This window comes from Delphinus delphis, chromosome 5, assembly GCF_949987515.2.
Source record: "Delphinus delphis chromosome 5, mDelDel1.2, whole genome shotgun sequence".
Lineage (NCBI taxonomy): Eukaryota > Metazoa > Chordata > Mammalia > Artiodactyla > Delphinidae > Delphinus > Delphinus delphis.
In genome coordinates, this window is record NC_082687.1 from 117,536,505 (window position 1) to 117,824,862 (window position 288,358).

Here is a 288,358-nt window from a genome sequence, read left to right on the forward strand (position 1 = left end):
TTGTTTATTTTATGTATAGTAGTTTGTATCTGTTAATCCCATACTCCGAATTTGTCCCTCCCACCCTCCCTCTCCCCTTTGGTAACCATAAATTTGTTTTCTATGTCTGAGTCTGTTTCTGTTTTGTATATAGACTCATTTGTATTATTTTTTAGATTCCATGTATGTCATATCATGTAGTATTTGATACATGTCTGACTTACTTCACAAAGTATAATACATGTCTGACTTACTTCACTAAGTATAATCTTCTGTGTGAGGTGATACCTCATTGCAGTTTTGATTTGCATTTCTCTAATAATTAGCAGTGTTGAGCATCTTTTCATGAGCCTGTTGGCAATCTGTATGTCTTCTTTAGAAAAGTATCTATTTAGGTCTTCTCCCCATTTTTTGATTGGGTTGTTTGTTTTCTCAATATTGAGTTGTATGAGCTATTTGTATATGTTAGATATTAACCCCTTTTTGGTCACATCATTTACAGATATTATCCCATTCTCTAGATTGTCTTTTCATTTGTTTATGGTTTCCTTTGCTATGCAAGAGCTTTTAAATTTGATAATGTCCCATTTGTTTATTTTTGCTTTTATTTATTTTCCTTGGGAGACTGATCTAAGAAAATATTGCTACAATATATATCAGAAAATGTTTTGCCTATGTTTCTCCTAGGAGTTTTATGGTGTCATGTTTTACATTTATGTCTTTAAACCATTTTGAGTTTATTTTTGTATATGGTGTGAGGCAGTGTTCTACTTCATTGATTTACATGAGGCTGTCCAGCTTTTCCAACACGAATTGTTGAAGAGACTGTCTTTTCTCCATTTTATATTCTTGCTTCGTTTGTTGTAGAGGTGTGTGGGTTTATTTCTGGGTTTTCTGTTCTGTTCCATGCTGTTTTGATTACTGTAGCTTTGAGTATAGTCTGAAGTCTGGAAAGGTTATACATCCAGCTTTGTTCTTTTTCTTCAGACTTGCTTTGGCAATTCTGGGTCTTTTGTAGTTCCATATAAATTTTGGGATTATTTGTTCTAGTTTTATGAAAAATGTCATGGATATTTTGATAAGGATTGCATTAAATCTGTAGATTGCTTTGGGTAGTATGGCCATTTTAACAATATTAATTCTTCCAATCCAAGAGCATAGGATATCTTTCCATTTCTTTGAATCATCTTCACTTTCCTTTATCAATGTTTTATAGTTCTCAGCATCTAGGTCCTTCACCTCCTTGGTCAAGTTTCCTTAGGTAGTTTTAGTTTTTCCTGTTTTTTTCCTTCTATTCCTAGATATTTTTTTGGCACAATTTTAAATGGGATTTTTTTTTAATTTTCTCTTTCTGATATATCATTATTAGTATAAAGAAATGCAACAGATATCTGTATATTAATCTTGTATCCTGCTACCTTGCTGAATTCATTTATTAGTTCTGATTGTTTTTTATGTGGAGACTTTAGGGTTCTCTGTACAGAGTATCATGTCATCTGCAAATAGAGACAGTTTAACCTCTTCTCTTCCAATTTTGCTACCTTTTATTTATTTTTTATCTTTCTATTTATTTATTTATTTTTCTTATCTGATTGCTGTGGCTAGAACTTCTAATACTATGTTGAATAGAAGTGGTGAGAGTGGGCCTCCTTGCTTTATTCCTGAATTTAGTGGAAAGGCTTTCAGCTTTTTACTGTTAAGTATTATGTTGGCTGTGGATTTGTCATAAATGGTTTTTATTATATTGAGATATGTTCCCTCTATACCCACTTTGGTGAGAGTTTTTATCATGAATGGGTGTTGAATTCTGTCAAATGCGTTTTCTGATCTGTTGAGATGATCGTGTGTCTTTTGTCTTTCCTTTTGTTAATGTGGTGTATCACACTGATTAATTTGTGTATGTTGAACCATCGTTGCAGCCCTGGAATGAATCCAACTTGATCATGATATATGATCCTTTTTGTGTATTGTTGGATTTGGTTTGCTAATATTTCGTTGAGGATTCTCACATTTATATTCATTAAAGATACTGGCCTATGATTTTCTTTTTTGGTAGTGTCTTTCTCTGGTTTTGGTATCAGGGTGATGGTGGCCTCATAGAATGAATTTGGGAGTGTTCCCTCCTCTTCAATTTTTTGGAATAGTTTGAGAAGGATAGGTATAAGTTCTTCTTTGTATGCTTGGTAGAATTCCCCAGTGAAGCTATCCAGTCCTGGACTTTTGTTTGCAGGGAGTTTTTATTTTATTATTTTATTTTATTTATTTTATTTATTTATTTTGCGGTACATGGGCCTCTCACTGTTGTGGCCTCTCCCGTTGCAGAGCACGGGCTCCGGACACGCAGGCTCAGCGGCCATGGCTCACGGGCCCAGCCGCTCCGCAGCATGTGGGATCTTCCCAGACCAGGGCACGAACCCGTGTCCCCTGCATCGGCAGGCGGACCCTCAACCACGGCACCACCAGGGAAGCCTTTCAGGGAGTTTTTTAAATTCCAGATTCTATTTCACGTCTAGTGATCAGTCTGTTCAGATTATCTGTTTCTTCTTGACTCAGTTTTGGCAGGCTGTATGTTTCTAGAAACTTGTCCAAATTAGACCAGGTTGTCTAATTTGTTGGCATATAGCTCTTCATACTATTCTCTTACAATTTTTTGTGTGTCTATGGTATCAGCTGTTATTTCTCCTTATTTGGTTTATTTGAGTCCTCTCTCTTGGTAAGCCTGGCTAGAGGTTTGTTGATTTTGTTCATCTTTTCAAAAAAATAGCTCTTGGTTTTATTGATTTTTTCTATTTTTTAATCTCTATTTTATTTATTTCCTCTCTGATCTTTATTCTTTACTTCTTTCTGCTGACTTTAGGTTTTGTTTGTTCTTCTTTTTCTAATTCTTTTGGGTGGTAGGTTAGGTTGTTTATTTGAGTTTTTTCTTATTTCTTGAGGAAGGCCTGTATCTCTATGAACTTCCCGCTTAGAACTGCTTTTGTTTCATCCTGTAAATTTTGTAAGGTTGTGTTTTCATTTGTCTCAAGGTATTTTCTGATTCCTTTGATTTCATCATTGACTCATAGGTTTTTTTAGTAGCATGTTGTTTAGTCTCCATGTGTTCATTCTTTTCCTGTTTTTCTTTCTGTGGTTGATTTCTAGTTTTATGCCATTGTGGTCAGAAAAGATGCTTAAAATAATTTGTCCCCTTACATTTGTTGAGGCTTGTTTTGTGACCTAGTATGTGCTGTATCCTAGAGAATGTTCCATATGTGCTTGAAAAGAATGTATAGTCTGTTTTTGCTTTTGGTTTTATTTTTTTGGATGTAGTGTCCTGTAGGTATGAATTAAGTCCAACTAGTCTGTTGTATCATTTAGGACCTCTGTTGCGTAATTGATTTTCTGTCTGGATGATCTGTCCATGGATGTCAGTGAGGTGTTAAAGTCTCCTACTATTATTGTATTATTGTCCATTTCTCCCTTTATGTCTGTTAGTATTGTTTTATATATTCAGGTGCTCCTATATTGGGAGCACATATGTTAACAAGTATCCTCTTCTTGTATGGATCCCTTTATCATTACATAATGCCCTTTTTGTCTTTCTTTATGGTCTTTGTTTTAAAGTCTTTTTTGTCTTGTATGAGTATTGCTACCCTCACTTCCTTGTTGTTTACGTTTGCATGAAATATCTTTTTCCATCCTCTCACTTTCAGTCTATGTGTGTGTCTTTTGCCCTGAAGTGAGTCTTTTGTAGGCGGTATATTCTAGGTTCTTGTTTTTGTTTATCTAATCTGCCACTCTGTGTCTTTTGATCAGAGCATCTAGTTCATTGACATTTGAAGTAATTATTGATAGGAATGTACTTATTGCCATTTTAATCCTTGTTTTCTGGTTGTTTTTGTAGTTTTTCTTTATTTCTTACTTCTTTTTGTTTTTCCTTTTGTGGTTTGATGACTTTCTTTTGTAGTATGCTTAAGTTCCTTTCTTTTTTGGTTTTTGTGAATCTATTTTATGTTTTTGATTTGTGGTTACCATGTTGACCCATATGTTGACCCGTAACTAAATCTACGTTCTTTAAATTAACAGTCATGTAAGTTCAAACAAGTCCTAAAAGATCTACATTTTTATTCTCCCTTCCCCCACATTTTGTGACTTTGAAGTCCTATTTTACATCTTCATGCTTATCCTTTTACTATTAATTGCAGTTATAATCGTTTTTACAATTTTTTGATTTTTTTTTTTTGTATGCACTGGTTTGTTTAAGTGATCTTCATTCCTTTTATGTATTTCCTTCATTCCTACTGTGATTTTCCCTCTTCCATAGGTTTTTGCTTCTCTTCTATTTAGAGAAAACCCTTCAATATTTCTTTTAGGATAGGTTTAGTATTGCTGAATTCTTTTAGTTTTTGCTAAAAAACTGAGAAATTCTTTCTCTCTCCTTCTATTCTAAATGATAATCTTGCTGAGTAAAGTATTCTAGATTGCAGGTTTTTCCCTTTCAAGACTTTGAATATATCACTCCTTTTTGGCCTGCAACGTTTCTGCAGAGAAATCAGCTGGTAGCTTTATGGGAATTCCCTTGTAACAGATTCTTTGTTTTGCTCTTGCTGCCATTAGAATCCTCTCTTTACCTTTAACTTTTGTTATTTTAATTATGATATGTCTTGGTCTGGGTCTGTTTGGGTTCATCTGTTTTGGGATCCTCTGCTTCCTGTACCTGTATATCTGTTTTCTTCTTTAGATTTGGGAAGTTTTCAGCCTTACTTTCTTCAAATACATTTTCAATCCTCTTCTCTTTCTCTTCTCCTTCTGGAACCCCTATTATGTGTAGATTGACACATTTTATATTATCCTGTAGATCTCATATGTTGCTTTCATTTCTTTTCGTTTGTCTTTCTGTCTGCTGTTCTGGATCACTTATTCATTCTTCTGTGTCATTTAGTCTGCTATTCAGTGCCTCTAGATTGGTTTTCATCTCTGCAATTAAACTGTCTATTTTTGATTGGTTCACGTTTATAGTTTCTAGTTCCTTGTTACAGTGATCTGTGTTTCTGTCAATAATCCTTTTAAATTCAGTTAGCAGTTTTATTACCTCCTTTTTGATCTTGTTGTCTAGTACACTGGTAAGCTCTGTTTCATTTGTTCTTCAGGGGATTTCTTTGGTTTTTTTTAGTTGGAGTAGTTCCTCTCCATTTTCATTTTACTTAAGCTTCTCTGTCTCTATGAATTTAGGAAAAACAGTTATCTACTGTGGCCTTGAAGGAGTGTTTTTATGTGGGAGAGTCCCTGTGTACACTGTGTGTGTCTAATGTTTTTGGTGTGAGGGCTGGTTTTGGTATGGATGCCAGCCATGCCTTTCCTCAGGGTGTGCTGGCTGTTACCTCTTGATAGGGGGAGTGGTTGGTGTCGTAGTGTCTAGAGCCTGTGTTGGATGTGAAGCGGGGCTTCCTCTCTGATCTGTAGCTGTTGTCACCCTGTCAGGGCCAGTGTCTGCTCCCCAGATGTTGAAGTAGAAGCCTTGAAGTTTGGGATTGATCAGGCTCTGTTGCCCTTGAGTGTGTGCCCTGCCTCAAAGGAGGTGATTGCTGAAGCAGTGAGGCCTGTGTGATCACTGAGAACCTATGCGCCATGTGTGTAGGCATCTGCAGTTCTGCTCAGAAGCAGCCCAGGGTCACATCTCTTTCTCTCTTGTGTTTGTCCCAGACCTAGTTAGTGCAAAGTGTTGTGTGGAGTAGGGTAGGGCTGGGGGTTGGGGTGTTGTGGCTGCAGGAATTGAGGTAGCTGTGCTGCTGTCTGAGATCTGGGCTGCCTCTGTGGCAGTTTTCTCCCAGGACCTGTCTACCCCAGATCTAGTGCTAAGCTGTGGTGTGGAGTAGGCGGTGCCAGGGAGCTCTCCGTGGGAGAGGAGCTGCTCTGTACTACTGAGTGTGCTGACAGTGGCTTCTGCCACCCCACTCAGACAATACCTCAGGCCCTCTGGGCTGTCTCTGTGTAGCTAGACGAGTTCTCTCCCAGGGCTCTCTGCCTGAGATTCAGCAGTTAGCTGCTAAGTGCTCTGTGGTGCTGTCCCTACATGTGTTAACAATGGCTACTGTGGCCCTACCTGCTGCCAGATGTGTGCACTGACAGTGGCCTTCATGGCTCCACCTGGATCATTCCCCAGGCACCCTGGTCTGTCTCCATGTGACTAGACCGAGTCTTTGCCCACATCTCGTGCCAGGCTGTAGTGTGGAGTGAGCAGGGCTGGGATGTTTGCCCCTTTGGATTGGGAAGTGTGGTGAGGCAGCAGCTGCCAGTGCAAGGCTCTCTCCACCCTGACTGTTAGCAAGCCAGCACATGTGCACTTCTTGTGAGTAGAGTCTAGGCTTCTCCAGCCCTATCTGTCTCAGTGGATTTCCCAGCAGGCAAGGGGGCTTGTCTCCTCCATGTAGGACCCTAGGACTGGGATTCCCAGATTGTGGCTCCACCTGGTCTCTCCCCAAGGCAAGGGTCCACCCATGTGGACCTTCTGTTCCTTACAGATCCCCCCAGGGGGCGCAGGTCCCAGCTTGATGGCTTTTTTTCCCAGTCCTACCTGATTACATGGAGATCTTTCTTGCAGCTTTGGTTGTACAGGAGTTCTTCTGCCAGTTTCCAGTTAATTTTCCATGAAAATTGTTTCACGTGTAGAAGTATTTTTGATGTGTTTGTGGGGGGAGGTGAACTCCTCGTCCTCCTACTCTGCCATCTTGATCCCTGCTCTACCTCACTGCTTTCTATTCTGACGCTAAGGTCATGGGTTTACCTTGTGTAGTATTTTGACTCCCTGCCTACTTTGCAGCCTAAGTGAGGAGCATGCATTTGCAAGCTTTCCAAAAGAAAGTTAGTTGCAGATAATTGGCTCAAAAGCTATCTAGTTGGTAAAATACTACAAGAGACTTTGGCTCCTTGATGAAATGAAGTGAATTTTCATCTCAGAGTGAAAGAATGATGTTGCCAAAGTGCTACTTTTTAGGCTTGGCAGAATATTGCAGAAATAAAGAACATGTTACCAGTTTTAGGAAAAGCATCAATGGGCTTTGCTATACCTTTTATATAGTTTTACCTCCTTGCCACAGAGAATCACACTTAGTGGGGAGACTATCATGACTATATATACTCACTGTAGACAATTTTGAATATATAGCTAAGCACAAAGAGAAGTAAAAATTGCTCAAGGTATCATCTCCGAAGGTAATCAGTGCTAGCATTTACATGTATGTGTTTATAGATATATATATGTATGTATATACACACACCATTCATTTACAGTAAGTCCCCTACATACAAACCTTCAAGTTGTGAACTTTCAAAGATAACGAATATACGTTCATGTGTCCAGTCACGTAAGTTGGTGCTATTTGAGGAGGCACTGTTAGTTTTTGAGGCGCAGGACCTGAACATAGAACGGTACACAAAGTTTGCAGCAGCCGCTCAGAATGTAATCCAGTGCTACCATGTCATCTATGATGAGATAAAAAGAGCTACTACCCAGAGATCACTGGATCGTTTTCTCAGGCGGGTAAATAGAGTTGAATCCAGCAAGGAACCAGAACCTGTGCCATCCACATCAGGCATGAGTGAAATTGCAGCCTGCCCTCCATCTCATGTTGCTGACGATCCTTCAGCTCTACCATCTCCCACCTCCTCTCCCTCCTCCAGTCAGTAACTCTTCTTTCCTGTTCACTCAGTGCCAGCCCCTGTATGCCAGCTGTTGTACTCTACTACTGAACTTTTTAAGGTACTATACTGTAAGATTAAAAATGTTTTCTTTATTTTTGTGTTTATTTTTTTTTAGGTATTATTCGTGTGGAAAGTATTATAAACCTATTACAGTACAGTACTGTATAGCCGATTGTGTTAGTCGGGTACCTAGGCTAACTTTATTGGACTTACGGACACTCTCTTGGAACAGAACTGGTTCATATGTAGGGGACTTACTGTGTATAAAATATACATTTTACACAGATAGATGGGTTCATACTATATATACTATTTCGTAAACACTTCAAAAATTAACAACTATTTAAAATTTTCTCATTTCATTAAATGTTCTCTATATCATTAAGAAATTTTTAAAAATTATATTAATGAACAGTCAATGCAGTAACTTAGAAAATGTAAAAAAGCATAAAGAAAAATTTAATCAAGGACTCATAATCCTACCAGCTGAACATAATTACTGTAATGCTTATGTGTGATTCTTCTGGTTTTAAGTATATGTGTATGTACACTCACATACACATATGTATATTTTCATGTATTCCATGTACATACATGTGTGTGTATGTATGTATATACATCTTGTATATATACGAATACATAAGTATGTATATGTGTATACTCACATATGTTTGTGTGTGTGTGGATACCTACACACATATTTTCATTTGATCAGATTTATATTTTAGAAGGCTTCATTTGGCACAAAATATAGAAAAGATCTGAGGCACACATCTGGAAGAGAAGGCTAATTAAATATTATTGTGATCTTGGTGAGAAATGAGGACTGAAAATAAGATGGTGAAATGAGATTGGAGAAAAGATAACCACAGATATGTGGGAACACCCTGGTGCTATCAGAGACTAGAATAGCAAACAAGATGGTAGATGACAGCTGTACCAGATGGGTATGGTATTTCCCAAGGTCATCAGGGCACAGTATTCTCTTTTCAGCTAACTCATCTATATGGGAGAACAACCTTTGAAATACAGATAAAGTCTCTAAATAACATCAGTCAATCAGACATTGAAATTTGCTCCCAATGAATGTTTCTACCCTTTTCAACAGGAATTTTCTTCTTAAATCAACTCACTGTTAAGGAAACAGATTAATTTAAATAGAATCACTCTCTTCAGTAACTTAAATTTCCTTTTACTATCTATTTTTTAAATTCATTTCATTCTCCCCCCATCCATCCTTCTGTAATGGTTAAGTGGAATAAGCATAATTTATGGAGTTTAAAATGCAAATTCATTTTTGTCTCTAACTTTCACTGGGAGTTTTTCTTGTGCCTGTATAAAAACCTATGCAGTCCCATGATTTTTCTGACCATTCAAGTAAAAAAATGTTCTATCGGGGCCTCCAAGTTGCACAATTCTCGGGGGTACCATTTGCATTGTAATCTTTGTAAATGAGTCTCCTGGAGCCCAGCTCCGATAAATTATAATGGGAATGGTGCCGCTGGAGTTTTGCAACACGGCCTTGAGTCCTAGGGTCATTTGAATATCAAAATCATAGTTTTAATTTAGTATTTAGGTTTTGTGTAATATATTAAAGAATACTTTGCTCTTCCTTCAGTTAAGACTTCTCCTCCCCACCCCACCTTCATCCCACGGCCTGGCTACAGGCATGCCAGCAGTCTTCCGGGAAGAGTATGCTATAAACCTTGCTCAACTCCTAGGGTTGTACAGTTGGGAGGAGGGTGGAAAGGTGGCCCCTCTGATTGCCCTGGCCCTCAGCCTAACTCACCACATGCAGCAGTGCCTCATCTTCAGTTGGTCACCCTAGTGCCCCTTGGCTTCTCCCTTGCAGCAGTTTTCCCAAAGTCCCTTTCTCCTAGGTCGTTGTCAACTCTCTCGGTGTCAACCATCCTGTTGGAGAGGATACCTTTTTAAGTGACCCCAGGCAGATGTTTATACCACTATTTTTCATCTAGTCCCTGGAATTCCCATACTTTTGACCCATTACTAGAGGAGAGTGCAGTACCTTTCTAGTCACCCACCTATGTCCTGCTGTCATAGGTGGCTTTTGCAGATACAGGTGAGGGTCAGACGTTATTACCTTGTGCCCATCAGTCAGGACTGGGATTACTGTGAAGCTAGTGAGGCACTCACCTTGAGTGCAGAATTAAAGAGAGTGCCAAAAAACTCAGCAGTCAAGGTAAACAATATTTTAATGAAATATTTTTAAAGTAAATATTAATGCAAAAAAGCATGATGAACAAGATATCAAAACTTTAAATAAAGACAGGATTAGTACAGGAGATGCTTACTGAGTTCTGTGACTGTCTTGAGGTGCATTGCAAACAAGCCTCATCATTGTTCCCCCATAGCACTTCTCTCTTTCCAATGAAGTATTCCTCAAAAAATTTTCTCGGGCTTCCCTGGTGGTACAGTGGTTGAGAGTCTGCCTGCTGATGCAGGGGACACGGATTCGTGCCCCGGTCTGGGAAGATCCCACATGCCGCGGAGCAGCTGGGCCCGTGAGCCATGGCCGCTGAGCCTGCGCGTCCGGAGCCTGTGCTCTGCAACGGGAGAGGCTGCAACAGTGAGAGGCCCTCGTACCGAAAAAAAAAAAAAAAAAAATTCTCAGTTGCCATCATTTTTTATATCTGTGTTGAAATTTAGTCTCTGTGTTCTAACAGCTCACTTTGAAATGTGTTTTTGTATATTGTTGCATCAGTCAAAATTTCCAGTTTAAATTATAGTTATCCATCTATCCATTCATTTAATGGGCTTTTGTATGAAGGAGAATAAAAACAATCTTCAAATGCTAATGATTAATTCATTTTAAGAGATGATTAAACTAATGACTGTTAAATGGAAATGTTTACAGTTACAAAGGGAATACCAAATTGATCTGCCTCACCAAGTAGGCCGTGAGATAGATTTGTAAAATTAAAGGGATCTGCAATGCATTCTACTTTCCTGTTAGGAATGTCCCATAAAACATTTTCATGTTACCAACTCCTCTATTCTGCTTATCTGTGTAGAGTTAGCCCTTGTGAGCTGTTTTGAAACAGCTCATTTCATGGTTTCTGATTGGTTTGTCAATGTAAATAGAGATCTTCAGAAGTAGAGTGATGAGCCTGATCTTGTTCAGAGAAAAATTAAGGGCCCTTCAAGCTAGTGGATTGTCAGTTCCTTTGTAAGGAGTGTTTTTATTGCCCTTCAGCTGCCTTAGAGGTAGTTGTTAACAAAGGATTAACTCAAACTTTGTATCAAGGAGTGCAGATATATATGTCATTGTAGGCATTGAGATTTTTTTTTTGAAATTTATTTTCAAAGCTTTTTTTTTTTTAAAGCTGATGGATTAAAGGGGTAATTTAATCAGTAAACATTTGTTATCTGTTTATTTAGCTTACTTCATACAGAGCAATTGGCTCCATTGATTTTGAGTGGTCAAAGACAATTCTCTAAAATCAATTCAGTCACCTTCAGCCTATTTGTGTAACCAGGTACAAATTAGTGAGTTTCCTTCTTGAGTCCAACTGCAGTGTATTGTTCTGTAAAGTGTCCAGTTGTCTGCTCTAGTTGCCTTGGTCAGTTGAATGACCCTGCTCCATAAGCACAGCCTATAGTGCATTTGGCTTAATATATTAAATAAACTAAACTGTAACATGCTGGCCATAGAAACTAGGACTTTATAGAACCATTCCTGCTTGGAAGAGCATAATTGGGGTTTGAATTAATTATAATCCAAAAAGTTGTCTTAGCCCAAGGCGTATGACCTCTGAGACCCCAAATGCCAAAATCTTACTATGTAAAAATGATCCATATAATAAAAAAACAAACACATAAGTTGAATTGAATTTCACACCAGGATGTTTTCCTAAAATATACTGTCTAAAGGGTTCTTGCAAATCAGTTCCTGCTGCTATATAAATGGCCATATTTAAATCTAATCACAATATCCCTCCTGCAGTGAAAGGCTTATTTGTTCAAAAAATGATTTAGGGCCCAATGACACCAGGGAGTCTGTGGTCCTGTTGCTGCATGTGAGCAGAAGGTCAGTGAAAATGAAGAATGAACACATACTATAAAGTCCACATTTCTAACAGAACATTTTGCAAAGAATAAAATGGGAATTCAAGAAACATGTACGTTTACTTAATATTTTTATTAACATTAGCACTGATATGAAAATATATTTCACATGTATAGTACAAACAGTAACCAAATAAATCCCGTTTTAGCCCCTTCTAGTTTAAAAAGTAGAGTGGTACTGCAGCAGGCCTATCCCATTAGTGCTCACTATTCCTGAAAAGCACTAATGGCATCTGCTGTAAGCACCTGACGTGCTTTGCCTTCAGGCTTTCCTCTGGTCACAGAAATATGCTTAGCCCCTGCAAATATGGTATGCTGGAAGTGCCAGAGGATCAAGGCCACCAGGAGCAGCCCTCAACTAATAATGGACGGAGGTGGTAAATAAATATCTAAGCTTCCTTGCCCCTCAGGTAGGATGACCTTGAGATATATTCTATACAGTCTCCAAGAGGTCCCAGTGAAACTGAGCCTTGGTTGTTCATGGTAATAATCTGCTTATTAACTCACCCTTCATAACTTCCTACCTTTCCTTTCCCATCTCACTTCTCTACTCCTTTACCAGTGTTTCCTGGGATAGTCTCCCAAATAAGCTACAGTTGACCCTTGAACAACACAGGGTTAGGGGTGCAGACTCTCTGCACGGTCAAAAATTCACACATATAGCTTATATTGGCACTCCGTATTTGCAGTTCCTCCATATTCGCGGTTCCTCCATATCCCTGGTTCCACATCCACAGATTCAACCAACCTTGGATCATATAGCACTATAATATGTACTGTGGAGAAAGATCCATGTGTAAGTGGACCCACACAGTTCAAACTCATGTTTTTCAAGGGTCAACTGTAATTACACCCAAATTCTTGCATCAGAGTTTGCTCCTGGGGTATTCTGACAATCACCAGTACTGTTGAAGCTCCTCATCTTCATCCCGAATTTCAACTCTGTCTCTCCCCAACCAAGGCTAACTACTACTTCGATTTTCTTTAATGTTGTTTGAACTGACTAAATTTATTTCATACTATTCACATTCTTTTGCAGTTTTTTAAAACTAACCATTATGTTTCTAAGATTCATTCATGAGTTACTTCTGGATTTTTGCCATTATGCCAATGCTACTGTAAATATTTCTGCACATCTCTCCTGGTACACATGTCAAGAGTTTACCTAGGAGCAAAACTGTTTAGTCATAGAATCTGCATTTTCATTTTTTTTTAAAGTCACATTTCCTAGTAAAGACAGTAGATTTAATACATAAGTCCAATTTTATTTTCTTTCAAAACCCAACTAAAGCTTTTCAAAAATCCATAGAGATGGGGAAAAGAGAAGATGAGACAATATCAATGCAAGTTTTAAATCTGGAAAGTAGATGGTAAGTGGCAAATTACTTGGTAGAACTGAGAAAGCCAAATCTAGGATGGGGTGAGGGGCAGTGGATGGGAATCAGGGAACCAACTTAATTTATACTGCAGAATCTTCAAAAGGCTCCATGATTGGTACCTCTGGAAGATGGGATAAAAGGGGTTAGCTGAAATATAGTGAATTGATTGAATAGATTAGAATATACATATAGATAGAATATACATATTACATATGTTATATCATATGTCCTATATATTGTTTTATTACATATATACTGTATATTATTATAATTAAATTGTTGTCTTAAAACTTTTCTCATGAAGAAGATATCAGCTTCAGACAGATTTACAATGAATTATAACAAACTTCTAAAGGAAAAATAGTTATTGATGAGAATGCGGCCTAAGGGAACTTTTACATACACTGTTTTAGGGAAGGTAGATTGATATTTCACTTTGAAAAAGTATTCAGTATTATATTTCCCCGTTTTAAAATATACTTTAAAGTTTTTTTTAATCCAGCTTTTGTATGCATATTTTATCCTCCAGCAGCATATTTTTTCTTTGTCTCTTTCATATATTTTCTTATTTATTTGTTTGTTTGTTTGTTTTTATTTTTGTCTGCATTGGGTCTTCATTGCTGCATGCAGCTTTCTCTAGTTGTGGTGAGCGGGGGCTACTCTTCGTTGTGGCGCGCATGCTTCTCATTGCAATGGCTTCTCTTGTTGTGGAACACGGGCTCAGTGGTTGTGGCTCGCGGGCTCTAGAGCGCAGGCTCAGTAGTTGTGGCGCATGGGCTTAGTTGCTCCGCGGCATGTGGGATCTTCCGGGACCAGGGCTCGAATCCGTGTCCCCTGCATTGGCAGGCGGATTCTTAACCACTGCGCCACCAGGGAAGCCCCTCATACATTTTCTGAGATATTTCTTTATCACTTAACTCTTCTACTAAGTATTTCATTTCTTCCATCACATTTTTAATTTCCAAGAGCTGTTTTTTTGGTTCTCTGTTTAATTTTTCATGGCATCCTGGTTTTTTTTTTCCCAGAGATACATATATTCTCTTATATCTGAGGATATTAATTATAGATATATTCCTGTTTTGATTTTTGAGGTTTTATACTTCCCACATATATCTAAAATCATTTCATCTATTTGTTTTGCTCTCTATATTTCATATTAGAGTTTTTTTCTCAAATGTCTCCTTGATTAAATGTTCATTTTTAGAGGCCTGGTGAGCTTGCCAACCGTGAACTCCCTGTAGGGTGACCTGGGTGGGCCATTTCTTGGGAAAAGTGCCATGTAGTTTTCTTTAGGTCTTTCCACATGGGCTGGTCAGCTCCCACAGAGAAGACTCTTCCAAAATCTTGTGTAGAAAGTCAGGGCTTGGGACTTCCCTGGTGGCACAGTGGTTAAGAATCCGCCTGCCAATGCAGGGTACATGGGTTTGAGCCCTGCTCTGGGAAGATCCCACATGCCTTGGAGCAACTAAGCCCGTGCACCACAACTACTGAGCCTGCATTCTAGAGCCCATGAGCCACAATTACTGAGCCCGCGTGCCACAACTACTGAAGCCCACGTGCCTAGAGCCCGTGCTCCGCAACAAGAGAAGCCACTGCAGTGAGAAGCCTGCACACCACAATGAAGAGTAGCCCCTGCTCGCCGCAACTAGAGGAAGCCCATGCACAGCAACAAAGACCCAACACAGCCAAAAATAAATAAATAAATTAATTAATTAAAAAAAAAAGAAAAAGAAAGTCAGGGCTTGGCTCCTAGTGTTCTAAAACGAGAATTGGGTGGGTCTCTCAATATTTAATAGGCACACATTCAATCAATCTTCCTGTTTCTTCACGTTTTTTGTATCTCAATTGTGTCTAGTATCCCTCAGTCAAGAGTTCTTCTGTTTACCCTCTCCGTAGAATAATTCTGCTGGCTGTGAGAGGCAATTACTCATGGGTGTGGTATAGAGAAGGCGATTTGGGAATTTATCTGCTTCTTTAAAAGCTTTCAGTCATGCCCTTCTTTCACTGTGGCTGCTGTACTTATCCATTTTTCTTTTAAAATTTGGCAAAGAAATACTAAAAGATTCTCCAGTGGGTCATGGGGATACCAAACATATTCCTTCCTCCTCCTATTGTGTAAGAGCAACCCTTCCTTCTGATACTTGGGGTCGATTACTCCTGCTAGGATGGTGACTTCTTGCCTTGTCTTGGTCTCTTGGGAAACAGGATTCCTAACTTGCTGAAGCCAGAGTTGAAGGAGTGGGAAGTGATGGCAAAATGGCAACGTCTACTTTTACTCTTTATTTCCCAGCACCGGATATTCTACCTATTGATGATAGAGTCTCATATAATGTTTATTAATAAGTATACTATACCCTGGAGACTGATCCCCACCCTTGCAGTGTATGCATACCTTTATTTCCTTAGGAGAATTCATAAAGTGTATTTATTTGGCCAAATGGCCGCAGTAAAATCAGCTCTCATACAGATGAGGGTAAGTGTTCCTACGTCTAGGCCATGACAGAACACACTGGGCTGCCTACAAATGCCCACCACCCCCTTTCCATTCCAAATTGTTTACTCTGCCTGGTAAGCAGTACCCTGGGTTAGTGCTGTGCAGGAACCCTGCCGTAGGGGACTGGATTCTATCGTGGAGTTGTCCTGGCATATAGATTATTAAGGGAAGGGTATTATTGTAGGTGACAAATACAAACTGAAGTATTAGGTAATAACTTCACTATTCTGTAATAGTGAAGAATAGTGAAAATCTCCAATGGGGAATGATAGATATATACCCCAGGAAAAGAGTCTGTTTCTACAAGAAGTTAGTTTGGCCAGCTTGAAAATGGGAAAACAAACTTCATGGGAAACGGTTCTTATGACTTAGGCAATCACAAATGAATGATTAACTGGCCGAAATCTCATTGATGATTATGACTGTATTGTATATCAAGCTTGATCAGGGGAAGTAAGAGAGCACTTAGGGGATTGTGCTGAAATAAGCAGATTGCAGCAAATGCTCTTTGGTTACCGTTGCAATAAAAAGCTCATTCACCTCAGCCTTTTTTTTTTCCCTTGCGTAAGAGATTAAAAAAAGAAAAAGATGATGGATTTCTGTTTAACTGGGATGTGTGGGAGTGATTTGGAGGAAGGAGGTTTGGATGTAGAAAGAGGAGTAGACAGCACACATTCGGATCATCCATGAGAAGGACTCCCAGCTCAGCTGCCTTTGATCTCCAGTGCCCTCTGAGATAGTAGAAGTGCATAGTGACTCTTCTCTCTGGACAGGATAATTAGGATATGTGTTTGCAGGCCAAGAAAGATGGCACAGGTGAGATATACACTGTACTCGCCATTGATCTGTGGGCCACAGCTCACACAGGAAGGCCTGAGGTGGCCTCTCAGAGACAGGGGATTAGCCCATTGGGTCACTTCTCCTGTCACAGCACAGTAGTGACAAGAGCAGGGACTTTGAAGCCAGACCTGAGTTCATATTCTAGCTATGTCACTTGCAAGCTGTGTGCCTTTGAGTAGGTAACCTTTCTCTGCCTTGTTTTCATTTCTGAAAACTGGGGACAAAATTATCTACTTAATAAGATTGTTGTAAGGATAAAATGAGTTAATGTATGGAAAGGGCCTGGCACATCGTTGCTGCTCAATAAACGTTCACCTCCTTCCCTCCACTCTGCTAGAAGGCCTTTCTGTAACACCAAGAATTGTCCTCTGGTAATTCTATAGGAAAGGCCTCTTTAGTGTGAAATCATCTGCCAGTTGTGCCCAGGACACAGACTTCACAGCTCTTCAGAGCCCTCTAAGGGGCAGGGCTCAGGCCAGAAAGATACTTCACTTTACCTGCAGCAGGATGGTCCTGAGGACCTCCGCCCTTGCCAAGGTAGAGCTCTCTTTCTCTGGGTAGTTGGGACGGCCCCATCCTCATCTGGAGTTTACCCTGGGTTTTGAAGAGCCTGTAAACTAGAGCAGCTAGGAAGGCCTAGGGCTGAGCAGGAGATCAGCACCCCCCCTCAGATTTTGGCTTCTGATGAAAGCACCACTGGCTTCACCTCCTCTCCTAAATCTCCTTTGAAATGCTTGTGTCTCTGATAGACTTGGAACAGACTGCATGCTCAGGGATGCTTTTTTCCCAGGTCTTCTGCCAGGGCCTTCTTCAAAGCTGGACTGATCCCTTGGTTCTGGTAATGCACAGTGACTGTCAAGACTTGTGGGGCGGAAGCTGGCAGAAATCTTTGCCCTCCCAAATTGCTCCTGGATGTTGATCCAAGCCATCTGGACATATTTAGATGATAAATCAGAAAGAGCACCTTTGCCCTCTTCTCCCAGATCTAGAAACAATGGGGAGAATTATCGGTAAGCAGTATCCGTAAAATATGAAATGTCAGCTCTCCCTTTGCCCATCTCAGCCTATGACATGCCACATCCAATTTGTCTTTGTTCCAACTGTGAGAGGACTTAATTTCATCATCCTGGCCTTTGGCAGTTAAGTGTTCTCCAAAGACATGATCTATGCTAATCTTTCAAAGTCCTGCTTAAGCAATTGTAGATAATACAGGAGGAGAGGAAACCTTGGAAACCATCATGATTATCCTACTTCTGCCCTGCTGAAACTCAATCCAAACTCCCCATGTTTTGACTTCTCTCTTCCCTACATAGATGGAATATGTTATGCTTTTGTTAAGATGAAAAATCCAAATAATTAGAGAGTGAACAAAGTTTCAGTGAGTTTGCTGTTTCAGATTTCTCTTGAATAAAACTGTTACTTTAATCATTAAATCATTGCTTAAATGGCTTTGTTTGGAGATGTCTTATTTCTCTTTAACCTTGGGATTGTTAGCAGTTAGAAGAAAAGAGCAGTGTCTTAGATCGGTGGTTCTCAGACTTCAGCGTACATCAGAATAAAATGGAGGGCTAATAAAAAACTCAGATTGCTCAGCCTGACCCTCTGTAGGTCAGGCATAGGGCTCAAGAATTTGCATCAATGCTGATTGATGATGCTGGTGGTCCAGGAACCACAGCATGCTGGTGATGCTGATGCTGGTGGTCCAGGAACCACACTTTGAAAATTACTGATTTATATAATAAAAACCTGACCATTTGGAACCTTAGAGAGTGGAATTATTTTGTAATGCAAAGTATACCAGATTTGATATGGGTTCAATTGGCAACTTTGCAAATTATAAAAGGTGAAACAACTGAGTCTCTCAGACTCAGTTTCATCATCTGATAATCAGGAATGAAAATAATGCCTGCATCACAGAATTGCTATAAAGGTGAGATAAGCTCATGTATGTGAAAGAGCTTGGTAAATGGCAAAACACAATCTAAGTTTAATTCATCCTAGATATACTTTTAATAGTCAACTTTTATCTTAAAAATGAAAGCTTTTATTTTAACTTCTGGGATAGAAGTCTTTCATTGTTACCATCATAATAACAGTGACAATAATATTGATAGAAGTCTACTAGTCTACTCATTGCACTTTCTGTACTGGGCACTTAACACATTTTCTTTATGTCTTTCAAAAACCTCATAAAATCTACTTTATCATGTAAATTCTTTGCCTATCTAAAAGGAGTATACTGGACAGAATTTAAATTTTTCTTGAGGCCTCAGGGCAGGGCAGCCTCCTTGGGTGTGTGAGGCCCCTGTCTATATAAGCAATATGACTAAAAATGTATTACATGTGGTACACCCATACCATGGAATATTATTCAGAACTAAAAAGAAATGGGCTAGCAAGCCAAGAATAGACATGGAAGAAACTTAGCTGTATATTACTAAGTGGAAGAAACCAATTTGAAAAGGTTACATAGTATGTGATTCCAACCATGTGACATTCTGGAAAAGGCAAAACTGTGAAGACAGTAAAAAAAAAAAAAAAAAATCAGTGGTTGCCAGGGGCTGAGGGAGGGGAGAGGGATGAATAGGTAGGACACACAGGGTTTTTAGGGCAGTGGAACTACTTTGTATGATACCATAGTGATGGATACAAGCAGGGACTATATGTGAAATCTCTGTATGTTCCTCTCAATTTTGTTGTGAAACTAAAATGCTCTAAAAAAATAGTCTTTAAATTGAAAAAAAAAAGATAAGTGGTTGTCAGGTGTTGGGGGAGATGAATAGGCAGAGGACAGAGGATTTTTAGGGCAGTGAAATTACTGTTTGATACTGCAATGATAGATGCTTGTCATTATACATTTGTCCAAACCCATAGAATGTACAACACCAAGAGTGAACCCTAATGTAAACTTTGGACTTTATGTGGCAATGATGTGTCAATGTTGGTTCATCACCTGTAACAAATGAACCACTCTGGTAAGGGAAGTTGATGGTGGGGGAGACTGTGTGTGGGTGGGTATGGGGGTATCTGGGAAGTCTGTACTTTCTGTTCAATTTTGCTGTGAACCCCAAACTGCTCTATTTCCTTTGCGTGTGTGTGCGTGTTTTATTGACGTATAGTTGCTGTATGGTATTATATAAGTTACAGGTGTACAATATAGTGATTCACAATATTCAAAGGTTATACTTCATTTATAGTTATTATAAAATACTGGCTATATTACCCGTGTTGTATATCCTTGTAGCCTATTTTATACCTAATAGTTTGCACCTCTTACTCCCCCACCCCTATAGTGCCTCTCCCCTACTCCCCACTGGTATCCACTAGTTGCTTCTCTTTGAGTCTGCTTCTTTTTTTGTTATATTCACTAGTTTGTTGTATTTTTTAGATTCCACATATAAGTGATAGTATACGGTATTTGTCTTTGTCTGACATTTCAGTCAGCATAATGCCTTCCAAGTCCATCCATGTTGCTGCAGATGGCAAAATTTCATTCTTTTTTATAGCTGAGTAATATTCCATTGTATATGTGTGTGTATATATACGCACACCACATCTTCTTTATCCATTCATCCATTGATGGATGCTTAGGTTGCTTCCATATCTTAGCAATTATAAATAATGCTGCTGTGAACATTGGGGTGTGTGTATCTTTTTTTGAATTACTGTTTTTGTGTTTTTTTGGATATATACCCAGGAGTGGAATTGCTGGGTCATATGTGGTTCTATTTTTAGTTTTTTGAGAAACCTTCATGCGGTTTTCACAGTGGCTGCACTAGTTTACATTCCCACCAACAGCATATGAGCGTTCTCTTTTCTCCACATCCTTGCCAACATTTGTTATTTGTTTTCTTTTTGATGATAGCCATTCTGACAGGTGTGAAGTGATATCTCATTGTGGTTTTGATTTGCATTTCCCTGGTGATTAGCAGTGTTGAGCATCTTTTCATGTGTCTGTTGGCCATCTGCATTTCCTCTTTCAAAAAATGTCTGTTTAGGTCTTCTGCCCATTTCTTAATCAGGTTGTTTGTTTTTTTTGATGTTGAGTTGTATGAGCCATTTATATATGCTGAATATTAATCCCTTATTGATCATATAATTTGCAAATACTTTCTCCCATTTAGTAGGTTGTCTTTTCATTTTGTTGATAGTTTCCTTTGCTGTGCCAAAGCTTTTAAGCAGGTCCCATTTGGTTTTTTTTTGCTTTGATTTCCATTATTCTAGGAGATAGATCCAAAAAAATATTGCTGTGATTTATGTCAAAGAGTGTTCTGCTTATGTTTTCCTCTAGGTGTTTTATAGTATCCAGTCTTACATTTAGGTCTTTAATCCATTTTGAGTTTATTTTTATGTATGGTGTTAAAGAATATTCTAATTTCACTTTTTTTAACATGTAGCTGTCCAGTTTTCCCAACACCATTTATTGAAGAGACTGTCTTTCTCCCATTGGATAGTCTTGCCTCCTTTGTTGTTGATTAATTGACCATAGGTGCATGGGTTTATTTCTGGGCTTTCTATCCTGTTCCATTGACCTGTATGTTTGTTTTAGTGCCAGTACCATACTGTTTTGATGACTGCAGCTTTGTAGTATAGTCTGAAGTCAGGGAGCCTGATTTCCTCCAGCTCTGTTTTTCTTTCTCAAGATTGCTTTGGCTATTTGGTGTCTTTTGTGTCACCATACAAATTTTAAGATTTTTTGTTCTAGTTCTGTGAGAAATGCCAATGGTAATTTGATAGGGGATGCCTTGAATCTATAGATTGCCTTGGGTAGAATAATCATTTTGACAATATTGATTCTTCCAATCCAAGAACATGGTATATCTTTCCATCTGTTTGTGTCAGCTTTGATTTCTTTCATTAGCACCTTATAGTTTTCTGTATACAGGTCTTTTGCCTCCTTAGGTAGGTTTATTCCTAGGTATTATATTCCTTTGGATGCAGTGGTAAATGGGATTGTTTCCTTAATTTCTATTTCTTTTAGTTTGTTGTTAGTATATAGAAATGCAAAATATTTCTATGTATTAATTTTTTATCCTGCAGCTTTACTGAATTCATTGGTGAGCTCTAGTAGATTTCTGGTGGCATCTTTAGGATTTTCTATGTGTCGTATCATGTCATCTGTAAACAGTGACAGTTTTACTTCTTCCTTTCCAATTTGGATTTCTTTTATTTCTTTTATTGTATCGCTATAAACTTCCCTCTTAGACTGCTTTTGCTGCGTCCCATAGGTTTTGAATTGTTGCGTTTTCATTTTCATTTGTCTGTTGGTATTTTTTAAAAATTTATTTATTTTATATATTTTATTTTTGACTGTGTTGGGTCTTCATTGCTGTGCGCGGGCTTTCTCTAGTTGTGGTGAGTGGGGGCTACTCTTTGTTGCAGTGCATGGGCTTCTCATCGCGGTGGCTTCTCTTGTTGTGGCTCATGGGCTCTAGAGCACAGCCTCAGTAGTTGTGGCGCAGGGGTTTAGTTGCTCCACAGCATGTGGGATCTTCCCGGACCAGGGCTCAAACCCATGTCCCCTGCATTGGCAGGCAGATTCTTAACCAGTGTGTCACCATGGAAGCCCCCTCTCTTGGTATTTTTTAATTTCCTTTTTGATTTCTTTGATGCATTGCTTGTTTAGTGGCATATTGTTTAGCCTCCATGTGTCTGTGTTTTTTTTGCAGTTTTTTTTCTTGTAGTTGATTTCTAGTCTCATAGTGTTGTGATTGGAAAAGATGCTTGATAAGATTTCAATTTTCTTCAATTTTAACAAGGCTTGTTTTGTTGCCCAGCATGTGATCTATCCTGGAGAATGTTCCATGTGCACTTGGAAAGAGTGTGTATTCTGTTGCTTTTGGATGGAATGCTGTCTATATATCAGTTAAGTTCATTTGGTCTAATGTGTCATTTAAGGACTGTGCTTCCTTACTGATTTTCTGTCTGCATGATCTTTCCTTGATGTAAGTGGAGTATTAATGTCCCCTACTATTCTTGTGTTACTGTCAGTTTCTCCTTTATGTCCATTAATATTTGCCTTATATATTTGGGTGCTCCTCTCTTGGATGCATATGTATTTACAATTGTTGTATCTTCTTCTTGGATTGATCCCTTGATCATGATGTAGTGTCCTTTGTCTCTTGTAGCAGTCTTTATCTTAAAGTCTCTTTTGTCTGATATAAGTATTGCTACTCTGGCTTTCAGTTGATTTCCATTTGCATGGAATACCTTTTTCCATTCCCTCACTTTCAGTCTGTGTATGTCTCTAGATCTGAAGTGAGTCTCTTGTAGGCAACATGTATATGGGTCTTGCTTTTGTATCCATTCAGCCACTCTGTGTCTTTTGGTTGGAGTATTCAGTTCATTTACATTTAAGGTAATTATCTATATGTAGTCATTATTGCCTTTTTATCAATTGTTTTAGATTTGTTTTTGTAGGTCTTTTTTTCCCCTTATTTTCCTCTTCTCTTGGGATTTGATGACTATCTTCAGTGTTATTTTGGATTCCTTTTTCTTTTTTGTGTGCATATATAATTATAGATGTTTGGTTTGTGTTTACTGTGAGGTTTTTGTATAGTAATCTCTCTCTCTCTCTCTCTCTCTCTCCCTCTCTCTCTCTCTCTCTCTCTCTCTCTCTCTATATATATATATATATATATATATACACATGATTGTTTTAAGTTGCTGACCTCTTAATTTCAAAGCAAGCTGGCTAAGAACAAAGCAACTAGTGAAAATGAAAGAGGTCTAGAGCCCGAGGCTTAGCATGTGTTCTTTTTTCTTCATTTTTACATCTTTATTGGAGTATAATTGCTTTACAGTGTTGTGTTAGTTTCTGCTGTATAACAAAGTGAATCAGCTATATGTATACATATATCCCCAGGTTTCAGTTTTTTTTTTTTAACATCAAATGCATTTTAAAACCCTGCATTTGTATTCTCCTCCCTTCATGATTACTGTTTTTGATATCATATTTTACATCTCATTGTTCTGTATATCCCTTAATTGCTTATTGTGGATATAGATGATTTTACTACTTTTGTCTTAACCTCCCTACTAGCTTTGTGTGTAGATGATTTCCTAGCTTTACTGTGTGTTTGCCTTTACCAGTGAGCTTTCTCATTTTGTAATTTTCTTGTTTCTAGTTGTGGCCTTTTCTTTTTCACCTATAAAATTTCCTTTAATTGGTTGTAGAGCTGGTTTGGTAGTTCTGAACTCTTTTAGCTTTTGCTTGTCTGTAAAGCTTTTGATTTCTTCCTCAAATTTGAAGGAGAACCTTGCTGGGTAGAGTATTCTTGGTTGTAGGTTTTCCCCTGTCATCACTTTAAATATATCATGCCACTCCCTTCTGGTCTGCAGAGTTTCTGCTGAAAAATCAGCTGATAGCCTTATGGGAGTTCCCTTTATGTTATTTGTTGGTTTTTTTTGTCCCTTGCTGCTTTTAATATTCTCTCCTTATCTTTAAATTTTGCCATTTTAATTATGTTGTGTGTTGCTCTATTCCTCTTCATGTTAATCCTGTATGGGACTCTCTGCGCTTTCTGGTTTTGGGCAACTGTTTCCATTCCCAGATTAGGGAAGTTTTCAGCTATTATGTCTTCTATATTCTCAGCACCTTTCTCTTTCTCTTCTCCTTGGAGTCCTATAATACAGACATCAGTGGGCTTGATGTTGTCCCAGAGGTCTCTTAAACTGTCCTCATTTCTCTTCATTCTTTTTTCTTTTTTCTGTTCAGTGGCAGTGATTTCCTCTACTCTGTCTTCCAACTTGCTGATGTGTTCCTCTGTATCATTTAGTCTACTGTTGATTCCTTCTAGTGTATTTTTCATTTCTATTATTGTATTCTTCACCTCTGTTTGGTTGTTCTTTATATTTTCTAACTCTTTGTTAAAAATTTCTAACTTCTTGCTCTGTGCATCCATTCTTCTCCCGAGTTCTTTGATCATCTTTACATCTGAACTCTTTCTTGGGTAGGTTGTCTGTCTCCACTTCACTTAGTTCTTCTTCTGGGGTTTTATCTTGTTCGTTCATCTGGAACATAGTCCTCTGCTGCCTCATTTTGTTTAAGTTGCTATTTATATTTTTATGTATGTGGTAGGTTAGTTATGTTTCTCAACCTTGGAGAAGTGGCCTTCTGTAGGAGATGCCCTATGCCTCACAACAGCACACTCCCCTCTTGTCACTCAAGCTATATGCTCTAGGGGTTCCCCCTAAGAGGGCTGTGTGGGTCCTTCTGTTTTGATGGGCTGACTATGTGGGTGGTCTTACAGGTTTGGGTGACCCCCAGCCTGGTTGGTTGCCAGGCCCTGCCTCATGTGGATGTTGCTGGCTGCTAGTTAGTGTGGCCTGGTCATGAGGCGGCTGGCTGCAGAACCCTAGGAGGCCCTGGGGCTAGTCCTGGCTCATTGGTGGGTGGAGTCTGGGTCCAGAAGACTCCAGGGCTGGTGCCAACTCATTGGTGGATAAAGCCAGGTCCTGGGGTTAGTGCCAGATTACTGGCAGGCAGAGCCAGGTCCTGAAGTTGCTGCAGGGCCCAGAAATCCTGGAGCTGGTGTCAGGTCACTGGGGCAGAGGCGGGGGTGGGGGGTGGGGGGCACCAGTTCCTGACACAGTTGGGTATGGGGTCTGGGGAAGCTTGTGCTGGCCTGCTAGTGGGCACAGCCAGGGCCTGGCTTGTCCCAGGGTGGGGTCTGGCCTGCTGTGGGTAGGCTGTGTCCACAGGTTGTGTGAGTGTGGTTTTCTTGTGTCTCATGTCTGCCCCCTGATGGTTGAGGCTGGTCTAGAGGCTAATACAGGCTTCCTGGAGGGCACGGTCAGTACCTGCCCACTGGTGGATGGAGCTGGGTCTTGGCCCTCTGATGGGCAGGGCCATGTGTAGGGGAGTGTCAAGAGATGGCTATGGGCTCAGGAAGTCTTTAGGAAGCCTGTCTGCTGATGGGTGGGGCTGTGTTCCTGCCCTGTTAGTTGTTTGACCTGAGGTGTCCAAGCACTGGTGCCCTAAAGGCTGTTGGGTAAGGCCAGGTTTTGGCACTAATGAGCTAGAGGGAGGATCCCAAAATGGCGGCCACCAGCAGGCAGGTCCGTGTGGTAGAAGGAGCTCCCCAGTGTGGCTGCCGCCAATGTCTGTGTCCCCAGGGTGAGCCTCAGCCACCCCTGCCTATCCGGGAGACTCTCCAAGACCAGCAGGTAGGTCTGGCCCTGGATCCTATCAAATTACTGCTTTTACCCTGGGTCCTGGTGTGAGAGTTTATGTGTACCTTTTAAGAATGAAGTCTCTATTTTCCCCAGTCCTGTGGGGCTCCTGAAATTAAGCCCCACTGACCTTCAACACCAAATCCTCTGGGGGCTCATTTTTCCAGTGCAGGATCCCTGGGCTGGTGAGCCCAACAGAACTCTCACTCCTGTGGGACAACCTCTGCTGTATAATTATTCTCCAGTTTGTGGGTTGCCCACCTAGGGCTATGGGACGTGGTTATATCATGAGTCCACCCCTCCTACCTGTCTCACTGTGGTTCCTGCTTTATGTCTTTAGCTGTAGAAGATCTTTTTTGGTAGGTGCAGTCTTTTTCATCAGTGATTGTTCTGCAATTAGTTGTGGTTTTTGTGTGCTCATGAGAGGTGATCTCAGGGTCTTTCTACTCTGCTATCTTGGCCAATCCTCTTCCAACCCAAAACTGCTCTGAAAAATGATCTATTAGAAGAACACACCAAAAATGTGTTACATAATTCGTGAGTCCATGTGAGAGTGACTGTGTTAGACAGAATAATGGCCCCCAAAGATGTTCACATCCTAACCCCTGGAACCTGTGACTATGCCACTTTGCATGGCTAATGGAGCTTTGCAGATACGATTGTTAAGCATTTTCAAATAGGAAGCTCATCCTGGATTATCTGTGTGGGCCACATGTAATCATAAGGATCCTTATAAGAGGGAGACAGGAGTGTTAGAGAAGACAATGTGAGGATGGAAGCGGGGGTCAGGGGGAGTGTGTGTATGTGTGACTGTGAGAGAGGAGAGTGCTTTGAAGATGTTATGCTGTTGGCTTTGAAGATGGAGGAAGAGGTCATCAACTAAGCAGTGCAGGCAGCCTCTGAAAGCTCAAAAAGGCAAGGAAATGGCCTCTAGATGGAATGTAGCCTTGCTAGCACATTTTAGACTTTTGATAGCCTGAATTATAAGATAATAAATTTGTGTTAAGTCAGTACATTTGTGGTAATTTGCTACACCAGCAGTAGGAAACTAATATCATGTTTTTTCAATGAAAATTTAAGAAACTGAATACAGAAGAGATAAGTACATATTTCATTACCATGTAAAAATCAATTCATGTTGATAGTGTTCAATTTCAGGAACCACCTGCTTGTATTCTTTACTGTCAAATGTGTTCTTTGTCTCTAACTTCAAAACTCCCACTGACAGAAGAAAATAGTGACTGTTATACTCACAATGCTGTGGTCTTTAAAACCAGTTTGTACAAAAATAGTGTAGATCTTCTTGCCTCTGCAGTTCCCTAATACCATTTATTTTTATTGGTTATATGATTACTCATGACGCTGCCTCATTCATTGTGCTGCCTGTGAATACTCGCTTCCAATGACTCAAAGTTTGTTCGTGTGCTTCAGTGCTGATTATCACAGATGCAAGTCTTAAACAGGATAGGCGGGAAAAAAATGTGAATGATAAGTTCTGGTCGTGTGAAATTTACTTTTCAGAATTTTCTAATATAAAATAGAACAACATATCTTCCAACTATGCTTCTCTCGAATTCTTTAGTGAATTCACTGCATTCCTAAAATGGGATCTCTTTCAGTGTTGACTTCACTCCTGCCTTCTATACAGCCACCAGCAGGAAGGAGAGAGGAGGAAGATGTTCTTATTTGCACATTCTCTGTGCTCTCAAAGGGCACAGCTTACAAGCAGACCCAGGAAAGCGCTGATTTACCACATTCATCAGACACAGGAGAGGACATTGATTGAAAAGACCCATTGGTATGAGCAAGTCTCTAAACCCTAACAGGAGGTAGGCATAGCTCTCCAAGAACATCATGGTGACAGTGGCTCGTATGGAGCTTTGTGGAGGTGGTCCTGTAAATAAGTTCCTTTGGAGAGCATGCTGTGGTCAGATGGGTTTACTGACACTCCCTGCCTTGACCCCCACCCCTCTGTAGGCTATACCTTAGGACAGCGCACATACTGAACACACTTACCTAGGATTTTCAACTTGCACTGGATCAGGGTAGAAAGAAACAAATCCCCAGTGTTTACTGTTTTTATTAGATTAATCACACCCGTTTTAGGACTGTGGACTGATGGCTGTCACCCTCCAGTCACATATCTGACTGGATTAAGGGTGGAACAGGAGACCAAGAGTGCCATTTTAGGGGTCTCCCTTCATTTGGAAACACAAGAGTGAGGAGTCAATGATTCCTCCCCACCACCTCTATCAAAGAGTTCTGTTGCCTGAATTTCTTGGGTATATGATCGTACAGTCTTGTGGCTTCTGACTTTGTACACTGTGAATTGTTTCCTCATGTATTTTGCAATTACGAATTTTTCTTTAGTGGCATTATTTCTGTGGAAATTTCATGGGCCTATTTGAGGCTGTGTTCTTCCAAAGACATTTTGCCTTTGCTTTTGCCAGTTGTTCAGGGATATTACCTGCCTGAGACTTCTTTTTCTGCTATTTATCAATAACTTGGGTAGTCCTGCATCACATTCAAACCCCAAATCTGTGTTAATGTGAGGATGGACTCAATGTTACAATTTTTTTTTTTAAACCAGAGCTCAGATTAAGACAGGCATGCTTCCTTCAGTTGTCCTGTGTCTCTGAGTGAATTTAACCCCCTCCCCTTTCTACATGTTGAGAGCACAGCTTTCAGAGTTTTCAGTCTTTCTTGGAGGGCCATTCCCCAAGTGCTTCACTGGATCTCAAGACCATGTTTCCTGGTCTGATTTAAAACCCCTTCATTATATAGATCTGCAAATATTCCCAGGCCTGACATAGTATCAGCTCACATGCTTGCTGATTGGATTTTTAATTTGCTTTATTTTGGCCTGTGGGGATTTCTCTTATTTTCTTAAAAGCTCAAATATACATTTAAAGGACATTAGCTGGAGTATAATATATAAAAATACTGAATCATCATGTTGTACACCTGAAACTAACATAATATTGTAAATCAACTACCTTCAATTTAAAAAAAAATGACATTTGCTTTATTTTATATAACATTCATAAGTATTCATAATATTTGTAAATATATTTTTAACCCTTATCATTTAAAAATATAAAATTTATAATTATTTAAATAAATTGTGAGAAGGCTTTCAAGTTCTCAAGTTTGCTACTTCTAGGTCTTCACATGTTTTCTTCTGCCTAGGAATACTCTTATTCCTTTTCACTTAGCTATAAACCAGTTGTCACACACTTAAAGAACCATCTGTAAACCCTCCACTCCCATCCTCAGTGCATAGACATGGCTGTCTCTTTGCCCTGGTGTGTAGCCTCCTCTGGACTAGATGCTTTGTGAGACCATGCCTATTAGTTTACCCCAGCCTGACACTCAGGAGAGAATCAAGTATTTATGAATGAATGAATGTCTTCTGTTTGCTTATTTTTATTTTTAAATGTAAATCTTGTCTTTTCCACAAGATCATTGGCCTCTAGCCTTTGTGAATTTTCCTTGGCTCCTAGCAATATGGTAAAACTCCTTGGGAGTAACTCCACCAGTGGTTATCAATTTATGAATTAAAGCCTGGTAACTAATTTTTCACAATAGAAAACAAATATTCTTACCCCAAATTGTTTTATTCAGTTTTTTTTTTCATCTTAAAATTCAGCTCTTTTCCAACTGAGAATTTCTAAAAGTGCTGTATTGAGTTTTCTGTTGTCCTTCATTGGAATTACCTTCTCCTTTCTTTATAAAAAATTCAATTTTATGTCAAATGGGAAAGGAGAGAAGTCTAGTCTTTCACTCAGTGTTTGTTGAGTACCTTCAAAGTACAAGACAGAGTACAGAGATGCTGGTGGGAGGGCTGTGTGATTCAGGTAGGTGTTCTTAGAGCAGGGGAGAATCAAGTATGTTTGAAGCCCTTATGAATGGAGCCAGAACAGAAAAACAGAAGCAGAGGTTTAAGAAACAGAGGAAATAATGATAGGACATGGTCCTGCCTTCATACACTCCTCCAAGTGCATTACTCATTCTAACAGACTTGGTAGAGCACCCTTCGTAACTACTTCTGTTGGCTTTTCTGGAGAGAGAGGAGCTGTAGCCGAGGTAGTTGTTGAGCATGTTTTATACTTTTTCTCCTTGGTCAGGGTACATCAGCGAGATCAGGGAATTCGTGATTTTCAGAGAGCTGGTTGGTAAAGGGGGAAGCTAGTGTCTTAGAGGAATATATGCTGGATTGGCGTCATATAAAGCCTAAAAAACACTCCTGTTGGGTAGGGGAAACAGTGATATGAAGTGAAATATGGCTCTAAAAGTAATATAGGGGATATTAACGTTTAAAGCTATTGTGATAGTTCATGTTCATTCCTTTTTTCTCCCCCTTAGCCATGCAGTCTTGTCCCTTAAATTCACTTAGAAAGATGAATCCTAGAATGTGCCATTGGGATTCTGTCAGATGACTGAGTCAACTCAGTTCCTGAATATTTACACACCACACACATACACACACATGCACGCTCATACGTACACTTAAAATGAGGCAAACACGCCATTTAATTAGATTTCTTTTGATTCAAATAATTATTTTGATTCCATTCATAATTCTTGTGGATGTTTATTTTGAAAAAATGGGTTGTAAATTAGAAACATAGAGTCTTTCTCCTGCAAAGGCTGAATATAGCTTAAAATCAAGGAATATTCTCTGCATGTTCAAAGTGTTTGTTAATTTGTTATATGCCTTAAAAAAACAGAAAATTATATACTGACATTTGCATATATCAAATATATCCCTGTTTGCTGAGAAGGCAGCACAGCGGATAGCAAGAATGTGGGTTCAAGAGAGTTGTCAAATGCCTCCCTTTTCTACAAGAAGGGATGATGTCTCTGTGGATGGAATATTGAGTATCAATCAGAGAGACTTCAGGTGATCAGTTATTGTTTGGGGAAAATCTTAAAGAAATGATCCTGAACAAAGGAAAGTAAGCAAATCTTAATTCCCCATTGATTTTTTCCATTTGTTTTTCTTTAGCTGGTAAAAATCTTTAAAAAAGCAGTTTTATTCATTGTTTGTACCCAGTAAGATTACTTCTTTAAATACAGCTGAAACTGGCGCACTCTAGTGATCAGAAGGTCTAAAATATTGTTTTACATGAGCTTTCATTTTACTTTTGCCTTTAGCTTTGTGAATTAGGCATAGCCTAGATATTCTGCTCCACGTGAAGAGGGCTTGTCTAGTGGCAAAAAAAGTAAATAACGAGTCAGAAATCTTGCATTTAATTATACCTCCATGCCTCTAGACTAGCAGCACTGAAGCACGGTGGTACCTGGGATCCTGTGATGGCACGGCATTAGCTATTACTAGATGAACTAAAGGAACGTTAACTCTAAAATCCCAAACAAAACCAGATCTGCTGGGTGTGGGAAATCTTGTATCTAATGCTTCTAGGTAGCCCATTTGATCCACTAAGAGTGGATTTGGGACCTTTTACTATTAAAATTCAAAAAGAGAATTAAGTGGAATAAATACCTGCTTTCAAACTAGACAGATCTGGGATCGAATCCAGCTCATGCCATTTGGCAAGTATTTAATTCCTAAGCCTTAGCTCCGCATGCAACCTGAGGATGGTAACAATCATCACCCTCTATAGAATTGTTAGGGACTTGAGAAGTGGTGAGGTGTATGGAAAATGTTGCCCTCAAACTGGTAGCAAAGAATATTAACAAGAAGACTATTACTGAGGTGTCTAGGCTGAGGAAAGAAAGGAGTTTATTAAACCACATCTTTTTCAGCTAACAGGACCACAGGTTAGCTTGATTAAAGTCTCTCAAACTATGGGCCCATTCTCCCTGCCTAAAATTCAGAGTCCCTAATAATCACACAACACTTATACCTGCTTGTTCACTCTTCTTTTTATTCTTACAAAGCATGGCAAAATGAGGAGGCAACTGACAAGCGAAGAGTTTGCGCAGTGGAGAACCACCCTGACCATCTCTTGACTTTACAGGGATCGTAGGTGGGTAAGTGTTCCTTTAAAGTGATTTTGTCATAGAAGAGTCACATGAAATGGTTCTCATGGTGGGGGGAGAGGAAAGACAAGAAATCAACATTCACAATTATTTAAAATGACTTAAAAGCTAAACATAATATACATAGTAACTCCTTTATCCTAGTACAAAAATAGTGCCAGAAACTATATATTTGTTCAAATGTATTGAAAAGGTGTAAGAATACAAATAGATATTAACAGTGGCTAGTGATGATTCATAAGCTTTTTCTTAAACTGAAATAGAAATTTATATTTTCAACTATTTACATGGTGTTCAACATCTATTAAGATATGTTTACACAGACTTTTGAGAAGGGCAAAGTGAGCTTTAATACTTTCTTCCTCACTCCCTACGCTGGAGCAGAAGGGGTCCAAAACTGTGTGCAATTTAACAGTCTAAGAGAACTCTTGAGTAATCTCTACCTGGCTAGCATATGGAAAAATAATCTACATAGTGGAATATATGACTCCTTACTTACATAAGGTGTTCTGTAAGCTATCAGCAGGCTAAGTGATTCATGCTTGCAAGAAGACAAGATGTTCACTGACTGACAGATTCTTAGTAAGTTCCAGGTAAAGAAGGTCCTTGGAAAACTACGTAATACATATGTTATAGATGGAAATGAAAGTGATAACTGTACCCTATATTTTCATGTTAAATCGGCAGGATCAGAAGCTGGTAGGTCTCTTATCCAGCACTCCCTGCAGAGACTGTGAGCTCCTTGAGGTCACTGCTCTCTCTCCCCAGTGGAGCACAGTGCCTGACATGCAGCAGGAACTCAATAAAAGGTGGATCGAGGCATGTCTAACACTGAGCAGTTACATTATACCACCTTGTTTTAACTGTAGTTGTTCCCAGGAGAGGAGAGCAGTTACATCCCTCCCCCCACCCCGCCTTCTTAAATCAATCTTGCAAAACAAAACAAGCAGCATTTCTTTTGATGGCCTGTAAAGCTTTAGGAGTACAATCAGGTGGAAACACAGGAAAATTGAACATCAGATTGGAGTAGGTCTAACATTTGTGCTCTGTGCTGAAAATAAAGGCACTTCACTGCTAGGCAAGAATATATCTGTAACCGGTTTCCTCCCGCAATCCATTATTTCCAGTACACTTTCATACACTTTCTTTTCTCCAACACTCCTATGGAAGGAAACCATTCTTCATAGTAAAGAGATCAGTGGTGAAACATCATCGTCCAGGGTTTGTACCGTGAGATGAGGTGCTCAAACAGCTCTAAATCTCACACATCTAGTGATCTGCATGAGAAGCCAAAGAAATGTACTATCTTTTTCTCAGTCTTGGAAACTCAACACAGGAAATGACGTAAGGGATTAGATACCTTGCTCTTTGGCCTGCTATCCCATTTCTGACAGTGGTCTCCAGGGCCCATTAGGGCTTACACAGTAGCTGCCTTCTGTGACATCCTCCTCTGAGACAAGGCTTAGCCCAAACATAACTCCTTCAACAGCACAACTTGTTCACACTCACAGAGGTTAAAGAGACTTACACAAGTTCACACAGGATTGTGGCTGGCAAAGGCCAATCCTGTGAAAAGTACAAGACCAGGCAATTTTATAGACATCTTCTCACAACTTAGTAAAATAGTGGGAACTTTTGGGGCTGAAAATTGAAATGAAATGGTATCATGGTACTCAGCTGTAATGAAAACAAACAAACTAATCTAGAGCAAAAACAACTTCTTGCTAGGTTACAGGTAATATAAATATAGGGTAGGGTGAGAGAAGACTACATATATATATTTTTTCCAACTTGAGAAGATACTGGAAAGGAAATATCCACATAAGAAGAAAATTTGTGCCCATGTACCAGGTAATAATCCATGTATGGAGTGATTTTCCTAAAAAATTAAGAATTATTTGAACCAAGTAACCAGTCCTAAAGAAGTATTCTTCTTCCGTATGAACTAAAATACCCAAAAATGAAATAGGTATGTCACTGCCCCACTTCTTTCAGTTTCTAAACTAGTAAGGTAAAATAAGCCATTATCTAAAAGTAAACCAAAAATTTATAATCTAAATACACTTTCTTGCTTTTTAAAATGACACACATACAAATCCTCCGCACATAGTCTACTGTGTCTTTAAAAATCTCAGTGACATATATTAGAGGGCTCTAAACAAACTACTAAAGTATTTGACTACTGATTTTAGCATAACTGCTAAATCACAATGTGTACGGCAAAAAGATAGGTTATTAAAGACTGCTATTCTTCAGACAGTTTTTCTGTACTAAGGAATTGTGTCTGCATGCATAGGTGTATACCAGTATGTAGATACATTATTTTAGTGACAGTCTTTGTAAGTTACACACCAGTGCCACCAAGAGGCAACCTCACAGACCTCATGTATATTACATAAAACAGAATAACATCTTGACAATAACAGGTGTCACAACAGTAATACATAGCCCTTACCGCTACAAAGTAATGGCAATACAATTTGTTTTGCTTTCTTTTTAAAACCTGAAGGGTAAGAATAAAGCCACTTTATGTCAAGATACGTATACACACTCAGAATTCTAAAAACTTAACGAATATGTTGAATTTTAGGTAGTTTAGGGAACAAATGGTTATGAATGGAAAACATGTTTTAATGAAAAGTCTTTGAGAATGCTGCATTATCATATCCCCAAGAGCTTTTCTATACAAACTAGTTATAGAAACTCAGAAACTTTGTTCAGGGGTGGGGAGGGGGGTGAACAGATCAAACAAATACCTCTCTTCCTACTCTTGCCCACAAACATTATTGCATATTTAGAGCAGATTTTCTTTTCCTGAACTAGGTTCTCAGTTCATTATCTACTTCTCCAATATGTAATAAAAGTGTCTTTAGGGGCACACATGTACGGTGGGAATACAATTAAATGGGCTCAAATTCTAAGAAAATGTTAACATTTTCTAAATGTACTAAAAGCTGTGAGAAGTAGATACCACTAACTACAAGCTCAGGGCCAGTGTTTAGGGTGCATACCCAAACTTCTGTGATTCTGGGTTGACTAGTCCTGTAAACCAAGACATGGCAGTTTCTCAGTCACGAACTCAATACTGCTAAGTTTACTCAAGCTTAAGGTTTCTTACCATATTGTTCGCTCGATTTAATTTTTGACCCTAATATCAAGCATAGCCCTTTGCTCTTTGTACTTTTCTCTGTACTCCATTTAACAAACAGAAAAAAATATGATTCAGTTTGTACCCTCTTATCTTATACAGTCATCTCTCAATTCAGGCTAATGCTCCCATGATCACTTTTTCTCGCTCTCCTGTTGAGTTTTAAAGTGTTGACTTACGAGCTATGGCTTATAAGGTGAGTGATAAGGAAGTTATTTAAAAAAGGAAGTTCGGTATTCAAAACACTCACTGACTGTCAGAAGTGTCTTCCAGCAGAACGTTCTCTTCACTGACAGCCATCCTCGGCTGTTCCGTTTCTGCATCACACTCATCCCTCAAAGTCAGTGACTGGATCTTCTCCCAAGGTTTCCCCTGCTTTCCATCAGGTAGGTTAGATCAAAGCGAGTATAGATTTATTGCATTGAAATGAGAAATTTCTCTCCTGCCTGTTCTCTAACAACAAAAAAAGCAAAATAATTAAATAATGCCTTTTCTTTACAGTACTACCTTATAGTACTTTCCATTTGTTTAGAGTTTTAACGTTTTTTGTTAAGGTAATACAGTGTTGACAAATATACCCCATTCCTCTTAAAATCCACTCAGCCAATATTTTTCTCTATTCTATGAAGGTTTTAAATGTCACAGAATATATTCACTTTGCTCCTAGCCTGTTTTTAAGAAAAACGATTCCAAACATTCTTGAAAGATTGGTAATTCAGAAAACACAAAACCAATTATTTAAAATCACCAGCAAGAAAAAACAAAAAAAACAAAAAAACCAGCCTCAGTGCAAGAATGCAACTTGTACCTCGCAGTACACAAAATATCACAAACAGAGCTCTTATCCATGTGCTAAGAGTAGGTGTCATTGATAATCTCAGTTCAGTGGCATAAAACAAATATACAGAAAATATGCAATAGTCCTCTAAAAACATTTCATGCTGTGTTGTCAAAAGTTGTGCAAAAATAAAAATACAGCAGTGGCAAAGTATACACCAAATCTGTACAGTGTATAGCAAAACTAGGCATACTGCAGAATACGCCATCTGTAAACTTCAACTCTGCATGAATAGGCCACTCAGTTCCGCTTGGCCTGGCTGCTTTCCCCATTAATCAATGTCTTCTCCTGCTGTTCTGCAAGAGCCTGCCATTTTTGCCTGTTCTTTCTGCAGCCATCCAGCAAAGGGAAACAGTCCTCCGATACGTGGGTCAGGGCCTAAAGAAAGAAAAGAAAGCCAACAACTAGATGGCAGCTAGGAAATAAGCCCTCTCCCCAGGCCTGACGCAAAGGGCCACATTGTACACTCACTTCATAAGCAGGCCCACTGCTGGGATTCTCACAAACTGTGTGAGTACAGATCATTTATGAATGATTCCTCTTAAGCTATACAGACAGGGAGTACATGCTGAGAGAGAGAGAGCAAACACACATTCCAAAATAACATTATTGAGCTATGGAGGCAGATCTGTGTGGAATCGGCTCTGCAGAGAAATAATCCATTTGCTTTTATGTAGTGCAAATGGTTCTCCCTAAGTGTTGACTGCCTTGAGAGCTGCTTAGTTTTTCTGTTTTTCTATAAAATGACTTTATTCAATGTACTTAAGTAGATTTTTATCCAAGATTATAATAAAGGTTAATTTATAACTATGTGTATATGTTTAATGTAACAACATTATTATGTTTAATGTGACAACATTATTATTTACCAACTACAGTGCCATAAATATTTAGCTACAAGAATGTTCACTGCAGATTTCTTTGTAATAGACAAACATTGAAAATGACTTAAATACCCAACAACGGGGTTAGGAATATCGTGTTACTATTTGGCAGCCATTAAAAATGTCATAGAAACACATTTGAAACAGAAAGATGTATCTTATATTACGGATTGCAAAGAGCAATTTTTGTTAAATGAAAAATTTGTGAAAATGTCATAAAGCATATGCACTGAAAGGAGATAACAGTGGTTGTCTCAGAGTAGTAGAATTATAAGTGATTTTATCTTTTTGCTTCTTCGTATTCTGATTTTTCTATAACAACATATTACTTCTGTAATAATGGTAAAAATGCATGTCTATATCAAATAGAATTCAACAGGGGAGTCAAATAAAATGAATCCTTGCACAAATAGGAAATGTAGAAAGATGAAATCTATAATGGGTGATTTGACTGTTAGTTTGACTATATTTACAGGCATGGGGAAAAAAAATCAAGAGAGACATGAGTGTCTACAACTGAGGAACTATTAATCAATCCACAAGAAAAGCATCTGTTATAGAAAGAATGAGATATTCAGGGATGTTGGAGACACTGCTCTGAACACACTTCTGCACAGATTGCCGAGAAAGGTGGGGAGACAGTGGTGCAGAGGCCTGACACCCAGTGTTCTTCTGTCCTGTTTTCTTTTGCTGTCTCTCCTGTCCTTCCCTCCTCAGCCACAGCTTCTTTCTTAAATTCATCCACTGGCTAGAACCCTGGACTCAGGCTGAGAACTGGATTCTAAATACAGTTCTCCCACTAACTACCTGTTTGGGACAAACATTTCATCTCCCTGGAAGTTGGACTTTTTACAGATTCAATGACGGAATCTGTGAAATGTCTGGATTAGAAGATTTCTAGGGTTTCTTCTGGTCTTGACAGTCTATGATTACACCATGATAAATGTTCTTTTCCCAAATACTTAAAACTTAAGGCAGTTTCCTGTTTAAACTTCTAAAGACAAGGACAGCATCTACTTTCTATATTTGGGGCATGAACATCAAAACTAGTAAATTGGATGTTTTAGGGAGAATATCTTTACTCAAAAAATAAATAAATAAGCAAAAAAAAAACCCAAAACAAAACCCCAAGCCAGCAGGTATATGGAAATGGGAACCTGCAATATTCTTCTAGCCGCTGCCTTTTAATCGTCATAAAACTTTTCTTAAGCCACACTATGACAATGAGAAAAAGTTAGATAACTATTTTTCCTTATTTAGGCCAAAAGTCAGACTTAAAAATAATACGCTCTTAAAAAGAACATAGAGTATGCACAGTGTACCTCCTGGAGGGCAGTAGCGCTCACACATGGTTTTTCTTAGCGTTCCCTACATGAATTTGCTGGATCCCAGCATGTGGTAGGCACTCGCTAGGTAGTTATACATTAATGAGTTAACATTTTTGAGAAACAGTAAATATAAAATGTGTTCCTTATTCAGTACAAACAGCATGTTCATTAGCAAAAGAAATTATCCTGATAATTTTATTTCTAGTTTGTTGATTAAGACGCAAAAAATATACGCCTGGTGTTAGTTGCTTCAATTTACTTTAGGTTTTAATTCATAACATGGTCAAATTTTAGTAAGCCTACTAGTTTTCATAATAAATACCTCATACAGTTGCAAGCAGATGGCATCTATGAATCCAACTTGCATACTTGGGATTTTGTTTTTCTTCTCCCTGTTCATTAGGTCCTGAAAACAGAAACAGACACACACAGATCTGCATTTACTTAAAGAACACAATGCAAGTTGGCTCTAAAAAGATGAATCACTGGGTTAGCTGAGGAAGGCTATATACCTGCCTACCTGCCTTCTTACCACACTCAGGAAGGCCCTGGTCCTCTCTCCCGTGTTCGCCCCGGCTGTGACTTTCCCCACATGACCCCCAGAATTGATCACTGACCTAGAATCAACTGCTGACCTACAGTCAAGCACTGACCTAGAGTCCACTGCTGACATGTATTTGGAGAACACACATGCTTTCAAACTGTCTGCTGATGTGGAATCAAACACACTCAGCTTTGTGGAAAAAGGCACTGAGGCCACAGTTGATTACAATTCAATTCACACAGAGAGCTTTTTGAGTGAAGATTATGCAGATGTCACTGCTGCTTATTCCCAGGAGCTCATGACTGGTGCAGCGGACAAGCCCAGCACCTCCATGGGGAGCAAAGAGTATGTGTCAGTGCTTGTTTAAAATGAAGCAAATTCTCCATTAGCTGCGACCATCACTCTGCTACCCACCATTTCCTGAGAAGATTCTGAGCTTCTGAACAAGCCCACTACTACATAATAGGAGACTGAATAACTGCAAAAGACTAATGAGACATAGGATGTACCCAGTGGAGGATAAAAAGCAGAATGGAGGGCTTCCCTGGTGGCGCAGTGGTTGAGGGTCCGCCTGCTGATGCAGGGGACGTGGGTTCGTGCCCCGGTCCGGGAGGATCCCACGTGCCACGGAGCGGCTGGGCCTGTGGGCTGTGGCCCCTGGGCCTGTGCGTCCGGAGCCTGTGCTCCACGGCGGGGGAGGCCACGGCAGTGAGAGGCCCGTGTACCGCAAAAAAAAAAAAAAAGCAGAGTGGAAGGAATGGTACACAGACGGAGGAGGGGCATCTCGTAACCATGTCCCATTTAATGTGGGCTCAGTAAATGTTCATTTGAATTGAAAAAAAGACTCTATGCTTCATTTCCAGGAAAAACTTCTCCAGTGGTTTAAGAAGAATCTTCTTGTATTCGAGATTCCCTACACTATACAGAAAGGCAGTATGTATCCAAAAATCTTTAAAATCTGTGTGCCCTACAACACAGCAATTCTGGAATTTATCCTAACAAGGTAATGAAAATTGGCCCACAGATGTTTAGCAACAAAGATGTTTATCAAAGTGCTGTTTGTAATAGTGAACTCTGCAAACATTGTACCAAAAAGTAAATTATGGTTACATCTATTTCATGTAACCATTATATATGATATATAAGACAGCATCTGTTAGAATGAAAAATGGCTTATGATATTTAAATGCAAAAAGTAAATTACAAAATATAGGTACAATATGATGACTTGTTATTTGCTTGTTTTCTGTAGCAAACATGTATAATCTTCTAGTAAGAAAAGTTTTTAAAAATAACGAGAAATTCTGTTCCTAAGATCTCATAGAAGCATAAAAAGAATCTACAATAAAAAAATGTATATGAATAATTCCTACCAGCAAGGTCTCATACTTACAGCAGGCTCTATGTTGAGTTCTTTTCTCTCTCTGTCTCCTTGGTCAAAAAATTCAGTGGCAACAAGTTCTGCTATCTGAAATCAATAACAGACTAAGTTTGGGTAAATAAAAGCATATTACTCCGTAAAACAGAGACTTTAAATGAAGATAAAATCTATCAAAGCTGTAGCTTTCAACCACATCAGTAAAATTAGAATAAAGCAGTAACAACTAATAGAAATTTTATTTGTTTTAATGTGTACCTAATCACAAAGGCTAGAGTTTGTAATCTTCTATAATTACACAGAAAAAAGCAACATTATTTCAACTTCATCAATCAGTGGAAAAAAAGTACCGCGTGCCCATCTGTATCATAATCAACGATATATTTATTAAGCATCTGTTGTATGAGGTGCTGTGTAAAACAGTATCAAATAGGTCCATATACTGAGGCTGATTGATATGCCTTTTAGGTTTCTTTTAATCTACCAGTTCCTCCTCTTCTCTTTTTAAAAATATTCCTTATAATTTTGGTTGTTGTGGAATAAACTGGGTTGTTAATCCTGCAGTATTCCACTGTCTGGATTTTGTTGATTGTGTTTGCATGATGAAATTTAATGTTTCTCTGTACCCTGTATTTCCATACACCAGTAGTGAGATCTAGACACTTGATTAGATTGAGACTTGAATTTTTTTTTTTCTGCCATGACTGTTTCACAGGCAGTGCCCTGTACTTTTCTCAAGGGCTGTATAATGCCTGGTTGCTTCTCTTTGTGAGATTAACAACCCTTCATGATCTTTGTCTAGATTCACTAATTAAAAGGCTGCAAAAAGGTAATATGCAAAGCAATCATTCCTTTTTCCTTTATAGCTGAAATAAAATAAAGTTCCCCATATCAATTATTTAGTTACCCTAAAGCAGCAGTCCCCAACCTTTTTGGCACCAGGGACCAGTTTCGTGGAAGACAATTTTCCCACGGACCAGGGTCGGGGGTATAGTTTTGGGATGATTCAAGTGCATTATATTTATTGTGTACTTTATTTCTGTTATTACATTGTAATATATAATGAAGTAATTACACAACTCACCATAATGCAGAATCAGTGGGAGCCCTGAGCTTGTTTTCTACTTGTCACTCACTGATAGGGTTCTGATATGAGTCTGCAAGCAACTGATTTATTATGGTCTCTGTGCAGTCAAACCTCTGTGCTAATGATAATCTGTATTTGCAGCCACTCCCCAGCGCTAGCATCATCTCAGCTCCACTTCAGATTATCAGGCATTGGATTCTCATAAGGAGCATGCAACTTAGATCCCTCACATGCGCAGAGCATAGTAGGGTTCGCACTCCTATGAGAATCTAATGTCACCACTGATCTGACAGGAGGCAGAGCTCAGGCGGTAATGGGAGTGATGGGGAGCGGCTGATGAAGCTTCACTCACTCACCCGCTGCTCACCTCCTGCTGTGAGGCCCGGTTCCTAACAAGCCATGGACCAGTACCAGTCCTTGGCCCGAGGGTTGGGGACCCCTGCCCTAAAGTACAATTTGTATAAGTAAAGCACGAGAAATACTTGATTTTCTCTACTTTAGTTACTATTAAAAAAAAAATAACTTGGTTCTCAAGCATCCACCAAAGATGGCTGTGGAAGGTTTTGTTTTATTGTTTTTATTATTATTTTGAACTCTTGGATTTAAACATTATAATGTATTTCAATCCTCACTGACACTCAGACGTTGTTCCATTTTGGCCAGTTGAGAGCACATTAAGTTGGCTTCTTTGTTCTTTTGACATGGCTTCATGAGTCTTTGATAGCTTCCTTGCTTTCTGCTATAACAAGATGTTCTAGGCTCATCTTGTACATTGCCTGCTTTGGAACCACAATCAGCCATTTCATTGTGGAGGCCTAATTCCTTTAAACTGAGGTATTTGGAGACCTCAATCTGGGCACTAGGTTCATTCATTACTACCAGGGTGATCATTGTTTTTTAAGCCCTTTTAATGGATGGAGCTAAGATACAACGTAAGTTCATACAGTATTTCCTATTCAAATTCAGAACTACGGGATTTCTGCAAAACCTTATCCACCTTAGATCTTTATCTTTCTACTCATGCTGAAAATCCTACTTCTCAACAATACCCATATAATTTTTCATTTGCTTTTATCCCACATCACCCACAATGATGACTGAATATCTATACAAAATTACCACTAATATGATTAAAAACAGTTTTAAAGGTTTCTTTTTTTTAGAGTTCTTTTTGTTCTCAGTGTACATCTCACCAGAGTTATATGGTCAAATTACTGTTTTAATGTCACTTGGAATAAAACAGTCCCTCTCAGTGTGTTTCTGCAACCAAAATCATTTTGTTTCATTTTACTTTCAAGGTTAAGTGATTTTTGAAAAATTCAATTTATTTTATAACTACAAGAGCAATTTACATGGTTCTAAATTAAATCTACAAAACAAGTACATGCAAGCAACTCTAGCTTATATCTCTGTTCCCTCTATCTTATTCCCTCCTTCCCCTGAGGGAAAAAATTAACTTTTTTGTGATTAATCCTTCTGTTTTTTTAAAATATAAGCAAATATGTACATATATTATTTCATCTCCTTCTCAGATAAATGGTAGGATACCATACCCAGTTTTCTCTGCCTTGCTTTTTTTTTTTTTTTTTTTTTTTACTTATAATATATCTTTGTAATCACTCCCTGGTAGTATATAGAGAATTCTTATTTCTTTTTGCTGTTGCAGAGGATTCATCATGTAAATGTACTACACTTTATTCAATCAGTAACCTATTAATGAACATTTGGGTTATTTCCAGTGTTTGTTATTACAAATAGCACTAAAATGAATAGGCCTGTGTAAATGTCTTTTTATATTCTTGCCAGTACATTTTTGGGATAACATTCTTAGGAGTAATGGTAAATGAATTTGTGTATTCATATACTTCCAAAGGGTTATAGTATTTTGCATTCCTTTTTTTCCCACAGCTTCCCCAACAGAGTATGTTGTGAAACCTTTGGGTGTTTGCCAATTGGACAATTGAGAAATGGTGTCTCAGTGCTTTTTTTAAATGAAGTAGAATTTACATACTGTGAATTGCATAGACCATGGGTATACAGTTCAGTATATTAATAAATGCATGCAACTAGGTAACACACACCCCATCCAAGAAACAGAATATTTCTGTCACCCAGAAGGTGCCCTCAGGCCCTTGCACAGTGAATCCCTGCACCTTCTTCCCTCCCTCCCCAGCCAACTGCTACCCTATCAATTACTTTTGCCTCTTCCAGAACACCACATAAATGACATAACAGTATTCTTTTGTATCTGGCTTCTTTTGCTCAGTTTAGTGTTGATGAGACTAATCCATGTAGTTGCCTGTATCAGTTTCAGTTTCTTTTCACTGTTGAGCAGTACTCCACTGTGTGAAGGAGTAGTGTATTACAATGCATTTATCCACGCTCCTGTTGAGAGACTTTTGGATTGTTTCTAGTTTCTGACTATTAGGAGTAACGCTGTTATTGTAATGAGATTCTGTACAAGTTCTTTTGTGTCAGTGTAGTTTTTGATTGTTTGGTTTTTTGTTTTGTTTCATTTTTTTAAGGCCACACCACGTGGCATGCAGGATCTTAGTTCCCTGACCAGGGATCGAACCCCTGCCCCCGGCAGTGGAAGCACGGAATCTTAACCACTGGACTGCCAGGGAAGTTCCATGTGTCAGTGTAGTTTTAACTTGCATCTTTCCTTATGATTGAGGTTCTCAGAACCTTTTCAAATGAGTAAGAGCCATTCACATTTCTTTTTCTATCAACTTTTTGTTCAAATCTTTGGCCCATTTTCCAGTAGGGTTGTTGGCCTTTTTCTTCTCTATTTTTAAGAAGTTCTTTAATATTTATTAGGGATATTAACTATCTATCAGATAAAAGTTGAAAATATTTTTACCTGTTTTTCATTGTCTTTCTCTGCTTATAGTGTCTTTGCCATGCAAAAAATTTTCTTAATTTTTTAATTTTCTTGTAATCAAATTTGTCAGTCTTTTCCTTTATTGATCCTGCATGTTGAGCCATGGTTAGGAAACTTTTCTCACTCCTTGTTTATAAAAGAATCCACAAACGTTTTTATTTAGTACTTGTATGGTTTAATTCTCTGCACTGAACTCTATGCCCCATTTGGAAGTATGCAGAATAGATCCAATTTCGTCTTTTGCCATCCGGCTATGGAGATGGGAAAATCATCCTAACCTTATTTAGTAAAGTCTATTTTTCCCCCAGTTATTTGAAATGCTATCTTTATTATATATTAAACGTTCTATGCAATTCTAAATGTTCTATTATGTTCCACTGGTCTGACACCAATACCAAACTTTTAATTATAGAGGTTTTATAGTGTTGCTTTTTATGTCTGGACCCCAACTTCACTGCTGTACTTATTCAGGGTTTCATTCAGAAAAAAGAAAGAGTAAGTGAAAAGACAAATTGTTCCCTCTTCCATTCTCTTTCCTATTTGGAAATGGGCATATAGTCTTTTATTATGGAGCAGGAAGGTCTATAAAGACATTTCTTGAGTGCTTGTGGCATGTCAGCTTTAAGGCACTTTGGAGAGTGCATTCCTGATACCGTTTTCTCAGCATTTGTTTCATGAGATGAGCCTGTCATTACTGGGCTCCATGACTATGCAGCCCAGAGCTGTGACCAACAGCAGTGGTCAATAATCTCAGGTAGTACATTTAGGATTCAAGATGTAATCTCAAAAAACAAAACCACAACATACACATCATTGCATATATACCCACCCCTTCTTTTAGCTTAGGGCCTTTATCGCCACTGCAAAATGTTACAGCAGTGAGAGAGGATGTATTTCTAGCCTCCTAGCCACAGGCCCTGATCAGATCCTTCCTGACATCTTATATCAACATGTCCTATACTTCTAAGCACCAGAAGTGTTTAAGTTCTACTTGTTAATGCCTATTTGGAGTTGAGGTATAGCCTAATACGCTAACTGTAAGAAAATTTAAGTTTGCTTCTTCTAAACTTTAATATTATTAAAGGGCTGTGTTAAAAAAAAAATCCCCAACTAAGCCAGCAGTAGTATTGGAATTAAGCTTTATCAACAGCTAGGTTTGCTGTGTTAATATAGATGCTTTCTTTCTTAATATATCTTACAAATATTATTAAGTGCTAATGAGTCCTCTAAAAAAGAAAACCTGTTTATGTCCAATTATCTGCTTTTAATACTACTTAAAATTTAGATAAAAAGTTCCCCAAATACTTCAAAAACTATATTTAAGAGCAAAGATTTATCTTATTTGGACTTTTTAATTATTACTTTTATCATCACTAAGCAACATACCCGTTGTTGGATAGGCCAGGGTTTTGTAATTGCAGAAAGATCACAAGCTGTCATCAGCATCGCTCTGTTAAGGGAAAAAGAAGCCCAATACTCCTGTTTACTTTTATGTGAATATAAACCCTAGTAAATAGTTACTAATAAAAAAGTTAAATTAAAACCCTCTAAACTACGAGGATGGCAGTTTATAGACTAAAGAAACAGAAATAGAATTTACATAGAAGCAGGGCTGATACAGTGATATCACAGTGTCATTGTTTTGGTTACCCAGTGAACTACTGGAATTTGCCTTCACACTGCCTCATTTATCTCCACATTAGCAGCAGGAGAGAAGTTATTAACCTTTGAGCACAAACTTGCCTGCTATTATTATTTTTTTTTACTTTGGTCTTCCAATCTCAGTGACAGTATGATGAAAACACACTGATTACTAATAATTAACCATTAAAGGATAACTTCAGCTGTCCTACTGATAAAAGTTCCATGACAGCAAGAACTATGGTGGGTCATCCTAATTCACTCAACACATGTAGTGACTCCTATGTGAAAAGCCTTTGAATTATTGAACAGTATCTGCTGGAGAAAAGAGGGAAATGAGAGGATGATGCTGGTTATTCCTTCGCTTGTTAGAGAAGCTGAAAACCATACTGGAGTCTGGAGTCTGTGACAAGGCGCTCTACAACTCAATACTGTATAAAACTACTGTATGAAAATAGTTCCCTCTTTAGTGCAGTGTTTTCCCATGTCAGGTCCAAATACCTGCCATCTAATCCTTTTAATTTGTTTGAAGACATAGGCAAAAAGGCCGTCACTGTCATATAGAAGCACTCAAGGTAAAGGACTGTATCACTTGTCCCTCTCGGGAAACCCAACCTAAAAGTACATTCTCCCTAACCATATTAGGCCACAAAGAAAATAGTTTTCTGCCTCTAATTCTATCTCTTATACCAACTCCCTCGCAAGTAATGAGTGCACCAGAGAAATCTTTAATCATGAAGGATTTCAATAATACTTGCCAATACAAACTGCCTCCCCCAAAGAAGACTATGCACCTGTGTGAGCTTAACTACAATCTGGACTGTGAAGAGTGGAAGAGGCAACGCAAGCACTAGATGTCCTGAGTGCTTGTCTGCCGAGAGGTCAGAAGTTAGGAGAGTGGAGCAGTGAAAACTGTGGCACAGTCTTGGAATTGTGGTCAGATTCCACTTTTGTCATTGAGAAAAACTGTTCACGAATCACAGTAGCGTGTCTGTACTTTTCTAAGGCACTGTTCTAAAAACACGTTGAGACTCTTAGGTGAAGCATGACTAGAGAGAACAGACAGCTGGGCATTTGTATGTTTCCTTATAATTTGCATCTTTGTTTGCATGTGAAGTAATACCAATCTATTTAAAGGAATGTTTAAATGTATAAAATTGTAATACACCACTATCCTTAGTATTACTACCTCTGTCTTTTCTTTATTATTGACACTTAGCTCTTTTTTATTGATCCAGTTCTTGTCATGACAAAGGCAGTGATAGTAATAGCAAAGGATGGGAGGGAGGGACAGAGGAACAGGTGAGGAAAAACAGAAACCCTTAAGTTCTGACAGTGCTACTCTGCTATCACGTAAGAGAAGTAAACACTTCACAGCCATGTTCCTGCTCCTGCATTCTTTAGGATGCTATTTTCAGGTCTTCAATTCCAAAGAATTGTGAGTATGAACAAGGGAACTCTATAGCCTGGTACTGATACTCTACCACATTTTAAAGGTCCTTCTAGGACAAAAGTGATTCATTCACTTGAATTTGCAAATGCATTTCTTTTCAAGTAAATATTCATTTCTGTACAACACTCAAGAATTCTGACAGCCTCTAAGATCATCACATTGTAACAAATAACTGCAATAAAATTAATTAGGTAGCAAAACTTCAGCTTTAAGGATAGTAATCCTACTTACAAAAACAATTCCTTTTGATGAGGATCTTCCAAGTTGAATTGATTTTTTCTTATAAGTTCAAAAAATTCTCCTCTCCTCCTTTAAAATAAAGAAAAATATTTCATAGTTATGATGAGTTCCCCAAGCTCTTATCCCTTTGGTCTAGAAAGACTCATGGAGTAAAATTTTGGGGGAAAAAATCTCTAATGGTTTTTTCTCATCTTAGAATAAAAATTATCATTTAAAAATCTTAAATACCTTACCTTCTTCTCTTCTACCATATTCTTTGGTTGAAACATTAAATCTCACCTCGTTTTTAACTACGAATCACAAATAATGGAAATTTCAATTCTTGAACATGATTTTAAGAAGATGAACCAATATGAGTTAAAAGTCTGATGCCAAGAATGATTTAAGAAATTTTGCGTATGGCATAATAAGATCTATATGCTTTCAGTTTAATTTCATATACCTCATCCACATATATTATGGTATAGGGTAAAAAATGTTCATAATAATTACTCTTTCACTATAAAGTTGTGAAGTCCTTCTGAAGCAAAGAATGACCAAGTAAAGTATAAACTAATATTCATTCACTGTATAGTGAATACCTCTATGTGCTCAACATTGTTAGGCGTCTTGGGAACTTATTAGACATGAGTTCCTTTCAGTGTTTAAAATCTAGTCAAAGACACAAACATAAGAGAAACTTACATAACAAAACTGCCCGTCTGTGAATAAGTACCAAAAATGAAAAGAGGTTTCAAAAGGGTTCAGAGGGGAGAGCCATGTGGGTCTCCACAAGGGTCGGGAAGCCTTTGTGGTTACAGGTATTTTTCAAATTCTTGGTAATTTGATCATCTTTATTCTGCAATCATTTTGAATACACTGAAATTTACTATATTTTCTTTTACCCTAATTAACTTTAAAGTGCTCCAAAATCCAAGGAAACAGACTCTTTTAGATGTAGTTACTTTCAGATGCACAGCAGTGGATATCTGGTATATGGTTTTGTGTGTTTCTTCTGTTTGTTTTTACTTCTCAAAAGAGTGGCTAAAACCATAATGCACATCCTTGTACAGAGGGAGAGAGGCCTGTGTTCCTGGGAAATCCCTTGAGTGTGACTGCCGGACTCCCCTCACTCCCAAACTTGCAGCAAAGACCTCAGTCTCTGTGTGGGAAACGAATGCTTGCCCAAAGGCAGCAACATCTTTCCTTGCTTTTAGAAAGGCAGTTTAATGATGCAAACATACCTACATCCCTAATACACTCTAATGCATACTTTAATTTTTGAATCACTAACTTCATTAAAGTTCTGCATTAATATCCTTCTTTTGCCAAAATCCAATAAAAAGAAACAACATTTACTTGTCTGGCACTCAGCTCCTTTTCCAGCCCACGTAAGCTTGGATGACAGTATAAAGGAATTGTGAAATGGTCAGAAGTTGGGGGAGAGAAGGAAAGGAGGAAAAGCAAATGGCCTACATAATCTTTAGGTTGGCCAACCCAGCTTGGAATGACCTTGAGATGGTTATTTGCTTTGCGCATTATTTCAGAGACAAACATCAGAAATAACTCTGTATTCTGTAATTTCTATAGCATTGAGTAAGCAGAAGAAGTAGACTTTTCTGGCTTCCTTTGAGAAACTGCTCCATAGTTTGATAGACAGCTTTGCCAGGACATTTGTCCTTATAATCTAAAAATACCCCAGTGTGGATTTTTAAAGTTTGAAACAATGCAAACACATCCAAGACCTATTTATCAACATATTTCTTAAAACTTACTTAATGTACAGTGCTAGGTCTGTAGCTAAAATAGCTTGCTTGATTATTTTCAGCGTGGTCTTATATTCTTCAATGGAGAGGCCACTGAGAATCTGATTGCCCTTTATAAAAAAAAGAAAACCATCATTAGCATTCCACCTGGAGAAGCTGCTGATAAGAACAAAATCTGAAAAAATAGTCACATCTCTTAAACACATGCCTAGTATTCTGAACTCAGGAAGATAGAGGACACCTGCTTACATAAAGTAAATACCGTGAAATAATGTTTCCTCTCTATGCACCCACCCTCATCGCCTTGTCATACAAGAAAAAACAGCTTCATGGTGATTCATGGGCCGAAGTATGCATGTTTCTCCAACTCTTCTACTCCTTAGGCTTTAGTCCAGGCCCCAAATCTAATAATTATATACCTTTTTCCTTTGGGCAGGCTAACTGCTGTGATCTGAGAACAAGTAAAAGTTTGAAAAATCAAAAACTGTATTAATAGATGTGAAGAACAGGGTGAGGAAATTGTAAACAATTGATTATTTTAAAAATCATTTCTCTATGGCTTCTGTAATAAATCCAATAACATTTCTGGTGCAGATTCATATAATTTTAACTTCATATTGAGAACAGTGTGTATTCCTCAGGAACATGCCAATACAGATGGGTAGAGGGTGTGAGCAATGATGTGCTTACTGGTGGTATAAAGAAAGCAAGAGTTGAAACATCTGTAAGGACTATTTCAAAGGTGGCTAATCCATGTGCAAGTTATCTAAAGTTTTTGCTATGTAATCATTTTTTATTTCTTGCCTGTAATTTAAAGCACAGTGACTCTCTAATCTTGAACTAAGTAAAACATACCTTGGGTACCCAGAATATACTCAAAACAACATCTGTAAATTGAGTCAGATGTGCTTCCTAAACCTCAGGGCTGAGAAAAAAACCCAGAAGCTTAGCAATAGGGTCTGGAGGTAAAGGATTTGTTCTGAAGAAAGGAAACTGCTGAGCCAGGTTCAAACATTGGTTAGAGGATAACTGATGCTGAAATTGTGGTATACGTCTAATTAATGAATCTGTGATTACACAAGAAACATTATTTTTAAATATTAAGCCACTTTAGATTCTGGGCAAAACAAAACTATATTCTGATACTTTTATTTATTTTAAGACAAAACTATTTCAAGTGGAAAAGTAGAAATGTCTTTTGGTATTGTATTTTTATTTTCCCTTCCAAAAACAAAGGCTGTAAATTCTTGTGTATTGGTGCTTACAAAGACAGAATATAGATGGGCCTTATAATGTGAGGCCAGCCATATATACAACCAGATTCCTTTTATGTTAAGTAATAATATATTACATAAGTTTTATGTTATCTAATAACAGAGCTATGATAGGCATACTGTAAAATACGTTTTTTTTTTAAAAGGTTAGCATATTTTGTTTAAAACTAAATAGGATATTAAAATGAAGTTTGAGCTGAAGGGCAAAGACAGCAAATTCCAATGAAGGTACAGATGTTGCTGCTATAACTCGACACACACATTCCTGAGAAGTCTCAGTTCGGAAAAACCCCACACTAAAAATAACATGGTTTTTGGGAGAAACAGTGTTAGGGCAGACCACTCAAAGCCTATGTGACTTTATAACCAGAGCACAAACCAAATCAAGAACTGGCACCTCTGGGGGTAACTTGGACAGGCCAGGCTAGCGAGTCTAGGGGCTGCCTCTGAGGACATTAAAGAAGCACAGAAACAGCTGAGTGGAAATGGTGGTTTGTGGAAGCCCAGAGGCAGCACAGGGGGAACTGGATGGCGGAGACGGATGGCGGAGACAATGGGGCTGTACTAAGGGAGGTGCTGAAGGAAGAGCAACCTCCTTCCCGTGGGCCCAGAGCAGCCCAAGGCGAGGGTGAGCGCCTCAGGGCTAAGTGCCCATTTTCAATATTCCTAAAACAGAACCGAAAGGGTTGCTCATGCAGGAGCCAAGCAGAGGGCTTCTTCCTTCCTTGCTGAAGGTCAAAATTCAACTCCCATAATTCTGGCACCTCACCCAAGAGAACTTGTTCATGAAACAGTACAACTTATACATTTTACTGACATCATTCCCCTACCTCCCAATCATACATCAGCTAATTCACGTTAAACAGTCACATCTGTAGCAGTCTGTACTAGAGCATGTGCAGAATTTATAAGGAGGTGCCCAAACTGGCCACATAACTCTTATCCCTTCACCCGCACCAACAGGTGCGATTGCGTTCCCCTTCACTCAAGTAAGAGAGAGTGGCTTGAAGTCGCGGCGTATGCCTGCTGGAGTCTGCTGGGTGGGGTGGGCTCCAGTACCCTTGTGTCTGATTCCTGTCTGAAAAATCTACAAGGCAAGACACAGGCTGGCTAGATGCTCTGATGCAGCAGTGAAGGAGAGGTTGCTACTGAACAGGACGGGCTGCCTTCTCTGAGTTTTGGAGGCATGGGGTTGGTTTAAGTCCTGTCCTGTTCAAGAGGACCACAAAGAAGGCAAAAGAACCTTAGCAGAAAGGAGCTGAAAGCCAACAATCAGAGTTCCGGGAGCTGAGGAAGGAGCCGTAAGGTGATAAACTGGACAGAGACGATCACTCATATTAAGGCGACGTCAGTGGAAAAGCCACACAGTTAAGGCGCTCGGCCAGGATCATGGAATTACTCGTAAGAAAAGAACTAGGTTTAAACACCTACCAGGCACAAACAGGGGGACACTCATCACACTACCAGTCTCTTGTTTCCTATTCTCCAAGTCTGGGGGAGTAGGAAGGGACATGGGGGTTTGGGGGTGAGGAAGGAGTCAGAAGAAACATAAGGGAGGGATGAAAGGAGCCAACCAGGGTGGGAAGAGAGAACCTGAAACTAAATCAAGCCCCACATCTGGACTACTACATAGGGCTGCACATTTTGGTTTCTAAATTGAGAACTGTATGCTATATTTTAGGACCTGAAGTAGTAACTAGAGGGTAAAACTTATCAAAGAGTGACCACAAAAGTCATGGGCCACCTGTGTTTTCTGGGGCTCAGGGAAGAACTAGTGCCACTGGGCAAATGTAAAGAGATGGAGGTAAAATTGCTTTAAAATTATATACCATGCGTTTGTGCTTGTTCAACGTAATCGTCTACAACTTTCACTGTTTTCTTCTTATAAAGGTAATACACGCATACAATGGGTAATGTGAATAATGAACAACAAATCAAAACCAGAAAATAAAAAAAATATTAATAGTTTAACTAGACAAAGCCGTTGCGAACATTTTGGCATATATCATTTTAACCTTATTTTCCTTAACAAAAATATGACTAGAGTGACATACTATATGCTTTCTTACATTGATAAATATTCATTTAGCCAAATTGTTGAATAGCTTTATTCCTTAATGAAAATGTTTATTAGTGGTCAAAAGTTTCCATAAAAAGAGGAAAAGGTACTGCCTTATGAAAGAAAACCTTTGAGAGTAGTATAAACCACTTCATTTGACAAAAACAAAAACAAAAACAGAACTGAGAGCCATAAAATACCAGTTTTGTTTGTTTCTAATTTGGAATAACCAAATGGAGGTGAGTAACCAGTTTTCCCTTTTCAGGCAACATTTAGACAGTTTTGGTTTCTAGAGAAGTGAGGCTGCGAAGATCTCAAATGTTTTGGCTTTGCCTTTCTTACCCAAAAAGGAATAAAGCATGCTCAAGAATTTATGTTGCTGGGAATAAATCCAAAACTTAAAAATAAAACTGAATTTATAAAGTGCTCTGTTAAAATTCTACAACCATAAATTAGGTACTTACAGGGCTATTAAGGATCATCAGGCACTGGTCAAAATGATGATGCTCCATGATCGAATGGCAGTAGAGCTGAGCAAGGGGGTGTTCACTTCTGGGTTTGTTGAAGCAAGGAAGAAAGTTTAAAAAAATTATCAGTTTCCCCAGTATATCAGTTATCAATTTCTCCTTATTATTGGTTAACTGAAAAAGAGGCTACTTCACAAAAATTAATCCAGCTAACAATTTTCTCTCCTTTTGCTAAGAAGAGTGAGGGAATCTCTGGGAAATACATATAAAGAATCAAACTGTTTTCAAATACCAATGTTAACTGATGCCGGTTCAAAGTATGAACAATTTGATTGGTTTTAATATTTATTAAAATAGTAGAAGGAATAAGGACAAAGGATTACTTTCTCTACACACAAAAAAAATCCCTGAAATAGCTGTGCCAATAATAGTTTCCAGTTTCAAAAGTGCAATTAATTTAAAATCTGAAATAAATTTCCATGCAAGCCTTTCTTCTGAAATAAGGCTGAAGGTCAGCATCCCTATGTGTGCCTGTATATAAGAAAAGAGTCAACTGAGATGGAATTAGCTGAGGTGTGAGTGATGGGAGGCAAGGAAATGGGGGACAGTGGGTGCACATCCCCTTCTGGAGGAAGGAAGGAGACAGCTGAGTCAGAAAAAGTTCCCAGCGTGGGATCCAGGTTATTTCAATGCAGGACATCCTGGCGGTGCTCTAAAATGAACTTGGGGAAAATGGTAAAGACCATTTGGCTGAGTGAAGTGAGGGGAGGAATATTATAGTCAATTCATTATATGTAACAGAGTCACAAATCAAGTTCTAAAGCATGACAAGCAGAGTCCTCCACCTATTTCTCATGACCCTTCACATGTGAACATAAAGCACCATTTGCACTCTTTGTTCTTTAAAAGGAAGACAGAAAGTTATAGCTCCTGAAAGTCTCTGTTTCTTGAATTAATACGACAGGGGTTTATGAATTGTAAAGCACGACGCAAGTGTTAGATAACACAATTGATTTGTTATTCCTCTGTACTAGTACATGAATCATTCTTTTACTTTGCACTTAATTTGCTGAAGATAGAGAACCTACCCAAGACAAGAAATGTAACACAGGAAAAAATGAGTTGGAGTGAGAGAAGCTTAAGGGAAAAACAAAAACAGTAAAACGAAAATAAAGGTAAGAGAATGGGTGATCTCATCTACTAGTGTTTAACCCACCACGGATATTGCTGACTTCCAAACTGCCATGTTTTGTTGTTGTAACCTTTCCCAAGTGAACTCCTGCCTTGTCTTCTTTGTTCCTTCCGTATTTAGTGAGTTGTACCGTGGGTCAGATACTGTGCTTATCACTGGACAGTGGGAAGGCAATGGAGGGACTAAAATGAGCAGATTTGTAAGAAAAGATAAATCTGCTGGAACCAAGACTGGAGATGCATGGAGACTACCGGGATTTAGTTAGGAGACTAGTGGGAAACCATTCTAGTAACCCAGGTAAGAGACAGCCTGGGTTACAGTGGTGGAATCCCAAATAAAAAGAGCTGCTTAGGAGGTAGATTAGTTAGGAGTTGGCAATGAATCCTGATGTTGGGAGCTAGTGGGGATGCGGGAGATGAAGGGGGAAAGTATGGAGGCTAAGCTTCTGCTTTGTCATTTCTGACATAGGAAAAAAGGGAGAAGATGATTAGAGATGGGGGATGAAGGAGGGGAAGATGGACTAGTTGAGTGCTGGATCTATTAATTTTAAGGTGCCTGAGGTACAACCAAATGGGTATAACAGTCTGAACTCGGGTCTGGGCTGGAGAGAGAGATGTGGATCACATCAACATGCTTGGAAATCCAAGCCACAGGAGTGGATGAGGTGCTCCAGGGAGATGGCCCGGGATAAGAGAGGGCCTAGCATAAACGGAATCGATGATCTCCCTCCAAATCCTGCCTGTATTCTATAGTCTCTATTTTGGCAATAGCATTTTCTCATCACTCAGACCGGATAAGCTCAAGTCAACTTCAGTACAGCTACCGCCTTCCTCATTCCCTTCACTTAGAAAAGGAAAAGCTTCTAGAGTGTCTGTTATTGTCGTTTATACGAGGAATCCAAGCACATCCAGTATTAGCTTAGTATCAGTTTTATTCTGCTGTTACCCTGTTAGCCTGTATTCCTTTTGAGTTTGTTATCATTAGGGAAAACGACTCTACCAATTACTATTTACTGAGAGCCTATGCCATGTCCAGCACTGTGCTAAGTAGTTTACATTTAATTTTTACAATAGTCCTCTGTAGGACACTTCAGCTCACCACATCAGAATCTTCGGTCCCACCTCATACTGCAGCCATTGATGTAGTGTCCAGCTTCACGCCTGCTCTAACTAACTGCACGAGGAGCCCGTCAGAAGGCGCCTGCCCTGGCCCGCCGAGAATACCTCTCACTTCTGCCCACAGGAGGGCTCTCTGCACTCACACTCACTCAGCCTGGAGCGTGTGGAGTTAAGGCCTCTGGAGGTCCCCTGTGACCAGTGGGGTATGGCAGCCTGCGGAGCTGCCCCTCCCCCTGCAGTCTCTGTCCTTTTGCGAACAGTTCTGGGTCTCATGTCGTAAGACTTCTCAAAAGCGCCTGGTGGGACTGAGCACCAGCTGCCTGCATGGGTGGACAGCTGGATACCTCGTCCTTCTCCTGGCTTTCCCTTCTCTGTTTCCCACTCCCAGGCCTGCATTCCTGCTCCCTGGGATCGCACGCGCTAATAAGCTATATGCACGCCAGCTTTTGTCTCAGGCTGTGCCTCCTGGGTGACCCAGGCTGAGACCTCTAAAACTGGCATTTTAGCATTTGTTTTTTAGATGACCAAAGGTACAGAGAGATTATCTAACTTGTTCAAGGTCAACAGAAAAGGCAGAGCCGGGATTCACATGCATCCTTTTCACTGCATCACACTGGCTTGTGACCCACAGCACTCTGCACACAGTATCCACTCACCAACCCAGTTAGAAGCTGGACTAGAAATGCAATTAGGTGGATATAACACAGACATGTTTAAAACTTCTAACGCACATTACATTTTTAGACAGTGCAGAAAGGACGGTTTCACATTAGAGAAAATTCTTGGCTTGTGAGATAGATGAATGCAAATTATGTGTTTGCCTTTACTTCTAAAAATATGGATTTATGAATCAATGAAAGGGTGACAAATTCCCCAAATTTTCCATTTACAAAGATATTCATGGAAACCAATGCATTCTATATCCTGCTACTTTTTACTCTTTCAAACACAAGGCTTCGTTGCCTCTTTATTTGAGGGTGTGTCACAAGGACCCATTAAACCACTCCTGCTGCTGGGTTATTCCCACACGTCAGTGAGCAGTCATGGGCTAGCACGCCCTCCCTGCATCTCCTCTTGTCCTGCAGTTGTTGGTCCATCTCTGAGAGTGGCGTAAGGATGCCAATGCAGAAATCAAACCAATGTCTCAGGAGTACAGAACCTTAGAAATCAATAGAAAATGAAAGTTCTGTGAGAAAAACACAGCCACCCCAGCACAGTACTCCTTTTCACTGATTCTGACAACGGTCCTTAATCTGGCTTCTCATCCATATATATTGCTCTGGGCTCAAATCTCTTAGCTACTCTTTGTGACCCATGTCAACCCATTTAATTCTTTTTTTTTTGGTAATGTATTTATTTATTTTTAAATTTGGCATTAAAAATTTTTTTTTTTTATTTTTTGGCTGCATTGGGTCTTTGTTGCTGCACACGGGCTTTTCTCTAGTTGCAGTGAGCGGGGGGCTACTCTTTGTTGCTTCTCATTGCAGTGGCTTCTCGTTGCAGAGCACGGGCTTTAGGTGCACGGACGTCAGCAGTTGCAGCATGCGGGCTCAGTAGTTGTGGCTTAGTTGCTCCGCGGCATGTGGCATCTTCCTGGACCAGGGATCGAACCCATGTCCCCTGCATTGGCAGGCGGATTCCCAACCACTGCGCCACCAGGGAAGTCCCAACCCATTTAATTCTTAACTTCACAATTTCTATGCAAATCATCACTATTGCCTTCTATGAGTCAGGGGTTATTTTATGTTCCTATTCTCTGTGATCACAGATATTCAAGTTGATGATTCATTTGACCTTGTGACCCCAGTTCTTGGACCTTCTTGACTCTGCTGATTGCCCTTTTTTCACATCAACAATAGACAGTCCCTTCTTTGTTCCACAGCTCCTAGCTGCTACCAGGCATAGTCTCTTTGCTACTCCCTGTCCCTCCCTGGGGAAAAAAAAGCAAGATCTTCAACTCCCATCTCTCCTTAACAGTATCCCCCTGTGAAAATAGCTAAAACGTGTTGAGCATGTAGTCTGTGCCAGGTACTGTTCCAAGCACTTTACATCTACTTATACTCCTTAATCCTTACAAGAAACCCTGTGAGACAGGCACTGTCATTATTCTACTATACAGAGAAGGAAACATAGAGAGGGAGTTTAAATGACTTGCCCAAGGTCACAAGGTGAGAGGAGTCAGGATTCAAATTTGCACCATAACCATCACAGCTCCTGCGTGGTCGTCTAAGGACCAAATGAGCTCATGTACATAAGTGCTAGGAGGAGTTCCAAATGCCATGGGATAAGACCTATATTAAGTGTTAGCTTCTATTATTATTATTACTATTATTATTAGCGACTAACTGAACTTGCACTTTATTCATATTCAGATCTCTAGTCTCTCAAGCCCTCCGACCTTACCAAGGATGATCTCACTGGCTAAAAAAGACTCTCCTCAGTGTGAACTTCACAAATTGTGATTCCTGTGCTGTCTTTACTGCTCTTTTAAGCCTCTAGGAGCCTGCTGACCCTGTTACCACCGTGCCTATTCACGACCTTAGCTCACTCCTGTTCCTCTGTCACAGAGCAGAGAGGACCATGGTACAGGGCAAGTTCTTCCAGGACAACTATACATGATCTGATTGTCGGTACCAGGAAATTTTTTATTGATTTTGCTGAATCTCTAATCTTGAAAAAAACATTCATTTGGTCATTTTACCTCTTCTAACCTCCATACTATGTATTACTTTCTCCTCATTGCCAAAACTCCTTTCCCCTCCATCCTCCCTCCCAAAGGACACACACATGCATACACACTTCTCAGTTCTTCATTGTTGTCAGTGGCACCATCATTGTTAATTGCTTGGACCCAGAGTCATGATTTTATCCCTTCGTTCCTGCATATAACTAGCTGTTCAATATTTACACAATTTTCTCCTTCAGTCTCTTCCTTTCTCTAGCTAATATGTGATGTTCACATACACCTGGCTTCCCCTACCTAACAGCTTTCTGGCTGGAACTCTGTGGTTCTAATTATTACCCATTTACCTTGTACCTTACTTACAGACTTTTCTTCCTAAACAATGTCTTCATTACCCACTGCAGCAATGGCTCCTTGTCTTTTCACTACGCCGAATATAAAATGCACGGCTTGGTTTTCCAGCTCTCCCTCGGAAGGGTCTTCTAACTTCCACTTGTTCATCCTCTTACTTTCCATCCCTAGTCAGTGAGCCTTCTGACCAGTCAGACTAGCCATCATGTCTGTTCCATGAATATGCCCACTTCACGGTGTTCCTGGAGTACCTTCATGCTCTCCCCTCTCCAAATCCTACACACTTCAGAGATCCGGCTGCAGTCTCACCTCCTCCATTAACAGTAAGGGTGGGCTACACTGATCGTCGTCAGTCTCCTCTACTGACCACTTATAGCCCACGTTATCAAACAACACAGGACTTACTAGATACTTTCTGGCATTAATCACCATTGTTTCATGAAACTGCAAATTCCTTGATAACAGAAGCCGAATTTTATACTTTTATAGCTCTCTTTCTGCCTAGCAAAGTACCAGGCCCCAGTAACTGCACATTATCTCTTTGCCTAAAATGTAGGATAATTTCACTATATTTATAAAACACCAATCCTGAATCTAACCAAATAAATGCATCTACAAGAGTCCTCTTATACTGACGGCAGGCCTAACGTGGGGAAACTTCTCTACATAAGCAGATGTCTGCGCTTCAGCCATTTTGTTCCTATGACTGCCTGTTTTTAAAAGAATAATTCAACAACTATCTGGAATCACTCTTGCCTCCATCCACCCATGTGGGAGAAGAAAGCACAAGCAGTGAACTCTTCTCTCAAAGATTTCACTGGTGTACTTGAAGCGCTCTTCACAATGGCAATCTTCCTAGGCCAAGAAGGAATCAAAGAATCAGATACTGAATCGAAACACAGTTTCCTAAACAAGGAAAATCTTACTTCAATTTAATTTTCTGAAAAGATGTTCAACAAGCACAAATGACAGAGTTCAGTTTCTAACTTTGCTACCATATGAGGGCTTTTTTGTCTTTTTGATATATTACTTTTACTTTTGTGTCTTACTGTTTTGGTTTTCTTTATAGAGTGTTTGAATATCTGATGAGGTCTGGACACAGTACACCTTTTTAGAAGTTAGTTCTTTATATGGAAATGTTTCTGATACTCTTAGTCTCCAAAGAGTCCCCTGGTTAAGAAAATCCTACTGGAGGTATCACTCGTTTACCACTAGGGAAAGGAAAAAAAGAAACATCCCTGGGAAATTCTTGGTTTCCTTTACTCAAACCACAAGGATGTAGGAAGAAATAAATATCTCTGAAACTCCTTTAATTTTTTTAAAAGTTATTATTACTTAGTGTAAGTCTGCTCTGCGGTGTATGTGAAAGCAAGATTGTGTGGTCTGACTTTTTCCCAGGACTTTTTTTTTTTTTTCAAAGAGAGGATGACGTTTCTCCAGATGTTTTTCCGGGTAATTATTTTTAAATAAACAAAGGAAAAAATAGCTTAGTGGCTTTTTTCACTCCAGAGCAGGGCAGTACGGCAATCCACACACTAATAACCCATATCCCAATGATATGGTGTTCAGTGCTGAGGCAGGAAGAGAAGGCAGCACCGCTGGCTCTCATCCTTAGGCTGTGCTTGACTCTGCGCTGTGAATCTTTTCACGTCGTTGTTTCCTTCCATAATTACTCCTGTGTTGATGGGAGGCTCAGGACCACAATCACATGACAAAGCACAGGGTACAAAGGACATGTCACCCAGTCAGTTCTCCAAAACATTAGACTTTAAAGAGGAGACAGCAACCCTCTGATAGTCAGGCAAGAGCTTGCTATCTTTTCCCATCAAAGGTCAGCAGAGGACACGGTTGCTACATCGCTACAATTCTTTTTACATGAAGTTTTCCGTTTACTGTATTTAGATAAAGGGAATGTGATTAGAGAGCTTTCTGAAATTCCCTCAAGATATCAGACATGTGGAATTTCCTAGAGAGATCTATGCTTTAGTTGAATCACTTGCATACCTTAAAAATGCTCTGTAGTAAGAGATTTCACCATTAAAACGTATGCCTTTCAACTAACTTGCTTCAAGAAAATAAAAATGTCACAGTGGCTCAAAAATCTGATGAAAAGTGATATCACCTTTATTATCTCATTTGTCATTGCAAATGTTACTTAAGCGTGGTTCAGAAGGGAGCCTGAAAAGCTTGTCTGAAGAGTTAGTATCTTACTCGCAACATCAGCCAAAATGCAGGCTTCAGCTCCTAAGATTTATTTAACACTTAGATATGTACCAGGCATTCTACCTGGTAGTGATGTGTGTTATGTCTTAAAACTTATATGAACCCTATGAGGTAGGAATGCTGTTATCTCGATTTCACAAGCCAGGAAATGGAGGTGTAGAGAGAGGAGTGTCCTGCCCATGGTCACACAGGAACTCTGTGGCAGAGGTAGGATTTGAATCCAAGTCTGACCCCAGAGCCCAAAGTCTCCAACACTGTGTTCCACTGCCTTTGCTAAGACCAAAAGCCTCTTTCTAGGCAGCATTTACTAAGTACTTAGGATAGAGCTAAGCACTTTTCAAATATTATCTTTTAATCCAGAGTGAAATTCTACCTTTTCTGATCTACTCTTAACAGTTTTCCAATGAAGCTCCTAAGCTGGGTGTATATAAACAAAAGCAAAACGCTTGGTAATTATCTAATGAAATAAGATTCTCAACATAAATAGTTTTTGTACTTCAGGCCAGAGATGTTACCAACACAATATTGGACTTGCATTATTTTTTCCATTTCCCTTAAATAAAACCAGAGTATGTTATGGGACCTTGACCAACTGAAATTTTGTACCATCAAATTATGCGGTGGCTTTTACTTTTAAAACTACAATTTAAAAGAAACAATCTCTTCTGTTGCTGGGGTGAATGCCTTACCGCTGTATGTAAGAGTTATTCACACCGCGGTGATCCAAATCGTGGCTTAAGGCAGCAATCAGCAGTGCGAGTATCTCCAGGTCAGTCAGCCTGTTCTGCACGACCGAAGAGCAGAGGAAAGAAAGAGAAAGAACAATTTGGTAAAGCGCATTATACCACCTCTTTCCACCAATCACGTGGTTTTCTCCTTAGTGCTTTACATATGTGCTTTCTAGTCACATAGGACTCACGCTAGAATCCTATTCTGCAGGCAATCAGTCGTACTTTGTTTTCAGAATGGGATTATCATTATCAACCGAAAAAGTTCAAATGCCTCAAATAATCAATAACCTGTCCACCTATAGTCTATATATATATATATATATATTTCTTTTTAAAGAAGATGTTGGGGGTAGGAGTTTATTAATTAATTAACTTATTTTTGCTGTGTTGGGTCTTCGTTTTCTGTGCGAGGGCTTTCTCTAGTTGTGGCAAGCGGGGTCCACTCTCTCCATCGCGGTGCACGGGCCTCTCACTATCGCGGCCTCTCGTTGCGGAGCACAGGCTCCAGACGCGCAGGCTCAGTAGTAGTGGCTCACGGGCCTAGTTGCTCTGCGGCATGTGGGATCTTCCCAGACCAGGGCTCGAACCTGTGTCCCCTGCATTGGCAGGCAGATTCTCAACCACTGCGCCACCAGGGAAGCCCCACCCTATTTCTTATAAATGTTTGCTATGGCAGGAAAGTACTGCTATGGTATCTGATATGGCTTCTTGGACAACAATCACTTTTTTTAGCTCTAGCCAGCTAAAATGTGCACTCTATGAAAGTAGAGACAGAGAATAACATTTTTAGAATTTATTAAATAAAAAAGAGCATGGAAGCTCTGAATTAAAAACAGTTTTATGATGTATCCCTGGAATCACTGACATAGAATAACTTGTCTATTCCCACTGAAGTTAGAATCTAAGGACAGAGATATGAAAAATTTGGCCCAGAAAAGAACGAATTACTTGAACGTTTTCTGCATTGATCTTCCTGTAAACAGTCTCTGGTCAATGTATATGAAACCAAAATGGTTTCCATGAAATAGTACTTATAAAATTAACAGAGTGCTCCAGAGAAAATGTGACAGAGAACCCTGGACTCATCTATGGAGCCAAGTTCAGGACCTGAGTGGTTTTTGAGGAATTCTACTATGGAGCAGGTTGAATGTGAACATGAGAAATTTGATACTTTTCTTATATTGTAGAGTTTTCTTCTGAAGGAAGCATTTATTTGCCCAAAGGCTATTAAGTTTAACATGAAGCTATTTTAAAGATTTTTAAAAATAGGCCATATTACATATGAAAGAAAATTAGAAATTATTTTGCCATACCAGTCTTCCTTAATTAACAAAATGTATTTTGTAAGTGGCATTAAATATTATTCTCAATCGTCATTAGTGCACATTAAAAAAACACTTGAAAGAATATGCTGTATTCTTGCAGCAAAGCAACAAAATGTCTTAAATATATAAATGGCTCTAAGAAGTACCTGAATTTTGCCTGCTTTTAGTGCGGCAAACATGCACTGAGCTGTATTAAAGGCATGTCTCCAATTATGATAGGCAACATTCTTCCGATAGTTCTTCTTAACACTTAAAATCCACCTGCAAAGAACCTTTAGGAAATAAAGCGTTAAGTAGTAAAAATAACTGCTGACATTTATCACACATTTATTAATCTTCACGCAATGTACAAAGCATTTACATCTAACTCCCGGGACTCTGAGGGAGGTACTACCATTTTGATTATTGTACAGATGAGGAAAGTGACATTCAGAGACTTGCCCAAGGTCACAGTGCTTGTAACCTCAGCAGTCTGACTTCAGAGCCTACCATGCAAACCACCGTGCTAACTAAATTAGATGTGAAATGCAAGGCAGCTCGAAGAAAGGTACTTTTGTCATGGGTAGGGCACAGACTAGCTTTTTAACAGATATTATGTCCATGTGTCATCAATTAGGAGAGTCCAAGTAGGCAGTCACACGTGCATGAATTCACTCTCAGGGAGCCATGCAAGCAGCCAGTCTCCAGTTCTTCTCATGCTCCCATTCTGTATGTCTGCAAAAGTAATGGTGTGAGGCTCTGGGGATGGCTTGGGGGCAAGGCACACAGCACATGTCCAAGGACAAACTGGAGCTCCAAGTCCCAATCTTTGTCCCTTTTAAACTATGCTTAAATATTCAGGCAGAGTTACTGCTTGGTTACCAAGAAGTAATTAACAAAAAATAATATATGCAACATAAAGCCCTGGCGCGCGTGTGTGTGTGTGTGTGTGTGTGTGTGTGTGTATGTGTTATACACATATTTTAAAAGATGGGGAAAAAAAGGATAGATTTCAGAAAAATCTCACAAGCTGGGTTTAATTCAACTCCTTAGTGGTGTATTCAGTAAAATCCCCAGGGACTCATGGGCTGTAAGCTTGATAATTTTGTGTTTGTGTTAGCATCAGAGTCTGCCTCTCTTCAATACTGAATGATTTACTATACTTTTGGGGATCTCTAAAAATAAATATGTGCTTCTCCCTACGTGTATCACTGGAGATATTTCAAACACAAAGGGCATTGCCCTGGGGAATAGAAAAAGTACCAGGGAAACAAATGTTGCTTTAACAATATTCAACACAGTTTGATTGGCTGCAAAAGTAGGCCAAAAACAAGGTTTCTTCTTTGTTGGTAGAAATTGTTTATAGAGGATTTGGCAGAAAAATCAATGCTTTCATATCCTCCCTTTTCTTCTCAGGTCTCTTTGTTCCTGTTCTATGACGCAGTTCACAGGGAATTCTGATAAAAAGAACCCAAATGTCCCCTAGCTCTTTCACCCCCGAGTAACCATATTTCCCAGAGGATTTCCGTATGCCTAAGGTTGACGTGCTAACCTGAAGTACACTGCAGCATGACCATTTCTCAACAAAGTCGACCCCGAAGACGATAGATTTATCTAATTAGGAGAATTTTAAGTAAGAGCAATTAATTTTCTTTGATATGCTTAGAAAGTGAAGTGTCATGGAAAATTACTGGCGATTAATTAAAGAGTCAAGGAAAATAAGCAGGAAAACCCAGAAATTTAACCTATGGACATATCTCTTTACTAATCATAAATCTGTAGATACAATTAAATAGGCACTTATGCATATAATGTGAAATAATGACCAAAATGACTTTATGAAACCTAATTCCTGATGGACTACTCTATTCTGCTTCTTTTTATTATCTGGCCACACTGCGTGGCTTGTGGGATCTCAGTTCCCCGAACAGGGATTAAACCCGGGCCATGGCAGTGAAAGCGCTGAGTCCTAAGCACTGGACCGCCAGGGAACTCCCTGTACTGCTTCTATGGAAATGGGCCTACTGAACTAGGTAACCCAATGGATACCCAACTGTATCTCATTAGTAACTAGATTCAAGTACAGTTTTGGATTCTGTTATCAAATGTTCTTAACAGCATTTAGGAAAATTATGGTCAGATCTGCTTAATGCTTGGTGGATATGCCTGGCGTGTTCAAATCTGTAGTCCAGTCTTTTGCACAGGACTACTGAGTAATTATGTGCAGTTTGGAAGACCCTAGGGAGCATGCTCAATACACTGAATCAGTCTCCAACATTAGGCTCCCTAAGTCCTGCACGGCGTCCTTAAGATGCTATGGGAGAAAGCGAAGAAAGAAAAAACACAGCTTAGCTCCTGCCTTCAAGAATTTCAATCAGTAGTGAGTGAAAGTAACAAAAGCACACATATAAAGGAAATAAATTCACATAAAAATGAGAGCACAAATTTATAAACTGTCAATAGCATTCCAAGTGGCATGAAGTCAATCCTAGGGTTCTCCCAGAAACAGAGGTTTTTAAGTCAGGCTCTGAGGAAGAGTATGTTGTGGCACAACATACTTGGAGCAGACTTGGAAGTGGAGCCATCCTGTCCATACAGGGGAGGAACGACACGTAAAAGACAGAAGGTCAAGGAAAACAAGTACAGCACACGCAGATTTGTTGGAGTAGAGTTGAAGAATCTGCTTCAGAGATCAGCAAGAATTATAGGAGAGTAACTCAAGATTTGGAAGCCAAGCAGAGACAGGAAGATCTGACATAACTTTCAGTAGGAAATATTCTTTGTCGGGGCACTTCATGGTGCTTAACATCCTCTCTAGCAGTCACATTTTAATTTTATCATCCTAAAATTATATCTGAAATGTACAGTGACAATAATATCTCAAATAAACAAAACCAGAAGAGTCACTAAGGCAGGAAGGCCAACCAGAATAATAGCAATGTTCGTGTTGATGTTGGCCGGAATTAGAATAGGAGTTATTCAAACAGAAAATGAGAGTAGATGAATGAGACATCGAGGAGAAATATCTGCCTAATGGATAAACATTCAAGGAAAGGTAAAAATAAAAGACTGTAAAAGAAATTCTCAGTGACTATCTTCATACCCAACACTCAAATGCTATCTAAAAGCTTATGTTTTTAAGAAATAAGAAATAAATCAACTTATGTAAGAATTTCATAAATAGGTACAAGGATCATATTCCTGTTCTGTCCAGGCCCTTTCAACAGAATCAGCACTAGTGTAAAGTATGGGCGATCTCAGGAATGGAAAGGGATTTGAGCCGCTATCTAGGTTTAGAAGTTCCGTGACTAGCAAGAAGCAGAACTGAGATTTGCGTTTAGAACTTCTGGCTCTAAATGAGATCTTCACTCCATTAATAGAAGAGGCTTTTTAAAATGAGCCCTATAACCTACCACAGAGAAATCTGATAGGGAAATATAACCATGGTCAAATTTGGTCTAAGGAAGGGATAACTGACATGTACTCTACACCTGTGTGTTAATCGAAATATACAAGGGTGCACACATACACATGCATGCAAATAGACAATCTCACAGATGCATGTGTAATTCTCACAGGACTCCCGCTGGGTAGGTCGTACCACTATTCCCAATGAACAGATTACAAAACTGAGAATGTGAGAGATTAACTGCCCAAAGAAGTCAGAGGTAATCACTAGTCGAGCTATGACTCAAAATCCATGAACTTTCTCCTCCACCATGCTATGTCAATTTCTTCATTTGTAAAACAGGGACAATAACAACCAAAGAACCTTTCTTGAGAGCTTCTTAAAATAATTAAATGATATGATCTCTTAATCAACACGCTCTTATAGGAGTGAAGTATTACTAGAGAAGAGTCTACAGACAGTTGGTCTTTGTTTTCACCCAAGAGTAATATAAACCGGTTAAATTAAAGAAAGAGCTAGATTCGGGCCCCCAGTAATACCAGAAATGACACTGTATTAACCTTAGCTATATTAGCCCTCAGTTTTCATGCCTCAGTGAGGCTTTGAGAGCAGGGACGAATCATCACTGAAATGTGTACCTAGCACAGTACAGGATACACTGCTTACTGTTAATAAATATTCATTTTATGAATGAATGGATTGCTGGATAGTGGAGGCCTTCAAGGTATTTACATTTCCAGATAGGAAATCTGTACGAGGAGACTAGACATTCAACTGACTGGAAAAAAAGTAGTTTTAAAGGCAAATTACTGATTTTTTTTTTTCATATCGGCCTTTCTATTCTCCCTTATTCTTTGATGAGATACACGTAGCCATTATGAAACAGAATAGAATTCCCTGATATCTCCCAACTGGTATTAGAAGGTATTGATTTCAGTCTTGCTATTTTCTGAGAGGCGAATAAGGTAATCGACGGGGGTTAAAATCAGTTTTCATCTTCACTCCATATGGGTGACCCTGTTTGAACCAAGAGCTTGGCTTCACATCAACCTCTTCACTCCCTCACTTCCAAAGGAGTTCACTCTGTTTTGGTCCTTCTTTCTACTGTGTTATCGTAACCTCCACAATCAGATCACGTTACTTCCCTACTTAAAATTCCTCAGTGACTCACCATTGTTTTCAGGATAAAATCCAAATTCCTCTGAATAGTGTACAAGGTTCTACAGAATCTGCTTCTTGGTTGCTTTTCTCAGCCCCTCTCCAGTGCTCCATGCCTCCAACCCCGCTTTCTGTCATCCTGCCTTTGCACACGCTGCTCTCACTGTTGGGAATATTCTCCCCTATTCTTCAACCTGGTGCTTGATACATGTGGGAACCCAATACATGTCTTTTTAATGGTTGATAACTTTTCTTTAAACACGCTGGGTATGCATTAGGTGACAGTATATGAATCTCTGAAACTTAAAAATCCTTATTCCATACTAGTGTCCAAAACTAATTCTCTCCCTTACACACACACACACACACACACACACACACACACACACACGCTTTCCAGAGGACACCACTGCATTCCTACCTCATGTTTCATCTGGAAGTTCTGCACAAGGTTGAGGTCAGTGAACATTCGGATTGTGCACAGTGCCGTTTCCAGGTCAGACAGCTCAAAGTCACTGAAGCTGAAGTCGGTGATTTTAAGTGTCTGGGCAGATGGTACCATGGCAGCCTTAGGTAAGGGGAGAAGAAGAAAGTGAGATAAAGCTGTTAAAGCAGCAGTGATTCACAAAGTTTTCTTGCTTTGCTATGGGGAAATAGCACACTGTGTTTATTTTTTTTCCTTTTAATGTCATATACTAAAAATCTTTTAATGTAGAAGTTACTCCTTTTTTTTTTTTTTTAAACTGAGCCACATGTGGGTAACTAATATGGTTCCAGGTAGGCCAGGTGGAGGAGAGAGGGTAACTGTACCTAGAACAGCAGGCAGAACTAAGGACTCCAGTGATCCTGCCCCTTTATACCTCCTCAGTGTTATTCGTTCAACAGATACTTATTGAGTAATTATGGGCCCCGTCCCAGAGGATAAGTGGTGAGCAGGATAATGATAATGTTCTAAGCATTTTACATTTAATCCTCAAGACAACCTTATGAAATCGATCCTCTAGCTCCATTGTTCAAGTACAGAAACGTGAGCGTGGATGAACACTTCCTTACCCATGGTAGCACAGCCAGGTAAGGACTGGAGCCTGGCTTCCAGTGCAGACAGATTATGCTGCTCTCAGATTTGACACAATCTCTAATCTAGAGACTAACAGAACCTACTTTACTCAAGCCTGACCACAAGAATCACCTAGGGTGCCTATTAAAAATAGAATTAGTGGGCTTCCCTGGTGGCGCAGTGGTTGGGAGTCCGCCTGCCGATGCAGGGGACACGGGTTCGTGCCCCGGTCCGGGAGGATCCCACATGCCGCGGAGCGGCTGCGCCCGTGAGCCATGGCCGCTGAGCCTGCGCGTCCGGAGCCTGTGCTCCGCAACGGGAGAGGCCACGACAGTGAGAGCCCCGCATACCGCAAAAAAAAAAAAAAAAAAAAAATAGAATTAGTGATTCTGATTCAGTAGGTCTGGGATGGGTTAAGAAACTGGTGTTTTGGAGGTGGATCTGTGTTTTAATTAACATCCTCAGTTTTGATTTGTTAGTCATTTAATTGTAGTAAAACACTTGCAATTTCTTCAAATACACCTTGCTCTTTTTATTTTTTAAATCAATGTTCCTTTTACCTCCTGCTTCTCCTACTTTCTTTAACTAGAGGACTTAAGACACAGTTCCCATCCAAAGAAGAGTTAAATGCCCTTCAGAGCTAATCCCACTTTGGGAATACCTGTTTAATTACACGAAGTTCACTATAATGTAATTTCTTGTTTATCTGTCTCCTAAATACACTGCGACTGACAGGTGGGGCTGTACCTTACACATCTTTGTATCCATTGTGTCTACTGATGGATACAGTTTTGATATTTGTTAATATGAATATTTATTAAATGAATGGAAGGGGGAAAATCTTATTCCCTTCACTTAATTTGAGTTATAAGTTCTGGTTTTAAGGTCCCAAAACTTCTTAGGAGAGTGGAGCCCATTAACTTGAGTTAGAAAACTAGCAGACCTGGCAAATGCATTCCAATTCGTTTGGTTTGGTACTGAATATTTTTAAAAACCACCGAATTTGTTATACTATTTAAAAATTGGGAGAGTTATAACAATAAAACAGGATTTCTGGCGTCTCCTGGAAAATCCGGCCACGTTGAGCCCCAATTCCCATGAAGCAATGCTGGCCACAGCCGAGGCCCCCCGGCTCCCTCATACTGAGCAAAGCTGTCAGGCTTCTCTCCTAGATTTCCTGCCGCGCCCCTGCCGGCATGAGAACTTGTAAGAACCCCACTTCTCCATCCCCTTGACTATTCACTCTGCCAGCACTGTAACTGCCTTAGCCAGATGTGGCTGAGATTGACGTGATGAAAAGAGGCTTTAACTTGGTGTGGGGCAGAGGGAAGAAAACCAGGTTCTTTCCAATGTTTTTTCCTTGATTCCCTCCAAACCCCTTAAATTTCTTCTGAGAATCTGGTATATCACTTCTCTGCCTTCCCTCCATCTTTTATGAAGTAAAAAGGTCAAAACTACTAAAACTTTATGGAGCAATCTAGAACTTTCCCTACCAGCCTGAGGGCGCACGCACATTCTCTGCTCATCGGGACCCTCGTGTTTTACTTACATATACCAGACCTGATTAAACTTTAAAAGAATGTCACCCTCTTCATACTCCAAACCAAGACTCTTTTGCCCAAGCCCAAAATTCACGAGGAAATACGCCTTCTGTTCAGTCAATTCGACAGGCTAATGCGTGGGCTGAACTAGGGGAAGAAAGGAGGGCTGAAAATGCACCGAGAAAGGGTAGCGCTGTTTACACCAGCCTCCAACATCGAGACGGAGCAGACAGCTTGAGGGGACCGGGGAAGTGTGGAGGTGGGAGAAGGCCCACCTTTTAACTCAGAGCAGATGACAGCTGCTTCCCTTAAACATTGCACAAGAGAACAGATGTTTGTTCCTTAGGGCATCATTATTCTTAGAGCAGGAAGTTTTCCCTCTTTCCTTCCACAGCGGATATTCTAAACACAACGGGATGAAGACGGCCAACATGGCTTGTGACTCGCCCCATTATACACTCTAACTCCCGACCGCTCTCTCCTGAGAGCAAAGACGCTTCTCTTCTGCTTGTTCAGCCACGTCACACCACGACTCAACCTTTCTAAGCTGACCTGGGGGGATGTGCAGACATTTTCCTTCAGAACCTTGTGGTCAGTGATACAGAGGTTCGGAATTCTTGGGATCGATTGCTAATAAGCCATGAGAAAGTCACACATCATTTAAAGCTCTCGTAAACTGCTTCTCTGACCATCACAAGAGAATTCAACTTTCTGTCTGCCCTGAAAGGGCTTGGGATAAAGGGGATTTTAAGTAAAACATATTGCCTGTCATTCTAACTTACCATTTTATAAAACGAAATAGTCTACATCTTACTAATAGCAGGGAAAAAATATGTGGTATTTCTGGGAGAGGTTATGTATATACAGTTCTGGATTTTTATAGCTTCCTTCACTGACCGTTTGATTTGTTAGAATTTGCAAAGTGAGACTTCTGACTTTGTTTTTCTTTGGGGGATAATATAACTTATTGCATCATGATGTTGAAGACAAACAAGTAACATATTTTATAGATTCTGTAAAGCTATAAATGTGTATATGTATTATGGTTGACTAATCCAATTCGAACTTCTGGAACCATGATACCACCTAATACTGCACAATACTGCTTATTTCCCCACATGAAAGCACAGTGCCTGTGAATTCTCAGGCAATAGCAATTAGATATTTTAGTGCTTCATCTGAATATAGTTAAGCCTTTCTAGGGTTGGGAGTTCTAATTTGTGTCAAATTAACCAAATACGGGATATAAAGAAGATACAAAGCTCCCTGGGTTAAAGATTCAACCTGGCAAACCGTTTGGTAGTACAAAGTCATTTTTCTTCTGAGTTCTTTAATTATATCTGCCACTCAAACTCATAAAGAAACTAGTTACCTCTCGTGACTCTTTAGAGGAAATTCTTCATTCAAGTTCCTTTTTTATGACTCTTTTTTCTAAAGTCTTGATCCCTTTTCACCATTCTTGCAAAAATTAAACAAAACAAAACAAAACAAAACTCTGGAAGTGAAATTCACTAAGGGTGGAACTGGACATATCCTTGGGAGTAGGACTGGATTGGGTTAAAGGAAGCAGTATTCAGAGCTATAAAAATACTTTAACTGCTCAGTGATCGTTAATTAAAAACAGCTGTTCTGAGTACCCTCTGACTGATGAGGATCTATATAATAAACTGATCACCAGCCGGCATTATCCTAGATCAGCTACCACATCTGCATTTGGCATTAGATAATGATCATAAAAAGAGAAACCTGAAAGCAAGGTGAAGCACATGGTAAAGGAATGTTTGCTATTAGGGGTTCTAGTCCCGATGCCCCACTGACTCTGTCACCCTGAACAAGATGTTCAACCTCTGCCCATTTTCTCACCTGTAAAATGAGGGGGTCTCTAAGGTTTCATTTATCTCTGTGTCCACAGGACTCCAGGATCTATAACTGCCTTCTCACTTTGGAATCCAAGGCCACCCTGTGAGTGGCATCTAAATCTTGCCAGTGACCTTCCTGTACAGGCCCAAGCTCCGTCTCTGACTCTCTCACCATTTAAGGTAAATGGATGGTGCTCCTTAGCTGTGACGGTGATACTATGCTTTTCATGGGTACGTGGTAGCCTCTATACTTACTGCAATAATGCTCTAAATGAAAATTTGAGTTTTTGGAAATTGCCATCATTTGACTTTTTTATGCAAGGTGGGGAGAGGTGTCTATGTTTTTGCCATTTGTTTTCAAGGTTAATTAATGCTGTCTCTTTCACTTCCGGGTCTCTGTGGTAGATACTGTAGCAAGACTCCATTAACATAACACCTATTTCAACCTTTTCCTAGTGAGCCTTCATTTTCTGAAGAGTTAAGAAAGCTCAAAAATATATTTCCCTGACTCCCTTTCAGCTAGGGTTCCAGATAAAATCTGGTTTCTTCAATGAGGTATACCTGAATTTCAAACTAACACAGTGCCTACCACACGAGGAACCCGTTTTTCTAAAATGTGGTTCCAGAGCGTGTTATGCAGCTGTGGAGACTTCAGTTCTGGCAGCAGCTTTCTCACTCCCAACATATGCTGCGATGGTTGATTCTGGAAGGAGATGGCCTAGTGGCTTTCTGATTCTGGCTTACATGAAAGTTTCCACAGTGAGCCAGATCTCGAAACCCACACACAATCTCATCCTGTAGGCTGCTGAATGACGGTGTAGGATGAAATCACAGACTTGCTGTATCTCTTATGTGAACATTAGAGCATTGATCAGGAGCAAGTGGGGCACCAAGAATGGAACTGAGACATTTAAGAAGATGTGGATAACTACACATATCCCAAACCATTCACTCTAGAATATGTCTATAGTATATAATTTCATGATGCCTATACTTTACAGTCATAGCTTTTTTTCTGATAATTATATAATATTATATAATCAAGTTATACATATAGTCCTTCACTATTCTTTAAGTTCCAAGAGGACAGAGATTGATTACTTATTGTTATATTTGTAACACCTAATATAATACCCACATAAAATAGATAAATGTGAATGTATAAATGAAAAACTTTTTGTGATGATCAAGCACCTAGTCAGTTCTTCATAATATTTACTTTAATTTGGCAAAGAGCTATAACACAAACATTAGTAATGAACCATGCTGAGTGAGACACAACGGATAAATTATAGACTATGACTTCTTCTCTTACAGTTCAATTATTCACTTTATTTACTTTTGAAAAAATTTTTATAGCTGAATTCCCTCTTTCATCTGCACAATGAATACTTCGCTACTGTAATTGAAAAAACTCAGCTTCAGCTTGTTTTAAGTGTCATTAAATTTTGATTGATTCATTTGCAAGAACACTGGAAACTCAGGATGGGAAAGCAATGACCAAAAGTTTTCTACTTTTTAGCAGCTCTGGGTAGGATGTTACTTAAAATGGTCAACTCTAGATAACTCCCCTCAAGTAGAGAATTGGTTACACTTCACAAACAAAAGGTTTACATTTATTTTAGAACACATGGTGCTTTTTTCTTCCTACCTGTTTTCCACCCACCTGTTGTTCTTTTTTGGCTAATTCAAAAATGAGTGCATACTTTTGTATGGTTGTTAGCATAACTGACACCATCTTGGGCCCATACAGTTCCTCCTGTCCTTCCACTGACCCTCCCCAGGACTGTACTATATGGTAAATCATTTCTCCGTCATCAAGGGCTTTGTAGTTAATAGATATTTTTAACAATCATTAGGTCCAGGTGGCCTCAATGCTCTGTTAGCTCCAAACAATGATGAAGACCTTCACTGACGAATTCCCAGCGCCCCTGAGACTAGCTACCCATTCATAAATCTTGACTTAGGAATGCACTCCCTGTTTCTAAGCACATACCTGTATACCCTAGATTAACCATAAAATTGTCCCAGTGGCCCCTCGGTGGTGTGGAGTGCAGCTGTGAATGCTTCCAAATTGTTGTCCATCCGATCCTGCCCTGTAAGTTACACTACGATGAACTGATCCATTGCGTGTGGAGCTGCCTGCCTTGTTTTTCAGTCTCAAGATACCTTCTCAGTTTGGTGGGCACTTTTCATTCCCTCCATCCCCCAACAACTTTCTTGATGGTGCATAATTAGAATGGCTTGGGCAAAAAGGCTTGCAACATGACGGAGAAGATGAAGGCCTCAACGTTGCTCCTACTACCTTAGGAGAACTGCTTTTCCTCCCAGTATCACCATTACTAATAATAACTGACACATAATGGGGGGGAGGCATGTGTACCAGGAGCTCTGGTCACTACAACTCTCTAAGTTCTTTCATTATTCTCTTTTTACAAATGAAGAAACTGAGGCTCAGAGAAGTCACAGATTTACCCGAGATCACAGAGCTGGAATCTGAACCTAGACATCTCTCTCCAGACTCACGTTCTTAACCATCATGCTATATTCATGAAAATGAAAGCTCTATGACCAGTTAGCCGCTGTTTTATTCATTTCATCAACTATTAAATTATTTCTAGCTTCATAATCACTTTAAGAAAAAAGAAAGCATAATCTTGTTGAATGCATTGAAGGATCGTGAATTGTGTTATTTCATGCTAGATTATAGGCTTCCTAAAAGTCTTAATTTTCCAGAATCATTCACTCAGTTACTCAACAAAACATGTAAACCAGGTTCCTGTTAGGCAATCACTAAATAGTAGCTATTATTATTATGACTCAAGAACTAACAGTCTGACGGAGAAGATAGACACAAAAAATTGAAATATATCGTTTAAATGCAACAACACAAGGATGCTAATAAGTTTGCGTAAGTGATCCCTAACAACATAATGACAGAGAATGTAAGTACACATTTAACTACCTTTTTTAGTCACTTGTAATAGTTAATTTTATGTCGCAACTTGACTGGCCACAGGGTGCCCAAATGAAACATGATTTCTGGGTGTGTCTGTGAGGGTGTTCCTGGATAAGACGAGCATTGGAATCTGTGGACTCAGTAAAGGAGACTGTACTCCCCAACGTGCGAGGGCATCATCCAATCCACTGAGGGCCCGACAGAACAAAAGGTGGAAGAAGGAGGAACGTGCCCCTTCTTGCTTCCTCCAAGCCCACTGGAATGGGGTATCTCCTATCTTCTCAGGCACTGGGCCTGGGATTTCAACAATCAGCTCCCCTGCTCTCAGGCCTTTAGACTCAACTCAATGACACCGCTGGTCTTCCTGGGTCTCCAGTCTGCAGACAGCAGACTGTGGACTTCTCAGCCCGCACAAGCATGTGAGCCAACTCCTCAGAATCTCTCTCTCTCTCATTTACGCATATATAAAATCTCCTTCTGCTTCTTTTTCTCTGGAGAATCCTGACTAGTAAGGTCACCTATTTTTCTAAAGTCAAAGAGAACTGTTCCAGAGCTTTATCAGTACCTTACTTAAGACAAATGACAGCCCTTCTTTTATTCAACTATTTCTTATTATGAAATAAGTCCATTTACACAACAAAAAGGGACACACTGGGGTCCCTTTTACACAAGCGTGGAAATGAAACTTTATAGGAAATAATACGTTTATAGAATGTATAGTCTCCTTGAAGCCCATAAATCACATGTTCATGGAAAATAATACACTTGGGTATGGTAAATATAAGGGTCATTTAAAAATTATTGAGTTTCATATTTTTGGCGGATGTCTCATGAAAAAGGTTTATATATTTAGCCTGTGGCAAAGTCTCTGGTAACCTTGGAGGAAAATAAAGACATGTGGCTACACAATTTGCTCAACTGTATAATCTTTGCACAAAAAAGGTCACACTGCAATCAAAGGCATTCTGCCTGCCTGAGGTCTGAAGTATCAAATCTCAAGAGCTAAAATAGAAATTACAGAAACAACTCCTAATTGTCAACTCTTACGAAAGGCCCTTATTCAGGAAGTTATTTATTAAATTCAGTCTGAAAGAAAGGCAGCCACTGAACTTGGTCTTCCATAAAATGTCAAATTCTTCTAATTAGCTTCAGTGTTTTATGAAGGCATTTTGTTACATTACTCCTTGATGTTTATTCGATACAGATGTTAAGAGGGAAGGAGATTTTCCTCAAAGATCCATTCTTTAAGGAAATTATTTTCAGGAATAAAATTAATGTAGGTATTTGATGAATTTATTGGTAGCCACAAGGAGAGATGCTCAGTCAGGTATTTTAAGTTCTCCTTATCAGTCCCCATCACTAGCCTGCCTCTTGGGGCACTCTTATGCAGAGCAGTTTGGGTCTGGGTCTTTGAACAAAGCCACGCTGACAGCCATCACATTACACTTTACAGAAGGCTAATGTCTCTCTTCCCCACGTTTAACATGCACAGAAAATGTGTTTTCAAAGAAAAAACCCCACACAATTAGTTTACAAGGCTGTTAGAATATATCTTTCTCTAAGAAGGAATTGGATCCAAATATGAATGAGAAAGAAACCTACTAATACAAAGAGAGGTGAATATTCCAACTCAGCATGTGGAACCAAATCTTAAAGAGAATAAAGACGTGAATAAGGCCTAGCAGGACTAGATTAGCATATTTTCTTCAATAACTATATTAACATATTTTACTATTTTTTCTTCTTTCTAACATTATATAAATGGATTCCTTTAAATCTCAATAGGGAAGAGGCACAGACTATAAAAACAACTTGAATAATGAGCATAAGGCTTTTCAAAACCATGTAATGAAGGCACATAATAATGTCAAGATTCCAATAAAATACATATGTGCTTATAAGTAAAACTTCAGAGAAAATGTATGACTACAATTGGGACTAATACACTCAGATTTGGTTAGCATCTAATTAGTATATAAGAAGCTCAAGAACAGTGCCACCATACTTTGGAGCTAAGACTACCACTGGAAGTAATCCACTAGTAAAATCAAAGCAAAATAGGTAAGAAATGAAATGAAAGTAGGAAGAACCAAACAGAATCTATTAAATCTTGCAACGTGGAAAAGATATATTCATGTTATAGACGTCTATAAAAGTGAATGCATCAACTGACAGTGTACAGGAAGTCCAAAGGACCCAAATTGTTCCAGAGTATTTCTAGCACTTTTTAAGGAAGAAGATGCCTTACTGGATGCCTTGTTGGCTACAGTTCGGTGACACTAGTTATCTAGATCATAGGGTCAACTCTTCTTTATTATTATCTGCTCAAAATTTTCCATTTATAATTTGACTATCCATAGAGATTTTCCCCCAAAGTGAAGGAATGTGATGATCATCTTGACATAAGGAAGTGGCTCTATACTCTAACGCTGTCTTAGGCAATAGAGATTTGGGTCAGGTATCTGGCTCTGCCCCTTACTGCTGTTACCTGCAGCATTCACACACATGCCTGATCAAGAGGGTTCACTTGAAGTTTCTAGCTCTGAAAGGTTAAGGTCAAGATGAGGTATAAATTCTGTCCTAGGAAATCCTGCCTAAGTGGCCAGCTTTTCCCTCTCTATTTTGATACAGAAGACCTTTCAGGATCACAACAGGGTCTCAGTTTGCTTTGAGATACGTTACGTGTGATTAAAGAAACTGCTATAAAGCAGAATCTGTAGGGATTGGAACCGAATCAGCACTGACTCCATGACAAAACTGAGAAGTTTATTTTAAAAAACTAAACTCTAAAACGTATTTATTTACTGTTCTTCTAGCAAGAGAAGGCAGAAAAGGCCTTTTCAATCAAATATTCAGTTACTTATAATACATAAACATTTATTTCATTCTGGTATCTTAACTAACAACTTTCTTATAACCATAACCAGGTCAGCTGGGGTCCTTTTATTTTTAGCTCAGTAACTTGTAAGGATCATTAAAAGGTATATGGCAGGGCTTCCCTGGTGGCGCAGTGGTTGAGAGTCCGCCTGCCGATGCAGGGGACACGGGTTTGTGCCCCGGTCCAGGAGGATCCCACATGCCGCGGAGCGGCTGGGCCCGTGGGCCATGGCCGCTGGGCCTGCGCGTCCAGAGCCTGTGCTCCGCAACGGGAGAGGCCACAGCAGTGAAAGGCCCGCGTACCGCAAAGAAAGAAGAAAAAAAAAAAAGGTATATGGCAAAATGCTTGTTTGAGGCCCTATTTCTGCTACACCCAATTTTAAGCCAAGAGAAAATAAGATTAAAAATGGGATAAAAACTCAAGTTAAGCAAGGGAAAAAAAGGATTCTGAATTTCCTATCAACTTTGTTATACTTTTATGACTAGAAAACTTTTCTGAACATAGGCATAAATATTTAGTATACTTAAGCACATTATTTAATTCTTTCAAGAACTGATTTCTAAAAATAAAAATTGAGAAGCATTTGACAGCTTTTCAATTTATTTTAGGTTTTAAATTGAGATAAACCATCAGACACATGACTAAGACAGCAATTTTGGTAATTTCTGGATGATGCAGACACCTGTGTATTTGGGGCTGCAAAGGAATTTTTATTAGGAAGATAGAAAACAGAATTGAAATCAGTTGCTGAATTCCAACCAATTCAAATGAATTATTTGACCTACAAGCTATGTTATCCTAAATTTCTCAATGCAGCTGCCAGAAATCTATTTTCCAAACGGAACAACAGATGGTTTTGAACAATACTGCAATATAGCAATTCTCAGTTTTTCCAAAGTGTTTTTCTCTGGCTAAAATTATTAACATAATTGAGAAAATAATTTTCAAATTTTTCTGAAAGACTATGCTATTTTCAAAGTAAAAAGCAAAGTTTAATATCCTAATGGATTTTTTAAAGCATTATCTTTAGAAATGACTCTATTTGCTAGTTTTTATTTATCTAAAACAACAAAGTGTACCCTTGCCCTCATTTTAGAGCTAACTTAATAATCCCACAAAGCCTGCAAGCACTTCAAAATGTATCTCTCCATGCGATCATTTCCAGCTCACAGTATGCAGTTAGTTCAAAACTTTATCACTCTGCGAGGATTACACAAACGGGCAATTAAGTCTGATGTGAGAAATACTTTAAACCTCTAAACCTTTGTAAATAATTGAAAAATGTCTCATTCCTTCAAACGTCGCCGTGACCAAAAGAAATACAGCCAATTCGAATGAGGCTAACCCCTAGAGAAGCTTAATCTTTCAGATGAAATCATCTCAAGTTCCTTCAACTGTTCTTGGCAGATGACTCAGCTTCCTACTCGGTGATTTAATCAAGAACATCTACAAGTCCTGATTCTCTTTCCTTCTTTCCTAGCGCATTCTCTCCAGTGCTGTGCAATGACGTGTGGGCTTTGGGTCTGGACTGCCTGGATTTAGTCCTGGCACCATCACTCACCATCTGGGAGATCCTGAGGAGGACAATCTAAACCCTCTCAACCTCAAATTCCATTTTCAAAATGCTGAAACTGACCTTATAGTATGGCTGTGGATTTAATGCACTTAAGTTAACACACACAAAGAACTTCAAACATGCCAGGTATATAGTAAGTGCTCAATTAAGCGTAGCTATTATTATTTACTATTACTACTATTACTACTATTATTATTATCCCTTTTCTCTCGTCTTGGCCAAAGAAATGTCTCTTTAATATCTAGGCCACTTCAAGGTCCAGACCTCTTTCAATTGCTTGAAAGAAATTGACTAAATTTCTTAGTCTCACACTCACCCTGGACCTTACGCCTTTGTCCAAGAACATGCTGGCTTTCCTGCTTGTGAGCAAACCCTGCTCACAAACACAAAACAAAACAAGTAAAAAACTTCACATGATGCAGCCAACACCTGTCTTAGCTATTTCACTCTCTTTCATACAAACCATATTTTTAAAAATAGTCTGTATTCATTTCCTCCATTTTCTCACCATTTACTCATACCCTTTGCAGTTTCACTCCTGAAGTTGCCTTCTGAACAATCACCTCATCACTGAATCCAGCAGCCTTCTCAGTCCTATTTCTCAACCTTCCTATAACAAATGATGGGATCTCCCTTCTTGTAAAAACTGTTCTACGAGCCTTCTGTGCCACTGCCTAGCCTAAACCTTCCTCCCAGTTTAACTCCCACTTCGCTGCTTTAGCTGGTTTCTTTTCCTACACCTTCCATCTAAACCTATACCCACAAGAGTTCTGCCTGCAGCCTTGCACATCTTTCTGCACTCTCCCCAACTTGCTCCATTCCCAGTCTTTCACTACCACGGGACTCCCCCAGATCCCATGATTTAACTTCCAAATCACCGCCTCTAGTTCTGCCCACCAGCCCCTCCCCACTCTAGACCTGCCCTTCCTGGTTGTTGAAGATGTCTGTTTGGTTGTTCACTTACCTCAAACTTACCATGTTCTAAATCAAATCTATCCGTTTTCTTTCTTAATATTTCCACTTTTGTTAATGAATGGGATGATCACTCTCTGAATTACCAAGGTCAGGACATCTGAATCATCTTTAGCCTTCTCTCTCCCTAACAGCCCATCACAGATAAGACAGTGATTATATGCATGCATTCTGGAGAGAGACAGTGTGAGTTTGTATCCTGACTCTCCACTTCCTGCCACTGCGACCGTGAGCACTGAGCACGTCCCTTGCTTCATAGCACAGCTGTCCTGTTTACATGAGAAAATGTATGTAAGGGCACGGAGGGTGAACATTTGGCAAGCCATGATGATGACGACAAAGAAAAAGAATCTCAATGATCTCAGTGACCCTTCTCATTCCTTACGTGACTCTCATCAAATCTCATATAGACTTTATGTTGTCTCAAGTAAATTTAAACTCAGAGGGTCAGTCTTGGTTGTCAATGTGTAAGTGGCTCGAATTTTCATTAATCTCATCCAAGGCAATCTCAATCAAGACCTAGAACATGTGATATTCCACTTACATATCAATGTGGTTTTCTCTCATAGTATCCTAAATAAGAATGTAGTGAGAATTCAGCAACTGATCTTATTTGAACCCAATTTCAAATAACATTCTGTAAGCCATATGATCAGAAATTAAAATCACTCTCAATTCTTAAGAACACAGAGTACATTATCAGTTACAAGCTATACAATCTTTGCTGTTATTACTCTAACCAACCAACCACCTTGCAGTCGCCTGTCCACACTTCCCCATGAACTGAAAACTAAATTTAATTTTGGCTTAAGAAAGATTACATCTTTCTTAAGATTATAACAATTATTGGAAAAATATCAGAATCATATAATGTATTACAAAATCAATATGATGCTATCCTTTGCTCTGTGTTATCAGTGAGTTTCTAGCCCTGCAAGAAAGCAGATTTGATTAGATATTTTTATAAATGTTCATATAAATATGTACCACATTTAATTAAATGTCTAGGGGACCATTACCAGTAGAAGCAGTTGTCCTGAGAGAAATATATTTATGTATTAATTAGATGCCTCTAGTTAGTCATTTCTACAAAGAAAGAGGAGGAGGATTACCGCTAAGGATTGGAGCTCTCGTGTTTCTTCCTCTGCAGCTGAAGCATGATATGACAGAACCTACAGGGCGAGAAAAGAAGGAATGCAGGTTATACAAGAGAGGACTACCAAACACAGACCACAATTTCAAGCCTGAGATTCTGCTAAAACTTCCTGCAGAGACAGCTAGACTCCTCAGAACATCATATCTTGTTTGCTGCTTTCTTCAACAGAGAGAAAATCCCAGACTTTGATTCAAATGCTTATTACAGAAACAGAAAGTTATACTCCCTATGTTCAAAGAAAACTGTCACTTTTCCTCTGACATTGTTGATATAACAAACACATTATTTATAAGCCACACTCTTAGGTCAAACTTGGCAGAATATTTTGGGTCACTTTCTTTTAAAAAAAACTGACTTTAGTTATTTTTACTTGTGTCCAGAATCAAGATAAAAGACCTCTGCATAAACTGACATTTTAACGTTGATATTTGGAAAGAAAGTAGCCTAGAAGTGGCTCTCAGATGAAGTATGTAACCACTGCAGAATTCATATGTAACCACTGCAGAATTCTTTTAAAAAAAACTGACTTTAGTTATTTTTACTTGTGTACAGAATCAAGATAAAAGACCTCTGCATAAACTGACATTTTAACGTTGATATTTGGAAAGAAAGTAGCCTAGAAGTGGCTCTCAGATGAAGTATGTAACCACTGCAGAATTCATAAGGAAAAACTGCACAGCGGAGATACAATGTCACACAGACTCAAGGATCCTTTTACACTCATATGATTCAAGAACTGAGAAGAGTAGGGCTGGTCTATAAATCTATCCATTAACAGCTGAGGACACCTAGGCTCAGGGATCCTCATGACTTGGCTGTGAGCTCACACCCAGTGAGAAGACAAGAGGGCCTAGAACCCAGCTTTCAACTCCCAATTTAGTACACTTCCCATCGCCCTAGTGAGTTAAGTTGTAAGAAGATGGTAAGGCAGGTTTACTGTCTTCTTATAACTTAACGTGAGAATCATTCATTCCCATTTTCAAAAGTGATAACTTTTAAGTAATGGAATAATATTTTAGACATTCTTTTAAACCAAGGTAGTGATTGCATTTTAAACTATCATATTTTAAAAACACATTTTTAAAACTTCATTTTTGACAGAGTCAACACAGATTTACTAAAATCCATCAAAGTTTTAAAATCAATGATAAAAAGGTATCCCATGTTCAGACTTTAAATGGTGAGCCAAGTAATTCAGCAGCCCAAACTAGTTTCCCTTGAACTAGTTTCTAAATTTTAAGCAATTCAAAATCTAAAGCCAAATGGTACATACATCTACTATCTTGTGATTCAGAATGTTATAATGCTATGATACGCTTGATTTGTCTTAGTGTTTGAACCATTAATCACTAGGAAACCTCAGGAACCTTGGAGTTGCTGTCTCCTGCTCCTGTGAAATGGACAGGTCATGGCTAAGCTGCTGCTGACACCACAGAGGTGGTTTGTTGAGAAAGGCTAAGGCTATGACCATGAATTAGTCTAATATAAATCAGTGCAATGCAACATGGATAAGTGAATAAAGGAATAACATGACATTCTAAGTTAAAAAAATTAATTTCATCACACACTGAAGATCAAAATAGCACCTTACTCGTAGGGTTGTACGGATTAATTTTGTTAACACAAGTGCGAACACAGAGTAAGCATTTGATAAAGGTTAGCTATTATTGTTGTTGTTTTACTGTCATTATAATGATGTGTTCCAGGTCAAAATAATTCCCTGTCATAAGAAAACATGAGGGGTTCATGTCCTTAGCATTTATCCAATACATCAGAAGAAAAAATTTTTTCAAGGTTAAACCTGTGATTGTACATATGCCTTCCTATAATGAATTGAAATTGAAATGTATATATTAAGTGAAAGCCTAATGACTCATATTTAACTGAAGTAAAACTATAGTGTAAAAATAGAAATAAATCTCAAACAGGAAAATATTCAGAGATTTTGAATAAAATGATATGATATGTGGGATTTGCTTCAAAATAATCAATGGATTAATAGGGAAGAAGAGTACAGAGAAGTGAGCAAGGGTATGGACGGAATAATAGTAGCCACAGGTCAGTAATTACCCAAGACAGCTAATGAACACGTGGGGGCTCCTTAAGCTATTCTCTCTACTTTAGCATTATGTTTGAAGTTTCCCAAATAGGAAGTTTTTTTAAAAAGAGATAACTTCTAATTGATAGCTGGCTTAGATTCAATTCTTCAGTGCAAAGCCATGGAAACAGTCAAAAAAAATTTGCTTAAGAATTGTATATGCACACACACGTACATATATGTACATGTGTGCATATATGTGATTTGAAATATATGTATATTTGTTTGTATATATACACACACATACATATGTGTGTGTGTATTTGAAACAGATTTCTACCGGTTTCTAAGCCAAGGTCTCTTATGTAACACTACAGCAAAACTATTAGTGTTATATATTCACATTAGAAAGTGAAGCATACCATCTTGGTTATTGGTAAATCTTGACTTATATACCCTTCTAGCTCTTTAGGTTAGGTATCTGTTTATTAGGGGTTGGAGGAAAAGTTAATGATCTATATCCCAAACATTGATTTCCACTGATCTCTACTAGCTAAGAGCAGGCAAACATTAAAGTATATTTCACACCAGTGTATGAAGGACGAAGTAATGCCCTTTATGAAGTCTATTTCCCTAAGTTGGTCTATGATGTAAGAAATTTCCATGTTACACGAAGTGAACATCTTCAGGCAGTTAGTGAAGTACATCTGGAAAGGGCTGGCCCACTTGGGTAGGCTTGTCCTGCTCGGGAGGGAGTCTGCCTGAGGTCAGTGCCCCAAGCCAGTGGTTCACATTCACAGTCACCTGGGGGAGCTCTGTAATAATGCAGATTCCCAGCCTCTACCCAAGACTTATTGAATCAGAATTTTCAGAAGTGGGATCCACAAATCTGTAATTTGAAAGACTTTCACTTTTCCTCATTTCTGATTCTGAGTGCTTAGGATTTCTGTTTCTGTTTTTTAAAACGTGTGAATACAACTGCTCACAAGGAGAGATGGGGAGGCTCAGGCAATGGGGAAGGGACAGACGGGGTGCAGTGGCAGTAGACAACTGCGTGAATGGATTATTAAGGTCAAGGACTGCTTCTGGCCGAAAAAGCAGAGGACTGAAGGGACCAATGGCTGGAGCTTTGGTTTGGTCATAAGGCCCCTGACAAGTTTCTAAAATATTCTGGGTCTCAGTTTCCTCAGCTGTTTAAATGAGAGAAGGATCTGATCATCTAAAGCACATGACTGTCGTAAGGATACAGTGATATAACAGACACCAAGAGCTGTTACAGGGAGAGGTGTAAGTTGAGAGTTTGGCCATAGAGACTGAGAAGTCCTGTACATGTCAGCCCACCTCTAACGTGACCATCTGCTTGGCCATAGCTCTCTCCACCGCTTCGTACATCTGTGTGTTCTGGATCCCCAAGCCACAAAAGATGACAAAAGCTTCCAGAAACTGTTCATCATTTCGGTTGAAAGGCTTAATTTTGCCAGTGGTCTCCTCCATCTTATTAGCAAGTTGGCAAACCCCTGTAAGAATTCAAGAAGTCAAGCAAATGTTACTCTTCATCATCACAGTTCTCACTGACTTTAAGACCCCCCCCCACCACGACTGTCTTACACTTTTCTCTTAGGAATGCTTGGTATCTCCAAATAAGCAAATGAATCCTCACAAATATAAGCTAGAAAAGTCATCTGAATCAATTTACATGAGAACTTGTTTCACATAGCCCTAAATGTATGTTGTCTGTGTTCAAAAAATCCTAGAGTACTATTTTCTTCCAGACTCGGTCGCGAATTTCAGATCAGCTGAGTCCCCAAAGACAATTTGTCCTTTGGAGACTAATTGGATTTTTGTACATTTGCCAAGAGAGCAATTTTGATGCACATCAGAATTTTGGGTCACACAGACTGCCTTTCCTTACTGAGAAACCAGAAGTTAAATAACACAATTACATACAAAATAGAATGGATGAAACAGACAATTTACATAGACAGTCTAAAGTTTCAAATATGCACCTCTGCATCCAGGAGAGTCATATTTCCAATCATTTTTGATACTACAAATAAATGCACATAGAAATGTCTATTTAGTTAGAAATAAAAGCAGAACTAATCTTTGGAGACAATCGTAACCTAACCTCCCAAATCCTGGCCTTTCTTAGAAAGTCAAACACGTAGTCGATATGAATAGAAGATTACATCAAATCTTTATTGAACTAGTTGTTCTATGGGACTCTGAGCCTAGTGGTCTCTGTGAGGAGTTTGATGACCTCCTACCTCTGGGTAACACACTGTTGTTAAAGTCCTCATCTCTTCTGTCTCTGCATATGTAATATAGACTTCCATCATGTGCATGTAGGTACAGTGCTTTAATACACACATGAACTCTAGTCTGCACAGTTTATACTGTGAGAAAGGTGTGCCCACGCCCATTTTACAGATGAAGAAACTGAGTCTCAGGAAGGTTAAGTCATATGCTCCAGGTCACTTAGCTAGTATGCTTATGTCTAAAATTGAAACCCCAGCTCAGCCTAGCCCCAAAGGCTAGTTTATTACCACACTGCTGCTCTGTGCCTCTTCACCCCCGTCAGATCATTGCTAGCAGTTCCCTGACTGCACTTTGCTTGCCCACACCTTTGCCTATGCTTTCCCGCTGGCCTATACTGCTCCCCACTGCTCTCTTTCCTGTTGTCCAATAGATCCCTACATGCCCTTCACAGCGAGCTCCCACAGGCCTCCCACTTCCCGGGTGAGGCAGCCACTTCTCCTTTCTATCTCCTTAACTTTATCATTTGGAGTATCATGGGGGATTTTATTTCTGTCTTTCTTTCTGGACGTACATATCTTGGGCTTAGAGATTTTATTTTTTCAGTTCCACTTCCTCAGCCAGCAATGCCTGGCATATAGCAGGACTCAAAAAATGTTTACTGAGTTAATGAAAGAATGAAGGATTGCAGCTCTGACCCAAACCACTTTCCCATGAAGACTATATTCTGTTATCTCTTATTTTTCCTGGAGCACAAAAGGATTTTATAGCGTCCATGATGATGCATGGTTGCACATGAAATCCCTTTATTACCACTGGTGTGCACTTTATTTTTAACCCTACAAATTATCTGTATTCTCATGTTGCTCTTTTTTGTTTGTGGGAGCTTTTCTGCTTTAGACAGTAAAGGCATCCTTATCTATCTGTATTAGTACGGCAGAGATTACTTCTCAAACACATTCCATTATCAAGAAAAATTTTAAACAAGACATAATGAATCTGGACACTGCAAGTAAAAACTGTGAGTAAATATGGCAATCGGTATTCATTACCTTAAAAGACCATGTCCCACGTACAGTAAAAACGCCTGGGTTATATCCGCCAACCTTTGTGAATCCCCAAATTATAAATATGGAACTGTTTATATAGGCTTCTGGCTATCTCCCAAATCACATTTTCTTGAGGGTCACGCATTCTGTGCCTTATCCTCACATCACAATGTGACTGCCTTTCAATTCTTACTAAAGCTTTCTCCTGGTTGATGGCCATTTTTCATAACCAAGATTTTTCTTTGTATCACTGCATAAGATTGATTGCATGTATGGGAAGGAAAAGACAACCCGGAGGGGTTGAGACGTGGCCATCAGGCAGTCTGCTGGGCCTGGTACCGAGGTAAGGAACTCTTTCCTGGACAGCGGTTCAAATCTGGGCCTCAGCCAACAGTCATTGAATGAATATATTAAACGGTATTAACTAATACCTCAGGAATTGAAAGGTACTAAAATGGCATGTTAAGTGTACAAGTAGGAAGAGTTGGCTGTAACAACCACAGCTCAGGTGTGTCTGTGTCACAATCCACCTCTATAGATACAGACACGCAGACACAGAGTTACGCTCAGGGCAAGAAAATGGGTAAAGACAAATTATCCCTTTAGGAATATAATTTAATCCTTCTTTGAAAGCAGTCACATTTATACAGCATTCAAGACAATCCTGTTGATCTCTTTACACCCTTCATAAATTTTAATTCTATCAAACAAAAATACCCAAGTCGGAAAAAAAAAAAAAAAGCTATGAAGAAGAAAAGGTTCATAACAAACAAATAGGGTTCTTTGAGAAAATGTAAAGCTTGGGCCCGTTTACAGATGGTTTTCACAACTTATTCATTAAAGATCTGGAAGAGTGGATGAAGAGTACAATAATGAAATTTAAAACTGGTCATTTGAAATGCCACATCTACTAGTAAACCATATAAAATCAGAATCACTTATATATAAAAACAAAGTAGTTATTGCAGAACCAAAAATAAAACAAAATCACTCAACGAAAACCAATAACTATATACAAAAATAAAATAAAACATTCAAAAATACATTAGGAGAAAACCAAGAAGTAGTACAGTTAGATAGCAAACTATCAGTGTTAATATTAGAGTTCACAAAGTACTTGTCCAGACATTATTTCACACGGTCATCACAGCAGCTCTGAGAGCTAGTTGGCACTGAAGGCATCTCTGGAAATTATGCTGAAGGGACTGGACAGTTTCTAAACACACACTTATGTTTCCTTTTCTATAATTCCAGGGATCAGATGTTGTTACCAACCACAGTTTTCCTTTTGGCCTCTTGGCAGAGCAGGGGGTCAATTCTTATATCCTGCTTGTGGTCTCCTGTCCTCTCTCCTGCACAACATGGGCTCCAAAATTAGCATCCTGTCTTGTTAATGTGTAAGACTTACCCTTCTACCCTGTCACCTACCTTGCAAATAATTTTTTCCCACTTGTTATTTGTCAATTATCTTAACTTAGGGAGTTTTTTGGTTGTAGAAAAGATTTCATTTCTCAAGTAACTAAAACAGTTATCTTTTAAGTTTTCAACTATAGTGTCTTGCTTTTAAAAGAAGCTTCCCCATTTCAAAGTTACATACAAACCTATATTTTCCTCTGGCACTTTTACAGATTCATTCTATCACATTTAATCTTTTAATTCTACTTAATTTTTTCCCTAAATTGCTACTGGATTCTTGCAAAACATAAATAGTTATCCATTCTTTAATAATTTGAATTGTCACCTTAAATAATAAATTCATACTTATTTCAACTATGTACTTTTTTCACATTTAAATGTTATGAAATCAGTATGCATCCTAATCAATTGCTTGTCATTATGTAATTGAAATCATTTTTCTCTTTCTTAAAGATATATAAAATGGTGTCTTTCAACCAATGGCACCTTAGAAACAATGAAATATACTCTATTATGCACAGTAACACAACTGTTATATCAGACTTGAGTCTGCATTTAGACTTTCTACTGTGTTCCATCAATCTTGCCATCTCTTCTAGCACACATATAATACTTTTAATAATGTTACTTATACAGCATTATTTTAATTTCTGACAAGGCAATTCTCTATCCATCAACTCTGATTATTTTTATGCTATTCTTCCAGATGAATTTTATATATGTTGGTCAAGAACTCCTCTACCCCCTCAAAAAAAAATCTTATAAGGACATGTATTAAAATTGATATAAATCTGATCTGCAAAAAGTTAACATCTTAAATAATAGATTCTTATTGTCAGGAAATGTTATATCAGTTCACTTACTTAAAGATAACTTAAAGACTTTCAAGTTATCTAGTAGACTTTTATAGTTTTCCTCATATAGATGTTCCTATTTCTGACCAAGTTTATTCCTTGTTACTATTGTAAACAGGATGATTTTTCCATTATTATTTTCTAACAAATTTGTCTTGGCTTGTAAAAAGTTATTTTCTTTTAATAATTTGATAGCCAGGAACTTCCGCAAGTCTCTTTTTAGATAGGTACTTTCAGCTGATTCTTTTAGGTTTTTTTCATTCAACAATCATATCATTTTTTAAGTTATTTTGCCTTTGCGTTTTCCATGCCTCACCTTATTTCATCCTTTCCTGTCCTCTGATTGCTTTGGTAAGAATTTACTTTGGGCAAGAGTTGTTTTGTTTTGTTTTGTTAGTGACTTTAAAAATATAACTTTCTCAACTACTTCCATGAAAAAAAAAATTAACATCTTTATTGGAGTACAACTGCTTTACAATGTTGTGTTAGTTTCTGCTGTATAACAAAGTGAATCAGCTATATGTATACATATATCCCCATATCCCCTCCCTCTTGCGTCTCCCTCCCACTCTCCCTATCCCACCCCTCTAGGTGGTCACAAAGCACCGAGCTGACCTCCCTGTGCTATGCGGCTGCTTCCTACTAGCTATCTATTTTATATTTGGTAGTGTATATGTCAATGCTACTCTCTCACTTCGTCCCAGCTTACACTCCCCCCCTCCCCATGTCCTCAAGTCCATTCTCTACGTCTGCATCTTTATTCCTGTCCTGCCCCTAAGTTCGTCAGAACCATTTTTTTTTTAGATTCCATATATATGTGTTAGCATACGGTATTCGTTTTTCTCTTTCTGACTTACTTCACTCTGTATGACAGACTCTAGGTCCATCCACCTCACTTCGTTTCTTTTTATGGCTGAGTAATATTCCATTGTATATATGTGCCACATCTTCTTTATCCATTCATCTGTTGATGGATACTTAGGTTGCTTCCATGACCTGGCTATTGTAACTATTGCTGCAATGAACATTGGGGTGCATGTGTCTTTTTGAATTATGGTTTTCTCTGGGTATGTGCCCAGGAGTGGGATTGCTGGGTCATATGGTAGTTCTATTTTTCGGTTTTTAAGGAACCTCCATACCGTTCTCCATAGTGGCTGTATCGATTTACATTCCCACCAACAGTGCAAGAGGGTTCCCTTTTCCCCACACCCTCTTCTATGAAAAATTTTAAACTCTCCTTCTGTTAGTACCGGTTATTACCAATTTTTATAGAATTTCTCCATTCCATCAAAACATATTATTTTTTTGGTACATTGTATTATCTAACATCTTTTAAAGTTTCTTCTGTATCTGTAATTACATTTCCTTTCTCATTCCTATTTGTGTTTCTTTTATTTCCCTCATTATCTGTGTTTATTATTATTGTGTTTGCCCATTATCTCGTTTTACTATCCCCTCTCATTTCATAAATTTATCTTTTCAATTTCTTTGCTTATTTTCTTCCTATTTATTTGTTTACTTTGGGGGCAGCATAGAGGGTGAGAAAGAGAAAGGTGCTGTCTTTCTAATTTCTTCAGTTGAACACTTAGTTCAAATAACTTCATTATGTCCTAATTAATAATGGCAAAATATTTAAAGCTATATAACTCCTATATATATAGCTTTGACCTTGTACCTTGAGTTTTTATGTTAAATTGATACAACCACTAATTTTCTAAAATGCTATACTTTCATTTTGACTTTTGATTTCTTCTGTCATTTGGAAGAATGTTTTTCAGTTTCTAAGTGAGCTTTTTCCTTCCAGTTTATCCTTTTATTACACATTTCTAGTTTTAATGCACTGTGATCCATGACAGTGGCTGTCAATTCTACTTTTCAGAAATGACTAAGTTTGTGTTGCATGTGTGTGTATCACTAATATTTGTAAATTTCTGATGAATATTTGATAGGAATTTGTGTCTTTAAATTATGAAATATAAAAGTAAATATTTATATGCCAATTAAATCCATTTCATTTTCTGTATTAATCAATTCTAATGTTTCCTTATATTTTCCTGTACTGTAACATTCTATGAAAAGGGTACTAAAGACTCTCACTATGATCACCATTTTGTCCATTTCTCCTTGTATTTTTAATAGCTTTGGTTTTTGTATGTCAATGATGTTATTTACTTTATAGAAGCATTTATGACAATTACACTTTCCTCTGTGAATTTAACTTAATCAATGCAAAGTGATTCTTTATATTATATGTTTTTACCTTAAAATTTACGTTGTCTGATATTGATATCTCTACTCAAATTTTTCCCATTCTGTGTAAAATGTATTCTTACAAATAGTATATTCTTCCTATCTTCTAGAAATTCCTCAATGTTTCTGGTCCAATAAAGGTTAAGCGTCTCTGTTTTCCAGGGCTACTATGAGGTTTCTCTTATTTTTCTATTTCTTCAATCAATTCTTGAAACTATAATCCTTATATTTATTTTTATTTTATAGATTTTCACTTTTATAATTTCAAGCTATAATCTCCTAGTTTTATTTTTTTCTCATTTTCTTCCCATTATTACTGCCCCTACAGCCTTATTTCCTGGCACTTATCACTAATCATAATTAACAATTCTTTAATTGGGAAAAACTGTATACTTTAAGCAATATAAGCAGTATGTACCATGGACGACACTGCACAGTGTAATATCTGCATTAGGAAAATCCTAGCAAATATTTTTAAAAACAAATGAATAGTTAGTGATATTGCCAAATGATATAATTTAATACGAAAAATAAAATTAAGGAGTCAAATTTAAACTTACATAATTTTACAATATTTACTTATGCCTTGGGATCATATTGCAACACATAGATGAGCAGAGCATTAGGACGGAAATCAGTTTAGAAAATATATTCAGTAAGAAATACATATTCCCCTCTCATACTTCACTGTCAAACAACGTGTGGTATACCACTATGATTTTTATTACTTTTTCACTAAAAAAAAAAAAGATGAAAATGTAAGCTATTTGAAGTGGAGATGTTCTCAACAATATTTTTTGGATGGAAATGGAACTAATTTCTTCAAAATATGCCCTGAAATTGACATGGAAAATTTAGTCTAATAAATAGGGGATATAATTGGTTAAAATAAGTGAATTTGAATGAGGAAGTATTTTCTTAATAGTGTTGAAAACAAAGTGGTGGAAACACTCTGTGTTAGCCGGAGCACTGAGAAAACATTTGATATGAAAAAATACCTCAGGGAATACATTTGGTGATACAACAGGCCCCATACTGGTCTAATGTCTATAATTTCATCTAATTGTCAGTAATGGGAAAAAAAAGGAAGGGAAAGAAGATTACCAAAAACACATGGGCCCGTCTGTCTTTCTGCATGGAAACTCTGTGGGGATTCTGTATTAGAATTACATACCGGCAGAATCTGGTCTGTGTGACATGTAAGAAAAGTGATCTGTGGCCATGATATTTCCCATGCTGCATCTGTGAGTACAAAGTATAGTTGAGAATTCAAATTCTCTGTTTTGTCACACTTAGAAAGACAGCAGGGAACACTGGAAATATTCCCTCTTGAAATTAACCTGGAAATGCCCCCCCAGAAACCCCACCAGGGAAATCATTTTTTCTTTCTTTCTTTCTTTTTATTGGCAGGGAATTTTTCCTTTCCAAAGACAACATTTACTTACTTTTGACTCTGTTATCAAGCAGGGTGACACAAAATGTATGCCAAGAGAAGTCTGATTATTTCAACTGGTATTTCTTTCTTTGTTCACTTGTCTGAAACAGTGACAGGAACACAGAATGTGGATTCTGAAGGGATCTGAAAGGTTAGTTAGTTGAATAATGTGGCCATAACCTTTTTTTTTAAAATAAATTTATTTATTTATTTATGGCTGCGTGGGCTCTTGCTGTGCACGGGCTTTCTCTAACTGCGGCAAGCGGGGGCTACTCTCCCTTGAGGTACGCGGGCTTCTCACTGTGGTGGTTTCTCGTGTTGTGGAGCATGGGCCCTAGGCATGTGGGCTTCAGTAGTTGTGGCACAGGGGCTCAGTAGTTGTGGTGCGCGGGGTCTAGAGCGCAGGCTCAGTAGTTGTGACGCACAGGCTCAGCAGCTCTGCAGCATGTGGGATCTTCCCGGAGCAGGGCTCGAAGCCCATAACCTTTTTTTTTTTTTTTTTTTGTGGTACGCGGGCCTCTCACTGTTGTGGCCTCTCCCGTTGCGGAGCACAGGCTCCGGACGCGCAGGCCCAGCGGCCATGGCTCACGGGCCCAGCCGCTCCGCGGCACGTGGGATCCCCCCGGACCGAGGCATGAACCCGTGTCCCCTGCATCGGCAGGCGGACTCTCAACCACTGCGCCACCAGGGAAGCACCCATAACCTTTTAAATGCTTAAAGGGAGAGTGGAGCCAGCCGGATGTTGTGAGCCCTATTCCCATCCAGGGACCTTTGCACTTCCCCCAAATCCTCTTACTTATCACATGTGTAAAGTGATGAAAAAGCCTAATGTATAACTTCCTTCGGCCACTCCCCATTCCCAGTTATTCCAAAGAGATGCTGCTGAGAAAAAGCGATGATGTGCCTTGATGTGGCAAGTTGCCACTCTGTCCTCCTTCTTATCAGAACTTATTAGTAAATGATGCATTGCTTCTGGAATCCATTTCACATTTTCAAAGGTCAAAGGCATCTTGTGGTAAGCTCTATACTTATATGAAAAAGCATTTTAAAGAAGTATAACGTGGGAGATTGGGATTGACATAAATACACTAATGTGTATAAAATAGATAACTAGTAAGAACCTGCTGTAAAAAAAATAAAATGAAATTCAAAAAAAATTTTAAAAAAAGGAAGCATAACATTTATAATGTAGTTTTCACCTAACTCCTAGAATATAAAATTTTATATCCTAAACATTTATGTAGTTTCATATTGTAGGGCACCCTTGTCAGTTTTCTTCTGTTGTTTATATTAGAGATCTGATCGGTGATAATCTTGAAAAGAGAGCTGACACATGGATTCACTAGGCTCTACTTTTTTCTCTGAGAGCTCAGAAGCGCGCAGGTGATGAACCGCCTTCAGGGAATCGCCAGGCTGGTTTCCAAGAGGCTTTATGAGGCAATGCCCTGGAGTCAGCAAGCCCAGCCCCGTAGGGTTACAAACTAGTTTACCATGCTGAGGACAGATCCCACTCTCTGGGGTAGAGAACAGTACCTAAGTTCACAAGACTGATTTATAAAACCAGAATAGTATCAATGTCCAACAAGAAATAGATCTGTCCCAGGAACCCGAGTACGCGCACCTGCAACTCAGCCCATTGCCTCAAGCCCAGTTCACCGATTTACAATGAGAAACAACTGGCAAAGCGAGCAGTGTATTCGAGAGGATATGAAGAATGCATTCTCTTCCTATGAGTTAACATATCTTGGAAAGAAAATCATCAGAACAAGGGAAGTCAGACTGGTGGGTTGTTTAATGGCATAAGCCCGTGTATCCATCTCACAGTGAGGATGCATGCCAGCGGACGGACTGGAATCACCGAGCAGTACCAGCTACAACCTGCTGCATCCATCACCACGCAAGTGCTGGCCTTGCCAAGAGGTCAGCATACCCTATACACTGCTACAACCTTCTTCATCCATCTCCACGTGAGAGGCAAAGGTTCCCTGACTACTGCACACAACTGGAGAGGCACTTTCAATATTTGTCCTTTTTTCCTCCCATTTTCATGAACGATTCCCCCCTACCCCCACACCTTTCTGACCAACACTCTTCTTTAATAAAATTACAGTCAAATCTTACAACCTGGAAACTCATCAGAATTTTTAAGGTAAATTTATATAGCTAAGCCTTGCTCCGTTAGGGTTTTTATTTAAAAGTTTAGCCTCTGTTCCAAGTTCTTGGGAGAATATTTAACAGTTCAGACTGTTTTCACAGTGTCACTCATGTACGATTGGCATATAAAACCTCACATTTTCTGTTCTACGTTTAATATAACCTGCAATGCCAAGAAATAAATATGTCGATAATAGGAAACATCATCTCATTTTTCTGAGAATGCCTCCTTCCATCATTCCTGCAGTAGACATATTTTACTAACCTTCATGTAAGAATGTAAACTCCCTGAGGCAGGGGTTTTTGCTTGTTCACTGACTTATCCCAAGTGCCTAAAGCAGCGGAGTGTTCAATGAATACAACCTACAATCTAAACCATGTATTCAAAAAAGAAAAACCAGAAACCAAGAAGTAAGGCCCTAAAACAATATACATCATCAACTTGATCTCCCTGTTTGCTAACTTTCAACATGTCATTCTTAAACCAAACTTCTATTGAAACAGGATTACAATTACCAAAATACATCATAGTTAATAAGATATTTAAGAAATGTTTGTTGACATTTATCAATATAAAATTATTTCAAAATTCTTTTATCATTCCAATTTTTATCTTTTTTTCAAACATTTTAGTCTTTAAATTTACACTTGAAAGAAGTTTCTGAGAATACATGTTTTTCTTTAATAAGTGCAGAGTAGAAGTCAACAAAAAGGCTTTACCTATCACTTTATTCTTCTTTCCATTTTTTATAGGCGTACAAAGCAAACTTCTAATGCACTGCTGTTTTACATTTCCTGTGTTTTCATTCTAAACAAAAACAAAAACAAGACAGCTAAATATTATGAGAAGACTGTTTGTCCATTAGATGCTATAGAAACTATATTGGACCTCGGAAGCCACTAATATATTCATCTTTTATTAGCTGGAGATAACATCAGAGTGCAGAAAATGTACAAATTATAATGAAGTTCACATAAATGTACTATAAAGCAATTAGTCTTTACATTATTAAAAATACTAAATATCTATTTTCTTTAAAAATTTTTTTTCATATTTTCCATTTTATTTACCTGTATTTCTTTTATTTTCCATTTTAAACTCTCCAAGCAGCTTACAGTAATAGTAAGCAAAGTATTTATTCAGTTTCTACTATCCCTGTGTAGTGGATGTCTGAAATAACTTAACAAGAGGGGCAGAAGTCAAAAGCATTACACCACCTAGGATTCTACATGTTACAAATTTGTCTTTGTTTAGTTTTCCCACTGTTATCTATTGCCCATATCGCTAACATTCTAAAAAGGTCTCCTAGGTAGGCAAATAACAAAGTCAAGGCAGCTGCCTCAAACTGCAATGCTTTTCTGAAGTTAGATGAGAAAAAATACTAGAATTCAAAGTTTTCAGTGTCTGAGAAACTGACCCTTGTAGCTTTGCTCTCGAGGAAAACAGATATTCAGTTTTCCACAGAGCTGTTCACTGCGGTAGATTACCAATTACAGGCATTTAAGCCATATGAAACTTAATTGTTGAGGGTAAACTCAGGAACTCCAGCCATACTATCTAAAGAATGTCATTAAGTAGGTAATAGTTAAATTACCTCAAAATTAGTTTATGATAGTTCATTAATACATGTTTAAAAAACTAATAAAAGTACAGAGAAAAATACTCAAGTACAGCTGATAACCTCTCAACAGATGTTATAAGCTGTTTTATTCTCCTTCCTCAGATCACGGAAAGCACAGATCACTCCCAAAGAGCCAATTCTAGGGCCAGTCCTTCAGTTACGAGTAACTAGTTTGGGACTTCCCTGGTGGCGCAGTGGTTAAGAGTCCACCTGCCAATACAGGGGACACGGGTTCGAGCCCTGGCCCGGGAGGATCCCACATGCCTCGGAGCAACTAAGCCCGTGAGCCACAACTACTGAGCCTGTGCTCTAGAGCCTGTGAACCACAACTACTGAGCCCACGTGCTGCAACTACTGAAGCCCGCGTGCCTAGAGCCCGTGCTCTGCAACAAGAAAAGCCACAACAATGAGAAGCCCGCACACCGCAACGAGGAATAGCCCCCGCTCGCTGCAACTAGAGAAAGCTCACACAAAGCAATGAAGACCCAACGCAGCCAAAAATCAATAAATAAATAAATTAAAAATTTTTTTTTAAAAAAAAGAGTAACTAGTTTAAGTGCAGATCTGATAGGAAAACAGCCTTCAAGCTCCAAGTCTAAAATTGGGTTACTTACTGTCCAGGGAAATCTTTTATCTTTACTGACATCTGGGATATTAAGTGGTTCCATGGTATTTTTGACATACTGAGCATACATGTAATTGATTCTGTTCGCATCACGTTCCCTGTGGAGATAACAGAGATGAGTTCTTTCTGTGCAGTGAAAAAACGCAGGCAAAACAGAGTCAAATAGATGATTATAAGAGAAACATACCAGTCTTAAATTATAGAGCAAAGCGTATATCTTAGTTGGAAAATGCAGCTTTAAACATATTTGATGATTTACAACTTTGGTAGTTACTATAACTGAAATGCTTTGAAAAAACAAAGACCCACAATTTTTCAGCTATCTAAAACAAGTTTAAAACGTCATTAAGTAATCTTATTACCACTGTTAATGGGCGTGTTCATTTTTGTGCTGTTTAAAATCCATATGAATTTTCCCTATGTCTTATTTTCTCATCAGATTATAGAATGACTAAAGTCTAGTGTCTGTTTTTACTTCCTCAGTTATTTATTTAGTCTATCCATTCCAATAAAACAATCTTTTACACATTTCAGACCAAGGGAAAAATCGAGCAGGCCTAGAAGAATTTTATTAAGCTCTTCTCTCTTCTTTTTTCTGCTTTAAATTGAAAAAAAATTTTTTGAACTTACAACATTTTCCCAGTTTCTTGCTTAATAGGTTGATCACAAAAGGTTAACCTGATGTCACAGGGTTCATAAGTGCAGTGCCAGTAATGGAGTTGGGAAAACAGAACAGAACACATCTTTTCATCTGGAAACTTCCTATGTTCCTTGGTGATGGGGATGAATTCCACAAAGAGGGTCAAGTTATAGAAATTTACTCCGGCCATAAGTATGTGCCTGTATTAACTGTAAGATCACTAACTGAAGAAAATAGGAAAGTCTAATAGTGGGAGACATTTCAAAATAAAATATGTGCCTCAGGACAAATGTCCACTTGGTCTGAGTTCTCCAAGTGCTGATCTTTTCCTGTCTTCCATCCTTCTCGCTCAGCCTGCCAAACTGCTTCTAGGACAGTGGTTTCAAATGATGTTCTCAATCACTGTGATTCCGCAAAGATTCCTGAAGTCGTGGCCTCATTCCTGGCCAAGATAATTGAGTCTTTCCTTTCTTTGCTGTACATTTTAGGTTAACAGTAATTTGGTCAAATCAGGTACTGACCGTATGTCCAGTATTATATACAAGTGATAAAGAATGAAACGGAAATGACAATAGTAACACAGGAATACATGAACTTCAGACTGAACATTCTCTGAGCCTAGATTGATAATGTGGGAATGCATGCAAAATGTCAGACACATCAGACCTAGGACATTCCTGGGTTTCTATTTCATACATATTATTTGGGTAGAATCCCAAGAAAAGGTTATAAGTGTAGGATGTAGGTTAACAAAACTGTTTTAAAACCACAAATATTTCATGGACAGCGAAAGTCTCACGAAAAGAAAACAAGAAACTGCAGTAAAGATAAGAAAAATGAAAAGGTAGTTACAGAGAGAAAGAAATACACTGGAGGGGAGGGGATATCTTTGTCCAAACCTCTTTTAAAATGATGATGATGATGATGATGATGATGACTTTTATTGTTCTTATCTTCATCGTTATGTCAACAGTGGGAGACAGATGAAACCCAAATAGTTAAGCAACTTGCCAGAGATCATAAATTCAGATGTATAGGCATTGATACAGAGAAGCAGGAGTATTAAAATTACTTTTAAGTCAATAGAAACCTAACTCTTTTTTCAATTGCCTGAAAATTTTAAGTTTTCCTGATGGTTACTTTAGTGAAAAATTAGTATTAGATTTATTAAGGTTATGTGATAGCATCTTATCTCTTACTCTGTAAAAAGTGCTAATAAATTCTTCCTTCCTCCCCTCAATAACAAAAGACTGAGCACTTCGTCCATGAGAGTCACCCTTAGCATCACGGGGAGACAAACTTCTAGAGGTCAGTAGCTGTCATAAGGCGCTTGCAATCTCGTAGAGGACTGTGACAGAGAATGACTAATAATACAATGTCTAGTTGCATGTCCTCTTTGAGCAGAGTCTAGAGCAGAAGCCCCCAGCTGTCCCTCAGTAACTCTTCTCCCTTTCTCTTTATCTAGACACATGGCCGCTGAGGATAAAGACTACATTTATCAGCCACCCTAGTGGCTTGGGATCATCATGTGACTAAGTTCTAGGCAACAGGATGTAAGTTCTAGGCAACAGGAAATGTGACTGCTTCTAGAAAGCTTACCTAAAAGGCAGCTGATGTATGCTCTCTGCGCCTTCTTTCCCTGCCCCCCATCCTACCATTTGAAACGTGGATATGAAGGCTGGAGCTGCATCCTGGACGCTGAAGGGAAGGGCCACTCCCTAGAGATGCAGAGTAGAAAGCCTGCAGGTACCTGGGTCCCTGAGGCCTTTGTAGAACAGAGCAGCAACACAGAGCCTGAGCTGCCTGCCTCTGGGTCTTTACAGGAGAGAGTAATAATATTGCATTCTTATTTAAGCTATTTTTACTTGGGGTTTTTATGATTCACACTCAAACCTAATCCTGACTAATACAATTGGTAACAATGAAAGCGCCACATGTGGAGAAGATGGACAGATAACCCCTTGGTGGAGTGGGCTGGAGAAGACGGGCTACTAGGGAAATGCGCAAAAGGCTGGTAAGATTTAAGGATGCATAGAAAGACATCAAGAATGAAAAGGAGGGTGAAAAACAGTATAAAAACATTGCTGAAATGGAAGAGTTCTAGGTATATTTGGGAAACATTAAACAGCTACAGATTGTTAGGAATAAAGTGATGGTTTCAGGCTGAAGATGTTAGGACAGGTAGTGGATGATTTTGAAAGTGCAATGCAAAGGGACAGGATCTTTCTTTAAATAACAGGAATATTCTGGTAGCCTTGCAAATGTGCCTCTCAGACCTACAACTGCAGGAGACCTAAATGACCAGTGTCTCTAGTCACTGTGCTCTGAAACCCAGGACTGTGTCTGTACTGCAGACACTCTTCCCAGGGCAGCTGCTGGAAAAAGATGGAGCACACACAGCAGGGGCACTAAGGTAGCCCAGGCTTGGGAGACCCAGGATGCTTCTGACAGGAGGCTTTGGCTACAGAACTCCCCAGCAGCCTGGCCAAACTTTCCTTAGAACTGCTCGGCTGCCTAAGACACTTCCACACAATGCTCTTTCCTTCTTTACCCTCTCTTTCACTCTGGGTCAGACTTGTGTGGGAAGCCCACGGCTCTCTCATCCCCTCCCAGCTCCCTCCCCCTTTACTCTCACATGGGGTTCCCCTAATAAATGTCTTACACATTTAATCTAGTCTTGGCATCTGCTTCTTGGAAGGCCTGGGCTAACTCAGACCTCTAAGGTTTTTTGCACAGTGGATATCGAGGGAGGTGTACGTGAGCACATCCTTGGGAAGACAGTCAGGGACATGAAGCTTGGAAATGCTGAGAAACTTCTGTGCTTTTAGATGTAAATGGGAATCACTTCAGGTTATGTGAACCAAAGACAGAAAAAACACATCAAAGAGACACAGAAATACTAACACTTACTGACTACTTACTATGTGCTGGAAATTTTCTGAAGCATTTTATGCGCATTAACTCATTTGGTCCTTTCTACAATCCTGCCATCAGTATCTCCATTTTACAGATGAAGAAACTGAGGCTTTGAGAGGTTAAATAATTCACACAAAGCGCTACAGCTAGTAAGTGGTGGAACTTAAGTTTAAATACAATCAGTCTGATTTCAGAGTCTATACTCTTACACTCTGTAACTACCATTTTTTAAAGTAGTAAAAACCTTTCTACTATTTTAAAAATAGTAGGTGTTACTGTATTTAACTATAATTGTTTTCCAATATAGTTATAACTAATAAGTATTAACTAGTATATGTATTCCAAGAAAGTGAGCTTAAAGGAGTAATTCTATGTATTTGTCATTGTATGACAAAATGTGCATTTAAAATTAACATGAAGTTAACTGATATGGAATTATAGCACTAAAATACCTATTTCTTAAAATTAAGAGCTAACATAAACTGTACCCCATCACACTCACTTTTTCCTTTGAATCGAAGCATAGAAACTCTAAAATCTCCCACCATCTAGAAATGAGCTTCCCTTCTGAATTCTTGGGTGACCCAAACTCCAACAGTTTACTGTGCTTTATCCCAGTGATGATATGATTCTAACAATTATGTGTAATGTTCACCCTGAATATTTTTTATTTTTACACTTAACATTTCAAAACTGTCTTCAACAAATTATTTTAATTTATAAAAGGTAATTAGTGGGTTGGTTGGAAAAATACCAAACAGATACATAACTGCCTAAAAAGGATGATTTGCTTACTGCTAACATCATCCAATTGCCTAGCACTTCATCTCATGGAAGAGTGTTTGGATTGACAAAGTGGTTAATAATGAGAATTGGAGAGGCCTAAATTCTATCAATAAGCAATTTTAGAAACATAATACAGAATCTGCTGGTCAAGTGTCAATACCAGTTAGTCCTTCAAAAAGCTGAAGTTACTAAACACCATTTTAATTCGGAGTTTTCACAAAATTAAGCCTGAAATCTAATTTTATTAAAATAAAACCATATTTACATCACTAAGAGGACTTTTATTGCATCATTATAAGAAAGGCTAACTATTAGCTAATGTAAGGCACTGGTGTTGAATAATTTTCGTTACTGTAAAATCAGTTAATGAATCAGTTTAAATGATCCATGTAAATTAGTCTCTTTTAAGGTAACCACACTGACCTATTTATCCTTTATAAAACAATCTTTATACTAAGACTGTCTTGGTATAATTTTTAAAAGTGGAAAGATATCTTCCATTTTTCCTACAGAGAGGGAACGTGATATTCATCAGAAACAAAGTAAAAGTGCTAACAAAAGATCAAGATGAAATAAATAAATAAATAAATAAATACTAAGACTTAAATATATATATAGTAGGACCTCAGTTTTTTTTAAATGCATATTGACCAGTAGAGGTCACTATCATACCAAGTCACGAGCTTGTTCAGCTATCAGAGAAATAAGAGGACTTGTCTGACTTCACAACAAAAATCAAATGTGAATAAAATAAATTAAAATAAAATTACACAGGCATATGCTGCTATACAAATATTCAAAGGTAAATGTAGATAATTCATCATTTTATATAAATATTTTTTTTTTTGGCCATGCTGCACGGCTTGCAGGATCTTAGCTCCCTGACCAGGGATCAAACCCAGGCCCCAACAGTGAAAGTGCTGAGTCCTAACCACTGGACCGCCGGGGAATTCCCATCATTTTATACATTTAAGATGCATTATCATACTGATTTTCCTACTGTCCTCTGGATATATGTAAATTCATAAATATACATGTATATATTTCTTTTTTTATTTGTCTATATAGCAATTTATTATTTATGCAAGCCAAATAGTAAAATAATCATATATTTACAGGTTTAGAAGCTTTCTAAAATGTTCTTTATAAAAAGCAACAAAAATGTATGGTATCATAAAATCAAAATAGTATCTATTAATGCTCCTCTTAAGAATAAGACTTCATAACTGACCTAGGCAGTGTAGCCCAATACCAGTATTTAAGAAAGAGACATACATACTCTCCAGGACATGTACATATTATCACATATTCAAAAAGGATTCAACTTCAACTAAAACAATGTCAAATATGCCAGAAAATATACACACAGAAGCTTAGAAAAGAATAGATGTGGAGACGGGATATAAACTTCAGTTCACTACCAGCAATGCCAAGAGGGAAATAAAGATCAGCTATTCTGTTCTAACTTTGTGAACCAAAAACTCCAGCGTAGCAGAAAATCTCTGGGTACAGATACCATGGTTTATGGTACCCTGACTACCCATCCCACGCCCAAGTCACCAGTCAAGGCCTAAGTTAGGTGTACCTTCTGAGTCAAACCCATTCCTTACCTGCCCCCAAGTTACATTTGCTCCTTTGCTAATTCCTGAAATTCTTTTAATAGAAGAAAAGGTCTTTCATATTGTTAAAATAATCATATTGTTAAAATAACAGTCTTGAAACGAGTTTTGATTTAAATATAATCACTTAAACTAACAACTCTAAATCACTGTAGTCAACAGTTTCTCCATCTTGATGGGGAACACGGAAGAGGACAGGAAATGCGAGAAAAGATAAGAGAAGAAAGGAAAGGGTACAGAGGGCAGAAGACAGCTTCTGCAGACCTCACACTGATCCATGGGGTCAGTCTTAATTAGGAGGGTCGGAACAAAACCAGGCTGTGCACTTAAGTATTTTGTTCTTGCAGTTGCAAACTCAGGCACTTTATATGATCTACAGAGGTGATTTTCATTTTACTTTGTTTCCAAGTTTTTATCACAAACATTTTCTTCCAATTTTTTATGATGAACTTTTGAAATACATAAGAAAGTTGAAAGTAAAATGAATATCCTATTCCTAAATTCAACTATTTTTAATGTTTTGCCACATTAGCTATATCTGCATATGTATGTGCAAACATTTATTTGTTTAAATACATTAATTTAGATATATTTACTTATTTATTTTTGGCTGAACCGTATTTTATTTTATTTTTTGTTGGGAATTTTTAATTGAAGTATAGTTGATTTACAATGTCATGTTAGTTTGAGGTGTACAGCACAGTGATTCAGTTATACATATACATATATATGTATAACTGATTCTTTTCCCTTTTTCAGATTCTTTTCCCTTATAGTTTATGACAAAATATAGAGTATAGGCCCCTGTGTTATGCAGTAGATCCTTGCTGGTTATCTATTTTATATTTAGTAGCGTGTATATGTTAGCCTCGACCTTCTAATTTATCACCCCCACCCCCGCCCTGGCAGACCATTTTAAATTAAGGTGCAGACATCATAACACTTCATCCTTAAATACACCAGCCTGAATCTCCTAAAAATAAGAACATTCTCCTACTAACCACAATATCTTCCTAATTCCAAAGAAAAGGTACGAATAATTCCCCACCAACACCTAGTATCCAGTCCATATTCAGATTTCCAACTGGCTTAACAAATGTCTTTGATAGCTATTTGTTTTTAACCAGGATCTAATCAAGGTTCACATACTGCATTTGGCTGCTAGGTCTGGGAACAGTCCCTGCCTCCATTTTATTCAATGACATTGACTTTTTGAAGAGACCAGGCCAGTTCTCCTATAGAATGTTCTATAGTTTAGATTTGCACAGAGGTTATTTTTAAAGTATCACCACCAAGGAGCTTGGTTACTGAGGACAGTACTAACTGTGGCGTCATTCACCTATATGAAATAATTCTCTGATAAGTCAACTGAAGAATAAAAAATCTGGAACTTTAATGTCAAATAGTAAAGCTAAAAGAATGTTCTATTTCCATGATCATATGAGGCTTTTCGGTTATAATATCAATAATTAGGAGTAATATAAATTGACACAAATTATTTTAGGGAGTGAAATAATTTGAAACAAATGAATAAGGAATAATGTGATAAAACCAGCATTATGCCCAAGAATTCCTGACGCTTTACCCTGGCAGACTTATATTCCTTAGACTATTTTATTGCTTAAGCAAAAACCACCACTGTTTTGCTAAGGGTGCAAAAGGAAATATGACAAGAACACTTGGTAATTTACTCTAAATCCTTTTTAAAATTCTTCAGAAAGCAAATATACAATTGGGCCAGTAACAAGTATAACCTTGATATGTTAATACTTTCTATTGTTCCTGCGTACCAGTTAACAACCACCAAAAAATGAATACTAATTTTAAAATTTAAAAAAAAAACATGAAAAAAAATGACCTACAATAGAGATCTGGTCTGATTCTAGCCATAGGGTACATGTATTGGTGTGACTGAGATCACAGGCTTCCTTCTGGTGTTAGTTAAATCCTATGGCTGATTCCAAAGCAGAACAGACTCATAGAAAAAAATGTGTTCAGAAGCCTGTCAAATTTCCAGTGAGGGTCTAATATGCAATGAAAAAATATAATTGAAATATAGCACTTGTGGGTCTTAAATGAGTCAGTTCACAAAACACACTGTACCCAGGCCTATACTAATTGTGACACCATTCACTCTATGAAAGAATTCTCCAACATGTCAAATGCAGTGGAAAAAACCCTGGACATATAACATCAAATAGTAAAGTATTTTCACAAATGAAATTATTTGTGGGAGGAAAAAAGCAGCTGTAGCTTCTATGCCTTAAATTAAATAGGTCGTGAAATAACTATGTAGCCAGAATTACATACTTGTGATAAAGACAGACAGATAATTAAGTTTTCTTACCTTGTTAAAGTATCTGACGATTTTTCTAATTCCTCACACTCCATGTGAAACACACTAGAAAAAGAATCCTGAAAACAGAGCAACGACACAGACTGAGAAATAAGTTTGAGAATGTAATGAAAACTATCTAAATACAGACATATGAGCCTGTGGAACTGACTGAAGACACCAATCCTCGCAATTTCTTTTCACTTTTTCAGACAAAACTGACCTAAGTGCTCACGACATCCTCAAATCTACCTATTCCTTAGAACATGCTGCTGTTGTTTCTGATACTGACTTGCAAAAATGCTTATTTGAGTTTTCGTTCTTCTGCCAGCTGTTAATAAATAATTAGCTTCAAATTTTCTCTATATTTATTCAAAATCCTCAAGTTTTAGCTTTTATGCATACATTGATTGCTATTGTTGGGTCTTTTGAAAAGACACCTAATTCAGTAATATTTTATGAGATCATTAAATTATGAAGATTTTAACAACATAGAGAAGTATTTTTGAAGTTAAATTGAAGTTAAATTAAATTAAATTGAAGTTAAAATAAAAAGCAACATTCAAACCCATACTATATTTACAACTGAATAAAAAATTAGAAGGAAACACAAATAAAACAATGATATCAGTTTAATTTGGGGACAGAATAACTAAGTACATTTCTTTTCTTGTTCACATTTGGATTTTTGCTCATGTGTTGAAATATTTTTAATCAAAAAATAATTACAGTATAAATGAACATCAAGTCACTTAATTGCTACACCCACCAAATTAAGTCATTAAAAAGCGAGCAAAAATATTAATGGGCATACTGCTGAGCTATATTTTAAAGCAACACTGATACCAGTCAATTGCTGCCATGATAGGGGTTAACTGGATGAGCTGAATGTTAATTAAAGTGATATTTAAATTGTCTAAAAAAAAGGAGTGCCCTTATGTATAACTTTCAAAAATTAAATGCCAAAGAGCAGGTCACAGAGCAAAAATGATAAACTGACATACTGCATTAAAGAGTTCTGACCTGAACTGTAAAAGGATAGTTCCAATCTTGTAATTATCTCTATATTAAGGAGCTTATAACTGATTGAAAATATTAAATAATATCCATGAGAATACTATCTCATAGCATAGTGAATTCTTATTTGATTTCCTATTAATGAGAATCACACACACAATGATTCAGATAATGTTGCATCACACAGTACGGTCTTACTATCTAATAAAATAATTAAAAATATAAAATATAAGTTTTAAATATCTTTCATTATTCTACTTCCCAAAAAACCATCAATTCAGATATCATATGTGGACTGTAATTGACTTTATACACTTGAGAATTCCCATTCTTTTTCCTAACCCACCAATGAAGAGCCTGTTCTCAGGGTCTAAATGAAAAAGGAAGCAAACAACTACATCAAAAAGAAATATACCAAAAACAGTGGTTCATTGGTTGAGAAGGAAAAGAAACTGCATAAAAGAAAACAACCTTGGGCTAAAGGCCCTGATGCTAACAGCAAACTCAGTTGGCCTGTCTTGAAGTAACCAGCACTGTATGAGAACACTCCATCTTTCCACACACATCCTGTCTCTTTACATTACAAATCAATGGCTTGAAATCTACCAATCAGAACAGTTTAGTGGCTTTCCACGGTGGGTAAAGAATTTGGGACTGGGCTTCCCTGGTGGTGCAGTGGTTGAGGGTCCGCCTGCCGATGCAGGGGACGCGGGTTCGTGCCCCGGTCTGGGAGGATCCCATGTGCCGCGGAGCGGCTGGGCCCGTGGGCCATGGCCGCTGGGCCTGCGCGTCTGGAGCCTGTGCTCCGCAACGGGAGAGGCCACAACAGTGAGAGGCCCGCGTACCGCAAAAAAAAAAAAAAAAAAAGAATTTGGGACTAATAGGTACCTTTAGCAGCACTGCCTCCATTGGGCCATGCCTTTTGGTTTCTACATAATCGCTGGTAAAAAGAAATTTTTATAGCCAACCCATTCAGAAGGTGGTCTACCTGTTCATAGCAATAGAGCACAACTATTCTCAACCAAAAAAGGTCTGCACACTGTAGTGACAATGTATTTCTCCATCAAGGTAGTGTAGCCATTGACAAAAGCAACACACTGACATTACCAATGGTAACTGTAATACTTAGTGGAGGGTCAACAAGGTGAAAGGGTGCATTGAAGGCATCCTCCAACCTCACCTCTACCCCTTTTCAACCAGAACAGCTCATACTTGGATTGGCTTTACATAAACAACCATATTCAGTTGGATTTGAGAGAGAGTTCTGAGGCCAACCTGAGGTTTAAAGCAGTGTTTTAAGGAATATAAATTTTTGTCTTTCTAAAAATAAAAAAGTCATACTCTGTACTCACGGAGCAATCTTCATCCACTATGAAAATGGTGCATTTCTGCACCTGCATGAAAGAGATAATAGTGGCAGCTATTTTCTTTAGAATTACTTCTAATGATTGTTGTTCTTCAAAAATTAGGCTAGCAAGGTCAAGCAGCACCTAGACAAAAAAATTAAGAGCTTACTATTAGTAATTGTTTGTAATTATTAAAGCAATACAATGATTTATATGGGTTGTAATCTAACAAGTTACAACCAAGTTCCCATTCAAGTGTTAAATACATAAGTCTCTGCTTACTAACAAAATTTCCCTGTTGATTGTTAGTACAATTAGTACACTGGTTACGATCACAGACTCTGAAGCCAAAGCCAACCGTTTTTAATCCCAGCTTCCCCTCCTGCTAGCTTTGTGATCTAGGGCAAGTTTCTTGAAAATGGGGATAATAATAGTACCAAAATCATGGAGCTGTTGTGAGGACTAAATAAGTTAACATTTATAAAGCATTTTGAACAGTGTCTGATACATAAAATATACTGTTGTTTTTGGTGATCCAAACTTCTGAGATCAACATTTATCAACATTGCCAACATTTTCACAGAGCACAGCAAATATTGTCCAAAATAAAGTTTTAAGAGTTCCTTTTGTGTTCTTCCTGATAATTTCTCTTTTCTTTACTTACACAGGATTTCATCTAGTCTCACAAAGTATTTGTGCAAGGAGCGGGGGAGAAAGGGTATTATAGAAAATTTATTGGAGGTGATACTATCCTTGCTGAGGCCTGAAAGATGAGCAGGAATTGTTCAGGTTAAGTGGGGAAGGAAAATATCTCAATCAAAAAGAACTGAATTGAGAGAAAGTAGCATATTGCAAGTTTTGATCAAATTTTATGAGAATATAGAGTGTAAAGAGGAGAACTAGGGAGATGAAATTGCAGAGGTAAGTGAAGAAAGAACCTCAAAAGTCCTATCTTCTTTTCAAGCAGTTTGGACTGTGATGGATTGCAGGAGAGAAGTGACAAGAATCACAAGTATGTTTGTAAAAATGAGGACTGGATTAATGGGTGGCAAAAATGGAGCAGGGAGACGTCAGGAATATGCTGAAGTTGAAGTCCACGGAAGGTCCACAATCTAACATAAGTTCTAAACAGAGAAATTAAAGGGTGGGGGAGATGAATTATCAAAGAGGTAATGAAGGGCTTCCCTGGTGGCACAGTGGTTAAGAGTCCGCCTGCCGATGCAGGGGACACGGGTTCGTGCCCCGGTCTGGGAAGATCCCACATGCCGCGGAGCGGCTGGGCCCGTGAGCCATGGGCCTGCACTCCGCAAAGGGAGAGGCCACAACAGTGACAGGACTGCATACCGCAAAAAAAAAAAGAGATAATGAAAAAGAATTACATAAAACCCAAGGGCTTAAGTCTCCAGACTGAAAGGAATGACCAGGTACCAGCATGATGAATGAAAAAAAGAATCGTATGGTGAAATTCAGTTACAAAAGCAACAATAAATAAATAATTCAAAAAGCTTATAGAAAAAAAAAAAGCACCAAGAATCAGAACAATATGAATGCTAATAGAAGACAGTACTACCTTTAAATTCTGAGAAACTAATTTTTCAATGCAGAATTTTATACCCAGCCAAACTGGTAGGATGGTACAATAGATATTTTCATACATGCAAGGACTCAGAGAGCTTACCTCTCCAGTACAGGTTCTCAAGTAGTTAACTGAGAATGTGCTACACTAGAACAAGGGAGTAAACTGAGAAAAAAAAAGTTCTGGGATCCAGTGGATAACCAGTGGAGTCTTTCTAAGAAAGCATTGAAGGAAAGTTCTATGATGACCCCTCTGCAGCAGGCATGGGGAAAAATAGTTTTGCTTGAAAGAAGAAAGAGAGAGAACCTCAATTGGAGGATTCTCCATGAAAAAGAACTCAAGAGAATGCCTAAATAATGGAGAGTTTGCAGGGGGAGGGGGACCAACAACATGAGGCTACACTAGAGCAAACAGTTCAAGGAAAAAAGAAGAGATTTCAGAAACAACAAGAAAAACTAAGTTATATAACAAAGGTAATATGAACAACAACATTTACATAATTAGTAAGAACAACATTTACATCACGGTACTTATAAACACTTTATTTGAAACTGCAACTTTAGAATTAGCCTAGACAAAGCTTTAGAAAAGTCAAACATGGTTGTAGCACAATACCAGATCTTCCTCGATTTATGACGGGGTTACATCTTGATAAATCCATTGTTAAGTTGAAAATATTTAAATTTGAAAATCTGTTTAATACACCCAACCTACCGAACATCACAGCTTAGCCCAGCCTACCTTAAACATACTCAGAACACTTATATTAGCCTACAGTTGGGCAAAATCATCTAACACAAAGCCTAGTTTATAATAAAGTGTTGAATATCACATGTAATTTATTGAATACTGTACTGAAAGTGAAAACCAGAATGCTTGTGTGGGGACAGAATGGTTTTAAGTGTATTGGTTGTTTACCCTTGTGATGGCGTGGCTGCTGGAAGCTGTGGCTACTGCCATTGCCCAGCATCATGAGAGAGTGCCATGATATATATCACTATCCCAGGAAAAGGTCAATATTAAAAATTCGAAGTATGGTTTCTACTGAATGTGTATAGCTTTCACACCATCGTAAAGTCGGAAAATTGTAAGTTTAACCAGTGTAAGTCGAGGACCATCTGTAAATATGTTACCAGTGTGGGCAATATAAATGAAAAAGTCCAGATAGGAAAAGCAGAGGTAAGGAGTAGTAATTAGGAAGGAGAGATGAGGGATGCTAAGATCATCATTTTATAAAGCATGAAATAAGAGATGATGTCTAACAGTGTTCTACAGTGTTTCCTGAGCTTATTCCCATGCTTCTAGAAGTTCTCTACAATAATGTTCACATTTTGTATCTTTTAACATGAATAATAAAATACAGAAGCATATTCTGAAAAAAAAAAGAGATGATGTCTCTGATAGAATAAGAACTAAAACTCTTAATATTACACGCACAACTCATCCAATAACTTTAAACAGTGACATAAAAATACTGGTACCATAATGGCAAAGTAAAGGGTGGTGTAAGTTAAATAAATCTTCATCTGTTAACAGTGATAAAGCCACAGCTCATGGAAAATACAAAATGGAAAAAATAACTATTAGAAGAAACAGTTAAAATATTTAGAAATTGAATCTGCACGGTTTGGATTTCTAATGATATATATAAATATATATATATAATATATAATATACATATTTTATATATATATATATATATATATAAAACTTGGATAACAATTTAACCATTTTTTAAAAAAGAATTTCTACACTCTCTCTTTAGTAATTAGACTTGCCTGATTTCTCTTGTTCTCCAGCAGTGAAGTCTCATAGAGTTGAGCATTATGAAGAACAATTCCACAAAATGCCAAGTAAGCAGCAAAGTCCTAGAAAACAGGCAAGACAACAGCCAAATAAGAACTGTCAATAACCTGTCTTGTTATATTGCTTGAAACACAAACAACATTCAAAAATATTTACAGTTCAAATAACTATTTGGAAACCAGCAGCGTAGATGTTTATTCTGCATAAAATTAGGAACTGGTGCAAAGCAACTGTTAGCTAAATGGTACAACCAGTAGATGACAACTGTTAACACAATCTCCTAAAGTCATACAGTAGTTGGAAATTAGCAAAGAGAAAGAGAGGAGACACAGATCTCTGTACACCATGTGAAACTGAAATTCACTCTATGCAAAATTTGGTGTAGTCTCTAAATGATATTAAGACTTGGGTTTCAGCTAAGACCATAAAAATAGCCTGTAACTTATTACTGGGGCAAACTGAAAGCTCACAATCTTGTTAGGAGAATATTGGCAATAATATAGCCAATATTAGTCCCATACTAAATTGCAAATTTAGTATTAGTTTAAATATATCATTTTAAAGTTGATCTATCACCCTCATTATACTATACGAAGGTGATGTGCTCACAATTATACTAATTATTGATGAAAGGAAATCCTTACACGGCATACTTTATTCACAATCATGAATTTATTTTGCCAAGAGATGATACAGCCTAAGAATTCAAATCTTTCAAGAGGGGTTTACATTAATGGACTATAAACAAATAGTGGAATAAATAGCCAATCTAGAACCATGTTCCCCGCCAAATATCCTCAGGTGTCATTAACGGAATAGGAGACTAGATGTCTATTACACTAATTTAGAAAGGTACTTGCTATGTTCTGAAGCAATTAAGACACAGGGACCAACACTAGTGCCAACACAGCCTACAACATGAGACAAAAATAACTCTGTCTTGTTGGAATGTCTTCCAAAAGCTCCTACTAATTTTCAGGGGAGTGACAGAAATAGCAGTGGGCTTGAATAGGAAGAACTCAGTGGGCTCCATGATATACATATAATTGCATATTCAAGGAGAGAAATAACAAGACCTACTGACAGAACGAAGTTATAAACAGGTTTAAGGACTTCTGTCCTTAAAAGGAAAGCATGTCGATGTGGTGTGAGGAATGTGTTCCTTCAGAGTTGGACGACAAGGGTAATAAAATAATGCTGACTGCACTCTTTCTGAAGCTAAATTCACATCATTTAGCCTGAATTCACACCTTGGCACCCCACCGTCTGCATACAAAGCTTATAAAACATTCTGCATTTGCTTCACCAGGAGGCAATGCTAATTTTAAGCTGACCTGGAGCAACTGAACTTGGAGCAGTGCTTTAGGGATTTTACGTAAGGTTGAATTTCTTTATAGCAGTGATGAAAGGTAAATGAGAGAGTTAGAACACGGTATCACCCTCCGGATGGCCGCAACATGCACACAGCCCTGGGGGAGGCCTGGTGGCATGGTGAGGAGGCAGTGGGGACGGGGTTCTGTTGACTGAAGACCACAACTACTCCACAACTCAGGTCAGCACTGATTTAGTCAGAGGCAAGAGACACTTTTGAACATTTCGGATCATTTTAAACCATAATGTTTTGGTGATCAACAATTTCAGCAATCACTAATTCCAGAGGTCTATACAACTCTAAAGAGAAAGCATCTTCCTAAATTGAGATCATACCAGACCCAAGTTTTGGTACCTTTTCATCTTTTTCGGTGAATGTCCCACCATTTCCCGATTTCTTGTTGATGGCCTGGGCTACACCAACAACCTGGTATAAGAAGAGAACATTGGTAATTTCGCTGACTGAAATTACTGGTATAAATTCACCAAAGCGTGTTTACAGAATAATTTCTACATGTGCTTTACAATAACGATAAGCTACAAAATCAAAACCAACCCCACAGCATCTGAACTAGTCCTGTATCATTTTGTACATTCTTTTTCCTAATAAGAGTTCAAATGCATCTAACTTCTTGGGTCCCAAACTATATTTCATTCTGGGATTTCATGCTGCCCTGTGAAAGAAATTATTGGCAATCACTTTTTATGTGAATATTTTTCATGGCTTTTGAATAAAAAATAGACATTAAATTTATATCACATTTCAAACAGAATATATGATTAAATGAACATTTTATATTGGTTTTAAATATAATATTTCAAATGGGCTAAATGATCTTTTACTAAAAGTGAAATAGGACCAATGGCCAGTCACAGAATTGAAAATGCAGGAGGACCAATTAGGGTAAAAATAATTCTTAATGTAGGGATGTTGTCCAACTTCTTTTGAAATTTCTGAACTTGAAAAGTATCTTACCTTCAATAGACTTACTTTGGTGGAAAGAAGTTTTATTGAAAAACAGACTGAGCCTTATTTCAAATCAGAAGGTGTTTGAAAGATAAACTACATCTTAAGAAGACTGAGCTAAACTCTGGGAATATGTCTTAAGTTTCCACAACACATTTAGCAAGACTTTGAAGAAACTTCTCATCTTCCTACTTAAAAGTATATTTTACTTACCCATTTAGTTCCAACTTGAAGTTTGTGTTACTACTTTATTAGTCTTTTAAAGACCTTCAACTTACTTTTGCTTCCTCTTTACTACTTATAAATTCTACTTGTTTCCTCCTTCTACAATATAATATCAGTGTAAAATGCTATTATCCTCTAAATGGTTAAACTTTAAAGTCCTGAGTTTTGTGTGAATGGTCCATCGTTTTTTCTCAGCTCACTCTAGCCCATAGCTTTAAAAAATGGATATAAAAAAATGCCCTTCCAAGATAGCAGAGCAAGGACAGAGAAATACATTCTTGTCTGATGTAGTTTTCTGTTCTCAACACGCTTCCTCCCCACCCTACGACAGAGTAAAGAGATGTTGATTTTAAAAAGCAGAATCATCCAATTATCCTGTACCTATTTTACACTCTTTAGCTCTTGGCTAACAGATTTCTCCATGCTCCAATCTCAATGACAAAATGCCTACAAAAGTTTTTGTCTGAGGTCAAAACGTCTGGACTGCAGCTAGGCACATTCACTTGAATATAACTGATGGGAGCCTCTTGAGGGTCACTGGGGTCTAATACATAGTGCTACCAGTATGACTTGGTGATTTCATTTTAAGCATTCATTCATTTACTCAATAAATATTGTGGTGACCACCGTGCACCAAGGAGTGATAAAAACTGGGAGAAAGACTACCCGGAAGGAGCTCAAGAATCAAGAATGGGTGATACACAGACATATATTTACAGCACACATATGATCACTTTGATGATACAGGCGCCCACAGACTGTTAAGAGCACAGAAGGGGACCAAATATGCATAAAAGAGAAGGTTTCTCAGAAATGATGACATTTGAGTTTTTATTTGTCTTTAATACACGGTTTGATAAAAGAGTTAAATTTTTAAATCTTCATTTTAAGGAAGAAGAGATTAAAACAGATAAAGAGACTGTTATGCAAACCTTCTTGGATAATTATACAGTAATAAAAGAAGCATGTATTGATGTGCTGTTTGTACCTGGAGCCATGTGAGTCAATGTACTACAAGCAAGACGATTTTCAACCAATACAACACTGCTCACGTAGTTCAATAACCGTTCTCCATTTCGAGAATTTCTATTTGATTCTTTTCTCAGCCCCGCCTCTTCCTCCTCCTTCCCCTCTTCCTCTGTCTTTTTTTCCTTTAAATACTAGTGCCAGCTGTCCTTCATCTCTTAGAACATACTGAGTTTTGAGTGTAAGCTCGCCCATAGCAGGGACTGTTTTCCATGGGAGACTTAGTCCCCTGAGTCATGAAGTGTCAGGCATAGCAACTTGCTGCTTGTCTGGCACTGCACTGGTGGCATGAACTTGAACTCCATACCCTGTGGGGCACAAGCCCTGCTCTCATGGCTCACTGGTGTCTCTTCTTTGTCTCGCAGCTGCAGGCAGAGGCAAACTTTCCTCGTTGCTGAAAAGTTTTCCAGGCCTGGTTCCACGGATGGAAACTTTACAGACCTAGGCTTCCCCTGGGAATTTAGTTTCCCCTCCCTGCCCTCACCCGTGCCTGTGGAGGGGACGCATCACCCCTGCCTGCAGATGTTACCCGCAGGCATTCACCCTACCATCCTGAATCTCACATCTCTGAAGCCCATCTGGACTCTGGTCATTCACGCTGCTTACCTTGGGTTCCCCTCTTTGTTTCTGATACCTGGGGATTTCCCTTTCTTGAGCTTATCTGTAATTTTTAAAATCGCTTTTGGTGAAACTTTATTCTCTACTTGTTGGCAGAATGGGGAGGTGGGTGGTGTTCTGCAACTGTTCAGTCTGGCAAACTGATCAGAAGTCTTGTTCACAGGCTTTAAACCCTACTTTGTACCCCCTGAACACCAGCTCTTTACTATATTTAATTTTGTCCCCCTAACATTAGAGCAAGATATTAATCATTAGGCAACTTCATGGAATGAAGACTTCCAGTGAAGAATTTTTCACCCTTTTCGGTGACCAATTATTTCTTTCGCTAGTAATTTTATAGATTTAGACATTAGAGGTTAATTTGTTTAAGGGATGATTAGTTAAATATAATTAATTATTTTTTTAAAAAACAGGCAAGTTCTTTCAAGGGACTATTAGATCAGGAAAATAAATATGGTACTCACATGTGCCTCAATACTTAGCTGGATGACATTTTAAAAATACCACTGATAAAAATAACAGATAAAAATCAGAGAAAAGGTATAGTGTTTGTCCATGGTAACATAAGACAGTAAAAGACAAAAAGACTTTGATTCTCCAAATTTCAAGGAGCCTAGCAAAACCTGCACCCCCGGCCTCCTTGTGTTGATAAAAAGTCTTTCCTCCTTCTACCATCTATTGCTCCTTTAAACAAATTAATTTTCTTCAAGACAAGGTTTTTAAATGTCAGTTTTCAAAGACAGCTTTTATGGCAAGAATTTGTCAGACCTCATATCTGAGAGGCAAAGCCCCTAAAAATTTTAGCTTCCATATCAGAAGCCCAATCACTTCTGCCTACCTGCTATCTACCTGCAGTACTCTCAAACACCAATACTTTATGCTATTTTTTTTTTTTTAAAGCACAAAGAGGCTTCTCTGTTTTCTATTTCACTGGCACTTTTCAGAGCATAAATGAATATTATGTCCTCACAGGGTCAAGTGTTCTTTTAGGAATGCAAAGGGCAAGACTTGACTCTCGCTGGGTGATCAGTGAGGAATGTGACAGCTGGTCGCTTCAGGGACAAGTGATCGCTGCTTCTTCTTTAATCAGCAGCTGCCCCGACCCTTACTGAGGCCATACATCAATCCCTACTATACATTTCCCTGTTCCTAGTTCCAGGGGATGCTCAGCATGGAGGCTAAAAGCCAGGGAGAAAAGGAACAAACTCTACAAATCTTAGCTATCCCTCTGTCCCACCTGCAGAATGTCTCTATTATAATGACAGGATTCTAGACCATCTGTAACCTAAGCTGAAAACCTTACTTCACCAGGAAAACAAGAACTTAATGTAGACAGGAGCCAGTGGAGAATTCTTCCCAGTGCTCTTTTCAAACTTTCTCTTGACTCGGTCATTCATTCAGCAACAAATATTTTACTCAACAAATAATTAATACGTACCTTTAATATACCAGTCACTTTCTAGACAATGAAGATGACTCAGTAGTGAACAAGACAGACACAAATCCCTGTACTCATGGAGCTGACATTCTAGTCAGAGTGTTAGGCTTGGAAGGGAATCCCACCCCCATCCTCTTGCCCACCCCTGTTTTACGGGTAAAATGAAACTGAGAGGGTTGACATGACCAATCCAGGCTTTTCCACCTCTCTTCCAAATCCTAGGCAATCAGCAAATTATGGTCATATTCCTTGTGGTATAGGCAAAAGAATGGCCTCCAAAGACGTCCTCATCCCAATCCCTGGAACCTATGACTATGCTGCCTTAATGAGACAAAAGGGACTTCGCAGATGTGATTAAGTTAAGGATGTGGAGACGGAGATTATCCTGAATCATCTGAGTGGGCCCAATGCAATCACAAGAATCCTTATGATGGAAAGTGGGAGGCAGGAGAGTCAGACAGATTTTAAGATGCAGCTGCAGGGTTTTTTGGGTTTTTTTATAAGATCTTTTTTGTTATTTTGATGTTGACCATTTTTAGAGTCTTTATTGAATTTGTTACAATATTGCTTCTGTTTTATGTTTTTTTGTTTTTTGACCTCGAGGCATGTGGGATCATAGTTCCCTGACCAGGGATCGAACTGAAACTACACCCCCTGCATTCGAAGCGTGGAGTCTTAACCACTGGGCCGCCAGGGAAGTCCCGCGGCTGCAGGTTATGAAGATAGAAAGAGGCCACAAGCTAAGTGATGTGGGCAGCCCGTGGAAGCAGGAAAAGGCAAGAGAATAGATTCTTCTCTAGAGATTCCACATAGAAAGACAGCCCTGCCGACCCTTTGTGTCAGCCCAGTGACAACTATTTTGGACTCTGACCTCCAGAACTATAAGATAATACATTTGTGTTGTTTTAAGCCACTAAATTTCCAGTAGTTTTTGGCAGCAGCAATAAGAAACTAATATGTTCCATTAGAATTACTCGTACATGCTCCCATTCCTTGTTCGCTCTTCCTGACCCCACAGTATATCTTGTGTTTCACCATCTAAATCCTCACTTTCTTTGAAAGCCCTGGCATCTCATGGCTAATTGTTTTCTTGCCTCAGTCCGTCTACGACACTTAAGTCCAAATTTCCCTTCCTGGAACACTACTTTGCACATACAAGTCATCTCATTGCTCAAAGCTTTTAATACTTCCATGCGTCCATCTATAGGACAAAAACTGAAGACTCTCATTCCATAGGCTCAACTTGAACTAAAATCACTTACATGGGCCTTTGAAGTAGAATGCTACAAAGACCTTTGCTCACGTCACTCCTTGAAATATTACCTTCTAGTTTCTCGGCTGAGGCTGCCCCAGAAAGCTTCCCTTCAAAGCCCCCTGAAATTCTGTGTTGCAGCTGAAGGTGCTATAATCTGACAATGAGGTATTCTCATTTTTAACCTCATTTTCTCTGTTCACATCCAACTCAATTGTTTCCTAAGGACATGATTTATATCTTATGTCTTAAGGAAGCATCAGACTCTGAATGTACTCAGTGCTTCACAGATATTTGTTCTTGATGATAATGGGAGAAGTGTCATATATCAAAGTTTTATTTAGGTGATGTACTTACTGGACAATTCACATCTGAGTAATTGTTAATAAACATTGCCCATTTCGGTGTGCTTGGTGAGGCCTGCATTAAGGGAGGGCTCTGGGATGTACGGAGCGCATTAAAGGACAGGTTTGGCTCATGCTTTCAGAGGGGTTGCCTTGGACAGGTCTGGCCCCTCCTCTCACGGTCGCCCGGATCTGAGCCCCCACCTTCAGCGAGGTGGTAGATTTTTTTGGTCTGGGCCAGAGTGGTCACCCTCCTTGTTGATCTAGGAGGAACTGAAATGGGCCAGAGAATGGTGTTCTCTAAGACAGCTTCCTGATCTGTACGCGTTAGATTATACTCCATTTAAAGTTGTTACAAAGGGCGGAGTCAAGTTGGCGGACTAGCAGGATGTAGAATGCGTGTCTCCGCACAACTAGAGCACCTACCAGGCACCAGTGGGGGACCACGGGCACCTAAGGGGATGGGAGGAACCCCCAGCAACCGGTTTGCGGGATCTTGGTTCCAGCTCCTGTGCTGGGAGCTCCGAGTCCAAACCGCTGGACTAACAGAGAACCTCAGACCCCAGGGAATATTAATCAGACCGAGGCCTCCCCGAGGTCCTAATCTCAGCACCTAGACCCAGCTCTATCTAACTGCCTGCAAACTCCAGCGCTGGACACCTAAGGCCAAACAACCAGTAAGGCAGGAATACAACCCCACCATCAAAAAGAAAAGAAAAAAAATGAAACGACAAAAAAGTATATGTTACAGGCGAAGAAGCAAGGTAAAAACCTACATGACCAAACAAATGAAGATGAAATAGGCAACCTACCTGAAAAAGAATTCAGAGTAATGATAGTAAAGATGATCCAAAATCTCAGAAACAGAACGAACAAAATACAAGAAACATTTAACAAGGATCTAGAAGAACTAAAGAGTAAACAAACAGTGATGCATACACAATAAATGAACTTAAAAATACTCTAGAAGGAATCAATAGCGGAATAACTGAGGCAGAAGAACGGATGAGTGAGCTGGGAGATAAAATGGTGGAAATAACTGCCAGGGAGCAGAACAAAGAAAAAAGAATGAAAAGAATTGAGGACAGTCTCAGAGACCTCTGGGACAACATCAAATGCAGGAACATTCGAATTACAGGGGTCCCAGAAGAAGAAGAAGAAAAAAAAGGGACTGTGAAAATATTTGACGAGATTATAGTCACTCTGACATGGGAAAGGAAAGAGTCAATCAAGTCCAGGAAGCGCAGAGTCCCAAATAGGATAAACCCAAAGAGAAACACGCTGAGACACATATTAATCAAACTATCAAAAATTAAATACAAAGAAAGAAAAACATTAAGAGCAGCAAGGGAAAAACAACAAATAATATACAAGGGAATCCCCATAAGGTCAACGGCTGATATTTCAGCAGAAACTCTGCAAGCCAGAAGGGAGTGGCAGGACATATTTAAAGTGATGAAAGGGAAAAATCTACAACCAAGATTACTCTGCCCAGCAAGGATCTCATTCAGATTCGACAGAGAAATTAAAACCTTTACAGACAAGCAAAAGTTAAGAGAATTCAGCATCACCAAATCAGCTTTACAGCAAATGCTAAAGGAACTTCTCTAGGCAGGAAACACAAGAGAAGGAAAAGACCTACCATAACAAACCCAAAACAATTAAGAAAATGGTAATAGGAACATACATATCAATACCTACCTTAAATGTAAATGGATTAAATGCTCCAACCAAAAGACATAGACTGGCTGAATGGATACAAAAAACAAGACCCGTATATATGCTGTCTACAAGAGACCCACTTCAGACCAGGGACACATACAGACTAAAAGTGAAGGGATAGAAAAAGATATTCCATGCAAATGGAAATCAAAAGAAAGCTGGAGTCGCAATTCTCATATCAGACAAAACAGACTTTAAAATAAAGACTATTACAAGAGACAAAGAAGGCCACTACATAATGATCAAGGGATCAATCCAAGAACAAGATATAACTATTGTAAATATTTATGCACCCAGCATAGGATCACCTCAATACACAAGGCAAATGCTAACAGCCATAAAAGGGGAATTCGACAGTAACACAATCATAGTAGGGGACTTTAACAGCCCACTTTCACCAATGGACAGATCATCCAAAATGAAAATAAATAAGGAAACACAAGCTTTAAATGACACATTAAACAACATGGACTTAATTGATATTTATAGGACATTCCATCCACAAACAACAGAATACACTTTCTTATCAAGTGCTCATGGAACATTCTCCAGGATAGAGCATATCTTGGGTCACAAATGAAGCCTTGGTAAATTTAAGAAAATTGAAATCATATCAAGTACTTTTTCTGACCACAACGCTATGAGACCAGATATCAATTACAGGAAAAAAGCTGTGAAAAATACAAACACATGGAGGTTAAATAATACACTACTAAATAACCAAGAGTTCACTGAAGAAATCAAAGAGGAAATCAAAAAGTACCTAGAAAAAAATGACAATGAAAACACAATGACGCAAAACCTACGGGATGCAGCAAAAGCAGTTCTAAGAGGGAACTTTATAGCAATACAATCTTACCTCAAGAAACAAGAAACATCTCAAATAAACAACCTAACCTTACACCTAAAGCAACTGGAGACAGAAGAACCAAAAAACCCCAAAGTTAGCAGAAGGAAAGAAATCATAAAGATCAGATCAGAAATAAAGGAAAAATGAATAAAGGAAATGATAGCAAAGATCAATAAAACTAAAAGCTGATTCTTTGAGACGATAAACAAAATTGATAAACCATTAGCCAGATTCATCAAGAAAAAAAGGGAGAAGACTCAAATCAATAGAATTAGAAATGAAAAAGGAGAAGTAACAACTGACACTGCAGAAATACAAAGGATCATGAGAGATTTCTGCAAGCAACTATATATCAATAAAATGGACAACCTGGAAGAAATGGACAAATTCTTAGAAAAGTACAACCTTCCAAGACTGAACCAGGAAGAAATAGAAAATATAAACAGACCAATCACAAGCACAGAAATTGAGACTGTGATTTATAATTTTGCAACAAACAAAAGCCCAGGACCAAATGGCTTCACGGGCGAATTCTATCAAACATTTAGAGAAGAGCTAACACCTATCCTTCTCAAACTCTTCCAAATATAACAGGGGGGAGGAACACTCCCTAACTCATTCTACGAGGCCACCATCACCCTGATACCAAAACCACACAAAGATGTCACAAAGAAAGAAAACTACAGGCCAGTATCACTGATGAACATAGATGCAAAAATCCTCAACAAAATACTAGCAAATAGAATCCAACAGCACATTAAAAGGATCATACACCATGATCAAGTGGGGTTTTTCCCAGGAATGCAAGGATTCTTCAATATATGCAAATCAATCAACATGAAACTCCATATTAACAAATTGAAGGAGAAAAACCATATGATAATCTCAATAGATGCAGAAAAACATTTCGACAAAATTCAACACCCATTTATGATAAAAATGCTCCAGAAAGTAGGCACAGAGGGAACCTACCTCAACATAATAAAGGCCATATATGACAAGCCCACAGCCAACATTGTTCTCAAGCATGAAAAACTGAAACCACTTCCTCTAAGATCAGGAACAAGACAAGGTTGCCCAGTCTCACCACTATTATTCAACATAGTTTTGGAAGTTTTAGCCACAGCAATCAGAGAAGAAAAAGAAATAAAAGGAATCCAAGTCAGAAAAGAAGAAGTAAAGCTGTCACTGTTTGCAGATGACATGATACTAAACATAGAGAATCCTAAAGATGCTACCAGAAAACTGCTAGAGCTACTGAATAAATTTGGTAGAGTAGCAGGACACAAAATTAATGTACAGAAATCTCTTGCATTCCTATACACTAATGATGAAAAATCTGAAAGAGAAATTAGGGAAACACTCCCATTTACCACTGCAGCAAAAAGAATAAAATACCTAGGAGTAAACCTACCTAAGGAGACAAAAAACCTGTACGCCTGTATGCAGAAAACTATAAGACACTGATGAAAGAAATTAAAGATGATACAAACAGATGGAGAGATGTACCATGTTCTTGGATTAGAAGAATCAACATTGTGAAGATGACTATACTACCCAAAGCAATCTACGGTTTCAGTGCAATTCCTATCAAATTACCAGTGGCACTTTTCACAGAAGTAGGACAAAAAATTTCACAATTTCTATGGAAACACAGAAGACCCCGAATAGCCAAAGCAATCTTGAGAAAGAAAAATGGAGCTGGAGGAATCAGGCTCCCTGACTTCAGACTATACCACTAAGCTACAGTAATCAAGACAGTATGATACTGGCACAAAACCAGGAATATCGATTGATGGAACAGGATACAAAGCCCAGAGAGAAACCCACGCACATATGGTCACCTTTATCTTTGATAAAGGAGGCAAGAATATGCAATGGAGAAAAGACAGCCTCTTCAATAAGTGGTGCTGGGAAAACTGGACAGCTACATGTGAAAGAATGAAATTAGAACACTTCCTAACACCATACAGAAAAATAAACTCAAAACGGATTAAAGACCTAAATATAAGGCCAGACATTATAAAACTCTTAGAGGAAAACATAGGCAGGACACTCTATGACATAAATCACAGCAAGATCCTTTTTGACCCACCTCTGAGAGAAATGGAAATAAAAACAAAAATAAACAAATGGGACCTAATGAAACTTAAAAGCTTTTGCACAGCAAAGGAAACCAGAAACAAGACCAAAAGACAATCCTCAGAATAGGAGAAAATATTTGCAAATGAAGCCACTGACAAAGGATTAATCTCCAAAATATACAAACAGCACATGCAGCTCAATATCACAAAAACAAGCAACCCAATCCAAAAATGGGCAGAAGACCTAAATAGACATTTCTCTAAAGAAGATATACAGATTGCCAACAAACACATGAAAGGATGCTCAACATCACTAATCATTAGAGAAATGCAAATCAAAACTACTCTGAGGTATCACCTTATACCGGTCAGAATGGCCATCATCAAAAAATCTACAAACAATAAATGCTGGAACACTCTTGCACTGTTGGTGGGAATGTAAATTGATACAGCCACTATGGAGAACAGTATGGAAGTTCCTTTAAAAACTAAAAATAGAACTACCATACAACCCAGCAATCTCACTACTGGGCATATACCCTGAGAAACCCATAATTCAAAAAGAGTCATGTACCACAATGTTCATTGAAGCACTATTTACAATAGCCAGGACATGGAAGCAACCTAAGTGTCCATCGACAGATGAATGGATAAAGAAGATGTGGCACATATATACAACAGAATATTATTTTGCCATAAAAAGTAACAAAATTGAGTGATTTGTAGTGAGGTGGATGGACCTAGAGTCTGTCATACAGAGTGAAGTAACTCAGAAAGAGAAAAACAAATACCATATGCTAACACATATATATGGAATCTAAAAAAAAAAAAATGGTTCTGATGAACGTAGGGGCAGGACAGGAATAAAGACGCAGACGTAGAGAATGGATTTGAGGACATGGGGAGGGGGAAGGGTAAGCCGGGACGAAGTGAGAGAGTAACACTGACATATACACACTACGAAATGTAAAATAGATAGCTAGTGGGAAACAGCTGCATAGCACAGGGAGATCAGCTCGGTGCTTTGTGACCACCTAGAGGGGTGGGATAGGGAGGGTGGGAGGGAGACACAAGAGGGAGGGGATATGGGGATATATGTATACATATAACTGATTCACTTTGTTATACACCAGGAACTAACACAACACTGTAAAGCAATTATACTCCAATAAAGATGTTAAAAAAATTTTTTGCCCATTTTTTTCTCTGCTCTTTGCTTGATATTAAGAGATCTGTCCACATACAAAAACTTCGTGTGTGAGTAAGAAATACATACTCTTAATAAGCCTTTACTTATGGAGTTGAAACTTATAGCCTAAAACGGCTTTGGGAGAGTGGGAAAGAAAAGCTTGAGATTGTTAGTTTTAATTTTTAATATCAAAAGTACAGTAAGTATCCATGTCATCTAGAATAGTGGTAAAATGGGGCTTGTTAAAACACAGCTTGCGGATCCCACCCCCAGAGTTTCAGAGTCAGAGATCTGGGTTGGCGCCTGAGAACTTGTTTTACTAAAAGTTCTCAGGTGATGCCAAAGGCTGCTGGTGTGGGGAGAAAAAACACTTTGAGAGCCATTGATATAGAACTACTAAGCATTAATATTTGTTAATGTTTCCTCTTTTTTTTAAGTTCAATTAAGATAACAACAAACTGGACTTTTTCCTTCCCAGCCTCATTGTATTCCATGCCAAATTTTGCTCATTTGATCCCCAAATGTTTGGGTTGTCTGCAATTTTTTGCTATTACAAATAATCCACATTGAACATCTCTGTATAGGTCTCCTTGTGCACATGTGCGAAAGCTTTTTTGATGAAATCTTCAAAGGATTACAGAAATTTATATTTATCAGCAATGTATAAGGGTTCCTGCTAACCTCACGTCCTAACCAACCCCTAGTATTATGAGGCTAAATTTTTAACCTCTGTCTATCTGTTGGGTATAAAAATGTATCTCATTATTGCTTTAATTTGCATTTTCCTGATTACTAGAGAGCTTTTTAATTATTATTGCTTTTTAGTTATTATTGGCTACATTGGTTTTCTTCTTCTGTGTTGCCCATGTGTACCTTTGCCAATTTTGACCTTTTTGTTGTTTTGGGTTGTTTGGCTTTCATTAATGAGTTTGAGAATCAAGGTTTGATATTTCTTTAAATGGTAAGACTGACTTTACTTGGTTGGGACTCATTTTATCCCTCTGTATGTACAGGCATCGCTACACCTATTTCTCTGAGGAGTATGTTTATCGATCTTCCAGGATTGGAAGACAAGACAGGAACGTGCATAGAAGTGGATGATTTTAGTTTATTCTCACAGCCTGGGTGGCCAGGAAGAGGGAGCCAAGGTGAAGGGAAGCTTCTAGGAAGTTGAAAGATATAAAGAGCAGTGCTCTGAAGATGACTGGCATCAGAAATACATGACTGATGGCCAGTGGCCCTAAAATAGTTAATTAATAAACCTATTCACAGCCAAAAAGAAAAAATAAAAAAGAAAGAAAAAAAAACTTATAATGTCAAAAAGTTTGCCACTTAAAAAAAGGAAAAGGGGGGGCCTGTTATGTAACAGGCACTTTGTCTGTTAATCCATCTAACCTTCGTCACAACCCTTTCAGGTAGATATTATTATTCCCATTTTATCACAAGGGCAGCTGATGTTCAGAAAAGTTAAATAGGTAGTGCGAGAACGTACAGACCCAGATGCTCTCCAGGTCTGATCCCAAAGCTTGTGTTTTTCCTGCTACCCCCCCGCAGGGGAAAGTGAAACCAGCACTAGTGTATATAAAATACAGGTTCGTAAGCACTATTGTTTAAACTAGAGGAATCATGAAGACCATTGGTTTTCCAGTACATCCAAGACTGTCTTCAGACCCCATACACACACTTATCTTTTTTTTTTTTGGCGGTACGCGGGCCTCTCACTGTTGTGGCCTCTCCTGTTGCGGAGCACAGGCTCCGGACGTGCAGGCTCAGCGGCCATGGCTCACGGGCCCAGCGGCTCTGCAGCATGTGGGATCTTCCTGGACCGGGGCACGAACCCGTGTCCCCTGCATCGGCAGGCAGACTCTCAACCACTCCGCCACCAGGGAAGCCCCATACGCTTATCTTTTTAAGGCATGCTTTCATCAAAGGGAATGGAACAATTTCAAAACTATAACTTTAAGAAACAAAGACAGCGCTTCCCGGCCGCCTGCCAATGCAGGGGACACAGGTTCGAGCCCTGGTCCAGGAAGATCCCACATGTAGCGGAGCAACTAAGCCTGTGTGCCACAACTACTGAGCCTGCGCTCTAGAGCCCGCAAGCCACAATTACTGAGCCCGCGTGCCACAACTACTGAAGTCCGCGCGCCTAGACCCCGCACACCGCAACGAAGAGTAGCCCCCGCTCACTGCAACTAGAGAAAGCCCATGTGCAGCGATGAAGACCCAACTCAGCCAAAAATAAATAAATAAAATAAATTTAAAAAAAAAAAGAAAGAAGGAAACAAAGACAAATCCAAAGTGGCTGCTAAAAGTTCTGCTTTCTTTGACTTCGATTATAAACCTTAAAGACACATTTTTATAGCCAAGAACTACTTACGTAACATAAAGAATCCTATGTTTCAGGGGAAAACAGGTAATAATGCAGTTTCAAAAATAAGCAGATTATTCAAGAAAAAGCAGAATTAGTCTATGATGATAAAAATCAGAACTGTGTTGCCCATGGGTTGTGGGCATTGACAGAGGTGATGAAAGTGTTCTCTGTCTTGACTGGGGTGTTACACAGATGAATAAACATTTGTCAAACTCATCAAACTGTACATGAAGATCTACATATTTCACTGTATGTAAACTTTACCTTGTTTTTCAAAAAGTATTTGAAAGTCTTAAAAGTAAATTTGTAATTGCTGATGACATTTGAAAGTGGTGGTCCACGTGCTGAGCTCTCAGCTGTCCTGGAGCGTGCTGAGGTCCTGACCATCTGCTCTGTGCTATCAGACAGGACGGATGCTCCCCAGATGGCGCCAGGACAAATCCACCGCTGGGGGTCAGTAGCTGTCCTGCCCTGGGAATGTCGAGTGGGAGAGGTGCCAACCTGAGACTGCATTCCTTCCAGACAAGGGGAAGCTGGGAATAATTCTCAATCTTAGCGTTTATTCTTATCCCTGTGCACGCGCGCGCGCGCACACACACACACACACACACAATTTCCTCTTCCTTGCCAAATACCAAACTCTCTGCCACACCAGCTTTTAAGCAATGAGGTGAAAAGGTCTTAGAACCACAGGGGCCTGCTGCCTTCTAATCAGATCTTTCTGTCCATTGGGATACAGAGATTCAGGCCTGAGACAGAGCAGCACATAACCATTGCGAGCAGAGTCTCCTTCTATGCCCTTTAAAAACTGCAGAGACACAAAGGGTACACAGCAGAAAGGAGCCTGCTGTCTTTCCCATGGCAGGGTACGCTCAGTGTTTACCATTTTTATTTAACTTTCCATTCCTCCGTTTGTCTGGCCTTGCAACACTCCAAAGGGAGGGAACAGCCATTTTCTGAACCTCCACTAGGTGACGAGCTCTGTGGTGGACACTGTCACGTTTCTTGTCTCACTATGACCACTGTCAAACCCCCCACTGTGTGTCTGTAACTCATGTTGGAGCTTCACAGACAAGTCACCTTAAGCACAGATTGGTGAAGAAAGTTGCTCAAGGAATCACTGATCTTAAACCAGCACTCAAGACGTTTTGCTAGAGTCAGAACTCTTTCTTTCAAACTCTATCTCTCTGCCTATTCGGGAATAAGTCCAAAATAACAATTAAAAAAAATGTGTCCTCAATATATATTGTACAAACTGCACTTTGTATCAGAATAATTCTATCACTGTTATGCCCACCACTACACATGACATTGCCAAAAATGACTTCAGAGCCTTGGATCTATTTAATAACTATGATTTATTTTCAGGGTGGTGTCCTGCGTTCCGCCAGATGCTGGCCTGCAAAGCACACCCTGGACAGTGTTGTTGGATTTGGACTCTGTTAACCCAGGACTGAGTTTGTTCCAGTACTGCCTGCACTTACAACAGGTCCATGCCTCTCCACCCTGGCCAGGTGCTGCGCTAGTAGGGCTTCCTGATAATTACAGGGTAAAGGGGTGTGCTCATAAATGTGGGCCTAATACAAACAGAGGAGAAATAACACAGCAAAAGTGGCAAAAAGCAAGCTTCATGCATCAAAACACTGAATAGGCTGAATCTCACTTGCAAATTAAAGTTGGTATCAAAGGAACGCCATCTCAGTGGGAGTTGAACTAAATGTTCAGATCAGTGTTCTTGCCTCTACTGGACCATCTAACTGCATCACAGCCAGTTAGATATTCACATCATGGAAGCTAGATATTCCTAACATTATCTTAAGAGATCCAGGGGAAAAATGTATGTGTGTTTATAATTTTTTTACACTCAACAAATCCTTCATATAGAGAATATAACTTATAATATTTTACCTCTAAGTGCTTTTTCCTCCAAATGGAAGATGAGCCTGAAAAGATAATCACATACGAAAGCTCAGATGCAGACAGACACCAGTCTCACTGGCAAAACTCCTAGCTTGTGGGTGTTACCAGCACAAAAAGACATGCCCTCCTCCACACAGCTATGCCAGATAATATACAAAGCAATTAATTTGGAATCATTGTTGGCAACTCTAGATTTTATCATTCTATTATTCCAGTCCATAATTTGCATTTTCAAAAACTAAAACAGTAAAGAGTTGGCTGGTAGCTTTTCAGGTACAATCATGAATAAAGATGAAAGAAGGTAATTATTTCACAGTGAGAAAAATGCAGCCTTAAAATAAGATGACATGGGTATCAATTCCAGCTCTGCTACTTAATAGAGATGGAATATCAGGAAGTTTCCTTAACTTGATGCAGTCCATATTTCTTCATCTAAAATGGGGAGGATAACATCAATACAGAATAGTTATTACTGATCTCTAAGGGTCGGCAGGAAGATGCTAGTCCTACTACTATTTACCACATAGCCTTGATTAAATTTCTACCTGAAATCCCTTAATTTGTCAATCTACTTTGGTTTCCATGCTTCAAGACGGCAGAGAAACATTTTTGAAAAAGAAGTTCTCAGGTCAGCTATTATTGCATACCACAGATGCAGTTTAAATGTCACCTCCTCTGTGAAGCATTCTTGTTTCACCTTGCTCTCACGGAGCCTACAGTCTAGGGAGGGGAAACAGAAATGAACCCGTAAGTTAATATGTAGTATGTCGAATGGTGATTAAGTGCTTAAGTGTCATGAAGAAAACAGCAGGGATAGACATCATCGTAGACAGTCAATAAGGATGGCCAAAGAAAGTCTTCCTGAGATGTCATTTGAGTAAAAACCTGAAGGAGGTGACAGACTGAGCCATGTGGAGAACTAGGCAATGGAACTTCAGACAAGGAAACAGCAAGTGCAAAGGCCCTGGGGTGCAGAGAAAACAACAACAGTGTGCTAGAGAGGATTAGCAGGGGGAGACAATAGGTGATATCAGAGGGGCTTCGGGAGCCAGGTCACGGGGGACCTTTCTTAGAGAGTGAAGTGGAAATCCACTGCAGGGTTCTGAGCAGGGGAGGGATGAGATCTAGCATGTTTTCTAAAATTTGTGTTGAGAATAGACTGAAGGGCGTTAAAGGCTTGAAGCAGGGACACTAGTTAGGGAGGCTACTATAATAATTCAGGTGCTCCATACTGATGGCTCCACACTGAAGCTCCAGTGTGGTAGAAGTACAGGTGGAGAGCAGTGATTGAAGGGAAAGTCAAGAGTGTTTCCTGATCAGCTGGATATCTACTGTGGGAGAAAGAAAGAAGGAATTTAGCCTGAATAGCTGGGATGACAGAGAAGTTAAGTGTGGTGGGGATGAGTATAGAGCAGGTTTAGTGGGAAGGAAGATTAGCAGTGATGTTTTAGACATATTAAGTTCACGATGCCCGCTAGACACATATAGGTAGTCAAGTAAGCAGTTGAATATATGAGTTTAAATTGAAGAAACAATACAGTTGCAATGTAAGTTCGGTTGGCACACAAATGGTATTTAAAACTATGAGAGTAAATAAGATCACATAAGCAGTGAGTGAAGGTCCAGGGCTGAGCCATTTAGCAGTGTTGTGATGAGCGGGCCCCAGCTAAGGAGACAGAGAGGCAGTCAGAGAGATGGAAGGAAAAAACTGGGGAGTCTGAGGTCCTGGAGAGCAAGTGAAGACAATCTGTCCTGGAGGAATGAGTGATCAACAAGGCCACATGCTGCCGCCCTGCCGGGTAAAGTGAGTACTGAGAAATGATCGTAAGCTCCTGCCCTATGGACGCCACGCGACCCTGCCAAAAGTGGTTTCCACAGAGCGGTGAGGGTGAAGGCTTGGGTGCAAGGAAATGGAAATGGCAAATGTGGACAACTCTTTCAAAGAGTTTAGCTCTGATGGTGATCAGAGAAATGGTGATCTCTGAAAGGAGATATGCAGTCCAATGAGCGTTTGCTTTTGTTTTTAAGATGGGAGAAATAACAGCGTGTCTGTATGCTGATAAACCAGTTTGGTAGAGAGGGGAATTTTGGTGACTCTGGTCACAGAGGGGAGAGCTGCTGAGCCGTGTCTTGGAGCACATGAGATGGGATGAGATCTGGTGCACAAGTGCGAGACTGACTTTGGCTATTTCACAGATGGTTAATGTAAAAGGGAAACCAGAGGATGTAAACTCAGACGCAAGAGCAGGGGGAAAGAGAATGGGGAAGTTCTCTTGTGGAATTATTCCTGTAACTGCTTTATTTTTCACTGGAAGAGCAAGACCACCGGATGAAAGTGGAGATGGGGACGCAACACCGAGACTTGAGGAGAGAGGAGAAAGGAACAGACAGTAAAACAACACCCCCCGCAAAAGAGCTAATGGTTTTGATCCCCACAAACCAATTCTCTCCATTGCATGTTTTATTTTAGGGAATATCACAATTCTCCCCACTAGAAAATATTCTAGATTCTTCCTTCTACTTAACCCTCCATCAAATCAATCCCTCAACCACCTAAACAGAAGGGTAACAAACCCACTCCTAGTCTGGATTATGCAAAAGTCTCCTTACCAACTTCCCTGCTTCCAGACCCAGGGCTTTCTCTGTGTATGAACAAATATGGAAATCAAAACCTATCAAGTATGAAATTATGTGGCTCGGGTTAGAGATTAAACAAAGAAAACTCTTCACCCTTAATGCTATGGCCACACAGATCTTTAAATTACAGCAAATGTTTCTTGGCTTAAAAAAAAAAAAACCAGCACCTCCTTCGCACGGCAGCTTGAGGACGCTTCATGATCTTGCCTCAGCTTGGCTGCACAGCCTCGCCTCCAGTGCTAAGGTATTTACTAGACACGTTCCCTCCAATCCTGATCCATGAGGGAGGCAGAAAACAATGGTGCAGAGAAATAATAAGGATGCACCAGTGAGCATTTTCCACGGGCATTAAGAAGCAGAGTACCGGGCTTCCCTGGTGGCGCAGTGCTTGAGAGTCCGCCTGCCGATGCAGAGGACGCAGGTTCGTGACCCGGTCTGGGAAGATCCCACATACCGCGGAGCGGCTGGGCCCGTGAGCCATGGCCGCTGAGCCTGCGCTCTGCAAAGGGAGAGGCCACAACAGTGAGAGGCCTGCATACCGCAAAAAAAAAAAAAGAAGCAGCAAAGTACCTAAGCTACACACAAACAGTGATCTCATGAAGACCTGCATTCGCGACATAACATTTTAGAAGACTTTTAATACCTCGATGGTTTGCCGCAGCTCAAACAGCAAGCATCTTCCTCTTCTCCTCAGCCCTCCTCTTTCAATTCTACTTCCTCTTTTCCCTTTGATTCAAGCCAATCTGGCAGAGCACATACCCCAACTTGCCACCTTATTTAAACCTAGTCTGTGTTACCTCTGGTAGTTCATATTATTTTTAGTATATGAAAGGTTGAGAAGTACTAATTTTTAAGATTTTTTTTTTATTGAAGTATGGCTGATTTATAATGTTTCAGGTGTACAGCAAAGTGACTCAGTTTATACACACACACACACACAATTCTTTTTCAGATTCTTTCCATTATAGGTTATTAGAAGATACTGAATATAGTTTCCTGCGCTATACAGTAGGCCCTTGTTTAAGATATTATTTTAATTAACAAGCAGAGTTCCTCATTTATCACCTGAACAGTTTTTTAAGGAAAGAGACTAAAGCCTCAAAGTGCACATAGTACTTTTGGTGGTTTCACAACATCTCCACACATTCTTTGATACTCTTCTCTTCAAGAGGTGGAGCCTAACTGCCCTCCCCGGGTTCGGACTGGACCTAATGCCTGGCTTCTGATGAATGGTTATCGTGAGGCGAAGGTGAACAGGTCTGGGGACTTGATCATACAAGGCAGTGCCGCTTCCTCCTTGCTCACTCTGCCACGTGCTAAGTACATGGAGTGACTTGTGGAGAGACCCGCTTGGCCGGGAACTGAGGCCTCCTGCCAAAAGCCACGCGAGTGAGCCCTCTGAGAAGTGCACGCTCGAGCGTGAGTCAGGCGGCCCCTGCTGCCTCCTGAGTGCGGCCACAGGCAGGGAACCTGGGCCAGAAGCACCCAGCCAGCTGGGCCGCTCTGGCATTTCTGAACCATGGAAACTGAGATAATGAAGGCTGTCGTTCAGAATCACTAAGCTTAGGGTAATTTGTTATGCTGCAAGAGATCACTAATATACTTACGATCATCAAATAATCTGTAATAATCAAATGGATCTGGAATTCTAAATCCAGGTCATTTTCACTTTATCACTGCTACCAAGTGACACCAAAAAAAAAAGAAAATTATGATTCAAAAATTTTATAAGATAACATTTATATTTTATTTAAATTCTGCCCAGAATATTAATTTCCACTCTATGGTAGACGAGAAACAAGTAGGAACTTTTAGATGAGGATTTAATAAGAAGGAATACAGAGTACATAGTTTATAAAGCACTTTACCTATATAATCTTGGCTCTTAGATGAATATAGATGTTTGCATATATATATATATATATATATATATAGAGAGAGAGAGAGAGAGAGAGAGAGAGAGAGAGAGCGAGCACAGCAATTTCACTGACAACCACCTTAACTCTTTAAGAATGCATGAAAATTATTTAATAATCAAAATCCATCCCCAGGTCTAATTATGTGGTTCTGGGTCAGATATTATACAAAGAAATCGTTTATGCTTATCTGCAACTGGTTCCAGACCTCTACTTGTCATAATTCAGGATCTATATAAAAATTCTCAAAATTAAACTTACAAATGCTCTATCAAATTAAAAATGCAATGCATTCCAACAAGTGCTGGAATGGTTATTCTAAAACTGCCAATGAAGATAAACCCCATATTGAATAAATCAGAGCATTCAGTCTGAACCAAATTTTCTGAGCATTCAAAATGAGATTTGGGTACATATAGCCTACCATTAACTTAATCTTCAGCCTCAAGCTTTTATTCACTCTTTCTTCTTCTCCTGGATCAGTAATGTAACCTCAGGGATTGAACCTACTAGCATTATGTTTTTCATCTGATGCTCTTGAGAAATGTTTTTTCCCTTAGGAAAGCGGTTACCGTCTTCTTTGTAAAAGACACTTGTTTATTATTTAAAGGGTAATGTGGAAAAAGAAAAAGAAAAGATCTTCACCATCACCATATCAAGTCCAGAACCGACGGAAACTTTTCGGAGTATTTTAGTTTTGTTGCTAAAACAAAGCTACGAGAAAATATCACAGGGGAATAAAAGCAATGGACAATTTATAAGTTTTCAAAAAACACGTAACTAGCCAATTCTTTAAGACTAAAATAGATCTAGATCAGCTGACAGTCTGCAATTAAACTCTGCTTATTCTTATAGCTATATTTTCATCCAGTCTGACTTGCAATTGTAGGATTATGTATAAAGCTGTAATGTTCTTCATCTGTTCCAAACTTACATGACAAGTTTAAGAAAAGCCCTAGTCAGTAGTGTGAGCAGAATATCATAGGCAAGCATCTACCCTGTCTCCGCCCTCTCACAGAAAGCATGTTCAAGCTTCCTCTCTTAAGCCTGTGGGATAAACACAGCAGGGATCTGCTGTATGAAACCACAGCTTTTGTTCTTCCTGTGATTCCTCCAGTTCTTGAAATCCACAGACTTTCCTTTGAACTTGGGTGCTGAATATTTAACTCATTTAACATTTGTTTTGTTACCTTGTATTGATATTTGCTTTTTGGTATATAAGATCTCCCTCTTATTGAAACTGAAAAAAAAGTTTCTAAGTATCTTCCTTGCTTCATTTTTTTAATATCCTCACTGCCTAGACCAGGACTCTACATATTGCAGTGATTCAACAATTACTTTCAAAACAAGATAATTTGTGTGTGGGGGGGGATGAGAATATTTTTAACTTAGGCGGGGGATGAGCAGATAAAATTATGTAGCTTAAAAAAAAATAAAAAATAAATAAAAATTTAAAAAATGTTATGTAGCTTAAATTCTAGAAAACATTTACTTTTATATAAGTTGGAATTACACATTTGGTTCCATTAATGCTTTACTTTGTGATTTTTGGCAGGCATTAAATCTCTCTGATTCATCAAAGCATTATATTTATTTCATAAAAATCTCATAAAATTCGCTGATATTTTTTGAAGTTTTTCACTGTTCTTTTAAAAGAAGATATAAACAATTGGATAGTTAGATAAAAATGCCCCTTTATTACACTGTAAAAGAAACTTATCATAATTCTTTTATTACAACTGCTATATTTGCATCAAAGAATTATATCATCAAATATGATAAAATAAAATCAAAATGATAAAAACAGAGGAGGATAAGAGCTCTGATTTCAAATTAGATTTTTACTTAATAACTGGAGGTGACATTCAATCAAGAGAAAACAGGTATCAGCCTAGCCTGACATTATTGGATATAATCTCTACCTCAGATCAATACGAAATTTTCACAGAATTTGCACTATTTCACAATGTCCTGGCTTCTACCTCATTGGTGCAGCCCCTATAAATTAAAAAAAAAAAAAAGCACTCATCTCCACCATGTCATAACAAGCAATACTTCAAGAGAGGGCAGTATTTCAGAAATAGGTCATCTGAGATTAGAGAGAAAGAGTTGAGTTTCCCTGCACTTCTTTACTAAACATAAAAGAACCATCTGGTTATAGAAATAACTAATGCATGTGACAAAAACAAAAAAAATTGATCCAAGTGCCCAGGTCTGAAAAATCCAGTGTTAAGCCTGAAAGAAATTTAACAGCAGCTCTAAAAATTCACACACTTGCTGCACATTTTTTTCATGATGCTTCCTGTGCATATCACAGAGCACACTGGCCCAGATTAACATCAAACATGCTCCTGTAACTCTTTTATCCCTGGTAAAGATTTCTTCTTGTTTACTGGATGGACTCCTCTTAAGACATTATAGAGGATGTGACTCTGACCCCTCTTTCTCTCCCCCGCCCCTGCTCCCTGCCCTTCTTTCTCCCCGCCACCACTCTCTCTCATTTTAAAGAGTCCTTCTGCAGGGTGGTTGCAACACTGAACTTCGAAGAGCCATCAGAATATAGCCAGCTCACCTTCAAGCCCTGCTTCTACACGTAGCCACATCTCTCATCAGTGCACCTCCCACCCCCAAATCAATAGTAACCTAAATGTTTACTGCAGTGGCTCAAGAAAACATGAGGGGGAAGAAAGGAGAGTGTAGACATCATCCACGGCAGAATTTTAAGAAACCCTCTTGCCCAGGTTTAAATCTCAGCTTTGCCAGTTTTTAGTTACGTGACTTTGGCCAAGTTCCCTAAATGTCCCGTGTCTCAGTTTCATCATCTGTTAAGTGGGGATAAAATAATGACTACCTCCTATGGTTGTTATGAAGATTAAATGAATTAATATATGTCAAGTCCTTAGAATAGTTTCCACCGGATAGGCAGTTATTTCCGAAGTCCTACTCTGTCGTCCCTCAAGCCATTCTGTTATAGAGCCTGGGCTGGCTCTCTTCTCTCCCCAGACCCCTTTACTTTTTGTCTTCATTCATCTTCTCTAGCCAGTAGCTCTCTGACCTTTCCAAAATAAATTATTTCAGCTTCCTCTAGCTTCTTCAGTCCCCACTCTCACACACACACACACACACACACACACACACACACACACACACACACACACACACACTTTGCCAGTTAGCGCCATTGTCTTAGAAGGGAGTACGGAGAGGGGAAAATTGCAAAAACTTATCCTCTGTGATTTAAAAAAAAACTGTCACAGAAGTTTTAGGAATATCTATGATCCTGACTTCTAAAAAAGCATTGCACTATTACACTTATGATTATAACACTAATGAAAAGAACTCCTGAAAATTTTTAATTAGTTGAGATACTTCACTAGAGGCGGATGAAGTGATTACACATTTTACTGAATCTTAAAAATCTTCCTGAATTTTCTGGACTATGTTGTAGTTCAGACTTTAGTGTTCAATATTCAACTGCTCCCTTCAGGCAGCTCTCCAGAGTTGGTACCTTAAGTAACTGGGGTCACTAAAAGGTACCAGGACTGTTTTATAAACAGTCAGTAATGACATTTCTTCTTAGGTTTCTTGGTAATTAGTTGGAATCAGTGTTGGCTTACTCAATACAATTGGACTAATACAAAAAGGAGAAACCAAATTTACTTTGCCTCATTTATGAGGAAAAACAATGAAAAGTATTTTTCTTTTACGCTTAAAGTTTGTTACAGCGTAACAGACCAGTTAAGTCAGGGATCGAGCTGCTTGTCATTTGATCCCAGCTGTTTGGTTATTACGTGGCTGATGACCTCTGCATACAACTTTATCATTCCTTGTTTCTCATAAGAGTTCAGTTAGTTCTATGTCTCCTTTAAAAAATAACAGCTGACATTTATTGATCACTCCCAGTGTGCCAGAAAGTATGGGAAGCCCTTTGCATGCACGGACACATTTAACCTTTACAACAACCCTGTGAGGCAGGTCCTTTTATAACCCTCATTTTGCAGATGAGGAAACTGAGGATCAAAGGGATTAACCAGCTCCATCCTGGTTACTCATCATGTAAGTGGTGAGGGATTCAAGCCCAGAGCAAGCAATCTTAACAATTACTCCCCAAAGCCTTACTGTGACTCTCCATTTTGATTTCAAAAGCTTCGTGGGAGAAAGAGTACTTTCTATTACGTGTACACAACAGCAAACATTGCCCTGAGTTTGTTTATATAGCTATAATTTAAGGATAATTCTGGAAGTCGTATATGGCATCTTCTTAGGGGCCTTGGTTCTCGGTCAGCCAAAGTACTTTTTATACTTCAACAGCCATGCTGAGAGTATGCCTGTTTTTCTGACTGTTTCTCTTCATTCCTTTTTTTCTGAAGAAATAATTCTCACAGGAAATAATTTCAAACCAGGCAGGGTGAGCGTGGGAGGAGAGGGAACAAGGGGGAGAGGACAGAGAATAGGGAGGGTCAGCAAGATGTTTAAAAAGCTGTTTGGAAACCTTCCCATCAGTAAAGTTACTAAGACTCCAGTGAAGTTACGGAAGGTTGTTTATCTCATGAAATGCTTCATGTGAAAAAACTTTTGTGGAAACCAGTGAAGAGCTCAGCCTTCATGTCAAGTTATCATAGGGGGAAACAGACAGCGGGAGAGGATGAAGGAGCACAGAGGAAGATCGCACTGAGGACGCTGAGGAACCCAGAAGAAATCTTAAGGAGAGCTCTGGACAATCACAATCTGGGGACCTGCAGCTGAACCCACTTTACTCAGGTCTGTTAGTGAGCAGACAACCCCTGACTGAGAGTGGGGTTATTCATTCATGCCATCAAATTTAATGGCTAAGATTTTTAAAAAACTGACCATACCATGCGTTGCCTCGGATGTGAAGCAATTGCAACTCTCATACATTGCTGGTAAAAAAGCAATATGGTACAGCCACTTTGGAAAGGAGTTTGGAAGTCTCTTATAAAATTAAACATACACCCACCATTTGACCTGGAAATTCCCCTCCTATATATTTACCAAAGAGAAATGAAAACATGTCCACAAAAAGACCTGTATGCAAACAGTGGCTTTTCTTCTAACAGACAAAAACCGGAAACAACTCAAATGTATATCGACAGATGAATGGATCATCAAATTGCGGCAGATCCATACCAAGGAATCATCACTCAGCAATAAAAAGGAACACACTGCTGACACGCAATAGCATGGATGAATCTCACAAGCATTATGCTAAGTGAAAGAAGCCAGACACACAAGACTACATACTGTATGACTCCACTTATACGATTTATATGACACTCTAGAAAAGGCAAAACGACAGTGACAGAAAACAGATCAGGGATTCTCAGGGGCTGGGGGTTGAGGGAGGAGGAGGTCAACTACATGGGAAATATCTGAGGGGACAGAAATGTTCTGTATCTTGATTATAGTGGTGGTTATATAACTGTACATGCATTTGTCAAAAACTCATCAAATTATACACTTAAAATGGGTGAATTTTATGGTACGTCATTCATACCTCAATACAGTGGGGATTTTTGTTATTGTTGTTTTAGTTTAAATCATCCTCACTGGTAGTCATAAAGACAGAAACGCGTGTATCCAGAGGTTGCTCTCTTACAGAAGGGCAGTCTCACCTGCTTCACCCTGTTGACTGTGCTGCACATTCTCATGGGTTCCCCCAATCCCCATTGCTCATGCTATTTAAAAAGAGATATTTAACCAGAGCATGATTCAAGCTGAATCTCTCACCCAGTACAAAGTTGTTTTTCAGGCCAAGGTTTTAAAACATACTTACAAATTAAAAGCTGAACATCATCTTTTTAAGTGCACACAATCATAATCCTTGGTTTATAACTAGGGCAGCCAGATAAAATATAGGATGTCCAGTCAAATTTAATTTTAGATGAACAACAAATAATTTTTTAGTATAACTATGTCCCCAATATTGCATAAGACATGCTTTTTATTTGCTTTATCTAGCAGTCTGCTTAAGAACACCACTGGTCCATGCATGGCCTTTTCAATTTTATTTATTCATTCACAATTAATTAGCTAATTAATTATTGAATCTCATATGCATGTTGTAGCTGCAGGAATTTTTAGTAATTGTGGCTGTAACTACCCTCTTAAAAAACCATGCAGCAACTCTAAGGCACTGAGAACTTATCTTAGACTACTGATAAGTGACTGATTTAGGATCCTGTTCATTAAAATATCTGTAGACCCAGTGCATCAGCATCAACTTGTTGCTTGTTAGAAAAGAATCTCACTCAGGTCTCACCTAGACCTACTGAATTCAGAATCTGCATTTTAAGATTCATATGCACATTATTGTTTTAGAAGGACCGATTTAGAAAACCGTGTTTTAGGAAAATTCCCAAGGGCATATGCAGGGTGGATTAAAGGGAAATTGACTTAAAGTACAGAAACCCCTCACAAGAATATTTTAAAAGTTCAGGCATTACTTCAAGATCTGAATTATGGTACAGGCAGCAGGAATGAAAAGAAAGAGATCAAAATGAGAAACAGTAACAGAAAAAAAAAAAAAAATCGATGGGACCTGGTAAAGGACTGGATGGAGGATGGAGAGGAAAGATGTCAGAATCGGAATATAAATCAAGTAGAACCAGCAAAGTGTTTCTTGTATCCCTGGCAGTGGTTCTCAACCTTAGCAGCACATGATAACCACCTGGGAGCTTTAAGAAATACTGATGCCTAGGTCCCAACACCAGAGATTCTGATTTAAGGTGAAAGCTGGGCATTAGAATTTCGAAATGCTCCCCAGGTGATTTTAATGTGCAGCCAAGGTTAAGAACCACAAATATGGGCTCTTTCAATCTACTTGTTTTCATTGAGGAAGATGATTTTCAACCCTGGTTACACTTTAGAATTCTTGGGGGATCTTTAAAAATGTATCCGTATCTAGACCCTGCCCTTAGGAATTCTAATGTAATTGGTAATATTTTAGAGTCTCACAGTTGACTGTAATGTGTAGACAGGGCTGAGGACACTCAATTGAAGCATTCAGTTTAAATGATGACTATTTTTTTTCTCAAGTAAATGTAAAATGAAGAGAGAATTCAGTGCTTATAGAATCCAAACCTTCTAGTTAGGTGAAATATAAACCAACCTATTTTCATTTGCTTGTTACAATTTCACAATAAATTTTGCTTGGTGTTATATACAATTTCTATTTTTTCAAAACCTCATTTTGAATCCAAACAAAAAAATCAGCTGATTACCACTGCAATTGGATAACCATTTAAGAAATAAGCGTTATTCAGATGTGTAAAATATAACATGAAATAAATTGATTACAACCACAATTATACATCTTAGGATTCAGTAAGGTCCTCAGGAAAGAGGGGTAAAGAAATGACATGTCTAGGGACTTCCCTGGTGGTGCAGTGGTTAAGAATCTGCCTGCCAGTGCAGGGGACATGGGTTTGAACCCTGGTCCGGGGAAATCCCACACGCCGTGGAGCAACTAAGCCCATGTGCCACAACTACTGAGCCTGCACTCTAGAGCCCATGAGCCACAACTACTGAGCCCGTGTGCCACAACTACTGAAGCCCACGAGCCTAGAGCCCGTGCTCCACAAGAGAAGCTACCTTGCTGAGAAGCCCGTGCACCGCAACAAAGAGTAGCCCCCATTCAACGCAACTAGAGAAACCCCATGTACAGCAATTAAGACCCAACACAGCCATAAATAAATACATAAATTTATTAAATAAAAAGAAATGACATGTCTAAAATTTATTTCTAAGTCAAAGTAAAGTACCAGGAGTCAACCCTATTACTAAAGTCTAAATCAAAAACATCAAGCAGAACATTTAAGCACTTTATAGTTAACTTGTCACTGCAGCATTATTTCGTAAGTGTGCAAAGTGAAAAATTGTTTTCAAAAAGAAAAATGTTTCTAAATGACCTTTTAGAATAAAATGGAAAATTGGCTTACCTCTTCCCTATGATTCTTAATTGGCATACAAAGAATACTTTGTGTCTTGTAGCCTGTAATTTGGTCAACTTCTGCATTGAACCGAGGATCCTAGTAAGGAAGAAGAAATTCAATTTAGTGACTGACCTGTTCAAAGATTGATTTGATTTTTCTGATTTATAGGATTAGAGAAATCTAATTGTCGACTCACCTTGTTGCTCTGAATGACAATTTTATTATTGTAAAAGGCATCAGAGCATACAAGTACATATCATCTTTAACAAAGATAAATTTAAGGGTTTTTTAGCAGCTAGTATTTATGAAAAAAATACAGATGTAAACAAATGTTAAGAAATAAAGGAAATTCAAAATATTAGCCAATTTAGATAGCCTCACTTAAACTCAGGAAAAAGTGGCAACTCTCCTCCTCTGTAATACAATTTGCCTATTCCCATCGCACTGATTCTTCTGAAAAAGAAAAGCATCTTTGGTCTGAAACTTTTCCTATAAAACCCACCACCTCCAAAATGACCTTTTCAATACTGACTTGACTTCCCTTGTAATGACTGTATATATATTTCCTCAGTATTCTGTATTTCTATCTCAGGTGTTTCATAAGAATTAAAATCTTTTCTTTCTTTTTGTATATAATAAAACTGCATGGCCTTCATCAGACTACAAACAATTCCTCAATCTTTTGAATCTCTTTCCCCTTTTACAAAGTACATCTTCCCACATCCAATAATCACAAAGGACTGCTGAAAGGTGTAAAAGTTCTAAATGTGGGTTAAAGAAAGAAAGATACAGGCTATCTTCCATTAAACCAGATTGAGGAGATCAAAGGTAGGCTGTAAATTCTATGAGGGGCTTTTTTTGGTTCACCACACTGTATTCCCAAGATTAGCACAGGAACTCAAAAACATCTGTTAAACAAATGAAGGAATTCATTAACAAATGATATCACAGTTATCCAACATGATCACTTTTAGCTTACTATAGTTTAAAGCAAACCTTATAGGTAGGAGGAAAAATATACTCAAGGAAATGGACACAGACCAATACATGAGATACAATTAGTACGGAAGCAAACATACCAGAACATAAACATCTGAATGAATATTGTTCCCCTCAAAGCAACAGCCTTGGGAACTTACATGCTCAACCTAATAATAGCATTATTGTTCTAAAAACTCTGCTTTTGGAATTCCCTTCAGAAAATATGGAATAGTCACACTGGAAAAAATCCTCATCTTTGAAGGTCATTTCTTTTTTTTTTTTTTTTAATTAGTCTAAAGTCACGCAAAGCCAAAGCTGTGAATGAAGTAAACGATTCCATCAACTCGGGTCAGAAATGAGGCCGATTTTCCCCATGGGAGGACCGAACATGGCATTGAAGGCAATTTCAAAAGAAGAGCTATAAAATGGTAGAAAATCAATGCAAATATTTTATATTATAAATATACACGACTGCATTTTTAGTTTTTCTGCAAACATGCTCAAAGTTATACTGAAAGACAGAGAAAACCTTGGCTCAATGTTTCCAAAAAACGGTCCTTAAATAGCATACTATATTGCAAGGTATCTAAAGAAAGCAGACAGGATACTGACACGGACAAATTAAAAGAAGATAAAAATTATGAATTTATATAGTGAATTATTCTACAAGCTAATAATCAAAATATGAATAGAAATGCATCCTCAGCAATTATTTTGTTAATGAATATCTGAATTACAAGACCAATTTATAAAAAAGAGGATTAAACCCAACTATCTAATCAAAGCAGGAGTCTGAAATTAGTAGCACTTCCATAGAATTTTTTTGTGCATACTGGAAGTTTAAAATAAACAGCAGCCCTGGATTTCATTCTTCATTGAAGGAGGTAGGAGTAATGTATACTTCAAAATCACTTTAAGTGAATTTTGGCATCTCAAAGAATTTTTCCTTTAATAATGTACCCAGTGCAGGGGCTATAAACACATAGAGAACTTCTAACCCCTCTAGGTCCAAGTAAACATTGAAAGAAAAACGGAGCACTATTATTTCATTATTATTGTGATTATTTCTTTCACTGTTTATGAGAACATGACAGTGTAAGAAAACCCACAAAGCTTAGAGATCCATCTCCCATACTAAAACAACTAGTACCAGACTTGCCCTCCTGCTGAAAAATACAAGATGAGACCAAATACATGCGATAACTAAACTACACACAGTGAAGAAGGGAATACACATGATGGCCTTGCAATAATCCGGTTCCTCCTGGGGGCAGGCAGGTGGTATCCTGGGGGCAGGCAGAGTAACAGCTCCAAATAGAACTGAATTCAGGGCTTCTAAAGTGGCTGGTATGTGCAAGGCAAAGTACCTGATCAGAGATGCTGTGCTTTGGGTGGGGTTAGGGGTGTAAAGGAGGATTGGCAGAAGAGTGAGTGGCTAGTCACTTCACAGACATGTATTTGGCAAGACTCTAAGAGACCTAGCAAAGATTACCTGTTGAAGGCTGAAAGTGAATGGCGATAACCAATTCTAAAAATGTTTGACGACACTGGGGTTCTACCCACCAGAGCAGATACCTCACTAGGCACCTCAGGCATTCAGCTGAGACACAGAAAGGCCACTCCTTGGGGGGTAAGGACCGGAGCAGCATTCCCTAAGACTAAATTTAAAACTAAAGTAGATCCATCCTAACAAATAATAACACCAAACCTGACAGGACCGAAAGGATCTTCCAGTAACTCCACTGTCTACAAGAACAAAGGTCAGCTCTGTTTTAAAGGAAGTTGATATAATCCAAATGCCCTGCAACAAAACATTTGCAATGTCCAGCATACAATAAAAGAAAATCACAACACATGTGAAGAAACAGGAAATTGAAACCCACCGTGAAGAAAAAAAGCAGTCAATAGAAAACGACCCCAAGATTATTCAGATGTTGGAATTAACAAACAGGGACCTCGAAGGAGCTATTATAAATGTATTTAAGGACTGAAGAGAAAATATGGTAATAATGAACAGATGGAAATCTCTGCAGAAAGAAAAAGTATTTTTAAAAAGCCAAATGTAAATTCTAGAACTGAAAAGTACACAGTCTAAAACCAAGAGTTCACTGATGGATTTAACAGCAGATTGGAAACAATGGAAGGGTCAGTGAACCTGAAGACAGATGGACAGAAAGTATCCAATCCAAAGGACTGAGAGGACAAAAAAAAAAAAACCTGTAAAAAGTTAACAGAGCCTCAGTGTTCTGTGGGACAACATCAAATAGTCTAACATATATACAACTGGAGTCCAAAGAGAAGAGAATGGAGCAGAAAAAATATTTAAACATATGACCAAAAATTTCCCAAAGTTAGTGAAAACCTTAAATATATACACAGTGTGAAAATGATATATACTATGAAACATATAAGGTGAAAAATGAAGCCGAGCAGACTTCTCATAAGAAAAGTGAAAACCAGAAAAATGTGGGAGAACTTTTTAAGTGTTAAAAGAAAACTACTATTAACTAAGAATCGTCTAGACAGTGAAAATATCTTTCAAGATTACAGGCAAAATAAAGCCATTTTCAGATAAACAAAATCAGAGAATTCGTCACCACCAGACCAGGACTAAAGAAACGTTAATGAGAGATCTTCAGCTTGAAGAGAAAGATAAGAGATTCTACAGAAGGGAGTAAAGAGCTTGGAACATGGCTTGAGCACATGCACAAATATATGAAGAATAAGGAAACGAATCCACAAAGATATTGCTATGATTTATGTCAACGAGTGTACTGCCTATGTTTTCCTCTAGGAGTTTTATAGTATCTGGTCTTACATTTAGGTCTTTAATCCATTTTGAGTTTATTTTTGTGTATGGTCTTAGAAAATGTTCTAATTTCATTCTTTTACATGTAGCTGTTCAGTTTTCCCAGCACCACTTATTGAAGAGACTGTCTTTTATCCATTGTATATTCTTGCCTCTTTTGTCAGAGATTTGTTGTGTGTGTGTGTGTGTGTGTGTGTGTGTGTGTGTGTGTGTATTATGGAATATTACTCAGCCATAAAAAAGAATGAAATAATGTCATTTGCAGCAACATGGATGGACCTACAGATTACCATACTACATGAAGTAAGCCATACATAGAAAGACAAATATTATATGATATCACTTATGTGTGGAATCTAAAAAAGAAAAGAAAAAGACATAAATGAACTTATTTACAAGACAGAAACAGTCCCTCAGACATAGAAAACAAACTTATGGAAAGGGGAGGGTAATAAATTAGGAGTTTGGGATTAACATATACACATTACTATATATAAAACAGATAATCAACAAGGACCTGCTGTGTAGCACAGGGAACTATATTCAATATTTTCTAATAACCTATGAGAGAAATGAATCTGAGAAAGAACATATATATATATTACACATATAATATATATAATATTATATTATATATATTAAGAAAAGAGGAAAAAAAAATATACCTTGAGGTGTTAGATTGAAGTTGGAGGTAAGAATTCATTGCTTATCATATAGTGAGTAGTTACATATAGGAATAAATAAAATACAAGTGTCTGTGTGTCTGTGTATATATTTTTTTCTAGCTCTGTCTGCTGATAAACTAGTAGCAGTGAGCACACCTACTGCCTAGATCCTGGTTTCTAAATACCATCCCCTCCACTGAAAGGAACCAGGGCTCCTTGGGAAAAAGAATGATCATAGGGCTAGGTCAGGGAAAGTAAAAGATGAGTCTGGAACATCTTGTTAAGCAGTTAAAACTTTCAGCTCCCCTAGAGAGCAAGAAAATGCCAAGAGTGATGGGGACACATCAAAAAGACATAGGAGCCGGTAAATCTGATATAATCTGAGAATTTGAATAAATAAAGATAGTAACAGAGCATAACTCATTAAACAAAATAAAAATGTCCATAATGATAGAAATAAATAAATAATGAATGAATAAAGAAGGCAAAGCCCTTCTTTACATTGGAATGTCGACTAATATATATATAAGGTATTATGAAGTTGGAAAATCAGTGGATGACAAAACTGGTAAAGGTACTGATGAGGAATAGAATATCTACACAATATCAAAATATCTCCTCTTAAGATACTTAATTACAATGGGAAAATTATAACTTTATAGTGGAAAAACCTAGTGGATACCGCTTTAACCAAGTTATCAAATTTAACATCATCAATACCGGGGTAGAGTAACATCATATGCTACCTGGTAACGTATGCTAAGAAGGTCTGTGGTATAATAAAAAATATATTGGTCTAGCATAGAGCTCCTCAAACCCTTGGAATTTCCTGAGTGATAGGAGATTCTTTTTATATTCATAACAAACCCCTTACAACCATACCTGAGTTCATGCTAACGAGAAGACCCACGGGGGTGTGGGGGGGCGGGGGGGATGGCCTCAAATAGCTTCAGGATGGGGGCTGGCTGCCAAGTGATGAGAGGATTAGAACTTTCAGGCCCACCACTGACTTCTGGATAGGAGAGAGGGGGCTGAAGCTTGAGTCCAATCACCAGTGGCCATGATTTAATCAACCGTGCCATCAGATCTGAGGGAACTTTTGGGTTGGTGGAGATAACTGTGTGCTGGGACGGTGGTGCACCTCTCCCTTCCCCGGCCCCCGCCGAGAGGGCATGGAAGTTTTGTGTCCCCCGCCTGCCTCGCTCCTTGCCCTATGTACCTCTTCTATTTGGCTGTTTCTGAATTGCATCCTCTATAATAAAACTGTAATTTTAAGTAGTGCTTTAGTGTTTTCCTGAGTTCTGAGTCATTTTAGGACATTATTAAACCGGAGCAGGGAACCCCGGAATTTGTAGTCAGCCAGACATAAGTGTGGCTAGCCTGGGTATCCTATTTAGGGCTGGTATCTGAAGTGGGGACGGCACTGTGGGACTGAGTCCTTAACCTGTGGCGTCTGCACGAACTCCAGGAGCTAGTGTCAGAATTGAGCTAGATTGTAGGACACCCCAGCTGGTGTAGGAGAAGTAAAGAATTGATTGCTGTTTGTAAAACCAAACTAGGTCTCAAGATCAACATCTGTCATATTCCTGCCAAAACTGCCTGACTTGAATCAATTCAAGAAAAACATTCTACAAGATAACTGGCCTGTATTCTTCCAAACTACATGTAAAGAAAGATAAAGAAACACTGAGAAACTATTCCAGATTTAATGGAGACCAAAGAGATAGGACAAGTATGTGCAATATGTAATCCTGAATTACAGCCTTGATCAGAGTGAAAAGAATAACTATAAAGGACATTCATGGAACAACTGACCAAATTTGACCATGATCATAAAATTTCCAGATTTTGATAAATGTATCATGGTTGTGTAAGAGAATATTCTTGTTATAAACTATACACTGAAATATTTAGTAAAAATGTCTCCAAATGGTTCAGAAAAAAATAATCTGCATATATTACTTATATGTATTATATATAGGAAAAGAAAATAATAAAGCAAATGGGGCAAAATATAAACGATTGGAGAATCTGGGTAAAGGGTATACACAAGTTTCTGATGCTGGTCTTGCAACTTTTCTTTAAGCTTGAAATGGTATAAAAATAAAAATAACAGGAAACAAAAAGGAAATAACACAGTAGACTTGCCAAATTATATGCACTGGTTTTCTCCCACAAAGTGGAATACCTAGAGATTATCAGAACATTGAACAAAGATATAGCAGTTCCCAAACTGTGTTCCCTGGGGCACAATTACACCATGAGAAAATTATCAAATTTAATAATTTATCAAAACTAAATAATTTATCAAAATTAGAACAGTTGCTATTGTTATCCCTTTCCTCTGTTCATTTTGGAAATAACTTTATTCACCAGAAATTCACTTGAGCAGCAAGTGAGACCTGCAGGATGAGAGATGGTGAAGATTTATTTACCTGGAAAAGGACTGAAAAGGAAGGAATGAAGTGCGAGTGGGAGGAGTAGCGGCTCCACGGTGAAGGCCACATGAGTGACAATGTGACCCTTCCCTAAGATCCTCCAAGTTTTCTCCCTAGCAATCAGAGTATCCATGGAGAGGCTGTCCCATGGAAACAGGAGAAGAGCCCAGGTTTTGCATTCCAGTTGACTTAGGGAAAAGAGGGCTGTGTAGACAATAGAAATCCTCTGACATAGGAAATCTTGCGGAGTCTTAAGGCTTCCATAAGACGTGGAACCAGGGGTTCAGGCAATCTGTGATGGTTAATTTTATGTGTCAACTTGACTAGGCTAAGGGATACCCAAATAGCTGATAAAACATTACTTCCAGGTGTGCCTGTGAGGATGTCTCCAGAAGAGATGAACATTTGAATCAGTAGAATGAGTAAAGAAGATCTTCATCAATGCCAGTGGGCATCAGCCAATCCCTTGAGTACCTGAATAGAACAAAAAAGGCAGAGGAAGGACAAATTTGCTCTCTAAGATATCCATCTTCTCTTGCCCTCCTGCTGTCCATCAGAGCTCCTGGTTCTAAAGCTTTTGGCCTCAGACACAGACCAGAGTTATACTCTTGGCCCCCCTCATTCTCAGGCCTTCAGACTCTGAATTACACCATCAACTTTCCTGATTCTCCAGCGTGCAGATGGCAGGCAGACTGTGGAACTTCTAGGCCTCCATATCCAAGTGGCTAATTCCTAGAGTACATCACTTCTTATTTATCTCTATTTATCCCACTGGCTCTGTTTCTCTGAAGAACGCTGACTGATACACAATCCAATCTAGATACTGGATGATATCTAGTTTTTATATACGAGGACAATGCCAACACATTTATACAGTGGCTCTGATTATTATGTGTTAATATTTTATTATTATGAAATGCTCTGCCATGTTCAAGAAAGTTGCGTGAATGATGGGCTGACAAAGGAGGAGATGATGTGTGACTGAACATCACTGGTATCTGTGATCTAATTGAGACTCACTGGTCTAAGGTGTTGATCTTGTCTTATATTTTAAAATATGAATGTGTTATTTTATTAGTAACAAAACAGTTGAATCTCCAAGTTTATATCATTCTGTTACAAAGTTTTAAAAAGTGAATCAAATGTTGACCATGTCTTCCAATTAATCTATCTAGGAGACTATTATTTCACTCTGAGCTTCAATCTGAGCACTACTCTATTTCATGGCCACTTCTTGGTTTTCTACTGCTACGTCATAACTTTTAAGTGTTCTATGGTCACATAAGCTAAAGAAATGTGTCATTTTTATAGACACCTATTTAAGGAAGTAGGACTCAGAAAACATAGAATATACTTTGATATTCTGATTATTTTCACAAAAGGCTATGAGACAGTATTTTGACTATTCAAGCTATGAGTGAGCTAAGTAATGAATTAGCCACTAGCCAACTGACTTCCACTGTTAATACCAATGTAAATTATGTCACAGATCAATCCCACAACTTCTAATGAAATTCCTGGGACAGGAATAACTTCCGCAAGGCCTCTATAAACACAGATCAAGGGTGTCAAGGGTGAAGCAGCAACATGAGAAATCCACAGGCTAAGAGGCTTCACCCTGGGGTCACTGCAAATCAAGGACACTGGGCCTATTTCAGATGGCAGTACAAGAATTAAATTATTACTAACTGCAAGACAAAAGCTACACCATCAAAACTCTAAAGATGGTAAACAGATTCAATAAATTGTATATAAATGAAGAAATCCTCAGGGCTGGAGAAACTTAGGATCGTGCAGACAAATGGAGGCTTTCTCAGCAAAGCTACAGCATATTTATGGTCCTACTGTACTTGGGACTATAGTGCCATTGAAAAGCGGAAACCCAGCTGTCACCTAAGACAGGAAGGGAATTCTGCAAACTCGGCAGCGATTCTGCAGCTGTGTCCTTAATACCCCTCTTGGAGTTTGCCATGGCGTGATGTTACTCACAGAGCTCAAGGAGGTCATGGAGATAGCTCCGTGAAGAATCAAAATGGAAAAGACTGCTGGTATAGAGTGGATTCTGACACCTATCTCAGGATCTAATCTATCCGAACTATCACATCTCTCCCCAGATCCCTTCCCTCAGGATTCCCCACCAGTTACCATTATTTATTCAACCAACTTCAAAACCCGAGTCTTCTCCAACTCCTCTCTCCTCCTCACTTCCATCTCCTATTAGCTGCCAAGTCTAGCAGAGTCAGCTTCTTCTTCGTTAATCCATTCCCTCCTTTTGGTCCTGAAGGCCAGTGCCCTGGTTCAGGTCCTTACTTCCTCAGACTATTAAAATAACCTATCCTCCCAGTTTCCAGTATTTTTCCCCAATTCCTTTTATGACCACCATATTATTCATCTTTCTAAATCACAGTCTGGGGCTTCCCTAGTGGCGCAGTGGTTGAGAGTCCGCCTGCCGTTGCAGGGGACACGGGTTCGTGCCCCGGTCCGGGAGGATCCCACATGCTGCGGAGCGGCTGGGCCCGTGAGCCATGGCCGCTGAGCCTGTGCGTCCGGAGCCTGTGCTCCGCAACGGGAGAGGCCACAACAGTGAGAGGCCCGCGTACCGCAAAAAAATAAAAATAAAATAAATCACAGTCTGAATCATGCCGGTTCCCCTTTCAAACCATCTTCAGTTATTCCTCATAGCTCTGAATCAAACATATACTCCTCAGCTTGGCATTCAAGACCCCAGTAATCTCCAGCAGCTCCTCAACATCTATACTATCACCCACACGTTTCCATACGAGCACCACATGGTCCAACTTCCTGTCTCTTCTGCAAACTTCTCTTTACATCTGGATCTCACTATGCACACGACTCAATCTACTCCAATCTCACCCATCTTCCAGGGTCCACATCAATCACTGCTTCCTCAAAGAAACCTCTCTCCGTCTCCCCAATTATATGTGATCTCCTGCTTCCCTGAACCTAACACATTTTCCCTGGATCTATTATGACCTGCTTTCCATTCTACTTATTTATCTCATCTACTATAATTTTCTCCCAATCACTATTTATTAAGACTTATCTATGTTCCAGGCACTATGTTCCAGGCATCAGGAATACAGGGGTGACTAAAACATCTATGACCCCTCAAATTACACAGAGGAGCCTCAAGCTAGTATTACTATGGAAACTTCAGAGTGTACCACGTGATAAGTAGCTAGAACATAATTCATAAACATAGTAAGTATCATTCAATTAAGATGCTTTGTTTAAAACCTCTATTTCTAGTAATAAAAGATTAATTTTAACAGGGAAATTTCAAGAATCATATAGTGTAATCTTTAAGTCCATAACTGAAGTAAAAGTGGAGTAAGTATCAAATCTTTCCATCGAAATACTGTAGGGCAAAAATTTCCATTTTTTGAAGCTATCCGTAAATTTATTTGTTTAACAAAACAAATGAAAGAGTGGAAAGAAAGAAAATCAGACTTTGCTGTCAAATGAATGAATATGATTAACTGAATGAATGAACTTTTAAAAAGACCATGGGTTTGGTTTTCTGATGGCTTTTGGACCTATCATTTTAGAATACTAGTAAATTCCCAGAAGTTCACATGGAGATAACATAGATAGGGGATATGTAGAGTGATCAGGTAAAAAGATGAAAGAATACAACTATGAGATGACCTATGTTAAATTATCATTAAGGAGAAAAACAGGACAAGACTTCTCTCGGGCCTCTATCCTTGACCCAGACATTAGCGAAGAAACTCTGACATTTAAAAGATGGGAAAGTTCTTGCCATATATTCCCATTTTAAATAAGTACACACGTTACTACATCTCAGTGTCAAATATCCCCACGATTCACAGTAGTTGTCCAATGCCCCACCTGTGTTCCACCCCTCACCCCACCTCTGTTCCAACAGTTTATTTACCTCATATGCATCTTTGATGTTCAAGGGCTCACCAAGAGCGGCCACGTGTCCCACGATGCCTTTATTCCACTCTAAGCGGATACAATTATTTGAAGCTTCTTCCAGTGTTGAACCTTCTGCAACGTCGAAGAGGCGGCTAATAAGAAACTTGTCGTTGGCGCTGTCCTCACAGACGAGGAACAGGGAATAGCGGTCAGCGGAGATGAGGCCATGGATATGCAAGAAAATTTTGTGACATAAGGCTGTGACATCCAAGTGGCTAGAAATATCTTTCACTAATTCCAAGAGTCTCGAGCACTGGTCCCCTTCATCATTATCAAACCGTGGCGGGGTTAGAGGCATCTGTTCCTTCTTTTCTGAGTCAGAGAGGAAGCTCACAGTTCCCTCAGAATCCTTGACAACGATGGGTCTAAGAGGTCGATCAAATTCGGAGGCAGAGATCTTCCTGGTTGGTGTTCCAGGGACACTGCTCTCTGCACGGGGACTCTGCTCCGAGGGGCAAGAGCAAGACTCCACGTGGCCTCTGATGCCTTCCTTGCACACAGGGATGGTGTGAACTCTCTCAGCAAACCATGCATTGACCATTTCTCTGCAGAAAAGAACATGTAGACACAGTAAATACATAAGGAAGAACACCCCTCCTTAAATATTGCTACCCCTGAAAACTTCTAAAAATCCTCTCATGGTAAACTGAGGCAGTAATGGTTCAATCTGTCATAGAAAATAAAAACAAGATGGTTTATTTAAGACAGTTTTATTCTGCAAATCTGTAGAGGACAGTTGCTTCAATGAACACTTTGATAAAGCCTGACTCCTATATACATGTATTTTCAAATATCTGATTTACCACACGTCAAGTGTCAAGTCTGCTCCTCTCAAATTCAATTTGTATTAAAGTAAAAGACACTAAACTTAACAATAGTCTTAGGAAAACATAGATATGGAAATTAATTTGCTATTTAAAACATACAACTTGTTCCGAAGTTAAATATTTTTAAAAATTATCTGAATTTGGCTAGCTAATATGCTTAATTTTAGATAATTGTTATCTATATTGCTATATATACGTTAGATTTAGAAAGGGAAATGAAAAATATAAACAATTTGATCTGGTATGTAGTAAAAAGATTGTAGATTTTCATTAATATCATCCTGATAATGTTTGTTCAGATAATGGTAAAAATGATCTCTTCTTCTAGATTACCTATTCCTTGTATAAAGGAGCAAAACAAAAAAGTAAGCATAACTAGTATAAAAAATTCAGCCCGAGAAAACTTAAATTATTTATGTTGTTAATGTGCCATCCCATGAAGAGACCTGTCTGAGATAAAGCCTTCACAGTGGGTGATTTTTTAAAACAAATACACCGGATCATATATATCCAAATGATTGTTGTTCAACTGAAATAATTCCTCTTGGGCAGCTGTAATCTTATGCCAACTGATGGTGCCATTACTTTAGACATTTTTGAAACTCTTCTTTTGAAACTAACTTCTAAAAAATTTCATAAGCCATATAAGAATATTAGCTTTATCTGAAAGTTAGATCTTCTTTTTCACTGAGCCTTCCTCTCAAAACAAGCAAATAAAACCGCAAAAAACCTAGAGTAATGGCTAACTTCATATATAGCTTATGCATTAGACTTGACTTTTTCCAAAACTCAAATTTACTTTCAAAAGACAAAAACTTGCTACCACTGAGGATATTTAAAAGAACTGGCCTATAAGAGCAATGCAATCTCCACTCTACAATGACTTACTGATTATTTTCACCAAAGAGCTGGGATAAACAAGTCTGACAGTGTACTATTTTGGACAGTGTAGGGATACAGACACTCTCTCATCCTTCTGGATGCAGTAGAGATTGATAACACCTCTTCAGAGGGCAAGTAGGCAATATCTAACAAGTTTTAAAACGCATTTATCCTTTGTTCCACAGATTTTACACATGTGGCAAAGGAAGTACCAGGGTATTTATTTACTGTGGTACTGTTTGTTACAGCAAAGATGAGAAGAAACCTAATACCACAAACAGAAGCCTGGAAAACACATCATGGCACATTTATAAATGTAACACTAGACAAAGATTTAAAAATGGTCATGGATACTGATATGAATAATCACAACAATTTACTAAGTGAAAAAAGAAGATCCAGAAGGGGGAAAGAAGAGTTAGCCTTTTTTCAGAGTCTCTACTAAGTCTTTCACTTATAGAATGTTCCCTTCATTATTTTAGTTTGAACAACACTCTATTGTTTGGTAAATATATATTACCCAGAAGTGGTACCGGTCTAGAATAAAATGGGTCAAAAAAAGATGACACAGATATTATCAGGATTACCTCATAATTCCAAGTGTTAGATATAGTTATACATTTTAAAGCTCTCTTTAAAAACCTATGTAGGGACTTCCCTGGTGGTCCAGTGGTCAAGACTCTGCGTCCCCACTGCCAGGGGCATGGGTTTGATCCCTGGTCGGGGAACTAAGATCCTGCATGCCATGCACCACGGCCAAAATAATAATAATAATAAACAAAAGTTTTTTAAAAAGCAATGCAGTAAGTATATTGTACACATCTCTGGTGTATACCTCTAGCACAGAGTCGTTTAAAATATAATTGCCTAATGTTTTATAAATGCATGCCATGGCTTGAGACAAAACTTCCAGTGATGAGAACATACATTGATATTAAAATAATGCTGTATCTCAAAAACTTCGATAGAAATGAGGGGAACATACTTTGGGAAATGCTTACATAACCTCCAAAATCACAGTAGTAGTGCCAAAGACACTGATGTCAGACATGCATGTGAAAAATGTACAGGAAGCATTTGAATAAACTGTTTTGTAAAATGTAAGACAGGAAAAAAGTGATACATTTAAATTAACATATCATGCTATTTAAAAATATGTACATGCAACTTAAATTCTCAAATCAATATAAAAAGAGGCATTTTAACTACTTCAGTTACAAACCTGAAACACAGCCTCCTCTTATTTCTAACCTTCTCATTGGAAAATGGTGGTCAACTTTTTAATACAACCACCTACTTGACAGCTCCATGTGAATGTCTAAACAGACAACTTAACATGGTGAAATCAGAATTCCTAATGCCCCATCCTTCATCTTGCACCAGCCTCACTCCCTGCCAGGTTTCTTCGTATTAGTAAGTAGCACCATCATCTCCCTAGTTATTCAACCAAACATCCAGGAATTATTCTGGATTTCTGTTTCCTTCAACTCTCTCTTCTAATCCAGCAGCCAAGTCCTGTCACCTTGACTTCTAAAACCCTATAGTCCAATCTGCTCATTTCTATCTCTTGTACCACTTCCCTGGTCCAAACTCCACCATCTCTCACCTCGGACTGGGGCCACAGCCCCTTAACTGGTCTCTCTGATATTATACTAGCCTCCCTTCAATCCACTCTCCACACAGTAGCCAGAGTCATCTTCGAACAAAGTAAACCTTAACATCTTAACTACCCTACTTGGCTTCTCACTGAATCAAGAATAAAACTCAAACTCTTTCAATCCCTTACCATAGTCCCTCTCACCCATGCCTCCCTGACGTTCCTTAAGCACGTCAGACTGCTCCCAGTCTGGAAAGCTCTCCTCATCTGCACCTTGTTGATCACAGCTTCCATCTCCTGTGCAGACAGGTCTTCCCTGATCACTACACCTCAGGTGGTGCCGACACGTTATGTTCTCCCCCCACACTATCTGAATTCTTACTATCATCTATTCTGGTTTATTAATCTGTTGGTTTATTGCCTCCTCCGATGAGATGTAAATTTCGTACTTGTCTGTCTTCTTCACGACTGCATTCCTGTACTTAGAAAACGCCTGTCACATACTGAGTCCTTGATAAATATTTGAGTGAAGTGAATGAATAAATAAACGACGACTCCTAAATCACCTGCATTAAAAGGGACAACAGTCTTTTGAAAATGTGAATGCTGATATATTTGTTACAGAAAATCAACATTGTGTTTTAGCTATTAACGTTCATCACCCCTTGGATGTAAGCCTCATAACTGACCATGGCTAATTTACCCTCATATATCCTGTAGGGTCTAACATATGTCTTAAACAGAGCCAGTGTCCAAAAATTCTTTGTTAGGTGTTTTGTATTATTATATTTAATAGTCTCACAAGTGTTGTATTTCTAGATATTCTCTTGGAGAGATGAACTCAGTATTAAATGACACAGGAACAGTAGACCTGGTATATCCAGTGATTCAATCAACAATTTTTATTAATCACCAGTAATGGGGGAAAGGGTTTTCTCATGACCACATTATTATCTGAGTCCCTGTAGATATATCCCTGTGTATGGAAAACATATGTTATCATAACATCAAAACAATCACTTATAAACCAACCGTAAATAAAATTAAATCATCTCTCACACCTCTCTCCCTTCAGGCATCCCTTGACGTTTTGCAGTGCATGACCTATGTGGCTGTATGAAGTGGGCCGTCCTTCCTAAGACTAATATCTATAATTTCCTGTTGATTGTTTTTTAATACTTCAATCTCTGCAAATACAAATCACCTGCAGACTGAAATTTAAACTCTTATGTAAGATACAGAATTTCTAGAAGTAAACCAAAGTGATGTTGGAGAACTATTCTAATATTACATAAAGCCACTGATAATTAAGGTTAAGCTCAATAAAAAAAACTGCTAACAATCAAAAAATTAAAAAACAGCAAGGATCATGACATAACAAATACCTGAAAAGAGAATTCTATTCAAATAACTGCATTCTAGATTAAGAAGGGCTGCTGGAAGAACTGATGACATCTTCAAATATTAATTTTAAAAACCTATATTTGGGGAAAAAGACTCTATGATCCTGCTGCAAATGTCAGATAAGAAGTAAAGATATTGGTTTATGGCATAGTCTTGCCAGAAAATTGTGTATTTTACAAATTAGCTTGGAGTTTTCATTATAATCTAAATTTTACTAAGTCCAAAATAAGGTAAACTTACTTTCATAACCTGTGGTTCCATTTTTCAAGATCAAGTTCCAATCAAAACCTTTTCAGTGATATTTTTCGCTTTTAACTGGATTCACTTTTAAGTGTCTTTTTTCTCTAGAATGGATTATTCTCATGAAGGTCCTTGAGAGTGTCACTAACTAGCACTAACTAGGCTGGGCACCAGGGATACAGGAGTGAGCAAGCCCAGACCTCTCCTCCCTAAACTGAAGCTTATATTGTGTCCAGAAGTTAATTTATACACGTACTGTATTCGCTGTCATGTGAAGTTATACGTAACTGCATGTGAATGAAGAAAGATGGAAAGATGGACATGTCAAATACGAGGGTAAATATACCAGATGAGATTCAAGAAACCTGGCTGGTAGCTCTGACTGGAGCAAATCACCTCTATGGCCTGAGACAGGATCTCTATTTTCCCTTCTTTCTCTTCCTTGAGTCTATGAGATTTTGAAAAGTATTTACATTAGTGATACTGAAAGGAAAAAAAGCACCATTTTATTTCAACCTGGTGAGGCAGACACTAGCAATCCTACTTTCTCAATTATGCAGCTAAATTAAATGGCTGAACCACACACATTCTGCTAGCTGGCAGCAAAATCAGGAATCAAATCTAGGTCTCCTATTCCCAGTCTTACAGCCTGTAAGACTATAAAAGTTCCCAGAACACCAATGTTTGTCATGAAGACACTTCATAATGTCTAGCTGCATCTGAAAGAATCAAAAATCAAATTTAAACACATAAGGCATAGAGAGAATAAAATCACTTATAATACACATTCTCTAACTTAATTCTTTCCATCCATATCGTAAAGGGATGGCACACTAAACCACTGAGGTAAAAACACTGCCCCAAGGGACTCAGAGAACAAGTGTTCTTAAGGATTGTGTCCTGAAAAAAAATCTAACTGAATCCCATGCCTATGTTTCTCTGAAAACAGGTCATGGTTTATAAACCTAAAATGATGCACTGAAAAGAATGTATAATAAATGTGTTCAAGAGAAGAGTAATTCTCAGGGCTGCTAGATTTAGCAAATAAAAATACTGGATACCCAGTTAAAACTGAGTTTCAGATAAACAATGAATAATTTTTTAATATAAGTAGAATCTAAAATCAAATTGTACGGGGTGTCCTGTATTTTAGCTGGCCACACTAGTCGTTCGATATTCTGTTCTTCCCAACTGAAATTATTGGCAGATAGACAACAAAGAAAAGGTAGGTTCTGTGGAGCATACTAATGAGCTCCAGGCTATTAAACCACTAACACTAATTTTATCGTTTAAAGAGCACAAAGGATCCTGTGTACCACATTGTGATCCTGTGTTTGATAACTGAACCTTTTGAAAGCTCTTGGATTAATAATTTGTGGCATAAAATTCTTCCTTAAATCAAGCCTTTTCATTTTACTGTCCAAACCATACCATATATTTAATAGAGAAAAAAACAAACTGCAATCTACTTATAAAACGGAGGTTGACTAATTGCTAAAAATTCTTGGGACTTACAAAGCACCCCGAGAAGTTGTGTTTTTCAGCCATAAATTCAAAATTCCAATCATTATCTAGCATTTGCTGCCAATGGGATTTGTGACCAGTGGCAAACAATTTTCTTCTTCTGAGTTTCAATTTCATCCTCTACATAATACGGGAAATACTGCCTGTTCTACCTTCTTCATGAAGTGCAAGGTACTGACTGTCTTCAGCACAGTATAAAGTCAAGAATACCAAACTGGCCATCAGGAAACAACTCTAGTTCCAACTATAAGAATACACAGATGTGAGGCTGAACCAATCACAACTTCTCTAGAGGCCGTTTTCTCCCGAGTACAAGTCCTTCATTATAAAAATGGTCAGCTGTATGAACAGGTCATGAAGACTCCCACAACTTCTTATGTTATCAATAGGCCAGTAGGTGATGATTATTAGTTTGGTCAACTCCTGTCATCTCCTTTTGCCCCTCAGCTTCCCCATTTTCAAACAGGGGAAAGACTTCTTACTGCTTCACTCACCACACAGGGTTGATGTCTGAGACAAGTTATAAAATGCATGTGGGGCTTCCCTGGTGGTGCAGTGGTTAAGAGTCCGCCTGCCAATGCAGGGGACATGGATTTGAGCCCTGGTCCAGGAAGATCCCACATGCCACAGAGCAACTAAGCACGTGCGCCACAACTACTGAGCCGGTGCTCTAGAGCCTGCAAGCCACAACTACTGAGTCTGTGCGCCACAACTACCAAAGCCCACGTGCCTAGAGCCTGTGCTCCGCAACAAGAGAAGCCACCGCAATGGGAAGCCCGCACACCGCAATGAAGAGTAGCCCCTGCTCGACGCAACTAGAGAAAAGCCCACGAGCAGCAACGAAGACCCAACACAGCCAAAAATAAATAAATAGATAAATAAAGTTTTTAAAAAAGGAAAAGAAAATGCATGTGGAAGCATTTCAAAATCTCTTCCATATTTTTAAGATGTTGCTATCTCCTAGACCCTCAGTACTCATTCCAATGGAGACGTAGGGCTGGGGTAAAGAGCAATGGCTGTTCATTTCCTCATTAAGTCCAGCCAAGAGAATCAGAGGAAGTGAGGGGGAAAGAGGTCGTGTTCCAGGTGGTATGGGTCCACAGGCCGAGTGGGTCTAATAGCGTTTGGAAATAGGCTGGCTACATGCATCCTGAGCATTCCAAGTCCTTGTCCAAAGCAGATACTGCAGACTGTCATTTATTATAGAATCCCACTAAGTTTTCCCCCTAGAAAGAAGAGTTACATCATAACTCTCCATAAGCTACATCCTAGCTATTTGAGCAGAAAGAATGAAATGCATGCAAGTTCCACAAAGGTATTTTACCCTCTGCTCCAAGCGCTAATAACTTAGAGACTCTGCTTTCATGTATAAGCAAGTCTTTGTTAACTGTCCTGCAATCACAAGCAGAGTGGCCCTCTTGAAGTCTTAGAGTTGATTTAACTTTTACAAGGCTGTTAATGAAAAACAATAGGCCCTGGACCCTTGAAATAAAGCCACAGCCAAGGGAAATACAATAAAAATTAATGCTGAGAATTTATAATCGATGACAAGATCCTGATGTTTAACATCCCATCCAAATCATTCCTTCTCTCCTCACCAAAATCTGTTTTATTATTCTCCAGTCATTTATTTCCTTCCATATTTTATTACACAAAAAATTGCTTACCTCAAAAATGAGTTGTATTATATATCTTTTTAAAATGGGTAAATTCAATTTAGTTTTGTTTTTAAACTTTTACAATATGTCTTAAAATAACTAGAGAAACCCTGGAGGGTACCAGAATCAATGCTGGGAGTTATTGCTCTCAGGTAACATGCACCCATCTAACTAAAATGTTAGATTTCATGTTAGTTTAACATGAAAACCATCTGTGGTTTCAAACTTGTGGGTACCACAGCTGCTGCTCAGCGCTCACTAAGGAACCCTTTCCCATACTGAGCAAGTAACGAACCCAAAAGATTGATATTAATTAGACACCAGGAAATAAAGCCAAGATAAAAACTTGTCATGAGTTTACCATAAATGTGAGTTGGATTTTAAATCTCAACTCTTTTAAAACAATGAATCCAATCAGAAGTTTACTGTCTTAATATTCTACTTTACTGAAGACTCTTGCAGCTCAAACTGTCCATGCAATGATGATTTAATATAAAAATCAGTGTCACGAGGAATAACACTTAACACATTTTGATTTCATGAGGTTTCTTTATAGCACTAACAGCACTGCATTCTCCAAGACAGTGCTTCAGTGTGGGTAGAGCACACTACACAACTAAATGAGTGCATGCACTCAAAAGGCCAGGCGGCCAGGTCCTAGCAGCTGCTGCAGGAAAAGGCTGAGCTCCACATTTCCATTGTCAGACATTTGGGGTCTTTAGACCAGGGTCTTTAGCCTCTTCCTGAGTTAAATTCCTCATGACATTAAATCTATGAGTCTTTTCATTGCTTCCATTAACAGTGATGCTGAACTTCAGTAGAAAATGGTGGGTAAGGGCCCTAGGTGGGACAGACTTAGGCTTCAACTCTGGAGCTGCTTCTAAGATAAGACCTCAGGTGCACTATTTACTCTCTCTATAAGATGGAGATAATGGCATTAACCCTCACAGGCTTCTTAAGAAAATTAAGGGAAATCATGCCTATACAGTGATGGCATAGAGTCTGGTACGCAGTGTTTAATATGTGATAGTTACTGTTTTTAAGTTAATTGAACATTGTTTTTTTGGCCATGCCACATGGACTGCAAGATCTTACTTCCTAGACTGGGGATTGAACCTGGGTCCTTGGCAGTGAAAGCACTGAGTTCTAAACACTGGGCCACCAGGGAATTCCCAAGTTAATCGAACATTAACTGGAATATATTTTCAAAAGCAATTAATTTTTTTGTAAAAATAAAAAGAATTTATTCATGGGTTTCTACAGAATAATGATGTTAGCCATTATTTCTTTTTAAGCTCCTAGTTTAAAAGCACTAATTTCTCTATAGAAACACCTGTGCAAAAAAAAATTGTTTTAATGTTGGTATTTTCTCAAATTAGAATTGAAAAAACATAGACTCCCTAGACCAATAACCACACTTACATATAACAAATTTTCTGAATAACACATAAAGATTAAGAGCTGAACATGTAGTTAAGAAAAATCACTTTCTATTACTACTCAGAACTTAATTTTTAAAAATAAGTTATAGAATTTGGGGGACGATTTTTTCAAAATATCACAGATATCATAAAACTGTTTGACAACAAATGTGATATACAACTAATTATCTATAATAAAAACCATAGCAATATTTCATAATAACCATAATTCTAAACTGGAGAATGATTTTAATACTTGATAAAACAATGCTTCAACACTCTGCTACAAGAGATCTGGGGGTTAAAGTTGATCCATTTCAGTTCCTACCCAAGGGGGCTTACTTGGGGGAATTCTGTAAGTAGGTTGATGCCTGGGTCTCAAGGAGGTTACCCAGGAACAGTAACATTTGGGGAGATTTGCAGAGTGCCTCAAACAAAACAGAGGAAAAAGTTGCAAGCCCTGAATGGCCCACAAAACACAACGCCTGATCGTGTTCTTTAAGTCTCCTATAAAACTTCACCCCTTTCTCTTTCTCTCCAGTGCTTTTTTCATCATTCATATGAATTAACCACTAAAACCAGAATTACAAAGAGTGTGTTAGTTTCCTGTCTAAAAAGGGATGGTTGATAATTTATATGGAAATGTGCTTTATCTGTAGGAAAAACATAAAAATAACTCACATAAAATATAATGTTAGATATTTCTCCTGCTCTTGGATCCTTATTTTACACAGTTCTAGCTGCATTGTTTGTAAAATTTGACCTAGATCCACCACTCATACTTGGAAAATACTTAAAGGAAACTATTCAATCTAAGAAGTTGATACTCTGCTCCTCTGGTGAGAATCAAGAATACTTAGAGCTGAAAGAGATTTTTAAACTCATTTATGAATTTCTCTGCCTTGATTTCTCACCCCCTCCTACCTCCCATTTTAAAGCCAAGATTTATTAACCTGGGCCAGTCACAAAGCTTGGGACACAGTCGGGAGGTCTGGACTCCCATTCCAATTCCCTTTCCAGTACCTTACACAATCCACAAAAGGTTCTGTTTAAACCATTAATAAAAATTCTTCTAAAAAATGAGAAGGACACAAAGTCTATTAAATCCCTGTTCTGTTGTTCTAATTCCCACTTATCAGAATAAGGGGATGACTCTCAAAGTTTGCAATTATAATTAAGGTACTGATGATTCTCAAGGTAAAATAAATAGTAAACTACTGAAAATCACTCTATAAAAGATAAGGAAATATGTATTAGTTCCTTTAAATTTCTTAAGAACCCTAGAAGTAAATGCTCTTATTCCCATTTCACAGAGAAAGCAAATAAAGTACCTAAAGGTCATGCTTTTAAGAAAGAGGTAGTTCTGGGGTTGAAGCTTAAATCTGTCCCATCTGGGGCCCTTAACCACCATAAATTGAAGTAAATTTTAAGGAGTTCAGAACAGTGGCTCCCAACCAAGTAGTGGTGTCAGCTTTTGGGGGCATTTGGAAGTGTGTGTCACAATAATCAGGTGCTCCTGACGTGTAGTGTCTGGGGCCCAGGGATGTTAAACATCCTGCAATACGCTGAACAGTTTCTCACAACAACAAAAAGTATCACTACCAAATGCCAAACAGCATCCCCTTTAAGAAGCAATGGTTTACTATATGGAAAAGAATATGAAAAAGATTAATCACTTTGCTGTAAACCTGAAACTAACACAACATTGTAAATCAACTATACTTCAATTTAAAAAAAAAAGAAAAAAAGCAACAGTTTAGAAGAATAAAAGATTAACCTACTATAACAGTGTATCAAATGAAACAGGGGCTATCTGGGACACCTCCAAGTGATTCCTCCAATAATCTCTACTCTGATGTTACAGTGAGTAGTTCCCTTGCTTCTGGCATGGATTAGAAACAAATGCTGTCTAAAATTATTTAGTGTTCCCAAGTTTTCTCCAGCTATGAAAACATCTGAGAAGCTTACTGGGACCAAATATAAATAAAATGCAGAACTGCTTCACATGGTTTTACATTCAAATTTGACCAAGAGTTGGAAGAGAAATGTTTTGTAATTTTCCATGCATTCACAATCACATGTATGGAAAATGTTCCTTAAAGGAAAACTTACTTGCATCTGAAAGAAAACCTAATAACCAAAATCTATGCTGTAAATATGTAAACCGATTTGTTTAGCAGCTTAGAGATGGGAAAGATTGGACTAGATTGGCATGGCCCAATATGAGGTATGAGAAGCCCTGAGAGTCCAGAGCAATTATGTTTTGAAGCTCTGTAGTTTGTCTATGGAAATGCTTCAATTTTGCGTTTTCACACTAATGACAATTAAAACCAAAAAAAAAAAAGTAAAAGATGTATACTTTAAATTACTGGGATGACCACCTTATAATCAAATACTATCCTGCAATTTTAGCAGTCAAGTTTATATTTGTATTTACAATCACACTGCCGCCCAATGGTTCTGGGATAAAGAGAAAATAAAAGAGGTAGATTTAATATGTAAATGTGCTTTCAAGCCAAATAAAAACCAAAAGCTGGTGTATTGTGCTATAGGACTAAAAGTTTCATGATTGTTATGAGAGACCCAGTGGGAGAAGTGAATCATCACAAGGCAACTGTAGCAAAGGCAAGCTGACCTTACCAGACCCCCCTGCATCCCAATCAGGGCCATATTCACTGTACAAGTATGAATGTTGTCAATTTGTATTTGGCTAGAGTTTTATCATTTTATTCATAATTAACTTATACATTTATTTTGGTATTACAGTTGCATAAATGCTATGATTAAATTATACCTCTTAATACTCTTAAGAATTCCTCATTTAACTCACATTAAAATGAGAGAAAGTCAATACTAGGTATGGCAGATATCTGGAACTTCTGGATGCACTCACATCACTTTCTTTGGGGAATTCCCCTCCCCCTCCCCCCCCCCCCCCCCCACTGACATATCACACTATGCGTTACCTGCCCCAACAAAGTAGTAAGACAACCCTATTCTTCCTGACACAATGACTGGCCCAGAGCAGGCAAGTGATGCAAGCAAGGCCAAATAATTTTGAGAGGGCTGATACGGATAAGAAGGTACTTTTCAAACGTGAGAAATTTAAGACCCACATAAACTTGCCAAGAAGAAACTTTTCCAGCTCACGAAGAAAGTCTACCGGAGAATAAAGCCAATGCAGCATAGGGCCAAAAGGACAGATGGAGGGAGGAAGGGTGGGAGGGAGGGAGGGAGGGAGGAAGGGAGGAAGGGAGGAAGGAAGGAAGGAAGGAAGGAAGGAAGGAAGGAAGACAGACTGACTAGATAGACATACAGACAAAAAGAATGTTGACAAGATTATTTCACACCCAAACCAATCTCCAGGAACGTCAATCATGTGAGTTAATTATGTACGAGTTCAAGTTGAGTTTTTGTCACTTGTGACCAAAAGCTTTTTAACTAAGATACTGGGGATCAATAAGAATGTCTTTCTTGGGCTTCCCTGGTGACGCAGTGGTTGAGAGTCCGCCTGCCGATGCAGGGGACACGGGTTCGTGCCCCGGTCCGGAAAGATCCCACATGCCGCGCAGCGGCTGGGCCCGTGAGCCATGGCCGCTGAGCCTGCGCTCCGCAACGGGAGAGGTCACAACAGTGAGAGGCCCGAGCAAAAAAAAAAAAAAAAAATTTGAAAGACACTGAACTACATGATTTCCTCCAACTCTAAAGTTCAAAGATCCTGTGTGTGTGTTTTAATTATTTCATCAGCTTAAAAAATCAGGATCTGTATATGTATAGCTGATTCACTTTGTTATAAAGCAGAAACTAACACACCACTGTAAAGCAATTATACTCCAATAAAGATGTTAAGAAGAAAAAAAAATCAGCTTTTCTCTTCTTATGACCTCAGTATACTTATTATTACGAAATATAATAAGTAACAAAATTATTCAGAGAAGACAATTTGCAAACTGTTAATCTTACTTTACAATTCAGAATCAAGAGAAAGGTCTCAAAGAACACAGAAGCTAACAATGGCACCTAAGACTTCATAAAGCATGTTCACTACAAACTACAAATGGGGCACGTGGATATCTGTATCTCCATATATATGGCTTTTTTAAAGCTTTTTAGAATATTCATCAGAATGACTCTTATGAACTTAACACTCAGTTTTCTTTACCTGCCTTAAATATTTAGTTGGCAATAAGTTTAAATTCCTACCAGTTAGAGAAAATGAATAAAGCACTCACACCATGAAAAAAACTATGATTCAAAATAAAGTGAGAATACCAAGTCGGTAAATAAGATTACAGAACTAAATATCAAATGAATGACTCAAGTGGAAAGACTTTCTTCAATTTTTATTCTTATGTTGTAATTCACAGGCACTTTTTTTTTTTTTTTTTTTTTTTACTGAGAACCTGATTTAACAGATATTTCCAAGGCCACATCAATCAGTTATAACATTGGTCAACTGAATCTACATCTGTCCAGCTAAAGTAATCTCATAAGAAGTCCTGCAAAGACAGTAGCTAGTCTGCATTCTAAACTCAAAAATTAGTCATTTTCAACCCTCCAATATCAATCAACTCAGTGATTTATTTAACTGCCCTGCAGTCCTTACCAAAGGCTTTTATCCTAAGATGAGTTTTTATCCTACAATTAGCCCTGAGAACAAAGAAAAAGATCTAACTCAACACAACAGTTACAGGTTTAATAAACTGTTAGTTTGAAAAATATTTGGGGGACAAACTAATAAATACCAAGCACTTTTTTTTTAAGCCTTTTCAAGTATGAAAGAACTCTTTTCCAAGCATTATTAAAATGTAGCAGGAAGTTCAATCAGTTTTAAGTTAATTCACATTTTCAAATATAGAGGAAGGGAAGCAACTTAGTAAGACATACTACTCTCTGTAATCAGATAAGGGTGAAGGTACAAACTTTACCCATACAATTTGAAAGCCCTTTCAAATATTTTAAAAGAAATGATATCAGAGACCAGACTCAAGTCATTTCTTTAGGTGGAACTATTTAAAAAGGAAATTTTGTTGTACAACATAATCAAAATGCTAAAAACTGCTCATCTTTAGGTACTGAAGACGATATTAAGAAAATTTTGGCAATTCCAATAGATCTTCAGATCACAAACTGAAAAAAAAAGCTACTGAACTGTACCACAAGCCTATTTAAGTGTTATACTAAGCAAATAGATTTATTTTGAATGACTAATTGCAATGCATTAGTTGTACCACAGTTTTAGGAATCATGATCTTGTATTGGGGGCTTTAAAAATGGAACTGAATATGAAACCTTGAGAACACGAGTGATAGAAGAGCAATGAGAAACATCATTTCAGGGGCTCATACGGATTCTTCCAGATTCAATCCTATCCAAATTCAATCCACATGAGTACTTTTAGGGCACTAAAAGGTACCTTCAAGCTAGCTATAAGGACCCTGGTTATAAGCAATACAAGGATAAAAGGACATTATTACACCAGAATTACCATAATGAAAATATCAGAAATAATATCAAAGCCAGACTGAGTCAATACCCACAGGATTTTATTATCTTCAACACTAGTGACTGCTTAACAAAATATGCTTAACAAAACGTGTCTGAACATTGTGAGTTTATATTCCTATATGATCATAGAAACAATCATTTTTAAGATTGAATAGCAATATTTATTTTACACCTATCATCTGACTTTAAGATAATATCTTGCAAAAAAAGTTACAGCTTTTAGAGATGAGAAAAAAGAAAAGACAAAGAAAGAAAGAAAGAAAGAAAGAAAGAAAGAAAGAAAGAAAGAAAGAAAGAAAGAAAAAAGAAAGAAAGAAAAGAGAGAAAGAAAGAAAAGAGAGAAAGAAAGAAAGAGAGAAAGAAAGAAAGAATCCCAAACTCAGGACCTGGAACATCAACTAATTCACCACAGCTTTGCAGTGTCAAATAAAAGGTCTATCATAGAAAACTACATGCGAGTGTAAAACTTCTGTTTCTGGACTTTGATCCAAGTGGTCATAAAAAGTTGTCCTCACTTAGTATCTCCTATTTCCAGTATATGCCAAATATTCTCAAGCTTTTGTCTAGTACCAAAAAAAGCAATAAAAAGTCAATCATATTACCCCTACAATTCTAAATGATCTAAAACATCGTGCACAATCACAGAGCTGATTAGTAACTAATGAAAGGTAAGTTATTCTAATAAGCTGTCAAGAATAACAACAGCTGTTAAAGTGGCATTAGCACCAGAAAGGCTTCATCTGTGAATGCACAAGCATTAAAGCCCTTAATGAACGCAGCATCTCAAACTCGTAGGACTGCAAAGTTTTCTATGATAGCAAGGGTGGAGGTTTTCCATAGGTTTTAGTTACTAGTCTCCAAGTAATTTTTATGCCTATAGATTATGTTATGAATCGTTCAACTGACACTCTCAAAATTCACTTAAACAGGTTTTGATTGCTGAAAAGCATCTATTTGTGTGCTGCAAGCTATAGCTTTTAAGGAGGTGCTTAGCTCTGTATTTGCAGATAATTATAGGAAACAATGTAATACAGCAGCAATAACTGCTTTCAAGGTCAACCAAAATTCACAGGTGTTTAAATGAGAATTTAGTGCCAGAACCTTCCTTCTATTCAGTGACTACTATTGAGTGCAGACCATTCAGTCTGGGGAGAGAATAGAGAAGCATGCATGAATGTCAAACAACAATTAAATCAAATAAGGTAGAAATAGTTCTATCAATGAGATTGTTTACAGGCACAGATGGCCAATCTCAGTGAGTTCAAATTTATTTAAAATCTTAAAACTCGCCAAATGCCTCTACAGAGCTATTCTGTTGCATGGGTTTCCTGAATCACATACAGTATTCATTTTTTACATTGTGTAACAAAAGGGAAAAAAGCAAAGTAATGTGATCTTCTTGTTAAAGCAAACAAACAAACAAACAAACGACTTACCTGTAAAGTTAAGGTGTCTGTAATAAGATTTGACCACAACCATGTGAATCACACCGTGTTCAGCAGGTTGGCCTTTTTATAATCAACTAGTGCCCAATCTCTGATTCTTATTTTAAGTTTCCAGTTAATGCCATCAAATATAAGCCCAAACTGGAATACTGTTTCTTGAAAAAACCTCTGGCTACGGATAAGACTTAGATTATATTCTTCACACTGACAACTTTCAGCGCCTTGTAACTCCTAAAATTGAGAGCCTGCCCTACTCTTGAATGTCTTACACTTTCATTTTCCGGCTTACACTCAGCATAAACTCTTCTCTCAAGATTGTATACACACACATATATATCACAGAAAGGGCTCAGCCTCTTGTCAACATCAACTGTAATATAAAAACCCTAACTGAAGGTCTAAATTTTACACTAAGCAGTGTACTTTTGAGAACTGGGATTTTAATCCTATGCTACTTGGGAAAAAAAGTAATGTGAAAAGAAATGTAACTTAACTCACTCAATTTATTTTCCAAAAAAAAGTAACTCAAAGTTTTGGCAGGCTCTCAAAGTGAAGTGTTTTTACGTATGAGTTAAAACCTACCGCCAAACAATCCCAAGTTTATGTCTTTAAAAGGGGGGGCGGGAGACAAAGGACATTTACGCTGATTTTAAAATAAGTAATTTTGTTCTTTCTTAATAATCTGCCTGAAGAACATCTCTAAAGAACATCCCCCTACACATTTAAAATATCAGCCCAGTTCTCCTGCCCATTCCCCATTCTATGCGCTATAGTTCATTAAGGGCGGAAGAGTGGAAGTGTGCAAGGGTGAAAGCAAACCGGGGACAGATGGCCTAGGAGGAGGTGACCTCTAAAAACTGTTGGCTCCCAGAAATCGATACTTCCAGACCTAGATGGTCTTAGTGCCTCACTCCAAACTCGCAGAAAAGTCCTCTTCGAAAAGAAACCACTTTCCATTCAGGGTTTATCCTCTGGTCGCTCCAGATTTAGGATTTTGATAGAAGGCGAAAGCGGCGAACAGGATTTTAAAAGGAGAGCGGAGTAATTAAACAGAAGAGATAAGATTTGCGCCGAAGCCACCGCCTCTTATTAAAAACCTCCGAAAGTGATCAAATCGACACCAACTCCGAACGTTCGTTAGAAGACGTAGAGTTAAAAAGAGCCCCATCTAAGACCTCAAAGTATTACATCCACGGGAAAGTAAAGGAAGACAAAAATCTCATAGAGTCCATTTTCAGTGAAGCGTCGCCCGCCGGTGTGACCCGGGTGCCACCCCCCGGCACCCGGCACCCACCGCGCCCCCGGGGAAAGTGGGAAAGACGGGGAGATGCTGAAGGAAGTACCTTGTTTTGTCCCCAAAAGGCAACATAGCAAACGTGATGAGTTGGAGGTGCAGATCAGGCGGCCTCGACGGACCCTGGACTCCAGGAGGCGCCGGGGGGCGACGACGTGCCCAGGTGAGGACGGTAACTCGAAGCCGGCTCCCCTACCGCCCCCGCGGTCGCGCCACCGCCCGCGGCCGCCCGTTCGCCCCGCGCTGCACCGGCCCCTGGCTGGGAACGCCCGGCCGAGTCGCAGCGGTGCGCCGGCGAGTGGGAGCCCAGCGCCCAGCCCCGGCCGGCCCTTTCACCATCACCGCCCCGCGTGCGTCTCCCTCCCGGCGAGGCGGCCAGCGTCAGCTGCCCGAAGGCCGCTGCCGGGAGCCGGCGACGGCGAGGTTCGGGCCCCTTCTCCAAAGGGGTGCGTCTGGGAGTCAGCCCGAGTCCGAGCGCAGCAGCCTTGCCCGCGCCCCGGCTTCGCACCAACTCCTCCGGCTTCGGGGCACCAGCCTGCCACGCACTCTCCGTTCCACCCTCCTAGCCCCTCGGCTTCAGCCTCAATTCCTCTCTAAGTCTCCCGCGAACGTTTCCCACGCGCGCCCCGACTGCTCGCTGCGCAGCCGCCTCCCAAAGGACAGGACCCCGCCTCCCAAAGGACAGGCTCCCTCCTCCCCGCCCTCCGCAGCAGGCGCCCCAGCGCTTGGCTCCGGACCAGGAAGAGCTGGCCTCTGGGGTCGCCTCGGGCCGCGGGACCTGTCACCCGCCGGGGTCCGCTCACCGCCGCGCCTCTCCACCGCCCTTTGTGTGCACGCCACGAACCCCTTCGCGGAGCCCGTTCGGCGGCGCCGCCTTGCGCGCAAAAGCGAAGGAAAAGGGGAGCGCGAAACAACCAGGGGACTGGAAGGGGGCAAAAGGCGACAGCACTCACTTTGGGAAGGTTCCGGCATGTTGCTGCCTTTGGGCTTCTTCGTGGTCTCGCCCCTACCCTGGCTTCCCCGCCCCGCCAGGGCCGGGGCGAAGAGAGACGGGGGAGGAGCGGAGCCACAGGGAACGCGTTGGAAATGGTGCTTCCGGAGCTGCAGGGAAGGGGCTTAAAAACTGTTTTGGTTTCGCTAAGGATTTTTAGGGGAACCAGGAGGCTAGAGAAGGGCTAGAGGAAGGCCTGTGAGCGCAGATATATGAAAATAATCTTGCTCCCAGGGAATACCGGGGCTGCCAGCGTGTGTGTGTGTGTGTGGGTGTGGGTGTGGGGGTGTGTGTGTGTGTGTGTGTGTGGTTGGCGGGGGGGGGGAGTCGGCACGTTCATTTTTGTATTTGAACTTTGTGAGCAAGTTGGATCGAATCCGACGGTTTTTCGACTGTACTGGCCTTAAAGTCGAGGTCTCTACACCGTAACAGGATCATGGCCCTACTTCAAAAGCAAAGGGCCTGAGAGTGGAGACGGTTTAATGGTTAACGAAGGGGAAAATTCAATAGGGGAGAGAGATCAGCCCCAGGTCACGCTCCAGGCCCCGGCAGGGTCTTCCGTGGGTCCTCTTCTTACCTGGTGCCTTTCCTAACAAAGTAAGAGAAGGTAAAGTCCCAGTGATCGTCCAGCCACGCTTCGACCGAGTCCTGGTCCCACTGCTGCTGCGGCCGCGCGGAGCCGGGGCCGCTCCGCTCCATGATCGGCGCGGCGCGTCTCTGCGGCTTGCTGGTGCTGGTTTTCCACCCCAGCTGGGGTCCCTCCCTTGGAGGAGCTGGACTCTGCCTCAAGACCCTCCCCGTTCGCCCTGCTCCAGTCCGGCCGGCTTTCGGCGAAGCTGCTCAGGCACCGGGCCACCCTCCTGCCGTGCCCCGCCTCTCCCGGTCCTCACCGCTCCCAGGTGTGGCGGGGTGCAGCAGCCCCGCGCTTTCCCTGGGGTCTGGCTGAGACTGGCTCTCGCAGTCTCTCCAGTCCCAAGATTCCGAGGCGGCCGCGGCGGCGACTGGCGAGCTCTCCGGAAGCCTAATGGCCAGGACTAGAAGGAAGCCAAGGCGGCCGCTGGGGTGCGCTGTGTGCCGAGCCGGCTCCAGAGGAGCGCGCAAAGGTGACTCTGGGTGTGTTCGCTGGGCGTCCCACTCTAGGAAACGGAAGGTCGCGCTGTGGAGAACCATCCCAAGCCCAGAGAGCGGTAGCTGGGGTTATTTTCGCCCGAAAATGAGAGGTGGTGGTAGCCCGGGCACTTTTCCTCAGGCCTGGGAGAACAATGACTGTTCCGCCTCGCTTTCCACCAGCCCAGCGCATGGGTCTCGGAGGAGCGGGGACGCACCTTCCTCGGAGCTCCACCAGCGCAGTGGCTCAAAGCGCCCCAGCCAAGGACCACTCCTGGGTAAGGAGAGTTGGGGCGTGTGTCACCTCAATAGATTTGCAGGTCCTGGTGGGTAACTTCCAACAAAACCATTCCCGTGATTTAATGTTAATAATAATAATAATTATAAATTAAGTGCCTTCTCATCAAAGGCTTAATTTGCATTAAGCCCCTTTTCCTGACTGGAAAAAGAAAAAGGTAGATTGAAATACAATAATCACGATGGTTTGTGTATGAAGTCAGAAAACAAGGGCGTCTCCGTACAATTAGGTTAACGAGAGTACGGGCACTACCCAGGTATCAGAGCAGCCAGTTAGCCCAATTTTAAGTTAATTCATCATTTATACTGAACTGGAATTAATACACACACACCACGAAAAAAGTATCTGTTTAAAAGGGCTCAGCCTTACTACCCTGTTTTGTCCAATCCCTATCATGCTTTACAAAAAAGAACTGGTGTCTTCCTTTGCTTTATCCTCATCCCCATTTCCGTGCAGTTTTAGTATGGTATTTTGCCATGACCTAATTTTTTTGGCAAAATTAAACTGGAGCTGTGTTTCACAACGTGCGAATGACACCATTAGCAGTGATATACCAAAAGTGATTTAGCCGACATACTTTTTACAAACTCCTTTCAAAATATTCTTGGCAAGAATGTAAGACATTACTCACCACATAGAAACACATCATTAAACAGATAATATGAGAACTTTAAAAAATGTCTTCCAATCCCCCAATGCAATGGTTTATACTTCCTGCATTAAATAATTGTCCTTTTGTAACTTCGGTTTCTTTGAAACTTCATTGTTGTATGCAAGTAGCCACAAACCATTAAAAACCAAGCAAGGGAGTAGAGAATGAAGTAATGTATAATAAATTATATCAGATTTTAAAATGGGAGTTCTCTTCTAATTTGTTACTATGATAGTGATTACAGTGTTCATGAACAAAAGTGCTCAGTTTTTCCTTGTGGAAAGCCATGCGTTTCTCCTCTCAAGAGGTCAATTATAATTTAAAACTCTACGTCCTACTAAAGATGGAGTGGATTTTTGGCTTGAATTGCTTGCCTTGGCTGGCTACCATGATTAAATTAACAGGCATTATCCAAATGTCCATTTTCTCTCCTAACTTCAAAGGGTTAAATTATCAGAAATCAGGAAGGCTTCCGAAAAGTTTGTGCAAGACAAGCAATCCGTGGACTATCGCATCATGAGTTTCATTTCTGTGTGGTGTAGATGTTGGGTTGAAGGTTACTGTGAAGGCCTGTTAACCTGAGTGAGTATATCTCAAGGGACGGGGGATGAGGCATTTCAAAATGTTCTAGTCTCTAGAAAACTCAGATAAAACAATACCTCTTGTGACTTTAAAGTACTTTAAGTTAAGCATATTTTGAACTGGCCTCACCCTGGCCTTTTGTTCTACAGCTCCATTTATTCTTTATTCCAATTTGCCCCATTATTTTATGTATGTTCTAACTTTTTGGTATGGATTGCTCTAACCATCTCAAATCTTGTTTTAGAATAAGTTGAAGAATGAGTAAATAATAAACATTACCAGGAAATAACTTGGAAAATGATGTGAATGCTACTTACAACAAATGCAATGACTTAACAGAAAGCCCTCCAATGTATTCCCATTGAATAAAACCCAAACTCTCTAACATGGCTTACAAGGTTCTGCATGATTTTTACTGACCTCTACTGCTAAAGGTTTTATTCAAACAACTAGAAAAAACAAACAAAACCACAGATGATCAAATTCCTTTTCCAAAAAAGAGAACACAAATTATAAAAGTCATGACATCTTCCCTGCCTTTTTTTTTCAAATACCACATAATATCTTCTGTTTCCTTGCAGCAAACCTATATGTTCCAGGCTTGAAAAAATTGAGTAAATATATTTGCACATATAATGGGATCTAGGTTTCCCATTGTTGAACAGGAAGCCTAGAAGGTACACTGTGGTGTTGAAATGGAATTGGAGGTTAAAAATTAAATGTGTGTGTGTGTGTGTGTGTGTGTGTGTGTGTGCATGTGTCATGTGGGGAAATCCCACATGACAAGGAAATGCAGGCAGCTTTTAAGAGCTGTGGGCAGCCTCCAGCTGACTGCCTACAAGGAGCTCTATCCAGAAAGAAAAATGAATTCCTCACTCTTATAAAGGCAAGGAACTGAATGCCACCAACAACTGGAGTGAGTGCAGAAGCAGATATTTCCCCAGTCAAGCTTCAGATGACACCATGATTCCAGCCAATAAATTGATGGCAGCCTTGTGAGATGCTAAGCAGAAGACATCTTCATAATTGACATCTTAATAACACTGAGTCCTAGAATCTGTTAACATAGTATATTTATCCATTTATTCTGATTTTTAAATTTCTCCCAGCAATGTCTTATAGTTTTTAGTGTACATGTCTTGCACATATTTTAATAAACTTATCTCAGTATATATTCCACTGTCACTGAGAGATACTAGAAGCAATGACATTCATGTGACTATGAGTACACTTAGTCCCAGATTTTGGTTTCTAAATACCACTCTTCACTTTAAAAGAAACCAGGAGTCTTTGGAGAAAAGATTCCAGGTTTGTGACAGGGAAAGTACAAAATATGCCTGGAAAATCTTGTTTTGACAGAAAATAAGAAAGACTTAAAAATGATACCAACATATCAGAACAGAGGACGTATATGAAAGGGGCTTCCAATGTACAAGTCTGAAGCAATTGGAATATCAAAATATATACTGATAGCAGCAAATTTTAAACCATTGACTAAAATAAGAAACTGTGATTCCATACTGATATAAATAAAAAACTAGATAAGCAAATAAATAGAAGAGAAAGGAATGTTCCTTACAGTAGAATGCCAACTAATAAATATAAAAGGAATCAAGTAATTAGAAAATTATTAATAGTTGCTAAAACTAATTAATGAGACTGTGATGATGCATGGGATATCTACGTAGCTTAAAGTATTTCCTCACATAAGAATCGATATTGTCAAAATGACTATACTACCCAGAGCAAGCTACAGATTCAATGCAATCCCTATCAAATTACCAATAGCATTTTTCACAGAATTAGAACAAAAATTTTTACAATTTGTATGGAAACACAAAAGACCCCAAACAGCCAAAGCAATCTTGAGAAAGAAAAATGGAGCTGGAGGAATCAGACTCCCTGACTTCAGACTATACTACAAAGCTACAGTAATCAAAACAGTATGGTACTGGCACAAAAACAGAAATATAGATCAGTGGAACAGGAGAGAAAGTCCAGCAATAAACCCACACACCCATGGTCACCTAATCTATGACAAAGGAGGCAAGAATATATAATGGAGAAAAGACAGTCACTTCAAAAAGTGGTGCTGAGAATACTGGACAGCTACATGTAAAAGAATGAAAGTAGGACACTCCCTAACACCATACCCAAAAAGAAACTCAAAGTGGATTAAAGATCTAAATATAACACCAGATACTATAAAACTCTTAGAGAAAAACATAGGCAGAACACTCTTTGACATAAATTGCAGCAAGATCTTTTTTGATCCACCTTCTAGACTAATGAAAATGAAAACAAAAATAAACAAATGGGACCTAATTAAACTTAAAAGCTTTTGAAAAGCAAAGGAAACCATAAACAAAACAAAAAGATAGCCCACAGACGGGGAGAAAATATTTGCAAACGAAGTGACTGACAAGGGATTGATCTCCTAATTATACAAACAGCTCATGCAGCTCAATATCACAAAAACAAACAACCCAATCCAAAAATGGGTGGAAGACCTAAATAGACATTTCTCCAAAGAAAACATACAGATGGCTAACACATGAAAAGATGCTGAACGTCACTAATCATTAGAGAAATGCAAATCAAAACTACAATGAGGTATCACTTCACACCAGTCAGAATGGCCATCATCAAAAAGTCTACACACAAATGCTGGAGAGGGTGTGGAGAAAAGGGAACCGTCCTACACTGTTGGTGGGGATGTAAATTGGTACAACCATTATGGAGAACAGTATGGAGGTTACTAAAAAAACTAAAAAAAGAGCTACCATATGATCCAGCAATCCCACTCCTGGGCATATATCTGGAGAAAACCATAATTTGAAAATATACATGCACCCCAGTGTTCAATGCAGCACTATTTACAATAGCCAGGACATGGAAGCAACCTAAATGCCCAACAACAGAGGAATGGATAAAGATGTGGTACATATATACAATGGAATATAACTCAGCCACAAAAAAGAACAAAATAATGTCATTTGCAGCAACATGGATAGACCTAGAGATTGTCATACTGAGTGAAGTAAGTCAGACTTCTAGAGAAAGACAAATATCATATGATATCACTTATATGTGGGATCTAAAAAAAACAGTACAAATGAACTTATCTACAAAACAGAAATAGAGTTACAGATGTATAAAACAAACTTATGGTTACCGGGGGTAAGGCGGGAAGGGATAAACTGGGAGATTGGGATTGACATATACACACTACTATATATAAAATAGATAACTAATAAGGACCTACTGTATAGCACAGGGAACTCTGCTTAATACTCAGTAATGACCTATATGGGAAAAGAATCTTAAAAAGAGTGGATATATGTATACGTATAACTGATTCACTTTGCTGTACAGCAGAAACTAACACAACATTGTAAATCAATTACACTCCAATAAAAAATAAAAAATAAGTAAAATAAAATAAAATGAAAGTATCTCCTCACAGGTTTCTTATTACTTACTGTGGGAAAATAGTATCTTTACAACAGAGAGACCTTGTGGATGTCTCTCTAACCAAGTGATTCGATTTATTATCACTCATACTGGGACAAACCAACAGTGTACACCTTTTAATAGAATATCCTGAGAAGGACACAATGTTACTTCTGTGTCATTACTGCCAAAATCATGAATCTAATCATGAGGATGAGATTGAGGGATTTACATAAAACACACCTAGATTGAGAAATTCTACAAAATAACTGGCCTGTATGCTTCAAAGATTTCAAGGTCAAGAAGGACAAATACTGAGGAGCTCTTCATTATTTATTGCTATGCAATGATATTACCACAGCATTAGTGGCTTAAAGCGACACACGTTTGTTACCTCTGTTTCTGTGAATTAGGAGTCTAGGTTGGTTAAGCTGGATCCTCTGCTCAGAAGTGTCTCACAAGGCAGTCGGGGTATCAGCCAGAGCTTCAGTCTCATCCAAGGCTCAACTGGAGAAGGATCCTCAGCTAAGATCACTCAGGCTCTTGGCAGAATTCAATTTCTTGTGATTGTAGAACTGAGAAATTCTTTTTCTTGCTGGATTCTGGCTGAAGACCTTTACAGGTTATTGGTTGGAGGCCAATCTGTGCTTCTCAAAGCCACTGTCAGTGCCTTGCCACACGGATTTTCCCAACATGGCCAGTTGCTTCCTCAAAGCCAGCAAGGGAGGCAGCCTCCACCAAGATGGGCAGTATAAGCTTATAATAATGTAATCGAACAGTCACATAGCCATAATCACATAAATACATACATACCTTTGCCATATTCTATTTGTTGGAAATGTGGACAAAAAAAAGTTCCCTGCCATTTCAGTAAACAATGAATGTTGCTTGCCATCAAGCCATCAGCCACTGCAGCTGCCTCAACAGTGTGCCCAGAGGGGAATACAGGATGGAGAAAAGCAGGATACTGGCCCTAGATATTGATAGTTAAGATGCATAACAAAGGAACAATTTCTGTGAGCCCAGACTCTTGCATCTTCCCATAAATAGAAAAGCACTAAAAATCATTAAGATGAAATGTCTGGGTTTTGTCTGTTTTTTGTTGTTGTTGTTTTGTGTGTGTATGTGATTAGTTAGCAGTAGTCTTTTGATGTTCAACTACATGGGGGTTTTTTTGTTGTTGTTTTGTTTTGTTTCCCAGCAGAAACTCTTCTATGTCCTGGTTCCTCCCTTACATCTATGGGATAGTTCCTCAGAGCTGTTTGAGAGGGTGTATCCTGGGATATAGTCCTCAGTAAGGCCACCAAATAAAACATAACTCTCAACTTTCAGGTTGTACCTTTTTTTCAGTTGAAAGAAGCAAGTCAAGGTTTTGCCCTCACATAAGGGGAGGGGATCATACCAGGGTGTAAACAGCAGGATGAGGGGGTCGTGGAGGCCCCCTCAGGAATCCAACTAGAATAATATTATATAATAAAGCACCATGATTGGGACATAGCATGTGTTCAGTAGATATTTGCTGGGTCAATTTAAAAAGAAATGTGGGCTTTTTCTTAGAGTACTTTGGCAGTACTTTTGCTTATTGTATGTATGTAAATATGTCAGCAGTTGATCTCTGGGGAAGGGTTATTTCTTTTAGTGGTCTTTAGAAGTCGTATCACACTTAATAAGATCAGCTTATTCTTAGCAGCAATAGGCTCATGTGATATAGCAGTTTTCTGAGGACAGTGTTGGAGCACATGTTTCAAGTTGTTGCACAGTAGGGCTCAGCCTAATATTTTAAATGCGTGAATTTAAATCAGACCATAATTCTCAATTTCAAAGACAGAGCCAACCGATGAATGATAAAACTGTGTTATAGTGCAGTGCCATGATTCCAGTCAGTACACAGCATTTTCCCCTCAAATCAAACATAGGGTTTTCTACCCAAGCCTCTTGAAACAGCCAAGAATTCACTTTGATATACAAAGGCTGATCCATGTGAAAAGACATTACACAGACGATGGCAAGCAGCTGTTCTTCATATCAAGGAAGGTCACACATAGAGGAAATGGACTTACATTAAAACAGGAGAGATTTTGGACAGATACTAGACACACTTTCCTGACAGAGGGATGCAACACAGATGGATTCATGATGAAAAACTTCTGTGGACTTTTTCCCTAGAGGGGAACCTGGAGGTTCCTCACTGCCCTTTCACCTGCATATGGAGAATATGTTAAAACAGAGGAATGATGTCGTTTTAATTGATATATAATATTAACCAGTCACAGAAACATGAAATAACCTAAAACACCTACATCCAGAACAACTCTATATTTTTTTCATCCACTTTCCTACTAAAGAAAAGATTTCATTCCCTAGAGAAAATATCCTGTGCTAGTCAGAATGACTAAAAATAAAATAATTAGTTTAGAAAGAAATAGCAAGGAGTGAAACACTTTTAAGTTAACTGTATCCAGGTGTGACACACTTAACTAAAAACCAGTTTAAAAGTAGGTCATTTAAAATAAACTCTTTGAAGGTTAAAGGAACAAAAATGTGTATTTTTACAAGAAAGCCAAGAGATACAGGTTTGTTGATCTTGATTCTAGCCTAGAGAATCATTTGTCTTCCCTTTATAAGTTATAGATAAAAACTTTTTAGTTGGTGCTCAGCCTCATTTAAAAAATCTCAGATGGCTGCGTAGACACCATTGTGAAGCCTGCCTCTTTCCAAATATATAAGGAAAAGTGTGACTTAATTATTATGCCAGAGAAAAAGAAAGAACCTCATGACTGGAGATAACATTCATCTTTTAGGAGTAACTTTTGGATAAACTTCTTTGACTCAATTCTTTGAAAACAAAAATCAACATTTTACAATTTAGTAAAATCAATTAAAACTCAAACAAGACCACCAAATTAGGGATACTTAAGGTGTACAAAAATTTTCACTCCACTTTGATACATGCCTTGAAAATACTCCATTTTTTAAATAAACAAAGGTTGTACAAAGATCTAGATGAAGCTAGAAGTTCAGTCCTTTTATTGATAGATATAGTCACAGTGACTCAATTTTCCCATTCCTTTCTTATAGGGAAATGAAAAATATATTTAAAGGTGATAACATGCAGTCATAATATTTGGAAGTTCTAGGATAAAATTTCCAGCTATGCTTACATAAAATGTTGTCTTTAAATAATAGCACTTCCAAGAAGAGTAATCAGTAAATCAGTCGAAAGAAGGAGATACTCCACAGAACAGGCCCCAATTCCTTCAGTTTGTTTTCATTCTTCTCTGTTAATGAAATCACTGAGGTGGTGCATATATTAGAAGTATTGTGCAAGATATTCCAACATGAGAGTAAAGCCTGCAAAATTTCTTTCATATTAGGTCTGGGAACCTGAAAAAACATTTCAATAATGTCTTAAAACTCTAGAATTGATCAATGCAAGTGATTTGCTCTTTGCAATAGTTACCTTGGAAGGCCATATGTTGTTTTTTTCTAATATTTATTTATTTATTTATCTTTGGCTGCATTGGGTCTTCGTTCCTGGGCGCAGGCTTTCTCTAGTTGCAGTGATCGGGGGCTACCCTTCCTTGTGGTGCATGGGCTTCTCATTGCTGTGGCTTCTCTTGTTGCAGAGCATGGGTTCTAGGTGCACGGGCTTCAGTAGTTGTGGCACGCGGGCTCAGTAGTTGTAGCTCGCGGGGTCTAGAGCACAGGCTCAGTAGTTGTGGCGCACGGGCTTAGTTGCTCTGCGGCATGTGGGATCTTCCCGGACAGGGGCTCGAACCTGTGTCCCCTGCATTGGCAGGCAGATTCTTAACCACTGTGCCACCAGGGAAGCCCAGCCATATGTTTTTATAAACTGTGTTGCCATTGTTCAAAACATTTTGGGAAATTCCTCTTTGAATGCTTTCAGAGTCTGCATTAGACTTTTTGCATCTCTTCAGTAGTGACATTATTTTGGTGTTTTTATTTTATGCTGAGAGTGAATTTGTTTTTTTGTATATTTTACTATGTTTTTAAAAAATAAATTTATTTATTTTATTTTTGGCTGTGTTGGGTCTTCGTTGCTGTATGCGGGCTTTTCTCTAGTTGTGGTGAGCAGGGGCCACTCTTGGTTGCGGTGCCCAGGCTTCTCATTGCGGTGGCTTCTCGTTGCGGAGCACGGGCTCTAGGCGCGAGGGCTTCAGTAGTTGTGGCACGTGGGCTCAGTAGTTGTGGCTCGTGGGCTCTAGAGCGCAGGCTCAGTAGTTGTGGCGCACGGGCTTAGCTGTTCCGCGGCATGTGGGATCCTCCTGGACCAGGGCTCGAACCCATGTCCCCTGCATTGGCGGGCGGATTCTTAACCAAGGAGCCACCAGGGAAGCCCTGTTTTTTTGTGTATTTTAAATAGCCAAAATTACTTCATCTATGATCTGGTGGGAAACACATTTTTTCTTTTTGGTAAAATGAGAAATGTTTATAAAGTAGTGGCACTGCTTTTTGTCGTCCGGATTGGAAATTTACACAACCCTGTTTGCCAGCTGTGTGACTGCCCAATGCCTCAGTTTCCTTCTCTGTAACACTAGTAACAATGGCTCACATAGACTTGTTCCATTATGGGATATAATAAATATACTTTAGTAGTCAGAGTGCCCAGCACACAGTTAGAGCTCAATAGTTCTTACCTGGAGAATAGCTACATGAAGGGATTTCTAGCCCTCTCCTTTCTATTAAACTCCTTACTCCATCTATTCAAATCCAGCACAGTCAGTTTCAAAACTGACTCCAAATCTATTCTCTGAAGTCACCTTTTTGGTGTAAATAAATCATTTCGTAATTTTCTCTTTTTCCAACAATCACGGAGTCCTGAAGATTGATCATACATCATGACTCTTAAATCCATCCCCTTTTCTCCTGCCCACTTCCTGTCTTCTATCCTTGAAGGCATGCATTCTCCATGTTGCAGGCAGAGTGATCTTTCCAAAGTGTAAGCCTGATGGAGTCACTTCCCTCTTAAAACATTTTAGTGTTTCCCCATTATCCTCTGGATAGAGGACAGTCTTCTCAGTGGGACATATAAAGCCATTTGTGATCTGAACCTGGTTTATTGTAGAAGCATCAGTGCCACATTTCTTTAAATGTAGCATATTCTCACTTTCCCAGGACTTTGCAAGAAGCTGAAATTTGCTCCCTTTGGCTTCTGGGTAACTCCTACTGTTCCCTCTGGATTTAATTTAGAGATTAAGTTCTCCAGGAAACTCACACTCCCAGGCCCTCTACGGGTCCCACTTCCCACCCAAGGCTCATTTAGGTATACCTCTTAAGTATTCTCATAGCACCTGCTCAACCATTGCCCTGTATTGTAATCCTCTACTTGAAATGTATTTCCACATCAAGACATGAGCTTCTGGAGGGCAGGCCCTGTGTCTTATTCATGCTAGTCTTAGTTGAACACCCCGGGACCTTGTATTCATATTTACATCCCTAGGAACATAATAGGGCTCAGTAATCATTTATTGAATGAACGAATAATGTTTCTGATGTCTTATTTACTGCTCTTGTAGCTCATTAACGATTTTTATTGTTATTAAGATAAAATAAATCTCCCAAATTTGGGCTTTCACACCTTCCCTCTCTGACTTGAAAAAACCCAGAGCTGCATAGCTCAGCCTCTCACTTGATGTGGATCTTTGCTCATGTATCACCTCGGAAGGGTCTTCTGAGTAAGTAAATAGGACACACGATCAGACCATTGTCAAACACAGCTATATTTTTCTTGATACACTTATCGACTCTGACATTATATTCTATATTTATTATTTGTTTGTTTATTCCTGATGTCTGAAGCTCCGTAAAACTGAGTTTGTTTTATTCACCACTGGGTCCCAGCTCCCACAATACTGTCTGGCACATGCTGGGTGCTTAATGTTAAGTAAAGTATTGAATACCAGATTATAAGGTCCTTGAGAACAGTAAATTGTGTATGCTCCACAGAACAACCTAAAATATTATAGTATGTAATTGATAAATATATGTACATGTATTTGCTGTAGTCACCTAAAAAAAGTAACAGGGTGCCTGTTGAGGCAGGCAATACCTGTAGGTAAACTTTGAGGGGGGGAAATTAAAAATTAAGTGAGCACTTCCAACCTGTAAGAAAGGAGGCAGACAGTTTCTTTGAATCAGGTCTTCTGCTAAAAATCACAGGATATTTTGCCTTTAGTTATGTACATGTGGTATAGGAAGGTTTCCCTTGTTTGAAGGGGGAATGACAGTTGAAACAAAAGGCTGCCATGCCCTAGGACCCCTTGAGTAAAAAAGGTCCCTGGGATGGAATGAATTTGTATAAGGAATTTGGAACATCTGGAAGAGAGGAACTAAAACATGTATCTTTATTACCTGTGATTTAGCATTGGGAGGCGGCTGGGGGCGGCGGGACTTGGAGGGGTACAGTGTGCCAAGCTGAATCAGGATGCCCCTGATCTAGGTACAAAGGCAGAGAAGAGCAATGGTTCCCCCTGAGGAAAAATCATCTGCAAAAGGGGCAGAGGTGGATTTATCCCGAAGTTACAGAAGCTTCCAGGATCATTCATTTACAGGACCCCTTCTGAGTCTCTGAGTGGGTCCCTAGCAATGTGACCACATCACTGCAACTATTTAACTGCTGACTGATTAAGACAACCGACTCTTTCCACCCAAAATTCCTCCTTGGACTTCTTCAGTAATATCATTGGAGTGGCTGAAGGCGTTTTGGGGATCCAGCTAAGAGGAAGTTCATAGGTATACATTTAGTTTGGTTTAAGGGGGATATCTTTATTTGGTTCAAAGTCAATTCTTTTTATTGTTAAGTTTTTGCTAGCTGCCCTGCTGGAGGAATGAATTATAAGAATATTCCTACCACCCATTCTTCAGAATCACCTAATCTCAGGACAAGAAGGGTCAGACATCCTGTTGAAATATAAATGTGTCTTACACCACCTGTCACTAGAAGTATGTGGATAGTTCAGGAGAAAAAAGCTCTTTCTGACTTGGGGAATCTGGAAAAGTGTGATGAGACTTAGTTTAAAATGAAACTGTAGGGCTTCCCTGGTGGTGCAGTGGTTGAGGGTCCGCCTGCCGATGCAGGGGACACGGGTTTCTGCCCTGGTCCGGGAAGATCCCACATGCCGCGGAGCGGCTGGGCCCGTGAGCCATGGCCGCTGAGCCTGCACGTCCGGGGCCTGTGCTCCGCAACGGGAGAGGCCACAACAGTGAGAGGCCCGCACATCGCAAAAAAAAAAAAAAAAAGAAGAAACTGTAATATGTTTTAAAATTACTGGATAGTAAAAAATTCTGGAAGGTATAGAAGAAGAATGCTACTTTACTAGTCTTTGCTGAAAAAGGTATTAACTATTTGATCCCAATGATAAACTAAACAGCAAAGGATGTAGAGTATGATTTGAAGGGCTTCACCTGATACTCTACCATTCCCTGCCTTCCATCAAAAAAAAAAATTTTTTTTTGTTTAAAATAGAACCTCATGATGGAAGAGGACATAGTATCTGACATTGCTAGACTCTTGGGGTACAAATGCATGCATCCCAAGCCTCAGCATGCTAGCACACACAGACTAACATGTTGCTACCCACCCTGTGTAAGAACGATTTGCCAGGAATATTCCAATGGTGGGATTCCAGTTGGAGGGGAGTCTAACTGGAGGGGATATTGAAGCACCAGAAATTGAGGGTACGTAGGGAATGAAATTCTAGCCCAAACCAAAGAACACTGTTCTATATGAACACAGATTAAGACTGCAAGAATGAAAGGTACAATAATAGGAAATACAAATGTAGGTAATGACGGGCTTATATGATCCTCTCCTCTTGGTCATTCCTATGGTCTCAAGAACACTCTCCTATATAACTCTAGCACAGTGCTTGAAAGCCTTAAAACAAGTATTTGAGGATTAAGAGACTCATTGGATATGCTGGATATCTTCTGTTTGTTCCTCCAGATCCTACTCTGTTCCCCACAAGGCTGACCTATAAGGACCATATAAACAAGTTCCTTTGGAGCCAAGAATATACACTGGAGAAAAGACAGTCTCTTCAATAAGTGGTGCTGGGAAAACTGGACAGTTACATGTAAAAGAATGAAATTAGAACATTCTCTGACACCATATACAAAAATAAACTCAAAATGGATCAAAGACCTAAATGTAAGACAGGATACTATAAAACTCCTAGAGGAAAACATAGTCAGGACACCCTTTGACATAAATTGCAGCAATATCTTTTTGGATCCATCTCCTACAGTAATGGAATTAAAAACAAAAATAAACAAATGGGATGTAATTAAACTTAAAAGCTTTTGCACAGCAAAGGAAACCATAAACAAGATGAAAAGACAACTTACAGAATGGGGGAAAATATTTGCAAATGATGCAACCAACAAGGAATTAATTTCCAAAATATACAGACAGCTCACACAGCTCAATATCAAAAAAACAACCCAATCAAACAGTGGGCAGAAGGCTTAAATAGACATTTCTCCAAAGAAGACATACAGATGGCCAACAGGCACATGAAAGCATGCTCAACATCACTAATTATTAGAGAAATGCAAATCAAAAGTACAATGAGGTATCACTTCACTCCAGGAAGAATGGTCATCATCAAAAAGTCTCCAAACAATACATGCTGGAGACAGTGTGGAGAAAAAGGAACCCTCCTACACTATAGGTGGGAATGTAAATTGGTATAGCCACTATGGAGAACAGTATGGAGTTTCCTTTAAAAACTAACAATAGAGTTACCATATGATCCTGCAATCTCACTCCTGGGCATATATCTGGAGAAAACTATAATCCAAAAAGATACATGCACCCCAATGTTCATTGCAGCACTATTTACAATAGCCAAGACATGGAAACTACCTAAATGTCCATCGACAGATGAATAGATAAAGAAGATGTGGTATATATATACATATATATATATATATATGTATATATATACATACAGTGGAATATTAGCCATAAAAAAGAATGAAATAATGCCATTTGCAGCAAGATGGATGGACCTAGAGATTATCATACTAACTGAAGTCAGATAGAGAAAGACATATATGCTATCACTTATATGTGGATTCTAAAAAAAAAAAGGTACAAATGAACTTATTTACAAAACAGAAATAGACCCACAGACATAGAAAATAAACGGATGGTTACCAAATGGGAAAGGGGGAGGGAGGGATAAATTAGGAATTTGGGATTAACATATACACACTACTATATATAAAAGAGATAACCAACAAGGACCTACTGTGTAGTGCAGGGAACTATACTCAATATTTTATAATAACCTATAAGGGAAAAGAATCTGAAAAAAGAATATATATATATATATATATATATGTGTGTGTGTGTGTGTGTGTGTGTATACACACACACACACACACACACACATATATATAAAACTGAATCACTTTGCTGTACACCTGAAACTAACACAACATTGTAAATCAACTATACTTCAATTTTAAAAAATAATATGAATATGACTGTATTGATATTAATCATATATGTAATTATAAAAGTGTAATATAAATTTGTATATTTATAAATTTGTAAATTTTCTCAGCTTATTAGATTTTAGCAGAATTAAGAAAAACAAGCTTTTTTGCCCTCTGGCTATTGGCTGCCTTGGTTTACAGGGAGCATCAGAAAGAGATGGCAGGCGTGGAGGAAAATGAGCTCAGAACCTTTAATAACCCGATATGGTAAACTAAACATGACATCAGTTTTTTTTGCTATTTCTCCCATGGAAGGGTGGAGTCCAATTCCCCTCTCCTGTTTAATCAGGGCTGGCCTAAGTAGCCTGCTTGAACAATTGAATGCAGTGGCGGTGACATTTGGAGACTCCTGAGGCTATGGCATCACAAGAAGCCTTGAAGCCCCCACTACCTAGGTCTCTCTTGGAACACTCACTCTTGGAGCTCTGTGCTGTCTTGTAAGAAGTCAACTACCCTGAGACTTCCCTGCTGGAGGGAGACATAGGGAGAGCCGGAGGAGAGAGAGCAATGCTGGCCATCCCCTAGCTGTTCCAGCCTTCCGGGGCAGACATGTGAGTGAAGACAATATCTTGGAGGATACTGCAATCCCAGCAGACATATCATGGAGAAGAACCAAGGAACCCAGCCAACAACTGTACGGAGGCCCCAGATATATGACCCCTGTCAAGCTGTCTCAAACATCTCCAGCTGTTCAAATGACCCCAGCTGAGACTCCAGGCTTTTGTGAAGCAAAAATAATCCATCTCTGCTGTGCCCTTGCCAGAGTTAGTGACCCACAAAATTGTGAGCACAATATGTGATTATTGTTTCACAGCAATAAGTAACCAAACACCTGGTAACCTCCCAACTGGGTCAGCCCTGGTTGGCTGTGTCCCTCTGCCAAAGTCCCTTCCAGACAACCCTCTCCATAGAACTAGGCTTGCCTTACAGCCTGTGGGAGCTAACGGCTCCCTGCCATGTCTAGCTGTACTATCCTTTGTTATTGCCTTTTAAAAATCTTCTCCACCTTTCAAAAAAAAAGTCAATTAAATTCTCCGAGTGTCATCTGTTTCCTGTCAGGATCTTGGCTTATATACCAGACCAGATATACAGGTCTCAAGATTTATTAAAGAGCAGGGGAGAAAGCTACACACAGTCTATGTAAGGAGGTTCAAAATTATGCTTTAGAAAGCCAGAGACAAATTAGCAAAATAGTATGTGTGTATAGTCGTATCAGGTAATTAGTATGTTACCCTTAATGAAATACTTTAGAATACTTTAGAAGAGACTAGGTTTTTAATGCCATCCTTTACGTTTTCTGGATTCAGTGACTCTTACCCATTCTTTTGCTTTGTGAGGAAAGTGGTCGTTTTCTGGCATACTGTCTTATTTTATTTAACAAACAGTTATGTCACACTTTCTATATTTAAGGCGCTCTGGAACAATATACAAATAATAATTCATTTGATCCTCCTAATAACGCTATCCGCCATTTTACAAATGAAGACGCTGGGGCATGTAGAGATTATATTACAGGTTCAAGGGCTCACAGCTAGTAAGTGGCAGAGCTAGGCTAGTACTTGAAGCCACACAGTTCAGCTAGAGGGTGTACACTCTTTACCACTGTGTTATGCTGTGAAGTCTTGCCAGGAAAGACTTAGGAAATGGGAGAAATGAGTCACCCTGCTCTGCTGTGTGATTAGGGTCAGTGAGTGCTGGTACCACCTCTTCTCACAGGTGTCAGAGATGATGGACAGCGAAAAAGAGAAAGAGGTTGGGAGTTCCTCAGTGGACAGACACTGGAGAGGACAAGTATACTAGTTATCTGTTGCTGTGTAACAAGGTGCCTCAAAATGTAGTGGCTTAAAGCAACAATAATACGTTTTTATGTCTCATGGTTTCTGTGGGTCAGGAATTCAGATGGGGTACAGCAGGGTTGCTAATTCACTACACCTGGAGTCTCAGGTGGAAGACGTGCAGGCTGGGGTTGGAACCATGTGAAGGCTCATTCACTCCTACGTGGGCCTAGCTGGGTCTGTAGTCTGGAAAACCCCTCACAGCCCCCTACCCTCTTTCTGATGCCAGAAGTGCTTAGAGGAAAGGTTACCCACAAGATGAAATATGGTTTTACCTGTAGGAGTTACTATTTTGGAGAACCTGGCTTGTGTGATTATTTACAATTGTTTCAGTCAGGATCTCTGAAGAAAATAGAGGGTAAACTCAAACTGATTAAAAGGATTATTATTTAAAAAAAATTTTTTTTAAATTTATTTTTGGCTGCGTTGGGTCTTCATTGCTACGCACAGGCTTTCTCTAGTTGTGGCGAGCGGAGGCTACTCTTCATTGCAGTGTGCAGGCTTCTCACTGCCATGGCTTCTCTTGCTGTGGAGCACGGGCTCTACACAGGTGGGCTTCCGTAGTTGTGGCACGCGGGCTCAGTAGTTGTGGTTCGCGGGTTCTAGAGCGCTGGCTCAGTAGTTGTGGAGCACAGGCTTAGTATCTCTGCGGCATGTGGGATCTTCCTGGACCAGGGCTTGAACCTGTGTCCCTTGCATTGGCAGGCGGATTCTTAACCACTGCGCCACCAGGGAAGTCCCTTATTTTTATTTTATTTTATTTTTTAACATCTTTATTGAAGTATAATTGCTTTACAATGGTGTGTTAGTTTCTGCTGTATAACAAAGTGAATCAGCTATACATATACGTATATCCCCATATCTCCTCCTTCTTGGTCTCCCTCCCACCCTCCGTATCCCACCACTCTAGGGGGTCACAAAGCACGGAACTGATCTCCCTGTGCTATGTGGCTGCTTCCCACTAGCTATCTATTTTACATTTGGTAGTATATATAAGTCCATGCCACTTTCTCACTTCGTCCCAGCTTGCCCTTCCCCTTCCCCATGTCCTCAAGTCCATTCACTACGTCTGCGTCTTATCCCTGTCCTGCCCCTAGGTTCTTCAGAACAATTTTTTTTTTTTTTTAGATTCCATATATATGTGTTAGCATACGGTTTTCATTATTCTTTTTCTTACTTCACTCTGTATGACAGTCTCTAGGTCCATCCACCTCACTACAAATAACTCAATTTTGTTTCTTTTTATGGCTGAGTAATATTCCATGGTATATATGTGCCACATCTTCTTTATCCATTCATCTGTCGATGGACACCTAGGTTGCTTCCATGTCCTGGCTATTGTAAATAGAGCTGCAATGAACATTGTGGTACATGACTCTTTTTGAATTATGGTTTTCTCAGGGTATATGCCCAGTAGTGGGATTACTGGGTCATATGGTAGTTCTATTTTTAGTTTTCTAAGGAACCTCCATGCTGTTCTGCACAGTGGCTATATCAATTTACATTTCCACCAACAGTGCAGGTGGGTTCCCTTTTCTCCACACCCTTTCCAGCATTTATTGTTTGCAGATATTTTGATGATGGCCATTCAGCCTGTGTGAGAAGATACCTCACTGTAGTTTTGATTTGCATTTCTCTAATGTTTAATGATGTTGAGCATCCTTTCATATGTTTGTTGGCAATCTGTGTATCTCCTTTGGAGAAATGTCTATTTAGGTCTTCTGCCCATTTTTGGATTGGGTTGTTTGTTTTTATGATATTGAGCTGCATGAGCTGCTTGTAAATTTTGGAGATTAATCCTTTGTCAGTTGCTTCATTTGCAAATATTTTCTCCCATTCTGAGGGTTGTCTTTTCGTCTTGTTTATGGTTTCCTTTGCTGTGCAAAAGCTTTTAAGTTTCATTAGGTCCCATTTGTTTATTTTGTTTTTATTTCCATTTCCCTAGGAGGTGGGTCAAAAAGGATCTTGCTGTGACTTATGTCATACAGTGTTCTGCCTATGTTTTCCTCTAAGAGTTTTATAGTGTCTGGCCTTACATCTAGTTCTTTAACCCATTTTGAGCTTATTTTTGTGTATGGTGTTAGGGAGTGTTCTGACTACATTCTTCTACATGTAGCTGTCCAGTTTTCCCAGCACCACTTATTGAAGAGGCTGTGTTTTCTCCATTATATATTCTTGCCTCATTTATCAAAAATGAGGTGACCATAGGTGCGTGGGTTTATCTCTGGGCTTTCTATCCTGTTCCATTGATCTATATTTATGGTTTTTGTGCCAGTAACATACTGTCTTGATTACTGTAGCTTGTAGTATAGCCTGAAGTCCAGGAGCATGATTCCTCCAGCTCTGTTTTTCTTTCTCAAGATTGCTTTGCCTATTCGGCGTCTTTTGTGTTTCCATACAATTTGGGAATTTTTTTGTTCTAGTTCTGTGAAAAATGCCAGTGGTAGTTTGATGGGATTGCAATGAATCTGTAGATTGCTTTGGGCAGTAGAGTCATTTTCACAGTGTTGATTCTTCCAATCCAAGAACATGGTATATCTCTCCATCTGTTTGTATCATCTTTAATTTCATTCATCAGTCTTATAATTTTCTGCATACGGGTCTTTTTTTGTCTCCCTAGGTAGGCTTATTCCTAGGTATTTTATTCTTTTTGTTGCAGTGGTAAATGGGAGTGTTTCCTTAATTTCACTTTCAGATTTTTCATCATTAGTGTATAGGAATGCCAGAGATTTCTGTACATTAATTTTGTATCCTGCTACTTTACCAAATTCATTGATTAGCTCTAGTAGTTTTTTGGTAGCATCTTTAGGATTCTCTATATATAGTATCATGTCATCTGCAAACAGTGACAGCTTTACTTCTTCTTTTCCTATTTGTATTACTTTTATTTCTTTTTCTTCTCTGATTGCTGTGGCTAAAACTTCCAAAACTATGTTGAATAATAGTCATGAGAGTGGACAATCTTGTCTTGTTCCTGATCTTACAGGAAATGGTTTCAGTTTTTCACCATTGAGAATGATGTTGGCTGTGGGTTTGTCATATATGGCCTTTATTATGTTGAGGTAGGTTCCCTCTATGCCTACTTTCTGGAGCATTTTTATCATAAATGGGTGTTGAATTTTATCAAAAGCTTTTTCTGCCTCTATTGAGATAATCATATGGTTTTTCCCCTCCAATTTGTTAATATGGTTTATCACATTGTTTGATTTGTGTATATTGAAGAATCCTTGCATTCCTGGGTTCACGAACGCCACTTGATCATGGTGTTTGATCCTTCTAGTGTGCTGTTGGATTCTGTTTGCTAGTATTTTGTTGAGGATTTTTGCATCTATGTTCATCAGTGATATTGGCCTGTAGTTTTCTTTCTTTGTGACATCTGTGTTTGGTTTTGGTATCAGGTTGATGGTGCCCTCATAGAATGAGTTTGGGAGTGTTCCTCCCTCTGCTATATTTTGGAAGAGTTTGAGAAGGATAGGTGTTAGCTCTTCTCTAAATGTTTGATAGAATTTGCCCGTGAAGCCATTTGGTCCTGGGCTTTTGTTTGTTGCAAAATTATAAATCACAGTCTCAATTTCTGTGCTTGTGATTGGTTTGTTTATATTTTCTATTTCTTCCTGGTTCAGTCTTGGAAGGTTGTGCTTTTCTAAGAATTTGTCCATTTCTTCCAGCTTGTCCATTTTATTGACATATAGTTGCTTGCAGAAATCTCTCATGATCCTTTGTATTTCTGCAATATCAGTTGTTACTTGTTCTTTTTCATTTCTAATTGTGTTGATTTGAGTCTTCTGCCTTTTTTTCTTGATGAGTCTGGCTAATGGTTTATCAATCTTGTTTATCTTCTCAAAGAACCAGCTTTTAGTTTTATTGATCTTTGCTACTGTTTCCTTCGTTTCTTTTTCATTTATTTCTGATCTGACCTTTATGATTTCTTTCCTTCTGCTAACTTTGGGGTTTTTTGTTTCTTCTTTCTCTAATTGCTTTAGGTGTAAGGTTAGGTTGTTTATTTGAGATGTTTCTTGTTTATTGAGGTAGGATTTTATTGATATAAACTTCCCTCTTAGAACTGCTTTTCCTATGTCCCATAGGTCTTGGGTTGTTGTGTTTTCACTGTCATGTGTTTCTAGGTATTTTTTGATTTCCTCTTTGATTTCTTCAGTGATCTCTTGGTTATTAAGTAGTGTATTGTTTAGCCTCCATGTGTTTGTATTTTTTACAGATTTTTTCCTGTAATTGATATCTAGTCTCATAGCATTGTGGTCAGAAAAGATACTTGACACAATTTCAATTTTCTTAAGTTTACTAAGCCTTGATTTGTGACCCAAGATATGATCTATCCTGGAGAATGTTCCATGAGCACTTAAGAAGAAAGTGTATTCTGTTGTTTTTGGATGGAATGTCCTATAAATATCAATTAAGTCCATCTTGCTTAAGGTATCATTTAAAGCTTATGTTTCCTTATTTATTTTCATTTTGGATGATCTGTCCATTGGTGGACCTTGGGTGTTAAAGTCCCCTACTATGATTGTGTTACTGTCGATTTCCCCCTTCATGGCTGTTAGCATTTGCCTTATGTATTGAGGTGCTCCTATGCTGGGTGCCTAAATATTTACAATTGTTATATCTTCTTGTTGGATTGATCCCCTGATCATTATGTAGTGTCCTTCTTTGTCTTTATTTTAAAGTCTATTTTGTCTTTATTTTAAAGTCTATTTTGTCTGATATTTGATTTCTTTTGATTTCCATTTGCATGGAATATCTTTTTCCATTCCCTCACTTTTAGTCTCTATGTGTCCCTAGGTCTGAAGTGGGTCTCTTGTAGACAGCATATATGCAGGTCTTGTTTTTGTATCCATTCAGCCAGTCTATGTCTTTTGGTTGGAGCATTTAATCCATTTACATTTAAGGTAGTTATAGATATGTATGTTCCTATTACCATTTTCTTAATTGTTCTGGGTTTGTTGTTGTAGGTCTTTTTCTTCTCTTGTGTTTCCTGCCTAGAGAAGTCCCTTTAGCATTTGTTTTTAAAGCTGGTTTGGTGGTGTTGAATTCTCTCAGCTTTTGCTTGTCTGTAAAGATTTTCATGTCTCCGTCAAATCTAAATGAGATCCTTGCTGGGTAGAGTAATCTTGGTTGTAGGTTTTTCCCTTTCTTCACTATAAATATGTCCTGCCACTCCCTTCTGGCTTGCAGAATTTCTGCTGAAAGATCAGCCGTTAACCTTATGAGGATTCCTTTGTATGTTATTTGTGTTTTACCCTTGCTGCTTTTAATATTTTTTCTTTGTATTGAATTTTTGATAGTCTGATTAATATGTGTCTTGGCGTGTTTCTCCTTGGATTTATCCTGTATAGGACTCTCTGTGCTTCCTGGACTTGATTGACTATTTCCTTTCCCATATTAGGGAAGTTTTCAACTATAATCTCTTCAAATATTTTCTCAGTCCCTTTCTTTTTCTCTTCTTCTTCTGGGACCCCTATAATTCAAATGTTGGTGCATTTAATGTTGTCCCAGAGGTCTCTAAGACTGTCCTCAATTCTTTTTTCTTTATGCTTCTCTGCAGTAGTTATTTCCACTATTTTACCTTCCAGGTCAGTTATCTGTTCTTCTGCCTCAATTATTCTGCTATTGATTCCTTCTAGAGAATTTTTAATTTCATTTATTGTGTTGTTCATCATTGTTTGTTTGCTCTTTACTTCTTCTAGGTCCTTGTTAAACGTTTCTTGTATTTTCTCCATTCTATTTCCAAGATTTTGCATCATCTTTACTATCATTACTCTGAATTCTTTTTCAGGTAGACTGCCTATTTACTCTTGATTTGTTTGGTCTGGTGGGTTTTTACATTGCTCCTTCATCTGTTGTTTGTTTCTCTGTCTTGTCATTTTGCTTAACTTACTAAGTTTGGGGTCTCCTTTTCACAGGCTGCAGGTTCATAGATCCTGTTGTTTTTGGTGTCTGCCCCCACGGACTAAGGTTGGTTCAGTGGGTTGTGTAGGCTTCCTGGTGGAGGGAACTAGTGCCTCTGTTCTGGTGCATGAGGCTGGATCTTGTCTTTCTGGTAGGCAGGACTGAGTCCGGTGGTGTGTTCTGGGGTATCTGTGACCTTATATATGATTTTAGGCAGCCTGTCTGCTAATGGGTGGGGTTGTGTTCCTGTCTTACTAGTTGTTTGGCATAGGGTGTCCAGCAGTGGAGCTTGCTGGTTGTTGAATGGAGCTTGCTCTTAGAATTGAGATGGAAATCTCTGGGACAGCTTTCGCCATTTCATATGATGTGGAGCTGGGAGGTCTCTGGTGGACCAATGTCCTGAACTCGGTTCTCCCACCTCAGAGGCACAGGCCTGACACCCGGCCGGAGCACCAAGACCCTGTCAGCCACATGGCAAAAACCACCAATTTAATTTGTCTGGTCCCTTACATGATGTTGAATAAGAATATACAGGGAGATTCAGGCAGCTTCCTTGGGATTTCTCAGTTCAATTTTTGGAGTGCCCTTTGAGGCAAATCCTTTCCAGTCTTGAAATCTGGATGCGACAGGCTAACGGTAACAAAAGCTTTGCTTAAGCAAACTTCGCTCCTGATCCAGGAACTGCGTAACTGTTACACATGGCATACCTCTCCTCATTAATCAATGAGCTTTGGCCACTTACATGTCTTGGGAGTCTTTTGCTAAGGGCACCTGAAATGAACAAACCTCCTCACTGAGCCCAGGAATGGCTGATCTCTGCTAGGTGACCTGATGCAAGTTGAACTCTGAGGCAGAGCACCGCTTGGACGAGCACGGGAAGGAACGTCATGCGGACCAAGCCCTGACCTTTGCCGGGCCTTCACAGCAGGGTCTGGGGCCTGGGCGCTGCTTGTTCAGAAGTGGCTCATTTTAATGTGCTCTGACCTAAAGCTGCAGCTGGTTTCTAGAAAGCGAACAAAAAACACTGCATTTAAAAACAGCAGCCGGGCTTCCCTGGTGGCGCAGTGGTTGAGAGCCCGCCTGCCGATGCAGGGGACACGGGTTCGTGCCCTGGTCCGGGAAGATCCCACATGCCGCGGAGCGGCTGGGCCCGTGAGCCATGGCCGCTGAGCCTGCGCGTCCGGAGCCTGTGCTCCGCAACGGGAGAGGCCGCAACAGTGAGAGGCCCGCGTACCCCCTCCACCCCCTCAAAAAAGAAAAACAGCAGCCAAGCCCTCCCTTAACCTTGCCTGATCTCTGGGGAGTTAGTTCTACCCCCCACCCCATCCCTGTCACAAAGAAATCTGCAATCTCCTCTTATGTTTAAAAGTGTGGGAGTGTTTAGAGGAACCAAAACATCTCTCCTTCTCGTGTTCTGGCTAAGTAAGCCAATAAATATCTGATTAAGTTAGTTTGAGTTGGGTTTTCTGTCATTTGCTGCTGAAAGTATCCTAATTGCTGAAAGTATCCTAATCTATGTACTGTCAACACTTTATTTTGGTGCTGAGTCAATAACACAAGTAAAAAAGATAGTCCTTGCTCGTTGTATCAAAATGGTAAGACCTATGCAAACCCAGAAGTCTATACTTAGGGGCCCGCCAAGCCAAATAAACACCTCCTAAGGACCGCATTAGTTTAAAAACTTGCCAGTTCAAATATACCCGTTCATCTTACGTCATCAAGTTTCAGTTCCCTAACATTGTACATTGTGTGTTTTGTGAAATTACAAGTTTCCTGTGATAGCAAGAAGCCCAAGTAATAATTTACCTGGCAAAGGAAGGTGAAGAGTGAAGATGGGTATATATTTGTGTACGAATTGCTGTAGAACCTCTGCATATTTTTAACACATGCCATGATTAAAATTTTTTAAAAATTAGCTGATTTTTTAAAATCCAACAAATTAAGAAAAGGCCATGAGTTCCTTTTCAGGTACAGTTAAAGAGAATCACTAGAATCAGACCCATTAAAATTTGTTTCAAGTTGTTATGGTACCTTAAAAAGAACATTTGATCCTTGAGAAGATGACAGCAATACATATAATTTTTAGCAAGCATTCTGAATTGAAATGATCACAGAACTATCAATATGGGATTTCAAAGTGAGACTGACTCAAGCAATTAACCTAAAATTATGTGTCCATGTTGTTTAAAGATCTAGCAGAGAAGCCTAATTGGCACTTATGAAATACCATTTCACTTTCACTCAAATTTAAAAGTACGCTTGTGCCTTGAATAATGCTCTTGAGTATAAAAATAGGAACCAGATGTACTTTTAAAATTTAAATGAATTTGTTTAAGTGATTATTTATGGTCTATAATCAAATTATTAACTTTTTTAAAAAAGCATTTACTTTTTGTGTAAAAAAAGATTAAGTTTGCTTGCTTTCCTTCCCAACTAGTATTTATGGTACATTTATTTGGTATAAAGGGGTAAAAACAATCCAGCTCTTATGTAAGCTAGAGAACTGACTTTTGGCATCCCAGAGAGATTTCTTCTTTGCATTATACATTTACTTTGTATTTATGTATTTTGCAAAAAGCAGTAATTCTATGTTTTTAAGTAGCAGGACATCTGTTCTGTTGGTCAGAATTTGTTCGTATATAATCACAGTATCGTCTCCAATTGATTTTTTTTTTTTTTTTTTTTTTTTGCGGTACGCAGGCCTCTCACTGTTGTGGCCTCTCCCGTTGCGGAACACAGGCTCCGGACGCGCAGCCTCAGTGGCCACGGCTCACGGGCCCAGCCTCTCCGCGGCACGTGGGATCCTCCCGAACCCGGGCACGAACCCATGTCCCCTGCATCCGCAGGCGGACTCTCAACCACTGCGCCACCAGGGAAGTCCTCCAATTGATTTTATAGTAACTATTTTCTAACCTTTTCTTGGATTGATGGTTTATTATGTTAAACATTTATTACTTCATGTGAAATAGGTACAATCTTTAAACCAAATTAACAAATATTTACTGAATATATATATATGCAAAGTGTAATATTTAAATATTATTATTTTCCCTGTTGGACATAAAAATCCAGGTTGTTTAAGTCACATTGTCACCTGATAAGGTGCAGACAGTATCCCAACTGCTTTATTTACAGTAAAGAAAAACTAATCACTAACTGTAAAGAAACTTTAGTTGCAAAACAAGTTAGTGAAAACATGAATAGTGATAATTATAATCATATCCAACATTCGTTGAGCATTGAATTTAGAAAATAAATGTTTCCTAGTGCCTTCTGAAATCTCTATTACCTTGCCTGCTCAAGGCTTTTTCCACTATCTAATAAAAATATGACTTTATTCAGATAAATTTATCCCTTATATTAATTAGTTCTACAAAAGCTAATTGACTTAGAGCTTATAATACTTTTTTCTTTTGCTTTAGGACCCAAATAGGCAATGTTCTATTGCCCAATATAAGGGAAGGTAACTCATGTTTTGAAGAATAATTGGACTATTCATAGGATCCAGAAAACTCCTCAATGTTTCTTCATCCATCTGTGTATTCATTAAAAAGGATTTTTTTGAATGCCTACTATGTAAAATAAATTCTAATTATTTGTAAGTGTTTTGTGAAGGTACGTTAATAAATTCTAATTATTTAAAAGTGTTTTGTGAAAATACACTATTACTGGGAAGATAGCTATTAGGGCATTTATTTTCTGTTTATTTTACAAGGAAATGTACCCCTCTGAGTTTGATTTAGATATGTATTCCTAAAGTAAATATTGCTATTGATGGCTTCCTGTTTAATGTCAGGATAGTTAAGTGACCCTAGAAATCTTCCAGTTGTGTTAAAGTTTCCTTTACATGGATTCCAATATAATTGCTGTCATATTATTTGATATGTAAAAACCAGCTACCTCCTATATTCAAACTTTTATAGCATTTTATTCTTACATTTACTAAGAGACAAATTACTTTATGAAAATAATAGTATTATTTTTAAGGAATAATACTATGTCTCCTTTAGGCCAACATTTAACATGTCACAATTTTTAGACAGAAATTAAATTAACTATCCTAGCTTCCTGGTTCTTGAGAAGTTATTTATTACTATTTTTTTTTTTCTTATCTGCAAAATTAAATTCTACCAAATCTACTGAGTTTCCTACATCTGGATCCACATCCTCTGCTTTTCCTGCAGTAGCATGGCTCTTACCAACCACCTCCCCCCCACCCCCCAGCTTGTGTACTGGGTCCTGTTCCTCCTTAACCTCTCTGAGGCTAGGCTGATCTCTTCTCTCTTCTGCATCATCCTTTCTTTCTGCACTAAATTATTCCCACCAGCTAAAAGCATGTGGAATATCTCCCATCTCATTAAAAAGAACTCCTCATCCCACACCAGCTCTGCCATTTCTCTACTCGCTTGTGTGCTAGAACTCCATACCTGTTTCTATTTTCGTCACTTGCTCATTCTCTGCCTGGATCTTTTATTTGAACCCACATATTTGACTCCTCCACAGCACTCTCTCTTAAACCCACTGCATTTAGGTTTTCTGCCATTTCAGCTTCATGGAAGAGCACTTGTTAAGGTCACTAATGACCTCCACCCTGCCATATCCAACATAAAATTCTCAGTCTCATCTTGACTCATCGGCAGCGTTTGGAGCAATGACTACCCCTTCTCTGTTTTCTTCATTTGGTTTCCAAGACACCACTCCCATCTCCCTTTACCCCCATCTCACTGGCTGCTTGTCTCTCTTAGTTGCTGAATCTACCTCCTCTTCCTGATTAGAACTCAGTCTTCAGCCTTCTTTTTTATTCATACTTATTTCCTCAGCAATCTCATCTCTTTGCTTAAAATTTCCAAAATTTTATGCCCAACCAATGTAGAGCACTGATTGTTATTTCTTATGGTGACCTACTAACAACTAGGAAAGAAGATTCTGTGGCATCCTTCTTTCTTGATTCCATATTCAATCCCTCATCCTACCTGCTATCCTTGGGAGCAAATGTGATGTTCACTTGTCCACTCATCTGACAAATACTTACTGAGCAATGTGTGCCAGGCTCTGTGCTGCCTTATCCATAATCTAGGCTTCTAATGGTTTCTGGCCTTTGCCCTCTTTTCTTTTTCCTATCAGTTCTTCTTGCTCAATCTTATCCACTCCCATTAGTTCAGGAATGTTCTAATGACCACTCAAATATATATTTGAGCCCAGACATTCTCCCCCTCACTGAAAACTCAAAATTCTACCAACTAGATTTCTAATCCTGGAGCAAACACTTCAAATTCAACATTACAATTTAAATGTAATTTTATTAGAAATGGAAGAAACACAAACAAACATCTTCCTGCCTGAGTCAAAAATGAGTCATTCTCAAGTCCTCCTCTTCCCTCAGCTCACAGTGCCTTTCTAAGTGTCTCCATACCTGGTCACCTTATCTCTATTCCTGTCAATAGTGCTTCATCATTTACTTGCCTTAACCATTTACTCTCTAAGAATATCTCAGCCTCTAGCCTTGTAGTCCTCCAATCCTTGACCCACATTGCTGCCAGCATGATCTGCTTAAAATTAAATCTGAATAATTGACTTCCTTGAGTATTATCTTTTTTTTTTGCGGTACACGGGCCTCTCACTGTTGTGGTCTCTCCCATTACGGAGCACAGGCTCCGGACGCGCGGGCTCAGAGGCCATGGCTCACGGGCCTAGCCGCACCGCGGCATGTGGGATCTTCCCGGACCCGGGCACGAACCTGTGTCCCCTGCATCGGCAGGCGGACTCTCAACCACTGCACCACCAGAGAAGCCCTTGAGTATTATCTTTGATGGCTCTCCATCTGCTATGGAATAAAGCTCATAGTTTCATTCCTTGTAAACATAAAACCTTTTGAGCCACATCAGCTCTTCTGCAAAAACTATAAGTTCTGGCCCAACAGAATGACTTGCAGACCCATGAAGCCGACATGCTCTTTGTATCTGCATGTGTTTGCACACCCTGTGTGTCTGGGGAAGATGCACTCTTCCATCAAGACGCAGATCAATTTATACTAACTTTGAAGCTCCTTAAGCACTGATGCCACCAAGAGATAGACCTTCTCTCTTGTATGTTATATTACTTTGTATAGATCTCTCATTTTTTCCTCCATGTATTTCATGTAGTGTACTTATTTGTCTGCATGTTGTCTATTCCACTGTACAGGGAAGTCTATGTAGGCAGTGACCTTGTATAATTCATCTTATCATTTCAGTCCACTATTTTTATTTCATCTTTTCTAAAGAAGAGGGAACAGCTGATGTGCACTATCCTTTTAATGAATATTTTTAAACTGCAGAAGTTTAGTTTAGTTTAGATAAAACATTATTTTTCTAAAATATAATAACTATTTTCCTAATATTAGTTACTCACATATACAGTTTTTACATTGAAATATAATTCACCTATCATAAAATTTATCCTTTTAAAGTATACAATTCACTGGTTTTTACTATATTCACAAAGTTGTACAACCATCACCACTATATGATTCCAAAACGTTTCTAATCCTAGAACACTTTTATTACCCCCAAAAGAAACTCTGACCCCATTCCCTGTCACTCCCCAACCCCATCCCTTCTCCAGATCAACTAATCTATTTTCCACCTCTATAGGTTTGCCTATTCTGACCATTTAATATAAGTGGAAATATATAATATGTGATCTTTCATGTCTGGCTTCTTTCACTTAGCATAATGTTTTCAAGGTTCACCCAGGTTGTAGCACATATCATTCCTTTTTATGAGTGAATAATATTCCACTGTATGGATATATCATTTCTTGTTTACCCATTCTTCAATCGATGGACATTTGGGTTTTGATGCTTTTGGTTACTGTGAAATAATGCTTCTGTGAATATTAATGTACAAGTTTTTATGTGGCCATACGTTTTTAATACTCTTAGGTATATATAAGGAATGGAACTGTTGGGTCACATGATAACTCTGTTTACCTTTTTAAGGAACTGACAAATTGTCTTCCAAAGTGATTGCACAATTTTACTTTTCCATGATCTATATATGAGGATTCCAATTTCCCTACATCCTCATTAATACTTGTTATTGTCCATCTTTTTTTATTACAGCCTTCTTAGTGGGTATGAAGTGGTAGCTCATTGTGGTTATAAGGGTTTGATATCATCCTCCTGTAAAAGAGTTATAAAGAGTTCCATTCTATCTAAAATCAGTAAACAAATATTTTGTTTTATTCTACACTGAAATAAATGTGAGGTTAAGACTCTCAGAAGACAGCTATTATTTCTCTTATCTAAACATCTTTAACGTTTCACAGGACTTAGCATATTTTAAATTACTTATTATTCCTAAGATTCTTCCAAGACTCTCTCCTGTTTCCCAATTTGGGGGGCAATATAAGGCCCCCAAATACAAAGCTCTTGATTTGACACAGATTAACTTTGAGGGAAAAATGCTTTCTAGCTCCCATCTTCCTATTTATCCTATATGTAAGCGTTGTATGACAGCGTAGGGCTAAGGATTGAGATAGCACGTTTAATTTGTTGTCCTTTGTGACTCTTTAGATTTTTTTCCTTTTCTTAACCAGTCTCTCCTGGTAACTAGCTATCACCTTGTTTTTGTCTGTAATTAACCAACCTGTCTTAGTATTATTTGAAAACTTTCATAAACATACTATAAATTCCTTTCTGTTGCCTAACATGGTATTCAATATAGATAGTGGGTTTTACAAATTGGATGATTTATTTGAACATATGGTAGGGTGAAGTGACATTTGCTATGGTGCCTGTTTGTACCTTTACACACACATTCCTTTGGTTGAGTCTTTCAAATGAGGTGACTGTGACTGTGGCCAGGACTCTAGTCTCTAGTTGAGGAGACGATTATTTTAGTTTACACAAAAAAATGGTGACAATGATTTGCCCAGATGGATATTCCAAGCTGATGAGTTAGGGCCAGATGCTGCAGGCCATTTTCTGCAGTGTTAGGGCTTTTGAGAGACTTCTGTTGATATGTTCAAATATATTCTGTTGGGGTGACTGCTCTGTTTTTCCCATGCTTACATAAATATTCATCCAGTGATCTTGCATTCATACACTTTAAGCATTTCTCAGTTTTGTTTGTAGGCTTTTAGCTTAGTCATTGACTAAATACTTCATTCATTCATTTATTCATTCATTCATAATTAATTCACCTTGGATCCATAGTAGTGTGCCTATGATTTTCATTATTATTATTATTATTATTAAAGCGTTATATCCTCAAAGACCTCCCTGACTTCTCCTTCAAGCTATCATACGTTTGTATAGTTGTATAAAGCCTAATCCACCCATTCTGTGCAACCTTACCTTAGATATCCTAGCTTAAATATTACAGCTTTACCCTCATGTGAGTGCATGCTGGAACATTCAGCTTAGTGTCATTTCACCCTTGCAAATGTGCACAACTAAACATTAATCACCATGTAATTCATCTTACCAACTATACACAATTATTTTATTTTGTCCTAGAAGTCTAAAGTAATAAGCATTCATATTTCTGTCTGTTAATACACAGTGACTTTTTTTTAAAAAAAAGTAAAGCAAATTATGTATGCATTTTGTGTCTTGCGATTTCTTTGTTATACTAAGAGGATTGAGATTGTTTTCAAGTTGACATTGATATTGGAAAGCATCCAACTTCCCCAGTTCAAGTACATCTTTCTCACCATTAAAATTTCTTGCTTTTTGTTGTTTACATCTTTAATAAAATTACATTTAATTTGAGCCAGTGGGAGCTCTGATAATGAACCATAAAAAATTGTTCTCTCTCCCCTCTCCCCCAAGGATATCATGTTTAGCTAACTAAAAATTTGAGCAGATTAAATTTCCTCAAATATATGAAAAGTAAGAATAGACAAGGCTATGTATTCTAGCAACTGGAATTAAAAGATGTGGTGCCCAGCAGATATTCCATTTATCATGCAGTTTATATCATGAGGGGATTTGTCACTGCTGCAATTAGCATGTACACCTGTGTAGTCTGGGACCTACAGTTATGTATATAAATGAAAGGTTGTATCCATTGTTCCCATAGGTACTACATCGTTTGTTTCAATTTGGATGTGCAATCAATGACATGGTCACAGTCCATAAACTTGAGCAGAATGTAGCATTGGGCTTGGATGACATGGTTTTATGGTTATAGATGTTCTCTCATCTTTCAGATTTGCTTTGTACTAAATTATCCACCAAATACCATATCTTTAGAAAACTTTTTCTCTCATTACCAGTTGCATTCACTTTCTCTAAGGAAGAAGATGCATCTTGACCCCCAAATAATAAATTCAGTGAGTTCCCCAGGGCCTATTCTATGTCTTATATCATCATATTATTTTCAACAACTTTAGAGGTCAGGAATTTAAAGTTCTTCTGTCTCATTTTGTTGGCTTCATTGTTCAACTTCTTATTATTAGAAATGATTTTAGAATCCTAATTTTAGTAGCAATACTCTGAAGGACTAAGACTGGATCTTGCAGAATGGATGTCTGGCTGTGATCTTAGTCAATTTATAGAGCCATATAAAGCCTCAGTTTTCCTGTATATAAAATGGATAAGAGCCAGATCAAGATGGCAGAATAGAAGGATGTGGACCTCACCGCCTTCCACAAATACATAAAAAATACATCTACATGTGGAACAGGTCTCACAGAATACCTACTGAACACTGGCACAAGATCTCATACAACCAAAATTGCAAGACAGATCACAACGTAACTGGGTAGGATGAAAGACAAAAAAAAAAAAAAGAAAGGAATCAGGGTGGGACCTGCGCCCCTAGGAGAGAGCTGTGAAAGAGAAAAGTTTCACTCACCCTGGGAAGGCCCTTCACCAGCAGTAAGATGAGCTGGGACAGAAAGGGAGCTTCAGAGCCTCAGAGGAGAGTGAAGCAGCTGGATGGTAGTGGGAAGAACAGAGAGAGACCTGCACAGAAGGTCCTGACCATCTCACTGTAGTCCCCAGCCTGAGGCCTCATGGTGGCTGATGAGCGCAGCGCCTGGGTGCTGAAATTCAAGCTTCAGAGAACAGACCTGGAGAGAGAACTGGGCTTGGCTGCATGAAGACAGCCTGAAGGGGCTGGAGTGTGGTCCAAGCCACAACTGGGGGTATGATCAGGAAGGAGCCTGGCTCCACCATTGAAGCCCCATTGTTAAGTTGTGCGCTCAAAGGGAGGGGCAGGGACAGCCACAGCAGTCTCATTCTTGGTGTGCACACGCTGGGTGAAGCTCCACCTCTACCAGATCTGGGAGCATGCAAGCACCATCAAGTTGCACACAGAGGCAAGGCTGAAATCCTAGTGGATTCCCAGGGGCCGCATGACTTCAGAAGCAGGGCTGAAATCTGAGTGTCTCAGCAGCTGTGTGATCTATGGATTTACGTACCACGGGCAGCTTTGTAAACTCAGTGTCTGTGAGACATCTGAGTGGATTACTGCAGTCAAGTATGCAGAGGCAGGGCCAGGGCCTGGACTGACTCAGTAGCTCCCAAGGTAGGTCCAGGTGCGCAACTATGGCAGTCCCAGTGCCTGACCACGGGCTGAGGGCAGTTCCAAACACAATGTACTCTGTGAGCCCACACAATGGGTGACAGGTGACACCACGGAGTGCACTTCCTGGTGAACAGCTCCTACAGAGGAATACTCAGTGACTCTTCTCCCAGCAGGAATGCTCTAGTCCTGCTTACCTCATACTGCAGTTCAGAAATGGATTGGGGGGTGTCTATTCCACAACCAGGGAGCAGACCCTGCTCCTGACAGGGCTGTGACAACCACAGAGCAAAGATGAGGCCCCACTCAACATCCAGTGCAGGCTCTGGTCACCACAACAGCAAAAATACCCCTTATCAGGGGGATAACAGCCAACACACACTGAGGAAAGACGTGGCAGGCAATACTCCCACATAAAAATAGCCCTTCAAGACCACAGTAGAAAATTGTTTCTCCTAAACTCATAGATTCAGAGAAATATAAGTAAAATGAAGAAGCAGAAGGACCACTCCCAATTAAAAGATCAAGAGAATTTCCCTGAAAGAATAAACAGTGAAACAGACATCTCCAGTCTACCAGATCCTGAGTTCAAAAAGGAGGTAATGAAAATACTGAAGGAATTGAGAAAGGCTATTGATAGAAATGCAGATTACTGGAAAAAGGAAGTAGAAACTATAAAGAGAAGCCAGTTAAAATTAGAAAACCCATTTGCTGAGACAAAAGCTGAGCTAAAGGCAATCAGTAGAAAACTGGATAATACAGAAGAGCGAATAAGTGATCTGGAAGATAGGATAATGGAAATCACCTAATCAGAACAGCAGACAGAAAAACAAATGAAAAAAATGAAAGCAATATACAAGACCTAGGGGATAATATAAAGCACTATAATCTATACATAATAGGGATCGCAGAAGGAAAGAAAGAGAAAAGGGGATCAAAAAAGTACTTGAAGAAATTATGGCTGAAAACTTCCAAAACCTAAAGAAGGAAACAGATATCCAGTTACAAGAAGCACAGAGGGTCCCAAACAAGATGAACCTAAACAGACCTATACCAAAGACATATTATAATTAAAATGGCAAAAGTTAAAAATAAAGAGGATTCTAAAGGCAGAAAGAGAAAAATAAAGAGTTAATTATAAGAGAACCCACATAAGGCTGATTTCCCTACCAAAACATTGAAGGCCAGAAGGGAGTGGCAAGATATATTCAAAGTCCTGAAAGGGAGAAACCTGCAACCTAGGATACTCTACCAGCAAGATTATCATTTAGAATATACGGAGAGAGAAAAGTTTTCTAAGACAAGCAAAAACTAAAAAAATACAGCAATACTAAACCTATTCTAAAGGAAATAGTGAAAGGTCTTTTCTAAAGAGAAAAGAAGTAAGAATCTATAGGAAAGAGAAAATCTCATTTGGAAAGTAAATCACTTAAATAAGCCAGTACTCAGATTAAAAAAAAAAAAAAAAGAATTAAAAAAATTTCTGTGAAAGTGATGACCACAATGAACAGCAAAAGGATGAACATGAAGACATAAAGGAGGACATCAAAATCATAAAATGTGGGGGAGGAAAGTAAGAAAATGTAGACTTTTTTCCCCTAGAATGTGTTTGAGCCTATATGACTACCAGTCTAAGGCAAATAGAGATAGGAAGGAATTAACATACTTGAAAAACAGGGTAACCACAAATCAAAAACATAAAACAAAGTCACAAAAACCAAAAAGAAGAGAACAAAAGTATAATACAAAAGAAAACCATCAAACCACAAAAGGAAAAAGAAAAAGGGACAAAGAAGAAATATAAAATCAACGGGAAAACAAGGTTTAAAATGGCAATAAATGCCTATCTATAAATAATTACCTTAAATGGCAATGGATTAAATGCTCCAATCAAAAGAAACAGAGTGGCAGATTGGATAAGAAAATAAGAGCCTACAATATGCTACCTATAAGAGACCCACTTTAGGGCAAAGGACACACATAGATTGAAAGTGATGGGATGGAAAAGATATTTCATGCAAATGGAAATGACAAGAAAGCAGGGTAGCAACACTCAAATCAGACAAAATAGACTTTAAAAACAAAGACCATCAAGAAAGATGAAGAAGGACACTATACAATGAAAAAAGGATCAATACAAGAAGAGGATATTATATTCATTAACATATATGCACCCAATATAGGAGTACCTAAATACAGAAAACAAATATTAACAGATATAAAGGGAGAAGTTGATGAGAATGCAATAATAGTAGACTTTACCACCTCACTCACATCAGTGGACAGATCTCCCAGACAGAAAATCAATAAGGCAACAGAGATCCTGAATGATACAATAGAACAGTTAGACTTAACTGATATTTTCAGGACATTACATCCAAAAAAAGAAAACAAAACCCAGACTACACATTCTTTTCAAGAGTGCATGATATAGTCTCTAGGATTGACCATATAGCAGGACACAAAACAAACCTCAACAAACTTAAGGAGACAGAAGTTATTTTAAGCATCTTTTCTGACCACACAGCATGAAACTAGAAATCTACCACAGAAAGAGAAATGAGAAAAAAAAAAACTATTACATGGAGACTAAACAACATGCTACTAAAAAAACCCCAATGGGTCAACAATGAAATCAAAGAGGAAATTAAAAAATACCTTGAGACAAATGGCAATGAAAACACAACCATACAAAATCTATGGGATGCAGCCAAAGAAGTTCTTAGAGGGAAGTTCATAGCAATATAGGACTTCATCAAAAAAAAAAAAAAAGGAAAAAAGAAAAGAAAAATCTCAAATAGATAACCTAAACCTTCCACCTTAAAAAAAACAAAAACAAGCAAAACTTAAAGTCAGCAGAAGGAAGTAAATAATAAAGATCAGAGAGAAAATAAACAAAATAAAAACTTAAAAAAAATTTGAAAAAATCAATAACACCAAGAGCTGGTTCTTTGAAAAGGTAAACAAAATCGACAAATTCCTGGCCAGGCTCACCAAGAAGAAAAGGGAGAGCACCACCAAATAAACAAAATAAGAAATGAAAGAGGAAAACTAACAACTGATACAACACAAATACAAAAATCCATTAAGACCATACTATGAACAATTATATGCCCACAAATTGGACAACCTAGAAGAAATGGACAAGTTCCTAGAAACATACAGCCCACCAAAACTGAATCAAGAAGAAATAGATAATTTGAACAGACCAATCACTAGAAGTGAAATAGAATCTGTAATTAAAAAAAAAAAATGAAAAAATCTCCCTGCAAACAAAAGTCTGGGACCAGATGGCTTCACTGGAGAATTCTCAAACATATGAAGAAGAATTTATACTGATACTTCTCAAGCTCTTCCAAAAGACTGAAGAGAAGGGAACACTCCCCAAGTCATGATATGAAGCCACCAACACCCTGATACCAAAACCAGACAAAAATAATACCAAAAGAGAAAATTACAGGCCAATATCTTTGATGAATGTAGATGCAAAAATTCTCAAAAAAATTTAGCAAACTGAATCCAACAACACATAAAAAAAAATCATACACCACAATCAAGTTGGACTCATCCCAGGGTCACAAGGATCGTTCAACTTACGCAAATCAATCAATGTGATACACCACATCAACAAAAGAAAAGACAAAAACCACATGATCATCTCAATAGATGCAGACAAAGCATCTGATAAAATTCAACATCCATTCATGATAAAAATTCTTACCAAAGTGGGTATAGAGGGAGCACATCTCAACATAATAAAAGCTATTTATGACAAACCCACAGCTAACATAATACTCAATGGTGAAAAGCTAAAAGCCTTCCTGCTAAAATCTGGAACAAGACAAGTTCGCCCACTCTCATCACTTGTATTCAACATAGTATTGGAAGTCCTAACCACAGCAATCAGACAAGAAAAAGAGATAAAATGTATCCAAATTGGAAGAAAAGAGGTAAAGCTGTCATTATATGCAGATGACATGATACTACATATAGAAAACCCTAAAGCTTCCACACAAAAACTATTAGAACTAATAAACAAATTCAGCAAGGTAGCAGGAGACAAGAGAAACATACAGAAATTGGTTGCATTTTTGTACACTAACAATGAAATATCAAAAAGGAAAAGTAAAAAAACAATCCCTTTTAAAATTCCACCCCCCAAAAAATTCTTAGGAATAAACCTGACCAAGGAGGTGAAAAGACCTATATGGGGAAAACTATAAAACACTGAAGATGATTCAGAGATATCATATGCTCTTGCATTGGAAGAATTAATATTGTTAAAATGGCCACACTACCCAAAGAAATCTAAAGATTTAATGTGATCCCTATCAAATTACCCATGATACTTTTCACAGAACTAGAAGAAATAATCCTAAAATTTATATGGACCCTAAAAGACCCAGAATTGCCAAAGCAATCCTGAGGAAAAATAACAAAGCTGGAGGAATAACCCTCCCAGACTTCAGACAATACTACAAGGCTACAGTAATCAAAACAGCATGGTATTGGCACAAAAACAGACATATGGATTAATGGAACAGACTAGGGAGCCCAGAAATAAACCCACACACCTAAGGTCAATTAATCTTGGACAAAGGAGGCAAGAATATACAATGGAAAAAAGACAGTCTCTTTGGCAAGTGGTATTGGGAAAGCTACACATAAATCAGTGAGGTTAGAACATAATCTCACACCGTACACAAAAATAAACTCAAAATGGCTTAAAGATTTAAATATAAGACATGGGGGGGCTTCCCTGGTGGCGCAGTGGTTAAGAGTCCGCCCACCAATGCGAGGGACACAGGTTCAAGCCCTGGTCCGGGAAGATCCCACATGCCGCGGAGCAACTAAGTCCGTGCGCCACAACTACTGAGCCTGTGCTCTAGAGCCCGCGAGCCACAACTACTGAGCCTGTGTGCCACAACTACCGAAGCCTGCGTGCCTAGAGCCTGTGCTCCGCAACAAGAGAAGCCACCGCAATGAGAAGTCCACGCACTGCAATGAAGGGTAGACCCCGCTCGCTGCAACTAGAGAAGGTCCACGCAGAGCAATGAAGACCCAGCGCAGCCAAAAAAATAAATAAATAAAATAAATTTTTAAAAAAACCCAAAAAACATGGGACTTCCATGGTGGTGCAGTGGTTAAGAATCTGCCTGCCAATGCAGGGGACGTGGGTTTGAACCCTGGTCTGGGAAGATCCCACATGCCACTGAGCAACTAAGCCCGTGTGCCACAACTACTGAGCCTGCGTTCTAGAGACCGCAAGCCGCAACTACTGAGCCCATGTGCCACGACTACTGAAGCCTGAGTACCTAGAGCCTGTGCCCCACAACAAGGGAAGCCACTGTGGTGAGAGGCCTGCGCACCACAACGAGGAGCGGCCCCCGCTCACCACAACTGGAGAGAGCCCGCACGTAGCAATGAAGACCCAACACAGCAAAAAATAAATAAATAAATAAGACATGACACCATAAAATTCCTAGAAGAGAACATAGGCAAAACATTCTCTGACATAAATCGTACCAATGTTTTCTTAGGTCAGTCTTCCAAGGCAATAGAAATAAAAGCAAAAAGACAAATGGGACCTATCAAACTTATAAGCTTTTGCACAACATAGGAAAACATAGACAAAACAAAAAGACAACCTATGGACTGGGAGAAAATATTTGCAAATGATGCAACTGACAAGGGCTTAATTTCCAAAATATACAAACAGCCCATACAAATAAATATTGAAAAAACAAACAACCCAACCAAAAAATGGGCAGAAGACCTAAAGAGACATCCTCCAAAGAAGACATACAGATGGCCAATGGGCACATGAAAAGATGCTCAATATCACTAATTAATTATTAGAGAAATGCAAATCAAAACTACAATGAGGTATCACCTCACTCTGGTCAGAATGGCTATCATCAAAAGGTCTACAAATAGGGGCTTCCCTGGTGGCGCAGTGGTTGAGAATCTGCCTGCCAATGCAGGGAACACGGGTTCGAGCCCTGGTCTGGGAAGATCCCACATGCCGCAGAGCAACTGGGCCCGTGAGCCACCATTACTGAGCCTGTGCATCTGAAGCCTGTGCTCCGCAACGAGAGAGGCCGTGATAGTGAGAGGCCCGTGCACCGCAATGAAGAGTGGTTCCCACTTGCCACAACTAGAGAAAGCCCTCGCACAGAAATGAAGACCCAACACAGCCATAAATAAATAAAATTAAAAAAATTATTTTTTAAAGAAAAGGTCTACAAATAATAAACGCTAGAGAGGGTGTGGAGAAAAGGGAACCCTCTTGCACTGTTGGTGGGAATGTAAATTGGTGCAGCCACTATGGAGAACAGTGTAGAAGTTCCTTAGAAAACTAAGAAATAGAGCTATCATATGATCCAGCAATCACAGTCCTGGGTATATATCTGGAAAAAATGAAAACACTAATTCGAAAAGATACATGCACCTCAATGTTCATAGCATCACTATTTACAATAGCCCAAACATGGAAGCAACCTAGATGTCCATCAACAGATGAATGGATAAAGAAGATGGGGTATATATACACAATGGAATATTACTCAGCCATTAAAAAGAATGAAATAATGCCATCTGCAGCAACATGGATGGACCTAAAGATTATCACACTAAGTGAAGTAAGCCAGACAGAGAATGACAAATATATGATATCACTTATATGTGGAATCTAAAAAAAGTGTACAAATGAACTTATTTACAAAACTGAAACAGACTCACAGACGTAGAAAACAAACTAATGGTTACCAACGGGAAAAGGGGATGGGAGTGGGATAAAGTAGGAGTTTGGGATTAGCAGATACAAACTAATATATATATAAAATAGATGAACAAAAAGGTCCTACTGTATAGCACAGGGAACAATATTCAATATCCTATAATAAACCATAATGGAAAAGAACATGAAAAAGAATATGTATATATATATGTATAACTGAATCACTTTGCTATACACCAGAAACTAACACAACACTGTAAATCAGCTATACTTCAATTTTTAAAAAAAGGATAATAAAATAGGAGAGCCTTCTTACCTGAGCAGGATTGATACTGAAAGGAAAACCTACTTAAAATGAATACACTTCAAATATAATTTTATATTATTCATAGCAAATTGCATGCAGTTTGCAAATTCATCTTTAAAAATTCAAGTTAAACTATATGAAAATGAATTCCTCTTGATTCATAGTTAACATTTCAAAAAGTTATTTCTTTGCATAAAGAATGATTCAGTTATTAATTTTTGGTATACTTTTGGGGATAAAATTATATAATATCATGACAGACAATCTTTACTTCACATTTGGCTTTTCAGCAGGATCATAATCTTTTGATTAATTCTTTTATGAAGAACATAATCTGCTAAACGTTTGCTTATTTTCTCTTTTTCAGTTGTTAACTATTCTAAATTCTGCCAGGTCCTCAGTTGTTAATGTCTTTGCCTGTGATCTGAACAGTGTTCCAAAATATTTTTTTTTTTTTTTTGCATTACGCGGGCCTCTCACTGTTGTGGCCTCTCCCGTTGTGGAGCACAGGCTCCGGACACACAGGCTTAGCGGCCACGGCTCACGGGCACAGCCACTCTGCGGCATGTGGGATCTTCCCAGACCTGGGCACGAACCCGTGTCCCCTGCATCGGCAGGTGGACTCTCAACCACTGCGTCACCAGGGAAGCCCCCAACATATTTTTTTATCAACTTCACCTTTTCCAAAATCTACAATTATACTTTGTTTTTGGTTTTCACTGTGGTGCTGGATGTGTGATACAATTAACAAGAAAGTGAGAGACAAAAACTTTGGCTCCTGGACTGGGATGCTGGCATTAAATAGAAGTGATGCTTGTTTGAGTGGGAATTCGTTCTATAAGTGGTCAACTTATTAGTGAATATTTTGTGTTATTGTGACTTTTACTTTCCTCTTACCTACTGGGACTCAGTAAATGAATACTGATATAAAATCTCCGTAACTCATCTACCTTATTGAGAAAACTAAATGTGGGACTATATTCAAAACACTTAGCACAGTGCCTGGCATACATTAACCAATCCATACATACTAGTGATTGTTACTATTATCATTATTTTTACCAACATTCTTTAAGAAAGATAGTTAAACCGTAAACAGTAAGTCTTTGGGGGTACCCACTAGTAGAATGGACTTAACCACCTAACAATTCACAAACTTTTAGGTTCTTAGACCACTACAGTGATCTGGGCCACCCATTTCTTTTATTCAGTTCACCAGAGTTTACTTCTACAAACCAACCAACAAAAAATATTTTTGTAGGGGCTTCCCTGGTGGCGCAGTAGTTGAGAGTCCGCCTGCCGATGCAGGGGACGCGGGTTTGTGCCCCGATCCGGGAGGATCCCACATGCCGCGGAGCGGCTGGGCCCGTGAGTCATGGCCGCTGAGCCTGCGCGTCCGGAGCCTGTGCTCCGCAACGGGAGAGGCCACAACAGTGAGAGGCCCACATACCGCAAAAAAAAACAAACAAACAAAAAAACTTTTGTAGAAACTCTTTAGCCCAATCCATTCGTGCTGTTTTTCTCTTCAAAGGGAGGACATAGAAAGTATAGATAAAGAGTTTAGGACTCTGAGTTTAGGACTCTAAGTATAGATAAAGAGTTTAGGACTCTGAGTTTAGGACTCTAAGTCAGAGAATGAGAAGAATAGTTTTTGGCCAAATCAGTATCTGAATGAGAGACCATGAAGCATGTCAGCTGCAATTTCTTTTAGAGACTTTGCTTCCTTCCTTTCCTCCATTTTATTTCCCTTCAGTTTGCCTGCAGTCCTCTTTAAGCTAAGATAGAAATCAAAAGTAAAAGTAAGATCCAATCATTTTGATTTTTTTTTGTGTGTGTGTAGAAAAGAACCAAAAAATGGTGATAAATGGAAAGATAAATAGCCCTGGCTGAGAGCATGCAGTGCCCAGTTCCTGGGATTTGCAGTCAAAATGACCTTGCTAACAAATAAACTGACCTTATAATACAGGATGGTTACCATTTCTTCAGCTTGACACCTGCCCCCCGGCTCCTTTCTATCCTTGCTTCCATTCCTAGCTTTATTTTTTAAGTGTGGGTTATCAGATCAGTAGACACTTTAATCTGCTATCTGGTCCAGTGCTTCTCAAAGTTAGAGTGCTTAAGAATCCCCTGGGGGGCTTCCCCGGTGGCGCAGAGGTTGAGAGTCCGCCTGCCGATGCAGGGGACAAGGGTTCGTGCCCCGGTCCAGGAAGATCCCACATGCCGTGGAGCGGCTGGGCCCGTGAGCCATGGCCGCTGAGCTTGCACGTCCAGAGCCTGTGCTCCACAACGGGAGAGGCCACAACAGTGAGAGGCCCGCGTACCGCAAAAAAAAAAAAAAAAAAAAAGAATCCCCTGGGGATTTTGCTAAAAATGCAGGTTCTGACGCAGTAGGTCTGAGAGTCTGCATTTCTAGCAAGCTCCCAGGTGATATTTACACTGCTGATACAGGTCTAAGGCCCACACTTTGAGGAGAAAGAATTTAGTATATTCCCAGGAATGTTGGGTAGGATGAAATGAAAGCCCTTAGTGATTAGATTAAAGAGTTTTCCCTTTATCAGCATTGCTATATATAAGGAAAAGAAATTAAACTGGTCTTTCCAGCACTACTTGGGTTTGCAAAGCCATGCTAATTACTCTATTTCTGGCCTTTCAAGGACATTTCAAAATAATGATATTCTACTTTCTTCTTGAGTATCAACATTAAGCTGTCTTACTAATTTTGCTTTGACCAAATTATGAAAGTAGATAGTCTCACGTTTTCGAAGTTGCTTCATGACCTCTTGATTTTTATCCTCAGGGGAGCCCCTCTATTTATTCTAAATAGAGTGTAGATAACTGATAATGACAGTGTAAACAGGTGGGAGTGCAATATTAAGCTCCTACTGTGTGACATATGCTGTGGTAAGTGCTGGAGACACAACAATGAATAAAATATATATGGTGTCTAATTGTCTCCTCCCTTTAACCCAGGGAGATGGATATGACTTTAATTGTGCAGATGAGAACACACACTGAGTTAGATAAGTGCAGCAGTTACAGCTGGTAAGTGGTAGGAGTGAAATATAAACCTAGTTCTTTTTGACTGTAAAACCCTTGCTAAAGATCCTGAACTCATTCTGAATAGGGAGTTGCCTACCCCCTCACCACCATAAATAACTAGGGGCTTTGTATTCTTTAGTGTCCAAAAAAAGTCACTTTATTTTTCTTTCTTATCCTTTCAGAATAAAGCTGCTGACTCCATAGTGACAGCTGCCAATATATTTCATAAATAAGGATCCCATCTTCAAGCACAAGTAATCTAAACATATACAATAGTTTAAGACTGCTTTACAATTAAATTGTTTTTTTCACTTTAGTGTGATTTTCCTGTTGTGCTACCTCTTGTCCTGGATGACCGACTAGAACAGGTATTTTTTCAGAAAGGAAACTCCTACCACACACAGAAATCAATTCAAAGTGTTGTTAAGATTTAAATGTGAAAGGTAAGACAAAAAAGTTTACAAAGATAACCCAGGAGAATAACTTCATGAACTTGGAGTAGGGAAAGACTTCCTAAGCAGGATATGGAAAACACTAATCAAAAAGGAAAATACTGATAAATCATACTATATTAAAACTTATGTTGATAAAATATAATATTAAGGAAGGCAAGCCACAAAGCAGAGGATATTTGCAATACACAAACCAACAGAATTAGAATACAAAAAAATATTTCAACAGATCAGTAAAAGATAGAAAACATATTAGAAAATGTTGCAAAAGACTTACATGGAGAGACACTTGACAAAAAAAAAAAGTGTATCCAAATTGCCAGTAACATGTGAAAATGTTCTCAACCTCATTTGTCATCAGGGAAATGCAAATTAAAACCACACTAAGATATCACTGCACGCCCTCCAGAATGTCTAAAATGAACAAGACTGACAATACCAATCTCAGGCAATGGTTTGGAGCAACCAGAACTCTCATATACCATTAGCAGGAATGTAAATTGATACAGCAACTTCAGGATAACTTTTCGTAATATTAAAACTGAACAAATGCACAGCCAATGACCCAGCAATTCCACTCGTTGGTACGTATACGGCAGATATGTGAACTACAGAAAGTCAGGTACATGAATATGCATATTCTTAAGCATTCATAATAGCCACAACTGGGAACGATTCAAATATCTATAAATATAGAATGGATAAGTAAACTGCACTTTATTCAACGACATACTATTTAACAATGAACATGAACAACTGCTACATGTAACAATAAAGGTGAAATCTCACAGTGTCCAGCAAAAGAAGTCAGACACAGAGAAGTACACGTTGTATGATTTCTTTTTTCTTTTTTTTTTTTTTGCGGTACGCGGGCCTTTCACTGTTGTGTCCTCTCCCGTTGCGGAGCACAGGCTCCGGACGCGCAGGCTCAGCGGCTATGGCTCACGGGCCCAGCCGCTCCGCGGCATGTGGGATCCTCCCGGACCGGGGCACGAATCCGTGTCCCCTGCGTCGGCAGGCGGACTCCCAACCACTGCGCCACCAGGGAAGCCCCTATGATCTCTTTACATGAAGGTCAAAAACAGGCAAAACTGATCTATAGTGTTATAAGTCAGGAGAGTTACTTTTGCAGGGCAGGGAACTGCCAGGGGCTCGAGGAGGACTTCTGGAATCCTGGAAATGTACTATTTCTTGATCTGGGTGGTGGTTATCCAGGTGTGCTCATTTTATGAAAATTCTCTGAGATGTATACTTATGTATATGTAGGCTAATGCATATACTTTCCTATATGTATGTTATTTTTTTCAATAAAATGTAATATATAAAGGAGTAAAATTGAAGTCTGTGTTTTTGATGTCATCTGTTACTAGTTTTTTTCCCTCTACAGCAAAGAAGCAAGGATTTTCTTGATTTCATTCCTTTGCAAAACTGAAATCTGTCTTTTAAACAAATTTTTATGACATTTGTAAAATATATTTCTATTACTGCTTTTTTGTTCCCCAGGTTTTGTCTTTTCAATATCAAATCCATTCTGTGATGGGTTTTTTTTTCTTTCTTTTTTTTTTGAGTTCTGACCCAACCCTGTTTTGTGTCCCTTTTCCATTTGCTTTTATGTTTCAGTATAGTTCTGGTAATAATCCCATTTGACCTTAAGACAAATGCATTATCAAACATTAAACAAAGACTGGTTGTCAGGGGCCTGATGTGTGACCTCATTCCACCTAACATTTAAGGAAATAACAGTCCTCTAAGAATGATGGGACAATTGCTTCCTGAGGATGTGAGCCTTATGACTGAATAGATGCTCTTTGAAAAAAAACATAGATGATGGGAGTATAAAGGGAGTTTATCCTGTCAGAAGTGAAAAAACACGCTGTCATCATAGCTGTGCACACACACTTTCCACTGCCACCACCCAGTGTAACTCATGCCAGCACACGGTGAGAATGATTTGGAAAAGACTTGAGTTCTGGGGTCATCAGATAGGGATTCAAACTCTAGATCTTCCTAACAGTGTGTTTTTGATCAAGTGTTCAATCTCTCTGGACTTCAATTGACTTCTCTATAAAAATGGGGATAAAAATATCAACATCACAAAACTGTTGCAGGGGTTTCAATTACATAAACATATAAATGTCTCTAACATAGTATTTAGCACATCTAGATGTTCAAAAGACGAAATTATTCTCTTTTCTATCCTTTTCCTTTTTAGGCAAAAATATGTTGCTGCAATGGTTTGCAATCATATTTGAGTTTTTGATTCACAGCAATTTGGCTTTGGAGATGATAAGGCCCTGGAGTATTTATTTCATGAATACATGCTGGATCCATATATCTTTTCATAAAGTATTTTTTTTTTTACCTTTTAAATTTTCTAGATGCAATCTTTACCCTAAATGGGATAAGAAAATAATAATTGTAAAATTCCTTTAATGGGAAAGAAGATATTTTAATATTTGATTTACTATCTTAAAGGAATAGAAGGAAATAGTGTAGATGAGAATTTATTTTGTATCTTTAATTCCTATTTTAAAGTCTCACAGATTTGTAGACCTGAACGTAAGTGTGGTGTTTTTAGAGAAATGCACATTTGGCTACTTTTTCCCCCCAGTTTTATTAAGAAATAACTGACATACATCACTGTATAAGTTTAAGGCATACAGCATGATGGTATGATTTACATACATTGTGAAATGGTTATCACAATAGGTTCAGCTAACATCCATCTTCTTATATAGATAAAACAAGAAGAGAAACAAAAAAAGAAAAAAAGGGGGAAAAATTTCTCCTTGTGATGCAAACTCTTAGGATTTACTCTCACAACAACTTGCCTACACAGGCACACCTTGGAGATATTGCAGGTTTGGTTCCAGACCACTGCAATAAAGCGAATATCACAATAAGGTGAGTCACTCGAATTTTTTGGTTTCCCAGTGCGTGTAAAAGTATATTTACACTATACTGTAGTCTATTAAGTAAGCAATAGCATTATGTCTAAAAAAATGTACATATCTTAATTAAAAAGTCTTTATTACTAAAAAATGCTAACCAGGGACTTCCCTGGTGGCGCAGCGGTTAAGAATCTGCCTGCCAATGCAGGGGACACAGGTTTGAGCCCTGATCCGGGAAGATCCCACATGTTGTGGAGCAACTAAGCCCGTGCACCACTACTACTGAGCCTGTGCTCTACAACCCGTGAGCCACAACTACTGAGCCTGCGTGCCAAAACTACTGAAGCCCGTGCACCTATAGCCTGTGCTCCGCAACAGGAGAAGCCACCGCAATGAGAAGCCCGTGTACCGCAACGAAGAGTAGCCCCCACTCGCCGCAACTAGAGAAAGCCTGTGCACAGCAATGAAGACACAACGCAGCCAAAAATAAATATAAAATAAATAAATAAAAATTAAAAAAAAATGCTAACCATCATCTGATAATGCAGGGTTGCCACAAACCTCCAATTTGTGAAAAACACAATACCTTGGAAGTGCAGTAAACCAAAGCACAATAATACAATATGCCTGTATATCATTCTTCAGTGTTAGCCATAGTCATCATGTTGTACATTACATCTCTAGTCCTTATCTTATAACTGGAGGTTTGTACCTTTTGACCATCTTCCTCCAATTCCCCCTCCCTCACCCTCTGCCTCTGGTAACCACAGGTCTGATCTCTTTTTCTGTAAGTTTCGTTTTCTGTTTGTTTTTTAAGATTATAAGTGAGATCATACAGTATTTGTCTTTCTCTATCTGACTTATTGCACTTAGCACAATGTGTTCAAGATCCATCTGTGCTTTCACAAAACGGTAGGATTTTCTTGTTTTTTTTAATGGCTGAATAGTATTCCATTGCATATATACACCACATCTCCTTTATCCATTCATCCAACAAAGGACACTTAGGATATTTCCATGTCTTGGCTGTTGTAAATAGTGCTGCTATGAATGGCGGGGAGCGGGCGGAGGGTGCTGCACAGTTATCTTTTTGAGTCAGTGTTTTTGTTTCCTTTGAATATATTCCCAGAAGTGGAATTGCTGGATCATGTGATAGCTCTATTTTTAATTTTTTGAGGGTCTTTCATTTTGTTTTCCATAGTGGCTGTACCAATTTAGTCTCACCGACAGTACACAAGGGTTCCCTTTTCTCAACATCCATGCACATTTGACTACTTTTGATTACGGCCAGCTGCAGCTGGCTTTAAAAAATGTATTACTTAGTAAAGTTGAAATAGCTGAAGGGACTCTTAGTATTGAGCATTTTATTCCTAAAAAATATAGGGAGGTGAAGCAACTTGCCTAAGGTGGCCATTGAAAGTTAGGACTCAAAAAACAAAAAAGTTAGGAGCCAATGAGTCACACCCTCTCTTCTCTGAGTTCCAAGTGGTAGAAAGTAGACACAAATGTTGAGAAAGAGTTAGTGTATTAATGGCTGCTAAAGCTGAATTCAAAAATGGAGCTGAGACCCAAGGCAGTGTTCCGTAGCTTTGACTCAAAATGGACACCTTGGAGCCCTTCTGCAGGTGGTGTTGGCTCGGCAAAGCTGACTCCACCTACACTTGCCCACCTGCCTCACGGAGGAGTCTAGGTCTTCTGCGCAAGCTCAGACACTGCAGAGTGCAGGTTAAGAGGGAAAGATGAGCCCTCGTGATTACTGTGCAATGACCCTCCTCAGATAACACTCCCCCCCGAACAATGCCTTGTAGATCACCAGATGCTTTTACCACGCCAGCAAATATTTATTTGAAATACTATTTGCTCTGTAATCTTACCCAGAGTATTAATTTGTTTAGCCTGCCTCTTCAAACTACTTAGGCTAGAGAAAATGACAACCTAGAACCTGCCCAAATGATCGTTAATGACAGATTATTATTATTATTATTTTGGCTATCACTTTTCTTATCATTTGGTAGAGTCTCCCCTTAACATCAAACAACTTGGTATAATACCTCGCAAATAGAAGTCTTTGAAGGATGATGCAGAATGTTGTCCTTTGGCTTATTCATATTGATACGGAGCTAGTCCTCCAAATTCTCAAGGAGCTCTTTTATAGTTTCAAACAGTAAAACTGCTCCAAAAAACTGTAAAGCCTGAAGAGAAAGAAAGGAAAAAATCAGCCACATAAAGGCTAAGGATTTTTTTTACTACATGGCAGTCAAGATAAAATTAGGTGAAAGAATGCATTTCTGGGCACAAATAGCAGTTTATTCCCTAAAGTTAAGAACCTCATAGTGAAATATAAGTAGGGAACTATAACGACCATTTTATTGTCACCTCATTAGCAAATCAGGTTGATATCAGTGCAAGAATAAACACGGGAGCCTTTGAGCACAGATATTAATTTACTTCTTTATACCCCCACCATGTCCCCAAAGATCTGAAGCGTCTAAACATTATTGAGAAAATAACTACCTTTTTTTTCAGGAATTTGGCACCTAACACAATTGCATTTAGCAGTGTGGATATGAATGAAATACACCAAAAATGCCCAGTGAATAATTCACATATGTAGTCTCTGTAATTTGTTAAATCCTCTGTGCCTCTGGAAAACTCCAGGAACTAAAATAACTGAAAGGGTTTGAGGGTTGACACTGAAAGGCACTGTATCATATGTCTCCATGAGGAATCAACAACTCTCAAGGTAAATACACACGTTAGTTTTAAGTTACTACTTTACTTAGCCTCTTTCACTTAATCTCTTCCTTGCTCCTTTACTCTTACTCTCTCCTCCTCCAAATAAAGTCTTGTTTTTAAGTACAGAATAAATGAACTTAATAAATTAACCTTCAATCTCTGTGATCTACTATCACAAATTTAAAGATATTTCACAGAGTTTTGACCATAAAACATAGGTTAAAAAGGATATTCTTTTTCATGTAGTAAAAATGGAGTATGCAGCTGTATATTTAGCTTGGTGGGTGGCCACCTTACAATGGTACTTCTTTCCATTTCTATTAATGGAAAGTGCAACCTACACATGCCGTAAGAGAGGTATTCCTTGGTCTGCCTTCCTTCACCTCTGGACTTAAATTTCTGTATTCTCTTGAATACAGAATCTAACTCCTACTGCTGCAACTGTGATGTCTTTTGTTGACAGGAGAGTGACAGCTTGGGACCTGTATGTATGTGGCTTGGTTTCTTTGGGTCGTGATTATTCTCAAACTGTTTTACTGTATTTGTCACTGTGACACTGCACTCATTTTAATCATTCCTATATTCCAAAGATTTTGAAAAGCCTGCTCAGATAGAGTAATGAGAATAAAAACAAAAATAAACAAGTGGGACCTAATTAAACTTAAAAAGCTTTTGCACAGCAAAAGAAACCATAAACAAAATGAAAAGACAACCCTCAGAGTGGGAGAAAATATTTGCAAATGAAGCAACTGACAAAGAATTAATATTCAAAATATACAAACAGCTCATGCAGCGCAATATCACAAAAACAAACAACCCAATCCAAAAATGGGTGGAAGACCTAAATAGACATTTCTCCAAAGAAGACATACAGACAGCTAACAAACACATGAAAAGATGCTCAACATCACTAATCATTAGAGAAATGCAAATCAAAACTACAGTGAGGTATCACCTCACACCAGTCAGAATGGCCATCATCAAGAAATCTACAAACAATAGATGTTGGAGGGTGTGGAGAAAAGGGAACCTTCTTGCATTATTGGTGGGAATGTAAATTGATACAGCCACTATGGAGAACAGTATGGAAGTTCCTTAAAAACCTAAAAATAGAATTACCATATGACCCAGCAATCCCACTACTGGGCATATACCCAGAGAAAACCATAATTCAAAAAGACACATGCACCCCAATGTTCATTGCAGCACTATTTACAATAGCCAGGACATGAAAACAATGTAAATGTCCATCAACAGAGGAATGGATAAAGAAGATGTGGTACATATATACAATGGAATATTACTCAGCCATAAAAAGGAACAAAATTGGGTCATTTGGGGCTTCCCTGGTGGCGCAGTGGTTGAGAGTCTGCCTGCCGATGCAGGGGACACGGGTTCGTGCCCCAGTCCGGGAGGATCCCACATGCCGCGGAGTGGCTGGGCCCATGAGCCATGGACGCTAAGCCTGTGCGTCCGGAGCCTGTGCTCCGCAACGGGAGAGGCCACAACAGTGAGAGGCCCGCGTACCGCAAAAAAAAAAAAAAAAATTGGGTCATTTTCAGAGACGTGGATGGACCTAGAGAGTGTCATACAGAGTGAAGTAAGCCAGAAAAATATCATACATTAACACATACATGTGGGATCTAGAAAAATGGTATAGATGATCTTATTTGCAAAGCAGAAATAGAGACATGGACGTAGAGAACAAACGTATGGATACCATGGGGGAAAGGTGGGGGTGGGATGAATTGGGAGATTGGGATTGACATACGTACACTATTGATACTATGTATAAAATAGACAACTAATGAGAACCTACTGTATAGCACAGGGAACTCTATTCACTGCTCTGTGGTGACCTAAATGGGAAGGAAATCCAAAAAAGAGGGGACATATGTATACATATGGCTGATTCACTTTGCTGTACAGTAGAAACTAACATAATATTGTAAAGCAACTATACTCCAATAAAAATTTTTAAAAAAGAAATAGTGAAAATAAATATTTGGAAAAGTTTTTGTTGAAAAAAAAAAAAGACTATCCCTTCAAAGTCCTTGCTGCTCTTTAGTTTATAAACTGAAATTGATGGTTCATCTATTTCAGTAGTTCTTAACATAGGGTACAAGAATAGAATCACCTGTAGGGATTTTAGAAAATATATGTGATGATTTCTGAATGGGGCCCATATATCAGAATGTGTATTAACCTTCCCTCACCCCTCTCCAGGGTGATGTTACTGAGCCTTCAGGACTGAGAATCACAGAGTTATTTACACAACTGTCTTGTGCTGTTTGGAGGGGTAATGCAGCCTAATTGTGTAATAGACCCCGTAGCCAATCTGTCTGGCTTCAAACCCTGGCTGCTACGTTTTCCCAGTGTGACTTCAGGCAAGGTCCTTAGCCATTCCGATCCTCAGTTTCCTCATTTGTAAAATGTGGATAGTGGTAATAATAGAACATACATCATACATGTAAAACAACCAGCATAGTGTCTGGCAATAACATGTAGTATAAAAGTGTATTAATAAATATTTGATTTTCACTCCCAGTATTTTTTTCATTTTAAAATTTCTCCCCAATGTTAAGGAGAGCCTTATTTATCTGTACGTGGTCTATGCATTTTAAGTGGTTAACAATCTGCTGTTCCTAAATAAAACACTAAAATTTTCTACTGTTTCCTTGTTTCATCCCTGTAATCACTTAGCATGTGCTTAAGAAAATCCAACTAAATGATTATACTGTTTAATTAAAATTTGATTATTTATACCCTCACTTTATTCCAAAAGGGCTTGGGCAGGTTCTTATAAAATACATATATGACATAACAAGCTAAAAGCAGAGGAAGACAAATTAACCTTTTAAGTTTGGCTCCCAAGAAGGCACCCTATAAGGTCCTGTACTCTTTTAGCTCAGACCCACATCATTCATTCAAGGCTAAATTCATACCAGAGGGATATTTTACACTATCTGCACAATAGCTTTCCTGGTAACACAAGAAACAGAAAGATGATTTTTATTATTGCTATTTTCATAAGCAGGAAAATTTAGGCTCTAAAAATGAAGCAAATTATTCTAGATGATTTTATAGGTTAGAAACATTAAAATACCAATATTCAGATGCTATTTGTTTTACCTAAAATGGCTTAATTTATATAATAATGTTAGATAAAATATAAAGCCTTTAAAAATACCTGTTAGACATTACTGCCCCATAGAAGACAATGGTTCACATTCAACTGTCCAAAGAAATGAACTTAAAATGTGTGTCAAATATGGCATTTATTTCCATTTCTATGATCTACTTTTATCAAAGCATGCAACTGCTTGTGGTTAGCTCTTAAGTCTATAAAAGGAGACTAATGAGAAGTTGAGAAGTTTGGCCTAGCAGTCACCCACAATCTCCTCTGGACATCCTTCCCCACTGTTGTCAAACAGCTGTCACAAGTACACCCTACAGCCCCATCTGCAGGGCATCCATCCTGGACGGGTGCCTGCAGGCAGATAGGTTAGTGTGTATTTCCCTCAGCAGCCAGAAAATGTGCAAAGTTCTTGCGGACTAATCCACTAAGACAAGAGAAAGAGAAAATAACTGTCAAGGCTAAATTTGTTAGAAAGCCACTTAGTGTTTCAACACTATTACTGTCAGGCTTGATTGCGGTAGCATTTCATTCTGTGTGTCAGAGGAGCCAGGTTTGAGATAGTGCACATTAGTTACTGACGATGTTAAACTCTTCAGGATTGTTTTCTTGGTGAATCTATTTCAAGACTAAAAATTTCCAGGGATCTTAAAAGTTACGGTGCCTCCCAGGACTTCCCAGGAGAATTCATGTGTATTTGTGTATATGTAATGTTCCCCCTCCCAGATGGCCAACACTGATCTTAATCTCACTGAAAATGATAGGTTGGCAGGAAAAGTTAGAATCTGAGGTGAAAGTCTCCGGGTTATTCTAATTTTAGTTTTGATCTTAAGTTTTAGTGTCTTATATTTCAGGCTGATAATTTTTACTTATATTCTTACCAATCCATTCTGAAGGGTGAAGGATGTTAGAGCATAGAAACCCAATCTGTGTTTTGTATTCAGCACACAGACAACTATAGCTTTTAATTTCTTTCTTTGGCTTCAGGGTAACTGGTGGGTTGTACTTAAAGATATAATTATCCTTCCTTACATGCCACTCACTGCTTTATAAGGTAGCTGTCATCACCAGAAGCATTGTTCATTCACGCATTGGTTACTTATTGACTGATTACTAGGTACATGATCCATGGGTAGGTATTTTGGAGAATACAGAGAACAACAACAAAAATTAAATGGTAGTGGGGAAAACATGGATTTTCATGCCTGATCTGGGTTTGAATCTCAGCTCCATAATTAATTTGTTGTAAAATTCTCAATTATTTCCCTTTAATATGTTTGTCTATCCTCACGCCAGTTCCACACTGCCTTAGTTACTGTAGCTTTGTAGTACTGAAATACGGAAGTATGAGTTTTCTAGCCTTTTTTTTTTTGCTATTTTGGTTCCCTTGAATCTCCATATGAATTTTAGAATGAGCATGTCAATTTTTGAATAAAATGTCAACTAATATTTTTGATAGGAATTGTGTTGAATCTGTAGGTCAGTTTGGGGAGTATTTCCATCTTAACAACATTGAGTCTTTCCATCCATGAACAGGTCTTTCCATTTATTTAGGTATTCATTGGTTTCTTTTAATGATATTTTGTTGTTTTCAGCGTACTTACGTTGCACTTATTTTGTTAGATTTATTCCTAAGTATTCTTTTTGATACTATTATCAATAGAATTGTTTTCTTAAGTTCATTTCCTAGTTAATTACTAGTGTATATTAATATAAATGATCATTTTTGTAAACTGGTTTTGTATCCTGCAACCATGCTGAACTTGGTTATTAGTTCTAATTGTGTGACATAAAAATCATGTAACGTTCAAATAGAGATGGTTTTACTTCTTCCTTTCCAATCTGGATGCTTCTATTTCTTTCTCTTATCTAACTTCCCTGGCTAATACCTCCAGGTTAATGTTATGCAGAAGTGTTAAGAGTGAACATTCTTATTTTTGATCATTGAGAGAAAACATTCAGTCTTTCACCATTGAGTATGTTGTAAGCTGAGGTTTTGATTTTGTTTTTTTGTAAATGTCCTTTATCAGGTTGAGGAAGTTCCCTTCTATTCCTCATTTGTTGAGTGTTTTTATCATGAAAGAATTGTGGATTTTGTCAAATGCTTTCTGTGACTCTATTGAGATGATCATGTGGCTTTTATCTTTTATTTAGTTAATATAGTATATTACAATGATTGATTTTCATATGTTGAGTCCATCTTTCATTTCTGGGTTAAATCCCATTTGGATATTTTTATTTTTAAACCATTGGTCTAGAGCAATATTTCCCCAATATAAGCTTCAGAGGAATAATTCCATTGGATGTTAATAGCTGCTCCATGAAAAAAGAGTTACATTAAGTAAATTTGAGAAAAGCTGCATTAGAGTTAAATAGGTTTCTTTACAGCATACTATCTCAGAGACTATAATATACTAATAGACTTTGCAAATCTCCAAGAGGGAGGTATGGTATGCCATGTTTTATAAACTTGTCTGGCAAGAGCACTTTGTGAAATTAATTTTCCATCAAATACATCTTGAAAAATATTGGTCCCAAGAATTTTTTAGTTGGTTTTTTTTTAGAACTAGGTGTCTCTCTTTTTCAAAAAAAATTATTTATTTATTTGGTTGCACCGGGTCTCTTAGTTGTGGCAGGCAGCCTCCTTAGTTGTGGGAGGTGGGCTCCTTAGTTGTGGCTCATGGGTTCCTTAGTTGTGGCATGCGAACTCTTAGTTGTGGCATGCACGTGGGAACTAGTTCCCTGAGCAGGGATCAAATCTGGGCCCCCTGAGCATGGAGTCTTAACCACTGCGCCACCAGGGAAGTCCCGGTCCTAAGAATTTTGATTAAATTTCTTTAGCATGTAATAGTGACCTAGAAAAGTTTAAACTGACAGGATCATCAATTTTTAAAATTATATATTGCTGTCTAGAAAAATTCATTCAACATACAATAAATATTCACAAAGTGTCTATTATGTGCCAGGTACTCTTCTAGGCACTGGAAAAGTAGCAATAGGAAAAAATGACAAAAGAAATCTCTGCTCTGTGGAGTGTACATTCTGGAAGAGAGGCAAACAATGAACATAAAAATTATGCAAATCATAAGATATGTTAGAGAGTACTATATATTACATAAAAAAGAAAAATCAAGTAAGCTCCTTGACACCAGTCTTGATGATGATTTCCTGGATTTGACACCGAAAGCAAAAGCAACAAAAGCAAAAATAATCAAATGGAACTACATCAAACTAAAAGGCTTCTGCACAGCAAAGGAAACTATCAATAAAACGAAAAGGCAGCTTACTGAATGACAGAAAATATTTGCAAATCATGTATCTGATAAGGGGTTAATATCCCAAATATATAACTCATACAACTCAACAGCAAAAAACCCCAAACAATCTGATTTAAAAATGGGGTGGGGGGACGGATGATCTGAATAGATATTTTTCCAAGAAGACATACAGATGCCGAACAGGTACATGAAAAGTTCACCAATTATCAGGAAAATGCAACTTCACCAATTATCAGGAAAATGCAAACCAAAACCACAATGAGATATCACCTTACACCTGTTAGAATGGTTATTATTTAAAAACCAAGAAATAATGTTTCTAGGTACTTTTGCCATCAGCATCTTTGCCACAAGCATTTTTGCTGCATAACTAGTTGGCTGTAAGGCAATTTTGCTGTAAAAGATAAAATAACTGGTTGATAGCTTGGTTTGACATACAAAAAGCATGACAGATGATGATGATTTTACACCAAGAATTGGTTTTTTATTTTGAAACACACTACATGGGAGGAGAAAGAGGCCAGGTCCACATTTCCCATAGGATTTTGTAATGTCTCTCAATGGACATGTGACATAATATTCCAAGAACAAACAACAGTGTGGAAGGCTTTCACAACACAAGACAAAGCTCAGTTATAAATATGCATTCTAGTATTTGGAAAGTCTATCTTAATGAAGGAAGAAATTTTAGTGAAAAAGAAAAAGTGTGATGCTCAACAAGGAGAAGGATCAACAAGCAAAAAAAAAAAAAAAGAAAGAAAAAAGGTACAAAATACTATGAAAAAAAAGACTTTGAAGAAAAGTGCTTAGGTACAAACCACAAAATAAAATAAGTTATTTGCACAGTATTGCCAAGAATCTTCACAGATTTTAAATGTATTCAAGTATTTTTTATTTTGCGATAGTCTTTTTAATTTTATTATTCATTTTTGATGTTTCCTGTTTATGTCCCTTTTAATGTCCCTCTTTTATTTTTTGTTATTTTAACTATTATGGCAAAACTGCCTTGTGGCTAAGTAGTTATGTGGCGAAAATATTTCCAGCAAGAATGCTTGCGGCAAACACGTCTACAGCAAAGATGGTTACGAAGAAACTACCGGACGTGGAAATAGCAAGTGTTGGCGAGTATGTGGAGAAAAGAGAAACCTTGTGCACCATTGGTGGGAATGTAAGTTAGTGCAGCCGCTGTGGAAAAAAGTATGGAGGGGTCCTCCTAAACTTAAACATAGAACTACCACGTGATCCAGCATCCGGTATTTACCTGAAGAAAACAAAAACACCAATTCAAAAAAATATGTGCACCCTCATGTTCACTGCAGCATTATTTACAAAAGCCAAGACATGGAAACAACTTAAATGTTAATTGACAGATAAATGGATAAAGAAGATATGGTATTATACATACAATGGAATATTATTCAGTCATTAAAAAAATGGAATCCTGCCATTTGCTACAACATGGATGGACCTTGAGTGCATTACGCTAAGTGAGGTAAGTCAGACGGAGAAAGACAAACACAATATGATTTCATATGTGGAATATTTAAAAACAGAAGCTCATAGACACAGAGAACAGATTTGTGTTTGTCAGAGGTGGGGGGTGGGGGCTGGCAAATGGGTGAAGGGGCTCAAAAGGCACAAATACAGACTTCCAGTTATAAAACAAATAAATCACGGGGATGTAATGCACAGCATGGGGACTGTAGTTAAAAATAGTGTGTTCCATATTTGACAGTTGCTGAGAGAGTAGATCTTAAAAGCACTCATCACAAGAAAACAAAAATTGGTAGCTATGTGTAGTAATGGATGTTAATAGACTTCTTGTAGTGATCATTTTGCAATATATACAAATATCAAATCATTATGTTTTATACCTGAAACGAACATAATTTTATATGTAAATTACACCTCAATTTAAAAAAAAGAAAATGAAAAATTGGCTTAAGAGGTTTTGGAAATTCTGTGTAGGAGGATGGGAAACACAATGAAATATTTATAGGACATTCAGGCTAAAGTGGACTGATTGAGAGGGAAGGTGGTAGGAGCATTCATTGCCTCTTATCTGGATTACTGCAGCAGATCCTAACTAATCTCACTCCTTCAACTTTTGCTTCTTTCCCCCACCCCATGGGCTGACAGTTGTCTCTGAGTATGTGTAGGGGAGATGGAGGTCTAGATGATGGGGAGCAGGCAAAAGTAAAAGCAGTGAAATTAGTTAGGGGTCTATTTCAGTAATCCAGGTGAGAGAGGATGGAGGCTCAAACCAGCAGTGAAGTGTTCATATTCTGGATATTTTGAATATAGAGTCAACAGGATTTCCTGGATAAGAGAAGAGAGAAGCTTGGATAAGAGGTATGAGAGAAGGAGAGAAGTCAAAAATGACTCTAAAGTTTTGGTCTTGTGCAACTTTGGGATAAAGTTTCATCAACAGAGAAGGGAAGACTTCCCGTGGTGCAGTGGTTAAGAATCCGCCTGCCAATGCAGGGGACACGGGTTCAAGCCCTGGTCCAGGAAGATCCCATATGCCTCGGAGCAACTAAGTCCATGCGCCACAACTACTGAGCCTGCACTCTAGAGCCCATGAGCCACAACTACTGAGCCCACGTGCCACAACTATTGAAGCTGGCACGCCTAGAGCCCATGCTCCACAACAAGAGAAGCCACTGCAATGAGGAGCCTGTGCACTGCAACGAAGAGTAGCCCCTACTCGCCACAATTAGAGAAAGCCCGCATGCAGCAACGAAGACCCAGTGCAGCCAAAAATAAGTAAATAAATAAATTTATTTTAAAAAAATACAGAGAAGGGAAAGTTTATGGGCAGATCAAGTTTGTGAAAGAAAGTCAAGATTTCAGTTTTGGAACATACTGCACTTACAATTTCTACACTTATATATCCTAACTCAGTGTAGGAATTAAGACACATGGTCTCTATTGTTGACTTGATGAGGTACATCTTTTACTTAATACCAGTAGAGACACCAATGTGCCAGTACTTTACATTGTGAATAGCTAAAGACATGAGAAAAAAGCCAGAATTAAATAGATGCTATTTATACTACCTATTCTTTCATTTGTATCCTCTCCCCCACAATTTTCCAAAAAAATTGACTGGTTTTTAGAATTTGTCTTTTTTTTTTGTAGACTAAGGTGCTTGCTTATTTTTTGATCCTGTTTTACCAACCAACCAACCAACCCAGCCCACAAAATAACAACCAAAAACAAAACAAAGAAAACAACAAAACTCCTCCATTTGTCTTCTTACAGAGTTATCATTCTCCAGTCTTCTGCTTTTAAAATGCACATCCAGGGCTGACACATAACTGTGAATTAAATAGACTACTTTCCTCCAGCAATTGAAGAGGTGATGGAAACAACTAGGAGAGCACTAGTGACTGAGGAGAGGAAACTATAGTCTGCAGGGTACAGATTATCCAGAGGAGGGTGGCACTGTTGCCTGTCATCCTGGGCATATCTTGGGCTATATTTCCCAGCTTCCTTTGAAGTGAGGTGTGGCCACGTAACTGAGTTCCAACCAGTGGAATATGAGTAGAAGTGGCCTGGTCTACTTCCAGGCCTGGTCCAGGAAACCACTCCACTTGATGATATTTATTCCATCCCATTTTGATTAGCTGAAGACTAGCCTGACATATTGAAACAACATGTTGAAAATAATGGATCCAAAACTGGAAGAAACCTGGGTCTCTGAGTTCTGCTCAAAGAAGACCATCTGTCAACCAAGAATTCCCATTTTGGACTTAATATGAGTGGGAAATAAATGTTTACTGTATTTGAGCTATCATACATTTGTAGGTTTATTTGTTATAGCAGCTAATGGTCTCAAAATTAATGCAAAGAGAGAAACAGGGGTTCAAAAGCACACTTACTGCTCACATTTCCCTATTTAGCTCTCCAGTTTGTAGCCAATTATTATTATTATATTTTTTAAAATTTACTTTCCATTTATTTTCTATGCATGTACTTTTATTTTTTTTTTATTTTTTATTTTATTTTTTTTTTAAATTTTTATTTATTTTTATTTTTGGCTGTGTTGGGTCTTCGTTTCTGTGCGAGGGCTTTCTCTAGTTGCGGCGAGCGGGGGCCACTCTTCATCGCGGTACGCGGGCCTTTCACTGTCGCGGCCTCGCTTGTTGCGGGGCACAGGCTCCAGACGCGCAGGCTCAGTAGTTGTGGCTCACGGGCCTAGTTGCTCTGCGGCATGTGGGATCTTCCCAGACCAGGGTTCGAACCCGTGTCCCCTGCACTGGCAGGCAGATTCTCAACCACTGCGCCACCAGGGAAGCCCTATGCATGTACTTTTAAACAGTTAAGATCAATCAGGGCAAATAGATTATATCTGGAGCCAATTATTTCCTTCAAATGTCCTATAAGCCTATAGTTTGAGGAGTGGAATTACAAGTGCATACCTTGTAATGTAGGGCTTCAACTAAGCTCATGGAACATTCCATATACTATAATACTGACTTAAGCATGAATTTAAAGATACAAATCTTTGAGGCTTGAGAAATTGGCAAGCACTACTGAGATATTCAGTTTTCCCAATTTGATTTGCATTGCCAGCTAAATCTGTTTACTGAGTGCATGGTGGCATTTAGAGATCTAATTCAATACTCTATTTGAAAATTTCTGATCATGCTTTTGGATCATAGCCTTTCTCAAATATTACATCCTTTCTAGGACAGTATTTATTATGGAAAAGTTTTCTTAGAAGTTTTTCACATTTTTAATATATCCATTCCTTGGCTTTAGAGGCATAAGGGTAAATACTACATTTTCAAACTTCATTTACACATGTCCTTAAGAGAAAAATAAATTTGTTTTCAACATGGGAGACATCTTCTGCAATGACTCCATGTTAAACATACATTCTTTAAAATAAAGTACAAAATTACAAAAGTGTGGAATTTCTAACCTTGTACTGAGAGGAAAAATATAAGTAAATTAACTTTCTATAAGGAAATGAAAATATTTGAAGATTTTATCTACAAATTTAGATACCTAGAGTAAAAATCTTCTGATATTTAAACTCTGGCTTAGCTTCTGTGAAGACAGATACTACCTGGTATACTATAATAATACATGAATATTGGCAAGCTCCCCTTCCTCAAATATCTCCTCTAAGTAGGTGACACAGGGTCTCAAATGTATCTATGTCTTGCAATACTCCCAATAGTAGTAGCAGTAAAAAAAAAAATAATAAAGATAAAGTTTTATTGAGCACTATCATGTGTCAGGGACTATGTAAAGCACTTTTTATGACTCTTTTAAGGTAATTCTCACAAGGACTCCATGAAGAGGCAAATATTATTTTCTACTTTCCCAGTGAGGAAGCTGAAGCACGGATAAGTTTAATGACTTGTTCAAGGTTATATTTAGTACGTGAGAGAGCTAGGAACTGAACAATTTGGCAGTCTGGCCCCATAGCCAATGCTCAATATTCCTGGAAAGGCTAACATATTAAGTCCCTTTCATTAAATGCAAATCAATTCATCATTTTTATTAATGATAGCACATATAAGGTGTTAAAGTAATAATGCAAGAAATTAAAAGGAGAAATTACTATTACTTATCTCTATTTTAATACATGTAGTTATTCTTATGGTTATATAAGTATAGTTAAACTTATAATACTTATTATGAGGAATATAGTACTTACGCTAGTACATTAGTGCTATATACTAAATATAAAACTAAATTATGGTTTAAATATTGGAAAGTTTTCAATTTATTGTTACCTAAAAATGTAGCCAAAACTTTAAATATTGGAGATATATATTATACACACATATATACTATACTATATGCTAATATATTAAATAAACTATAAATCATATAAATAATCAGTATGAAATACAATTAAATGAAATATTAAAAAACATTACTTTGTACTAATCTGGAAAAAGCTCAGAAACATATGACATACAATAGATAAAGTGCTGGTGACATCTTTAAAAATGAGCTTTTTTGGGGGGACTTTAAATGGTTTAATGTCCTTGCATATCTTCAAGGTGGTAAATATATTAATATTTATGTTAATATTAAACTATAATAAGTCAAAGATACATATTTAATTTCTAGGACAAAAATGAGCTTCTTGAAGGCAAGTCTTTTTAAAAATCTCCAGCGCTAGTCCAGTGTCTGGCATACAGTTCAAATAAATGAATAACTATTAAAGAGTTGTATTAGGCAGGGTTCTCCAGAAAAACAGAACCAACAGAATATATACAGATATATATATAGGAGATTTATTATAGGAATTGGCTTTACGCAGTTATGGAGAGACAGGAAAGCTGGTGGTATAATTCTGTCTGAGCCCAACGGCCTGAGAACTAGTGGAGCTGATAGTTTAAGTCCCAGAGTCATAAGGTCCAAGAATCAGGAGCTCTGATGTCCAAGAGCAGGAGAAAATGGATGTCCCAGCTCAAGAAGAGAGAATGATGCCTTCCCTTTACCTTTTTGTTCTATTCAGGCCCTCAACTGATGGGATGATTCCCACCTGCTTTGGTGAGGGAGGACCTCTTTTCTCAGTCTACTAATTCAAATGCTAACCTCTTCCGGAAACAGACACACCCAGAAATAAGTTTTACCTGGCCTTCCCTTAGCCTAGTCAAGTTGACACATAAAATTAACCATCACAAGAGTGTTTCCAAGTAAAGGTCCATTTAGACCTGCTTCACATCAATGAATACTAAAAGTGATTAATCATCTAACAAATTTATTATCTATATTAATTTATAAATAGTTTTAATAGTTCTAAACTAGGTCTTGTAATGAGTTCCTATCCCTATAAAAGTTGATCTTTTGATCTATAAATTTTTTACATTATTAATCTGATTATCAGCCATTTTCTTCATAGTTCAAAAAGTCAGTGATATACTAGTTCAAGTCAAATAATCATGGTTCCTAAATTGGTAGTTTGGGAATTAATGAAATGACATTGTATAGCTAGCTGAGCATGATAACTGAAAGGCATATTTGAGGGCTGTGCTGACTAGTACAGTAGCTATTAGCTAGCTATTAGCTACATGTGGCTATTTAAATTTTGTTTAGTTGACTCACAATGTTGTGTTAGTTTCGGGTGTACAGCAAAGTGAATCAGTTATATATATAGTGACTATTGAAATTTAAAATAATTTAAATGAAATACAATTAAAAATTTAGTTACTCTTGCACCAATGGTAACTGCACTGAACAGCACAGACATTTGTACCATCACAGAAAGTTCTACCAGACAATGCTATTCTAGAGAAAGAATGTATAATATGAATCAATTATCTTCATATATAATTAAAAAACCTCACTTTTGCTGGTAATTTCTTATCTTCCATATCTTTCTCAAAGTGTTCATCTAATAACATAACTGGCATGAATTTGAAGTCTTGCTCTAGCTCTGGAGAAGGCACTAACCATGGGAAAAGTATGCCTAAAGGAAGCAAGGAGAAAATCAAAAGCAAGAAGCAGGATAATGTACAAATTGTGCCATCAGCTTTTTTGAGATCAAGAAATCTGTGTATAATACACCATAGATAAGTCATTTAGTCTTACAGCTATTGTGAGCAAAAATTTCCTTAGAGGAGACCTAATAGAACTATGGAGCACTATGTGGCTCATCAGTTGGGTGAACAGCCTAAAATCAAACAGTACAAATAGAAAAAGAAATTAGAAACAGTAAATATAAAAGGACATAGGTAAATTCCAAACCATTCAGTAACAATGTCATCCAACTGCTGCAGAGGATGGAATTTTTCCTTGATGCTTCCACACTTACAGGATTGGGTTTCCTGCTGCTTTCTTCCTTTCAGCAATCAGCGATGTCTACTTTTCCAAGCACAACTCCTAGCTTGTCTCTAGATACTCCCCTTCTGCTCTGAACTTTTCAACCTGGGATTCCTTTCTCAAACTTAATCTAAAAAAATGACTGATTACATCCAAGGCAATGGCACAGTATCAGCTATTTAAATGTTCCAGAAAAGTTCCTATTTCCATTACAGATAAATTCATTCCTAGCCTCTTCCTGACCCAGTTATGGGAGGTTCATTGTAATTAGATCTCTTACAGTTACCAACTTCTCTTTTTCAAGCTGTATTTTAACCTGTCTCTTTTTCAAACACAATGTAATAAATATTAGATTTCAAATATTCACAAAGACAAGCAAAAAGAAAAAGATGTTTGCACATGAGCGCAGACGTAATTCACTGCAGTGTTTAATCTTTATCTTTTTAAAACAAACTCTAGCTTTGGGAGGAATACTGCAGGAAATACAAAAAGGAAACAATGTCTCACATGCTTCTAAATGTAGTTGAGACATTTTAAATAAAATATTTAGCCATTTAACCACAACTTTCACTTTTCATCACCAAGGAATTCTGATAATATGAATTGTTCATACATTGCATTGTGTAAGATGCATCAATTTCATTTTGACTAGAATTAATAAAGAATATTTACAGGTGTATTTTGGGAAGTCTTATTTTGGTGCCTTATTTTGAACCAACCAAAAATAAATAAAACTTTTAACTTCTAATTGTACCTTCTTAGGCTGCTGTTTACAGTCACCTGCTGGTCATCCACCTGGCATAAGACACATGCAAGTCACACTGGGCATACTCCAAAGAAGAACTTTGAGCCTCCTAGAGTTAATTTCTGGCACACTTTTCTTTAATAGAAGGAGAGCTACAATATTTTCTAGAGGTAAGACTTACTGTGGTGTTAAGCTTGGGAGTATGATAATTTTTCCGGAAAGTCAAAAAGTTATAGACTTGACTCAGAGCTAGTACATACTTCAATAATTTTACTAAAATGGAGGAATGGATGAGATAATAAAATGACTGGTTAATGTGTAGTGGAAGTCCACATTTGAGCTACGCTTACTGCCAGAGTTCAGATATTTGCTGGAACACATCTATAGATTGTTTGAAGTCTCTTTCAATGAAGAATTTAGAAATCTCCTTGGAAAGACATTATTTTAAAGGAAAGAGAAATTTAGGTGTGACAAAATTATCCCTATAACAAAATCTTCACTATTGGAGTTTCAGTTTTGAATACAACCATGCTGGTCTGGCTCTAACTTAATTCCTAGGGGCAATGAGGGACATGTTCTCTGCACCTCCAGATTGCATGTTTTTTAAATAATAAAAGTCTTTTCAAGGTTGTTGCTCCCTCAGTTGAGGTCCAAAGGGTCAGTGTTATACACAGTCAAAGGAGCAGAAAGACTGACATTTATGTGTAGATGAAGTTCCAATTCCTTCTTTTTCATACTGGGTACCATCCTTCAATCAAATCAGACAACATTCAAAGCCTTAATCTGTTATGGAAAGCATGACAGACATAGTCTCTTCCTTGAGAACAGTTATGGTCTTGGAGGAGGCAGATCTCAAAAACAAGTACATCAGTAATTATATTGTTACAAGAAGGTGAGCTTTTACGACAGGGGATCTAACAAGGGACAGGTAAGGAAATCCTCTTAAGAGTGAGATTTAAGTTGATAGCTGCAAGATAAGTCCAGTTAATCAGGTCAATGGAGAGTGGAGAAAGCATTACAAATACAAAGAAGAGCACATGCAGACTTTGGGGGCTAGAATGAATCTACTGTGTTTGAAGAACAGAAAGAAGCTAACGTAGCTGTTGCAAACAGATTGAAGAGGAGAACAGAGGGAGATGAGGCTGCAGCGGTAAGGCAGGAACCAAATCGTAGAGGGCTCTGTCAACCATGATAAGGGTTTTCATTTAATCCTAAGAGTAATGGGAAGTGATAAGAGGGTTTTGAGTAGGAAGTGACATGATTAGATTTGCCATATTACAAGTCCACTTTGGCTGTTTGTTGGTAAATAGATTACAAGGTAGCCAGAATGGATGTGGGGAGCCTACTGCAATAACCAAACCAAGAGACATTTGTGACTTTAGACTAGAGTGGTAGTTCTCAAAGTGCTGTCCATGGACCCCTAGCAGGCCCAGAGATGCTTTTATGAGGCCTGCAAGGTAAAAATTATTTTCATGATAAAACTAAGATATTATTGGCCCTTTAAATTGTTTTGACATTCGTACTGATGGTACAAAAGCAATAGTGGGTAAACTTCTGGAAATTTAGCTCTAATTAAGGCTTATAGTCATTGAAGTCTTTATTTTAACATATTCTCATTGAAAACTGCAAGTTTTATTTAAGAATTTCCTTGATGAAGCAGAAACGTTTACCGATTTTATTAAATCTCATCCCCTAGTACACCTCTTTTTAATACTGTGTGACCAAACGGTGGAACATATTGCAGAAGTAGCTCAAAGTTACTGCCAGCTTCCCATAGCAGAAGCTGTTTTTCTGTTTGTGGTAGCAGAGGTCAGTTGCTCAGTGTAGCAGAGGGCTAAAGAAAGACAGCTATTGAGACTGGATGCTCTAACAGAAGACAGATAAAGACAATGTAGGCAAATATAAATATATCTATGGGCATGTATGAGTCACTTTGCAAAGCTATTTAACCTCCCAGTTCTTCCTGTTATGTAGTCACAGATAGGCTCTCAGGGTGACCCCGGAAAGTCATTGTTGAGTACTAACAATGATGTGCTAGAGGGGCTCATAAGGGATCAGGAGAATGGACTATGTTTGTCTCTTCCCAACTCCACATTCAGTGATGTCAGGTTGGTAGACTGAAATCAAATGTGGTGGTGGTATTAACACCACATTAATTAACAAACACTACAAATGGGGCTTCCTTTTCTTTTTTAAACCCTGGACAGCCAGTTGTTAAACATTTATCATCACACCTCTGGTCCAGCCAGGTCTCTAAATTCTTTCTCCCTCTCATGTTCCTAAGACAAATAAATCATCTGCTCTCTCTATTAATCCCCATTTATTTAATAATCTTTGTTTTAAAAGAGAATTGGAGATAATAGTTGGCATTGTTAGATGGATATATTTGGCATATAATATGTGCTCAACAAATATTTGTTGAATGCTGATAATTGAATAAAATGTGGGTCAAAAAGGCTAAGAATATACATCTTAATTACTACTGATATAATTTATTGCCTGTCTTCCATAGCACATATTTTGAATATAGCACTTACATCATATTAGAGTTGTTTAAATATAAATGCCCCAAATCTAGCCTTTGAGACAAGCAATAAAGTCCCTGAGTTCTTTTATTTCCAATTTACTTTCATGAAAATATATTTAGAGAAGAAACTAAAATCTTAATTTCTTTTCTCAACGTTATATGACTTGTATAGTTCTAGTGTTAACATCCATTTAGGGAAAAAATAGGGACTTGAGCCTTTGAGAGAGCCTCTGTTCAATCATGCTTTATGATGCTCGGCAAAGCCAGCCTTCTCTAGTCAATAATTGAAACAAAAAAAATGGGCTCACTAATAATCAATTCCCAGTCATTCAAGGATTAATGGGATAGTTTGTGGAGTTGTTTTTTATCTCCATCTTTGCTTTTCTTTATTCTCTTTTTGGCTTACTGCCACTGAGTTTTTTTGCATTATTCATTAGAACCCACACTAGTGCACCGTTGGGGAAAGAAAGGGCTCTGAAATGCAAATCTTTCTTTTACTGTTTGTTAGCAGTTCTTCAAAAAGTGCTGTTGCAGGAGGAGGAGGTCAAAACAATTAAATGAAACTTGTTTGTACTTACAGGTTTCAAATAATCCATTTAACATAAAGGTAGATCTGCTTAACTTTAAAGAGGGGCTGGAAACACTACTTAAAGTTAGGTTGTTTAAAATCTCTAAGAATCTTATATTTTGTCCACTCGTACAAGGGATCAAAAATCTTAAAAAATTCGATAATAACCCTTCTTCCTCCAAAAAAAGTCTTCATGTCTCACAATTGTAAAATGTATTTCCACAGCAGGTACTTTGTCATGATGAGTACATTTGAGCATGTTCCTTGGAAGATAAACAGTGGAACATAAACAAAATGTTGGGCTTCAGTTATAGTAGAGCTTTCCAAAAGAAATAAAGTGACTAGTTAATCCTCAGAGTACTGGAATTTGCTGGACTGTTAGCCAAATGAATATTTAGGAGATTGCCATGTGTTTCTGTGTACATATGCTCATATCTTGACACTCTGGTCTGAGGAAAGAGCAGAAAGGAGACAAATGTGGGACCACTCACCTCAATACAGAAGGTGTTAAGGATTGTAGAGAAACAGTTCCTATTCATGAATACACGTGGGTATATGTGTGGGTGTGGTGGCAGGTGAAGGTGAGGCAAAGGCGGGACAGCTAACTGTTGATTAACATCACTGTCCCTGGGGCTTCCCTGGTGGCGCAGTGGTTAAGAATCCGTCTGCCAGTGCAGGGAACACAGGTTTGAGCCCTGGTCTGGGAAGATCCCACATACCGCGGAGCCACTAAGCCCGTGCGCCACAACTACGGAGCCTGCGCTCTAGAGCCCGTGCTCCGCAACAAGAGAAGCCACCTCAGTGAGAAGCCCGCGCACCGCAACGAAGAGTTCTTCCCACTGGCCGCAACTAGAGAAAGCCCGCACAGCAACAAAGACAAATGCAGCAAAAAAATAAATAAATAAAGCAAATGCAAAAAATATATTTTAAAAAAATATTAAAAAATAACATCACTGTCCCTGTTGACGCTTGGAGCTAAGCAGCCAAACTCTCTAAGGGAATTTTCCTGATGATCTCCAAGGCTGCCATGATGAGGACCTTTGGCCTGGGTGAGGTTTCTGGCAGTCTGACTGTGAAGGTTTTTTTTTTTAAATTGATGATGATGCCATTTCTCTAGTTTGAAGATTAAGCTAAGCTTTACTACAGTTCAGTTGGTCTTTCTGCCTCTCCACTAAGTGTGTATGGGTTTATGTGTGTGTGTATTTTTCAGTACTCTCTCAGGATATTGGAAAACACCTAGCCACATACAAATAAACACACAGTTACCATTAAATTTACTGTGCGGCACCTAAGAGTGCAAAAACGCATTGTTCTGGGCACAGAAGAGAAATCTACCTCCCCAAATCCTCTCACAAATCCAGTCTTGATTATCAGACTTAACTGAATCAACATCATGTCCCCCAATCTCTCACTTCTACAGCAGCCATTCTGGGGCTGCACTGGGACTAGGAAAAAAGCCTCTCTGCTTGCACTGGTTTGGAGGGCATAGAAAAATAGGAGCTAAAAGAGGCAAACCTAGACACCATTGATGCAGTTATCAAGAGACTTATAAATGCTGTATGATTCCCAGGAGAACTGTTTCCTGCCCTGGTCAGGTCAACTTCTGGGGGTGATGTGTGATTTCTCTTCCTGAGCCAACAAATAGTGAAGGTCAACCTCCTACTGTGGGGTAGGGGTCAGGAGAAGAGGAGAAGAAATGGATTTTCTATATTGGTATTAGTTGTGGGCATTTTAATTTCACTTTTTAATTTATATACTTGTCTCTGAATAAAATGCTATTTCAAATATTTAATTCAAGGCACACACTGGTGCCAAAATGCAATAAGGTGCAACTTTTGATTTTTTATTTAGGCCCTTAGATGTCATTATTCTTTATGCCTGAAATTTCCCTTGAGTCCTTGGCATATTTCTGCTCCTTTGCCTGCTCTGTAGTTTCTTTGCTTCCCAGCAGTTCCAGAGTTTGATTCTGTGGATCACACAAATTCACATGGGGTCAATGGAGGTGTGCATTTTGAAAACTTACCTTTGACCTGCTATTTTACCATGTTATTTTCCCTGTATCAACCAACATCCTCTGATGGAGACTTATTTCCCTTAACCTCATGAGACACAAAAATATCTCAGAACATTTTTCAGAAAAATGTATGTATTAAAGATCAAAACTAACATAAGGCAGAAACATCCTCTGTGAAAACAAAAGAGGGGATAATTAAGTACAGTTTTTAGTCCAAAAAAGACCCTATATGTATAATTAAAATCAGAATTCAAAATCCTGCAAATGGCTTTGCTGGAATTATATAATCACATAGGTAAATAGGAAAACAAAACAAAACAAAAATAATATTGAAATGCAGTATTTATTTTCACTTACTAAAAGACTATTAAAGGAGTCACCCCAAACTGCAACAAATCAGAAATAATGCATGCTCAATCAGCAAATAATTTTTAATATCTATCATGTCAATGTGCTAGGCCTAAAACTTTTATGAAACACTTTTATTCTTCCTATTAATCAGGATGGAGGATTTAAGCTTTATCCTCTTCAAAATGACCTAAAAGTAATTTTATTGGGAATTCAGTAGATATTTAATAATCATTCTAATTTCTCGAATTACTTATAAATGTTAATTACAGAAACTGATTCCTAAAAATTCAGTCTGAATAATATTCCAAATCAATAAGAAGTCAGCAATTGCATCACTATTCCTACTGTTTCATAACCACAAAGTGAAGACCAACAAGACTTGATCTATTTTATCCGTCTTCCCTAATGTGCACCTTTAAGTAAGTGCTACCTCCTGTACCTGACTGAGTACCAGCTGACCCATGAGGGCATACAATTCACACTCCAACTCCACACCCAGTAATCCCAGGACTTTGGATCCTGTTCCATTCCAGTTGGATCTGTTTGTTGCCCCCTTGGATCAGCCTCTCATGGTCAGCCCTGCTCTAGGCTGTGATTCTATTACACATACTTGGTTTCCCCAGCTGTGACTACTGTGCTTCTTAAGAACAATGATTTGCACCCTCCATTTCCTCTCTGGATTTTGGCTCCTTCTTGTTGAATTCCTAACTGAGCTTTAACACATCAGGCTCTAGTCCCTAAGCTTTGTGGCATCTGGCCAGTGCCCTTGTTGAACCCATTCAAGTTATAATGTAGTTATATATTCAAAAGAGTAAACTCAATAGAATTGATAGTAGTCATGGTATATGCACTTTTATAGTTAAATGAAAAAACGTTTTTCCGACATATTTGTTCATAACCTGTATTTATTTCTTCTGGTTAAATGCTCTATCTCCTTATCAGTAAAATACTAATAAAAGTTATTTGAGATATAAATTTAGGGTTTTTTTCTACATTTTGACCAATCCAAAAAAATTTATTGAAGTCTGTAACTATTTGTGATTAAATGATACTGTAAAAGCACTTTCAATAGTGTAAAATGTTCTACAGGTGCTTATGGTTACATTATCATTACACACACCTGATAGTCTCAAGATAAGCCAATGTCTCAGCTTATCACTAAATCTATAGTTGAGTTAGATTTCTGCAGGAGGTAGCATTTTCAGTATATGAAGTTTCATATGTGAACATGTCACTTTGGAAATAATATTATAAATGCTCTACAAAGAATAGTATCAAAATGAATTAAAAGAATGAATGTAACTTTCAAATATTCTTACCTTGCTTTTTTTGTGAATGTGCTGAAAAAACCTGATTAAATATTAAAGATTTGGATACGGATTTTTGTACTTTCAGAATCTCCCACCCCATACCTCATATAAAAACAATTTCTTTTAAAATAATATTATATCTGGGTGAGAACACAAGGTTAGCCAACTAAAGCAGTCACACGACAATTATCTTGAAGAATAACATGTAATTTACTTAGCAAAAGAAACCTGAGTTTTCCTACATTTTAAAAAAGCTAGGTAAATGTGGGTTTGTGTGTGATTCATATTATTCCACAGGGAGAAATCTGAATGCTTTTCAAAATATGGGTCAACTGAGTTCACTACACATTTTGAAAATTATATAACTTCCTGACTTGCTTAAGATGTAATGATCATTGTCTACAGAATTTAATTTATAACTCAAGTGGGAATGTATTCAATAAATTTAGTTTTTGTTCTAAATAGTATACTCTTAAAAGAAAATAGCTCTCATTGGAAAAAAATTGTTCATAACTATGTAGTTTCTAAACATAAGTGGACAAACATGCTGAAATCAAAGTCACATCAGAGAAACTGACCCAAAATAATTTGCTAAAGGGAAGTTCATGTATACTCAGAACTCATGGAACTCTAGCTCTGGCTGAAGACTTTGTAAATAAATCTCGTACAGCATAGTGAACCGGAGGTTAGAGGCTACTTAGTATAAATAAGCAAAAACAGAGCTTGTATTTGACATACCCTATTACAGAAGACTTTCCCCCAAGGTTTTCAAGTATTGGAATTCATAATAGAAAGCCAAGTATGTCCTTGGAAGTCTAATGGATGTCATCAATTATGTGACATTTTTAAACATGTATATTGGAACCATGAGCTATGAACTATTTAAAAAATCCTTATGATGCTAGTCCTAGGGATTTGTGTGCAAATTTAATTTCCAAATTTGGGATATCGCTGAGCTTTATTAAGCGAAAAGATAACTGCCTACTCTCTGCCAAGCAGAGTATAAGGTTTTTCATTTCTAACTCTCAGTTTCCTGTGACAATCAGCAAGGCAGGCATTCTACCCACAATTTACAGATGAAGACTCTGAGATTCAAGCTGTAAGAACCAACTTTGTGGGGAGTTCTCAAACTTCATTCATTCATTTATTTATTTATCTTAAGCAAATAAACTCATGCTTCATTCGTTGAGAGAGATATGTTTATCTACTACAGATTGAAAAGGAAATGGTGTGATTCCCAAGTCTGCGGAAATTCCAGGAATGACTGAGTATGTGATAGGTCATTGATCCAAGGGGTCCCTTTCAAGAAACGAATGATGAAGCAGGAGTTTAGAATGTGGAGAAGACGATCAGGGAAAGAGCAGAACATAGACTTATGCATTTGGAAGAAGCTACTATATATATATACATATAGATGTATGTTTCACAGCTCCATTTTGAATCTCAAGGTGCTGAGAAACACCATTTTCCTTCTGTATTCTTTATCCACATCCCTTGCCTAGTAGTTACTCCACACTTAGGAGCCAACCCATTCACCAGCTACCATATATATACATACAGGTTCAGAAGACATGAAATAGTTCTAGGAACCAGAGGAAATACTACAAATTTCTCATTTCCCAGTGTCTTGACCCTCAGATTCCTGTGGAGGAGAACCTGGAATGGGAGTGGGGGTTAAATTCAATTCAGTTCGATTAAATTATGAAGTATAAGCTTTCTAAGAAGACCATCTGTTATGCCTCTCTATGACTGTTCCTCTCTCCTTTCTTCAGGGTTAACATGAAAAACATGATCCATCACTTCCACTTTTGGAAAATTGTCCCCTCTAACCCCTGTCCATTTGAGACAAAGATAAGATGAGTGGTGCTTATATTAAATCTGTTATTTCAGTTTGTTTTAAGGCTTCACTTATCTGAAGCTCTGACTCTTCCCTTTTGACTCCCTAGCCTGAGCAATCCTTCAGCAACCTATGACCCAGGAGAAAAATGATGACAGAGCTGGGGCTGGCAAAGTGTAATATGTAGACAAGAGTGATTTTTATCATCTTTGACATAGCCTATTATGAGTCATATCTGTATCCATCTGGTTCAGTATTTTATTACCAATAGAAAATCTCAAGAGTATGGCATCAAATTTAAAATTTAGGTACATCCAGCTTCTTTTAGTAACATACAATCATAGAAGTTTAGAGCTGAAAAGGACTTTTGTTTTTCCATTTAATCCAATGCCCTCAATTACCTTAGAGAGAAAAAAATAATAACTTCTAATACATGGCAAGTAAAGTATCAGGCTTTTTATATACATGTTGTCTATACATATATTTTACATTCTCTCAAATTACTATAATAACCATCAGTGTAGAAATCATTATACTCAATTTATATTTGAAGACTCTGACATTCAAAGGATTTAGGGAGATTTTAAGATTTTTAATAGGGAGGGAAGCAGACATTTAAAGAAATTACTCCATTTGTACCACAGAAAAATTTTCAGGGTATGAAAGTGGACTTGAGGAAATCAGTTGTGGCTTATTGCATTAGTTTCATGATGTCAAGTCTGGACTAGAGATGGTGGGGATGGAGAAAAAGAGACAATAGAGTCAATAGAAATTCAGAGTATAATGGGACTTGGTGGTAGATCCATTGTGGGAGGTGAGAGGAAGGAGAAGGAAGAGCCAGATTTGACAACTAGCTTTTAACTTGAATACCTGGCTGATGGTGGAGACACTTGCAAAGGTAAAAAACCCTGACAAGAAGATTTGGGAAGTGGGGGTGAAGCAGGGAGCAGAGGAGGCTTGCAGGGGGCAAGGAGATCAGGAACTGATGACATGACACAGGCAATTTTTTGTTTTCTGTTTTTTTAATATTTTTTTCTGTTTCTGTAATTTATTTTTTTAATTGAAATATAGTTGATTTACAATGTTTCAGGTGTACAGCAAAGTGATTCATATATATATATATATATATATATTCTTTTTCAGATTCTGTTCTATTATAGGTTATTACAAGATATTGAACATAGTTCCCTGTGCTATACAGTAGGTCCTTGTTGTTTATCTCTTTTATATATAGTAGTATCTATTAATCCCAAATCCCTAATTTAGCCCTCCCCCCTCCTTTCCCCTTTGGTAACCATAAGTTTGTTTTCTATGTCTGTGAGCCTATTTCTGTTTTGTAGATAAAGTCATTGTATCATTTCTTAAAGACTTTTTCAAATAGTTTTTAAGATTGGAGACCTGAGTATACATTTTCTACCCAACGCCTTCTCAATCTTTTTCCCTCCCCTTATCCATGGGGCAATCCAAAAGACACTTGGTCCTTGGGTTTGAAAATACAGATGTTAACTGCATTTTCTGGGTAACCACAGAGGTTTAACAACTCACTTAATCTAAGACCTTGCGATCCCCTTGGACTTAGCTAGATTTTAGGTAACTTGAGAGAAAGGGTATTGTCGTAAAAGAATTACTAGTGTAATAGGGATCTCATCTCAACCTAAACTGGGATTTGGAATTTTGGTATGTGTTTGATGAAAAGGTGCAGCTAAAATTTCAAAGAGGCTATTTTGGTGAGGTAGTTTACATAGAAGGAAAGTATCTTCAAAGAGGAGGGTGTCTGGAGATAGAAATGGAAAGGGATATGGGTGGACAGGAGGCTGTCTCTTCTATTAACGGGTCCCATGGAATTAGTATGAATCCTGATGGTGACATGGACTGCAAGATGAATCTGTTTCCACTGGCACCAAGGCACCTATCATGTGGCTTAGGGGCCAAGGTGATGAAGCAGGTTAGAGGTTAGGGAAAAACATCATTTTCTCTCAACACTGTAAATATTATGCTCCATTCTCTTCTTTCTTGCATGGCTTCGGAGAAGTTGGCTGTGATTCTTATCTTTGTTCCTCTATAGATAAGGTGTTTTTTCCCCTCTGGCTTTTTTCAGGAATTTTTTCTTCATCTATGGTTTTTCATAATTTGCAAATGATATGCCAAGGTGTAGGGTTTTTGTTTTTTGTTTTTTGCATTTATCCTGCTTAGTATTCTCTGAGCTTCCTAGATCTGTGGCTTGGCATATTACATTAATTTGGGGAAATGTCCAGTCGTTATTATTTCAAATATTTCTTCTGTTCCTTTCTTTCTTCTCCTTCTGGTATTTCCATTATGCATGTTACACTTTTTGTAGTTGTCCTAAGTCCCTGGATATTCTGTTCTGTTTTGTTCACTCTTTGTTCTCTTTGTTTTGGTTTTTGAGGACTGCTCATCTGTTCTTGCATGCTGTCTTCTTTATTCATTACAACCCTTAGCACATTACTCATAGGTGTTTTAAATTCCTGGTCTGATAATTCCAACATCCCCGCCATATCTGGTTCTGATGCTTGTGCTGTCTCTTCAGACTGTGTTTTTTTGCCATTTGGTATGCCTTGTAATTTTTCTTGAGAGCTGAACATGATTTAGTGGTAAAAGTAACTGCTGTAAATAGACCTTTATTAATATGGTGGTGAGGTGTGTGGGGAGGGGAGTAGTTCTCTAGTTCTGTGATTAGGTCTCAGTCTTTCAGTGAGCCGGTGCCTCTGGACTGTGAAGGAGCATCCTTTCACCATGTCTAGGCATAACACAGCCTTGTTCTGAGATAACAAAGCCTGTTTGGGTTTGAGGGGTTTTACTTTGCAAGAACCAGGATGGGAGTCAGCACTCTGAGTAGGGAGCCAGTGTTAAGTACCACTCTCAAGTGACTCTGCTAGCCAGGACCTCAGCAAGGGAGGACAGGCAGAAAAATCTTGGAGGAGTGCTCTTCAACCCTGTGCTATGCCTTTGGGGACTATGGAAATGGGTGGATGAGACCCTCAGTTACACCTGGAGGGTGATCAGAGTTGTTATTGTGGTTTTGTTTGTAAGCACAGAGTGGTGAGGCCTGGGGGAAATATGGACTATATGAGAAAAGTAGTTCTTAAACTGAAGTATGCTTCAGAGTAACTGGGGGAACTTTTCAAAAAAAGATCTCTGCCCATGTCCCACTTGCAGGGTTTCTGTTTCAGAAAGCCTAGGGTGGCATCTTGGCAACTGTGTTATGAAAAAGCTCTGTGAGTAATTCTGATGCTTATGCCTGATTAAAAACTACTGCCTTAAATTTACCAGAGTCGAGTCATTTGACGCTAGTCAAGTAGCTAGTAAAAGAGAAAGAATTTAGATTTTTGGACGTATTTCCCTTTTAGACTTTATTGTTTTATATTCTTAGCCCCTTCTCCCAGCTTTCCACATTCCCACTAAAACAGCTTCCTTTCCCTAATATTGGTTTTCTTAATTCCTCACTGAAGGCTTCTCTGAAGGAGAATTATAGGGAGATCCAGCCAGCCTTAGACTCTTAGATTCTCCATACTTGGACTCAGATAAGAAGAAAAATTAAGAATGTAAACATCCTATTTTCCTTAGAAGAAAATGGCTCACAATTTTATTTTGTTTGATCAGTTCAATGTTAAATAATTGTGTGAATATTTTTCTTGAGACATCCACTCTCTTCCACTGCTATTTCCACAACTCACTCTACTGTTATTTTTGTTTAAAAGTTATCAATGGAATTTAGACATCAAAGCACCTTCACTTCATTTGTCCATTCTGGCTCCACAGGCTCCAGAGTTGTGAGCCACAAAAATGATCCCTCACCATACATAATTTCATTCATTACTGTGCAAACTGGAGGAGAATGTTTTTCTCTTGCAGAATCTACAGTATTTAAAATAAACTAGGTTAGTGACAATTCCTGGTTAATGAATCGTTTATTCCCCAATTTTACCCATAACTTTCAATCCAACAGAAGTCTAGTCTTCTTGAAATAAAGTTAAAATAACTGTGTAACAATTTTTTTCAGTGCAAAAATTTCAAACGTCCATTCTATTAAATGGAGGTCAAAGTTACATCGTGAATTAAACATATTTTTTCCATCTACTCTCCAGGAATTAAAAAAGAAAAAATAGATCAAGCTCCAGTTTGAAAGAGCCATAATTCAGCAGACTTTCGTATTACTTCTCAGAGGAAGAAGGCTGAATTTCTAAAGAGAGAAACGATGCATTAAGTGCTGGGGAGAGAAAAGGAGGGTCTTCAGTCTTGGGAATGTAATAACCTGTGGTCCACTGAGTGCCCTGAGGCAGACTGACCCCATCAGCTGTTGGGAAAGTAACATCACTGCTCTGCTGTAGGGAGAGACACATTCTATCTAATAAGACACAGTACACCACGCAGGGAGCTTTTGGCATCATGAGAAAAGGAAGTGCTGTTCCTTGCAACTGAGAAACTGTAAAATGTCTCACCCGTCTTATTTTTTTAAAAATGCTCTCTTCTCTTTTTTATAAAATTTTAATTTAAAAATTGATTATACAAAATAGAAGTGCTTAAAAATCATCTACTGGGCCTCCCTGGTGGTGCAGTGGTTGAGGGTCCGCCTGCTGATGCAGGGGACACGGGTCCGTGCCCCGGTCCGGGAAGATCCCACATGCCGCGGAGCGGCTGGGCCCGTGACCATGGCCGCTGAGCCTGCGCGTCCGGAGCCTGTGCTCCGCAACGGGAGAGGCCACAACAGTGAGAGGCCCGCGTACCGCAAAAAAAAAAAAAAAAAAAAAAAAAAAAAAAAAATTCTAATTTAGATATATTTTATTTAAAAAAATTTTAAATGAGAAATAAATGTCATCTACAAATGTTAAATAGTAGATGATTAGATTAAATTAAATTCTCTAAATTAGAATTTAATGTTTATTGCATACAAGATGAAATGAAACTCTTTATTGAATTTTTTAATTTCTTAACTTATTCAGTTGATTTGGATTTACCATTAATAAGGTGAAAAGAAACTTTCCTTTTCCTCAAAACTTTTGTCCTTGTGCTCTGCAACAAGAGAGGCCACGATAGTGAGAGGCCCGCGCACCGCGATGAAGAGTGGCCCCCGCTTGCCGCAACTAGAGAAAGCCCTCACACAGAAACGAAGATCCAGGACAGCCAAAAAGAAATTAAAAACGAAAGAAAAAACTAAAACAATATATGATTAAATTGATTTTGCTGTTTGAATAAATTCATTTGACAACAGTTATAAGATGCAATTTAAAGACTTTTATGGGCCAAAGTTTGGGCTAGGCATATACTTTCTACCCTGAAATCTCTGGTATCTTCGTATTACCCAGAATATGTAGCATGGTCAATGGATATGCCCTTGAAAAAAAATAGAAAAAAGAAAGAAAAGAAATGCCTTCTACTTCTCAATGCTTATTAATTTAAAATTCAAATTTTATTTACATTTTCAGTGGCAGAATCATGTGGTTTAACATATAAAGTAGCATATGAATGGTGGCTACACCAAAAAGAGGCTTGGGGAACCATCTTTTAGTGCCCTAACCCTCCCTCCAGTTACTGCCACAAATTTATTAATATGTTTACCAGCTAAACAATTACCATTCTCTTAATCGTATGAAAATCATCTTTTGAAAACGTTTTTATTTTCATTGATCTGTGATATGTAATTTAGATAAAAACAAATGAGCCAAGCCTCCTAATTTTCCCACCCCCCACTTCCTGCTGCCCCTCAATCCCCCCATGTGAACATGCTGATCCCAGCAGATATTTAAGTGAATATGGAAACATAAATTTGAGTGTTCACTATCCTAGAATATTGCCAGTATCCCACAAAGACCCAAACTGTCATGCAAATAAAGTCCTTACTAAAGGAAAAGAGACAAAGATGGTTTTCTGGAGAACAGAAAGACTCAAATTAAATGGCTATATAGCATATGCTCCATAGATGACTGGGATGAAGTCGTATCATTTAAACAGCTTTTACTGTATCATTTTTATATAGGTGTGTTTTATAGGAAAGCTATACTGAAAAATAAAGAAATGACAGGGATTGTTTGTGGATTTCTTTTCTTTTTTAATTCTTGAATTGATTTGGGCTTAAGTTTTGAGGGTTTCCATCCACAGCCTATTTCTACACATCTGCATCATACACACAAAACTGGAGGAAAAGGGGAGTGCATTTTATAATTTCGGAGACTGGAGAACAGGAATATTTAAGAGGATGTTTGCCTGGAGAAATACTATACTGTTTAAAATGTTCTTTTATAGTTATTTGACAAGAACCTCAGATTCTTCTGTTTCTGGGAACTCAAAGGAATGTAAGGGCTGTAGCTGATTTTGAGACTGATGTATGTGTAAAATAAGGACACAGTTGAGGCTGAAATGCCAGTCTGAGATTTCTCCTGAGGTATTGCTTTAGTTTCTGTTTCATCAAAAGCATATCAAGAAGTCACTATGTGTAAAACATTGTAGTTTGGGGATGAATAGAAAGAGGAATTAGACATGGCCCTTGGTTTCAAAGGAGATTTTAATCTGGTGAGGGTGACAGACTGGAGAGAGTACACAAAAAGGATTTAGGGAGGGAATAAGATAGAAGTTGTGGGGAAAATGCTGAAGGTGACCTGAGAAGAAAAGGTTACAGCCTTGTATGTTGTTGGAGACGTCTTTTAATCCCCATTTCACAGAGTCAACAATGTTACACTACCTAGGTTGGAAGGTGGACTTGCAAATATATCTCACTTGAATCTAGAAGCTGATTGCACTCATTAATCCTACCCATAATATCTACTATTTTAATAATATCTATAATCTCAGTGGTTCTTATACTTTGGAACAGTTTGCATCCTTTAGAAAACATGACTAAACTATGATTCTTTCCCACAGGGGAGGAGGGGAGGAGGAAGCACAAGAAAAATTTCAGGGACTTCTTTCTAAAGTATTGGGCAATCATTTAACCTCTCCATGTCTCAGTTTCTCAGTCTGTAAAGAGGGAATGACAGGACCTACTCCATAAAGTACTTGAGAGAGTTAAATAAGATAATTATATACCATGCACCTGTGGTCAATTAATTTATGAAAAAGGAGGCAAGAATATACAATGGAGAAAAAGTCTCTTCAATAAGTGGTGCTGGGAAAAAAGGACAGCCACATGTAAAAGGATGAAATTAGAACATTATCTAATACCATACACACAAAAAAAACTCAAAATGGACTAAAGATCTAAATGTAAAGCCCAATACTATAAAACTCCTAGAGGAAAACATAGGCAGGACACTCTTTGACATAAATTGCAGCAATAGCTTTTTGGATCTGTCTCCTAGAGTAACAGAAATAAAACCAAAAATAAACGAATGGTACCTAATTAAACTTAAAAGCTTTTGCAAAGCAAAGGAAACCATAAACAAAATGAAAAGACAACCCACAGACTGGGAGAAAATATTTGCAAATGATGCGACAGACAAGGATTAATATCCAAAATATACAAACAGCTCACACCGCTCAAGATCAAAAAAACCAAACAACCCAATCAAAAAATGGGCAGAAGATCTAAATTGACATTTCTCCAAAGAAGACATATGGATGGCCAGCAGGCACATAAAAAGATGCTCAACATTGCTAATTATTAGAGAAATGCAAATCAAAACTACAATGATTTGCACTTCACACAGGTCAGAACCGTCATCATCAAAAAGGCTACAAATAACAAATCCTGGAGAGGGTGTGGAGAAAAAGGAACCCTTCTATACTGTTGGGGGGAATGTAAATTGGTACAGCCACTATGGAGAGCAGTATGGAGGTTCCTTAAAAAAACTAAAAACAGAGCCACCATATAATCATGGAATCCCACTCCTGGGCATATATCTGGAGAAAATTATAATCCAAAAAAATACATGCACCCAATGTTCACTGCAGCACTATTTACAATAACCAAGACATGGAAGCAACCTAAACATCCATTGACAGATGAATGGGTAAAAAAGATATGGTATATATACACGATGGAATATTGTTCAGCCATAAATAAAAAGAATGAAATAACGTCATTTACAGCAGCATAGACAGACTTAGAGATCACCATACTTAGTGAAAGAAGTCAGACAGAGGAAGACAAATATCATATGATATCACTTATATGTGGAATCTAAAAACAAAGATACAAATGAAGTTACATACAAAACAGAAACAGACACACATACACAGAAAACAAACTTATGGTTACCAAAGGGGAAAGGGGGGGAGGGAGGATAAATTAGGAGTTTGGGATTAACATATACACACTACTATATATAAAATAGATAACCAACAGGGACCTACTGTATAGCACAGGGAACTATACTCAATATTTTTTAATAACCTATAAAGGAAAAGAATCTGAAAGAGAATATATACATATATATATATATATAAATATAAAACTGAATCACTTTGCTGTACACCTAAAACTAACACAACCTTGTAAATCAACTATTCTTCAATAAAAAAATAATTATATAAAGTACTTAGCACTGATCCCAGAGCAAATACTCAACAAATGACAGGCATTATTTTTTTTTAATTTTTTTTTTTTTTGCAGTACGCTGGCCTCTCACTGTCGTGGCCTCTCCCGTTGCGGAGCACAGGCTCCGGACGCGCAGGCTCAGTGGCCATGGCTCACGGGCCCAGCCGCTCCGCCGCATGTGGGATCTTCCTGGACCGGGGCATGAACCCGTGTCCCCTGCATCGGCAGGTGGACTCTCAACCACTGCGCCACCAGGGAAGTCCGACAGGCATTATTTTATTCTTTCTTTCTTCCTTTTTCTAGGATGCTGTGTTCTTTCATTCACTGTGACTTGATGAGACAGTGACAAGGCTGGGGGATCAAATAAGGGACTGTTCACCAAGGAAGGTGGCGGAGATAAAGAGGATAGCCGAGTTTCATGCCCAGGCATAAAATATGATAGAATAAGGAAATCAAGGAACTTCATAGGAAGTTATCTGTGAGACTGTCTAGGAGAATACTGTAAAGGAACTATGAAGCTGCTGCTCTAGATGTAAATATTTTGTGGATTTACTATAGTAGTAATACTAACAGTATTAATTTCAATAACAATGACAAATGCACACTTACAGAGAACTTACTATGTGCCAGGCCTTGTGCTTGACTTAGCTTACATAGACCACCTCATTTAATCCTCAGAACAATATGAAATAATACAGTCCATAATACCTCATCTGAAGGCTAAAATAAAAATCTCTGAAAACTAAAATCTTGAAATAATTGATTCAACAGCAAAATCTGACCTGAACTGACATGAGGATATTTTCAGTTTTTATTTATCCCATTAAAAGCAAATATTTGTGCATTTTGCTATAGAAGTCTTAATGTTTGGTCAAGGGGTGTTTCTCAGACCCTACTAGGGTAATGTTCCATATTGCCATTCTAAAAAATGTCTCCAAATTCTAAAATTTGCCTCGACTCCAGGATTTCAGATAAGGTAGGGTGAGTCTTTGAAAAAAGCTAACATTTATTGAGAACTTGTAATGTGCCATGTTTGGGTCCAAGTCTCTACTTATGTTAATGCATTTATCCTCATAATAATCCTCAGAGGCAGATACATTTACCATCCTTCCTGCTTTATAGTTGAGGCAACTAAAGTACAGAGAGCTCAAGGAACCCAAGGGTACCAGCTAGTAACTCAGAGACAGAATTTGAACCCAGGCAGTCTGGATCTGGGAAGCTTTTGCTTAATTGCTATACATACTGCCTCATTTATATTATTATAATTGTTATCCTCATTCTACAGATGAAAATTCTGAAAATTAAAGGTTACATAATTTTATCCAAGATAAAGTGTCTATGTCATCTTGGGCAAGATACTTTACCTCTCTGTGCCTCAGCTTTCCTTTCTGTAAAATAGAGGTAATGATAACACATACCACATAGGATTGTTACAGGGATTAAGTGAAGTTAAAACACTTAGAGAAGTGCCTGACATAACTTATGCAATCAGTACATTTAAGCTCTTATTATTATTACAACTAGGCCATGTGGATGCTAGAAGAGAGGAAGAGGATATGATGAAAGCCAATCCTCATGCAAAGATTTACTATAAAGAAGGTAAAAGGGATAATACTTTTTCAGGTATTAAATCAGTGTTTATTTTTTTGTTCCCTAGTCCCTGGGTGTTTAATGCCTGCCCTATCTGTTGAATCAATGGCATTTATTGCTTCAGAGAGTAGGTACAGAACAAAGAGGTCTTTTACTCCTCTTTTGAGTCTAAGAGCTGACATTTTTTAAACCATTGCAAGACTTTATTCATGAAGTCATGCTTTGTTAAAGAACAAGAGTGTTTTATAAGGTTCAAAAGCTTCTCTTTACAAGTAAAAGTCTGGGTTTGGTTCACTCAACCCTATAGTATTGTATTTATAAGCCACAGCATGAAGAGAACAAGGACTATACTGCAAGGAAAGTTTCCTTGTAACAGGATGGGGAGTTCCTTTTCACTAAGAACAGGATTTGAAAACTAGAGAAAGAGAAGTGGGAGAGTATAGATATGAGTGACATACTCACCTGCTTGGGTGCTAATGCCCTGGGGAGAGGGAAGAAGAAATGCTGTAAGTTCTATAGCAAACCCTGCATTTAGCGTTGTGTTGGTGCTATGTAGTCTCTGGGAAGAAGAGCAATGTCTGAGGCAATGTTTGAAGACTGCTTCAAAGAATTCTGCATATTGTGAAATGGTGAGGAAAGTCTGCTGATGGCTCCTGGGCCTCCCACAAAGGTCACAGATTGAGACCATCCGTAAAACAGAAAAGAATCACTATAAGGACCTTAGGATGAGGGAACATAATAAGATCCAGAGGCAGCAGTGGCAGATGGAACCATGGAAAAAGACCAGACCGGTCATACATCAGCAGGCATTGGTGTGGGCTATTCAGTGACAAGGGAGGAAAGGAAAAATTGCTTAAGACAGCATGTGGGGGCTTCCCTGCCATGGAGTGGCTGGGCCCGTGAGCCATGGCTGTTGAGCCTGCGCGTCCAGAGCCTGTGCTCCGCAACGGGAGAGGCCACAATGGTGAGAGGCCCGAGTACCACCCCCCCCCAAAAAAAAAAAAAAAAGACAGCATGTGGACCAAAGAGCTTTCTCTATACCACCATGTTGGCCTGGACCCACAAGCCAGTTGTAGAGGAAAGAGATTTAGAGAAGTCTCTGTAAGAGGGGAGAAATGGTTGTGACTAACCTGTAATTGACTTTTTTCCATAAAATATTTTAAAATGAAAAGAAGTTGACTTAATTATATTAGTCCAATGTTATTTTTATCTTTTCCTGCTTGTAGAAGGAATTAGACTTCAGAGGATGTGTGAGATTAAATAATAAAGGTAGCTGCATTTTTTTTTTTAAACAGCCAAATGTATGTATTAATTCTATTTCAAAAGTACTAAATCTTAGAATTTTCTAAAACCAAACCCCATTCTAAGTTATGTCAGATTTTGGCCATGAGAGAAAACAAGGATATGTAATCACCCTCCATTCAAAAACAATTAGAAAACTGGACAAATTTTAGTAAATAACTATTTTAAGATACTTGATGGTAGGCAACACAGGACAGTAATCCTGGATGAAAGAGAAAGAAACGGGTTAGGTGAGCCCTACTGTTGCCCAGGCTTTCTGCCTGGAAGTAACTTCCACTGAAGTACAGGAAGAAAGGGGGAATACAAACAAAACTTGGGTATGTCAGTGCATTGAAGAGACAGAAATTATCACTTGGGAAGCCAAGGCAACTAGAATTTGTGGAACAGACTGCCTAGGAGGAAGGAGCTATGGAGAAGTGCTCCAGATATCTTCAGAGGAGTCCCACTGAATCTTTGGTTGAATATCAATCTAAAAATATATCATTGGACACGAACAGTATCAGAGGACAGAACAATCATCAGGGAGCTGTAAGCTGTAAGTAAAAATTTCTGGAGTTCAGGTCTGAGAGGTCTGAGAATCATTCTCAGGTCTGAGAATCATTCAAGTTCCCATAATCTAAAGTAAAGAGACCTTCGTGAATATATGATGCATTTAGTAGAGACCCCAGAAGAGCCTCACCTTAAGAGTGGGGCTAAATAAGCACTATAGGTAATTCAGATTCACCCTAAAAAGATATAACAAAATGCAGCACTCAAAAACATAAAACCATGATGTCCAGCATCCAGACAAAATTACCGCGTATTTGAAGAAGCAGAAAAACATGACCCATAGCTTGGAGAAAACTCAATACAACAGATCCAAAATGAAAAAGATAGTAAAATTAATTAACAGACAAGAACTTTTAAACAGCACAAATCCAACATACATATTGAACAGTGGTAGAAAGTATTCAGAATGAAGCACAGAGGGAAAAAAAGATTTAAAAAAGTTAGTTCTCAGTGACCTGTGAGACAATAACAAATGATTTAACATATTTGCAACTGAATTTCCAGGGAAGAAGGAAAGGAAGAGAAAAATATTTGAAGAAACAATGGCCAAAAGTTTTCCAAATTTGATTAAAAAAAACTAGAAACCCTCAGATCCAAAAGGCAAAATGAAGCCCAAGTGAAATAAACATAATAAAATCTCTCCAAGTTTCATTATAATCAAACTGCTGAAAAGGTGTTAAAGAGGGAATCTTAAAAGTATCAAGGAAGGAAAGATACACTGCATCCAGAAAAACAAAGATAAAAATAACAGCAGACTTCTTGTCATAAATTATGCAATTCTAAAGATACTGAACTTATCTCTCTAAAATGGTGACAGAAAAAAGTGTCAACTTAAAATTCTATATCCAGTAAATATATCTTTCATAAATGAGTGCAAGTAGAAATTGACAAGCTTATTGAATAATTTTTAGGAAAATTCAAAGGATCTAGAATTTCCAAATTATTTTTTAAAATACAGTTGACCCTCTGGATCCATGGGTTCCACAACCACTGATTCAACCAATTGTGGATCAAAAATATCCATGCCCCCCCCAAAATCCAGAAAGTTCCAAAAAGCAAAACTTGAATTTGACATGCACCAGCGAGGCAACTACTTACATAGCATTTACAACCATTTACATAGCATTACATTGTATTAGGTATTACAATTAACCTAGAAATGATTTAAAGTATACGGGAGGATTGTGAAGGTTATATGCAAATACTATGCCATTTTATCTAAGCACCTTGAGCATGCATGGCTTTTGATATCTGTGGGGGGGCAGGGGTCCTGGAACCAATTCCCTGTGGATACCTATGGACAACTGTAACAAAACTGGAGAATTTATATCATCTGATTTCAAGGCTTACAAAGCTATTGTAATCAAGGCAATATAATAATGGTGAAGAATAGACATGGATCAATGGAACAGAAATGATAATGCAGAAACAGATCAACACACATAATCAACTGATTTTCAACAAAGGTATCAAAAAATCAGAGGGGGAATGGACAGTCTTTTCCAAAAACTGTACTAGTATAACTGGATATCTGTATGGAAAAAAATGAATCTCAGCTCTTTCATTAAACCATACACACACACAAAAATATTTCAAAATAGGTCATTTATGTAACTATAGGAGCTAAAACCATAAATCTTTTAGAGGAAAACATGTGAGAAAATCTTTATGATCTTGGGTTCGCCAAAGACTTCTTAGATAAAACAATCATAAGCAATACATGAAAAATTTGATAAATTGGATTTCATCGAAACCAAAACTTCCACTTGTCAAAAGACTTAATGAAAAGGCAAGCTGCAAAATGGGAGAAAATATTTGCAAAACATATATCTGACAAAGTGTGTAAACGCACATATATACACAGAATATAGGAAGAACTCTCATAACTCAATAATAAGACCATCCCAATTAAGAAATGGACAAAAGAAAAAGATTTGGACACTTCATGGCTAACAAGCTCAAGAAAAAATACCCAACATCTTTAATCATTTGGAAAATGCAAATTAAAATCACCATTAAACATCACTATACACCCACTGAAATGGCTTACACTGAAAATGCTAACAATTCCAAGTGTTGGCAGGGACGTAGAGAAACTGGAACCCTCATATTGCTGAATGTAAAATGTCATACTCATTTTGGGTAACAGTTCAGCAGTTTCTTAAAAAGTTAAATAAAAACTTACCATAGGAGGTACTGTGTCTGAATAAACAATTAGTAACATATAGTAGAAATAAATTGCATGAAAATTATGGCACAAGGAATGAGAGAGAAAAATGGAATTATATTCTTAAAATTCATATATTGAATTCGTATAATACCGTTGGAAGGACGACTGTATTAATTTAAAAATGACTGCTCCTAAGGACCTTGGAAAAGAAGAAAGGATCCCAGGTCTTTCCTTTCCAGTTCCCAAAATAATTTCCTTTCTTGGATCTGCAGGGAAAGCTTCTCCTTTGATACCGCCCCAGCCTCTTCCCTACATCTCTGCCCCTAGGCAGCAAGCCCAGCTGTGCTGCAGTCACCATCATCCTCCTCTCCCGCAGCCCGCTGGGCTAGACAGCATTGACCGCTTCCTGACTTCTGTTCTCCTAGGGCATGAGACATCGCGGGTACCAAGTTCTCTAGCCTTTTCCTCCTGTTCTCCCAAGGAGAGATCCCCATTTCTCCTCGGCGCTTGTCCCTAGCTGCGTTTCCATGGACCACAGGTTTGACGGACTGACGGTATGAGGAAGAATCTTGATAGGGAGGGAGGCACGCCAAGTACTGTGAAAACCGTTCCCTCTGCTGGGCCCCAGTGAAAGCCGGGACAGCACAGTAAATTTGATGTTTAGGGCAGTGGCCGCCACACACACATCCAAATGGGTTCCAATTTCTCTACATCCCAGATAGGGTAAGCAGGGGTCTGGCTCAAGCTATCCTGCCAGCTTTGCCGGTCAATGGGTGGAAGGGGTTAGGGGGTGGGGTCTAGCTCCTGGACGACGCTCACCTGTGCCGAGCCAGACTCTGGTCCAACAGGCCGTGACAGGATCAGACCGGCACAGGCCAGTTCCGGGAAGCAGACTGCACATGCGCAAGCTGAAGGCTCTCAGCGCCGAGAGTCCCTGCGCCCCCTGTGGGCAGAGAGCGGGGCAGGCGCCCACATGCGCCCGTCAAGGAGCGAGGAAGGTCTCAGCAACGGGAAGGCCACCGTTCCTTCCCAATATGAGAAACTTAGGGGCTGTGGGGCAGGAGGCCGCCGGAATGGCCCGCCTGCAAGTACCGGCTCTGTCTGCGTTTACAGCCCTCCTGCTGCGGAGCCAGGACGCTGCTCTCCGTCTCCTCTTCATGCCGCTTAACCTAGGACGGCTCCCTCCAAACACCACCCGCTCCTGAGCACTCAGAAACCACTGTCCCTGCCACCCTCACCTGCCCCGTGCCTCCTGTGACCAAGGTAAGTCTGGTGTCCTAGCCCTGCCTGCCCCCGGGGGGTGGGGGAGGGGTGGATATCAGACGAGTCTAGGGAGCAACACAGCGAGCTCGGTGACGGAATGTTCCAGGGGAGGTGGGTAAGGGGTACAGTGATGGGGATATGTGTTTTTGCAAGAGACGTTGACAAGTTCAGTCTTGAAGAGTGAGTTGAGATAAAAAGGGCATACATGTTTTAGAAGGAGTAAGTTCACCCCGCAATTCCTTCGCACGTTGAGGAAAATAGAAGGGAAAACCGAATTTCTGGCAAAACACCAGTTGGCCATTCTTAAGCAACTCCTCCAAACAACGGTGCATTCGAGGGCATCCTCCTCGCTTTCGGTGCCCTCGGATACAGTCACAGGCGTGTGGCCGCTGTAACGCTGTCTGGAATGGTCCCTGACTCTGTTGGAATTTGATCGTTTTCGGACTTTGCCTTCCTTCATTTCAGTCACTCCTGAAGTGGGAATGGGGGGGGCGCTGGGGGGGGGCGGGAAGTTAAGATTCCTGGGGTCAAATACAAAGAAAATTCACAGAGACCAGGAGGACCAAACAAACAAAAACCAAACAGAACAAAACAACAGCAACAAAAAACTGGGACCCAGAGTTCCATCAAAAAGGCAGAAATGGGCTTCCTTGGTGGCGCAGTGGTTGAGAGTCCGCCTGCCGATGCAGCGGACACAGGCCCGTGCCCTGGTCCGGGAAGATCCCACATGCCGTGGAGCGGCTGGGCCCGTGAGCCATGGCCGCTGAGCCTGCGCGTCCAGAGACTGTGCTCCGCAACGGGAGAGGCCACAACAGTGAGAGGCCCGCGTACCGACCCCCCCCCCCCAAAAAAAAAGGCAGGAATCAAGAAATTGGAGGAGCTTCAGGACTTAAAAGATGACCTGGTTATGGGGGGCATGGGGGGTGGTTAAAGGGACAGGCTCACTCTCAGCAACTAGGAGGGTCGCAGAAGGAGCAGAAGCCGTGTCCCGGCATAGCCAGTGGGAAAACCACCTGGGTCACTAGGCGCCTCCAGTCCTGGTTCAGTTCATTATTACTTACACACCATGTTGCGATAGAGAACAAGGAAAGGGAAATGTCACTAAGGCGAGTGACATTTAGAAGTAATTGTAAGCTGTGTAAGATAAGGGGATATTTTAACAATGGATTTGACTACATTAGTACTTTCATGGACTAACTCTTGTTTGGTCCATAAACAAGCTGTTTATAAACAAACTATTATTTCCTGTTACGCTTTCCATTCTTAGCTTTTAGAAATCTTACCAACAAGTAAGTCTGGGGTATGTTCTTTCTATTGCTTGAGTGATGGTTTCGTGTTTGTGCTTTTCCCCCACCCCCATCCATTGGGCTTAAGGTTACAGAACTAGATAGTATGGAAATAATTTCAGAAGTGTGCATGAAGTGAGAGAGTATGTGTTGATTTGCGTTTCACAGGATAGGTATTTGTTATTACTGTTTGTTCTATCACATGTTGATATTTGGAATTATAAAAATAAGACAGATTTTGTTTTATGTATTCTGGAACTCCACATGCATGGCTTATAGTGTTGGTGAAATGCTCTCTATAAATCACAAAATGTCTTCTTTTTAAACCAACAAACTAAATGTTGATCAGTGAATTTGCTTCTTCGTGACCTCTTTGGACAAAAGAGTCTGAGGCCGAAGAACCAGGAGTGCTTAAGAATGCTGGGATCTGTAAGGTGCTTTGTGAACACAGGAGGCTGTTCACTATAGCTTCATGACAGCAGCTGATACTGGTGATGGGGAGGTTTCAACTTTTCTCAATATAAGAAGAAAGATTTAAATAAAGGTATGTGGAACACTGGTGAATAGCAGACAATAAATTTTAGCATGAGAACTTGGAAAATTTCCTACCCTGTATTTTGTTTTGAAGTAAAAGTCAGATAGACTACAAGAGTCACTGTTTGTCTGAAGGGCATCTTATTATGGGACACTTTGAATTTGCTGTTGTTAGGGTCTGTGCAAGTATTCATGGAGTCATGTACTTCACAGGATCAGAAAGGCCTTCAAGAAGTAAGCTAGGGTCTGATCTCCAATAGGATCTCACCTTCCATTCCAAAAACCAAAGTAGCAAAAGTAACAGATTAGTACACACACGGAAAATGTCTTTTGCCTCACTTTCCCTTCATTTTTTGAAATATCAAAATGATCTTTCTGATTCCAAAGCCTCAATACTTATTATAGATGAAAATATACATAAACCAACATCTTACCTGTCTGAAACAGGAAGTTCTGTTAGATGCCTTGTATTTATTTTTTATTTTTTAATTTTTTATAAATTTATTTATTTTTGGCTGCTGTGGGTCTTCATTGCTGCGCGTGGGCTTTCTCTAGTTGTGGCGAGCGGGGCTTACTCTTGGTTGTGGTGCACGGGCTTCTCATTGTGGTGGCTTCTCTTATTGTGGAGCACGGGCTCTAGGCACGTGATCCTCAGTAGGTGGGGCACACGGGCTTCAGTAGTTGAGGCTCGCGGGCTGTAGAGAGCAGGTTCAGTAGTTGTGGTGCACGGGCTTAGTTACTCCGCGGCATGTGGGATCTTCCCAGACCAGGGCTCAAACCCGTGTCCCCTGCATTGGTAGGCAGATTCTTAACCACTGAGCTGCCAGGGAAGCCCTTAAATGCCTTTTAGAGAGAAAAGATAAAGGCCAGTAGCTTGTCTGTGTCTTTAGCTGCTTTCCCAATATCTAGTCTATTCCATCTAGGAAGAATCTAGAGCAATGTACTAAATCAAGGTAAGTGATGTCCTTAAGCTAGATGGTAACTTGAAAGTTTAGAGTTTGACTTATATGGTTGTTGTGTGTATAAATGATGTGTTTTATGAACCTTAACGACAGGTGATAAAATCTTATAAACATCTATAGAAGCACTCAAATCACCTTAGATTAGATAATGAACTTTTAATTAAAATCTTCCTACATTTTCTCTTAGACTTCCTGGTTGATTTCTTGGAATCCTGGAAGTTTCTGAGCAATAGTTTTCCCAAGACTCTCAGACAGTAGTTATGTCATTTAAGAATCCAGTCGGTAATTTTATCTTTATTCTGGTTACGTTTCCATTGTAAACAGTTTAAGCATGTACACACACACAAGTCTATACATAGAAGACTCCTTCCCTCATAAACTATTTTTGCCTTATTCATAAGCCAGGGCTGTGTACTGTCGAGGATCAGATAGTTCTCCAAAAAGCTATTAGGGAAAAACTTTGGATTTAAAGGGAAATAATTATTCATTAAACCTTTAGAAAATTCTCAAGCTACAATTCACCCTTAAGTTTAAAGAATGGCAAACTCTAATACCACCAGTTTTTATCTTATTTTTTTCCTCTAGTCTTTGTGAAAAAAAATCCAATAGAATTTGTCTGGTGGTGTTTTGCTTATTCTAATAAGGTTGCTTTAGTAGCATCACTTATGTTCCTGTTCTCTTATATTACATTTCTGAGTTGTTCATTTACAATATATTTATGTTGTGATTTCTCACAATTTCTTTATGGAGTGTGTTATTTCTAGATATCTGATCATATTTAAATGCTTCAATCTTTCTGTTCAAGTAGCAACTTTTTTTTCTTCAATGTTCTGCAGAGGAATTAAGCAGATTCTCACAAGTTGAAATGTTTAAATGTGTCTTCCTACATTCATGGGAAAAAGAAAATATAACTGTCACATTTTTAGCAGCAAAATACTTAAAATAAGTAGGTCAGCAAAACTACTTGTTGTGAAGCCCACTAAGAGATACCCCCATCCTAAATTACCCAACATATAACTATATTCCTATGAAAAAGAGCAAAACATAACAGGAAAGTAAGATAAGTATCTCTGAAACATGTCAGGTCCTACTGTATATTAACAAATATCAGTCAGTTTCTAATTTAGACTTTTAAATTACACAAAAGGAAATTTGTTTGAGAACTTTCTATGTTATATTTGGAAATTTTAGAGTAGTTTTAGAATAGGTTATATTTAGAATAGGTTTTTGTTTCCTGGTTTGAGGAAATAGTTGGGAAAAATAAACAGTAACAGTCTGCATAGCTACCCCTTCACCAGCTGGGTCTCAGAAACAGTGCTCTGTTCTCACCAAGCTTTCTGTACTTTCTGCTGCTGGGTAGACACTAAGGATGGACAGTGAGAGAGAAGGAAGAGAATACACCAACTTCTCTTTTTATTTTAGTCCTCTTATCGCCCATCAGCCACTGAATTGACCAATCCTTGTTTCTTCCCACCTGGAGCACCCTGAAATGAAGCTGTAGGAGATAGCTCCCCCAGTGGTCATGGACTGATAGCCTGTAGATCATATTGGAGTGTTTTTAACTTAACTTTGCTTTATTTTGTTTTTTTGTTTTTGCTTGTTTTAAAATAAACTTTGTGTTCAAGTACATATTATACTTTAATGCAGAATAATATACAAATCAAAGTGTATAGCTCAAGGAATTTTCACAAAATGAATATCTTTGTGTAATCAGTACCCAGTAATTAATTGCCAACACTGACAAATTGGGAGATTGCTACCTAAACATCTAGATTCCTGATTTCTCTTGAAAAATTGGAAAATCTCACCATATTGAAAATCACTATTAGCATCAGCTAAGAGACCTAAGCAGAGAAGCAGCTGGTTCCATAAGTGAAGCATATGCTCTTCATTTTTTCCACAGCCCCTACTGCTCTCTAATATCCCACCTGTAAAAGCAAGTGTTGGTTGCTGTTGACGAATGTAAAATTATGATCAAGAGCCAACAAAAATGTGAGGGGAATTCAGGAACCAATGGAATACTATTAAAATGACAAACATTTGACTGAGCTGGATGGAAAGGAATCTAAAAAAAAAATGCAGATTCCAATCGGTTAGCAATTATTTTAATTGGAACTGATCATATCGTTGAGAAAGTTGGCTGGAGCCAGAGTGGCGGTTACAGATACCAGCTGGCTGAATCACATGATGGACGTTGATCTATGAAAGGTTTTAGGGTTAGGTTTTGCCAAACTCTATAGCTATTCTCAGACTGTGGTATGTGCCTTTAATTCTGTAATTACATTTTGGCTGCTTCAGATCTATCTTATGCCAATGTTTGGGTTATACGGTCACAGTCAGACTCTCCCAGTGTTATCTGTTTCTTGAAAATTAATTAGCTACCTTCAGCTTAACTCTGGCTGATGAATGGGTTATGCTTTATTAGTGACAACTTGCTAAGTACAAATTCCAGTTTCAGTATTAGTGTTGTTTGACTACTCAATAACTCCTGCACCCCTCCTCCTTCCTTCTTTCCAATATGGGATTTGTGTGCAGATAATTTAACCTCTTCAATATGGCCATATGCTTTCCCATTCTTCTTGGCTGTTCATATTTTAGCAATAGGTATGATGCATTTCTGGTTAATGCAAGAAGTGAAATCTTCTGGGGAACTTTGGGAACATTTTTGTCACAATTAAAAGGAGACACACAAAAAAAGACATTATTTTTACTAGATGTTATTTTGTGTGGTTATGATATAAGGTAGTTAGCCTAAGGACAAGCCTACATCCTAAAGAATGCAGTATAGAACTGTGGAAAGATCCTTAGTACTTCATGATGTTGTTGAGACATTGAATTTAGCAACCCCCAAGCTGCCTCACCTCAGAATTTCTTATATAAAACAATAAATTTCATAAGGCTTCAGCTTGTTAGGCGAGGATTTTCTGTTTCTTGTAGCTGAAATCTTCCTAATTAATACACTGGGGGAAATACTTCATTAGTGAATGATTTACAGTTAAAGGATTTGTCAGATTAAGTAAAAAGGTCTTTATCTTAGCCTGTCTCACAGAACAAATGAAAGGAGAGAGAAAACTGAATGATGGTAGAAAGATAAAAAGGGGTCAATAAGGTAAAGACAAAAGTATATATAAAGATGTGGCACTAGCCTAGACCAGGAATCAGAACCTGTTCTAACAAATTCATTCAGGTTAAAAATTTTAGATATAAATGTTTCCTCTAAGATTGTTCAAATAGTTCATATAGATTGTGCTCTTGATGAATTTTGAGTACTTTCATGTTTCTTAAATTGCTGATCCTAAATTATTAATGTTATGTTAATTCAACCAAGACCTCTTATCTACGCCTTATTAGTGACAGGTCTCTATTGAACTCAACTTCAGTAAACTTTAAACGCTAATTAAAGGCTTCTATGAATTAAGCTTCTTTTATGATACTGATTTGTTTAAAATCTCAGTATATCATAAGGTATGCATATCAAATAAGGAGTCTTGAACCCTGACGGCATATTTAGAAATGCTTAATATGGTTGGTTCAAATTTAGGGCCAAAGAGTTCTTCATCAAGATCAATTTTTCATTCCTTCAGAGGCAGGTGTGTGTGTGTGTGTGTGTGTGTGTGTGTGTGTGTACACACACACATATATATGTATATATATATGAAATCTATTGATAGGTAGATAGATCTATAAATATCTCTTCCTAGCTCAGCTTCTCTGTGCTATGTTCTATTCTGCTCATGAAAAAAAGATGTAGTATACCATCACATCATTTGATAGAAATATTAACAGAAATATATTACAAGTTAGAAATTATATAGGAGGAACAGAAATGTATTCTAGGATAAGTCAGATAAGTAACATGTAACTTCTTTAAAGCCACATGAGCTAGAAAGTGTAAATAGGTGTTTAGAGTCTTGGGGAGAATTAGTGGGGAGGGGCAAAGTATTGGCTCAGCAGTGATGTGCCAGTAGCCTAGACTAAGACTGCAGACTATGGGCCAGATCCAGCCTGCTGCCTGTTTTTCTATGGTCCATGAGCTAAAAAAGGTTTTAACATTTTTAAATGTTTGAAAAAAATTTAAAGGGTATTTTGTGATGTAAGATAATTATATGCAATTAAAATTTCAGTTTTCATAAATAGTTTTATTGGTATAGAACCATGCCCATTTATTTACATGTTGTTTATGGCTGCTCTCGAATTAGGAAGGCAAAGTTGAACAGGTGCAGCAGAGATGCATCGCCTCAAGGGTTAAAATATTTACCATTGGGCCTTTACAGAAAGTTTGCTGACTCCTGGCCTTGACCAGTGCATCTCAACCTTTGATGTGCATATGAGTTACTTGAGGATGCTGTGTAAATGTACAGATTCTGGTTCAGTAGGTCTGGGGAACCTGAGTGTCTACATTTTTGACATGCTGAGGTAGCAAGGGCCTGGTGCAGGATCAGCAAATGTGTTTATTTATTTTTTTAAATTTATTTTAATTTACTTATTTATTTTTGGCTGTGTTGGGTCTTTGTTGCTGCGCGAGGGCTTTTCTCTAGTTGCGGCAAGCGGGGGCTACTCTTAGTTGAGGTGCGCGGGCTTCTCATCGCGGTGGCTTCTCGTTGCGGAGCTTGGGCTCTAGGTGCGCAGGCTTCAGTAGGTGTGGCACGCGGGTTCAGTAGTTGTGGCTCACGGGTTGTAGAGCGCAGGCTCAGTAGTTGTGGTGCACGGGCTTAGTTGCTCCGCGGCATGTGGGATCTTCCCGGACCAGGGCTCAATCCTGTGTGCCCTGCATTGGCAGGTGGATTCTTAACCACTGCGCCACCAGGGAAGTCAATGAAAATTTATTTTTTAAAGGACCAAATAATAACTATTTTAGGATCTGCAGGTGGTCTTTTTTATAACTACTCAGCCTTCAGGGGAAGGTGGACATAGACTACATGTAAAATAACAGGAGTGACTGTGTTCCAATAAACGATTATTTACAGAGGCAGGCTTTGGACTGTACTTGAACCACAAGCTTAGTTTGCCAGTCACTGGTCTAGAGTGTTGGTATCAGGTGTCCATTAATAGGCATGGTCCCACCCTTAACTTGCTTCCTGGTTCTATTACCCGCCCCAGTAATAATGATGTTGAAGATAACAGTTAACTTTTATTGGGTGATTATTATATGCCAGGCTCTATGTTAAGCACTCTGAGCTTTTTCTCATTTAATCCACACAACAAATCCTAGGAAGCAGGCACTGTCATTATTCCGGCTTACAAACGAAGAAACTGATCTTCAGAAAAAAAGTAACTTACCCAAAGCTGCCACAGAAAACTAATGGTGGGCCTGGAATAAAACATAACCTGTGATTATTGATTATTGCATGGCTGTTGGATTATTGGATTACTGAATAGAACATGTACACTCATAGGAATGCCGCAAGCCAGAGAACTGGACTGTCACTCTGGCTTTCTTCTTTCGACTGGCTGAACTGGCTTCCCTCTTGTGCTCACAGACCTGAACAATAAAAGATGAGATATTTATTTAGAGCCAGCAGTATATGTAGGTGTCAGAAAACTGGATATTTGGCTCAGAGAGGGCAGAGCTTTCTATTTTATGACAGATTTAGCACCTTCACTGCAGATTCTTAAAGTTAAGGCTTAGAGAGATCTCAGAAAGCACATTTTCATAGTCTTGGATTTTCGATGCTCTAAGAATGAAATTGTTTTACTTTATAATAATGTGTTATTTTAGGCACAGATAGTATGGCATTCTGCCTTCCTTGTATACTTTGGAATTTTTAGTTATATAATGACTATCCCTTCTAATGACAATGACTGAAATTATATTTCTCGTTCCAAATTCTTCTAGGTTTTTTTCTTCCTCTTTCTTAGCTACAGTTTCTAAAGTAGAGAGTAGACCTTGATTCTGGCCTAAAATATAAGGTTAGTTTTATCTGTCTTTACACTCCACTCTTATTTCTGTGTAAGTTAATATTTCTAGGTGTAGGGCACATATCAGCATAACACTACAATAGATTAATAGACCACTAAGAGCAAATATGTTGTAAGTAAAAATGCTTTGAGAAAAATTTTCTAGCATCTCAGACGCAATATCCTTAGATTACAGATAACATATAAAGATGAATAATTATGTGATTTTTATGAATCATCTGTTGAAAAACTTTATATCACTGCCTTGATGATTAATAATAATCTTCATTTTATGAGTAATCAGTGTAGGTTACAGGGCAAGGAGGAATGTAGCAAAGTTTTCAAAGTCCTAAGAATCTATCATCTTAGAAATTTTTAGATGGGGAAGTTAAAATATGACTCTAAAATAGGAAATCACACAGAATCATAGATTCTTAGAGCCAGAATTTTTGATGATCTAATACAGCCATCTACATGTGCTCCTATTTTTCTTTGTAAATCCAAATTGATTAAGTGAAATTCTTAAAGCCTTTTGTTTCTTCAACACAAATATATTGGAGTTTTTTCCCTAAATCTGGGAATATGTGTTAGTTTCCTAGGCCTGTCATAACAAAGTACCACAAACTGGGTGGCTTAAAACAACAGGCATTTATTGTCTCACAGTTCTGGAGGCTAGAAGTCTGAGACCAGGGTGTTGGTTGAAGGCCCTCAGAAAGAATCCTTTCTCTCCTCTTCTTGGCTTCTGGTGAAGGCCAGCAATCCTTGGCATTCCTTGGCGGGTAGATGTGTCAGTCCAAGCTCTGCGTCCACCTTCACATGGTGTTTTCTCTGTCTCTTTGTCTTCATATTGCTGCCTTCTTCTAAGGACACCAATCATATTGGATTGGAGCCAATCCTACTCCAGTGTGATCTCATCTTAACTAATTATATCTGCAACAACCTTATTTCCAAATAAAGCCACATTTTGAGGTACTGGGTATTAGGACTTAAATATATCTGTTTTTTTGAGGGCACAGTTCAATCCATAATACAAGGATGCAAAGATATTATTGTTTCCCATGCAGATCTTACAGTGTAGGGGAGAAGGTATATATAGATCTAGGAAGACTCATGTTGTAATAGTGCGATATGCACAAAATGCTGTAAGATTACCACAGCGGGGGCAACTGCCTTTTTCTAAGTGAAATGGTACAGGAAGGCTTTCAAAGAGAGTTGCCATTTGAACCAGACTTTGAGGGACAGATAGGAATTCATTGAAAAAAGGATGCCAGGTGGGAGGGTCACATCAAGCAAATAGCTTTGGGTAAAGGCGTGTAAGTGAGAGTGAATAAAGTGCTAATTTGCTGTGATTAGTACTAGCTACTCTTTATTGAGTAACTGTGTCATTTAATATTAACAGCAAACTTTTGATACCAATTTTGCAGATGAGAAAACTGAAATTTAGAGAAATTAAGTGCTTAATTTTAGCTCACACGTCTAGAAGGTGGTACTACTGGGATTAGAACTGAGATAGTCTGATCACACAGTCTGTGTTTTAGCCATTGTGGTAAAAATTACAGTTCAGGGTATTTAGAATGCATAAGGGATGGTTAAAGATAAGGCTGAAGAAATAGGTTAAAGATGAATTGTGAAGAAATTGGTTTATCACTTGATTTACCTAATAGAAAATTGGTGTACTTAATAGAGTCAAGTACAATAGGCAGTTGAACAATTGCCAAAGCTTTAAGGAAGGGCGTCAAATGGCCAGATTCCTGCAGAGTAGTGGGTGGGTTGGGGGAGAGGGAGACTGGAGGCCCAGAGCCTTGAGAGGAAGCTACTGTTGCTGGCCATGTTAGAAATAATGAAGGTTGGAACTAGACAGAGATAATGGGGTGAGAGCGGTGATAACAGACAAGAGAGACTTGTCGGTTAAGATCAGTCACACGTTAACGCTAAAATCAGCGTACTCTCTGTTGCGTCGCCATTCCTGCTCCTTTGCCTCAAGTGCTGAAAGTAGAGATGTCTCAACTCAAGCGATTAAAGCAATAATTTCAACCCATAACCCTAATGTTGGAAAGAGTCCAGTAAGTACTAATGTTAATGCTATTTAAACAGTTACATTATAGAAGATATTAAGATATTTTTTAAAATTCTGAAGACTGAGTTAACATATTCTAAAATAAACTACATGAAAGTGGCAGAAAATATTTTGCCAAAATGCTTTGATGCCATCTCATATATCTTTATTAAGTTGTAACTCCTTTGGGTTAAATTCACTGCAGTGTTGCTCTAGGTATAGCCGCACTTTGATAGCTCAGCTTATTCTACTAAAGCGTGGTTATTATTATTTTTTAAATTAATTATTATTTTTTCTTATTAGTCATCCATTTTATACACATCAGTATATGCATGTCAATCCCAGTCTCCCAGTTCATCACACCACAACCCCTACCCCTTGCGAGCGTGGTTATTTTTAAAGATCTATTCTTTCTTTTTTTTTTAACATCTTTATTGGAGTATAATTGCTTTACATTGTTGTGTCAGTTGCTGCTGTATAACAAAGTGAATCAGCTATATGTATACATATATCCCCATATCCCCTCCCTCTGCGTCTCCGTCCCACCCTCCCTATCCCACCCTTCTAGGTGGTCTCAAAGCACCAAGCTGATCCCCCTGTGCTATGCAGCTGTTTCCCACTAGCTATCTATTTTACATTTGGTAGTGTGTATATGTCAATGCTACTCTCTCACTTCGTCCCAGCTTACCCTTCCCCCTCCCCGTGTCCTCAAGTCCATTCTCTACGTCTGCGTCTTTATTCCTGTCGTGCCCCTAGGTTCATCAGACCTTTTTTTTTTTTTAGATTCCATACATATGTGTTAGCATACGGTATTTGTTTTTCTCTTTCTGACTTACTTCACTCTGTATGACAGTCTCTGTGTCCATCCACCTCACTACAAATAACTCAATTTCGTTTCTAAGATTTATTATTTCTTATTGATAGTTTTAATTTATTCCCAAGTTAATGTAACAACAGTTAGCATTAATTTGAAAGCAAAGCATTAATCAGGGGTCCCAGGTTGCCTTTGTGTGGGACAGAGGAGACCAAGTCTGTGTCTCCTTGTGATTTATGGGAAGCTGCCCAAACAAAAATGACTATCCAACAGGATGTTATTGAAATTTCAAAAGAAGAAATATACCAGAGGAAATTTTCTTAAAATAAGCTGCGTTTTCCTTAAGTGAATTTCTTTTATTTTGAGGAATTATTTTAAGCAGGTGTTTGGTGCCACCACAAACCACGCATTGTGACTTGCTTATCTTTAGTGACGTTTGGCCTGTCTGTGTGTACTTGGCAGCCTTCCCCAAGCATTGGCCAGGGCCATGTGATACCACTGCCATTAGTCAGGCAAAAGCAAACATAAACAATGTTTGTGAATCTTTTTTCTACTTTTAGCCCGTAACTTGAAAGTATAATATCATGTATTTGGGGGAAACGAGAAATAAGCTGACATATTCATATACACACTATGTCTCACTAAATGAGAGTCTAATGAGCAATGAAAAGAATGCTAAAAATTCTATTCGAATTGGTTTTATATTGCACAGTGGAAACTGAAGTTACCTGAAAATGGCAAACATTATTGTTCTAGTGGTCTCCCAGGCGCCTGAATGCAAAGCCAAACATAAATTATGTAGAAATTGTATGTCTTCTTCTTGTGATTGACTCTCAACTTGGTATTTTGCATCATTGCTAGATAAAAGAATCCTTGGAATGTTAATTTAGAATGTTGAGACTAAATTAGAATTCAGTGTTGTAAGACTTGAAACAAACATAGCAATTAAGGGGCTTAACATTTTTGTATTTCATCACTTCTGAGAGACCATTCTTTTTATAAATTAGTGTTCTGTATAACAGCAGCCCAAAGGACAGGAGATGGAGAAGGAAATGGAAAAACAGGAAGAATTATCCTTCTTTATTTAGTTCAAAGGCACTCCCAAAGAAAAATATTAAGGATAAATAGTGATACAAAATACTGACAGTGTAAACTCACTGGCATTGACTAAGCAGCACAAACATATTAATATTGTGATTATTAGATTACTAATAAAATATGTAATACAACAGGAGGAAAAAGACCCGTCCTTGTTCTCAGTATCTAAGCTATTGCTGCTAACGTGAAGAAAGACCCTGCATCATATAATGCTCTGATGGCCTTACTGTAGCTTAGGTCTGTGGGACTATCTAGAACTAACATGCCTGAATCAGAAAGTTAAGATTGACTGGGAGACGCTTCTTCCTTTGCTTAACAAAATTCCTGGAGTCTGACAGGGAACCAACCTGGAATCAGATGGCTAAATGGGGCCTGTGATGGCTTTTTCATAGTAAAGGGTCCAAACACATACAGAGAATGATCATACAGATGTGTGCTCCACATGGATATGCCGTCTACCCAGAGTTTCCTAGCAGTTTAAAAATGGGTCTAGATGAGAGAGCTGGACATAGAGCCCAGAACTAAAGGGAGAGGTAGGGCTAAAGCACTTTCTGAGACCATCAGCTCTAAGATCCTGGGGAAAGGGACGGACAGGGTTGGTTCTGCTTGGCCCACTCAGAGATGCACTTGATTAGGCTTCCATCTGGGCTAGACCCCCTCATATCTGGACACTCTGGTTTTAGTGATATAAAACAAGGGCCTCAAATAAGTTATTTAGAGTCAAGAGCATATGTTCAGGGAACCCTTGCATTTCAGTTCCCCTCTGGTCAACTGCCATTCACTCAGAGAGAATCCAGCTGTGGTACGTGACACTTGTCCACTGCCCTAACAGATGTTAAAAAGTGGTGGACACAGCCGGATTCACACCAGCTGGCTCATACTCTATCCTAATGGATTTTTAAATGATTATACATTGATCAAGTTCATGAACATCACTGGTTCACAGAAAGCAGCAGTGTATCTGGTATCTTGTATGCTCTAAGAAAAAGCTGTTTGCCATTTATAACTTTTCAGAGTTAGTGTCATTGAAGTAATATTTTAACAAAGAAAATCAGTAGTATTATAATATCTGTAATTTTACAAAGATACTTGATTTATTTTAAAAGAAACAGATTTAGAGAAAAATTGTACATAATGGTGATGTGAATCAGAGAGGAGGTAGGAGTTCACTGGTGTGGAGGTCTTGTCCTGCCTGACCTAGGAAACTCTGTTCTTACGTGTTATGTGGAGTATAGATACCAGTGCTCTGGAGGGCTTGAGTCTGAATCTGCTGCCATAAATTTGGTTCTGAGCTTAGATCATTTGTTTAAAGCAGTTATCTAAATGAGACAGCATTTACAAAAAGGTACTAGGACTGTTGGTTAAAGTTCCTGAAAAACCACAGAACAAGACAATTTATTGAGCAGAATAAATAGTGGGAATTTGGAATGATCTTTTTGAATCTACAGCAAGTGGTAGGGGAAAAGGAATTACCAATTTTCCAGCTGTTTGGGATGAAACAACACTTTTCTGGGATTCACATTTCGTATCAGAGTTTAACCAGCAAAGTGCTGAAGTGATTAAATATGAACCCACAAAGCTAAAGCTCGAGAAAACGATTTGGTCAGAAATGTTTCTGGAACAAGCCTTTGGCTGTAGTACTTATTTCTCTTCTGTTGGTCAGTGATGAAATGTGCTATAATCAGCCTGCTAAATTATCCAAGGGAAGGTTTACTTTGATGGTTTTAAGGTATCTTCTTTCAGAATTTTGATGTGGCAGCACATCCCTTAACAGCTCATTTCCTGAGGGATACTAAACAAGAGCCAAACCCAGGAAAAAAGAAAAGTTTAAGCTCTCTCACCTCACTGTGAACCCTGTCCACCTGTAAACATAGACGATACTCTCAGAATCTGGTTTATATTGACACTGCCACAAAGGTGCTAAGTACTTACTATGCAGAGATCCAGGGACTATTTTTCACCAGAGAAATAAGAGAAGATGTCTTTACCAGCATTGTGCTTTCCTCAAATGTGAAACTAAAGCCAAAGTGAATAAAACAACCTTGTTTTTTCTATAAAAATTTAGTTGGGGAAAATTTTAGTAGGTTCATGTGCAGATGTATTACTATCTTTTTATTGTCCATTAGGAATTTATGAGAGCTCATGTCTCAATCATTATAGTGTGGTGTCCCTTCAGACCTCAATCTGGTCCTCACTTCATCCAGGAAGTCCTCCCTGACTACAGCTGTCTCCAAATAATGTTGAGCCTGGGAAGCTGTCTCCTTCTCTCCTCCTCAGGGGATTTTACATTTCACATTTACAGTCACTCTGATTTCTGTCAATTTGACTACAATTAGTTATCCTTTGAACACATGGATTTGAACTACGAGGGTCCACTTTTACACAGGTTGTTTTCACTGACTATGTACTACAATACTATATGATCTGCAGTTGGTTGAATCCTTGGCTGGTTGGATCCGGGTATGGAACCATGGATATGAAGAGCTGACATAAAGTTATAAATGAATTTTTGGCTGCTCAGGGGTTGGAGCCCCTAACCCCTGTGTTGTTCAAGGGTCAACTGTATTGTCTTCTGACTTTTTTTGGTCTTTCTTCAAGAGGAATAATCCCAAATGGCTAATAATGTAAATATATTTTTTTACGTATAAAGTTACTCATAAGACAAATGTATTCTGAGGATGTCAAATTGTGGAATCAATAGAGCTGAATCCTCAAAACAGACGAGGGACAGAAGGAAGGGATTGGAGTTCATGGAACTCACTTAACTGAATGCATCTGCATAAAGTGAATATATTTCTTTGAAAGACATTATTTCAAGCTTTAAAATAAATAGAATTATTTACAGATAAGCCTAATCTAATATGATTTGATTGGCCTATATTCTTTAAATTTAATAGTACCAATTCCTGAAATTCTAAAATTATTGGTTAAAAAAAACACATAAAATGTTTTAGAGAGCTTTTTGGTCAAAGCTGAATTATATAATTGGTTTTATTTTCCTTGGCGTTTTATGAAAAAGTCAAAGAATAGCTCTGGCCAGTAGTGTACTGGTAAATGTTTATTAACCATCTCTCAGGCTTGGGGGTGTGTGTGTGTGTGTGACAATTAACATGGTGTAAATACTCCCACATAGCCAATTTCAAACTACCAAGGTGCTGTTGGTTGGTTCCAAAACCTCCTGAAAGTTTAATAATTGGGTCTTACAGACAGAATGAGCCAGCTCTGGCATACTGGCTAAGACTAAATTTGTACTGACCATAAAATAATCCTCGGACCTGAAGAGGTTGTCAAACTGGTTACCAAGTGTGGACATGGAATCTTAAACACTCTGCCTTATGACCCTCCAAATACCTGTAGGGGAAGGGAAAACAGTAGGGATAAGAATGGGATAGTTTTGCTTGTGGAATAAGAATGTCGCCTGCCATGTCAGTAAACAAGGGATGTTGGGGCCATCTAGCCCTCAGCCACTGCAGCTGCCCTGACTGTGCACCCTTGAGGGGATTCAGGATGGAAAAAACCAGGATGCTGGCCCTAGATAGTTAAGGTGCATATCAAAGGAATGATCTCAATGAGCCCAGACTCTTGAATCTTCCCATATACAGAAAAGTGCTAAATTTATTAACTTGAGGTGTCTGGTTTTCTTTAATTAACAGTAATCTTTCGATGTTTTGACTACCTGGTTTTTGTTGTAAAAACTCCTATATATCCTGGTTCCTCCCTTACCTCTTCAGAACAGTCCCTCAGAGCTATCTGAGAGGCTGACTCCTGGGCTTAAGTCCTCAGAAAGTCCACTGAATAAAACATAATTCTCAACTTTTAGGTTGTGTATTTTTTTTTCAGTTGATACACTATATTTGCTATATCTATAATTTTATATCAGATATGCAAAAAGTATATTAAATAGAGTGAAGAGTTCCTTAAGACTTCGAGTAAATATTAAATGTGTCTCTAAAATATAAAGATTTTAGTATTACTTTTAGCATCTTGTTGGAAGTATAATATCAATAAATGGCCATGAATAAGCAATTTACTGCTAGTCACTAAATCTCTTCCTTATATTACTTTTTGATTTATATCCCTCCATTGTTTCCTCTTTGGCATCCTTTTCTCTCGAATCAGTTTCTCTGCATCAGTACCAATTTATTTCACCGAAACAAATATCCTTATGAAAGCTCTTTGTCAGCTAGACAGTTTACAGTGTGTAACTAAAATGATTTTTTTCTCCTTCAGCGCCACTCTTTAAATGAAAGAACGTTACAGGGATATTGCCAATCCTGTGCCAGAGTTTGGGAAATTTTTTGAAAAATAACCTCTGAATAATCTCACCCTACCTAGACATGTTAATAATTTAGGGAAAAGAGATTTAGGTGTTTAATCTGGCAGAATTAAAAGTTATAAGTAAAAGCATCTTAACTTTATTCATTCCTTTCAGCAGGTCAGGTCTGAAACTCGGAAGGTCTATGTTGACTGAATTCGTTGCCTCCTGAGATTTTTTTTTTCGATTGGCAGCTGATACAGAGTACTTTCACAATAGTTGTACTCTAACATCGTCCTTGGGTATGATTTTTTTTTTTAATAGGTGTAGCCAAGAAATAGATTTACTGAAGAACACATAATCAAATAATCCTTACCAAGTCTTCTTTTTTTTTTTTAAAGTACTTATTATTTTTAACTTGCTAAATCTTCTCTCATCTATTTGTGTTTGCTCTAACACAGGAGAGGCAAAATGGTGATATCTAGAATAATGAAAAGAAAAGGTAGTTCTAAAAAAATATTGTATCAGAGAAAACTTAGAAAAATGACACTTTTCTTGAGAAGGTCTTCAAAATGTGCTCAGATAGGTAAAACAAGTTGAACACATTGATTTTTTAAATTTTATTCTGTAAAGCACTGGGAACTCTCCCTTCCCCAAGGAACTTAACACTGGCAGAAAGACCGCCTTTAAACACACCATGAGTGATAATTTTTCTTTCTACCTACAAGGAAATTATTATCCATGTTCTTCTTAATCCTTCTGCATTGGCTGTTTGTCAGTTGGAAACATTGATAGCTCTCATTAGTGAGTAGGTGTTAAAATAGCACATTTGTTAAAAACAAGCAAATACACATTTTGCTGAGGTCAGCCAGTCACACAATGCGCTGTTGGGAATTTTCCATTCACTTATATTTTTGTTTCTATGTATATTGAGATTACTCTGATTCTTCAGGGACCTGTTTTTCAAATTACTCTATTAAACAAAATAAAGCACTTCTCTGTAGCTACTTTGGTAAGAAAGGAAGAAAAACAAAACTTTCATTTCTTGGTGGATATTGGAGGAGAGAACATGGTACAACATGAACTTGTTTAAAAGGAAAGAAGGTGGGGTAAGCTGGTACACTAAACTAGTGTATACAAGGACAAGTGTTAAGTGTTCAGTGACCTCTTCTTTTCCTTGAATGGAGAACCTCATGTTCTTAGAACTGTACCCTCTCCACAGTCTGACCCCTCTCCACCAAAACAAACAGTAAACAAACAAACTACCCATCTAGGGAGATTACTAATCAGGTGGTTAGCAGGTTATATGATTACAGGTGTGATTTTGTTCCCCTTTAATTTTCTTCCCAGATTTCCTTTAGTAGCATCCCTCATTATTCTGTAAAGCCTTTTTGAATTTCTGCTTCTCTCTGGAGTGTCATCAGTTAGAGAAATATTATGTCAGTTGATAAAGGTTTGATCCTTCTTACCCATATCTGCATTATGCAGCAGGATTCCTGAAGATGGAAAGGCTTCCTTCCTCCCCCAGTAAAGCATATGAAACCAAAACTACTGTGTCTTCCACTTCCCAACTCCCTGCTCAACATGAATGAGAGGAAAAAGATATAAAAACGACACTCGAGATTATTAGTCCCTGATTCAGCCTTTGCAGATTTTGAAAGGAATAAAAAAAATACTATAATTGAAAATATTCTGTTACAGAAGAGGAATATCTGTTTTCCAGGTTCATCAATAACGGACATTAAATAATAGAGAGGAAAGGTAGTTCTAAAAAGAATGGTAGGATCATAGAAAACGAAAAAAAGAAAGGCAAATAAATAGTTGCCTTTGTTCTCCTCTGCATCTGCTTATTTTACAGCTCTGCGTATAGATTCCTGTCTGTTGCTATAAGGGCTACACAGTTATTTCAGATTCTCCTAGAGCCAAACCTCTAGGCAGATCAGCAGTTAAACTGTATTGAAAAACCACAGAAAGTAACTTACGAAAAAGCAAACCAAAATTACCGAAACAAAAAACTAATCAAGTGAAATTGTTTTGATTTCTGCTTTTCTGAGTAACTATGTCATTACGTAAACAGCATGAGCCTTTGTAGCCTTAGCATGTGTTTGCATCTCTCCATCGACCTTAATCTTCAAATATAGTGTTTCCTTTAATTTAAAAGGGTTTGAATATTCCCATCCACTTATTTTCCAACAGACTTGCTGCTGGGAGAGATTAACTGTTGCCCTAGAAACATTCAAAACATCAATTTCCCTGGAGCAATATCTCACTAATCTCACCACTTAAATCACAATGTTTAGTTAGAGCTAGTTCAACGAGTACTTTAAGGTTGATTAAATGACCATTAAACGTCCCAGAGCAACCAGAGTAAAAATCTCAGAAGTAGCAGATCACCCATGTTGGAAGGCAGCTCCTTCCATTCAGAGGAGACCAAGACCATTCTTTGTCAAGACCACCTGGAAGACACACAATTGCCATTTACTAATGGTAACTGCAGAATTAGAATTATTCACAGTAATCCCATGCTTAACAGGGATATAGCGTACATAAATTTTTCTAATACTTTCTAAATGTGGCATTTGGTCAAAACATAGATAAGCATCTATGTGTGTATGTATGTGTGTGTATGTGTGCTCAGTATGTAGAATCTCTCTAATTTTTTCCCCTCTCATTTGTTGGGGTACCTTCATCTTGTTCATTGTTTACCGACTCTCAGGGAGAGGTTTGGCAATTTAGTTTATGTCTCTTGAAGAATGCACAGAGGATAGGTAATGGATTTGAGAGATATCTCTGAGCTGTTTGATTTCACTAGGACAAAAATAAGATTGGGCATTTGTATTATAATTTAGATCAGGGATTAGATAATCTTCTGACAGTGAGACGAAAGATGCAGTTTCAAAATATGCCTACAAATCATCATATTTGCTCATAAGAGTTCCTGGGAGAGGGAAAACTGAAACAAAAATAAATAAGACAAATAAGTATCAACACAGCAACAGAAAACAAAAACTTGATTCGTAAACCAGGAGTCAGTCAGAGATTTTGGAGCATGCCAGTAAAATTCACACGAATTCCCAAGGGAAATGCCATTCCATCAGTTTTGAAATGACTTTCCATTAGCTGTTAGACCATTGACAAGCACTTTCAGTCCCTACTTCCAGTTTACTCTGGTGGAATATACTACTCTGTAAAGATTTAGGGAAATATGGTATTACTTTATTCCCATTTCATGTGTGAAACTCAGACATAAAGGGTTTCTCTGGGCTTGCATAGCTCTGAAGCAAGAATGTCCCGATGAGTTACAAGAAGTATAATTACATTGAAGCCTAGTTTTAAAAAAATGTGTAATGCTTAGAAATTCACTAAGCCGATTAGCAATAATTCATATATATTAGTAAGTGAATATACAAATATATGTATATATGTAAGTTCATTGGAAATTTTGGCTGTTATGAATTAAAATCTAATTTGAATGTTTGAAAATAATTCATAAGAAGGCTTTGCTTTCTATAGTTGAGATTTACATGTAAAATACATTTTATTTATTTTTAATTGGCATATAGTTGATTTACAGTGTTGTGTTAGTTACAGGTGTACAGCAGTGATTCAATTATGCATATAGATACATTCACTCTTTTTCAGATTCTTTACCCATATAGGTTATTACAGAATATTGAGAGAGTTCCCTGTGCTATACAGTAAGTCCTTGTTGGTTATCTATTTTACATATAGTAGTGTGTGTATGTTAATCCCAAATTCCTAATTCCCGCCCCGCACATTTCCCCTTAGGTAACCAAAAGTTTGTTTTCGAAATCTGTGAGTCTGTTTCTATAAAATACATTTTATATACACTATGCTGTACTTATTTTTTCACATGGTTACTAATCATGTACATTTTGAAAAGTTACAATTTTAAAAATGATAATCCTGAAAGTTCCATTTCTATGCTCAGGAAAATATTTAAGTACTGTTCTTATGTCACTTAATATTGTCTTGACTCCAGATGTTAATTGCAGTCTATTTTCCTCCAGCCAGTGGCCATGAAAATGCGTTTCCAAGATGCCTTAAACCACTGCTTTATTTAAAGTGTATGCTCTCCAAGATGATCATCTGCTTTAAAAATAAAAGATACCAAAAATAAATAAAAGATACCAAGTCGTTTATTCCACTTGCTATGAAAGCTGGAAGGAACTTGTGGGGTCCTCCAGTCAGGCTCCCCATCCTCTCATTTGTAAAGACAAGGATGCTAAGCCCAGGGAGACGGTGGGACTTGCCAAGGCCACACAGCTAGTTAAGGCAGAGCCAGCATTGGAGCCCACATGTCTTGGCTCACAGTCGAGACCTTTCCCGCTGTATTTCAAGGAGACCATATTTAGAAAAGATTAAAATGCTGAAATTTTCTCTCTACATCTGTATTTTTCAGTAAATCAATATCCGACATGAATTATACTCACAATTTCCAATGTTGATCTGAAAAGTCATGGAGCGCTGAACATTTTGAGGTTTGCCCTTCATTAGCTACATCGAAAATAGTGAAAGAGCCAATTTGACCTCCTGTCTTGAATATACTACTCACCCTCTGCTATATTGCATATATAGCGGCTCAGAGCTTCTCTCCTGAACACCATCCTTTTTACCTTATTGCAAAGTTATTGGGGATTTGGGAACCAGCTGAAATTTTTCATAGTTTACAACAGTGTTATTTAAAGTTCACCGTTAAAGATCACAAATGTAAAAATACTCATTTATAGTCCCTTCTCCCTCTGGTTATTATAAATAGTTTAAAAAGTATCATTAAGGTAATGTTTCAAAGGACATTTCAACTTTCAACATACCTGACATTTATCATCCTAATGCCTGGAAAGGAATGTTTGACTTAAGAGGAATTTTTCTATTTCGCTGTAGGAAATGCACTATCCTAAGGATATGTGCCTGCTTTAACCCCCTTGAGGATCAAAATAATAGTAATCATATTTTTCTTTTTTTAAAATTGAGGTATAGTCAATGTACAATATTATATGTTACAGATGTACAACATAGTGATTCACAATTTTTAAAGGATACACTCCATTTGTAGTTGTTATAAAATATTGTCTATATTCCCTGTGTTGTACAATACATCCTGGTAGCTTTTTTATTTTATACATAATAGTTTGTACCTCTTAGTCCCCTACCCCATCTTGTCCCTCCCCACTTTCTAGTAACCACTAGCTTGTTTTCTGAATCTGTTTTTTATGTTGTTATATTCTCTAGTTTGTTTTAATTTTTAGATTCCACATATAAAAGATATCATAAGTATTTGTCTTTCTCTGTCTGACTTATTTCACTTAGCATAATACCCTCCACATCCATCCATGTTGTTGTAAATGGCAAAATTTCATTCTTTTTAATGGCTGAGTAGTATTCCATTGTGTATATGTGTGTATATATGTGTGTGTGTGTGTGTGTGTGTGTGTATATATATACCACACCTTCTTTATCCATTCTCTGTTGATGGCCTCTTAGGTTGCTTCCCTGTCTTGGCTATTGTAAATAGTGCTGCTGTGAACATTGGGGTGTGTGTATCTTTTTGAATTAGTGTTTTTGTTTTTTTCAGATATGTACCCAGGAGTTCTATTTTTAGTTTTTTGATGAATCTCCATACTGTTTTTCATGGTGGCTGCACCAATTTACATTCCCACCAGCAGTATTTGAGAGTTCCCTTTTCTCCACATCCTCGCCAATATTTGTTATTCATGTTTTTATTGATGATAGCCATTCTGGCAGATGTGAGGTGACATCCGATTGTACCTTTAATTTGCATTTCTCTGATGATTAACAATGTTGAACACCTTTTCATGCGCCTATTGGCCATCTGTATGTCTTCTTTGGAAAAATACCTATTCAGGTCTTCTGCCCATTTTAAAATTGGGTTGTTGTTATTGTTGTTTTATGTTGAGCCCTATTAGCTGTTTAAGTATTTTGCATATTAACCCCTTATCGGTCATATCATTTGTAAATATTTTCTTCCATTCAGTAGGTTGTCTTTTCATTTTGTCAGTCGTTTCCTTTGCTGTGCAAAAACGTTCAAGTTTCATGAGGTCCCATTGGTTTGTTTTTGCTTTTATTTCCTTTGTTTTAGGAGACAAGATCCAAAGAATATTGCTGCCATTTATGTCAAAGAGTGTTCTGCCTAGGTTTTCTTCTAGGAGTTTTATGGTTTCCAATCTTACATTTAGGTCTTTAATCCATTTTGAGTTTATTTTTGTATGTGATGTTAGAGAATGTTCTAATTTCATTCTTTTACATGGAGCTGTCCAGTTTTCCCAACACCACTTATAGAAGAGACTGTCTACTCCATTGTATATTCTTGCCTTCTTTGTTGTAGATTGACCTTAAGCGCATGGGTTTATTTCTGGGCTGTCTATTCTATTCCATTGATCCGTGTGTCTGTTTTGTGCCAGTACCATACTCTTTTCCTTACTGTAGCTTTGCAGCACAGTCTGAAATCAGGGTGTGTGATTCCTCCAGTTCTGTTCTTTCTTAAGATTGTTTGGGTTATTTGGGGTCTTTTGTGTTTCCATACAAATTTTAAAATTACTTGTTCTATTTCTGTGAAAAATACCCGTGGCATTTTGGGTAGCAAGGGATTGCATTGAATCTGTAGATTTCCTTGGGTAGTATGTTCATTTTAACGATATTAATTCTTCCAATCTATGAACACAGTATATCTTTCCATCTGTTTGTGTTGTCTTCAGTTTCTTTCATCAGTGTAATAGTTTTCAGAGTACAGGTCTTTTAACTCCTTAGGTAGTTTTATTCCTAGGTATTTTACTCTTTTGATGTGATCATAAATGGGATTGTTTCCTTAAATTCTCTTTCTGGTCGTTTGTTATTAGTGTATAGAAATGCAACAGATTTCTGTATATTAATTTTGTATCCTGAAACTTTACCAGATTCATTGATGAGCTTTACTAGTTTCTGGAGGTGTCTTTAGGATTTTCTATGTATATAGTATCATGCCATCTACAGTGACAGTTTTGCTTCTTCCTTTCAAATTTGGATTCCTTTTATTTCTTTTTCTTATCTGATGCTGTGGCTAGGACTTCCAAAACTATGTTGAATAAAATTGCCGAGAGTGGGCATTCTTGTCTTATTCCTGGTCTTAGAGGAAATGCTTTCAGCTTTCGCCATTGTGTATGATGTTAGCTGTGGGCTTATCAGGTTGAGGTATGTTCTCTCTAAGCCTGCTTTCTGGAGAGTTTTATCATAAATGGATATTGAATTTTGTCAAAAGTCTTTTCTGTATCTATTGAGATGATCATATGGGTTTTATTCTTCAATTTGTTCATGTGGTGTATCACATTGATTGATTGTGGATATTGAAAAATCCTTGCATTCCTGGGATAAATCCCAGTTGATCATGGTATTTGATCCCTTTGATGTATTGCTGGGTTCAGTTTGCTAAAACTATGTTGAGGATTTTTGCATCTATGTTATTTAGTTATGTTGGCCTATAATTTTCTCTTTTTATTATATCTTTGTTTTGTTTTGATATCAGGGTGATGCTGGCCTTATAGAATGAATTCAGAAGCACTCTTTCCTCTACAATTTTTTGGAATAGTTTGAGAAGGTAGGTGTTAACTCTTCTCTAAATGTTTGGTAGAGTTCACCTATGAAGCCATTCGGTCCTGGACTTTTGTTTGTTGGGAATTTTTAAATTACTGATGCAATTTTGTTAGTGGTAGTTGGTCTGTTCATATTCTCTATTTTTCCATGGTTCAGTCTTGGGAGATTGTAGATTTGTAGGAATTTATCCATTTCTTCTATGTTATCCATTTTATTGGCATGGTAGTCTCTTATGATCCTTTGTATTTCTGTGGTGTCAATTGTAACTCATCCTTTTTCATTTCTGATTTTATTGATTTGGGCCCTCTCCCTTTTTTTCTTGATGAGTCTGGCTAAAGGTTTATCAGTTTTTTTTAATCTTGTTCAAGAACCAGCTCTTAGTTTCATTGATCTTTTATATTATTTTTTTAGTCTCTATTTCATTTATTTCTGCTGAGACTTTTATGATTTCTTTCCTTCTACTAACTTTGGGTCTTGTTTGTTCTTTTTCTAGCTCCTTTAGGTGTAAGTTTAGATTGTTTGAGATTTTTCTTGTTTCCCAGGGTAAGCTTGTATTGCTATAAACTTCCCTCTTAGAACTGCTTTTGCTGCATCCCATAGATTTTGGATCGTTGTGTTTTCATTTTCATTTGTCTCCAGATAGTAGGAAATGCACTACTCTAAGTATACGTACCTGCTTCAGCTCTCTTGGGATCAGAATAAGAGTAATCATATTTTCTCAAGGGATTAAGATTACAAAGTTGATAAATGGCAGAACTGTGATTAAATCCAAGCAGTGTCAATTCAGCTCTGTGCCTGAACATAAAATCCCCTGAGGAGGAGATAGCTTCCCAAGTCCAAAATCATTTGGGTGCATCTGTGGTCAGGGAGGACTTCCTGGGTGGAGTAATATCCAAGTTGAGACCTGAAGAAACACTATACTATAGTGGTTGAGAGCCTGCGCTCTAGACGCACAATGCTGAGGCTGGTATCCCTGCTTTGCTACTTACTAAATCTCCCTAACCTTTAGTTTCCATGTCTGTGTAATGGGGAATATACTACTACATCTGTCTGTAGGTTTGTTGTGAGCACAGGATGAGGTAATCCATGTAAAGTGCTTTACACAATGCTGGGCACATAATGTGCACTCAAAAAAGCTTAACTATACATACACTTGATGGGTAACAAAGATAAAAATGAAATTCCTACCCCATTACCCATTTTTCCAAACCCCTCAGTATCCCATGAGAGTAGGAGACCTAAATGGTGGTCTGGGGGCTGGGGATGAGAGAGGTTTCTTTCTACTTTGAATAGCTCAGATATCATTAAGCCTTGCTAGCCAGAAAATAAATTAGCCAGTCAGCAGGTGTTTATGATATGATAACAGAAACTAAAACAGGACAGAACATAAACTGGACGTGGTCCCAGCCCTCGAGAAGCCAAGGATACCATGAACGGAGGTTCACACGGTTGTTACACAAATGCACTGTTGGCGGTGAGGTGTGAGATTCTGGGTAGAGGCTAAAAGGAGGTACTTTAAGGTGGCATCCTGGAGATGATGAAACAGTTGTTATGTGAAGCAGATGGAGAAGACCTACTGTGGGTCAAAGAAGCTGTTCTCTGCACCTAGGATATTATGGTAAAATTTATGATAAAATTACTAGAGACCTAATGAGAAAGATTTTATAGTCTGTGCTTCTCTCTCTCTGTCGTACACACACGCACACACACTTCCAGGATTCTCTATCTGAATTATCTCTCGATCCCTCCTTTCTCTACTTCCCTCCCCTTGCTTGACTAAACCTGGCAGAGTGTTCAGGTCTCAACTTTTGGTTTTCCTTCAGGAAGTCATCCCTGGCCATGGGCTGGGCTAGGTCTTTTCCTCTGTGCCCTAATATCCTTTGCTTACCTCTGTCAAATCTATTTTCATTGTTTATTGCTGTGTAACAAATTACCACAAATGTAGCACTTGAAACAATAAAATTTATTTTCTCACAGTTTCTGTGGGTCAGGATCTAAGGCCAAGATCAAGATGTTGGCTGGCTGTGTCCTCATCTGGAGGCTTGACTAGGGAGAGTTAGGCTTCCAAGCTTCCTCATGTTGTCGGCAGGATTCATTTCCTTACAGCTGTAGGACAGAAGTCCCTGTTTTCTTAATAGCTCTTAACTGGGCCCACTCTCAGGTCAGGTCCTTGCCACATGGCCCTCTCTACAACACGGCAGTTTGCTTCTTCAAGACTGGCAGGAGAATCTTTCTTCTCAGTCTTCTAAGACTCAGTCTTATGTAACATTACATAATAGCAGAAATGACTACCCATTACCTTTGACGTATACTGTAACCTAATCAAGGGAGGGACTTCCCCCTCATATTCACAAATCCTGCCCATACTTAAGGGGACGGGATTGTACAAGGCGTGTACACCAGGCGTAGGGGATCTTGGGGAATCTCAGAATTCTGCCTACCAAAACATCCTTTATCACACTGAATTATAATTACCAGCTTACTGAGATTTCAGAGAGACTGTATCATGGTAACCCTGTAGCTTCTGGTTTGTATACTGTTTGGCAGATACTGCGCTCTCAAGAGATATCAGTTGCTTTATAAATTTGACAGATCAGTTTGGATAGTTGACAGCATGGAGGCCCAAAGAGGAAAGATTTTAATAATCTATACATTTAGTGGAATCATAAGTGAAAAGATGCTATTGAGGGGCAAGGAAGAACAGAGATATTGTGAACTAAATCCAGAGTCTGCAGAATCTGTGAATGAAGATAGTATCATTGCTTGTGGTGATGGAAAAACGGGATGCTGTATTTCTGGAGGTGGTGGCTATGTGACACTCAATTAGCAATGTGTGGTCAATTATATTGCATTCGGTGTTGAATAGGTAAGAATGAGCAGTTCCCAGTAATTGTGTTACTGTGTGGAAGGCCATCATGATATTCATTGCTTTAAAAAAAGTTGAGCTTTTCTTCTGATTAAGGCACAGTTAAATATTACTGGAGAATGTATCAGGGCTGAATCAAGTAAATATAGGGAATTTAAAGCTGAGAATTGATTTACTTAGATGATGGAAGAACTGAGAAGCCAAACAGAGGACAGTAAGGCAACATTAGGAAGCTGCTACCATCTAGGTGTGCAAAAGGAGAGGGTGATCATATAGGGGTTTGGGGGCCAGGGTTACAGAACTGGGATCATGGAGGAGAGTTGCTGTCTCCAGAGATGCTGGCTGACTCAGAAAAGGAGGAATGCCCTGGCTTCTCCCTTCCTCCCACTCTTTAATCTCACCTAGTGTTTCCTATTAATGGAACCCAGCTGGAGGCGGTTGATGAGGGAACAGGGAGTTGCAGGCAGCAGGCATTAGCCCTCTTCCTCTTGAGTCTCCTAGTCTGGAGATAAGAAATGGACCTGAGGACAAACAAACGCAAAATCAGCACAGGGACATAAAGATAAATGTCAAGAATCTGTCCACAAGGGGCTTACATTGCAGTAGAGGAAAGGCGACATACATAGAGGTAACCATTATACAGGAGAGACCACTTTCAGTGGAGAGAGAACACTTTCTGGCATAAAAGTTGCTGACCTTTGGCAATGGCATCTGGGTGTCATGATTAATTAAAAAACAACTGAAACCAACTGAAAAACAAGATTTTTGGTACTCAAAATGGAGTTTGTGTAAAGAATTAAATCAGGTATTGATTAGACTTTTATTTCACACTTTAATCAGCAAAATCAAGTAAATTTTAGAAGAAAATTTGGAATATATGTATGGCTAAGGTGAGATGATTTAAAGAAAGAAAGGAAGCCAAGAAACTATAAGATGGATAGACATAATTTATTATGCAAAATATTGTTAAAGTATGGCAAAATACCATAAACCATAAAGTCAGAATACATATGCTAAATGAGAAAGAATGTTTGTAATAAATGATACAAAAAGAGTCAATACTTACAATGTGCCTTCAAAGTAAGAAAAAGGCAAACAACCAAATAGAAAAGTTATCAAAAGTATTGGCAATTCACACAGCAAAGTAAGATAGTATGATTCAGTTTTTGTAAAGAAAGATATTATCAAAAAGTCCTCCATGTGTGATTTATAAAAATGGAGATAAATTTGAAAGGTTGCATATCTGGCTGGCTTCTTGTGTTAGTTACTGGAAGGGAGGAGCAGAGGGGTGTGGGCTGGAGATCAGGTAATGGGGAGACAAACAAAAGAAAAAGGAGTAAATAAGAAAAGTATGAACCACACGTACAGCATAGATATGGTGCCATTTCTGTAAAATGGTGTAAGCATATGGCTATACCTGTATGTATATATACTTCTTCCACTGCTCCACTCTAGTCCAAGCACCATCAGCTCTCACCTCGATTCCAACTACAGTCTTCTCCCTATTCCACACTTTCCTTCTTACAGTCCATCCCCCAAGCAGCAGCCAGAGTGGCTCTTTGAAAAGAAATGAGATCACGAGCCTCCTCTGATCAATACTCTCCTGTGGCATTCCACTGCAGTCAGAGTAGAATCTGGCCCCTGTAACTTCTCTAACCTCATGACACACTACTCTCCCCTTTCCTCGGGACACTGGTCCTCTGTCCTCACTGTTAGTCAGATACTGTCCCGTCTCACAACTTTAGTAGCACAGCCGACCCCTTTGTCCAGATGTCCCCATCTTCCTGCTCTCACCACCACACCTTTGCTCAAATGTTACCACATCAGAAAGGAATTTCCCTGATGATCTCATCTAAAATAACATCTTCACTGTCTAACGTTAATACCCTTCTTTATTTTTCTTCATTGAAACTTTTACTACCAGACATATGACTAGAGTAGAAGCACCTTGAGGACACAGACTGTGAGTTGCAGG

The 288,358-nt window shown here is 38.5% G+C and overlaps 1 protein-coding gene across 2 annotated transcripts; it reads right to left on the bottom strand.

Moving 5' to 3' along the window:
* Positions 1–35,062: 35,062 nt before the first annotated feature.
* Positions 35,063–170,977, bottom strand: PDE5A (phosphodiesterase 5A). 2 transcript variants are annotated; one of them, XM_060012937.2, is made up of 21 exons: positions 170,625–170,977; positions 151,213–151,801; positions 140,407–140,496; positions 112,242–112,313; positions 110,488–110,577; positions 107,140–107,277; positions 104,783–104,850; positions 96,464–96,572; positions 94,948–95,035; positions 84,155–84,330; positions 80,732–80,791; positions 67,199–67,345; positions 62,378–62,503; positions 60,865–60,959; positions 52,606–52,693; positions 48,818–48,918; positions 47,055–47,132; positions 45,116–45,179; positions 39,774–39,848; positions 38,159–38,242; positions 35,063–36,002 (listed from the first exon to the last, which is right to left on the bottom strand). In XM_060012937.2, exons 1-21 carry the CDS (start codon positions 170,744–170,746, stop codon positions 35,865–35,867), a joined length of 2,598 nt encoding a protein of 865 aa, XP_059868920.1. In that variant the 5' UTR covers positions 170,747–170,977; the 3' UTR covers positions 35,063–35,864. The 2 variants fall into 2 exon arrangements, with proteins under 2 accessions (XP_059868920.1, XP_059868921.1); XM_060012938.2 differs by lacking the exon at positions 170,625–170,977 and adding an exon at positions 170,010–170,045.
* Positions 170,978–288,358: the final 117,381 nt, after the last annotated feature.

Coding starts and splice junctions, on each gene's coding strand:
- PDE5A (XM_060012937.2), bottom strand. CDS start 170,746: ATGGAGCGGAGCGGCCCCGGCTCCGCGCGGCCGCAGCAGCAGTGGGAC. Junction 151,802..170,624: donor TTTGTTAGGAAAGGCACCAG/GTAAGAAGAGGA, acceptor TCTTTTCTGCAG/AGAAATGGTCAATGCATGGT. Junction 104,851..107,139: donor TAGTGGATGAAGATTGCTCC/GTGAGTACAGAG, acceptor CTCTGTTTTCAG/GATTCTTTTTCTAGTGTGTT.